Genomic DNA, 265,986 nt, shown 5'->3' on the forward strand with positions numbered 1-265,986 from the left:
TTGGACTGTATAAGATGATATGATAGAAAGAGATATGTCACACATGTTCTTTTACATTCTTCCTGGATCTGTCAGTGGAGCTGGTGCCCTTTTTAGCCAATTGTATTATAAAGCCACATGTAATGGGTGAGCAAGTGTTGGTTAAGATGACATGTTGTGGCTGACGCTGGGACAGATACTGGAGATTCATCAGCTCAGTCACATCTGCAACACTGCCACTGCTGGCTTATTAACTGTGAAATGTCTTCCAGTTCAAAAGATAAGAAATGAAAGCTTTTTATTCTCTGTCTCACAGGCCTTTAGGTTTCATGCTGTCAGTGTACTGGCAACAGATTGAAAAGAAAGAAAAGCATAGCTCTCACTGGAGTTCTATAGACAGGGTTGAGACTGCACAAAATGTGTTAAGCTGCTTCTGCACCAAGAATGGTTTAAGCAATTCAGTGCCATTACTCTTTACAATAATGACATACCTTACTCTTTATGGAAATACATATAATATGACTATATGCCACTGGAATTCAATATTCTGTGATTGTAAATTGTTTTTATCTTAGCAGAGTCTTAATTTGTAAATGTATGCTTTGTTTATAAGATGCATTTTTACTGTTTACAGTTTAATTTCAGTCATGCAACAAACTTGTTTAATGGATTGATTGACTTTCTGCGGCACTTAACTGTAACACTGACATATCTGCTGTAAATGGGGTGGCAATCTGTTTGGAGTCACTGAAGATTTGCATTACTGTCTCACACTGCTGTGGAGGAATTTGTCTTTTGAGAAGGCAAAGACAGATTATTGAGTAAATTTGTCAATCCAGATCTGGGATCAGTTCACCTTAAATTCACATCAACAACAGATGAACCTCAAACTTAAAATTTCTGTCTTTTAGGGTGCTTTCACACCTGTTGAGTTGAGTTAGTTTGGTCCACACCAGAGGGAAAAATTATTTATTGTTGCATTTTAGTTTTAGTTCGGTTCCTGTTCACACTGACTTTTTGCAAATGAACAAAGAGGATGTCATGAAGTTCTACCAACTGACAGGTAACTCACTGATTGGACAGGTTTGGCGTTTGTCATCCTGCATCATCAGTGCATCATCAGGACCCACGTGGGGAAATCAAATTCTGGTGACTGACAGAATTTTATGTAGCAGCACTTTAATGCTTTGAAAGTTTTATATTTATGTTCTTTGGTTTCACAAAGAGCTCTTAGAGATGTAAGTGATTGTAAGCATTATTAGGAGGCTATTATTAGACTGCAAATCAATGTCATGTTATGAATAATAACTAACGTAGAGACAGGATGAAAAGAAGGCGTCTTGTGCAGTATTGACTCAGGGCTTAATACTGTGGGATCACTGTCACACTCTTTTTAATGGACCTAATGAACAGACAAAGTACACAGAATCGGATACAATGATGGAAGACTTAACAGGTTTTTTAGTCAGGGAAAATACCCTCACTGGTGTGCATATGTGTTACCATGGTTACATGTATGCATTAGCATAAATAGGTTATGGGATATACATGGCCTTTATCAGGATCAGTTATGAGATCGCGGAGAGATTTCATCATCAGCAGATGGATTTATTATTGGTTTAGCTGTTGCTAAAATCACCTGAAATCCTGTAGTTGGTTTGTTATCTTTCACACCACAAACGTACAGCACTGTTGGAAGCAGACCGAGACCCGCTTTTTACAGCGGCCGTGGTTTGGTTGTTTGTTTGTTTGGTCCACACCAGGGTTCGATTGACAGCTTTCACACCAGCCCAAACAAACTGTATTAACTGAGCAGACCGACCTGAGTAGTTGTAACCAAACAAGTTAGGTGTGAAAGCACCCTTAGAAAGAATAAGAATTTACACTTGTCTCTGCTTTGTTAGTAGCATTCTGGAAGATTTGAATAGGAATAATTAATACAGAACTGGACTGCACGTCAAGTAAACCGATCCCAGACACTGAATCATAAATTGTTAACGGGCCATACCACTGTTTTTGCATGTTTATGCCATTTACTACAAATAACATACTAAAAACTTTACAATGCTGGTGACCATTTTCCAAAGTCAGCCCAGTGCACTCACCAAAGAAAAATTTTAATTTAAGACCTTATTTTGTAATTACTGACCACATAATTACAACATCTGTATTTCATTAATTTCACTCAGTATTTCATATTAACAACATGTATATCTTATCATAGGACATAGTAATTCATAATTACAACAGCTGTTACTATCAGATGACAAACTCATAATTACAAGATGATTCCCTCATACTTATGAAATAGGATCTTATTATTTTCACATATTTTCTCACAATTATGAGATACAGATGTGGTAATTGTGAGATATTTAGTAATGGTTCAGGGGTAATGTTGTAATTTGCCTTTGGTGAATGCAGTTCATGTTTGTTCCAAAGCATGGCTTAGTGTCTCCGATTTTTGCATTGTGCTGAATTTTCCTGAAAGAAGCCAATTGTTTTCCATTTCTTTTAATACAGGATCATCACAGCTAGCATGTCTACAACAATGATATAATAACATTTAAACACAGAGCTGATGTTCACTGTGATGGATTATTAAAGTGTCAGCTTTTTGTAAGTAGATATTGCTACTGTACACATTCAATGAAGTACCACTCCATAAGCTTGGAAAGATTATCAGCATGAGGTCAAGAATGCAGTTAGGTGTAGGTTAAAAAGAAGATGCAAAAACACTGGTATCATTCTTTAAATCGTGGCAGTATTTCTAAAGAACTGACTAATAGTCCAGCAGGTTATCCACACTGAATTGGACCATTGTCAGTGAAAATGCCAAAATGTCTGAACCCAGTTGTTGTGACGACGGCTGTTTCTGTTTTTTGTAGTCTTGTCTCAGTAGTTTCATAGTGACACTGTTCACAGTGATGATGCCACACTGCCTTTTTCATTTTCTGAGCACCGTTACTGGGGCATCATCTCAGCCTGATGACTGATGATAGTATATGGAAAGTAAATAGATGGGTCCCAGTCTCATACTGTATACTAATACTATGATAAAACCATGTTGTAATAATGTTGACAGTGCAATTTTCTAACAATGGAAAAAAAGGAAATTTATACTGACAGGAAATCAGATGTAATTCTTAACCATGCTAGCAACTTGAGTGATGGCAGTGTTGGTCAGTTGGTCCACCACTTTGATCCAGACTGAAATATCTCAACAAATAATTGATGGATCCATGAAATTTGGTTCAGACATTCATGACTCACTGAGTTCGAATTGTAACAACTGTTTTTTTTTTCTCTCTAGTTCCATTATCATGTCAACATTTCTGTTTGTCCTGTTGGTTTTATGACCAGATCCCTGCAGAGCTAAAAACATTCCCATCTGTCTCAGCTGCACTGTTAATACTGATGGGCAAATGTTAGCATGCTAACAGGCTAGACTAAGATGGTGAACATGATAAACATTATGCTGAACATCAGCATGTTAGCACTTTCACTGAACATGTTAACATGCTGACAGTAGCATTTAGCTCGAAAAGCCACTGTGCTGAAGTCCAGTCTCACTGAGTTGCTAGCATGGCTGTCAGCTCTTCTCTGTTGTCTGAACTGTCAAATCACTGTCCATAATAAAGTCTTCCAGGGGTGATGTTTTTCTGTAGGCCAGTGCGGAAGTTAGCATCACCCTGGTTCCCTTGTCAAAAAAGTCTGAGAATTATAAGATAATAAGCTCTATGACAAACAAACGTTTATGATCCTTGCACATTTTGTTCAGCAAGTGAAAAGTGGTGTTCACAAATATTAAAATACTTTTATGATTTTTGAAGCGTACATTCAGTCAAGCAAAATGCTAATGTTAGGCTATAAACAAACTACACCACAGTCGCATGACTTAATGTCGCCACCACAACAAGGCTGTGAAGTCATGTTTGGCGTGATGACATTCTGTAGTCTCATTTAGTCATTTATTAGTAACCGCCTTTCTTAAGAGATGTAAAAGTCTCTTCAGCTTGTGTTAACCACAGACCTTATTTCAGGCATCTAACCAAAAACCCACTGACTTTCAGACGAGGGAACCAGGAGTGCTAACATGCTAATTCATTTCTGAGTTTCAGGATTAATTTCTGGAGTTCTCTATTGTTTCACTATTTGTGTAACAACGGTGTCCATCGATGCATAAAAATGTGTCAATTTTAGTCTGACTGTTGACGGTTTCAACTGTACCTCACTTTGTGATTGTTTTCCAACATGTGAACATTCCACAAAGTCGTTAGAATTAGTGTACAGTATGCAAATGGGACACAGCTTTTATCTACAGGGAGGAGGGCTCAGGTTTCTAATTTACAATGTGCCAACCCTGTTTATCTCCATAGACTGACTTAGATGTTCTTAGCAACACTGTGTCTTGAGAATCAAATCGGTATTAGCTGTGCTTTTTAAGATGTAAGCATCATTACAGAGGTTTCAGGCCATCGCTTAAAAAATAAATTTGAGTTATGAGGAAAAAGTAACTTCTAAAATTAAATGCAGAATCATGTTAATGTTAGAAATGGGATTAGAATAATCAGAATTTGGGCAAAAAAATTGATTTAGAAATAATAAAATAATTATTTGTGAACTCATCTTAAAGGTTCAGTATGTCATTTTGGAGAAAGGTAGTTATTTGTTGAGTATCATTCCCAAATTGTCAAATATTGATGCTTTGGGTTGGCGGTTTGGTCCAACTACCAACCCAAGGTCATCTGCATTTGAGATTTGGGAGTGAGACTCAGCGAGCTTACTTTCTCCCACTGCAATACATTCTCATCCCAGCTCGTCGCTTTGTCAGTGAACCTACATGTCTAAATATGATGTGCAAGGTACCCCTCTGCATCAGGTTTGGACTATCAGGGACAGCATGTGAATTTATGTCTGTTAAATGCGTTGTGACTTTTCAACTACATTTCCATTTTCACAGGAAATTTACAATTTCTGCTCATAAGAGGCATAGCCTTTTCAAAATAAACTTACAACAAATGTCAAACACTACGTTTTTAGGTTTATTTTCGGAGGTTTAGCCAACAAACCTCCATGGTTATGTTTAGGCAACAAAACTCTATGGTTAGGATTTGGATAGAAAAAAAATCATGGTTTGGCTTAAAATTCATACAGGAAACGAACAGCAGGCTTCCACAGGCTCCCAGGTGAAGGTCTGGTGTTTGTTGGACCAATCTTCCTCCCTTCCTGCCCTATATGAACCAAGTTGCGACCTTCAAAGCTGAAAAAAGAGGCCAATGCAAAAGTGCCAAAAACTGCAGTTCACTGAATGGTGAAATGAAGAAATAAACATGTATACTTTTTTGTTTTTTAAACTAATACAGCTTAGGTCTCTATAGCTATTTCAACACTCATGACAAGTTCAATGTTTTTTTATTTCTCACTTGTTTACATTCTATCAAGGCCCAAAGTTATGCATATTTAAGGGCAGGGCTGCTTGAATGGCAGGCTGTCTGCGAGGTGTCAGTGCAGTCTATGATGCACCCTTGCTCCTCCACAGCTTCACCCTATCATCCAAATATGATCACGTCTGGCTCCAAACAGCTAAGATGGTGGCAGCCAAAATGCTGAACTGGAGGCTTCAAACAACAGCCGCTCTGTATATCATGGTAGTTGCAGGTGATGTTGCAACCGCCAGGTCCATATCATACAGCTGCAAAAGGTGCCTCTGATGCCAACATCACTGACAAATCAGCGATATTTGACGAGATGGGAGTGAGAACAGGCTGTTTCTTCAGAATGCTTCCTGAACCTTTAATCTCTGAATTTAGTATTCAGGGATTAATCTCGAACAGAATTTTTTTTCCACCAGCCCTAATCCTAATGCATCTTAAATGGATATTTACTGAAGGCAGTGATGACTTACTGATGCACTGTTGTGTCCCTGAGAAGAAATGACATCCAGATAGTTTCAGCTGTTAGAAGTGAGAGGGGATCAGATAACTAGCTAGCCGTTTAATTATGTTCAGTTTGGATGTTTAGTTCTTAATACAGCATACAATAAACAACTGACTGCAGTGTCACTGGAATCATTATACAGGATTGATGTCGCGTGTGGGGGGTTGTCACTCACTGTTTGTATTGTTTATGTATATTATGGCTTCCACTATGTTCAGTGTCTTTACCACTATTAGTTTCTAAAAGACTGCAGCGATCTGCATCTATACCTCTGCATCTATAAAGCATCTCACAGTGTTTAAGTGCCTCAAGGTTTGATAGTAACAGAGATGCAATAAGACATAGATGAGATACTTTATTTAAGAATGAAGAGAGTGTGAAGCAGTGGAAAACCACTGCAGCATGCTGTATATGTATATTTTTTTCCCTCCATAATCTTGATCGGTTGTGCAGCATTGGAAACAAAATATTTTATTCTTTTTTTTTCTTTTCTAAAATATATTTCCAGGAATTCTGGTGTCAAATATATACAAACTATTAAAAATGTGTTTAAAGATGATCTCATGTGCCATTGTGTTTGTTTATTAATTATTCAGTGAGTGACTGAGACCCGTCACAATAAAAGAAACATAATCAAATCTGAACTTAAAATTGTGATATTTCATTAAAATCACTTTAATATACACTTATCATCTAAAATGGCCAAAAATGAACTGTTTGCACAAACTAACCAGCATGCATGATGAGTGAAAAACCAAGGGTTTTTTCAACTCCAGGATTTCATCAAAGGGTGAGTTTTAAAAATCTAACAACCTAATTATGGAGGGAGAGTCAAATATTTTCTGGAAGTCACTCAGGGAAGCTCAAGGAAATATTTCTGTAGCTGCAGCAAGGTCCAAAAAAGCTAGCTAGAAAACCACAAAAACATCCACAGGCTGAAATCAATGCAAAAATAGTGTATTTATTTTATTTATTGATTGATTTATTTGTGCACAGAAAAAAGTGCTCAAAGTGTAGAAATGGTATAGAGTGAAAAACAGCAGAAAACGTTTCAGTCCCTAAGTATCATCAGTGCTGTTAAACAGATTCAACCATATTATTTAAAATAATGAATTTGATTTATTTTATTTGAAATTAACATAATTTCTTATAATGTTTTTACTTGTCATGCTTACTTTCATCATAGAATTTGACATCTCAAGTTACCTTCTCTAAATATGTATTTTAATTTAATAGATGCGGGGCGGCATGGTGATATGGTGGTTAGCACCATTGCCTCACAGCAAGAGGGTTGCTGGTTCGATCCCGGGTGTGGGAGCCCTTCTGTGCAGAGTTTGCATGTTCTCCCCGTGTCAGCGTGGGTTCTCTCCGGGCACTCCGGCTTCCTCCCACAGTCCAAAGACATGCAGATTGGGGACTAGGTTAATTGATAACTCTAAATTGTCCGTATGTGTGAATGTGAGTGTGAGTGGTTGTCTGTCTCTATGTGTCAGCCCTGCGATAGTCTGGCGACCTGTCCAGGGTGTACCCTGCCTCTTGCCCAATGTCAGCTGGGATAGGCTCCAGCCCCCCCGCGACCCTCAAGAGGATGAAGCGGTTAGAAGATGAATGAATTTAATGGATGCTAAAATGTGATTACAAAATTGATAAGTTGCCTGTAAAGTTAGCAAATTTTCATAAACAAGCTCTGCTGCCCCAGAAACTGATATACAAACAGAATTACCTGATGACCACATGTGGAACAACAAGAAATTGAATATAAAAATAAATCTCTTCATTCAAACTTGTTAATACTGGGGAAGATACTGATGCATAATGAATTTCTCTCCAAATTCTGCTTACCAGTTTCACCCAAAGAATTTGCAGTAGTTTTTGGTGCTTTGCCAAAGGTGGTGCTGCAGCTTCTGAGAGGTTCAGTAATCAAGGATTCAATCATCGACACATCTAACAGGTACAGTACAGGCCAAAAGTTTGGACACACCTTCTCATTCAATGCGTTTTCTTTATTTTCATGACTATTTACATTGTAGATTCTCACTGAAGGCATCAAAACTATGAATGAACACATGTGGAGTTATGTACTTAACAAAAAAAGGTGAAATAACTGAAAACATCTTTTATATTCTAGTTTCTTCAAAATAGCCACCCTTTGCTCTGATTACTGCTTTGCACATTCTTGGCATTCTCTCCATGAGCTTCAAGAGGTAGTCACCTGAAATGGTTTCCACTTCACAGGTGTGCCTTATCAGGGTTAATTAGTGGAATTTCTTGCTTTATCAATGGGGTTGGGACCATCAGTTGTGTTGTGCAGAAGTCAGGTTAATACACAGCCGACAGCCCTATTGGACAACTGTTAAAATTCATATTATGGCAAGAACCAATCAGCTAACTAAAGAAAAACGAGTGGCCATCATTACTTTAAGAAATGAAGGTCAGTCAGTCCGGAAAATTGCAAAAACTTTAAATGTGTCCCCAAGTGGAGTCGCAAAAACCATCAAGCGCTACAACGAAACCGGCACACGAGGACTGACCCAGGAAAGGAAGACCAAGAGTCACCTCTGCTTCTGAGGATAAGTTCATCCAAGTCACCAGCCTCAGAAATCGCAAGTTAACAGCAGCTCAGATCAGAGACCAGATGAATGCCACACAGAGTTCTAGCAGCAGACCCATCTCTAGAACAACTGTTAAGAGGAGACTGCGCGAATCAGGCCTTCATGGTCAAATAGCTGCTAGGAAACCACTGCTAAGGAGAGGCAACAAGCAGAAGAGATTTGTTTGGGCCAAGAAACACAAGGAATGGACATTAGACCAGTGGAAATCTGTGCTTTGGTCTGATGAGTCCAAATTTGAGATCTTTGGTTCCAACCGCTGTGTCTTTGTGAGATGCAGAAAAGGTGAACGGATGGATTCCACATGCCTGGTTCCCACTGTGAAGCATGGAGGAGGAGGTGTGATGGTGTGGGGGTGTTTTGCTGGTGACACTGTTGGGGATTTATTCAAAATTGAAGGCACACTGAACCAGCATGGCTACCACAGCATCCTGCAGCGACATGCCATCCCATCCGGTTTGCGTTTAGTTGGACGATCATTTATTTTTCAACAGGACAATGACCCCAAACACACCTCCAGGCTGTGTAAGGGCTATATGACCAAGAAGGAGAGTGATGGAGTGCTGTGGCAGATGACCTGGCCTCCACAGTCACCAGACCTGAACCCAGTCGAGATGGTTTGGGGTGAGCTGGACCGCAGAGTGAAGGCAAAGGGGCCAACAAGTGCTAAACACCTCTGGGAACTCCTTCAAGACTGTTGGAAAACCATTTCAGGTGACTACCTCTTGAAGCTCATGGAGAGAATGCCAAGAGTGTGCAAAGCAGTAATCAGAGCAAAGGGTGGCTATTTTGAAGAAACTAGAATATAAAAGATGTTTTCAGTTATTTCACCTTTTTTTGTTAAGTACATAACTCCACATGTGTTCATTCATAGTTTTGATGCCTTCAGTGAGAATCTACAATGTAAATAGTCATGAAAATAAAGAAAACGCATTGAATGAGAAGGTGTGTCCAAACTTTTGGCCTGTACTGTATATTCAACAGGCAAGTTGATGATACCAAGAATAAATGTTTGAATAAACACATGAGGGCTCACGTAAATCTGCGTCCAGTAAGATCCCTCTGGGCTTTGTTTTATGATGAAATTGTCTGGCAAAAGGTTTGGCTAGATGGGGACGAATTCTGTCTTAATAATAAAGAGGTTTCCTTTAAAATCTTGCATTGAATGTATCCGGCCAAACTGACATTGGAGAGATGTGGACTTGAATTTGAATATTGTTGTACTTCCTCTGAATTAGAAGAAGAAACAATCTGCCATCTGTTGTATCATTGTGTGTATACCAGAATACTTTTGGTGGATCTTCAACTTAATATTAGAGGTAAAACAGGGCAAGCATTACAGTTGTAGAATTAAGTAATTTTTATGTTCATTTTCCGTAACCGCTTATCCTGTTGGGGGTCGCAGGGGGGGCTGGAGTCTATCCAAGCTGACATTAGGCGGAGCAGGAACTCTGTTGCTGTGAGGCAACAATGCCAGCCACCGCACCACCAAAAGTACCAAAGTGGAAAAAGATTATTTATTTATTTATTTATTTTTGTATAATTGATTTTATTGGTGGGGAAATTTCACAGTCACAAGAGAAGGTGGGCAGACTCAAAACCAGATTTTTTACTTTTCTGTCAAGAACTGCAGCAATATGGCACCACAATGGACCTTTTTCACAGCAGATGTAAAGGCTGTGGTCGAAAAGTCTCTCCTATCATCTTTTCCTAACCAGTTTTCCTTGACCTCGATGGAAAATGTCATGAGTTCAAGGGAAGATGTGAAGAAGAATTCATAAAGACTTTGGAAAAGACAACTGCGGTGCTGAGAGAACCCGACTGCACTTACACTGGGCTACGTAATTATGCCACAGTGGATGTCATTGATGTGGGTCTGCTGTGGTGAAACTATAATGCTCTGAAGATGGTCTACAAAAAGCACATAGATAATGCACCCCGTACGTTCTCATTGTGTTGTTTCATGCAGGATATATGAACGTTGACAACATGGTGAAACAAGTTACAGTCTTTTGTATAGTGCCCAATTCTCTCTTTTTGTTATGATCCTTCCACTGTAGCTCTACAGGGAAACACTGTACAGGGGAATAAAAGGTGGGAAGCAGTAGCCTAACTTCATTGATTATTTAAATCTCCAGATACGCCAACTGATTATCTAAGCTATTTCTATTTCTTTTCAATTCAATTCAATTTATAGAAGAATGAGCTGAAGAGGAAAATTAGAGTGAACAAAAGGGCTACATTAGGAAGCTAGAATATAAGCTACAACAGAACAACACGAAGGAGGTTTGGTCCGGCATGAAGACCCTTACAGGCTATAATGTGGCCAGCCAGACAGTTGAGGGGGATCAAGCAAGAGCTGATGAGTTCAACATATTTTTTAACAGGTTTGACTCAGATACCCTGGCCCAGATAGCTCCAATCACATCTCCCCTCCTACCTCCTATGGACCTTCCTGCCTACCCCCCTATGGCCACTTTATCGCCCAGCCCCTCCCATCCCCCCCGGCCCTCTCCACTGGACTAACAACAACCACCACTGCAACTCACACTACCATCACCTTGGATGAGGTCCGGATGGAGCTGAAGAGGCTCCGACCAGGCAAGGTGGCCGGCCCTGATGGCATTACACCAGATATCATCAAGTTGTGTGCTGATGAGCTATGTGGAGTCCTCTTGTACATTTACAACTTAAGTATGTCCCTTGAAAGACCACCAGTGTTATGGAAGACGTCATGTTTGATCCCTGTGCCTAAGAAAGGCTGTCCCAGGCAGTTAAATGACTATACACCTGTGGCGTTAACTTCCTACCCCATGAAGGTCCTGGAGAGGCTTGTACTGGCTCACCTGTGACCCCTGTTGAAGGACCACCAAGACCCCCTGCAGTTTGGCTTCCAGGCAAATATGGGAGTGGAAGATGCCATCATCTACCTGCTCCATCGGGCCCACTCCCATCTAGAGACGGCAGGCAGCGCTCTGAGACTCATGTTCTGTGATTTTTTTGAGCACTTTTAACACCATCCAGCCCCTGCAACTGCAAGAGAAGATGCTGGCCATGCAGGTAGATGGCCCCCCTGGTGGCCTGGACTACTGACTACTTGACCGGCAGTCTGCAGTATGTGCGGCAGCAAGACTGTGTGTCTCGTACACTGGTCAGTACCACAGGGGCCCCCCAAGGGACTGTCCTAGCTCCCTTCCTGTTTAACCTCTACACATCTGACTTCAGTTACAGCTCAGAGTTATGCCACCTCCAGAAGTATGCAGATGACTCTGTGACTGTTGAATGTGTTGGAGAGGGACAGGAGGGGGAGTACAGAGGTCTAGTCAATGACTTCACAGAGTGGTGCAGGCAGAACCATCTGCACCTCAACATAAAGAAAACCCAAGAGACGGTAATTGACTCTAAGAAGAAAAAAACACCAATCTCCCCAGGTATTTATAAGACGGAGATTGTACCGTCTTATAAATACCTGGGAGTCCACATTAATAACAAGCTGGACTGGAGTGAGAACACGCTGGCAGTATACAAAAAGGGCCAAAGCCGCCTCCACTTCCTGAGAAGGCTCAGGTCATTTGATGTCTCTGCTCCAATGCTGAATGCCTTCTACCATTCAGTGGTGGGGAGCGCGCTGTTCTTTGCACTATCATGCTGGGGCAGTGGCATGAAGGCTGCAGAGGAAAACAAGATCAATAAGCTGCTGAAGAAGGCCGGGTCTGTCCTTGGGACCTGATTAGATCCAGTGAGTGTGGTGACTGAAAGGAGGATATTACAGATGCTTTTGACCATCATGGACAACCCCTCCCACCCACTACATGACACCCTGACCAGGCAGAGAAGCTCTTTGACCAACCGGTTTATCCTGCCTCGGTGTTCCACAGAGAGACATAGACGCTCCTTTTTGCCCACTGCCTTAAGACTGTACAACTCATCCATGTGCTGACCCCCCCCTCCCTTTTATATTTCCTATGAACAGTCTACACTTTGGTTATTACTCCTCGCACCTTGTGTCACTGTGTCCCTGTGTTTTTATTGTCTATTGTTTTGTATTGTTTCTATTGGCTGCTGTGGCGCTGAAATTTCTCCTCAAGGGGATTCATAAAGTACCTACCTACCTGCCTACCTATATAGGCTAGCGTCAAATCACAACAAAAGTCATCTCAGAGCACTTTTCACATAGAGCAGATCTAGATAATACTCTTGAATTTACAGAGACCCAACAATTCCCCCATGAGCAGCACTTGGCGATGGTGGTAAGGAAAAACTCCCCTTTAATGGGAAGAAACCTCGAGCAGAACCCAGCTCTAGGTGGGCGGCCACCTGCTTTGACCAGATGGGTTGAGAGAGAGAGATCTATATAAGCATTGCCAATGCCAATGTTTTGAGATGCAGTAGGGGCAGATAATATAGGCCTAGATAGAAGACGAAAACGGGAAAGTACGTGGATTTCCGTTTTTGATCATTAACACGAAAATCAGAAAATTAAAATAATGCATTGTAGGCTATATTTGTTTATCCTGTTATAAAACAAGTTAATAAAGCTGTGGACAGAGGGTAGCCTACACCAATGGTAGTGAAACGTTCATAGTTTGCGTCTAAGTTTAACATAGCCTAATGTTGAAAGTTCACAACATATAGCATATGAACAAGTTATGGCATGAGATGTATAATGCTTCATAAACAACGGTAACTTAGATGGTGATCTCCTTCCTTTCTCGGTCATGTTGATCTTTTTTTTTCCTAATCATTTGAGTTTGTGAGTGGTGCGTTGCTTGGTCCCTTTATATTGCCGCTGCAATGACTTGTGGGATGGAATTATCTCCTTTCCTTTCGTAAAGGATGGTCCAGTGTACCCTATGCTAAAGGAGATTAGAAAGGAAGCATTGAAACACCTTTCCTTAAAATTTAGAGAATTTGACCAGCTCTTATCATGGCTGCCACTTAGATACTTCCGGGTCATTTCACTCAGTTAGGAACCTTCCTAAGCAAAAAAGACTACTCGACTGCAGCCACTTGTCATTGTAGGCACAGGTGAAACTGATAACATGAATGATGGCTCAGTTCCATTAAGTGTCTCCATAATGTGTTCCAGCATGCACAACTCCAGGACCTCCCCTAAGTGGAATGCAGCCATTAATAATGTTATAGAACACACCTGTGCTTTTCCTGCTATGGCATGCTCTGGAAAGGTCTATAGGAGGCCTTAGAAATTAATAGGCAATAAAAATGAACCATGTCTTTGATAAATCCCATATGAACTAATGAGACAGTATGTTGGATTCATATGGGAGACTGGGGACAGTTGCAGCATGGGACGGTTGCAACAGCTCTTATTCTTCCAATCAGAAACATGATACAATGATGTTACTCATACTGCACATGCTCAGTTAGACCCTCCCCTGCAACAGGAAGACAGAAGACACATTTAACATTTGCTGCTGCATTTATTGTAAAAAAAAAAAAAAAAAAAAAAGTTTTTTGGAGATATGAAAGTACTTCTTTTTCCCCAGGAGCTGTATTTTTGTCATATTGTTCTAACCTTTTGTATGAATTAATCCAAACTTACTTAGTTTGAATCATTATCTTGTTGACTTCCAAGTGACATGGTTTGCATGTGTCCAAGTCAGTGTGTCTAGCCATCTAGGTCAGCTAACAGCCATATCAAAACAGGCCACACAAAAGTATTTTCCAACATACTCAAGACATTGTGATTACATAAAAGGATAGCTCACCCAAATATAGAAAATTTTCAACTGTTGTCTGCTACACTGGCACATTGATGCCATTACAAAAAATAAAAACAAGATTACATTAAAATGTATAGCCTACATTTATGCATGTCATTTTGAGTTACATAATCACTGGAGTTAACATGTTCATTTGATTAGTTTGTATTAAAGAAACATTAGTATTATAATGGTGTAATTAATAAATAGTAAGCCATTATTATGTATTATACACTGAATAAACTGTTTTATTCTATTTGTTTTCGGTATGCCAAAAGTGAGAAAGAGGGTTTCTAACAGAGGGGTTCCCTAAAAAAAACTCAGTAACTTTTATTTGATATCATCATATCATATATCATTAAATAAATAAATAACACTATAATATTATTGTATAAATAAATTGTATTATAATATTATTGGACAACAATGCATGTTTTCTGTAAACTCTGCTTCTTGGGACAAAAAACCCCCAGAACGTTAATGTTAATTAATGAAATGTAATATATTTTAACATGTTGCAACTATCCCCGTGTCTGCTGTCCCCAGGTTTGGGGTCAGTTGTAACATCTGACTTCTCCCATTCAAATAAATTTAGTGAAGGATATGTCATATGTGATCATGTTTAAATGGTACGGATGCATAGCAGACAGAAGTAAGTTTAATATAAATCAATTTGGCTGGTGTAGTCCAAATATTCTCTCAGTAACAAAGAAATGCAAAGTGTTGCAAGTTTCCCCAGTCTTCCCCTCCTTCATTATGTCTTGATTTTTCCCTTTTCTTTAATCTTTTCTTTGTATATATGTATCCCTAGTATGGTTAGTTCTGTGTGTGTGTATATACTGTTTATGTTAATGTATTTATGTTTGTTTAATTAATTTTTCAAATAGTAAATCTCATATATCCGAGGGTCCGGAAAGAAGCCCTATTCCTAACATTGTGATAAATGGGCTTCAATGTATTCCAACGGGGCGCCCCTCCTGGCCAATCAGGGTGTCTGCAGCAGCTTCGACACCACCCCCCAGCGGCCGCACAGGCGCACTGAGCTCCCAACTGCCATTTTGTGGCAGAGGCTACTCTGCTAAAGCGGGAGAGGGATTAAAACAAACTGCGAAGAAGCCTGCATTTCTTCTCAGCCTATTAAACTTTGTAGCACAGACTCCCTGCTTTCGGACGAGTTAAAGGGGAAGAGAAACACTCAAAAAGAGGTAAAGTATCACTACTTTTCTGATAAGGGGGGAGTTTGCAGGATCTTTAATCGGCCTCTAGGTGTCACGATGGGGCTCTGGGTCCGGGCAGCTCGTCGGAGAGTGTTTGTCTCCCTCTATCGTTATTGAAAAACCCGTCAAAATACGTTTAAATATCCGAAGTTGCGATAAATGTACACACAGCCCACTGTATTTTACATGTATCTGTGAAAATACCGTCGAGGATAAGTTACGAATACTTGGATGATTTGGTTGGAGAGTTTAGGCCGAGGCGTCCATTTTCTCGCTTCTTTGTTTCCAGTCTTTACTGCCTTGACGACATGGAAACTGGCGGGTTTAAGTTATCGCCCTTAGCTAATGCTAGTTTCTTTGCATTCATATATTCCGAGTGTAAAATCAACACGCATTCTTACGTGAACGATGCCGTTAAGTTGTGAGTGCACACAAACACCGAGTCGCTTTTTTACCCAGCTGACAGTACTTTTAAGTATGTTATGTAACATTAAACCAGAGGTTTATTTGAAGAAATCTATGTAGCAACTCGCGTTAGCCAAACAGCTAACGTTTGGTCAGTTCAGTCTAGGCCTATCCCCACCCAGTGCCTTTAGTAACATTATGTCTGATACTATCGAAAGCGCCGGAGTCCCCCCAAATTTCCACAGCTAACCTTAGCTATAGTAGTTCGTTTAACTGAATAGGTTGTCGCATCTACTTAAGGATTTCCTGGTAGCGAAATATACACACAGAGACTGTAACGTTAAGGCCAGCGCAGAAAACAGAATGACGAGGCATTCACAGCAAAACGGCGATCACAGCGGCCACTGATTCACTAAGACCAAATACTCGATTTGTGTTTTCCGTAAATCAGCCATCTTCCATGATCGAGCACTGCATTTCTCTTCTTTTATTCCCTGTCATCGCGCTGTGGTCGGATTTGGCAGTTGTTGTTGCACCCGTCGCCCGCTTGTCTCTATTCTAAACCCACCTAGAGCATCATAGCCACAGATATATATTATAGCAGAGAGCTCCCTCTACGACTCGGCTTGGAGAGCTACAAAAATACCGCTATATAAGCGCTGTGCAAGGAGGCGACAGCTGCCCGGCTGGGCGCTCAGTATCATTGCTGTGTTGTGGTATATTTGATGTAACGTTACTGTGAGTCAAAGCCTCTATGAAGGCCTATACCAGAGCCTCCACCATTTAGCAACATAAAGATAAGATGTCATGACATGCCATACCTAACAAACAGATGTTAGGTATTGTCACAAACATGACTATACAGCTACTACACTCCTCATCACTAATACATACAGGTTACATTTCCCAAGTTGTCAGTATTTATCCCGTTGAGATCGGAATACAGCTGCAGTGTTTTTAAATGAGTGAATACAGTTGGTCAATTGACATCATCTCAAGTACACACACTCAGAGTCCATCTTATTGGCTACTTTGATTGTTAATGTTAAAAGCTGCTTCATTTAAAATATGCGTCATGTCTACAACCAGCATATGACGCAGGCAAGGTTAAAGAGTTAAATCATTTTTTGACCAAATATGCAAATCATTTAACTCAATGACCTACAGGGTCTTTAGATTTAGACAGTCTGGTTCTTGCACTAGGGCGAATAAGTGGTAATTCAGCATGGACCAAACCCACCAATGAAAATTTCGTTGAATTCAGAAAAGGGCCAGCAAGATTTTAAGCTTGTGAAATGCTTGGAAATCATTTTAAGGTCTGTTGTTAACTATTACCAAAAAACAACTCAGCTTGTCTTATACAAAAAAAATCTTTTGAGAATGTATAGCGATAGAGTCAAAATAACCAGATGTGCTTAGGCCTAGTACTGATATTGGTATTTGGACAGTTAGAATTTTATTCAACACTGTGAAGAAAATGAAAGTGTTTTTATTTATTTATTTATTTTTATTTAGATTATTATACGTGCTATAAAATAAAAAAAAAATCTGATGGGCCACAGTGAAGACCTGAACACCAACTAAACATATTGCCAGCTAAGTCCACAAGGACTTTATTAATCCCCTCCCCTCAGGGATTAATAAAGTATATCTTCTTCTATATGCACAGAGCCTTCACTCTCTGCTAAACAGCCTCAACTTGCATTAGAAAAGTGTGCACTTGAAACAACCAAAGAGCTAACAGAACAATGGCCAAGAACAATGGCGAAGTAAAGAGAAAAAAAAAGAAAACATAGAATTACTCAAAAAAAAAAAAAGAAGCATTTAAGTTAGTGTGATTGTTAAAAAAATATATAGAGAATTGTATAAAAAGCTCCTACAAATATCAGGGAACTCATCTCCTATGTAATATTAATATAATCTGCTGAAACATCATGATAGCTCATTTTCCACAAACTTCCCGCAGTTATGCATTTGGGTTAATTGTTCAGTTTGTCGGTTATTCTGCACTGTTATTGTTATGCACTGAATATAATGTGGAACATCGATAAAATAGGTCACTTAGTCAGGGCTCATCAGTTTACTCAATGACAGAAAAGAGGTCCCTTGAGAGAAAATGTAGGGTACCACCTAACTATGTAGCCTAATGGAGAAACAATTTCTAAATGACCCCAAATCTAGTTACTGATCATCCAAAATATATTGGCCCAATTTCAGTGGGAATCATCCCAACATATAATAGTGTTTATTTAGTGTCCCACATTGTGTATAAAACTAAAGTTGCACATTTGAGTTAATAAGGTATGCATTTTGGTGTTATGTCCAGCTGTTAAAGCAGAAAGCATTTCGTTAAGTTATAGTGCAGGGTGTCTGTTTACAAATGTTTTCTACCCGTTCACATTAAGTCAACTTGCTGTTTTTTAACCACATGTTTAAGAAGGGTGATAAACACTCACAGACTTACACATTATTTTTGAACATGGTTTTACAAGCTCAAAATTATACAGACCCTTATTTTATGTTTTTCCGTCAGCTTGTGGAATCTATAGCCCTTTTTAAACAGGAATTGTGCAAATTTGCAGGAATGCCCAACAGTCTTCTTTCAGCATTGGCAGTATAAAAACAAAATCGGGGAGTGCGACAAAATGTTGCCTACCTACTTTTGTTTATACAGAATGTGCCTTTTTTGGAGCAATGGGGGGCGTGAGCAAGTAACAAAACATGTAGCTCAGCATGTGATGTAAACAGTGATGCGGTAGGGAAGCCGCGGCTGGTCAGTCCTTCTGCAATTCTCTCGTAAGTTGGCCCGTTCCTCACTGTTCCTGTCATTTGACGTGTAATGGCCTCTTCGTTTGCGAGGGCAAGGAGGGCGTGCATTTTCTTGTCTCCCCAGTTGCTCATCATTACAGTGTCTGTCAGGGTTGCGTTTCCCTCTTGCTACTAGCTGCTCGTTATTTCCTGCTATCAGCTGTTTCCTGGTTATCCACCGCCAGTGGGTCGCACGTGCGGCGGCGTCAACAGCTCCTCCCACAAGTCTTCAACAGCCCCTCCCGTTGTGGATGGGCGCCTCGTTTTTTTTTGTTTTTTTTTTTAAACTAAAGGGGTTCTGCCAATATGTCTTCCCTACAAGGCGGAAAATTAGGTGCCTCGAATCAACTCACCAATCCAGCTCTGTGTGTCTAACGCTACAGCTTGCCGGCAAAACAGCCCAACATTCGCGGAAAATCTCGCAGTGTAAAAGGGGCTTATGTCTTGAACATTCCTGCTGCTTCTAGATGCAAATGAGGTCTTGCTTGGTATAAAGCTTCTTTACCTAATAAGGAAGGCACTGTGTGAATGAAAGTTGTTTTGGAAGACTGCAAAGAATCTCTTCAACTGTTTATTCAAAGTTGGATTGACACCCACAGCAAATTGAAAATTAAGCAGTCCCTTTTATGTGTGACAGTTTGAATAACCTCGTTCACCACTTCACTTAATCACTTGGTCTTGATAGTATACTCCAGAAAACAGGGGCATTATCAGCTGCTGAGCTGGAAAAAAGAGAGAAGATGAGCTGTTATGGAAGCACTGAGTAGTAGAGTGAATGTATCTGCCCAGCTCATTGTGATGATGTATTCTCCCTCCCCTCTTGCAGGTTTACAGTCAGGTAGCAGCCTAAAGCCTCACGTGAATGCAAGTGTCTTGAACAGAACATTTAACATCAGAGATGTGTAGGCTGATAAAGTCATGGTGTTTGTATGTGAAGGAAACATCTCTGTGTCTAGGTGCAGCTGTGTAACATTTTCCTCTTCCCTCTCTCAGGTTGGCAGGGACAGTCAGATAGCAGACATTGGATTCAGCAAAGCTCAGGGCTTTCAGCGGCAAAGCAAAAAGGGAGATCACCTGTCTCAAAACCCTGCAGGCTGTGGCCAAGTCTACAGAAATCATGACAGTTACAGTTTATCGTTGCTATTTCAGGTAACATTAGTAATGTAAAGTGCCAACAATTTTACAAGAATTGAAAATTTGAAATATGTCAAATTGGCCACTGATATTTTCTAAGACACACCTTTTTCACCAAACTGTGGGTCAAAAGTCAGCAGTGAACAGTTGGTTACACTGTGCAGCGGGCCATGTAAGTAACCAAAGATGTCGATCAAGAACACTGAGATTCAAAATAGTTAAACTTTGCCAGCTCGCTGTGGGTGGATTTAACTTGACACAAGTGTAAACTATGCTCAGCATTAGGATTTAATGGTTTGTTGTAACTTAAAACAGCAAGGCTACTTGCTGGTAACACCACCAGGGCTTGAAATACCACATGCATATGCATAGTAGTGCGCTTAAAATTTTAGCTGTCCATGTGATCATCCGCTCTGCATCCATCAGTGTTCATAACTTGGTACAGCTGCCAACTCATGCATTGACTGTAAGCCTCATGCAGTTGAAACTTTTCACATGCTCTCATGAAACAGTTTATGCTCAACACACATCTGTTTTTTTTAAGCAACAAAAAAAATTTAAGTGATAATGTTTCGGACCGAAGAGAGGACACTTTCTGTGCATGTACATGGACATGAGGAGCAGCACAGCATTGTGAAGTAGCACTGTAAACACTGCACCACAGTGAAGTTAGTTTGAAGTTGGATATTCAACAGTGCAGACCCAGCTCTAGTGTCTTTACTCAGTTTCACCTTATGTTGGCAACAGGAGGACAGCCCTCTGTTTAGCTGACTGAGAAATCATCACTGTATTAGGCCTACTATTTAAATAACTCAGACTGATGTTTTTCAATACCATCATGTTGACTTGCCAATATTAGTGAATATTTCCATTAAAAAAAGTAACAAAAATATCCTAAATTGGTCTCATGTAGCACACATATTTTCATAATTTTTAGTTATTTTATTCAACATAAATAATAATAATTTATAGATCATATTGGCATTTTTTTTTCAGTAACTGTATGTGGCTCAGCGACTTAAGCCCTTATTAGATAGGAATTGTGCGAATTTGCAGGAAATCCCAATCAGTCTTTTTTCAGCATTGGCAGTATAAAAACAAAATCGGGGAGTGCGGGGAATGCAGCACATTATGTTTATACATAATGTGCCTTTTTCGGCGCAATGGGGAGCGTGAGCAAGTAACAAAACGTGTAGCTTAGCGCGTGACGTAACCAGTGACACGGGAGGGAAGCCGCGGCTAGTCAGTCCTTTGGCGATTCTCGTAAGTTGGCCCGCTCCTCACTTTCCCCGTCATCTGGCGGTTAATGGCCTCTTCATTTGCGAGGGCAAGAATGGTGCACAATTCCTTGTCTCCTCAGTTGCTCATCATTACAGTGTCTGTCAGGTTTGTGTTTCCCTCTTGCTACTAACTGCTCGCTAATTCCTGCTATCAGCTGTTTCCTCTTTATCCAACACCAGTGGGTCGCACGTGCGGCATCATCAACAGCTCCTCCCACAAGTCTTTAACAGCCCCTCCTGTTGTGGAAGGCCGCCTTGGTCTGTTTAAACTAAAAGAGTTCCACCAATATGACTACCCTACAAGGCGGAAAATTGGGCACCTCCGATTAACTCACACTGTTTGTCTAACGCTCACAGCTTGCCGGCAAAACGGCCTAACATTCGCAGAAAATCTGGCAGTGTAAAAGGGGCTTAAGATTTAATATCAAGTAAGTATCACTTCACTGGGCACACAGAACACACATCATATCGTATAAAGTGCCTTTTCTATTTCTATAAATATTTTATGAAAAAATCATGAACACTGTTGTAATCATGAGGAGTTGATAATTAAGTGTAGAAGTCATTAGTCCATAATATCAATTGATTGATATGAGTAAATATTTATTAAATCGAAGAAAAGTCCTAATATGATTTTTTTTAAAAAAAACTTTTCCATATTAGGTTCAAGAGAAGCTGCCCAAAATGTCCCCCTGGTCGTATAAAATTTGAAGTAGTTCGACTGTACATTATTGTAATTTTGGTTGGATTCGGCCATGGCAAAATTCTGCATAAAATAGGGAAAAGAAACACCAAATGGTGCAGTAAACCCCTTTTTTTTTTAAAGTTACAAGCACCACTGCATACACACAAATAGTATTATAAGCCTTGTCTTTTTTGGGGGGGAAAGCTGGAATTTCTGTCATAAACAAAATTTGATTTTAAATGGAACTACAGATGTTAAGTCACAGAATGGTGTTTGTCCATATTCTAATGTAATTTTAAAGTACACTAAACAATGATTCTGAATTTTCGGTAATCGGTTTTTCATAATATACTATTACTAGTTTTGCCTCAGTGTTTATATGAAAGAGTATCAGAGCTAAAACAAGTAGTTGATTAACCACATCTTAATAGTTAATTGTCTAAACATAACACTAAAAACAAAGGTTCCAGCAACTCAAATGTGAATATATGTAGTTTTTGAAAATCTTATATGTAAATTCAATGTTTTGTGGGTTTGGACTTTTCGTCAGATGAAACAGTTTAATACAACAATCTTCAATATATGAACATAAAGATGCACATTGTGAGGATTTTATTTGGGGAAAAGGAAGATTTTGGTCTGAATTTGTGGTGAATGCAAAAGTGTCAATTTCCAGTGTTTAACCCTGCTTAGCATCAGTGTGGACCAGCAATGGGGAGAACTTGGAATCAGAGATGAGGTAATATACGGCTGATAGTGTTTGTTTCCACAATGCCATATTTCAGTTTCTACCCAGCATGGACGGAGGGCCAACAGAGGGTGTAGGGGTGGTGGAGGTCCCCACCAAAGACTTCCCCTCCATCCAGGCCGTTCACAGCCAGGATGCCATGGTGGCTGACCTCCTCCAGCAAGCTGCGGAGGCCGGGGGCGTGGTAGAGGGACAAGCTGGAGTCGTCCTGGAACAAGGTTCTTACTAACTGGACATGAAGTAGTCCTGCATTCATTATGTAACCAGAGCACAAAGTAGTAGATTTATATTTCAAGTAGAAGCAATAATGTACGTTTTCGAAGAGAATGTAGGTCAGTATTTTATTCCCAGCAATGTTGTGTTTCAGGTCACGGTGAAGGAATGGTAGCAGCCACCCAGGCCCAGCAGCAGCTGTTGGAAGCTGGGGTGGGGGTTGGTGTGGAAGGTGGAGCAGGGGTTGAAATGATGGTTATGGACTCACTGGATCCCACTTTGTTGCAGATGAAGACTGAGGTAAGCTCTCTGTTAGACAGGCTTGGTCTCACAGGAAAGTTCAATTATTGCTGATGTCACTCTAGTTTTAGAAATGAAATCCGCTAAAAGTGAGGACACCTAACATGCTTGCTGGAGCTGTTGGTTTACTCAAAGTTTCATGTAACAGCCCTTTAAAATAACACTGATTTTCAGGTGATAGATGCTGCTGTGGGGGGAACATCAGCAACTGTGGGTGTTGTTGGAGGGGTAGCGGGTGCTGCTCACCAAGCAACTGTAACAACAGTGGACCAGACTCAAATCATCACATTGCAGGTAGGTGCTCTACATGATAGCATCTTCCAGTTATTTCACAGTTTATTCCTGTGGGAGAAAAGCTGGATTCAAAAGATGTATGTAAGCCTTTAAAGGGCCACTGTGTAAAATGGGTTGAAAACCGTTGATAACAGTGACATCAGTGGTCAAATTCTAGATTGCAGGGCTCACTCGCTCACCCCTCCCGTCGGGTAAATGACAGTGGCCTTGTAGGGACAAAAAGCCTTGTGCAGACATGAGTTTTTCAGGAGTAGGTCTATCTAGCAACGAGGTGAATATTTATTTAGAAATCTAAACCATGTTACGATATTGTAATGAATCCTTCACGAGCAGGAGACCAGAGTAGCGTTCGAGAAAAAGGCCAGCTTATTTGAGCACTCCAAAAACTCCGGTAACACTCCAGGGGGTAAAAGACTCCATCCCAAACTCTGACTCTTCTGGCGTAACACACACACTTAATACACACATACTCGTTTACAATACCAAGCGGGTACCCCCTCCCCTCTCTGCTCCGCCAACCTCCAGCCCGCACACTGACTGACAGCATAGCCAGTAAACAGAGCTCAGCTGTTTATTTAGCCTAGCAATATCTCTGGACTATAGCAGCTGCAATGGACGACTTTGAACGCAATTTTGAAGAGTTTCTTGTAGCGGACACAGACCCAGAGCCATACCTGTTTGAGCCGGAGCATACAGATGAGGAACTTGGATACTGAGCGGGTGAGAAGAGAGGCTGAATCCTCCGCTCCCATTTTGCTGCACAGAATGGGATTCGGTGCTACCATCGTTGGGGAGATATATCGTCAGGAGGAAAAGCGTCGCAGAGAGTGCATCACAAGGAGTGAAGTTGCGTCTTCTTTTCCTCGCAGACGACGGTTCGGGTTCATTCTCTCCTGTTGCGTGGTAAGTGTGGTCCATTCGCAAACTTTATAACTAAAAAAACTTCCACTACTCTCTATCGACGAACTACTAACACTCTCTGCTGTTTCCTCCTCCTTCTTCCTTCCTTCCGCTGTCTTCGTTGGTTTATTTATACACGCGAAACACGTTCTCTGACTGGCTGGATTGTCCGCTCGGTCTGCCGTACATACATGGCGGCGCAAGATGGTGACCTCTCTAAAGCAAGGCCCTTGCTATATATATTTATAAAAGCATAATTATAAGGCTATGAAAACCAAACGAATTTTATTTTATAGCCATTATTACACTTATATAAACATATTAATGGGTAGAATATTCAGATTCAGATTTGACAATAAACCATGCCAAATATTACACACTGGCCCTTTAAGAAGATATAGCCCCAATAGTTGTATCCACCCTTAGATATTGAATTTGTTTTCGTAGATAACTTGTTGTTTCCCCGGACATGTGTGCTGACCTCAGGTCTCTCTGTTGTCAGGTGGTAAACATGGAGGAGCAGGCAGCTCTGGGTCTTGGGGAGCTCCAGCTGGTCCAGGTGCCTGTTTCTGCCACTACTGTGGAGGCCCTGCAGCAAGGAACCTTTGTAGACACCACTGCTATGCCAAAGGACGGAGACCCAGTCATCTGCCACACCCTGCCGCTGCCTGAGGGCTTTCAGGTACACAAACAGACTTATGGGTCAGGCTTTAACTCAAATGTTTAACACTAATGTGTGACTGAATTTCAAAATTAGCAACCTCATCAAGTTTTAGGCCTCTGGCAAAAATGCTACATAAAAACATTTGAGTCCATTTTACATAAACCTCACCATTTTAATTTTTCTAAAAACTTCTGTGTAAAACTTCCAACATGGCTTAAAGAATAACTTCTGCATTTTTCAGCCTGGACCCTATTTCCCTGTGTCAGTTAATTAAAGAGATCGATTTTTGAAACTTTTCTAGTATTGAGGGAGCTAGCAGCTTCCTCATGATATTTCAGAGAGAGACTTCTACTTAACGAGGCAGTAACAAAGCAACCGGATCAAGTGAAAGGTAAAGACACTTCAGACACTTATAATAACAATCTGAGCTGCTCTGTGGCAAAAATTAATGGACACACGGTGATGACGTTTAGTGGCCCCATGTGCTTCCATTACAGCTCGTTCCATGGCTGCTAGCTGCTCCCAGCTGCTCCCAGCTCCCTCAATACTAAACCAATTTCAGAAATTGTTGTTGCAGTCTCTTGTCTCTCTTATCAATTTGCAAGGGGAAACAGGGTCCAGGTCAAAAAATGCTGACGTTATCCTTTAAGTCTGACTTGAATGTTATTACATCGGTGTAAAGGCCACACAAGGTAAAATAGATAAACTGCTTTTTGTGCCTTCAAAAGGCTAATTTAAAGTTGTGTTGTGGTGTGTCTGGGGCACTCTGAAGTTACACCTCCAAAATGTTAATTAGTAGTGGGTTTTCTATGGGGTTTCACTGTGTTTGCAGTTCAGTTTGACTAAACTAACACACCTAAAACACACATAAACCATGGCCTAACAGTAACCTTATTAAACAAAAGTACAAAATAGGGCTCCATTATAGCTCACAAAGTTCACAGACAAAACTTTGTCTTTGGCTAGATATGTTTTTCCCACAAATACAGCATAGCATCAGCCTGTAACATTCCCCATTGCATTTCCCATTAGAAAATCTGTGTGTTCTGCAATAGTGCATCCAGTTTCTTTTTTACATTCATACAATGTAATTTTTCCTCACAGTGAAATGCACTGTATGTCAGAATAGAGAGCAGGGCTGCAGCACTAGCAGGCTGAGGTGGACAAACACAGAGTACAGTAAAGATTGGCATTATTTTAGAAATAAGTGAATGAACCTATAATTCCATCAGGAACATAATTCTCTCATACACTTCAGCAACTACAGAATAAAACCAGTCACGAGTTTCCCTAAGTGATTACTTGACCAAACAATGAATGCATTTGATGTGTAGGTTGTCAAGGTTGGTGCTAATGGGGAGGTAGAGACAGTGGAGCAGGAGGAGGGAGGAGAAGCCCACCCTGAAGAGGAGGAAGATGAGGAGGTTGGAAATCAGCTACTTGAAGAAGGGGAGGATGAACCCATTCCACCCCCGACTGATGACCCAAACTGGGCTAAAGACCCAGACTATCAGCCCCCATCTGGAGCTATCAAGAAGACCAAGAAGGTCAGCTAGTTGTGTGTTTATCAATATCTGTTGTAGTGGAAGTAAAAGTCTTCTCTGTAATTGAACTGGACTTAGACAACATGTTGACAGGTGTGTCTTGAACTGTCGTCAGCTGATGATGAGGCCTAATGAGTTGCTGTTTTGTCTAGGGTAAAAAGAGTCGTCTGCGTTATGCTGAAGGAGACAAGGACATGGATGTCAGTGTCTATGACTTTGAAGAGGAACAGCAGGAAGGCCTTCTGTCTGAGGTCAATGCTGAGAAAGTGGTGGGCAACATGAAACCACCCAAACCCACTAAGATCAAAAAGAAAGGTGAGAACCTGAGAACAAACTCACAAAAGTCAGGAAAGGTATATTTTTACACCTATTTACCTTTTGAAACGGAGAAACGTTGAACGCACCCAGAATTCAAGTTTCTCTTTTACTGAACAAAGACAAGCTTAGTTGCCTTGTGAATGCTTCGAAAAACACACTTCATTTCAAATCAACATAAACAAAATAAAACTCACCAAAACTGGTCAGTCTACAATAAACCCTTAATTTACTGAGTTAGATGGGAAAAATATGTTTTTCCCTGCAGTCTTTCTGCTGTTGCTAGCCACCTGTCCTGTACTGTTAATCCCACCACTCACTGTCATTTCTCAGCTCAGCTGCCTGCTCCACCAGTAGAGACTGGCCTCTGGTGGTTCGTGCTATGCACTACACACAGTACAGTCTTAATGCAACCTCTTACTGTGAGGTTAAGAGAAAGATAAGCGTCTGTATTTTTGATGATATTGAAAATCATGCCGTCAGGATTTCTCAATATACTGTAATAGAGTGATAAGGCCCAAGCTTCTCATATGACATCCAAGACAGGTTTCACACTACAGTTTGTCAAAAATAGAACGTTTATTGAGGACCCACTCACATGACAACCTGTGAGTCCTGGAGACTCACAACATATAACGATGCATTGTAATACTACTTTGTTCTTATCACAGTCTCATTATTTCTGTTGTCTGTGCTAATATAATAACAAAGACAACAACATTTGTTTAACCTAATCTGAAAATGAAATGCTTTTTTTTTTTTTTAAACAAGATAGAACATTTTCTTGATTATTTTGATTATGTTTATTTTGCGTTCTTACATTGCTCAATATATGATGGTTATGTGCACCAGCTTAGAGTCTAAGGGTGATTTCACACCTAATCCTTTAGGTTAAAACAAACTCAGGTCCATTTTCACAGTTAGTACGGTTCATTTTGGCTAGTGTGAAGGATGTCAGTTGTTCCCAAGTGTGGACCAAACAACTGGGTCTTGGTCCCTGTCGAAATGTGAAAGAAAACAAACCAATCACAGGACTTTATGATAGCAGATATGGAATTTTAGCAACAGCTAAACCAATAATTAATCCATCTGCTGATCATGAAATCTGTCTGCGACTTAGAATTGATCCTGGTGGAGGCCACGTATATCCCATAACCCATTTATTCAGTGAGGGAATATTCCCTCATTAAAAAGTTGTTAAAACTGCCATTATTGTATTTGACTCCGTGTACTTTGTCTATTCATTAAGTTCATGAAAAAGTGTGTGACAGTGATCCCACAGTATTAAGCCCTGAATCAATACTGTAAAAGGCTTTTGCAAGCCTTCTTTTTATCTGTCTCTGTGTTAGTCGTTTTTCATAACATGCCATTGATTTGCAGTCTAAAGCTGTTTCCACCAAACATTTTTCGGTATGGTACCTTTGGAACCGAAAGTACCCTTCAGACATGGTACCTCAACCCTAGCGTTTCCACCTTAAACCGTGCCCTTAAATGTGAGCAGGGTTGTTGTCACTCACTTCTCCATCCTGCACTTGTTGTATTTCCTCATTATCGGTGACACAAAGGAAGGTCTGCGCCTTGTTTATCGTCCACAGAACTAGGCTGCACAACGACATTTTCAGAACAAAATAAAACAGGCTGCAGTGAGAGTATCTCGCCATGGGATTTTCAAATATAGCGGGTTTGTGCATGTAGTCCTTCTCAGGCAAGCTTGGGGTGATGCTGTAGCCTGACGATACGCGACCCTTTTTTCCCTTCAAGTGAGGATTAGAATATATGCAGTTCCTATAACGCGGGTGAAAATTGATACGTATAAACGCTTGAAGATCCACTCATTACTAAAAGTGTATGTCATATAAAAACTCAAGTAATGGTCAAAGTTGTCATGTGGATATTTAAGGTGTGCTAATGGATTCACATCGTCAGCTCGTGCACTGAGTAACATTACAAGTTAATGTTCCACCTTAAAAAATCCCGGCAGTTGGCCCAGTGAATGAATTTACTTTTTCCTCCGACTCCGGCTGCTTCAAGAGGCAGCAAAACATCTTTATATTATATAGTTGCAGTCTACTAATTAAACTCTCCACGATATGAACAGTGGTTCTGCCTCAAACCAGCCACAACTCTGCAGAGTGACTGTCAGCTCCTGACACATCAACAGACTGCAGTGTTCATAGCTCCACCTTTTAGTACCAGATCTGTATGCTAGGTACCCCAACAGAAGGGGTACCAAAAATGGTAATGGTACGGCACGGTTCCATTGGTTCCATCCACAACTTTTTACAGTGGAAACGGAAAAACGTGTACCGAACTGAACCGTACCGTACTGCTCGGTGGAAAGGGGGCTTAATAATAGCCTACTTGTGATGCTTACAATCAGTTACATCTAGGGGTGTAACGGTACACAAAAATAATGGTTCGGTACGTACCTCGGTACACAAGTCACGGTTCTTTTTTTTTTTTTTTTTCTTTTTTTTTTCTCTCGGTACAGTAATGAAAAAAACAGACAACTATTAAATATCTTTTACTTATTGGTAACCTTACCAGTTAACTCTTTTTACACAATTTTTGAATGAAACAAATATATATAAAATCCTGCTTTTTCACATTGTTTGAATGAAAATAGAAATATAAAAGTGAAAAATAAAATCCTGCTGTTTTTTAAACGCATTTTTTTGAAGAAAAATAGAAATGTAAATTTCTGCTTAAACAGTTTTACTCAATTAAAATAAAAAGTATAGTGCAGCTGGTCAGCTTTAAAGCCTGCTCAGATTCAGTTTTACTAGAAACTTACTTAGCTTTCCCTCTTTGTTAAAGTGCAGTAAACAAAACATGCTTATATCTAAAGTGCAGCTTAAACAATTTTACTCAACTCCAATGGCGTTGGTTATTTCTTTAGCACGATGGTCAGGGAAACGCTCTTTCTTTTTAAACATCGTAGTTTGCACCAGATTGCTTTTTCTAGTCATGCCGGTTAACGTTCGAACTCGGGTGGTGTCGCTTTAGATGCGTTAGCATGTTAGACATGTTTCCAAGTACATACCCGACCGCTGTTCTGCAGTGCCGGCACACTGCTTCTGACTTGTCCACTAGTTTATTTCCATCTTCGTATTTTACCCTGAAACCAAAGTGTTCCCAAACGGAGGACTTAAGGTTTGCAGGTGGATCTTCAGGTTCGTCAGGCTCACTTGCCATGTTGTCAAAATGCGAGAATGCGCTGCACAAATAAAAAAAAAAGTGAAAGCTGAGATTTACGGTCGGACTCGGTCCGTCACTCAATTATGTCCGTTGGGGAACTAGATATTTTAAATGGTTCGGCTCGCAAAAACGGAATTAAAATAAAACAAAATAAGATAAAATAATATCCTGCGCCCAATAATTCGGTACAGGGTCGTGCCGAACCGAAAGTCGCATACTGAACGGTTCGACACAAATACATGTACCGTTACGGCCCTAGTTACAGCTCTGTGAGCTCTTTATGAAACCAAAGAACAGAAATATAAAGACATTCTAAGCACTGAAGTGCTGCTACATAAACTTCTGTCAGTCACCAGAATATGATTTCTCCATGTTGATCCTGATGATGCACTCATGATGCAGGATGACAAATGAGAAAACTGTCCCATCAGTAAGTTACTTGTCATTTAGAAGAACTTCATGTTTACTCCTCTTTGTTCATTTGCAAAAACTCTAAAACTAAAATGCAACAATGTATCATTTTTTTCCCTCTGGTGTGAACCAAATGAATCCAACCACAGGCGTGAAAGCACCCTATGCAGAAGAGAAAAGATTGCCAGGATTAGCTTCTGTTCAGAGTCCACTGCATTTATTGGCTGCAGGCTCCTGTACACAAAAATGCAACATGTCTTGCTGTGTCAGTTTTTTTTTTTTTTTTGTTGTTGTTGTTGTTGTTGTTGTTGTTTTTTTTGCCTCAGAATGAGATGAGTGGTCACGTATGCTAAAAGTGAAAAAATGGTATCTGACTATTCACTGTTATTGCTCATCGACTTTAAGTGAAATTGTATTGTGATGAAAATATCATCTTTTTATTGTTTCCACAAAATTCTATTTTTCAAAAATCACATAAATTGTAACTGAAGCTTAATATAATAAGTTAAAGTTTTTGTTCAGTTCTCAGGTATGCTTCAGATGCGATTTTAAGTATCTCTTATGTCTTTGTTTTGGGCGGAGACAGTAGCTACGGGAAAATGATAAAAACACTGTAATTGAATGTGAGGTGTGTGTGTCGTTGTCATGTGTTAGGAGTGAAGAAGACGTTTCAGTGTGAGCTGTGTAGCTACACGTGCCCTCGACGCTCCAACCTGGACAGACACATGAAGAGCCACACAGACGAGAGACCTCACAAATGTCACCTGTGTGGAAGAGCCTTCAGGACAGTCACCCTGCTAAGAAACCATCTTAATACACACACTGGTATACACAACTACACCTCTTCTTATTAACATTAGACTCTAATAGGACCACAACAGTAGGACAAGTTTCAAAGGAGACAGATGACTGATTCGGTTTTCCATTATAATGCGAGAATAGCTAAAATGTGTCCTTTTGTTTGTTTTTTTAATGCAGGAACTCGTCCACACAAGTGCACAGACTGTGATATGGCTTTTGTGACCAGTGGAGAGTTGGTTCGTCATCGTCGCTACAAACACACACACGAGAAACCCTTCAAATGCTCCATGTGTGACTACGCCAGTGTGGAGGTAACACAAGCTCCTGTCTGCTTTGTTTTTGATACAAAGTTTAATCTTTTACATTTGCTACACTCACTTTCACCCACATCCACTCAGTCAGGAATAAAGAACAGTGAAGGATACACAGATCCACAGTTGTCTAGTCAGCAGCTCTTAGGGAGGAAGTTAAAGAGTTCATCTACACTGTTTCAGACAGTAGATATACAACAGTTCTAAGTCTAAAATAGTTAACAGCAGCCATGTCTTTATGATGGCAGATGCATTTTTTGCTGTAGTGTTGTGATATGTGACCATGTGTTTGTGTGTGGATGTTTTGTAGGTGAGCAAACTAAAGCGTCACATTCGTTCCCACACTGGTGAGCGTCCATTCCAGTGCAGTCTTTGCAGCTACGCCAGCAGAGACACATACAAACTGAAGAGACACATGAGGACACACTCAGGTAAACTTAACCACTTAACTGCTTTTCTACCTTCAAAAGCACTGGAGAAGAACGACTGGCATATGTTAGTTTTCAGAAATATAGCACCAGTGTTTTATTAATGCCTCTGCGCTGGTGATAGCCATGGTCAGAGGCATTATATTTTCGGGTTGTCCATACGTACGTAACATTCATTCATCCTGTCTTTATGAGCACGATATCTCAAGAACGCCTTAAGGGAATTTCGTCAAATTGGGCACAAATGTTCACTTGGGTTGAACAATGAACTAAGATTTTGGTGGTGGAGGGTTAAGGGTCAAGGTCGCTGTGACCTTGCATCCATCTCATTCTTATGAGCGCCACATCTCAAGAACAGCTTTAGGGAATTTCTTCAAATTTGGCACAAACATTAAGTTGGACTCAACGATGAACTGGTAAGAATTTGGTTGTCACAGGTCAAGATCCTTGTGACCTTGTCTTTCTCATTTTTGTGAATACAATATTTCAAAAATACCTTGAGGGAATTTCTTTGAATTTTTTTTTTGACACTCACATTTTTATTGGAGTTTATTACATTTAAACAAAGAAATATATATTTGAGTCATGTATTCCATCGCAGAATTGAATAGAAAATTAGGACAGATATGTTAAGTAAGAAACAAGAAACAGAAGAATAACAGTCATGGTTACCGACATCCATTATCCCAAACAGAGTACATAAATCCAAATCAGTCAATCCTTAGTCATCATTCACTGTGTCGTATTGTGTCCATTTCTCCCACTTAGTTAAGAAGACATTTTCTCTCATTTTAAGCCGATGGGTCATTCTCTCCATGGTGTAGACCTCTCTTATGATCTCTAGCCATTGAGTTATAGTGGGTGGTTCAGTCTTACACCAATTTCTTTTTATTGCTTTTTTACATGTGACCAATAACATTTTGGTTAAGTATCTATCTTTTTCTAGAACATAATTATTCAAACTTCCAAGATACATAACTTTACATTCCCTTGGTATTACATATCCCAGAATCTCTTTCATTATGTTATGTACACTTTCCCAGAACGAGTTAAGTTTATGACATTTCCAGAAGATGTGTGTATGGTTTGCTTCTCTCTCTCCACATAACCGCCAACATGTATGTTGGGAACCAGTTTGTTTACTCTTCAATTTAGGTGTAATGAAGTAGCGAGTCAGGTTTTTCCATCCGAATTCCCTCCATGTTCTTGAATTTGTAGTTGTGTGTTGTGTTTCACACATTTCATGCCATTCTTCCAAAGTAATGTCGATGTTCAGTTCCCTCTCCCACTTCTCTTTAATGTACAGAGTAGAAGCAGCTTCTGAGTCTCTCAGATTTCGGTACAGTACTGAGACTGCTTTGAATTTAGTTCCACTGTATGTCCTGGTCATTACATCAAGTACACCATTTAAAGTTTTCACAGTTTGTATTTCCTTTATAAAATAGTCCCTTAACTGTAGGTATCTAAAATGGTCCCGGTTTTCTAATCCATAACTTGTTTTTAACTCCTGGAAGTTCATTACATTCCCATTCTTTGTTAATGTACACATGGCTGTAAGCCCTTTCCTGCCCCAGTCCCTGAAGTTGTGGTCACTTAAGCTTGGCTTAAATCTGTCATCATATGCAAACCAACTTAACATTTTTAAATCTCTCTCTAATTTGTGTTGTTTGGTAAAGTCAAACCAGATATTCAATGTGTGCAAAGTTATTGGATCGATCGTGTCTTGTAGTGACTTCATTAATTCAGCATTGCCAATCAGGGACTGGGTTGGGATACCTGCCACCGCCCTCTCAATGTCTTTCCACTTTGCAGTATAGTCTTTGTCACACCACTTGACCACTGGTCTGAGTTGTGCTGCACGATAATAGTCTTTCAAATTGGGAAGTGCTAACCTCCTTTATCTTTTTCCAATTGTAGTGTACAATATTTTATCCGTGGTTTTTTACCGTTCCATACAAATCTGGAGATCATTTTATCCCCAATTTTAAACTTTTCTTGTGGAATCCTAATAGGCAGACATTGAAAAAAATATAGTAGTCTAGGAAAAATGTTCATTTTAATTACTTCAATTCTAGAGTTAAAATCTAATGGCAGGGGCGACCATCTTTCTATGTCTCTACTAATTTGGAAATGGATCTGGTCATAATTTGCTTTATAAAGGTGAGCGAGCTGTTTTGTTAAAGTCACACTTAGATATTTAATAGTTTTTGATTGCCATTTTAATTGGTAAGTTCTCCTGATTTGTGGGGATGGGGTATAATCAAAGGTCAAGATCTGTGTTTTATTTACATTTATTTTGTATCCTGAGTGCTCACCGAATTCTTTTATGAGATGCATTAGCTGAGTAAAAGTCGTATCGGGGCTGTCTAGGTATATCATAATATCATCCGCAAATAGACTTATTGTGTGTTCCTGTCCATTAATATTACTTATTAATCCACATTAAGAACTGATATTGGTCTGAAGTTATTGCAATATTCTGTGTCTTTTCCTTCTTTGGGAATTATTGAAATTATTGCCTCTTTCCAGGATGGTGGTAAGTGGCCTTCTTTGAGAGTCCAATTAAAGGAAGCTGCAAGGAGAGGTATCAGTTCCTCCTTAAAAGTTCTGTACCACTCCGATGGGAAACCATCACCTCCAGGGGTTTTATTGGCTTCAAGCTTAGATATAGCATTGGATATTTCCTCAGGTGTTATAGGTGCTGTGAGGTCGTTGTAGTGTAATTCTCCAATAGCTGGCAAACTGAGTGAGTTGAGAAAGTCTTTTTGCCTCCTCACTAGATGAGGGTAGTTGTGTATATAGGTTTTTGTAGTAATCCTTAAATATATTTTCTATTTCTGCAGCATTATATTTTAATTGGCCTGATTGAGGGTCTCTGATTTTGTGTATTGTATTTAGCGCCTGTTGTTTCCTAATTCGCCTTGCCAGTAGTCTAGTAGCTTTAGGGCCAGATTCATAATATTCCTGTTTCACAGATCTAAGTTTTTTCTCTATCTCTCCTCTCAGAATTTTGTCTATTTCCCCTTTTATGGTCTTCATTTCCCGTAGGAGTTGATTATTGATATTTTATTTCCAGGTTTTTTAATTTTCCTGTCAGATCAAGATAAGCTGCTTGTTTTAGCTTCTTTTGATTTGATGTTATAGCTATTAATTTTCCTCTAATTACGGCCTTTAAAGTGTCCCATAGGATAGTCGGGTTAATTTCATCTGTAGAATTTTCTTCGATACATCTTTTTATTTCCTTTCTAATTTGCTCAATTATTACTTTATTGTTCATTATGCCACTGTTTAGTTTCCAAGTTGTATTTTTATGTCTATTATTCATTTTTTACAGTTAAATGAACTGTGTTGTGGTCTGAAATATCAGCCACTCCAATTTCACATTTTTTCACCTTGTGCATGTCCCAGCTATTCATAAATACATAGTCTATTCTAGAATGAGTGTTGTGTGTGTTGGAATAGTGTGTATAGTCTTTCTCTGTTGGGTGGAGTTCTCTCCATACATCTACCATACCCTGTTCCTTCAGTGACATATTCATAAATTTAGTTAAGTGAGTCTTACTTCTTTTTGTGCTTGTTGTGTCTATCTTATGATTCAGAATTACATTAAAATCCCCAGCACACATCACAGTGCCTTCTTTCTGATGCTATAATTGTAAATAGAACTGTAAAGAAATGTTTATCACTTTCTGGCGGGGCATATACATTAATTAATGTGACTATCTTGTTCTCTAATTTTCCTTTAACAAGAACATATCGTCCCCCTTCATCATTAACTTCTTTCAAGCATTCAAAATTGACTGCGTTTTGTACCATTATCGCAACCCCTATTTTACGGCTCCGCTCGCATGTGCTATAGAAAGTGTTTCTATAACCAAATTTCTTTAGCTTTTCATGCTCTTCCTGAGATAAATGTGTTTCCTGGATGAAGATGACTTGTGCTTTAAGTTTTCTCATTTTCAAAATTACCTTACTTCTCTTAATTGGGTTGTTCAGCCCATTTAGATTTAATGATACTAGTGAGATATTACTCATATTGTTTTTGTAAAATCTTGTACTTTACTTGGATCCGTATCATAACCATGGCAACCAACAACAACTTCGTAAGAACATAGAACTAGTTTGATATAGAACAGGGAACACTTTGACTTCCAAAAGTAGGCATGTATCCATATGTGTGCCTCCCACGTTACCTTCGTGGGGTGAGGGGAATATCCCACAGCATATGGGGGCCCCTCTCTAGGTAGGTTTGGTCTTATTGTCCAATAATATCTCTGCATTAACCTCCTAGCAAAAAGTATGCTCTTAGCTACTGATCAGATATAGCAAGGGAAGACAAGATCAATATTTTGACCAATTCAAGGAGTGCAATCAATATTAATCTGTCCTTAATTAGTCTTTTCAATGCGCTCACATACGTCTTTCTCCATTATTTCCTTTGAAATTCCTGAAGTCTCTGCTTGGCTCGCAAAGCAGTATCTTCTGAGTTACCGACTCGTTGCCACGGTAGTGCCCGCTGGAGTCGCTCCTCCATCCCGGTCCTGGCTGCACCTCTCCCCGGCACCTCTGCCGTGATTCCTCTCCGGCTCAGCTCTTTCGCAGCCTCCTGTGCGCTCTCGTATGTCCGCGGGCCAGTTTCCCAGTGAATCCTGATTTTCGTCAAAGGCGCCTGGAAGCGTATTCCTTTCTCCTTAAGAGCTTTTTTAATACCGTTGTATTCTTTTTCTTTTCCGGACAACCTCGGTGGCGTAGTCATGGTCGAAAAAGAGTGCTCGGTTTTGATAGTGAATTTTTTTCTTCCAGGCTTCCCTCAGCACCGTCTCTTTCACCATGTATTGAAGGAAGTTGACCACGATAGATCTCGGGGGGTTATCAACGTCTGGTTTCGGCAGTAAAGCTCGGTGTGCCCGCTGTATTTGTAGATCCATGTTTGTCGGCAGAGGGAGCTCGTTTTTCAGAAGTTGTTCAATGAATTGTGTTACAGAGCTGCCCTCTGCTCCCTCTTTCAGACCGAAGATGCGGATATTATTCCGTCTATTTCTTCCCTCTTGGTCTGTCAGCATATCTTGTAGTATTCTCTGTTGTTTTACGGACTGAAGTAGGGCTTCTTTTGCCTCAATGTTCCAGTTTTCTAGGTCTTCAATTCTCTGTTCGGTCTCAGTGATTATCGTAGTTTGTATGGTTAGCTCTGCTGTTGTTTCTGTGAGCCGCTGGTTAATGTCCTTCTTAAAAACCTCGAGTTCTTCCTTCATTTCCTTTTTGATTTCTTCTCTGAATGTGGTGAATTCCATTTTCAGCTCGGTTTTAAAGTCCTGGATCTCCTTAACGATATCTTTAAGTCCCGTTCGAATCACTGCAGCCGCCTCGGCCTCCATGTGTTCTTCCACCTCACCCTCCGTGTCATCTGCTATATCACCTCCGTCTTCGTTGGTCAATTCGGGTTGTTTTTTTCGGGTTCTTTTGGTTTGTTTGTCTTCTTGATTTCCCCCCCCTTTTCCATCTCTGCTTCAGATGTATATATTTCTATCAAGGTAATTGAATTCGGGGTTTTTTTCTCGAGTACTGATCGGGAGCTAGTTACCTATGCTGCCATCTTGGGCTGAGTCAACCCGGAAGTCCGAATTTCTTTGAATTTGACACAAATGTCCACTAGGACTGAGAATAAACTGGTTAGAAATTTGTGGTCAAAAGTTGAGGACATCGTGACCTCACAATAAAGGTTTTTTGGCCATAATTCAAGTATTCATGTGCTTATTATGACAAAACTTCACAAAAATGTCTAATAGGATAAAATAATGAAGAGATGACATTATATCCAAAAAGTCAAAGGTCAACTTCACCCATCTTGGGCGTCTACCTTGAAACTGCTGATCATCTGTTCTGTGGCTGTGAAGCATCCATGTTTTTACAGGCATACAATCGTGGGGTGACAGTTCCAGTTTTGGTTTGTTTTGTTTTTATTCTGGGGATAAAGGCATATAAAGTGATGTTTTTATGTTAATATGGTTATTTTTTAGCTCCCTTGAAAAACAAAAAAAATGATTCCAATCAACAGGTTAGGAGGTCATTTGGCCTTTTGCTCACCTCCTCCCCCATTTATTGTCTACAACAACTACAACCAACTAGAGAAGTATCATATTTATCTATAAATACTGATGGATGCAGGATTGTTAAAATCTATACTTTTGGGCTAAATCTTACATTGTGTTTCATACCTCCTACCCGTTTGTTACTTTATAAGATTATAAGAGCAATGATCAACCTGTGTACATTCTCCATCCTCTTCTCAGGAGAGAAACCTTATGAGTGCTACATCTGCCATGCCCGATTCACCCAGAGTGGAACCATGAAGATGCACATTCTGCAGAAACACACAGAGAATGTGGCCAAATTCCACTGTCCACACTGTGACACTGTCATCGCACGCAAGAGTGACTTGGGTAACACTGACACACACACACACACACACACACACACACACACAGTGAAACTTAAAGGCATAGTGCACCCAAAAAAAAAACTTAGCCATTATCTACTCATCCATATGCCGAGGGAGGCTCAGGTGAAGTTTTAGAATCCTCACAACACTTGCAGAGATCCCAGGGGAGAGGGGGTAGCAACACAACTCCACCTAATGGAGGCTCCGCAAGTGTTGTGAGGACTCTAAAACTTCACCTGAGCCTCCCTCGGCATGAGGGTGAGTAGATAATGGCTGAATTTTCATTTTTGGGTGCACTATCCCTTTTAACTTAATTCACACTGCATGACTTTCAAAGTCATTAGATGGCTGCACTGTCTACATTACACAACTGTCTGTCCTGTTATTGGGAGTCTTGAAGTCATGGTGGTTTTTGTACTGGCTGGTGAGGGTTTCACACACACACAGCCCACAGGGTATTAACTAGAAAAAATACAAGTCAAAAAGTGACCAAGCAGTGTTCCAAGTAAGTTATTGTGTGCAATAGTCTACCCTCCACCTTTTCTTTCCCTTTCCCTTTCTCTGTCACTATCACTCTCTCTCTTAAACACACACACACACACACACACACACACCTTGTAGAGCACTGCAACACTGCTCGTCTCTGCCGTCAGCCCGTGTCTTTCGCTCGTATTGGCTGTAGCTCACCAACAAGCTTTCCCAACAGGTCCAGATACAACCTTGATTTCAAAAAAGTTGGGACACTGAAAAACATAAATGAAAACCGAATGCAATTATTTGTAAATCTATTTCGACATACATCAATCAGCCAAAACATTAAAACCACTGCCGGGTGAAGTGAATAACATTAATCATCTTGTTACAGTGCAGTGTTCCATTGGGAAATCTTGAGTCCTGGCATTCACTTAAATGCTACCTGATGCGCTCCACCCACCTAAACACCGTTGCAGACCAAGTAAACCCGCTTTGACAATGGCACTTGTCGATGGCAGTGCCCAGCTGATAGGTGTATATTCACTTGAATACAGTACAAAGACAAGCTATTTAATGTTTAAACTGATAAACGTTATCTTTTTTTTTTGTTGTTTTTTTTGTAAACATACACGCTTGCCTGTATTTGCCCCTAACCTGGGACTTTTGTCAACCAAAATGTGTCATTGAGCAAAAAATCAGGGCTTAAGTCCTGTGCAGTGTGAACTAGGCATCACCAGACAGACAAGATAGTTTACACTGCCAGAGTTTTTCATTCCCCTGATGTGTTTTCCTCTGTTTTGTGTGTGCATCTCCAGGTGTCCATCTCCGTAAGCAGCACTCATTCATTGAGACTGGAAAGAAGTGTCGTTACTGCGACGCCGTTTTCCATGAACGCTACGCCCTGATCCAGCATCAGAAGTCCCATAAGAACGAGAAGAGGTTCAAATGCGACATGTGTGACTACTGCTGCCGCCAGGTGTGTGCACACTAACGTCTTTGAGTACTGATGCGTAAGGTTAGCATTCTCGTAGCAAGTAATGTCACTTGAATATTAAATATGTGTCACCCAAATGAAATAATAAAAAAATATTCATTTTTGAATTACAGCAATGATGGTGGCTCTGTGAGTTGCTCACCATCTTAGTTTAGTTTGTCTGCTGGTAGATGTTTAGTAATTTCACTGTACAAGAAAGAAGTCTGGAGATCATCAGAATCTTTAAGATTCATCCTCAAGGCACCATGAAGGCCATCCATCCAGTAGTTGTCGACATAGTGATGGACAGACCCACAGATAGATCAATACAGGGCAATGCTGGTACCATAGCTAAAACGTGATTTGAACTGATCTATAGTACTGTCGGTTTAACTGTGGTATATAACTGTGCGTCCTGCTGGGTCCAGGAGCGCCACATGGTGATGCATCGTCGAACCCACACTGGAGAAAAACCCTACGCCTGCAGCCAGTGTGAGAAGACCTTCAGGCAGAAGCAGCTGCTGGACATGCACTTCAAACGCTACCATGACCCCAACTTCGTCCCCACAGCCTTCGTCTGCCCCAAGTGTAGCAAGACCTTCACTCGCAGGGTAACAACACTCTTTCTACCTGTCACATACCTCTTAGGTGGTTCAACATGGGCTAAAAAATAGTACGTTTTAAAAGTCAACAGGCTACCTAACAGTGCGTTCTTGCAGAACACCATGGCCCGACACGCAGAGAACTGCAGCGGTGAGGTGGAGGAAGCAGAGAATGGAGCTCCAACCCCAAAAAAAGGGAGAAGAGGGAGAAAGAGGAAGATGAGGAGCAGGAGAGATGAGGATGACAGCGGTGAGAATTTTACATTGCATACAAATGTGGGCATGACGCTGTATTTGATCTGTTCTGATTACACGGTGGCCGCGGGTCCTTAAAAATCTTAAAATGTCTTACACAGGGCGTCGGTAGCTTAGTGGACAGTGCTGGCGCGCCATGTACAAACACAATGCCTCGCTGCAGCGGTCGCGGGCTCAACTACGGCTTGCGGCCCTTTGCTGCATATCATCCTCTCTCTCTCTCTCTCTCTCTCTCTCTCTCTCTCCCACTGTACACTGTCCTGATCATTAAAGGCAAAAGCCCAAAAAATAATCTTTAAAATGTCTTACACACACATTTATTAACAAATGGCCTTAAAAAGTAATAAATTGTCTTTAAATTCAGATTGATTGGGTCTCAAATGTTTTTTAGTCACATCACTGATGTAATTTTTGGTGTTGGTGCCATAGGAAACATTATTTTAACAGGAGGGAAACACTGTTCGATGGGGTACCATACTTAAACACAACAACTGTATGTGTGCAATTCTTCTTTTTTTGCCCCCCCCCACACACACACACACTTAAGAGCACGCAATGAGTCCTAGTCATTAAACTAAGACCTTGCAAGCTATGGAATAACAGGAAAATGCAAATGTAATTACAAATAGCTTAAAAAATAACAACAATTACTCAAGGTGATTAAAGCCAGAGCCTGGAAATGTTTATTAAGCAAACTGTGCTGTAGTTGTTTCAGTTGTGGTTTGGGAAATGGGAATCAGGGAGGTGGAATCGCACATACCGTGCTGTAAGCTCAGAAAGTATGGTCTGTGTTATTTGGTCTTAAATTTAATTTTAAGCAGTATTAAAAACATCTTTAAAATTCTTAAATTAAACTTCTTTATAACTGTCGAGACCCTGGACTAGTTAATCTGATTTCTGTCTTTGCTGTATCTCTGTGTCATGCAGAGGAGGATCACGCTGAACCAGATGAGGATGAAGAGGGTGAGGGTGACGAAGAAGCAGCACTGCTGCAGGAAGAGGAGGAGCCGGAAAACATGGAGCTGGACCAGGCCCCTGCTGCCATCCCAGTACCAGCCCCTGATGAGCCACCGGTCAAGAGGAAACGAGGCCGACCCCCAAAGAATGCCCCCAAGCCTCCAACACCCAGCAAAGCAGTCAGAGTGGCGACCAAGGCGACTGCTTCTGGTGAGAACACTGACAGGATTTATTAGACCTGTTGATGTGGAGCACTTTAATGGAAAACAGGATGCATTTTGTCTTGGGGTGGTCATATGCAATAAGTGTTGTGAAACATGCACTACAGCTAAAAAAAAAATAAACATAATGCTAAAGCAGTGCAGTTCCTATCAGTCATAATTAAACTGCTGACTAGGACTATCAAAGCATTGCAGCTGAGAATGACTGTTATGCATTTAGATTTCATACTGGATGTTATTTTACTGAAATGTGCATGTCATGCTGAACATGCACAAACAAAAGTTGTATATAGTGACCTATCAGGCTGCAGCTTTCAGAGAGGTTGATGTATATAGTTGTTACTGAGTGTGCCGAAGAACTGTGAAACTCAACATCTCAGCTGGCTTCTTGGATCTTTCCATCTACCTTATAATTTGCAGCATTTTCATGAAATGTCATGTCAGTTTGTCTTTGCAACTCTGTAAACAAATCCCAGTTAAACTTTACCATTGTACAGTGCTGTGCTCAGTGCGAACATGCCTTTATTTTATGCACAGGCCACACTGCCTGTGTAAGCAATTTGTGACAGCTACCTCACTGAACTGCTGTGACTCGCATGTGTGCAGTGCTCACACAGAGGGGCCTGCTGCTGTAACTACTGTATTTCCAAAATTAAAAGCCACAATTTGAATTTACAGCTCACAGATACTTACCTGGTGTTTCTGATGTTTGTGTGGCATCTAGTGTCAGGAAAAAATGTTGCACATTTCTGATCTGTCATTAGTGCCATTAGTGTTTACTGTACTATGTGAATGCTGCTGTCACACTACCTGTCCCACTGAGCCCCCATTCAAATGAATTGTTGAATATTCGTATTCAAGACATTTCTTATTTTGAGATGTTCCCCCACTGAGCAGCGCTGTTCACACTGGCGGTGTGGCTGCTCTAACCTGTTAACACTGGTACTGAAATAAAAAACAAGAGTTTCTGTGATGCACATGTTGCTCACACAGGCAGTGTGGCTTGAGCGTTAGTCACCATGTCTAAAAACAAAAATAACAGTATACATCACCGCTGAATTGTAAACAAACAAGTCTTTAATAAACTGCAAAATATGATGAGGACGGTTTCATTAACAGTGCATGTGCGCTCAATATACAAAAATATAGCATTATCATGAATAATCAGTTAACACATAAAGACCAGAGATGATCAGTCATTGTCTTGGCTCCTTCAGGAAAATTCTATTCTTTCCATCATTCAAAAGAATGGCCACTTTTTTGTTCTCACAACCCCTGAATGCAGCATCTGAATGTGTCTTTGTTGTTGTGTTTTGTAGCTGCTGCCATCATTCAGGTGGAGGATGAGAGCACCGGAGCAGTGGAGAACATCATAGTGAAGAAGGAGGATGGTGACACCTCTGCAGCGACACCTCTGGAGCAGGGAGTGGCCCTGACAGTGGAGGGGGTGGGGCTAGATGGGGAAGGGGTGGAGACTGTTGAGCTGGCTGTGAATGAAGAAACAGCGGCCGCCGCCGCCAACGGAGATCTGACGCCAGAGATGATCCTCAGCATGATGGACCGGTGAACACAACACAGCCGTACACATGCAGCTGGACTATGGGTCAGATTGGCAAATACACATTAACATTTCCACATCCATGGCCTTCACCCTCATGTTCCATCAGTGTGAGCTTGTCATGGCGGCCATTTTGCCTCCATTGAAGTGGCTGCAAAACAACCATGCACAAAGAAGGGAAGTTGCATGTAAATACGTACACACAGTAACTCCACATCCATGTACATCAACTGCATACTGATGTTTGTGGGTCACACACACACACACACAACATACCATACCCCACTGCACATACCTGTGTCATCTCCCACATCATATACAGATATCGTCCAAGCTAACGACAGACTGCTCTCTGCTCTTAAATGCTTTTTTCAGTTTGAATGTCCTCTGAATGAATCATTGTGTATTTTGCTACTTGTTTCTACCCAAAGCCACATCCTGTGGCAGTCTCTACCCACACACTCTGCAGTTATTGTTCAGCTCCTCTGTGTTGCTCTGCCAAAAGGAGACATCATTTGATCTACTTTCACTCTGATTTTCTGCTGTCCCGCTTGCTGTTCTTGCAACTATGCTGATTTTGCAAATTCCAAGCCTTTATATGTGTATATATAGATATAAATGTAGTTTTTCCTAATGAAGCGTAGTATATGGTACTTGAGTTTGTCACTGAGATACCACTTGCTTTCAGTCATATGATCTGTATTTTATTTCCCCCCAAACTATGATTTTCCTCCTCGGCCTGTGTAAACACATGGCCCATGTTGTGGTGTTTGTACATTGAGGCTTTTACAGAAGAAAGTTGTCAGAGGGATTCTTCTTTATTCATGAGCAAATGGGCACAGGTAGATCACATTCAGAGGAACTGAAGTCTGTAATTTAGCTTTCTAGTTCATCTGTTTGACATCCATGCTGCCTGCAGTCAACCTTGTCCTAATGGAATCTTGCCCTCAGCTCATGCTAATGAGATACTAGAGATAGCTGCTAATTTAGTTTCCAGTCACCAACATAGTTATTTTTCAATTGTTTTCTATTTTCTTCTACCTCTCACTGATGGAAGATATTCGTCATTCATAGTTAACGTTCCTCCTTCTCCTGTTCTACATTTTGAAGGAGATCGTTTGCCACCACATGAACTGAATGATCCCTGTCAGTTGGAGAAAATCCTGGTAGAGTTGGTAAAACATTGTACTAAAGTTGTGATTTTGAACATTCCAAATCCTTCAATTAACATGGAATTATGTCTATGCATTTGAATCATCTCACTTGAAGTAAAAGGCAGTAACAAACTCAAACATTGTTTTGCAAGCTAATATCAGACACTCTTATTTTTCCTTGAATTGGATTCACATCCCAGCTAATGTATTGCTTGGAACAGTTATCTAAGACCAGATTGTGAATCAGTGTGTAACTCAAACAGCCCTCTCCCCCCACAATAATCAGCCAACTTTGGCAGGTGGTTTGCATGTAAATACACATATTAAAACCTTTGCTTTTCAATTTCTTGTGAACCTTTATAATGTTTTTAAATAGATGATTTAAAGATGTGTTGGTTAAAAGGGATATTGAGGTTTTCATTGACATGGTAAACATTTTGGTGCCATAGCTGGTACTCCATGTCCCCAGCCTGTAAAGGTGGTTTGCAAAATGACCTCTTCATCATGCTTTCGTTCCATAGATGAGCCCCTCTTAACCAACCAAACACAACTAATCTGAACCACTATCAGTTTTCTGTGTATATTTTGTTGCTCATAGTGAAAAAAGTGTTTTCAGTTTTACACATAACTGTTTGACAGTTTTCTTTTCTGGCCAATTTGTAGTTGCCACTGCATTTCTCTGTAGCTGGTTCAGTCATATGACAGAAGCCTTGTCTCATTCTGTTCTCCTTTAACGTTTGGCCCGCAGGTGAGTTTAGCATCACCTGTAAAGGAACAAGAGGTTTTTAAGTATCTGCTGAAAGACGAAACTGTTGGGCACTCATCTAAAAACATACTGAATGAAGTTTAGCTAGTAAAACAGCCTTCTTGTTCTTTTTTTGACAGATAATATACTGTTTTTGGAAGCCGTGTGTTTTATTTGCTGTACTATGTGACTTAATTAGGTAATGAAGAGGGCTCTTCCACACTCTTCCTCAGCCCTGGATTAAAGCTATTCACTCAAGTCCTGCAGTTGCATTAACCCTGGGCTACATCTTGCAGCTGACACTGAGGTTTGTCCTCTCCAGCTCAGTCACTCCAGATAAGAGTTAGCCCTCATTTGTATTTAAAAAACAGGGTTAAGATCGCTTTGTGAATCAAGGTGAAAACCAAAAGTAATCTTCATGGTCCAAATTTCAACAAATCATATGATTGGATTCTTTTGAAGATGTGATAGGGCTTTAAAGCTCTGAAGTGATCTGATTTCCTAGTGGGCTTGACCACAGGTTGTGATGGTTGTTATGTGGCCTTCCTTTTATGACAATACCTGTTATTGTCAGGTTGAACCATTTCCTCTGTAAAAACATTGGTTAGATGCCCAACATTGTAAAACAAGGCTGTAAAGAACCATGAACACAGAAATGGTCACAGATAAAATAGCAGTGCCAAGATACTGATGGAAGGTTTCTGAGGAAATCAGTGTTTGGATATCAAATTGACACTTTTATAAGAATCTTTCAGAAACATTTATTGTACTGCTTTTGTCTGAGATCTCATTCTGTAAAACAAAAAAAGACAAAATATTCTGTTGCCAACCTATCATGGTGTTCTGCAGGCGGACGGATGGAAGACAGATGTTTGACTGTTCTCATAGCAACAGCATTGTTTTTGTTTGTTTGCACATTGCTTGTTTGTTTTGGCAGAAGAATTGAGAGAACGGTTTTAAGATGGTTTTAAACATGTCCGTTTTAAGACCGAAAAAACAGAAGAAAACTTTGACATCATTTTTGGAAATGAGACATTGTACAGCTGATGAAAAATAAAATCATCCTAATGGGCCCATGACTGCTGCATGCTTCTTTTCTTTCAGTTATACAGCAGTGGGGCAGTGTTACAGTGTGCATGTGATGACAGAAGTCTACAGGAGCACAAACCTGTCCAGGCCTTGTGTGTGTATTTAAAGGGATAGTTCAGTTTTTTGAATTGCGGTGGTACGGTTAGTTATCCATAGACAGTATGTTAAATACAGTAAATGTCAGTGTGCATGCTCTAAGTTTGGAGAGGCAAGCTGGAGTCCAACAAGCTAAGCAATGTACTGCTGTGGAAGGGTCAGCAACAAAATGTTTTTTAGCCACCTAAAATAAGTCCCACCTAAAAAACAATACCACTTTAAGTGTGTGCTACACTGGGAGGACTTCCACTGCTCTACCTTTCTGTCAGACAGCCCGTTCTGAGCGGTGAACAGCTTCAGTTCCCCATTTATACTCTCCTCAAAACCACCAGACTCCACTGAGGAAAAACAGTAATTTTAGCTCACTGGTCTACTGGTTAGTTTGTGTTCTTGTGTGAATCCAAACTAACCCTTTTAGATGTCAAAGTCGAACATTAACACAAATAAGGTAAGTGTTGGAGGCAGCAGTACACCAGCAGCTCCTGTGTTCAGACAGCTAAAATTACTGTTTCGTCAATGGAGTCCGGTGGCTTTTAGGAGATCATAGACGGGTAACTGAAGCCATTCACGGCTTCCCAGTCGGAGCTGTTTGTCTGACTGAAAGGTTAAGTGGTGAAAATATTCTCAATGTAGCATACGCTTAAACTTAAAACTAACAATATAACTATTTGAGGCAGTAGTAGACCAGCAGCTCTTGTGTTCAGCAATGTTACTGTTTTTCTCAATGGAGTCTGGTTTTCAAGAGTGAGAGGATGGCTGCATTTTCCCATTGGAAATCATTGCCTGACTACTGATTGCCTCTACTCATCCAGATAATCGGCACTTCTCCATCTTCTCCTCTTCACCACCAGCATCTAGACCCTATTCAACTATGGATTCATCCTCCTTATTCATCATACCATCTCTATGGGGGTCTAATCGTCCACATTTTTCATTCTTATGTGCACATGTTGACAAATAGCCTTTTTCCTACTAAAAAAACAAGTCTCTCCTGATTGAATTGGTTTAAATCAGCAGGTTCATTTGATTTGGAGCAGAGGAGACCTCGGAGAATAATTCGACTCATGGTAAAACCTCCTGAACGTCTGAATTTTAAGTTACCATAAAACCTCAACTAATATCCCAGGCTATTATTTGCTTTAATCACTTAAATCAACAGACCTGTATTGAGGACAGGTGTCTATATGGGACAGGCCTTTAATTTGGATTAACTTGGATTAATTTTTCGAAAAACTCTTTTGATTCTTTCTGATCTGAGGACCCTTACGGACTAAAGGAATATGAAGAACTAACAGGGTAATTGAGGAATGGACACATAATTTGAGGTAGCCATCAACCTGGTTTTATACATCTGCAGAACTCCTATAAAACAGATGAACTGCTTGACAACCAGACCAGGGGTCTTACTGAGACAGACCTTTATTTGTCAAAATGTAGCCACAGCAGGCCAGTAAAAGGGACTAAGCTTTTATTTGAAGTTTTACAGTATTACAGAAAAAGGTGAGCACACATTAGCAGGTGCTGGACTAACGGCCTGTCAGCAACAAGCTGAACAGCGTTAGAGAAACACTGATTTTAAAAGTAAAACTTCACTATTAAGTGTTTTCACGGCTTTTAATCACCTTGTCATCTGTAGATAATTCAGCTCCCTGCAAAAATCTCATGAATAAACACTGAAGGAATCCTAAACGGGAGTTCACGCTTGGCACAAGTAAGGTGAGGTCCATATTCTTTTTCTGAATTATTTATATTTGTTTGAATCACTGTGAATTAAATATGTTGGACTGCTGGTTAGAATCAACAAGACATTTGAGGATGTCAGTTTGGGCTCTTGTGATGGCTTTTGATGGTTTCTGTCATTGTAATTTTAATCAGATCATTGAAAACAATTAGTCAATGGAATAATCATCATAATTATGATTATAAGTTACTTTGCAATCTGTAAATGTTCAGAACAGTAATTAACTACAAATTTACATAAACAGATCAGTAGTCAGAACAGAAGCAGGTTTAAAGTGACTTAAAACTTTATTTTAAAATGGGGTGCTGGGATGAAAAACATCCATCTTTCTTACTGCTGACTGGATTTGGTTCAGCATTCTGCAGAGGTGGAGGCCTCTGAATCAGCCCGCTGAGGAGCTGGAGCAAACAGATCTACAGAGCTGGGTGTCCTCTGGCAGCAGAGTTTCTAGAGGGACAGACAGCAACAGCATTCATAAAAAGAACAGATTATACATAAAAACAACTACTTTTGTAAAACAGGGAAAACAATTATGGCATATTTTTATTTATTCATGGTTAATTGGTTAATTGTGTTCTTGTCCACCTGGCAGCAGCAGAAAGATGCTGTATTGTCACAGTAAGCTGATAAAGCACACCTATACTTATATTAGTATATAAGTACAGGTGTGCTTTATCAGCTATACTTATATTACTATATTGTGATCTTTTGCACATTCCTGCACAGCCCTTTCATTTTAATACAGATTGTGCATATTTTTAATAGTATATTTTTTCATATTTTTTATCTTAAATGTTTATATTACACATCTGTGTTTCTCTTCCTACACGAAGAAACACCAAGACAAACTGTTTCAGTGAACAGTTGCCTGTCTACCAGTGTTGGGGAAGTTACTTTTAAAAAGTAGTGTTTGCTCGTTACTCGTTACTTCTTTAAAAAAGTAATCCCTTACTTTACTTAGTTACCCTCTGTGAAAAGTAACTTTTTACGTTACTCGTTACTTTTACGTTACTTTTATGGTGCTTGACTTTGGGTAGAACCCCATCTCATTTCCTAAATGTTTCCCACTGGTATTTACCACTTTGGTGATAAAATAAAGATTAAAGAGTGAGAGTTAATTTGTGTTAACTAGGCTACATGAATTTGTTACATGACAGATTACTACTACTAATAGCCTATTTGCCAGACCTGCTGCATCACTGAATGAGGAAAATATTAATATTCACAGACACTATCTTTGAACAAATAGCGTCATATTCATGAATAAATCATTTTCTGTTCTGTTATTACGTGTGTAACTGTGAGACTGTGTTTGTGTAATAGACTCATACTTTGCAGTAAGCTACAGACCTGCACGAATAAATTAATTCATTTTCTCTTCTGGTATGGTATGGTAGGTACTTTATTAACCCCTCGGGGGGAAATTTCAATGTCACAGCAGCAATTTAAAATACACAAAATAGGAGCTGCTGCAACAGGCTGCCGTTCACACAGAGCCAGGAAGGTAGGCAGGTTATGATTGTTCTGTTTCTGTTAACACAATGCTGCATTTTATTGATGTTTTGGGGGTCGTTTTGATTTCCTTTGAGGTTCCGGGGTCGTATGTTGCCCATGTTTGAGGTCTGACTAGCGAGGTTAACGTTACATTAAACAACACTTACCCAGCCATACAAGTGCAGTTCGCTGTCAGTATATAGTTGGTCGTCTTGTTCAGAATCAGATAAATCCCGGTATTCAATATCTTGGACATGACCGCAAAGTACAAAATTATACACATCAAGAGTTTTTCATGCGTATAGACGCAGGGTTTCTCCACAAGATATAAAAAAATGTCCGGCCACTGTAGCTTAGGCCATTTCGTTGGGTCGGTGACCCACTGACCCGACATTAAGTACGGGTCAGGAAACCTCACTCCGTTGCTAATTGTTAGCTTATTACAATAAGCTAACCTGTCTTCGGTTGACAAACTGTTAAAATAATCCGAGGAGGCGTGTTTATCTTCCATATTCCTCATACGAGTCTTGATTTTGGCGCTCCTGTCTGTACTGTTGACATGGCAACTGTCACAGTTCCTGCCTAGTGCGCAGCTGAGGCAGACAGGCAGTGTCACCGTCAAATCTGTCCCCGTGAAAAGTAACGTTGTGCCCAACTGACAAAGTAACTACATTCTGTTACCATATTTTCAGTAGTAACGCGTTACACTACTTTTTACCCAATAAAAGTAGTTGCGTTATTTTGTAACGCGTTACACACAACACTGCCGTCTACACATCCAGTATTACAGAGCATTTATTTAACATTTATTTGGAGTCCTGTTTTTGGCCACCTGACTGATATCATTTCAATATTTACCCTTCATTTTGCTCCTTTTTATGGCTCATAAGCTGTTAAATGCTCCACTTTCTTTACCAGTTAGTCACTTTGTCTGCCATTTGCTGCTGGGCTGGTTGTGTATAGTTGGGTTTTTAAGAGCTTTTTGGCTGGAAACAGCTGCCTGCTGCAGCCAGACATTACATTTTGCTGTTTGAATATTTTGACAAGACCAGTTCACAGCTAATCTGGTGATGGTGGCACTCGAGCCTCAGCAGGACTCTGATCCAGCTCAATGTGCTGCTGTCAGGAAACTGCTGCAGTTTGTTCTGGGTGTGTCTTGACAAGATATCAGCTTCCAGGAGTGTTCACACTAGGGTTGCAGTGGTATGCTCATTTTAAGATATACTGTGCCATAAAAATTGACGGTTACCATACTGTGTACATTTGCTAATCTATGATATTGAAAAAAAATGTGACTAGATGGAGGATCTGAACTGTATTTTAGCTATTTTCGAAAGGGAGACTTTTTTCACAAACTTCCATTTTAAAAAATGGTTTCAAAAAGGGTTACTGCAGTCAATCTCAAAATTATTTTTTACACAAAAGTTCATTAAAAAAGTAATTTCAAGTTTAATTATAGTAATAAAATGTTTATTCATCCAAAAATAACCCCTCTGGTTATCACTCTGTAATACCGTGATACCATGAAGTCAGTGGTCAGCGATTTCCATCCTTCACTGCTCTTCTCAGGAAAGTCTTTGACACTGGATCATGTTCCCTGAATGACGGTGCTCTCCAGGATCTCCAGCAGCCTCATTAACTTCTGCTCAGTCTCAGACGACTTCTCTGAGTCCTGCAGAGGACAGATGACATCAGAGCTTTGACTATTAGGGACTGTCTAAACCTAGAAGCACAAATAGGGCTAAAAGTGAATATTGTTTATTTCAATGCATTATTTGCTTGCACATTTAAGGGTTTAAATCTTATGGTTTCTGTGTTTAGTAAGATTACAAATGATGGAAGGTCAGTCAATTTACATATACATCAACTCACAAACAATTTAATAAAAAAATAAATGGCACAGATGGAGGCCTCCCCACAAAAATATAGTTACAATACAGTGTTTTATATTTTTGACCTGTTATCATCTGTGTTTTATATGTTACAGATTGTTGTGCTGCTTTTATGTTTGATGTGTTTCATTATGAAGGACAATAAAGTCATATTCAAGTTCTACCTGTTCAGCCAGTAAAAATGCTTGAGGTTATTCCTGGATCAATAAACCACGTGACAACTGTTTGAACAGATTTCTCAATCAGAATAAATACTGTATGTAACTGTGACATCTCAGCAGTGAAGCTGTTCTTTTCAGTCATCCATGACTGCAGATGTCTCTGGCTTATAGGCAGAAAAATCTGTCTGTTTGTTTGTTAAAAACCATGATATGGCAGCTGCCTGGGTTCGACTCCAGCCTGTGGCCCTTTGCTGCATGTCACTCCCTCTCTCCCCTTTCACACTTGACTGTCCTATTGATTAAAGGCAAAATGCCCCCCAAAAATATCTTTTTTTTAAAAACAAAAAACAAAAACATTATACTTTACATCCTTCTGACTTAAGCTTTGTGTCAGAATATGTTGTAGGTAAGTAACTATGGATGCATATTTTTGCATGTTAAGAGTATGCTGACCTACCGTCCTAGTTAGGATATATGCTGAAAAATGAGGCAGCTGTTCAGTTATTGCTATAGCACAGATGTATCCTTTGGTGGAGAGGAACTGAGCACATTAACTCAAGTATTGCACTTAAAGGTCCAGAGTCTAAACTTTAAAGGGATATAGTGGCAGAAATTAAATACAGTAGGTATATTTTCTTTGGCGTAGTAGTAGGACTGTGTGCTTTTACCATCAGGATGTGTCTGAGAATGATGTCTGCTTCCTGCATGACATCTTCCAGCCGCCTAATCCTCCTGCTCTCCCTCTGGAGCTCAGCCCTCAGCTGACCTGCCTCAGCTGTTTTTTGAGAGCTCTGCTTGGTCACTGAGGCCAGACTCCATCTGAAAACACGAGACACAGAATCACACTGTTATTGCGGGACAGTGGGGGTATAGCTCAGTAGTAGAGCATTTGACTGCAGATCAAGAGGGCTCTGTTTCAAATCCAGATGCCCTCTGACTCAGCTTTAGTATTCTGTTATCTGCTTCCTTCTAGGAATGGAGATTAGGGGTGGGTAATATCATCATATTTTGACAGTACTTTTTGCGATAATGATATTCTTGATGATATGACAAATTAGTAATATATATATATATATATATATATATGTGTGTGTGTATATACATATATAGAGAGAGTGAGATTCAGATTCTGTATACAATGTTAATAGTTCAACTAAATAAAATCTACCACAAATTACACAATCAAAAAGCTCCCAAATACATTAAAAAGTGGGGCATTGGTAGCGTAGTGGATAGTGCTGGCGCCCCATGTACAGAGGCGATGCCTCGCTGCAGCGGTCGCAGGTTCGACTCCAGCTTGCAACCATCTCTGCATGTCACCCCTTGCTCTCTCTCTCTCACCCCCCTTCACTCTGTCCTATACAATAAAGACAAAAAAAGCCCAAAAAATAATCTTAAAAAAAAAAAAAAGTACCCTGGGATCTATATATACATATATAAATCAGTAGGCCTTTTCCTTCTTTATGCTCTGCCATTTCTCCTCTAATTAACACCCTGTAACCCGAGACAGGTTGTTATGCTACAATTACTATTGCATTTTCACATTATATATGTAGTTTTTTGTTGAGCTGCGAGGGTCTTGTAAGTTTACATTACCAAAGGTTTAATTTAATAAATCACTTGACGTATGGTGAGAAAGGAGAGGGAGAGACGCTGTGCTCCTGCCGGCGGAGCCACTGAACAAGTTCCCTCTGCAGGGAGGGCATCTCCCTGAAAGAGTCTTAGAGGTCCGGGGCTGTTCATAAAACATTCAGGATGCCCAGGCCTAACGATGCCACAGTTTGTGCCACACTATTGGACCTTCTCCTCTTTTTGCAACCACGGCAAAGTCCGTAATAATTTCGCTTTTAGCCATGCTTGTTGTTGCCATGGGTAACAGTATGATGTCAATATGTCAACAAGCCAAAATATTGTGAGTATCAGGATATTAATTTTTCATATGATATTAAAAATCATACCGATATTATCGTGAATGAGATGATATGGCACACCCCTTATGGAGATCATGAAGTTGATTAACAATTAGCATGGAAAAGGGTGTTTGAAATTGAATCATGAGGAATATAATTGTTCTTAAAAATGCATCTTATGACAGTAAATGTGAATCTGAACCATCAGTACGCCCAGTAGAGAGAAAGTAAACTTATACTTGATAGCGTCTTCTTCAGCCCGTATCCTCTCATAGGCAGTGGTGAGGTTCTTTAGCTCCCCCCTGAGCTGCTGGAATATCTTCTCTTGCTGTTTCATCTCCTGAAGAAGAGAAGATGTTGAATGATTCTGGCAAAGTAGGACAAGGTTAAGGAAGTTCTATTGCTAACTTTAGGTATAAGCATGCCTTTCATGTGTCTCCAGCTGACCACTTGTGATCAGATTTCATTACTGCCCCGTGCACAGTTATCATGCCCACACATTTGCTGGCTGCTCTGTAGCATTCTTGCTAGATAGTTGTGTCATAACAGCTGGAGATCTCGTGGCAGCAGAATCCAACACCTCTCCTTTCATAGGGCAAAACGAGCGATGGTCATGCAACACTTCATCCAACCCGACATAAAATGGGTGAGTTATAGAGCTTTTACGGCACTGTCACCCAAACAACCACCACGTCCAACACCGATGACACAGTCCTTGTCTGGGACGCATCAGGACACATCAGAGTTTACACTACAAAAGATATGTGGTCAAATGCGTCCTGGACCACCTCCATAAGTGGTTTGAGTGATCAGATACCAATGCGTATTAGTGGTCATTAAGACTTGTATCTAGTGCTGTTCACTTGTGACATGATAATATCAAGTCTAAAATGTCGGGGTGGAGGTAAAAAATCAATATCATGATCTTTCTCATGGCGATGTTGTATTAATACACGGACACCAAGTATCAATCTTTTATTATATCCATTATTAATTTTTACAAATGGGTCAGTGACAAATAAGGATTGGCAAGATGAGCAATTCAAAAATATCTTCAAAAATAGTTTTAAAAGCATGCATCAGATTTGTTAAAATGTGCATTCTGTATTTTTGTTGGTTTTATGTCATTTGAAATGACATTTGCACCATTTTTTGTCAAAAGTAAGACTGAAAGACTGAATGCTCCTGAAAATGTCAAATGGTGTAACCACGAAAGAATGATAAATATTAAATATTTTGTCCACATACAGAAGAGATTTAAGTGTACTTATAAAAAATTATTTAAAGCATTAAATTGAAATAAGATATTTTTGGAATACTATATTTAAATATTAATGCATTTTGGCAATATTGAGCAGGACATATCCTAAAAGCAACCCTTTTTTCTAAATAACGTGACAAATTATGTAAAATTTGTTAGAAAACACAGTGTTGTACTGCAAAAGTGGATTACATTCATTCCACATTTTACTCCACATTTATTTTTAACGGGATGCATTTGCCCCCGTTACCGTTTTAGCTCGTTTTGCGCCTCAATACTGAACCAATTTTAGAACGAGTGGTACCCATTAATCATACGCACACATACACATGGGGAAATAGAGCCCAGGTTGAAAAATAGTTCCTTTAACGAAGTTATCCTTTAACAAAATGACCTCTTAAATGGTGGTTACACAACTTGACACTTCATGCAGTTTACTTGACTTTCATGATTCCCCAAATTAAATTTCATATTTAGAACAATTGTATTCCATTGCCTTTATTTAAAATAAAAAGTAATAATATAAGATCATGCCAAACTAGTTGATATGATGTTTTATTGATTTTTATCGTTTTTAAAGCAGCTGTGCGGAACATTTCGTTTTCGTTGATTATAGCACCCCTTCGGCACTCGGCCTGTGGCCTCGTGCCTACGACTGAATCACAGCCGTGACGATATCACAGTACAACATCACTCCCTCTCATGTGATATTGCTTAATTAACACCTCCTGAATCCAGACACACACACTCACACACATCACATTAGTCACAACTGGACTGGATTGGATTTCTATGCTTTTGCACCTTGTTGTTTTATATTGTCCTTGTCTTCTGTTTATCTCTTTGCACTTACATGTTTGTACTTCTTTTCTTTGGTTTTAAATGTAAAGCATCTTTGAGAGCTGTAAAAGCGCTGTATAAATAAAATGTATTATTATTATTAGTAGTAGTAGTAGTAGTAGTAGTATTGTGGAATGAGCAATTTTATTTTAATCTAATTTCTATTTGTGTACTTCTTTTAACTTATTTTATCTCATGTCTATTTTAATACCACTGTATTATTGTTGACGAGGGGAAGTGTGGTTGTTGTTTTTTTATGAGCTGCTGAACAGTTGAATTTCCCTTCAGGGATGAATAAAGTTCTTTCTATTCTATTCTAAAACTGATGTTGACAAAGTTTTCCTTATATATCCCAACAGTATCGTATCATGATGACCTAAGTATTGTGATAATATAGTATCATGGGTCCTCTGACAATTCCCACCCCTACTTAACAGGCTCTCCATGTCAGTGTCCCCACCGGTCTGAAATATCCTTGTTGTGGACAGACAGAGCTGGCAATTTATTACCTACCGGCACCACAATGGTCTACTACTTTGAAGCTGACTTTTGCCAAATAGCGGCCACAACCGAAAGGCTGCACATGCTATTGTCGCACCCCAACCCTATTAGAATATACCCCACTACGCAGGGGTAGAGCATTCGACTTAAGATCAAAAGGTGTCTGGATCAAGTCCGGGTGCCACCTGAGTCAGAACTGTATCACTTCACTGCAGATACAGTCAGTGGTTGTCCTCCTACCTTCTTGCAGGTGAGGCTCTCTTGGGTAATCTTGTCGGACTCGTCATTTAGAATGTCCCTCTCAGACATAAGATCCCTCTGTTTGTCTTGCAGAACATCTTTCTCCTTCGTCAGGGTCAAGATTTCATCCAGCAAGAACGGGAGCTGTTGCAGTCGCTCAATGTGAACAGCTCTCTCCTTGTGAAGAACCTCTGAGGCCTTCCTCTCAATGCACGCGTCCACTCTGATTTGTTCCTTTTCAATCACACTGTTGTTGGAGGACAGTGTAAACATTTACTGATGAACATTTTGAAGCAAGAATCAAACAAAAGATCAGCATGAAAAATTTCCCTGCAGATGTAATGCTTAACTGTCAGTTTAACTCTGTCCTAGACTTTACTTTGTCATGTCCGACTCTGCTTCTTTCATCACTCTGTAGATGGCAGCTTCATGCTCTTCCCTCTGACTGACCAGCTTTTTCTTCAGAGGCTCTATGTTGGACACCATCTTCGTCAGCAGCTTCTTCTTCTTCTGAAGCTCTGCAAATTTTGCAGCTGAGGGGAAGAAAGGAGTGTAAACTAGGTGGAGTCCCTAAAAACTGTTGTATGCCTGATGCGTGTTCTCATTGGCTCGTGTTGGGTTGGCTGATCACTTAAGCACAATAAGCTAGCAAAACTGCAACCTAAAAAGTTGTTTATTAATGGAATCATTGCCTTAATCCCAAGATCAACCATACAGGAGACCAAACTGTGTTTGGTGTCAAAATACCTATTTGAAAAATAATAAAGTGATTATTCAATAATGAAAATTAAGGATAGACCGATACATCGGCCGGCCGATATATCGGGCCGATATTTGAGTTTTTTACTTGTATCGGCATCGGCCGATACGCGCGTGGGTTCGCGGATTTATTTTTCCCTGGCATTTTTTTCATTTGAAAGTATGTGGTTAAGTTGAACAAAGCTGTTGAATCCTACTGTGTACAGTAGTTGTTGTTTTATTTATGCTTCAGCTTAAATATTTGTTTATTTTATAAAGACATTACTGGAAGATTTAAGAGCACTGAACTCTTTTTTATTTGAATGTATAATAATAATAATAATAATACTAATATTCTACCTGTTCAACCTCAACTTTCCATCTTGATTTAGTATTTTTTACTGTTCAATAAATGTTTTTTATTTTAAACTTGAGACCTGTAATATTTGTTATCATTGTGTCATTTTTTTGATGTAAATTGAGGGAGCAAAAGCAGTATCGGCCCCAAATATCGGCTCAAGAAAATCAGCAGTCCATAATCGGTCATCGGCTAAGGGTGATGGAAAAAAATCGGTATCCGCATCGGCCCTAAAAAATTCATATCGGTCTATCCCTAATGAAAATAATAGGAAGCTGCAGCAACCCCAAGAGGGTGGAAGATGAAACAACTGAAGCTGCTGTGTGACAAACATTTTTACTGTCTCACCCTGCATCCTAATCCCTGAGTTCTGCTCATCAATCTGGTCCTGCAGCTCCTTCATCTGCCGGCTGTGCTGCAGCTTCAGGGAGTCTCTGTCCTGTTCAGCAGCCTGCTGCTGACTCTTTATCTGCTCTGTCAACTCATCCACCGTCCCCTCTTTTGCAGCCACTGAGCGTTTCAGGTACTCAGTGGTGTCTGCCTTGTCCTTCTGCAGCACACAGTACTGAGAGGCAAGGTCCTTGTTCTTTTTCTCAAACTCGTCAGATTCAAGCTGACATCTGCAGGATTAAGATGCGTTATTATATTTAAGACTACACTGAGATTGTTGTTGTTTGGATTAAAATGATAACTTACATAACTGAGAGCATCAGAGTTCTTATCATGTTGAAATTGTTACTCAGGCTTGTCCTAACATTACATCAATAGTGAGTTGAAATATAGTGATAACTCTAGGAACCAGCAGCCAGAGAGGGCCCGTAAAAAAATCCACAAAATGCTTTATTTTGTAACACAAGATCAGCAAAATTTAAATGAGGAACCAATAAATATAGATAATATAGACTTTAGGACTGATAAACCAAGCACCATACATTTTTTTTGTAACCCGAGGTCAGTTAAATGAATATCAACATTGTAGCACTGCTCTTAAATACATGAAAAAACAACAGACGTAAAAGTACGAGACCATGCTTTGCTAAGGTAAATGCTGAAATAGTGAATGTTCAAGAATTTCAGTCATTTTTTAAGCAAATATTTGGAAGTTCTTGCTTCTAAATTGAGAGTATTTGCTGCTTTTCTTTGTCATGACTGATGGTAAATTGAATATCTTTGGATATCTTGCACTGATGGTTTATTAAAACACACAATATCAATAAGAATATAAATATTTTCCCTCAGATTCTACGGAGTTATGATCGGCATTTTTCAACATTTGACAGACATAACAATTTATCAAAGACATCTGCAAATGACCAACTCTTAACATGCAGTTCTGGAGGTAACACATTACAAAAGTAATGTGTTACCTCCAGATGTGTTACAGTAATATATTAAGTTTTAGCTGAAACAAAGTACAACAACAGGATTACAGATTATATCATTACATTTACAGTGTCACATAATGTGTTATCATCTGAAGTAAACAGTTTATTGTTTTCATTTTCCATTCATCCACACTGATCCAAACCACTCCACTTCTGCCAGTGTGCCAACGGAAAAAATATCCCCTGAAAGTTGTTTTCTGTTGTCATGTCATTATACACTACATTACAGAAGTGTGCCAGTGATCAGCACATCTGGGTCATGCCATACTATTATTATGTTCAGTATGTTTCCATTAACACACCTACAACTATTATAGCGCATTACGCTCTGCTTCTGCGTCCTAAGGCTGCCCGAGAGCAGGGTAATAAGGAGTTGGCCTCCGATTCGTTTTTAACTCGTCCTGGTGATCAGCACATCTGGGTGATGTTAGTATATGTTCGATGTGTTTTCATTCATATCCCCTACAGCTGCAGAGCAACACTGGCACACTGTCCCATTGTTATGTAGGCTATATCTCTCTCTCCAGTGCTGCTGTAGCTGACCAGCACACCAGGAACTGGCAGGTGGGTCTTTCACCACTGGTGTTTCAATTTACACTTGTCATAGTTATTTAATTGCATCCCATTCTGTTTGTTGTGCTAAGCTCAACATTTGTTTATTGTGTTTCATATCATAAGCCCACAAATATTTATCTATATATACTATACTATATACTTTGGTCCTCTGCCTGACCCACCTGTTGTCAAAGGCTATTCATTTATTTTAAAAGGGGTAGCATATTTAATGGTTCTATAAGCAGGGGATTTTAATACAAAGTGGTAACCACTGTGTGTGAATGCATGCATGAATGGGTCAGACCTGCGCAGCACTGGATTTGAAATCAACTGAAATAAACTGAAGCTACTGTGCTTTGATTACCTGCTGTGAAAGAACATGACCCTCATCCATTTAAAATCAACATTAGTTCTTCTGAGCTCATTTTGATCAAACTAATGCGAGAGTAGTGTAATAAGTGACTTACTAGTCTACACAGAATAATACTGTTAAGTAACTTATTACTTTCAACTAGTGATACAGTGCCTTCCAAAAGTATTGGAACAGTGAGTCCAATTCGTTTACTTTTGTTGTAGACTGAAAACATTTGGGTTTGATATCAAAAGATGAATATGAGACAAGAGATCAACATTTCAGCTTTTATTTCCAGGTATTTACATCTGGATCTGATACACAACTTAGAAGATAGCATTATTTGTAATGGAACACAAAATTTTTAGGTGAGCAAAAGTATTGGAACATATAAACTTAAAATAGATTTAAGTGAATGAGACTTAATATTTAGTTACAAATCCTTTGCTTTCAATAACTGCATCAAGCCTGTGACCCACTGACATCACCAAAGATCACATTCTTCTTTTGTGATGCTTTTCCAGGCTTTCACCGCAGCCTCTTTCAGTCGCTGTTTGTTTTGGGGAGTTACTCCCTTCAGTCTCCTCTTCAGCAGGTAAAATGCATGATCTATTGGGTTTAAGTCTGGAGACTGACTTGGCCAGTCTAAAACCTTCCACTTCTTGCCCCTGATGAACTCCTTTGTTGTTTTGGCAGTGTGTTTTGGGTCGTTATCTTGCTGCATGATGAAGGATCTCCCACAGTTTGGTTGCATCTTTCTTTAAGTTAGCACACAAAATGTTTCTGTAGACTTCTGAGTTCATTTTGCTGCTGCCATCATGTGTTACATCATCAATGAAGATGAAAGAGCCCGTCCCAGAAGAAGCCATGCAAGCCCAAGCCATGACATTACCTCCACCGTGTTTCACAGATGAGCTTGTATGTTTGGGATCATGAGCAGATCTTTTCTTTCTCCAAACTTTCGCCTTTCCGTCACTTTGGAAAAAGTTAATCTTTGTCTCATCAGTCCATAAAACTATGTCCCAGAATTTTTGAGGCTCATCTCTGTACCTTTTGGCAAATTCCAGCCTGGCCTTCATATTCTTCTTGCTAATGAGTGGTTTGCATCTTCTGGTGTAGCCTCTGTACTTTTGTTCATGAAGTCTTCTGCGAACAGTAGATTGTGATACCTTCACTCCTGCCCTCTGGAGGTTGTTGCTGATGTCACTAACAGTTGTTTTAGGTCTTTCTTTACAGCTCTCACAATGTTTCTGTCATCAACTGCTGATGTTTTCCTTGGTCTACCTGTTCGACGTCTGTTGCTTAGTACACCAGTGGTTTCTTTCTTCTTCAGGACATTCCAAATGGTTGTACTGGCTATGGCCAATGTTTGTGCAATGGCTCTGATTGATTGTCCATCTTCTCTCAGATTCACAATTGCTTCTTTTTCACCCACAGACAGCTCTCTGGTTTTCATGTTGGTTCCACCTCTAAATGCAGTCTGCACAGGCAAAATTTATCGTACCCAATCTGAAACTGAGCTCAGACATTCAGTGCTATTTATTGTTTGAATAATTAGTGTAATTGGGAGACACCTGGGCAACAAAACACACCTGTCAGTGACATGTTCCAATACTTTTGCTCTCATGAAAAATGGGTGGGTTCAAACAAAAGGTGCTATCTTCTAAGTTGTGTATCAGATCCAGATGTAAATACCTGGAAATAAAAGCTGAAATGTTGATCTCTTGTCCCATATTCATCTTTTGATGTCAAACCCAAATATTTTAAGTCTACAACAAAAATAAAGGAATTGGCCTCACTGTTCCAATACTTTTGGAGGACACTGTATGTAATTTATTGCATTTTCAGAGTAATTTGCCCATCACTGTTTACCCTTCACTTTTTATTAATTCTGGATACTAATATAGCTTGCTATATTATATTTATTATATAGTATTTTTAATGTATCAATTATAAGAACGTATTTTATTATATTTACTTTCGCACTTTAATTCAGATGTAACTTATTAACAGTTAGTTATGATCTAAGACTTCAATAATAATAACTCTCAATAATAACTTACCCGAGGTCATAGCTTTGTTCCAGTCAGCTAAGCACGTTTAACTAAATATGTTCTCATGAAATATTGTAACAACATGGCGGTAGTGAAATTGATGTCTAAATTCGTCAATCTCAGTAAGTTAACATATTATGTGTCACAAACTGGTGCTAATGCTAACGTAGCTAGCAACGTTGATGGACTAACGTTACTGCTTTGTTTAATTAATTATAGGTTATATATTCTAAGTTTAAAATATAAAACTATTACATATATCTACATTAACACATCACTTCGTGTTTAAATAAACTACTGGGGACTTAATTCCCCCCAGAAGAGAAGCAGGTCTGCAGTTAACATTAACGTTAGCTAACCTCAGCTAAAGGTTACCGTTAAATCAGTCTTACCTCTCCAGCTGCTCCTCCAGATATTTGATTTGTGTCAAATACATCGACTTTTCTTTGTCCCCAGATATGATTATGTCTGCCATAGTGGTGCCGTTGTCTTTTTCCTGCAAATTCCTCTTGCTTTATATTGTTTCTCGCCGCTTTTTAATCCTCCTTTCAGAGTAATTTCCAAAGAAACTACAAAGAAAGCAATAGAATATGGAAAACTACGTTTCCAGTTACTGCTGCCTTCAGGGACTACTGGGAAAGTTCAAGTCTTTTCAAAGAATAATCTTAGTCTATTGTCATGTTTTTAAACATTTAAATTATAATATAATATAATATATCAGAAACAGTTTAGTTGTTGCTCGGGCATGCTGAGACTGCTTGTTATTTTCTATGCTTGTACATAAATAAATAAATAAATAAATAAATAAATAAATAAATCAACCACGATTCTCCTTTTATGTGTGTATTTTTTTAAATGTATTTTTCTTTCTTTCCTTATGGCACTTTGTAATTTCTGGTTTTACATAACACAGGCTCTATAAATGAAGTTTATCACAATTATTTATTCCATATTGTATTATTTATTAATTTATCTTTTTTAATTGTATTCATTTATTTATTGAACACATGTAGGCTTTATACCTCTGTGCCATTGTCTTGCTCACAAGGCACCACTCTTACACCAGTCCAGTGGCATGATGTTCTGATGGTTTATACCTAATACCTATTGTCATATGATATTTAAGTTGTTCTGATTAGCTCTAGGTACTGTATCATACTGTAAACTGGGGCCTGTATATAGCCCTTGTGCAAATTTTCTTTTTCCTTTTTTGCCTCCTGTCATTGCTAAACATAAGGCTCGTTTGAGATGAACTGTGCCTTTCTGTGAAAGTGGACGAGATGTATGAAATTATATTTGTACGTAAAGTTGCTGCAGGGTTGCAGAATAATCTTGTCGTCCCCGGGGATTCTCAACAGTGTCTCATCTAACTAGGTGTAGAAGGTCTCTTTTCCTTCCTCTTCATTTGGCAGTACATCCAACCGGCCTCACAACTGCAGACTACATGTACTCACGCCAGCTCAGGACCTCCACATCTAGCGTCTTCACCTGTAAGTTTGTCTGTGACCAGCCACCTGGACAGCTGATGGATTGGATTGCAAACCCAATCCCTCTCTGGTGGACATTCCTGCGTTCAGCATGCCAGTGGCACACTCCCTCAAAACTAGAGACATCTGTGGCACTGTGTTGTGTGATCAAACTGCACATCTTAGAGTGGCCTTTTATGTATCTATTGAGCGCACAAATGTTTTCATACTTCCATACATCTCAAAGGATGGAGGACTCTAGTACTTAAACCTGTAATGGGCGATTTATGTTGATACTTTTACTTGATCAAAACACCTAACCTGTACGACAAGATGTTTTTACTATAATGCGTGTTTTGGTGCCCCCTGGTGGCTGTAAGTGATTTAAACAGCCTTGCACTGGCTGTGCACGGACCACAGCACTTATCGCTCCGCAAATTAAACACCACCTGTTGGTCTTATTTGATTTGTGATTGCTCTTTTGTATTTGCGCTTTCCTGCGTGTTTTCCTTCGTAAATGAAATCTCATAAACAGTCTGAGGCTTGACTTTGTGAAACTTTTCTTGACTGTGCTGTGTCTCTCTGTGTGGGAGGTTAGAGGTTTCTGACAGCTCAGTTGTGTCTACGTTCACTTCAATAGTGACTCAAGATATGGAACAGGATGTGTGTGTGTGTGTGTGTGTGTGTGTGTGTGTGTGTGTGTGTGTGTGTGTGTGTGTGTGTGTGTTCATGAGCCAAAAATGTGTGCACAATAAGCAAGAAAAGGTGATGTGTGCATGCACGCATGCATAGGTGGAAGAGAAAGTGGGTTATATGCAACTGTGCATCTATGAGAAAGAAAACTCTGTGTGTGTGTGTGTGTGTGTGTGTGTGTGTGTGTGTGTGTGTGTGTGTGTGAGTGTGTGTGTGTGTTCACTCTGCATTTTCTGATTTCTGCTGCCACGAACCAACACCTTCCTCTTTTAGTCTCTACTCTTCAGCCAGCAGCAGATGATTACAGATTTATACCAATTGTTTTATTGAGAGAGGATTGATCTTTTTTAAGTCTTGACAAATGGATTGTTAACTACATCATGTCTCTCCATTATTTGTTGCTTTCCTAGAGATGATATGGTGTAAAACACTTAGCCTGACCGCTTTTCAGTCAGGATAGTTCACTTGTTGGAAGTGGGACACTGGAGGAGCAGTAGATGATTAGAGCTCGACTTTTTGTAAATTTTTTTACTGACACCGTTGTTTTATTGAAGTCTCTGGTATGGACTACATCTCTCAGAACATACGAGGTAAGATGAGCCAACTTCACAGCAACATCAGTGCTCTCATCTTAACTAAACAGATCAGTACAGCACCTGACCTTCAGTGCTGATAACCAGTGGATTTTAATGGACCACACCAGTGTTTTTGCTTGTTTTACTTCATATACAACACATCACACACACTCAGTTCTCTGTCTATTTGGGTTTGCCATGATGCAGATTTATCCCTGTAATAAATTATTCCTAAGCAACAGTTATAATGTTCAGTTTTTGTTCTGACTGACTGTTTCCGGTAGGTGTTAATCCAACTTTATGCTCATTTATGTATTCTGTTATATTTAATATTCCAGTATCAGTGAGGACAGGGGGCTTCAACATCTTTTCAGGCAAAAGGGCTTAGCTAAAGAGAGATAGAGCAGGGACTCCCTACTATGTATATTGTATAAAATTGAGTGACATAATAACAGGGCCTACAATAATGTGTACGGTAACCTGAAGTGCCATGTATAAACATACCCTTTTTGAGGGGAAATTACATTACTATGCTATTAAAATAATAATTTGTGGTTTCATATATTAATACATCATGTTGTTTCTTTGGTGGATGGTGTGTTGCAGCAGCTTGCTCAAAAAGTTACAAAAACATCCAATGTGCTTCACAGGAATGTCGGTACACTTGGAATAGTAATACAGCTGCCTGGCCAGTACGTTTCAATAGTACATAACTGTTGGCTAACTTAAGCAGTTTGCCTCACTGTTAAGGATAAGCACCACACAGTGATTTAGCATTAGCTAGCTAACAAGATTGCACAAGGATTCATGGGTAACAGTTAGCCTATCATTATGTTGTGAACAAACTCAAATCAAATGTCATCTAACAATAATTTGGGGCCCCCCTTAAGTAATTTTAGGGCTATGCTTAATATAAGCGTAATGTTTGATTTGTAGTTTATGGTTATAGTTTATAAATACAGTAGGTGTTGTTTTTTGACACACAACAGTTAGACTGTGAGGGGGTAACTGTTCACCAGTTGCAGAATACATATGTAAATAATTCATACTATATCATATGTGTAGTGTCAGAGAAAGACCACACACTAAAGTTTGCAGCTACAAAGGTCAAATGTGAGTGAGTCAGTTGCACTGAAGTCATTTTACACCTGAAGGCTCGCCTCTCTGCCCACACCTAACAGCTGTGTTTCCATTGTAACTGTCAGTGAGACCAACTGACAAAAAGAAGGAAACATGAATCAATCTGTCGTTTGTTAACAATGTTATGAACAGAGCAAAGGGAGGGGAACCAGCTCAGAGATGGCACCATTCTTTTTTTGTCTCAATGAGTTTATAGACAGCAGGAGCAAAGTGTTTGACCTTCGGTGTCAGCTGCACACAGCATGAACCAGTCATTGGTATGAATTGTAATTTATTCCTATTTGTGCTAGGAAAACACAGAAGCTGGGTTGGAATTTCCTCACCAAAAGCAACATTTTACAAGATTAGAACACATCATGAACATGTTAGAATTTACCTTCGCCCAATATATTTTTTTACTGAGTAGAGCTTGAACGCTTCACAATGTAAATTGATGCAACCTCCGAGAGCTGTTGGTTGCAGCCACACGGCTGCTCAGAGGAAACAATAAGCAGCTCTTCTCCTTCTGATTTCATGTTCTTTCTCTCCACATCCACTACTCTCAGTAGTGTAGTGGTAGTTGAGTGGGCACCAGAGAGTTTTTGTCGTTTTGACATGTTAACGATACAGCGTGTTTCAGGGTTCACGTGACGTCGCTCATTTCCGACAGAGCAGGTAAAGTGTAAGGAGCTGGGAGGGAGGCCGGTGGGCGGCAGGAACCCAGAAACAAAGGCCTCTCTATTATTTAGTAGGCTTTACTATGTAGTTGTGTTGTTGTGACCTTGTATAATATTTCAAAATCATAGTGGTAATAGTAAAAAAAATAGTAAAAGGTAAACTTTTTTGATTATTTCCTCCAGTATTTGGGGCGCCCCCTATGGATGCCCTTAGCATTTGCCTACACTGCCTTTGCTACGGGCCAGCACTGTGTTGAAAGGACAGGAGAGGCTACAGCTGTGGTATCTCCATGAATCCAGCTCTCTCTGGCCACCGCAGTCACTTCATTTTTTTTTTGCTATAGAGCGCAATTTTGGATTTTATTTCTATATTTGCGCTAAATAGCCTACAGAATTAAATCCTGAGTGTTTTATCTTTTCAAGTTATAGATTAATATGACAAAAAGTTATTATTTTTAATAACTATCACTATATCCTGACAGTAGTCCATGAGGCAGATAATCTGTGGGGGAGAAAAAAACATGGTCGCCTCCTCATAGTGTCCCTAATGGCATTTGCAAGAATCATGAAAACAACCAATTAGTGCCAAGAAGTCTCTAACATGGCTTTCAGTCATGTCAGTCACTGCTCTTAAACTGTGTTTAAACTGTCAATCTAGACAGCGCTCTTCAAATATGAATCAAGACTTTGTTACTGCATTGCCTATTTCTTAAATGTCCTCAGGAACATATTTTTACGGCATGTTTGGGGGTTCATGTGATGTCGGATAACTCACTTATCTCCCACAGAGAGCAGGTAAAGTGTAAGAAGCTGGGGAGGGGGGCAGCAGGAACACGGAAAAAGGCCTCTCTATTACTTTGTAGGCTATGTTATATAGTTAGGTTGTTGAGGCCTATGTAATATTTCAAAATAATAATAGTAAAAGTATAAATAAAAAATAGTACAAGATTAAAAAAAGAAGTTCTCTCCCCATTTGTGGCGCCCCCAGCCGATACCTTTAGCATTTGCCTATACTGCCTATTCCACGAGCTGGCACTGCTCTGTATTATGTCATATTCCTTAAAGCACCTGTGTGGAACTTTTTACCATTTATAAAACTGTCCCTAGTCCGTATCACCCCCCCTTGAAGATCCGCATATTTATTTGAACCCAACAGCGACAAAAAAAGTCTTTCTCTATATGGCTATTTAGCGTAGCCTCACTCGGGTCGGACACACAGCGAAGTCAGCAAACCAGAATACGGCACCCGTGGCGGAAGTTATTCTGCTCGCCCGCAGCAGCCTGCAGCGATTAAACCACAGAAGAAGGAGCCGTGTTTACAGTGTTCTTCGAGTAAGCAGTACGCAACGGGCATTGCTGAACACATAACACCTAACAGTTTTACCAGAGATGTATCTATGAGGACTTGGTTGTACTTTTGATGTCATAGCGGATAAAGAAAGAGCACCATCTAAAATTATCTGTGACTGTGACCATGAACACAAATATACAGCAGGCAGTTGTCCTCAGTTTATAAGAAATTCAGAGCTACACCAGAACATTTATGAACAGGTCTTACTTTACTACTAATTTGTGTGTAACGTTAGCATGTTTCCACTAATTACTTGGACTGACGTTAGTAGAGTTAGCTTTGCAAGCGAAGGCTGCAGGTAACAGCTTTGCTGTGTTAGGATTATGTTATGTCTTCACTGTGTATCTTCACATAAAAGAATACTCCGACGATTTGGGAGGTATGCCCTTTCTCTATCATTTTCATATTGAGACAACATGATCGATATCTTTTTTGTGTCTGTACATCCAGTGGCTGGGTCTCAGCGGTTAGCATGGCGCTTACAGGGGGTCAGTACGTCCTGCGCTGTGATCCACGGGGAGATACACCGGTGAGCAGGCACAGATGTAGCTTGTAAACAAAACTCAGCTATTTATTTAGCCTAGTGATATCTCCAGACTATAGTAGCTGCAATGGATGACTTTGAACGTGATTTTGAAGAGTTTCTTGTAGAGGACACAGACCCAGAGCCATACCTGTTTGAGCCGGAGTACACAGATGAGGAACTCCCATGTGTGTTGGCTGCTGAGCAGGCGAGAAGAGAGGCTGAATCCTCCGCTCCCATTTTGCTGCACAGAATGGGACTCGGTGCTACCATCGTTGGGGAGATATATCATCAGGAGGAAAAGCGCCGTAGAGAGTGCATCACAAGGAGTGAAAACTTTGCAGCAATCACTAAATCTGGCGTGATTGAAACTTTTTTTCATGTTCCTAAGATGAACTGGAAAAAACATTCCAGGCCTGCGGGAGCTGATGGACAGCTTTCAGTCGGGTGAGTAATATCATCCGTATCATCCCTTTGTTTGCTTTTACCGAGTGACCTAGCGTACCTGTCCCAGAGCCAGCTGCAGCTGTTGCTCACCGGTGTCTCCGCGCAAGATGTACTGACCCCCTACAAGCGCCAAGATATCCATCATGTTGTCTCAATATGAAAATGATAGAGAAAGGGCATAACTCCCAAATCGTCGGAGTATTCTTTTCACATAATAATGCGGACTCAGCAGATGACTTGTTAACTGTTTATTCCTCCTTACACCGAACGTACACGGCTGCTTCTCATTGTTTCCAGTAGCACAACAACGGTTACTACATTACCCAGAATAATTTGAGGCTCACACTACTACAGTAGCCTTAGTAGCTCAAAATACACAACAGATTAGATTAGATCAGAACAGAAACACGACAGGAGAATTTACCGAGTAATTTTGCTGTTTCCACTAATTACTTGGACTGACCTGACGTTAGTTAATCCTCTCGCTCTCCAAAACAAATGCATGCGGTAATTGCCGGCTGCAGTCAGAATTTTACGACACCAGGCTGTGGGTGTCATACCGCTTCGACCAAAGGGGCACTATAATCAACGAAAACGAAAAGTTCCGCACAGCTGCTTTAACACGGCTGACAAATATGTGGAGGCAGTTTGGTTTCCATCCTGCAATAGTCCTTAAAAACTGATGTCACTCACCCTAACAGTGAATGTCAGTCATCATGTCTGACCTATGAAAGAAGACTCACAACTCTTCATTCATCAATAACACTAATCCTCCAATAGTGCCCCAGTTATCCAGCAGCTCTCCAGTGTACCGAGTGTCATGTCCCCTCTCTGACCCAGCTGCCAGTAACTTCAGTGTCATGGAAATATAACCATGCTAACCTTAAAATTAATTCTTTCATTTCATTGCTGAATCATGTGTTGTGTCTAAGTTGATCCAGCAAGTCACGCTTCATTGTCAAGTCCTGTTGAGTATGTGCAGAGGACAGAAAAGGATGAAGGTTCAGCAGCAGTCACAATGAAAGATAGTTGAGTTGAGTAAGCCTCTCCAGGTAACAGTGGTCCTGTTTGTGTCTGTGAGCAGATCAGATCTCAGAGCTGCTGAAGCCTCACAGAGTCTGTCTGGTGACGCCTGTCGTTCTGAACCACTCCAGTCAGCCATGTGGGAGGTCGGCCAACAGGTTTGTGGTGAGTGATGGACAATTCTCCTTCTATAACAATAAACTCTTTCTATCTAAGGCTCAGTTTATACGACAATGATTTCAACTGAAAACGGTAAACTTTACACGACAGCGGTGTTTTGGGTGCCTGAAAACGCAACATTTTGAAAACGGATTCCAGAGTGCAACTTTTTGGAAACGGCAGCATCTCCGTTGTCATGTAAACTTGCAATATGCAGTTCCTCTGAAAATGGAGACTTTTCGCACATGCGCATTAGCTGTAGCAACTCCACCTCGTCATCCATGCAGACAAAGTTATCTGTGCATGCTTTCGCCATTGTGTCTTCTTTGTTTTGGTTTATAATCACCGCGTTGTAGAGGAAGGCGCTTTAGGGCAGGCGCATGGCATCATGCCGTGGTGTTGCTTTGCAGATTTACACTGCCACCCATTGGCCTGGCATGCATACTACAGCATTTCCAGTTGATTTTGCGGCTCCGTGTGAAAGGGTATCATTTCAGTAATGTTGTCATATAAACGCAGAAGTTTCTTAAAACGCAAAGGACAGACTTTTCCGTTTTTAGAGAAATCGTTGTCGTCTAAACAGGGGTTTTAGGTTTCTTATGCTTCCAGTATATAGAAACCAGAGTTTAATTGCAAAATAGATATGATATCTCAGCATCAAATGACGATTTGGGGGATATATGGGATATGGGGATTTATGGGATATTAGCATAAATGAAATATAATAACTATTTCTTTTCTAGTGTAGAATCATCTGAAAATAAGAATCATTGTGTTTTTCTTACCTTAGAATGAGCTGTTTATATCTACTGTAAAACTTCAATTAATAGCCTCATGGAACTCAGTGGGCCTTTATTTTGGACAGGCATCTATGTGGGACAGGCCTTTAATTCCTTTCACACAGTTCACACTGTTGCTCAGCAAAGATTGGGAAATACAGTCGAGTTATTTATTTAAACCAGTATGAATATTACTTGTATAAAAGATTAGTCATTACAAAGGGCTTACATCTTAATATATTTTTGGTAAAAAGCTTTTATGTAGAATGTAACATTATTTTGAGGTTTTATGGTGGTGGAAGAAGCATGCTAAAATGTGTCCTGACCTGGCAGTGATTGTAGGGAATGTTTCTGCCATCACGGCATCGAATGCAGCCAGTGAAAGACTTTTCCTCTGCTGCATTTGTAATTCAAGAACGGAGAAGCCAGCGTAATGTGAGTGACTGTGGCCTGTGTGTGTTTAATCACGGGTGCGGGTCGGGTTGTGGGACTTTTATTGATGGGTGCAGGCGGGTGAGGCTTTGACTTAGACAGAATGATGGGTAACGGGTCAGGTCTGGTATTGAGCTTCATGGGTACAGGTTGGTGCGGGTTTTTAAAACTGGACCTGTGCAGGAGTCAACCCACACTCTGCCACCCACTGGCCAGCTGTTGCAAGTGCAACATAAATTGGTAACATCAGGTAACAAGTAAAGAGTAGATTAATACAACAGTTTAAATTTCCAAGCATTGATTTTATGTTGGTATATAGGTGGGAGGAGTAGAGGAGTCAGAAAGGTTCAACATTTTTACAGTGCATTGATCAGTATTAGAATGTGTTACCAAAAATGTTTGCACCAAAAGAATTTAATTTGTACATTTGGACTGTTGTTCAGATGTGCGAATGCTGCTCCTGTGGGGGGAGCTCGGAGTCTGGCAGTCCTATATCTAACTTCTTGTCTGTTTCATACCTCTGTCTTAGGTGCTGAGTCTATGGAGAGGTTACCTGGTTATAAACAAGCAACCTGTCAGGGTAAATCACAACTGTTCTAAAACACATCTAACCAAAACAACTACACCAATTTGCACATTTTATGAAAAGTTTGAAATGTCTGGGTTTGATTTTTCTCACTGGTTTTGATCTGTTAAACTGTTAAATTTCCCATGTGACTTCCCATGTGTCACAAAATGAGAGATTGCAAGACTGGGGTTACCGAGGTGTTGCAAAAAGGTGGCAAAGTTACGCTACATGTATTTTTTTTTTCACTTTCAGGACTTCTCTCTAATTTGTACATTTATGTGAAATTGTTTGACATCTCTGAGCCTTAAAAACTTTTCGAAATCCGACTAGCCAGTAGGTGTAAATCAAAATCCAGTGAAATATTAAACGCATTATTACATCCATAGATATCCATGAACTGCTGTTGCATCGCTTCAAACGTTCATATCATTCTACATATTATCCATAATTTCCCCTGTTCTGCATATAAACAAACAGACTGGCGTATCTCAAAATGGAAGCAAACTACTGGCCTTTACATTGACACCTCATTTCAGCCAATACAGCTTTCAGTGCTGTTTGTAAGCCTCCATAGCCAACCAGGGCTTGAGCTGAAGGAATGTACGTCACTGAGAATACCTGTAGTTTCAAGCCAGTTAAAGTGCCAGCTCGTACTCGTCGTCCTCCGCTTATCCGGGTCCGGGTCGCGGGGGCGGCAGCCTCAGCAAAGAAGCCCAGACAGTCCTCTCCCCAGCCACTTCCGTCAGCTCTTCCGCGGGAATCCTGAGGCGTTCCCAGGCCAGCCGGGTGATGTAATCCCTCCAGCGTGTTCTGGGGCGGCCCCGAGGTCTCCTCCCGGTTGGACATGCCCGAAACACCTCTTCAGGGAGGCATCCGGAAGGCATCCTTACCAGATGCCCGAACCACCTCAACTGGCTCCTCTCGATGTGGAGGAGCAGCGGCTCTACTCCGAGTCCCTCCCGGATGATCGAGGTCCTCACCCTATCCCTAAGGCTGAGCCCATCCACCCTGCGGAGGAAACTCATTTCGGCCGCTTGTACTTGTGATCTCATTCTTTCGGTCACTACCCAGAGCTCATGACCATAGGTGAGGGTTGGAACGTAGATTGACCGGTAAATTGAGAGCTTCGCTTTCTGGCTAAGTTCCCTCTTTACCACAACGGACCGGTTAAGCGCCTGCATCACTGCTGACGCCGCTCCAATCCGCCTGTCAATCTCCCGCTCCATCCTACCCTCACTCGTGAACAAGATCCCGAGATACTTAAACTCCTCCACCTGAGGAAGGACCTCCCCCCTGACCTGGAGTGGGCAATCCACCCTTTTCCGGCTGAGGACCATGGCCTCAGACTTGGAGGTGCTGATTCTCATCCCAGCTGCTTCACACTCGGCTGCGAACCGCCCCAGTGAGAGCTGGGGGTCCATGTCCATAAAAGTTATGAACAGAACCGGTGACAAAGGGCAGCCCTGGCGGAGTCCAACCCTCACCGGGAACAGGTCCGACTTACTGCCAGCCACGTGAACCAGACTCATGCTCCTTCGGTACAGGGACTGGATGGCCCTTAGCAAGGGGCCACCAACCCCATACTCCCGGAGCACCCCCCACAGGATGCCCCTGGGGACACAGTCGTAAGCCTTCTCCAAATCCACAAAACACATGTGGACTGGTTGGGCAAACTCCCATGCCCCCTCCAGCACCCTGGCGAGGGTAAAGAGCTGGTCCACGGTTCCGCGTCCGGGACGAAAACCACATTGCTCCTCCTCAATCCCAGGTTCAACTATCGACCGGACCCTCTTCTCCAGCACCCTGGAGTAGACCTTACCGGGTAGGCTGAGGAGTATGATCCCCCTGTAGTTGGAACACTCCCTCTGGTCCCCTTTCTTGAAAATGGGGACCACCACCCCGGTCTGCCACTTCAGAGGCACTGCCCCCAATGTCCACGCAATGTTGCAGAGGCGTGTCAGCCAGGACAGCCAGAGCCTTGAGATATCCAGGACGAATCTCATCCACCCCCGGGGCTCCGCTGCCTCGGAGTTGTTTCACTACCTCAGCAACTTCTGCCCCAGAAATTGGACGACCCGCCCCCGAGACCCCCGTCTCTGTTTCCTTACTGGAATACATGTTGGTGGGATTGAGGAGCTCCTCAAAGTATTCCTTCCACCGCCCGACAATGTCCCCAGTTGACATCAGCAGCTCCCCGCCCCCACTGTAAACAGTGTGAGCAAGTTGCCGCCTTCCCCCCCGAGGCGCCGGACAGTTTGCCAGAACCTCTTTGGAGCCGATCAATAGTCTTCCTCCATGGCCTCACCGAACTCCTCCCACGCCCAAGTTTTTGCCTCAACGACCACCGCCGCTGCGCTCCGCTTGGCCCGCTGCTTCCGGAGACCCACAGACCAACCATGCCCTGTAGGCCTCCTTCTTCAGCCTGACGGCTCCCCTCACCTCTAGTGTCCATCAGCAGGTTCGGGGGTTACCGCCGCGACTGGCCACAGCTCACAACCGCCACCTCGACAATGGCAGAGCGGAACAAGGCCCATTCGGACTCAATGTCCCCCTCTGCCCTCGGGACGCGGTTGAAGCTCTCCCGGAGGTGGGAGTTGAAGATCATCTGGACAGGTTCTTCTGCCAGGCGTTCCCAGCAGACCCTCACTGTTCGTTTGGGCCTGCCAGGTCTGCGCGGCGTCTTCCCCCACCATCTGATCCAACTCACCACCAGGTGGTGATCAGTTGACAGCTCTGCGCCTCTCTTCACCCGAGTGTCCAGAACATATGGCTGCAGGTCAAATGATACGAGTCGATCATTGACCTGGACCTAGGATGTCCTGGTGCCACGCGCACCGATGGACATCCTTATGTTTGAACATGGTGTTAGTTATGGCCAAACTGCGACCCGCACAGAAGTCCAATAACTGAACACCACTCGGGTTCAGATCGGGCAGGCCGTTCCTCCCAATCACGCCCGTCTAGGTCCTGCTGTCATTGCCCACGTGAGCGTTGAAGTCCCCCAGCGGAACAATGGAGTCCCCGGTCGGGGCGCTGTCCAGCACCCGTCCCAGGGACTCCAAAAAGGGTGGGTACTCTGAACTGTTGTTCGGTGCATAAGCACAGACAACAGTCAGGACCTGTTCCCCGACCCGAAGGCGCAGGGAAGCAATCCTTTCGTCTACCGGGGTAAACTCCAATGTACAGGCAGAGAGTCTGGGGGCTATCAGAAAGCCCACCCCGGCCCTCCGCCTCTCACCCGGAGCAACTCCAGCGAAGGAGAGAGTCCATCCCCTCTCAAGGACTAGGGTTCCAGACCCGGAACTATGTGTCGAGGTGAGGCCGACTATAACTAGCCGGTAGCGCTCAACCTCTTCCACAAGCTCCGGCTCCTTCCCCGCCAGAGAGGTGACATTCCATGTCCCAAGAGCCAACTTCTGTAACCGAGGATCGGACCGCCAAGGCCCCCGCCTTGGTCTGCTGCCCAATCCACATTGCACCGAACCCTTCTGGATCCCTCTGCGGGTGGTGGGCCTGCAGGGGGACGAGCCCATGTAGCCGGTTCGAGCTGGGCCCGGCCGGACCCCATGGGCGAAGGCCCGACCACCAGGCGCTCGCCCACGGGCCCCAACCCCAGGCCTGGCTCCAGGGCGGGGCCCCGGTAACCCTCTGGGCCGGGTACACGTGTCCTTGTTTGTATCCATCATGAAGGGTCTTTTGAATCATTCTTTGTCTGACCCTTCGCCCAGAACCAATCTGCCATGGGAAACCCTACTAGGGGCAAAATGTCCCCGACAGCATAGCTCCTAGGGTCATTAGGGCACTCAAACTCCTCCGCCACGATAAGGTGACGGTTCTCGGAGTGCCAGCAATTTGCCAAATGTTCCCGAAGGCTTATGGGTGTTGTAGTCAATGACACTCCAAAGCTCCACAGCACATTTGAACTACTTACAGTCACCACAGACTCTTAAATGTACATTAGTGATAAACAAAAGTCTTTCATATCAGTATACAGTAGGTTTTCTAGAAGTGTTTACTATACAGTAAGCTCCTAAATAGACACTTCTGTATGTGTTGATTAGTTTTTCACTAATAATCACACATTTAGTACATAGTACATTGGAACTGACCAATGTACCATACTACTACTGCTGCAGCAAAAGAAATAGGCCCTGCCCATGGGGTACCTGCTTCGCCAGGTGAGCTAAGTGAGTGTCCCAGAATAAATAAAATCCTTGAAGGTTTTGGAAAAATCATGGAATTTATTGTGTCGGATGAAACTGTTACAGTAATATTATGCGTGGATAACCTTCCACGTAATGCAAGATAATGCTGGATTTATTTTCTGTAGCTGTTGATGTAACGTAGCTCTAATATGCATCAGTGCATTACATTTTGTTTACCATCATGTGCAGTTTGCAAATTTGCAGATCCTAGGATAGCAAGAGAATGACCCTTCCTATGTTCTCTATGATTGCCCAGTACTCATTGCATTTGTTGTTTGGATTTGTTGGTTTAGGCAAGAGAATGGGATTGGTTAGGGTTCGGGTATGAATGTCAGGGTAAGACAATCAGAGGCAGAGTGAAGCAGGCCATTTCTTCACTACCCTAAGATTCCCAAATTCATGCACGCTTCTTCTTTTCTTCCCATGTTCTGTCTCTCCCTCACTGTATGCCAGCTAGCTTGACTTGAATCTGATATTTCTGAATAATGCTGAGCAAGTGGGGCAAGAAAAATAATGTTGTGACTGTGTGATTTAACATGCAGGGTCATGACTTCCAAAAGATTCCATGCCTTTTACCTACTACTGTTTTTAAATTGTACTGCATTTTTAAAGTGCCAGTGCGTAGAGCAGAGTAGTTTGAGAGTATGCAGCATTCTCTTTTTCGAACAAGTTAACCCGTGGGCCGGTCGGCTGTCACTCCCCTACTGTTAGCGGACTGCCTATAATATTATAATTACCATTTGGAGTCAAGTATACTATAAAGTTAAACGTTGTGAATGGTCATTGGAATTTTATTATAGGCCCCTAAAAAGTCAAGGAAAAGTTTTGAAATTTTGTTCAAAGAAATGTGTGGGACCCCTGTGTACACATGCTCACTGTTTCTGAACAGAGAAGCTGCTGCTGACTATTCAAATGATTTTTTCCATGCTTAGAGCAGTCCAAATTTAATACCATCCTCTTTCATTGTATGGGGATGGAGGCAGAAATCTTGAAATCCGAGCACATCGAACCAAAATGGAGTGATAGATCTTGGCAAGCTTTTAACCACCATAGTCACTAAAACGGCCTTTTTTTAAAAAAAAATAAAGGGCCTTTAAGAAATTTGATTTACCCCCCTTCCTCTCATTTATTCTTTGTGTGTGTGTGTGTGTGTGTGTGTGTGTGTTTGTGTGTACAGGTGGAGAGCACTTTCAGCTACTTGGAGATCTGCTCCATCAACATTCACAGTCTCACACAGGTACTTTTTTTTTTAATCAAATCCATATTTCTTTATAATGTTTAATACAGTTTTTCTTTTACTTGATTGTATGTATTAATCAAATTATATTCCATTTGTTCACCCTGTCTCTTTATTCAGTAAAGCACAGGAAGCCATTCAAAACAGAAAAGACTTATTTGGAAAACTATATGCAGTAATTATTGTGACATATTGTTAGAGTAGATATTTCAGTGTCTATATATGTAAAGCTAAAAAATAAGCTTTGGTTTGTGTTTTAACTGAGAGTAAGCATCATACATGTTTGATATCGTGTGTTTCGCAGATTGTGTTGGAGACAGACAGACATACTCTGTCTTTCAGTGTATTGCATGTTGAGGATCTTGAGGCCATGATCAGTCACATGACCGCCTCACTGAAGAGGGTCTTTCCTGATTCATCTCCAGGGTGAGGCTCACTCCGCCACCTGCTACATGTCTCAATGCACACAATGAGCAGATAGGCTACTTGCTCATATTCTATGTGCACAATTTAAAATTCAGTCTTTATATACTGTATTCCTCTTTTGGGTCATTGTTCTACCACAAGCCTCCAGAACTGCTCCAGTGCTCTTTGTCATGGATTCTCCAACTGTGAGGGACTGGGATGAACAGCATTCCTCCAGAACATATTCCCTCATTTGATGATGGTGGAGGGGAGAGCTGTCTAACACGTCACTCCAACATGTAACATAGGTGTTCAGCTGGGTTGAGATCTGGTAGCTGTGAAGGCCATAGTCTGATTCACATCATTTTCTTCAAACCATTTAGGGAGACCTGTATGGAAGCTTCTGCATTCAGTCTACACTCACTCATTTCTTCTGTGAGCTGTCACCTCTCTGAGTATCAAAATATGAAGATTGCTATGGAATTCATCAAGCATATTCGTGCTCTCATCAACATAAAACCATTTGATATTGATGACCTCATGAACTTTCCTTTAGCACCACCCCCAAGGCAAATGTCACATTATGTCATGGCTTTATGGTCAGTGTCTAAATGTTTCCTAGAAGATAAATCCAAATGGCATGTGATCCTCTGACTTTTTTTATGCCTTTGTGCCGGTGACAGCCGTGGCCAGGAATATTATGTTTCTGGGTTGTCCATCCATCCCATTCTCATGAGTGCAATATCTCATGAAAGCCTTGAAGGGAATAAACTCGAATTTGTCACAAATGTTGACTTGGACTCATTGATATAGGATAAAATGTTGAAGTGATGGCATTTCATAACCAAAAAGTCAAAGGTCAACTTCACTGTGACATTATAATGTTCTGCAAAAAACACTTTTTTGGCTTTTCTTTGTATCTGATGGAAAGCAAGTCCTTTAAAAAAAAGAAGAAGAAGAATTTGTAGCTTCTTTGCAGCAACGTCTGTATTTGAAGCATTATCTCCTGTCAAGGTTACATATCAGCCTGGACAGACATGGATGTCAGCTGCAACTTGACTGATTAGAGGAGGCATACAAATGCAAGATAGTAATTCTAATTTTTATGTTTGTGGTTTTAATAAAATACATCAGCTATTGGATGAATTATAATGAAATTTGGTCAGAAATTCAGGATGAATTGTAATTACTTTGACCCCCTGATTTTTCATCTAGGGGAAACATCACATCAGAGGTTCAGTTTGTCAAATATTTTGTTTCAGGATGATGATAATTTATTTATTAATTTATAACATATATACATATATGAAGGAACGAAATTAGGTACTCAGGTCCTGGTGCAGCTAAATAGCAAATAATAAAACCAAGAAAACAAAGCACACAATGAAATACACATAAAGTATATATATACATATATGGCATCACGTGCCATTGGGCACTGTTCCGTAGTGGCCAAACAGTGCCCAATGGCACTGTTTGGCCACTACGGAAAATGGCTTCAATCAGCATGTCAGCACTGTCACTGTATGAATGTGTAACATGCTGATGTTAGCATTTAACTAAAAGCACCACTGTACAGCTTCACAGAGCTGTTAGAATGGCTCTTTGTCTTGTTATATACTGTATGTCAGTCTTTAACAGTGCATTTCTTTTCCTCCAATCTTCAGAAAGCTGTTGAAGATGATTCCTCCAGATCTCCAGCAGAGACTCCTCACACTTACTGGTGTGATAGAAGAGCAGCTGGATAGTCAACCTGGCTCCTGTGGTATGAACCCTTCATTTTACACTATATGATCCCTTGTCATACTCTAATAAAGCTGATAGTGACGCTGTCAGCTTCTTAACGGATTATCTGATCAGCCACCGTCACCTGTTATTAACACATGGTGATTTGAAGATTAGATAGTAGAAGTATTAGATTGTGTTTGAATGTTTGTTCTGCAGGAGGATTCTCTGACACCTATGCTGCTCTGTGTGATTTCAATGAAATGCCATTCAGAGAGGAGATTCAGTGGGTAAGCCACTACTGTACTGCAACATCAAATACTTTTACAGGCGACATGTACCAAACTTTCCAAAGGCTTATTTCACCATGAACTACTTAAGTGATACTTTACACTTATCAGTAAGTGAATGTTAGCAATGGTATATCTCAATCAGGCATGGCTGACTGTTTCCACAGGATGTTGACAATATCTACTACATTAACAACTGGAGAGAGTTCAATCTGCTGGACTTCAGCCACCTAGACAGCAGGTAAGATACAGTACAGTGTGCAAACGTAACTTACCTCTGTTTCATACTGTTTAAATTCTTCTCCTTTGCTCTTAGGGACTTGGCATTAGCAGTAGCAGCTCTGTCTTTCAACCAGTGGTTCACCAAGATCTACTGCAAAGAACTCAAACTGGTAAACTCTGTTGTTTGTGTTCTTTTGTTGTTAATGGTTTGAATCCAAGCCCATAAAGAAGATGGTGTTGAATATTAACAAAGTCCACAATCCCATTTCATAGAAAAATTGCCTGCACACTGACTAAAAAAGATGTTTCGTATGCAAATAGAATCAATTTATACTGTGTGCAAAAGGTGATGCAATGTAAATGTGGAGAGTATGTGGTACATACACATGATTAACTCTTGGTAGATGTGTGGTTATACAACTGCCTACTACACATCTAACAAACCTTTTCAAGGGCTTAATCGAGGCTATTTCCTCCGCTCCGTTCAGGCCATTCAGTAATTCATTCTGAAACCTGATACACTAATAAATGGGGGATGAATCTATAATCCTGGTTTAGCTGAAGCTGAAGTTATACTTTAGCATTCTGAGTCAGACAAATCAGTTGGGTATCTTCTATAGTTGTAGTGTTAAGTTTTTCCCAGATAGCATTTCTTGCAGAGCTAAGGAATAGTAACACAAGAAGGTAGAGTATTGAGATATACTGTATAAAAAGATGTATTTAAGATAGACTTGGAAATATCTGACCATCCTTCAAAGTGAGACCAGTTTATGTGTCAGATTGCAGGGCAGCAACATCAGGGCAAATACGTACCATTATCTTTGCTCTGCTGAACTTTGAAGTACCAACCATTTACAGAAAGATGAAGAATTCATTGCTTCCAAAGCATCATCCCACCAGAAGGCTGATAAAGTCTCCACTACTTTAGTCCCTGAATTCATGCATATTGTGACTCTATGGAAGATGTATCGCCACATTTCTCTGTGCTGAAGAGTTTTCACACACATTGTGTGGAACCAGACTGAAAGTTTGTTTCGGAATGCCTGTCTCTGTGTCTTTGTTCTTTAGTCCGTAGACATCCAGCAGCAGCTGATTTTCTTGCTGTCCAGATCTCCCAGTCTGAAGGAGCTCTCACTAGAGGCCAGTGGACTCAAACTGTGAGTTTGTGTGTGAGTGTGTGCAGTGACATACTGCAAGGTAGGCAAGCAAGTAAACACTTCCCCAACAGGTATGAGATGCTCAGCTTTCCATTTCTGTAGAGATGCTGCTCAATTAGCCTCAGTAGGACTAGGTAGCTGTTGGAATTAGGGATGCATGATAATCAGTATTGGCTGGTATTGGCTTAAAATGAAATATTGGAATCAGCCAAGTTGCCGATTTCTGCCGATATGTCAAACCGATTTAAAGATTTTTTAGGAAAAGAGAGAGAGACAACTGGTTGCTCATGGAGGACCAGAAACAACAGGATACACTCAAAAGCAATCTAGGCACTCCAAAAATATATAAAACAAGGAAGGATGTATTAAAAACCCTTTATTGTAGTGGCTAAATCATTAAAAGAGCCAACATATTTTGACCACTGAAGATCATCATGAGGGCTTTAAAAACAGGTTTTTACATCTGTTTTACAAATTTCTTAAAACACCACAAGCTAAAACAACACCTTTAGAAAAAGGCTTTGGATTATTATTTTCCTAAGGGCTTTTCCAATTTTAAAGGAAATGTTCTTTATAAATGCATATAAATCAAACAATGAAATTATAGTACTTCACAATGCAAACACAAATAGGCCGTATGGTATGGCATGCATCCCTAGTTTGAATGTGTGCATCAATTTAAAGTGGATTTGTGTCAGATAAAAGTTAAAGTTGTAAAGATGATTCTTAAATTCTTATAATTAGAAGGAGGCTTTACGCAGTCTGACCTAGGCTGCAGGCCCAGGGCCCTGATATGGCCAAATATTTTTTAAAGGGACCTAAGGATGCAGTGGTGGAGAGCCCTCTGTACCCTTATGCAGAGCCATGCCATCAGCCTGCCATCAGCGTCCTCGGTGTAAGACTTGTCTGCTTGTGAAAAAGGTTGAAATCTGACAATACTAAGGGCCCAACTTTCTTGGCAGTGCAACAACCAGTTCAAGCTGATATTTTCCAGACCTTTTGATGCTCTTTGCCAGTCATTGTAGTGTTTTGGAGGCTTGGACCCCAAGTACTATGTTCATCTCAAACATGAGTTTTTTCCTTGAGGAAGGTTTGCCATAAATTCTCTGATGTTGTGATGTTTCTGGGCTATTGTTTCTGTCAGATGGACTAGGAGACACTGGACCACATGGTTTGTTGTAACTAAGGGAAATACTTTAAACAACATTTTCCACATATAAATCTAAGCAGGCTGTGTCCAATTTTAATTTAAAGTCTAGTTTACAGGGAGCGATTGAGAACCTTGTTACTGTGCTGCAGGGACTTTGCACTCAAAATGGCAGCTGCCCTGCGGGAGCATGAATCCTCCACCCTGCAATCCATCAACCTCTCAGGCAATCCAATCGAAGACAAAGGTGGGCTCTTTATCTATCATATGTGAGTGGTATAAGCAGAGTATGCACTTAGTTGCTCTTGTTCCACCTTGAGCCAGGTGGTTATTTTTGGTTTGGTTCATCACAACACTGTTTTTCTTCAATGATACTAAAACAATTGACATATTATTAGTTGTAAAACAGACATTTTTTCACAGTAGACATTTTGACTTGTCAAATCAGGAGACACACAGGTGGAAATAACAACATTAATGATGGCTCCATTCCATGCAGTGTCTTAGTGACCCATGTCAATCAGTACATTTACATGACATTGGAGGAAATTGATTTATTGTGTTAGTCTGACTAAAACTGGACTTTTAGGTGTTAACATGTTTGTCCGACTGACGTTGAACGAGATTGAATTCTCAAAGTCAGACTAACGCACCCAGATAATGCAATTGGGAGTCAAATTACTCATGCATATATACAGTCAGTTGGACCTAAACTGTCTTAGGCACTCTGCACATGCTCCACAGTTTCAACCCTGGGCTTTACCCGGAAGTTGAAAGCATTAAATGTGTAACAGAAGAAGCTGGTAACAACATGGTGAAATCTACATCCAGACCCATGCATTTTTGGACAAACGAGGAGACATGCTGTGTCTGCTGAAAGAGTTATATATTTTAAAATACGCGGATACGAGGAAAAAACAGCATGGCGACCTGTTTAAAAAAAGTGGCCGAACAGCTGGACAACGCTCAATTGTTTAGTCTGTGATGTAATAGGTCAACCGGAAAAAGGTCCAATACTAACAGGATGAAAGGGGAAGTATCACCATCTATTGTAGTAAAGTTGGATATATTTCGGTCAATAAATCGTTCCCTCTCCCATGCTTGTATACTGGTACAAGGACATTAGTCCAATTAAATGGTCTGGTTGAGCTGCAACCATAGCACGACTCAACTGTGCATGTAAATGTAATGCACAGTGCCAGAGACCTGGAACTGGCCCTACTAAATGGAATGTGGCCATCATTAGTGGTGGCCAAAGAACACAACTCTATTTCTTGAGTCAAAGTACAGATACTCCTTGTCAAATATTACTTCGATACAAGTGAAAGAGCTGAGTCAAATTATTACTTGTGTTAAAGTACTGTACTTGCTTTTAAATATACTTCAGTATATATAGTACCTGTTTTTAATCTTAATGCATTGCGCACACACACACACACACACACACACACACACACACACACACACACCAGGTCCTACGTGAATCCACAGCGAACACAGTCAGTAAAAATATTTCTAACAGTGAACGACATCTTTGCGGGCAAATTCATTAACAGTTGTTTGATCGAACATAGCACAATAACTGCAACTACTACAAGCACAGACAGCTTAATATTCATCTGGAATAAAGCAAAAGTTTACATACTCCAAAATTTCTCAGGTTAGATGGCGAAGTCTTGTAGACCTTGATGAAATTTATGCGTGGCAAACAGAAAACATTTAAAATGATAGAAATCATATGTCATCTGAAAAACTTCAAACATAGACTTGTTGTATGGCCATTGGTGATCTGGTGAGGAATCTTAATCTCCATCTGCTGCTGTAGCCATAGTAACACCGCATAACCAAATACCGAATACTTTAACTGTACTTAAGGACAATACTTAAGTAAATGTACAATGTTATTGTTCACCACTGGCCATCATTAATGTCATGAATTCCACCTGTGAAAACGGTCTATATGCACATGTGATACAAGAAGAACTGGTGACTGTATTCATATCAGTTCTGTATTTTTAAACATTAACAATGTAATATTTCTTTGTGCATAAAGGGTGTACTTTAGAACGACAAACAGGTTTGTTACCATCAGTATACACACTGGGCTGGACTATATTGTATACTATATTGTGTGTGTGTGTGTGTGTGCGTGTGTGCGTGTGTGCGTGTTGTGTTTTCATTCCTAGGTGTCATAGCTCTCAGTCAAGAGTTGGGGAATTTAGCTGAAGGACTCAAGCACCTTTCTCTGTCCCGGGTATCCATGACTGCAAAAGGTATGCATGCACGCATGCATGCACACTATATGTATATATATATCTATACATATAAATATATATATATATATATATATATATAGATAGATAGATAGATAGATAGATATATACACACACATACATACATATATATATGTATACATATACATAAACAGGGGAAGCTCACTTTAAGTTTACATGATAAAATTTGTCATATTGTAGCGAGGCAGTAACTAAAAAAAGGAACATTTAATTGGAGCTGTTCTTCAACCACAGTCATGCTATAAAACCAAAACAAAACACACCTCAAAGATTTTCAGATGGGTTTAAACACCTGAACTGTACTGTACAAACGGTGAAAATGAGCTATATGGCGTATGGAAATGAGGAACTCTGGACGGCACTCTGTCAGAAGACTCGCAAATATCCGGATGGGACTGAGCTCGAAATGCGAAGCGCTGTCAGTCACAAAGGGGTTCCGCCTTTTAGACGATTTCTGCAATCATTATGCATACACCGTGCGTCCTTTCCCGCCTTCCGCTCCATTAGGTCCCAGGGAAGCTGAGCCTCCCTGGAAGTGTCGCATTTATCCAATGACTGTCTCGCTTTGCTGCATGAAAAAAACCTGCTCAGGGGCGTCGGTGGCTTAGTGGCAGAGCAGGCGCCCCATGTACAAGGCTGTTGCCGCAGCGGCCCGGATTCGAATCCAGCCTGTGGCCTTTTGCTGCATGTCATCCCCCCTCTCTCTCTCCCCCTTTCATGCTTGACTATCCTATCTATAAAGGTAAAATGTCCAAAAAAATATCTTTAAAAAAAAACCTGCTCAGCTCTGTCTCATAGGAATGCTTGGAGGCTCCGCGTCCACTGTGCTGACACAAGAATGTACGAGAGGGAGGTCACGTTTGAAAACTGGTGATAAACGGCTGATGTTTCAACATCATAGTCATGATGTGAAACTCATCCTAGCACACGTTTAATGCAATGTAAATTCTTATTTTAATGTAAATTCAATAGTGCATATTTGACCATTTCTTCTATGAAATATTAGGGGAGGTTCAGCCTCCCTTGCTAGCAATTGCCCCTGCTTGAAACCAGTATACCACTACAACCCTAGTCCATCTGTCACTGTAGTTTTATTAACTAGGAGGATGCACAGTGTGGAGAGAGAGGTGGAGGTGGAGGTTACATTAAACGAAGTTGGATGTCACCTGGACGGTGTAAATCTGTATCCTGCAACTATCAGTGTCATTTCAAACTAAATGAAATTCTCTCACAACGTTGCCTTTGCATCCTGTGATCCTCCTCCACCATCATGATGGCTGTTTCTTCATGGTGTGATCTGCCTGTCTCCAGGTTTGGGCTGTCTGAGTCAGGTGTTATCCTCCACTCATCTGTTCTCAGCATCTCTGACCCGCCTCGACCTGTCAGATAACCCCGGCAGTCTGGTAACTGAGGAGGCCACGGTACGCTCTGCTCTCTGTGTGTTCATGTCATGTGGATACATACACAATACACAAACTGTGCATACACATCCGGAGGTGGAGCTGTAACTGGGAATTTTTGGAGATATCTAGTAATTTTTGTATGTTATACTACAATTGCAATCCAAATGATTCAACCCCCATTTCAAATAAAATTTGTTTTCAAAATGTACAAACTTTTAGCTTTTTGCAGTACACAAATCAAACAAGAACAATATAAATAGCTCAACACAACTGATATTTACAAGTGATTTCTCCCAATTCATCACATATCGCTTTTACTACTGCAGTCTCAAAATTATTCAACCCCTATATGATAAGTGTCTTTAGTACTTAGTAGAGCACCGTTTTACTGTTTTAAGCTGCTGCAAACATGATGCACACTTCTGAGGAAGGGGGAAGTTTCCGGCGAAACATGTCAAGGTATGTAATATCCTAACATGTCTGAGATAGAAGAACACTAAAGTCATTATCATAAACTAAAGACATAATGAACACCATTCAACTATTAGGCATAGCGAGATTCCAGCCGCTGGCAGCATTCCTTAGGATTGTTAGCCCATTCTTCATAGTCAATGAGCTCTAGTTCACTAATATTCTTGGGTTTGCATGCTGCAGCCACCTTCTTCAAATCTTGCCAGAGATTCTCTATTGGGTTCAAGTCAGGTGACTGTGATGGCCACTCCAGAATTTTCCAGGACTTCTTCTGAAACCAAGCCTTGATGGACTTGTAGGTATGCTTGGGATCATTGTCCTGTTGGAAGGTCCAGTGACACTCAAGTTTCAGTTTCCTCACAGACGGCATGATGGTTTCTCCTAGGATTTCCTGATACTTGATTGAATCCATCGTGCCCTCTACACGCTGCAGGTTTCCAGTGCCAGAGGAAGCAAAACAGCCCCAGAGCACCCCCGAACCACCACCATGCTTTACTGTATGCAGGGTGTTCCTTTTAGAGTATGCTTCATTCTTTCTCCTCCAAACATACCGGTGTTCCATAGGCCTGAAAAGTTCCAGTTTTGTGTCATTGCTCCACAGAACAGAATCCCATTTGAGCATATTGGAGCTGACTTTTCTTTTGCTTGTGGGTGGTGTACGTTTTGGAATTTGGGTATAGAGAACTTCAGCATTTAGTATGCACCTTACTGTGAAAAGTGAAACCTCAGCGCCTGCTGCCACTAAGTCTTCCTGCAGGTCTTTTGCAGTCACTCAAGGTTTTTTTTTTTTTTTACCACGTGCCTCCTCAGGGATCAGGTGGCAGCCATTGATAGCTTCATCTTTCTGCCACGTCCAGGTAGTGTAGCCACTGTTCCTTTAACTTTGAACTTGTGGACTATGCTTCCAACTGTATCTTTAGGAACATTCAGTGCCTTTGCTGTCTTTTTGTACCCTTCTTTTTTATGCAAGGCAATGATCTCTTTTCTCTTTTTGAACAGTTCTCTTGACTTAGCCATATTTCTCAACATGCAATCAAACGTCACAATCAACAAACCCCTAGCCAGTCCAGGTATTTGATGTGTTCTGTCTCAAGCACACCTGATGCAACTAATGAAGCCCTTGATCAGTTGCATCAGGTGTGCTTGAGACAACATCTGATTTGCAAATGTGTGCACTTATGAGGGCTTCTATTAAGGGGGTTGAATAATTTTGAGACAGCAGTAGTCATTAAAAGTTGCATTTTGTGTTGAATTTGGAGAGACCTTTTGTAGTATTAATTGTGTTGAGCTATAAAAATTGTTCTTGTTTGATTTGTTCATTGCAAACTGCTGAAAGTTTATACATTTTGCAAATAAACCTAATTTGCAATGGTGGTTGAATAAGTTTGATCACAACTGTATAATCATATACTAAAGCTTTATACAGTTTTACTTTCAAGTTTCAGAGTTTTTATTTGTCACATTCTCAACATAGCTCCACATTGTGCAGTTAAATGTTCATAGTTCAAAAAAGTGAACAAATAGTGTAAAGAAAGCAAGATGTAAGCACAGTTTACCCAGAGAGACAGGACTGCAGCTGGCAACAGCAGCACCATCTTAATAAGCATAATAAATAATGATAAATATAAATGAAAATTATAAGAAATATGTGCAAAATTAAAAGGGGCACACTTTATTGATGACCTCATGAGCTGAAAGTCCTGGTGGATGTGTAGGGATGGATGTTCTACATGTCCCAGGTAACACTGACTTGTGAGAATAACAATAAATTGACTTTTCAGCAACACTTTGACTGTGCACTCTGCAGCAAAGCATGCCTAAACATCTGAAACACATACCACACAGTATAGATATTCATTATGTGTGTGTGTGTCTTGCAGTTTCTCTTCAAGTTCTTGTCCAGCACTAACTCTCTGTCTCATCTGGACCTCAGTGATACCAACTGCCCTCTGGACACGGTCAGTGACTGACACTTTGTACAAATGTTATAACTGCTTTTCTCCTCACCTCTCACTTGAAGGAATAATATTCAAATATTTTGGAAAGTCAGCTTGCTTTCAGAGGAGAAGATCAATATGAGTTTATCTTTGTGTGTCCAGAAAAGAGATATATCTAAGATGTGGTTAACCTAGCTTAGCATAAATACTGGTTGTAGGGGGAAGTGTTAGCCTACAGTAGCTCCTTCATCATGTAACTCCAAAGTTTATTTACATTTGCAAATGAAACTTTCGGTAAGCACTAGGAGCTAGGTTTGATGCTTTAACAAATAATCATTATTTCATCTCGTCTCATTCTATTTGTTTCTAATCAGAGGTATAGTAATGAGGGGGAAAGTGGAACCACCTACTCAGAAAGCCTGGAAATTATCAGAAATCCTGACATTTGTTCAGCAACTCTTAAAATTGCAATTGTTAATTAATAATTTATTGCTGTTCACAAAATAAATTATTTAACAGACAATTTCTTGTATCTAAAACAGACAGAAGTGGGGAAAAATAACAGCTGTTGACAAATTTCTTGTGAACCCAACTTGTTAGCAGTATTTCAGAATGGTTTAATATTGGCATGATCAGCTGCAGGTGTTACAACATGTTCTGTGACCACTGTAAAATTATGTGACTGAGTGATGAGAGTAACCTGAACTGATTCAGTTATTTGTAAATAGGAGACAATGGATGGTTTAAGGGGAGAGGGGCCCACTGAGGCTTCATATGGGGGGGTCCAGATTTTTGTGCTGGCCACTGTTGTTAATTGAACTAATGTGAATTATTATGGGTCACATGACTTGGATTTGAGTCAACGACTCAGCAACTCGATGACTCGACGACTCGACGACTCAACAACTCAACGAGAAAAAACACTTGCAACTTGACTTGGACTTCAACACCAGTGAGTTGTGACTTGAGCCTGCTGACTATAAAATATATGATTTCCCCAAACCCAAAGATTAAAAGGTATATTTAAAAAGTGTGTCACCAATCAATACATTTACCCTAATTTCCTGAATCAGCTAACATTAACACTATTTACTCCCAGAAAGTCAATGCTCTAATTCCTCAGATCCACTTTGTTTGAACCAATCTGACACCATCCAGTCAAGTTGCAGGAGAGAACCATGAAGAACTGACGTTACGTTATTGATCGCCAGATGGAGAAAGTGATACGAAAGATAGTTTTGTTACTGTAAAAAACAATGCAGTGGTCAACAAAAACCAAATTGCAGGATGCAAATCTTGTGGGTCAAAAATTACAGTTGAGGCTTAAATTAACATAGTTAGTGAGCTAATGCTTAGTGAACATTAGTTTAACAGCTAAGTAACTATTTAAGAAACTTTTATAAAGCATTCATGATTTTTGTACATTTAATATATTGTTACTCCATTGTTAAAACAGCAGTACATTTAGTGAGGAACACATTATGACTTGTTTAGGACTCGAAACTCAAAGTTTAGGATTAGGGACTTGACTTGGGACTTGAGTGCAAAAACTTGACACCTACTTGTGACTTGCAAAACAATGACTTGGTCCCACCTGTTGTTATGTGTTCTTCTTGTTTGTTATTCTGCACTGAACACTTTGTCATTGTAACTTTCTCTCGCAGTTATTTGTGTCCCTGTCTGCTGGATGTTGTTACAAACTGCTGCACCTGAACCTGGCCAGGAATCCTTTCAGCCACAGGTCAGTTCCACTGTTCCACTTCACTAATGTCAGAGGCTGTTTCTGAGATGTCAGACATCTTTGCAGTATTCAGACACAAGGAAGTCAGTATTATTGCACTAAAACGCTCATTATTTCTGCACATATATTTGCATACCTATCACAGATTTGGTATCATCACAGTACCTCTAAGTAAACACCTCTAAGTATACACCTCTAAGTGCACTGTATACATGTTTTCAGGTTTTCAGTATAATACAGTATTTCTTATAATTTATCTGTTTTTTTGTGCTGTCTAGTCTGATTTGGTCAAATATACATGTACAGTTTAAACTTTTGTCAATTAAAATTTTAACACGACAATCAAAAACAAACAAACAGGCGGGAAGTCTGGCAAATATTGACAGACAGGAAAGGCAGCTATATAGTCGCAGTGGTGAGCTTATCACCAATGTCTTTACATGATCAAATTGTTCCCTCCAAACATATATCCACTTAAACTGTCCCATTGTTCATTAATCATATAATTTTTCCAATTTAATCTTCCCAACATCTTTTCACATGCTGTAGTTTTCATCATTTGAACTGTCCACATATTCGATGTCAGAGTTTGAGGCTCCTTCCAACACCTTAAAATCATCCGAGCACAGGTTATAAGGCCAGTTTTCAATATTCTAAATCTAAATTTATTTAAATTCAGCACTAGAGTTTTGTCACCAAGGAAACATAGTCTTGGCAAACTGGGCAGTTCATATTCTAACCATTTACAGATATTATCCAGAACTTTCCTCCACAGGGGAGAAACCATAGGACATTCCCATCTATATGTACCGCATTCTTTTTTGCATTTCCAACATAGATCGTCTTTAAGTAGCCATTGGAGTGTTATAATATCTGTGAATTATTATTATATATTGAACAAATTTGCCTCTGACTTCTCTGATATATTACCCGGTGTTGTAAAGAATTCCCTCCTATGTTTTTTTTCATCCAATTTACAACACATATCATCCCTCTCCCATATCAGCCACAGTGGAAGCTGGAGTAATTTGATCATTTTGTTTTTTCTGTTTACTTTTAGAAAATCAGATATCGACTTCTGTCTCTTCATTTTCCCAGATGCAGCCAGCGCAGGTGCCCGCCGTTAGCTCGCGACGCTCATGCATGACGTATTGATAAACAATGCACTTGATAGGCACACTAATATCAAATCAATGTGCAGCACTCAGTGGGAGTTTTTTTTTATATCGGCAGCCGTTGGTGAGAGTGAGTGAAGGTGTGTGGTGACTTGGCTCGTAAAAACACAGATAGGCTACAACTTAGGCTTTTATTCATATAAAATAGTTTGTCAGAGTAGAGCCCTGCGCGGGACTGTTTTCTTCATAACGCTAGGGCCACACCGCCCGCGGAAGCGCCGCGAATAGCCTCGAAGCGACTCGAACGACTGTGTCGTCCACACTGGCCGCGCCGCGCCGGGAAGCTCCGCGGCAGGCTCACGATTTGCAGCGATTAGTTCGGCGTCTGGTCTATTTTCTGCGCGAGCCGCGAGGGAATCTGACAAGCCAGGCAGTGAAAAACAAGAGCTGGGAGCAGAATCGCTTGTCGACGGCATGGAGAAATGCGCGTCTGATGTGAACGGAGGTGCTCCGGCGCGCGCGAGAATTTCGGTGCGCTGCGCTTCCGCGGGCAGTGGCACGCTCCTGCCCGCTCCGCTGAATTTCTGACCATTACCGCCCGCAACCGCAACGTGTGTGTTACACTCCCGCCCGCTCCCGCAATGTGTATATCCACTCCCGCCCGCTCCCGCAAAACTCTGAGAATTTATGCCCGCGCAATAATAGAGATGCATTGATTTTGTGTCTTCTCCCATCCCGCAGGAGAAAGCACGTCATATTATAGGCTATTAATAAAGAGATTCATGGGGTTGTTTGTTTTGTTCCCCTGGTCTGCATAACTTTTGACACACCGGTCAGGAATAGCGCTCCTATTTCGTTGTTTTCATTTAGTTTTTAATGAAATAGGCCTAAAGGCTGTTTCATAATCTATTCTCCTCCTCTGTATTTATTGAGGCTATTTTTCTACCTTTATATAGCCTAATCACGCAGTGATTGAGGTTAAGGCAAGCCCGGCGCCAGGATGAAGTTACTGAGGGGGCGGTTAAAAATTAGGAGGGGGCAAATCTTTATTATGCAACATAGGTTCACACAGTGAGTTATAAAGAGCGCGCAGACGTGCGTAATAGTCGCTCGTAATGACAGCTCGTCGCTGGTGAAACACAATAAACTGCACGTCTTCTTTCATGTTTGTCTCATGACAGATGGAGCTGACAGACAGACAGACAGACAGGTGGAGCAAGCGACAAATTGGTATGAAAGCTGGTTCAGGGCATATTCGTTCATTTATGAATAAATATGGGGTGGAAACGCTCATGCATGTGCACCAAGTTCTTGTGTTGACATCCTGTCGCTAGGCTACATCTTCTTCTTCTTTTTCTTCTTCTTCTACTGTTTAATGGCGGTTGGCAAACAGCGAATTGGCCCATTACTGCCACCAACTGGTGGAGTGTGGATCAAAATGACTATTACTATTTGCGTTGGGTCCCGCCGGGTCCCAATGCAGCCCTCTATGTCAGAGTACAAAAGTTACCCGGGCCATGGCCCCCCTGGCCCCCCTGGTTCCGCGGTCTATGTACCACTTTGATTCTTTGTGGAACATTGTTGGCAGCCGTATGTAGCACTGTATTAGATTTTTATCTTGATGGAAGGGACCATTCCCTTTAATACATTCTCTTATCTGCGGATATTTCCAGAAGTGGCCTTGTCTTTCTATTTCAAATTATTCCCTCATTCTATTACATGTACAGTACCAGTCAAATGTTTGGACACACTCTCCCATTTACTTGAATGAAAAAGTGTGTCCAAACTTTTGACTGGCACTGCACATGTGTTAAATGCGTAGACCGCGGAACCAGGGGGGCCATGGCCCGGGTAACCTTTGTACTCTGACGCAGAGGGCTGCATTGGGATTGGGTCTCGCCGGGTCCCGCTGGTCCCCATTAAACAGTAGAAGAAGAAGAAAAAGAAGAAGAAGAAGATGTAGCCTAGCGACAGGATGTCAACACAAGAACTTGGTGCACATGCATGAGCGTTTCCACCCCATATTTATTCATAAATGGACGAATATGCCCTGAACCAGCTTTCATACCAATTTGCCGCTTGCTCCACCTGTCTGTCTGTCTGTCTGTCTGTCTGTCAGCTCCATCTGTCATGAGACAAACATGAAAGAAGACGTGCAGTTTATTGTGTTTCACCGGCGACATGCTATCATTACGAGCGACTATTACGCACGTCTGCGCGCTCTTTTATGTGTGAACCTATGTTGCATAATAAAGATTTGCCCCCACGTAATTTTTAACCGCTCCCTCAGTAACTTCATCCTGGCGCCGGGCTTGCCTTAACCTCAATCACTGCGTGATTATATAAAGGTACAAAAATAGCCTCAATAAATACAGAGGAGGAGAATAGAATATGAAACAGCCTTTATTTCATTAAAAACTAAATGAAAACAACGAAATAGGAGCGCTATTCCTGACCAGTGTGTCAAAAGACATGCAGACCAGGGAAACAAAACAAACAACCCCATGAATTTCTTTATTAATAGCCGATAAAATGACGTGTTTTCTCCTGCGGGACGGGAGAAGACACAAAATCAATGCATCTCTATTATTGTGCGGGCATAAATTCTCAGACTTTTGCGGGAGCGGGCGGGAGTGGACATACACATTGTGGTTGCGGGCGGTAATGGTCAGAAATTCAGCGTTCTGGTTACTTTTCAGTAACTGTGCAGCTGTGCTTGTTTTGTTGTTGGGTGTGTGTGTGTGTGTGTGTGTGTGTGCGGCTCTGCACATCAATCTGATATGAGTGCTGACTTGTGATGATAATGAATATGATGTTGATTTAGATTCAAGGCAGCAAGATGAGTTTTGGTTGTGGTTGTGGACTGGATGTACTTTGTTGTTTGCTATAGTTTCATCTGTGCGTTTATGTGTAAATAGGCTTGGCCTGTGTGTGAATGTTAGAGTGGGATCAGAGGGATTAATCTGAGCAAGCATGTGTTCGTGTTCATGCGTGTACTGTAGATGTGAGTGTGTGGCGTGAAATTATGGCCCCCCCCCCTTGTTCAGATGTGTTCCGCGGTCCATGGTTAAATGCTTTTATTGTAATCACACTTCTAACCCTAACCTGAGCACAGTATAAGACAACAGCATGAACATCATATATCCACATTTGTGACTCAAGCTCACAGACCTCTGACGGAAATTGAGTGAATAGATGTTCAGGACCAGACAGACTAAGCCAGGGCATGAACCAAAAAACAGAATCAGTAAATTTGATCAGTAGTAATACTGGAGTTCTGACACTAGTCTAGTCTACCCTATTTCTATTGTCCTTTCTGCAAAATAACCAGCTACACTAGATTCTACAATGCATTGATGGGTGATTCACTATAGGGCATAATAATTCTGATTTCACACACCAACAACTTTAAGACGAAACATAATTTTGAACGCTGTCAAGACCCCTTCCCCAGCAGACGTTTTGACTTGTCATAGCAGGAAAGGGTTGAACTCATAGCTTCAGAGATTTCTCAGTTCCATTTTAACTGCCTCAGTGACCTATGCCAATGAGACTTCGTACACAATACCAGACCTTAGGGGCACACACACCTAAATTACATTAAGCCATTAAAAAAAACCTTTTTGGTTACACTGGTGCTTCACTTGTTGTGATATGTCAAAAGGTCTGTAGTGAAAGAGGCAGGCAGATTGGCAAATTTTGTCTAACGCAGCTGAAGCCTCAACTAGGGGTGCACGATAATATCAGCACGTCATTGGTATCGGCCGATTTTGGCTTTAAAATGAAATATCAGAATTGGCCAGCATACTTTTTCTTTTTTTGCTCAATGAATGAATATTACATACATTGAAAGCATTCTGTTTGATGTCTCCATCTGCTGGTGGGCCATCATGATAAGTACGCATGCATAATAAGATGTTAATTCCACTAGAGATTTGATGATCACTAAAATTAGATGTGGGGGAAAAAAGTGGATATATTGATTTCCGTGTCGGTTTTCGGTCAGATGAGTTGTTACATATATCGGCACATTGGATATCGCCAAAAAATCCAATATTGTGCATCCCTAGGGCTCTAGTTTCTTCTGCACAGCGCAGGGTGGCGAACCCCGCGCAGAGCTAGTTTCGAGCAGCGCAACCCGAGGCGTGCTCAGTTTGGTAGTTTGGCAGACCGAGGTGCGCTGAGATGGGTGTGGCGGCGCAGCAGGGGGAGGTGTCGACAGATCCAGCTTGGCGCAGTGACAGTTTCATGCCAAAAGGCTTCGCCGAAGGTGCGCTAAAAGCTCACCAACTGAAACCAGGTCTACTGTCAGGGCAGGGGGAGCGCAGCCGGTGTAAGCCGAAGTTTGGCTGACCGGCGGACAGTGTGCACACGTCACCAAAACCTCACAGGCAGGTTTCCAGAATATCAGGCACATTAACGATGCAATAAATACCCAAAAACCACTATTCAATGCAACTATCTGCAATCAGCACATAAATGTATCTCTATATTGACTGTCCCGTCACATCTGATGTCAGATCAAAGGGGATTGGCACCGTTTGGCATGTTTGGCACGCGTAATGGAAACCCAACCTGATTTGATTAACACAGCTGCAAACTAATGAGTTCACATCCCTCTCAGCCAACCACAAACAGCCACAGCATCAGATAGGGAGTATATATTCAGCATCTGTCATCTTAGAAAAGTCAAAAGAAAAGAAACAGAGTGAGACTGCGAGAGAGAAAGAGAGAGTGCGCGCACACGAGAGAAACGCAACATTGATTTACAATTGTGGTGACCTCCTCCCAGGCTACCTTTGCATCATCAGCCCGTGGAGGTCTACTCGCAGTTCCATATATTCGGACACTGCGAGCTTGGACCTCCCGGACCAAAACATCAGTTTCCTCCTTGGAGAAGTTTGGCCGTCTGACGCTGCTGCTCTCTTCTGCCATGGCGAATTGAGTAAACTCTCATTACACCTTCGCACGGCGCATTTAAGGGCAAGGAGAGGGGCTCATTTGATTGGTGTGATGTGTGTAAAACCCACTCCACACCTTCTCTCCTCCCTCTTTACGACTTGCGCAGGTAGGAGGGACGGAGGTGGGATCGACGAGTAGCTGCGCCAGCGCGCACAGTGTGCCAAACTTACAAAATCCGCCTGGCCACACTCAGTTGGCGAAGCGCAGGTGCGCTGCACCCCCGCCGGTCTGCAAAACTAGAGCCCCTAGTCTCAACCAATAGCAACTAAGTATGTGTAGAGGAGATCATGATTGTTTCCGTGTCTAACCAGCTGATATTGTATAATATTGAAAAAGCAAACACGTGAGCACACTCAAATAGGAAAAAATGAATGAGGTGCACAATGCTGATGAAGGTTTACGGCTGAAACGCAGACATTTGTGAGCGCTGGCCTCCTTTGATATTTATTGTATAATATTGGCCATGAAAAGTACAAACTGCCCCTGAGAGATGCTGCCTGGCTGGCTGGTGTGTCAGGAGACAGACACCGAATGTCAGCAAATGGAAAATGTATGACTAACATCATATTTCCCTGTATTTATGAGCATGCTAGCTAACATTAGCTAGCAAGCTAGCCTTCCGCATCCCCATCAAGCACTGCCCACATTCAGCACCAATATCACCTCGGCAAGCGATGATCATTTGCCTGTGTGACCATGCCCTGACGTGAACCGAAATGTTAATGAATCAGTTGGCGGAATCCACTCTATGATTTGGTTGATAAAATTGAGTGAAACACAGCCTATGACAGTGTGTGTGTGTGTGTGTGTGTGTGTAGAAAGGTGCGGGAGGTGACCAGGAGCATTCGAGAGTTCTTCAGTCAGAGCTGTGAGCTAAAATATGTGGGCCTGTCTGCAACCAAACTACCTCCACAAGCTCTCAGGTGAGTTGATTCCCAAAGAATGCAATAATATAATATTCATATTTTTTATTATGGATGTCAAACTTCTTTACCATGGGAATTGCAGTTTGACAAAATAATCTTCACTCAAGGTCCACTTACAAGCCGGGATGTTTAAGAAGTAGGACTGTCGTCACATGCTCGTGCAGTGACCAGCAGCAGATGTGAATGGCGCTCACTTGTTTCGAGCTTTTGTGGTGTTATGTTAGACTGCTTTTTGTTGATTTCTCGTCAGCTTTTAACACGATCAAGCCTCATGTTTTAGCTGATAAACTTGTGCACTCCTTTGGTCTGGATGCGTGTCTTGTGGGTTGGATTTTTGATTTCCTCACAAACAGATCACAGCAAGTAAGAGTGAATGGAACATTGTCCAGCCTTCTAACATCCTCCACCGGTTCACCTCAAGGCTGTGTTTTGTCTGCCCTTTTATACAGTTTGTACACAAACGATTGTTTTAGCCACAATATCAACAGTTTCATCATAAAGTACGCAGATGATTCTGTTATCGTCAGCCTGCTTTGGGATGATGAAGTTGGTCATGGCTAGGTTCTTGTTGATTTTATATCTTGGTGTGAAGAATCCTTCCTCCAAATCAGTGTCTCTAAAACAAAGGAGGTTTGTATTGATTTTAGACGACCATCTCCAGTTCCTCAATGTAGTGTCGTTCACAATCAGCCAGTTGAGCTGGTGAACAATTACAAATATCTTGGCACTATAATTGATAACACGCTCAAATTTGATGTGAACTGTGATATGCTTTGCAAAAAGGGTCAGCAACGCCTCTTTTGTCTGAGGAAGCTCGCCAAATTCCAGGTAGATAGGAGCCTGATGAAAATGTTTTGCAGTGCTTTTATCGAATCTGTCGGGGTTTTTTTCTTTTTCTATATTTCCAGGAATATAAGCTTCTTCCTTCTGGCCTCTGCCTAAATGTTCCCCCAGCTACTAAAAACAGATACAAATTTTCTTTTGTGCCTCTCTCCATCCGGGCTCTAAACGCTGTGAATAACCAACAACTACGCCCCCATCCCAAAACATGGCCAAAAGGGCTCTCAGTTACAAGTTTATAATCTAAATTCAGACTTCCCGTGTTCCAGCGTGTCCGAACTGCATGCTGGGTAACATGCAAACTAGCTGGCTGGCGTCACGCCCAGAGTAAATTAAAGCAAAAAACAAAGAAATTAGGAACTGGCTCGTTCACGCTAAAGAGCCGGTTCACTCGTTCACTTCAAAGACCTGGTTCAAAGACTCGGCTCGTTCGCGAATGTCACATCACTAGTTGGTAAACAATGGAGGAGAAACTCGTGGTAGAGGTTGCTAGATACCCAGAGCTGTACGGTCCAACGATAGACAGCAGGTTGTCAATCTGCCCTCGGATCATCCAAAAATGTGCCTGGAAACGGCCATCTTCGAGTTGAAGCTCCTGGACCAACTGGTGGTTGTCCCCATGATCCACCCTCTATTTTATTGTCTCATGTACCCACACAGATCTCTGTTTCCATGTGCCCAACTATTTGCTGACAGCCTCTCATTCTCAACCAGAGCTACAGCAAGTACCCTCTGCCTGTGCATTTTAGGAACTAGCTACTAATTACTGTGAAAAAAAATACTGGTGGCATTCAATTACAAAAATAAAAATAGAAGGCAGTGCGGTGCGTTTTTCAACCTGCAAAACGCTTTCTGTGGGACCAGCGCCTAACGCATCACCCCCAACACTGATTTAGGGATTACAGTAAAATGACATACATACATACATATATATATATATGTATATATAAATGATTTCAGTTGGACTTGGAGATTGTTTGATCAGAGTGGGGTATTTTGTTTGTTTAATGGTGTAATGGTATTATAAGCTATGTGCAGCTAAACTACACCCTCAATCTCTCTCCTATACCTAAAAACCAGTTCTATAACATACTGCCATTGGTACAGTAAATTGGACACTTTAACACTGCCAGTGAGAGTGGCCAGCATTGTGTTTGATCTATAAAGAGCTTTAGACCTTTATTTTCTTACAATAATGGAAAGTATAGCATTGTGGCCAGGTTAAAGGTTAATGTTAATGTATGTACAGTTACAAAAGGGTCCCCAGTAACGCTACTCTATTATTTCAATTACTACCATGGACAGGAACTTGTTGGGCATCTCTGATGTAATTCATATCCCTTTTAACCCCTTGAGTCCTAGGCTATTTTGGCCATCTGTGAATCATTTTTGATTTTGCCTTTATATAACACATAAAAAATGTTTACCATACCAATGTTTGGTACCTTTTCTTTTCAGCACAACATCATCTGCATTACCTTACAGTTATCTTTTCACTCATCAGGGAAAGAAGAAGTGTGTGGCAAAGAAAGGGCAGAGTAGCCGCATTGATCAGTACTTCCTAAGAAGTCAGTCGAGTCAGTCGGATGAAGTCCAGCGGCAGGTAGAAAACCACAGTTCGCAGGATATCAGTAACGCTGCCACTGAGGAGGAGGGGGTAGTAAGAGAAGATGCAGGTGACACTGAGGCCAGTATGCTAGCCAGAGAGAGAACCATGGAGCAAAAGGTTAGAGTTAGATGGCCTAGAGCAAATGACAGTAAAGAATGGGAGATAGTTAATAGAGATTTGTCAGTAATCTTGAGTAGGCTTAGAGGAAATGCAATGGAAAGGTTAGAAAAGATGGGAGATATAATGTATTCATATGGTGTAGAGAGGTTTGGGGTGCATGAGAGAAAGAGGAGTGAGAGGGTACAGTCAGGTAAGTCTAGGCGGCAGAGAGAAATAGAGAAGTTAGTCAAGGAAAGGAGACAGTTAAGAAAGCAGTGGAAAAAGGCTACAGAAGAAGAAAGGGAGGGAATTAAGGTGTTGCAAGAGGAGTTGAGAAGCAGGCTAGCAGTTCTTAGAAGGGCAGAGCATCTCAGGAAAAAGAGGAGGAAGAAGGAATATGCTAGGACAGGTTTTTTCAGGGACCCTTTTAAGTTTGTTAAAGGATTGTTCAGCCAGGAAAAGGGAGGGCAGCTTAAAGCAGAAAGGCTAGAGGTTGAAGAATATTTGAGAAACACATATTCAGATTTGGAGAAGAATAGGATAGTAGGTTTCCAACCTGATATCCCTCCATTAGGAGGTATAGAGCATGAGATGGATGTCAGGCCACCTAGGTGGAAGGAAGTTCAGGAGGTGGTCAGGCGTGCAAAGGCTTCTTCGGCCCCAGGGCCTAATGGAGTCCCCTACCGGGTTTATAAAAGTGCGCCTGATACCCTTAAATTTTTGTGGAAACAGCTAAGAATAGTTTGGGAAAAACAAATTATACCAAGAGCATGGCGTAGGGCAGGGGGTGTCCTCATTCCTAAGGAGAAGGAGTCTGTGGACCTTAGCCAGTTCTGGATGATTTCTCTCTTGAATGTGGAGGGGAAGATTTTCTTTAGTGTAGTAGCGCAGAGACTAGCTAGTTACTTAGAAAGGAATAGCTTAATAGATACCATGGTGCAGAAGGCAGGAATACCAGGTTTTTCAGGGTGTTTAGAGCATACTAGCATGATCTGGCACCAGATTCAGGCAGCGAAGATTAACAAAAGGGACCTACACGTAGTATTTTTAGATCTTGCAAATGCATTTGGTTCAGTTCCGCACAGCCTCATTTGGAGTGCGTTTGACTACTTCAGAGTGCCACAGGTAGTTGTTAACTTAGTGAAAGCATACTTTCAGGATATTAGGTTGTGTCTAAGTACAGCAGGTTTCACAACAGGTTGGCAGAGGCTAGAAATAGGCATCATGGCAGGGTGTACAATTTCTCCGTTAGCATTTACTATGGCAATGGAAGTAATCATCAGGGCTTCTAAGTGGGTGGTAGGTGGGGAGAGATGGCAGAATGGGTTGCATCTTCCACCAGTTAGGGCTTACATGGATGACATGACACTGGTGACCACAACAATGCCATGTACAAAGAGGCTACTAGAGAAGGTAAATAAGAACCTCAAGTGGGCCAGCATGAAAATCAAGCCTAGTAAATCTAGAAGCATCTCGATATGTAGAGGAAATTAAGTGATAGGAAGTTTGTCATAGATGACGAGGACATCCCAACAATTAGGGAAAAGTCAGTAAAGAGCTTAGGTAGGTTGTACAATGTAGAGTTGAATGATAAGGAACAGGTGGTGAAATTTAGAAAAGATGTGGCTGAAGGATTGGATAGAATAGATAAATCAGAACTTCCAGGAAAGTTGAAGTTGTGGTGTTTGCAATTTGGGCTATATCCTAGGTTAATATGGCCACTGTCAATTTATGAAATTCCAATAACTGTTGTGGAGAGAATTGAAAGGTTGGTTAGCTCCTACATTAGGAAGTGGTTGGGCGCTCCTAGATGCCTAAATAGTGTTGCATTGTATGGAAAAGGGATACTTCAGCTGCCAGTAACTAGTTTAACAGAGGAATTTAAATGTACCAAGGTCAGGACAGAGCTCTTGTTAGCTGGGAGTAAGGATGTGGTAGTTAGGAGTGTGGTTCCAAATCCAACCAAGGGGAGGAAGTGGAACCCAAGATCGGCAGTTCAGGAGGCAGAGGCAGCTCTTAGACATGCAGAGATTGTAGGTAATGTTCAGTTTGGCCGGGGAGGCCTGGGGCTTGGCTCAGGTAAACCGGTATGGAATACAGCAGGCCTCAAAGATAAAAGAAAGCTGGTTGTAGAACAGATACGCAGACAGGAAGAGATAGTAAGGGGTGCAAAGGTAGTGGCCCAGGCTAAACAGGGACAGTGGTTGAATTGGGAAAGTGTAGAGAAGAGGAAGCTTAGTTGGAGGGACCTGTGGAGTATGGAGGAGAATCGTATTAGATTCCTGATAGGGGCTACATACGATGTCTTACCAACCCCCCAGAACCTAAAACTGTGGGTAAATGAGGACCCGTCATGCCCATTGTGTTCACGCATCGCAACTTTAAAGCATATTTTGTCAGGTTGCAAAGTTAGCTTGTCACAAGGCCGATATACATGGCGACATAATCAGGTGTTGAAATGTTTAGCTGCAGGCATTGAAGGGAAACGAAGACAGGTGAATTCAGAAGGTGTTAAGGATAGGAGTTTAGTAATTCAGTTTGTCCGTGAGGGAGAGAAATACAGAAGGGATAAGTTAGTGAGGAGGCAAAGGTGTGGCCGCCTAGAAGGTGCTTGTGATTGGGAAATGCAAGTAGATTTAGGGGGAAAGCTTGTTGTTCCTCAGGAAATAGTCTGTACCAGGCAGAGGCCTGACTTAGTGTTGTGGTCAGTGAGTCAACAGATAGTTTATTTCATCGAGCTGACAGTTCCTTGGGAAGACTCAGTGGAAGAAGCATATGAAAGAAAAAAGCTTAGATATGCAGACTTAGGAGCAGAAGCTGAGCAGCGAGGATGGAAGACTAGGATTTGTCCAGTGGAAGTGGGGTGTAGGGGATTCATAGCAAGATCAACTGTCTCACTCCTGGGAACTCGGAGTGCGGGACAGAGTTTGAGGAAGACAGTGAGGGAAATGTCAGATGAAGCAATTAAATGCAGCCAGTTTATCTATTACAGAAGAAATAATGTCAGCTGGGGGCCAGCAGGGAGAACTACTAAGCAGGGCACATAACTCCTTGAGATCAGGTGGAGAGATCCACTTCCTGTCAGGAGAAATCCAGGAAGAGGAAGTATTTAAGTGTGGGAGTGGCCTATTGGAATCCATTTTGTTTGAGGCCATGCGGCAAGGTGAGTGTGCTTGCTGATCCTGTAAGTCCAGTTAGCTCCTTTAACTTTAGCTTATATTGTAGTTATGCTATGTAGTGTGTGAAATAGAGTATGGTGAATGTGACAGGAAAGCTAGTATCAGCATTGCTTCTGCCTGGAGCTCGCATGTATGGAGCCTGGGTTTGGTTGAAGATGGCAGTGCTGTTTGGGCTGAGAAAGCCATGTGTATGTAAGGAGGAAATCCAGGAAGAGGAAGGTTATTTAAGTGTGGGAGTGGCCTATCGGAATCCATTTTGTTTGAGACCATGCTGCAAAGTGAGTGTGTTTGCTGATCCTGTGAGTTCATTTATCTCCTTTAACTTTAGCTTACATTGTAGTTATGCTATGTAGCGTGTGAAATAGAGTATGGTGAATGTGCTAGTAAAGGTAGTATCAGCATTGCTTCTGCCTGGAGCTCGCATAAACGGAGCCTGGGTTTGGTTGAAGGTGGCAGTGCTGTTCTGTTTGGGCTGAGATCACTGTCTAGCCTCCTGGAGGTGTCATTGTTGTGAGGGCTCGTCTTGGGAGGTAGACTGTACAGCCTAACCCGGCGGGGAGTGTGATAGCCTAACAAGGCTTCCCTCCTGGGTCTACCTCCTCTGTGGTAATATAGGTAAGGTAAAGGAGGTTGTTCGGTTAGTGTGGGAGCAGTGAGACCTGGCATTAAGGGAGTGTCTCTGGGACGCCAGAGATCACTGTCTAGCCTCCTGGAGGTGTCGTGGGACCAACTAGACGAAACACCGGTGAAAGGAGGTTCCCACCCGATGACCCCAAAGACATGTTAGTTATCACTGCTCATTGGTCTGTATAGTTAAGCCTTGCCATAATAGTTTGTCGTAGGGCTTAGGAGGTTATTCACTGAGTGCTGATCCCTTTTTATTTATTTATTTATTTACTTATTTATTTATTTTTTTTTTTTAGAGCACAAACTTCTTGTGTTTATTTGAATTCAGAACTAGCCCAGCTAGTGACTGCTGTGAACAGGGCAGCTGACAACAAGGGAAAGACCATGTGACCGCTTGGAAAGACAGCTGACAGGAGGAAAAGACCCCAATGGTGCTGGCATGGGTTAGCAACCCATGGTAGCAGTGGTGAGGCCTAGCAGCCTTACTACAACCAAAAATTAGCTACAGCCAACTTAGGAAAAATACCCCAAGAGTCAGCGAGCAGGGTGGAAGATGACTCACAGGTGGATTACACGGTAACAGACATTGGAACGGACACGACTATGACTTGGATCTGTGACTCAGTGAAGGATAGGGGCACGGACCTATCCACCAGTGCTAGAATTAGCAGCAGTCAGGGCAAGGTGAGCGCATCTGTAGAGGATAAAAGTAGCACAGTTGAGAACAAGATGCTTCAGGTTTGTCCTGCGGCTGGCAGAAAGTAACATCAGTGAGAGGCCTCAGAACTCATCAGGGAAAGAAGAAGTGTGTGGCAAAGAAAGGGCAGAGTAGCCGCATTGATCAGTACTTCCTAAGAAGTCAGTCGAGTCAGTCGGATGAAGTCCAGCGGCAGGTAGAAAACCACAGTTCGCAGGATATCAGTAACGCTGCCACTGAGGAGGAGGGGTAGTAAGAGAAGATGCAGGTGACACTGAGGCCAGTATGCTAGCCAGAGAGAGAACCATGGAGCAAAAGGTTAGAGTTAGATGGCCTAGAGCAAATGACAGTAAAGAATGGGAGATAGTTAATAGAGATTTGTCAGTAATCTTGAGTAGGCTTAGAGGAAATGCAATGGAAAGGTTAGAAAAGATGGGAGATATAATGTATTCATATGGTGTAGAGAGGTTTGGGGTGCATGAGAGAAAGAGGAGTGAGAGGGTACAGTCAGGTAAGTCTAGGCGGCAGAGAGAAATAGAGAAGTTAGTCAAGGAAAGGAGACAGTTAAGAAAGCAGTGGAAAAGGCTACAGAAGAAGAAAGGAGGGAATTATGGTGTTGCAAGAGGAGTTGAGAAGCAGGCTAGCAGTTCTTAGAAGGGCAGAGCATCTCAGGAAAAAGAGGAGGAAGAAGGAATATGCTAGGACAGGTTTTTCAGGGACCCTTTTAAGTTTGTTAAAGGATTGTTCAGCCAGGAAAAGGGAGGGCAGCTTAAAGCAGAAAGGCTAGAGGTTGAAGAATATTTGAGAAACACATATTCAGATTTGGAGAAGAATAGGATAGTAGGTTTCCCACCTGATATCCCTCCATTAGGAGGGATAGAGCATGAGATGGATGTCAGGCCACCTAGGTGGAAGGAAGTTCAGGAGGTGGTCAGGCGTGCAAAGGCTTCTTCGGCCCCAGGGCCTAATGGAGTCCCCTACCGGGTTTATAAAAGTGCGCCTGATACCCTTAAATTTTTGTGGAAACAGCTAAGAATAGTTTGGGAAAAACAAATTATACCAAGAGCATGGCGTAGGGCAGGGGTGTCCTCATTCCTAAGGAGAAGGAGTCTGTGGACCTTAGCCAGTTCCGGATGATTTCTCTCTTGAATGTGGAGGGAAGATTTTCTTTAGTGTAGTAGCGCAGAGACTAGCTAGTTACTTAGAAAGGAATAGCTTAATAGATACCATGGTGCAGAAGGCAGGAATACCAGGTTTTTCAGGGTGTTTAGAGCATACTAGCATGATCTGGCACCAGATTCAGGCAGCGAAGATTAACAAAAGGGACCTACACGTAGTATTTTTAGATCTTGCAAATGCATTTGGTTCAGTTCCGCACAGCCTCATTTGGAGTGCGTTTGACTACTTCAGAGTGCCACAGGTAGTTGTTAACTTAGTGAAAGCATACTTTCAGGATATTAGGTTGTGTCTAAGTACAGCAGGTTTCACAACAGGTTGGCAGAGGCTAGAAATAGGCATCATGGCAGGGTGTACAATTTCTCCGTTAGCATTTACTATGGCAATGGAAGTAATCATCAGGGCTTCTAAGTGGGTGGTAGGTGAGAGAGATGGCAGAATGGGTTGCATCTTCCACCAGTTAGGGCTTACATGGATGACATGACACTGGTGACCACAACAATGCCATGTACAAAGAGGCTACTAGAGAAGGTAAATAAGAACCTCAAGTGGGCCAGCATGAAAATCAAGCCTAGTAAATCTAGAAGCATCTCGATATGTAGAGGGAAATTAAGTGATAGGAAGTTTGTCATAGATGACGAGGACATCCCAACAATTAGGGAAAAGTCAGTAAAGAGCTTAGGTAGGTTGTACAATGTAGAGTTGAATGATAAGGAACAGGTGGTGAAATTTAGAAAAGATGTGGCTGAAGGATTGGATAGAATAGATAAATCAGAACTTCCAGGAAAGTTGAAGTTGTGGTGTTTGCAATTTGGGCTATATCCTAGGTTAATATGGCCACTGTCAATTTATGAAATTCCAATAACTGTTGTGGAGATTGAAAGGTTGGTTAGCTCCTACATTAGGAAGTGGTTGGGCGCTCCTAGATGCCTAAATAGTGTTGCATTGTATGGAAAAGGGATACTTCAGCTGCCAGTAACTAGTTTAACAGAGGAATTTAAATGTACCAAGGTCAGGACAGAGCTCTTGTTAGCTGGGAGTAAGGATGTGGTAGTTAGGAGTGTGGTTCCAAATCCAACCAAGGGAGAGAAGTGGAACCCAAGATCGGCAGTTCAGGAGGCAGAGGCAGCTCTTAGACATGCAGAGATTGTAGGTAATGTTCAGTTTGGCCGGGGAGGCCTGGGGCTTGGCTCAGGTAAACCGGTATGGAATACAGCAGGCCTCAAAGATAAAAGAAAGCTGGTTGTAGAACAGATACGCAGACAGGAAGAGATAGTAAGGGGTGCAAAGGTAGTGGCCCAGGCTAAACAGGGACAGTGGTTGAATTGGGAAAGTGTAGAGAAGAGGAAGCTTAGTTGGAGGGACCTGTGGAGTATGGAGGAGAATCGTATTAGATTCCTGATAGGGGCTACATACGATGTCTTACCAACCCCCCAGAACCTAAAACTGTGGGTAAATGAGGACCCGTCATGCCCATTGTGTTCACGCATCGCAACTTTAAAGCATATTTTGTCAGGTTGCAAAGTTAGCTTGTCACAAGGCCGATATACATGGCGACATAATCAGGTGTTGAAATGTTTAGCTGCAGGCATTGAAGGGAAACGAAGACAGGTGAATTCAGAAGGTGTTAAGGATAGGAGTTTAGTAATTCAGTTTGTCCGTGAGGGAGAGAAATACAGAAGGGATAAGTTAGTGAGGAGGCAAAGGTGTGGCCGCCTAGAAGGTGCTTGTGATTGGGAAATGCAAGTAGATTTAGGGGGAAAGCTTGTTGTTCCTCAGGAAATAGTCTGTACCAGGCAGAGGCCTGACTTAGTGTTGTGGTCAGTGAGTCAACAGATAGTTTATTTCATCGAGCTGACAGTTCCTTGGGAAGACTCAGTGGAAGAAGCATATGAAAGAAAAAAGCTTAGATATGCAGACTTAGGAGCAGAAGCTGAGCAGCGAGGATGGAAGACTAGGATTTGTCCAGTGGAAGTGGGGTGTAGGGGATTCATAGCAAGATCAACTGTCTCACTCCTGGGGGAACTCGGAGTGCGGGGACAGAGTTTGAGGAAGACAGTGAGGGAAATGTCAGATGAAGCAATTAAATGCAGCCAGTTTATCTATTACAGAAGAAATAATGTCAGCTGGGGGCCAGCAGGGGAACTACTAAGCAGGGCACATAACTCCTTGAGATCAGGTGGAGAGATCCACTTCCTGTCAGGAGAAATCCAGGAAGAGGAAGTATTTAAGTGTGGGAGTGGCCTATTGGAATCCATTTTGTTTGAGGCCATGCGGCAAGGTGAGTGTGCTTGCTGATCCTGTAAGTCCAGTTAGCTCCTTTAACTTTAGCTTATATTGTAGTTATGCTATGTAGTGTGTGAAATAGAGTATGGTGAATGTGACAGGAAAGCTAGTATCAGCATTGCTTCTGCCTGGAGCTCGCATGTATGGAGCCTGGGTTTGGTTGAAGATGGCAGTGCTGTTTGGGCTGAGAAAGCCATGTGTATGTAAGGAGGAAATCCAGGAAGAGGAAGGTTATTTAAGTGTGGGAGTGGCCTATCGGAATCCATTTTGTTTGAGACCATGCTGCAAAGTGAGTGTGTTTGCTGATCCTGTGAGTTCATTTATCTCCTTTAACTTTAGCTTACATTGTAGTTATGCTATGTAGCGTGTGAAATAGAGTATGGTGAATGTGCTAGTAAAGGTAGTATCAGCATTGCTTCTGCCTGGAGCTCGCATAAACGGAGCCTGGGTTTGGTTGAAGGTGGCAGTGCTGTTCTGTTTGGGCTGAGATCACTGTCTAGCCTCCTGGAGGTGTCATTGTTGTGAGGGCTCGTCTTGGGGAGGTAGACTGTACAGCCTAACCCGGCGGGGGAGTGTGATAGCCTAACAAGGCTTCCCTCCCTGGGTCTACCTCCTCTGTGGTAATATAGGTAAGGTAAAGGAGGTTGTTCGGTTAGTGTGGGGAGCAGTGAGACCTGGCATTAGGGGAGTGTCTCTGGGACGCCAGAGATCACTGTCTAGCCTCCTGGAGGTGTCGTGGGACCAACTAGACGAAACACCGGTGAAAGGAGGTTCCCACCCGATGACCCCAAAGACATGTTAGTTATCACTGCTCATTGGTCTGTATAGTTAAGCCTTGCCATAATAGTTTGTCGTAGGGCTTAGGAGGTTATTCACTGAGTGCTGATCCCTTCTTATTTATTTATTTATTTACTTATTTATTTATTTATTTTTTTTTTTTTAGAGCACAAACTTCTTGTGTTTATTTGAATTCACTATGACATACTGTGTAAATATATTGGAGCCAAAACACACAACAAACATAAAATCTGATTTGGAAAATAATGTTGTTTTTTGAACCTGTTTAAGTTACAGTAATGGCTGGCTTTGCTGCCACCTTACAAGTTGCTGGAGCCAGAAAAAGTTGTGTACAGTGATGGAAGGCAGTGTGGAGCTGAACTGAGGAAAGAAAAACAGACAGCAACTGTCAGTGACTGTGATTGTCTGATAGTTATCAATCGTGCAAACATATGGTCGACAGTTTGACAAAGTACTATTAATTCCAAAGGTTCATGGTTTTGTTCAAGGAGTAATATCTGCTATTGTTAATTTCACAGTTTTTTGTTTTTTTTGTAACAAGGTTATTACTACAGGGTCTGGCAACCAACACTCGTCTCTTTGGGCTGGAGTTGGACATCAGTAGCTGTGAGGTACACTGCACAATTACACACAAATGCAAAAGAAAACCCACCTTCATTGTTTGTAATGATGAGTTGCAGCAAACAAATAACTGTATGGCTTTGTGTGTTTGTGTGTGTGTTTGTGTGTGTAGTTACGTTCAGCAGGAGCTCAGGTGATACAGGAGCACATCTCTGAAGCTACATCTATCAGAAGTCTGGATATCTCTGACAATGGTATGCAAAGCCACACACAAACGCACACGCACGCACTCAAAGAGGAAAATCAAGACATACGCACAATTATCTCATGTCAGGACACTGCGCAGAAATGCTAACAGGAACCAAACCAAGGCTATAAGTCTTACTGCTGCAGCACCATGTTTTCACTTAGGTGATGTCACAGTCGTCTGTTAAACTGTGCTGGTTGTGGCAACCCTGATGGAGATGTTACAAGGGTGAATGTTTTGCTGATATTTTGCTCATTATTTTTACCTGTGCATGTCAGACAGATGAATTACCACTCTATTACAGTTAATTTTTTTTAAACAGTTAAGCTACATATAGCATAGAAACACAGAACTATTACAGATTACAGTAGGACCATACCATTTACATCAGAAATAAGATAAAAGAACATAGAATATGCTTATGTGGCTGCATAGTCACTAAACTATGTCAGATAATATATATAGGCCTATATAAGAATATGTTTTTTCACTGTCTTGCTGAGAGTTAAATGAGAAGATTGATACCTCTCTCATATTTGTTTGCTAAAGATATAGCTACAGTACAGCCAGATGGTTAGCTTAGCTTTGCATGAAGACTGGGAACAAGGGGAAACAGCTAGCCTGGCTCCATGCAAAGGTAACAGAATCCAATGATTGTGATGAGACAAAACCATTTTAGAATGTTGTTGAGAAAAGTTGCAGCAGTGTGAACTGGTCCGTCTAACATTGACTCAAACCGACTGATGGTGTCACCTGCAATTCAGCTGGTCAAATCACAGCAACTGGTCTTAGAACGTAAAGCACATCATCTGTTTCAACAACCAGTCGGTTTGTAGTGAAGTTTAATGTTTCTCCCTCTCTCCCCTGTCTGTCTGCCTGTAGGTTTTGAGAATGACATGGTGACTTTGGTTCTGTCTGTTGGTCGATGCCACTCTCTACGACACCTCGCATTGGGAAGAAACTTTGCCATGAAGTCCAGGTACTTTGACTCTACCATCATTTCTTCTCCTTAGATGGATTATGTATAAACTAGTCCATAATCGGGAATTGGGTTATGTATAGAGGAATAAGAAATCAAGAATAGTATATTAGAGGAGATGCAAAATCAGAGCACTGTAAATGCACTGTGTAATAAATATTAATGTAAGACAAACAATGCACACTGTCTTTAGAAACATGCTTTTTGGCAAAATACATGGAGCATAGTTTTGGTTGACGGCACGGAGGCGGTCACACAGGTACACACATAGAGGTTTCGATCCGCAAGTGTTGGAGATGAAGGCTTCCGAGCCAAACTGTGGTCCCAGCGCACATGTGCAGCTCACGCTGCTAATGGTGCTCACAGTATGAATGGGTAGTGGTCAAAAACGCGAATATAAACAGTAGAAATGTGGGAAAAATGCAAAAACGGCATTGTGGCTGTCTGCACATGACCAAGATGAAAGCCTATGTGCAAGTTCAGAGAAGTAGGTCAAAGCAGTGAGGAGGAAAACGGATGATGACAGACAGAGGGAGGGACAGAGGTTTCTCCATTTAATAGTAGGATGCAAACCTTTGTACACAGACAGCTGGAGATAACTGAAGTCATTGTGCCCATTAAGAAAACAATACTAAGTTTAAAATTTAAAAAATCACTTGTTCAGCTGCATGTGTGACAGCTGCTGGGTGTATACACTAGGCCCAAATGATACAAAGCTTCTGTGAATACCTATTTAAAAATGTAAATAATATCTATTTTTTTACAGTGCCAGTTTATCAATCAAAATATTATCTTACTAAAATCTCTCTAAGCAGTCAGAAAAGGGACTTGCATAAAATGTGTAAAAGCATAAAAATGTTGATGAATTCATCTAAGTCCCAGTTTGTTTCAAAGTGGTGCTTGTTAGACTGTCTGAGAGTTTGCACCATTATCCCCATTTGTATGATTTATTGAATCATGACAACAAAGACGTACAAAAAATGCAGAACAGGTTTAATAATTACATATAATTACACATTTCATGTGGTTGGATAACACATTGTAAAAAGTTAAAAACTAAAAGTTCTGTTTAAAGCATGAGCAGTGACGACCCTGGGTTATACCTCTCAGGGTACAAATACATTGCTCTAACCGTCGTTGATGGAGGTTGTTTGGGCAACATACAGCCTGAGTGGAAGACACTGCTCAGAGCTAGAATAATTACTGAGAGCTTATCTGCATATTTTTGGGGAATCAAATAATTTAATCAGATTTTAATTTACTGGTGGCAACAAGGTCTGATTTTACTATTGTAAGGTCACTACATTTGGATATCAATCAAAGCTGAGGCAAGCAAAGGACACTGTTCCTACAAACGTTATGGTGATTACAGCTCAATCAAACCAAATGTTCTTTTGAGTGGCTCAAATGCAGATATAAAATTCATCACCCATAAATCTTAGAAATGCACTTTTGGTTGACATTTTAAAGAATGTTTTGCAAACTGCAAAAATAATGATCAGGTAAATTGGCCAAACAACCTAAACAGTGTTTTACTGTAAGGCTACATCTCACACCTTATATTTAATCCCCTCCTTATCATATCACTCACAGCTCTCTCTAGGTAACTGTGTGTATACTGGTCTGAAGTCTGTGTGAGTTTGTAACTGATGCACATAACCAAACTAACTGACATGTGCAGTTTAAACTTGTACATGTTGTTTCTTTCTTTCCCCTGTCATTCTCTTCATCATTCCATGCTTTCCTCCTTACCTTGTCTGTCATATTTCTTGTTTTCCTGTTTTGATATGTTCCCTTTCTCTCTACCAGAGCTCTCACTGATGTTCTTCATCGTATAGCTCAGCTCATTCAGGATGAAGAGTGTGTGAGTGACACTTCCTTTCAATTAATTCACTCCCAGTCATTAATATTACCTCCCCCCAATGCTTAATTATTAGGGTTGAGCCAGGTAATCAGATGAAACAAGTATCCCCCATAGATTTTTATGAGTAAAAGTATCATCCGAGTGTCAATATCCGCACTCTTGGTGAAGGAAAATCCTTATTTGGGGAGCAGTGTTTAATCTATTACGCTTGTGATCAAAAAGTATCCAAAGCACAGTGATAATAAAAGTAGCAACTTCTGATCAAATCATTTCAGTATCACATTTAAAATAACAACCTGGTTCAGTCCCACCCATTTCCAGTTTGAGCACACCGACTTCAGATTCAACCCCTGCCCATTCTGAGTACAGATACAAATGCAGACAGTCTAGTTGGTTGGACTGACACAGAGAGATACAGATATAGATAATGGTCTACTCGCTCACACCCATTAATTATGTGCAACTTGATGATAATCACAAACCATACTTCAGTTCACTTTCTCAATGTAAATGTTTCTTCCTAATGTTCCGCCAAAAAAAAAAGTTGCAGTTTCTTATATAGCTCTGTGTGTGTGTGTGTGTGTGTGTGTGTGTGTGTGTGTGTGTGCGTGAGTGCGTGCGCGCGCACAGCCCTTGCAGTCTCTATCAGTGTGCGACTCCAAGCTGAAGACAGGGATGCACATCCTGCTGAGCGCGCTGGGTGGCCACGCTGCTCTGGCTGAAGTGGACATCAGTGGAAACAACATCGGAGACACTGGAGCCAAAATGCTGGCTAAAGCCCTGATGAGTAATACCACACTGAGGTACACACACACACACCCACACACTAGCCAGTAACCAATTTTTCATCTTAATTTATTATTATTTGTGAATTCAGTAAGTTGTATGGCGGCCGTTGGCAGTGTGAAGACAACAGCATTACATACTACCGTAAAACTTCAATTAATAGCCCAGGCTATTGTTTGCTTAAATCACATCGGGCCATCAGCTGGCCTATATTTAGGACAGGCCTTAAACTCCTTTCACACAAAACTGTTGCTCAATAAAGATGAGAAATACAATCAAACTGTTTATTTAATCAGTATGAATATTAATTTATAAAAATTAGGCTTCAAATAATATATAAATTGTAAATCATTCATTTGATCTAGCTCTAAGGAATAGGGCATCAGAGAAAGAGAGTTACAGCCCTCAATTTACAGCACCCCAGGATTGCGGTACCCAGCATACAGACACAACACTTAAACATGTTAAAACAATACTCACAACTTGGATACATTTTTATGAAAAACCCTTTTGATTCTTTAGATCTGAGAACCTTTACAGACTAAAGGAATGTGAATAATTTACACAGTAATCGAGGAATGGACACCATTTTGTTTCTTTGATTTTTGTCTATCTTGCATACCATAAATCTTTATGAATTATTCTTTGGTGCTCATGGTTTCAGTTAAATGAACTGAACACGATTGTTAATGTTAGCTCAAATGGATAGCAACCAGGTTTTATACAGCCAAAGAATTTGTATAAAAAGGAACTGCTTGGCAACCAGACCAGGCGTCTAATTGAGACAGGCTTTTATTTGTCAAAATGTGTAGCCACACTGGGTTAGTAAAAGAGACTGGGTATTTAATTGGGCTTAATTTGGCTTTTAATTGAAGTTCTATGGTATTTATTCACATAGTGCTTCTTCCTATTTGGTCCTAGAAAATCATCATGTCAATACCCAGACCGGAACACTGGCTTTTTAACACTACACGCCACACAAGTGGAATAATCTGCAGAGGCTTGTAAAATAAGACAAGCTAATCCCTTTCAATCAATGGAAATCCCTCATGACTGACTAAGTGCAGTTTGAATGCATGTGTTTTTTGTGAAATGATGTTGTCCATTATGTTGATGTTCTTTTCCTGTTTCTTGTATAATTTGTTGATAGATGCTTTGTGTGCTCCTATTGTTTTATATATTGCAATCAGGGAATCTTTGTAAAAGAGATTTACCTTAATGGCCTTCCCTGTGTAAATAATAATGATAATCATCATAATAATAATAATAATAATAATAATAATAATAATAATGATAATAATGATACAACTACTACTACTACTAATAATAATGATAAGAATCATAATATCTTCATTCTTTAATAATAAGTTAATCATTAATAATTGTTTCTGAAACACATTGTTGTGCAAATTGCTCCACTTTGTGTCGTAACAGTATTACATAGGAACATTTTTGTGCCACAACCGAACCATTATTTCTCATCCAAATGTTTCCTTTCATCTGTGAGCCTCCTATCAGCCACTAGATGTCAACATTTCATTCTTTTAAAATTAACACTCAGGTCTTGACTGGCTCAGAGTGTTTAAGTATTAGATGTGTTCACTTTGATATTAGATGTTACCTGGTTCACATGCTGGTAGGGTACTACACCTCCACCCAGACTGTGGTGTTGACTGTTTGCCATCCTCAACCAGACTTAGAGAGACTTGTCCCAGCTATAGCTTTACTTCTTGAACTGACTTCTCTCTCTCTCTCTCTCTCTCTCTCTCTCTCTCTCTCTCTCTCTGTCCCTCTCTTTCAAGGAATTTAGCATGGGACAGAAACAATATAACTGCCAGAGGTTTCCAGGATGTGGCTGATGCCTTGGAGAGGTCATACATTTACACACACACACACACACACACACACACACACACACACACACACACACACACACATTTATTAGCCAAGGTACACTGTGAGCCAGAGTTGATTCATTCTAAAAAATAGTTTAGCACTAGTTGCAGCGTCACAAACTGGCTAAATTTATAAATTTGGTAAATCTGGTAAATTTATATTCACCTGAAAATAAGAATCAATGTGTTGTGGACCTTTAAGTACATAATTTTACATTAAGTGCTTAATGTTGCATGAGGATACACTGAGTACTTGACAAATCCAAATGTTGACCTGTAATGAAAACAGTGTAGATGTAATGTAAATGAAAAGTCAGAGGATCATCAGTTATTTCAGTTTATCACAACACATAAATATGGGGGGACATAAATATGTGTGTGGTTTTGAGACATTTGACTCAGAACCCCAAACCTCAAACTCATGATGGCGCTTTAGGTAAAGTCAGTGTATCACCACAGGATTTATCCACTGGGCACCATGAATACAAACTTTCAAGGCAACCTATCCACTTGTCAGAGGCATAGCACCAACTTTTGGGCCCTATGGATAAGCAGTCCCAGTGGGCCCCCTGCCCTTCCTCTCTTGAGCCATGTATCTCTCATGTACCTTTTAATTTTTTTTTCACAAAGTCAGTTTGCTTTCTTTCCCCTTTCTTTCTCTTCTGTTTTAGAACCCTGATATAGCTTTCTTTGGGAAAGACATGAGAGTGTTCACTGGTTTGCTTCAGAGAGCCTCCACTATTTTTATACAAAGTTCAGTCTTTCAACCAATTTATTTTGTCAATTTTATTTCAGTTATGGCACTTATTACTTAGAAAAAAAAAAGTAAAAACCAAACCAGACTTTTCATTTCAGGCTTTTTGAGGGTCCCCCTCCTATTGGGGCCCTGGGTAATCAGTCCCACTTCCCCCCCTACTACAATACTCCTGCAGTCTTTGTTGAACTATTTCAATCTAGACCAAAGTGGTGGACCAACTGGCTAAGAGACCAACACAGCAAACCCTAGAGTGATATCGCTATCATGACTAACAGTAAAAAGTGAAATGTACTGCACTGCACAGTATGCATGGTGGATTAACCCTATTTGAATACGGTGGATGTAAATTTTGATGGAAGGATTCTATGTTGTGCAGGAATTTCACTCTGCAGCAGGTGTCTCTCCCTCTTGCTGATATCACACAGAGTTACCGCAGCAACCCTGACAGAACAAAAGAGGCTATGCACAAGGTCAGTGAGTGTGTGTGTGTGTGTGTGTGTGTGTGTGTGTGTGTGTGTAAATATGAGTCTATGTTTAGTAGTTACAGTTATCAGTGTGTGGGAAAATATGACTAAAACCCACACCAATTAAATTGTTGAAGGTGTTGATAACACTTTGTCATGATCTAATCTGGAGGATAATTAAAAAGGTGAATGATGTACTGTAAACACCATTTAGCATGCCTCCTCTCTGTGTCAAGTGGTGGTGAGGGGTGTGGGTAAAAATGTTATGTTAGTAACATACATGTGTAACAAAACAATTATTCAGTGTACACCTTGTGTGTGTGTGTGTGTGTGTGTGTGTGTGTGTGTGGGTGTGTGTGGGTGTGTGCAGATTCAGCAATGTTTAGACAGAAACAACCAGAGACAGTCTGAAAGAGTGGAACTTCAGCAAGTTTTTAAAGTACAACAATCTGAGAAGGTAAGAAGCATGATAGAAATAGAACATTTGGTATTGGAGGTCAGTGGACAACAGCAGTAAAATATCCTGCTGATTAAAGAAGTACTTCACTGCTGGAAAGATGGTCTTTTCATAAAACTGTCTAAATAATAATAATAGTAGTACATTTTATTTGATAGGTGCCTTTCAAAACACTCAAGGTCACCTTACAGAGCAAATGCCGACAAGTAATAAACAGAACAAGAGACATGAATTGGACAGACACATGTAAGAGCTGGGATAAAAACAGTTATACTGTAGAGATAAAAGGGAAACACAGAGTGTTAGAGTGTACAAGCCAGTTTGAACAGGTGGGTTTTGAAGTGGGATTTGAATGATGTTAGCCTGTCAGGCTGTTGAACGTGTGAGGGTAGGGAGTTCCAGAGCCTGGGGCAGTGCAGCTGAAAGCCCTGGCACTCATGGTGCTGAGGCGTGAGGTAGGAATGGATAGGAGACCAACAGAGGAAGAGCGCAGGGACCGGAACAGGGTGTACTCCTGGAAAAGGTCAGAGAGATGAGTTGGGGCTAGGTTGCGGAGGGCCTTGAAGGTGAGCAGAAGGTTTTTGTGGTCAATCTGGTACTGAACTGGGAGCCGGTGTAGTTGGATGAGAATGGGGGTGATGTGGTCAGATGTTTTCATTCAGGTAATGATCCGGGCAGTTGAATTCTGAATGATCTGAAGCCTGTTGAGGAGTTTGGTGGGAAGGCCAGAGAGAACTGCATGACAGTAGTTAATAGGGGATGTAACAAATGCGTGGACCAAGCCCTCAGTGCTGGATTGGGACAGTGATGGATGGAGTCTGGAAATGTTGTGAAGGTAGAAGAAAGTAGTCCAGGTAATGTTTTGTATGTGAGGTTCAAATAATAAAGTGCTGCCCAGAATGGTACTGAGGATACAGGGAAGTTATCAATGATGATATGAGGGACATGGGTGCTTTAGATTTTGGCCAGGGTATTTTTGGAACGAAGGGCCTCAGTTTAGCTTGCTGTTGAGCTTAAAAAAGTTCTTGCTCATCCAACTCCTGTTGTCCTCAAGGCAAGTGGTAAAGGGGTTGGTAGGAAAGGCAGAGGAAGGTTTAATGGAGATGTAGACCTGTGTGTCATCTGCATAACAGTGGAAACGGACATCATGGTGACAAAGGATGGTGCCCAGGGGAGGTAGATGATGAATAGAAGTGGACTCTACAACTACAAACTGTTGTAGATAAGATGTGAAAGAGAAAATTGCGTCACCAGTGATCCCAATGCCAGCCATGCCCTCCAGGAGTAGTGGGTGGGAGATGGTTTTGAACACAACACCACGGTCAAGGAGGATAAGGATTGTGAGCAGTCCAGAGTCAGATGCATGGAGGAGGTCGTTGTTTTTTTTTTTTAACCAGGGTTGTTTCAGTACTTTTGGAAAGCAGATTGGAAGGGCTTATGGAGGTTGTTTGGGTAGCAAGATGCAAATACTTTTTAAAATTAGTACTACATGACCAGAGAGAAGAAAGAAAAAGGGTTGTGGCATTCACTTTTGCTCAGGAAGTAGAAAACCTACAATTACCAGAATGCACTGGACCAATAAACACTCCCACTGGTAGATGATGTAATGTGAGCTGCCCATCCTTAAACAATATAGTGGCCGGCTGGTAACAGTTGCCCTTTTTTTTTTTACAGTTAAACACTAAGCTAAAATACGTCTCTGAAAAGATTTAGGCAAAAAAAAGGACAACGCAGTAACAGAAACTTGGTTTATGTCTGATCAGCATTGCCTAGTTTTACCGTTTGATCATAGTTTGGTCTGAGTTTAAGAGAGGGTTGGGGGGGTCGCTCTCTATTTTGATCTGCTTCTATTCTTTTTCTGTCCTAATAAGGAAAGTACAATCTGTCGTTTGTGCAACAGTCGTAGATAATAGCTGGCAGATCTGGGCACCGGCAAGATGGAGTGAAGTGTACCACAATTCATTTACACATACTACCGACTGTGTTATGACACAAAGCTGGTTCAAAATCGGTCAAGTATCCCTTTAATATAGTATAATAAAAGTAGCACAATAGAAAGATAAGTCCGAATCAGGCTTCACCGGGATACAGTGTAGTATTAATTCATTTTACAATAAATAAGTAAAATAAATAATCAATCAAACTAAGTTCTATCATATCAGAGGTGGAGCTCTGTGACTGAAGCACATCTGATGGTTAAAAAATAACTATATTGTCCACATATACCAGTTTCTGTCTAGGTCAGCCCTATCTTGGTTGTCCTCCATTATAGCAGGTCAAGGGTATGTGTCGGCAGTTGGAGGACCGCCTTCAACGTTTAAACCACTGCAACATTCAGGAGGTCCAGGCCGACATCCTGGCAGCACACGAGGCACTGCACAACGCCAGGGAGTCCTTCAAGGTACAAGCTACTCAGATGGGTTTGCATAATCGTCATGAATTATACAAGTTTGGGCCAAAATAATCACAACCAGGCCTTGCCAGATTTCAGTGGGCCCAAAGTACATGTCAACAATATGTTAAATAATAATGCAATTGTAAATGAGATATATACACTTAGTGGCCACTTTATTAGGCACACCTGTAAAATTTAAGTTTGATGCAGCAGGTCAGCTTTTACAAAAATATTAATGTTCAGGTTTGACTGACAATGTCAGAGAGGCATTTGTGTAACTATATATTTATTGTTGAGGTTGTAGTTTGCAGTGGTGTTGAACTGGATGGCATTGTATAAAGAGGTGTCTCTAATGTTTTGCCCATTTACAACCATGAGGGGGGAGAATATTAAAAACACATTTCAAAATAATGCAGTCGAGTACAACACTACTAACTATAATCTCAGTAATTAGCATAAAGTTGAATTAACACATTCAAAGTTTTAATAAAAACTGTAAAAATAAAATGGCCATGGGGCGTAGATGATGTTTTATGTCACTTACGTTTTTGTTGGCTCTCCCTGTGCAGCTGCTTCCCTCTCTGTATGAGGCAGGCAAGAAGTGTGCCTCAGATGGAGACTTGGTGAATGGCATCCTCACTGACACTGCAACTGTGCTGACGAATGAGTTCAACAGAAGCATACAGGTACACAGTTAAATAACTGTACACCTAATCACAAGGGCCAAATCACAGGGCAGCATACTGATAATCACCACAAACAGTATTTATTTAAACATTTCCCAGCTAGTCAGTTTAAATTGCAAAAAAATGAAGAGAGCGTGTGCAGCAGGCTTACCTGGAATATTATTCATCAAAGTGTGCACAGAACGCACACTTGATTTATGTGGAAGATAGATTTAGTGTGCACACAATAAAGCTTATATTGATTAAACAAGTGTACACACCCACATACAGGTATCTAAGTGTTTATTAATTGATGAAATTTGCCTAGTTTAGGCAATACTCTGTGGTTTCCAAAATAAGGACTCATGAAGCAGAATGCTAATAAATCATCAAAAATGCACTTCAATTACGTGCATGTATGTTATTCATGCAAGATGTTCCATTAATCTTTGACAGACAAGCCTTTCAAGTACATTTGGTACAGCAGGCAGAATGGAGATGGGTCTATAATGGGTTAAAATGACTTGGTCATCAACAGTGCTTGGTCTTAAGCATGCTCAAGCCCCAGTCTGTGTGTTCCAGGAGTTGGCTGAAGGCCTGATGAGAACAGCAGAGGCAGCGTGTCCACGGGTGGTCCAGCGGTCAAGTGTGTGCGAGTGTCTGTCAGAGTGTGTGTCCAAAAGAAGCAGACAGACACACACATTCTTGAGAAACAGTCTGGTGGAAAACACAGGGCAGATCATCAGCAACAGACTGCGGTAATAACACAAATATAGAACAGTATCATTTCAGACTGTTTGATGAACTCCACAGATACTATATGATCTGACTGACTGTTGTGATTGATGAAAAGATGATGAAGAGGAAAGTATGTAGATGTCTTTGGTAGAAACTTTGCGTGGGGGCAAAAGTTTCCATGGTTCAACCAGGAAATATGAAATAATGGTCAGCACATTATATCAGTAGATTCCCTTAATAGTATAATAATTATTTACTGCAAATCTCTGCAAGAAGACCTTAATGGATCAATGAAGTGCCTGATTATTTACTGTCATGAAGATTCTTCATGCACTGTAAACCAAAAACATTTAGAACTGAAAAGCTACAGATGGAATTTGTTTGCCTTCCCCTGTTCTGACCCAAAAGAAACCGTGCTGGAAATGTTTTGCCAACATTTGGACATTTATACAAAACCCAGGTATAAAAAAGTTAGCCCTGTGCTATTTGTTGACAAACAATCTGCACTGCGTCTTTGAAGGCATGTCCACATAGGTTCAGTTAATTCTTGGATGTGTCATTGACTAATTTGCTATCCAACAAGAAACAACTAACCTAAGCTAAGCTAAGCTAAACACACTGTGGATGAGGCAGACAGACCGATGTGTGTCTAATATATTTTACTGCTCTAAATTATGCAGTAGATGCAGTAAAGGTGTTCAAGTCCAGATAATATATGCTATATTAAAATCTAATATTATATTTGTATTACTGTAAATAGCCCATTGATTCATTACAGATATAGCCTTCAGTCTGGTGTAATCAAATGTGTGTATTTGTTCTTTGTTTCCACCCATCCAGTGAACTGAGACAAACACTGAGTGTCTCTCTGGCTGAAAGCATCTTAGAGCAGGTACAACAGGATCTGACCATGGCGCAGGACAAAATGGTAAATGTGACTCTATTGTACTTTGTATAAGTGTGTGGGGGTGTGTGAAGTGTTATGATGGTTACTCCATACATGTAATATTCATTACAATAAGGACCAATTTTTGAGAAATGTCCTTGTTTACAGTCTTATGCACATTCAGATGGAAAGGTAGTTACACCTCTGTGTATCCAGTGCACAGATGAGCCCACGTTGTCTTTAATCTAACTAAACACAAACACAGGAACTGCTGGCTGCATAAAAAGTGAAATACAGTACAAGCTTATTATAAATCCAAAGCTTTCTCTTAACGTTACACTGTAATGACCTTATTCCTGAGGGCGCTATTGTAGAAATGATTATGGGTACAAGTAGCAGTAAGCTAGTTAGTCCCATTGACTGCTTACGGTTAGTCTCAGTGGCTAATCTTGGTGGCTAACTGCCAACAGTGGTTCTTTTTGAAAGTAATTTGCCTTGAATTTGGCAAATACTGTTTTGTTTTTAACAGATATTGAACTGATGTTAAATTAGCATGTTCTAAAATGTCCATCAGGAGCAATGGTACCTGTTGTGCTGTCCACGTTGTGTTACGTTGCTGTTGTGATGTTTTCCTTTACTTACTGTGTAGGATTGCCTTATAAAAGAAAACGTATGCACTGCTCTGAAAGTCAATGTCCCAGAGATTCGACTGAGTGAGACTGACTTCCCAACTGATGACGTAAGAGACACACACACACCCACCTACCTGTCCATTCATCTGTTATTTACTCATTCATTGATGTGTTGGATTCCCATATTTTGTTCTTCCTCTTGCTTTATCTCTCTCCATCACCAGTACAGTCCAGCATTTTGGAGAAACAGTTTCCACTCCAAGAGCCTGAGGCCTGCCCCTTCTATTAAGAGTAAGTATGAAAAAATGTGTTGTGATATGGTGATGGTCTTAGAAAACAGTTGCCTATTAACACATCCAACAGACTGTGTGTTTGTGTCCAGCAGAATCCAATAGTCTATCTCTTTTAGCTCTATTTTTGATCTCAACCAAGTCCTGAGACAAATATGACTCTTTAGCTGCTAAATGCTTCACTATGCTCACCAGCTAGTTCCTGACTGTGTCTGTCTGCTGTTTGATGCTTAGCAGGTAGTGTGCAGTGAGTTAAACAGAGCTCTTGCATGCTGCTGCTAGAGACCAGGTTGGTGACAGTGGTGAGACTAAACCAAACAGTAAAGTTGTGGGCTGTAACCACCTGTTACTTCACTTTCTGTTGTTACTCTAACTGTAATGTTATTATTAATAATAATTAATTTTAATATTAATTTTAATTAATTGCAAGCTAGAAGCTGAGTTTAGTTTGGAGGTGTCTATGAATACTGAATTCATCCTTTTGTTATAATTCAGAAGCAGAAATGAGGAAATTTGACAGCACAAACTATTAATTTGACAGTAATAATTAATAACTGGTAACAACAGTTTGTTCTGCCCCCATCACCATTCTTCTTCTTCTGATAATAATAATAATAATAATTATTATTGTTATTATTATCATTATTAATATTTTATTAAAGAGCAGAAGGTTAACATCACAAATTATGACTTTAATTGTACAAATTAAGTAATTGAGAGGACTGATTAATAATTTGATAACATGAATGAGGACTGTGCACAACTTTTTTTCCCATGACACCTCCATGCCAAAATGTTGGAACTAATGTGCAACACAATGACACTAAACTAATTAACAGATTGACTAATTAACTAATGACTAATTAACTCATTTGTGAGTCACTCTGTGTTACCTTGACTCTGTGAGGAAAACTTCCATGGAAAAACAGCGGGCATTGATCTATTGATTGACTGGGGACAATCTTTAACAGCAAAACTATATCAAAACATTGATTTACAAACTGTCGCACAACTTGTGCATTATCATTGCGCATTATACATTAGAATAAAACACTGGCAAAAACAATACAATGGATTGTGGGTGTTTTGATATAGTTTTGCTGTTGTTAAAGGTGGTCCCCAGTGGTGTAATGGAAGGTATACGCAGACAAAATTACTGCATGGTATTAAATCACAAGATCAAATCATGAGTGAACAAATAGGCCTAACATTTTTCATTTATTCATGCAATTTTGATGGCTATTTTAATCATATCTTGGTTAAATTGTGTGTTGAACTGAAATAGTTCAAAAGTAAATGGTTGTCAACTCTCAGTTTTCCAGTCATACCCAATATATGTAATTCCAAGTCTGTTTAGGGACAACTGTATGTAGAAATATTTAAAAAAAAATATATATTGGAGCATTATTTCCAACAAGATAGCATAACATTGTAAGTGCCAATGGATGCATTCGGTTCTCTAGTATAATATGATACCTGTGTCTTCACTGCAGCTTTAAAACTGAGCCCAATACAGCAGGTTTTATTTGCTAAAATTGAGTCTGCCTCACTTCTCACTCTAAGCACTGCCTGTCATACCTGCTGCTTCTTTACTTTTTTTGTCAGACATTTGACCATCACCTCTTTGCTCCTTTCATTTTCCTGTTTTCTCTGTACGTTGACTTTTCCTTTGGTGGTCCCTGGTTGTTGCTGAGAAATTCTGACTTCACTAGTCAGGCTGCAGTCCACCCCACATGTTTACATTAAATGCACTTGTGATGTCAGATGGACTGAACCATTTCATAATATCTGCAGGGCACAATGAAATGTGTTTTTGTCATATCAATACATATAAATATTATTGTCAGTGATTTAAGTCAGTAAGTAAATTGTTGTACTCGAGCAAATTTATAGGTCAACCATAGACCTGTTCATGCCCCTCCCCCGTTGGCTGGATCGAGGTCACTTGTACCCTTTAACCCCCCTGTCGGCGGGCCTATGGTGAAGTGTTCCTATTACAGTAGAGGGGTTAAAATGTTAAAGGTGTCCAGAGGATGGCGCTAAAAGAAAAGTCCTAAAGTCCTAAAAAGTCCTTATATCGAAACCACAGAGGACCATGAGCTTATCAACTTAGAATAAAATAGCACCCTCAGTTTTAAATAAAACTAGCACACATATTCAATAATAATTACATAACTCTATTGGAGGTATGTAATAGCTTGAAAGATTTTATTAGTTTTTGTTTTTGTTTTTTTTCATAGACACATACTTGAGAAATAATAATCAGGATTCAATTCATCACTGATGATATTACATTGTCAACAACATATTGAAATCTGTTCAGTTTACCACAGAGATCCAGTATGACATCTGAACTCAGGTAGAAAACTAAACCTCCTATCATGCATTTTATCTCTTGTCCTGTTATATTCTTCATGTGTGCTGTGCCATGTGGAACCATTCTGTGTCAGACAGACACACACACACCACTGTTTGGCTAATTGGAGCGTGGCCTGTTTACTTTCACACCAGTGACTTTCACCATGGGAGAGATGAGATGGGGAGAAGATGGAGGAGGGGATGATGAGGGAAGAGGAAGAAATGTGGGGGGATCCGGGGCACTCCGGCTCACAACCCCCCACTCCCCACTCCTTTTGTTTGATTGGAGAATAGCTTTTAGAGAATAACAAAACGAAAGAAAACATACTATGTGTTTCTATATAGTATTGTTTCATAAGAAGAATTAGGTCAATATTTCTTAAGTACATGTATAAAGAATCTAAATTTAAACATTCTGTTCTAAAAATATATTCATCAATTTGCATTTCAAAGGCCTCTTAGTGTTAAGACCAGCTAGGGACCCTGTAACTGAAAGATTAATAACAATGTAGGTTTAACCCTACCATATTTTACCTTGTTTTGTGTGACAGGCTGATAACTGTGTTCCTGTGTGCAGTATGTGTGACTGCAGCATCCATCTGCTGCTCTGCTTCCTCTCTGTTTCCTCTCTGCATGTCTATGCTTACCTGATTATTTCTTTCTTTCTCTCTGCCCCCTTTCATACCCCCCTCCTTCCTTGCTTAGTCTCTCCTCATCTCTCTTACCCCTCTATCCAATTCTCTAAACGTCCCCCCCCCCCCCCTTTTCCCAATTACTTGTCTCTCCATTCCCCTGTGTCTTTCCTGTACAGCTCTGACTGCCCTAGATATCCATACATACAGTACATTTCAGCAGAAAGCATGCTTACTGCGTGGGCTGGATTCCCCATATTTCCCTGCCTCCCTCTCTTCCTCCCTCCATCCTTCTCTCTGTCATTATCTCTCCTTGTGCTTCTCCTCATATCAGTCACACTGCTTCACTCTCAGGTCTCCTGGATGCAGACTGGGAGCAGCAGGCCAGGGATGGAGGAGCAGAGAGAGAGGGGGGAGGAGGCACTGGAGAGAAAGGAGGAAGAGGAAGGTGTGGCCTCCCTCTGTTGCCGACAGCAACCCCCTTGTCAGTCAGGTTTTCAAACCCCTCCCCTTCCCCGTCCCCCTCCCCCCCAGGACTGAGGGGGAGGAGGCGGAGGGAGGGAGAGGTGGCAGCAGTGGATGCTGCAGCAGCAATACCAGGAGCGAGAGGAGCATCGTTCATTCCTCCTCCCAGTCTCCCCCTCCTTTCCTCCATCTCCGCTCGAGCTCCAGAGGAGGAGGCTGCCGGCCGCGGAGGCTCACCCAGACGACAGGCTCCCTTCCCCGGCTGCGGCTCCAGCCTAGGCCCCCTCCCCGGCTCTGGATCCCCCGCTTCTCCCATGGAGCCTCTACCCACCCAGGGACAGACTCTAAGGCATTACACCGCCTCCCGACCACGGCCGCGACGCACACATACACAGCCCCCCTCCTCCAGGCCTCAGGTAAGAACGCACATACATACCCATAAACACAAACCAATGACTTTACACACACACAAACACACAACATGAGTGAGCATGTAGAAATTACACAGCATTTGCATTTATACAGACACACAGTAATACATAGAAAATATGCTTTACACAGGCATATATGCTCAGATAGAGAGCAGGATGAAAGGAGAGATGGATGAAGGATAGAGGGAAGGGTAGGAAGCTAATTGTACGACTACAGAGGGATCCCAGAGGAGAAACGATGGAAGTGGAGGAAATTGAAACAACTCGATAGAAAAAAGGGAGTATAGAATATAAAGTATAGAGAGGAGGAGAGGGGAGGAATGGAAGGATGCAGGGTGTACTGCTCATATGATTGGAATCCTTGGGTTAATGCAGCAAAACACACATTACATCTATCTATCTATCTATCTATCTATCTATCTATCTATCTATCTATCCCTCTTCCCTTTGCTGTCTTGCTTTCGTTTTTATGATGCTGTAGTAATAATGGTAGCCATCTTTATCTTTGCATTCTCTTGCTCCATGTAGTCGTGCTCAGCTGTGTGTGTGTGTGTGTGTGTGTGTGTGTGCGTGCGTGCGTGCGTGTGTGAGAATAGGCACATGCATTTTGGGAGTGGTGTTCCCTGGGTTGTTCCCAGTGCCGATTTCTCTCTCTCTCTCTCTCTCTCTCTCTCTCTCTCCTGGGAATGCTTTCACTAACTCAATTATTCATGTTTTCACATTAATGGGGGTCTCTTACTCTGTGCTGTCACTGTGTAAATGGAAAAGGAGTATTTTTCTTCGTCTGTGGTGACCTTGTGTGTATGTAAATTGTATATGTGATCTCTCTTTTAGTAACTTAGGTGTCAATGTAAGGTGCTGTTGTTTTTCACAAACACAATCACATGCTGCTTTTGCTTCTATAAGAGCCATTATACAGCAGATGATGTAGCCTGCAGTCTGGTTTAGATCGGTCATCCCTGTCAGTGAGTGATGAGCAAGTGTGGGCCTTCAGTGATTCAATTTTATTCACGTATCACGACAGAAATACAAGCCATTACTGACGTTGGCTGCCAGCATGATACACCTGGTTATTGTAAAAATGACTTGAAGTGGCTGCAACATGATGGAAGCTTTTTCCGACAGTAGATTAAAAGACAAGAGAAGAGTAGCCTAAATGATTTATTCAGCTAGCATGTCTGGCTACAGGAGCAACTGAGCTGACGTTACAGAGTGAGGACACATAGTATCTGGTGGTCCAAATACAGGCAGCATCAACAAAGATACTGTTGGAACCTGGTTTGTACACAAGAAAACACAAGATTAGCACTGTAACCATGGTGCAATCTTGTGTGGTAATACAGTGTACAAATAGATGAGAGAGTGGCAGCAGAATATTGTGGCACAGATGTCCTCCTGAACATCACCATAAAAAAACACAGGTGGATAACAGCTATGAAAAGGAAGAACTGGACACCGGGGTTCCGACTATCATATCTGCAGTACACATTCAATTTCAGGTAAGTAACATCAGCTAACACATGAACCAGTCTTCTTTAAAGTGAAAATTTGAGATGTCTTTATAACATCAGTCAGTGTTGTTACATTTTTTTTTCCCCATTGTCACACCAAAGACTTATCAGTTGCATGCCTCATGTCTCTGCATTCTTTGCATTTTGCATTTTATCTTTATTTTTTTTCTGTTATTTAAATTTGTAGTTCTCTCCGGACTTCGTGCGGAGTATGTACAGGGCTTTAGCTGAAGATTATCACTTTTATGAAGGTTATGAGTCATTACCACGATCGTCCGATCCTGATGTGCAGTTCTTCCTTTTCACAGCTGTCATTTACCTCTGTTTCTTTGTGTAACGTTACCAACCATGTTCAGATAGTAACATCGCTGGCACCCTGCCTATGTAATGCCCACAAGCAACTACGTGAAGTTTCCTTAGAGTGTGGATTGATCACTGTTTTACTAAATAGTTTATTTTTATTGATCTGTGCAGCATGGCAGATCACCATGACCAGCCACTGCTTTGCGATTTTGTTTGATGACAGTGATGCTTTTGCCCATCAGTGCTATACGTGTGCGTGTTTGCTAACAAACACCAGTTGCCCCAATAGAGGAATGAGTCCCAAAACCTCCAAATGACTTTTCATTTCAAAGCGTAGGGTTCCCTCATTTCAAGTCAATGGGTTTTTTGAATGGGTTTTTGGTTATGAGCCTGGAATAAGGTCTGTGGTTAACACAAGCTTGAGGGATTTTCACATTTTGTTCTGCAAAATAAAACAAATGCAAATTATGTGTCAAAAACAGCAGTTGCTAACAAGTGGCTAAATGAGACTACACAGCTTTACAGCCTTTACATCATGTGACCGTAGTGTAGTTCGTTTATAGCCTAACATTAGCTTTTTAATTCTGTTGATTGCATTCAGACTTCAGTAATCCTTTTTGAAGAATATCTTGCTGAGTAAACATGTGGGTATCATTAACGTTTGTTTGCCACAGATAATTTTCTGCAATAATCCAAAATCCAATGGAAAAGTCCCATAGGCTTTTTGACAAGGGAACCAGGGCAAAGCTAACTTCTGTGTCCGCCTACAAAAAGCATCATACCTGGGTACTGGGTACTTTTGGCATTGACTTTAATGGAAAGTAACATCTGCTAATTACCTGCCAACTTCATTTTTTGCTTCATGAGAGGAGAGCCTCGCATTAGCCTGTTAGCATGCTGGCGTGATTCAAGAGGATGACGTTGTAAAATTAAAAGTATTGCCATAATGATTTTACCTCCATCAAATATTATATCATAATGAGGCTATGCCTTTTACAGAACATCTACTCATCTATTTGAAGCCTAGTCTACACATACAAGGGTATTTTTAAAAGCAGCGCTTTAAAACTAAATTTACGTTCAGAAGAGCGTTTTGGCACCATTTCAGGAAAAATTCCCGTCCTAATATGCCTGAAGCATATCACATTAAAAAATGACTTTACATGCGCATCCCGTTATAAACGAGGACACTCATGATGAAGCAGAGAAATGTGATTGCTGCTCACAGATAATGCATTTGTCACTGAAACATTTATAACAGCATACATGTTTGTCTCACTTTTTCCATCATTGCAGTTCAATGTCAGTTTGTGTCTTACATATAAGTTTTCCAGCATCAGTTCTGTCAATGTTGTCACATAGTAGGCACCTGTAGCAGCAGCATATCCACGTTTTATTGCTGTGTGTGTGTGTGTGTGTGTGTGTGTGTGTGTGCGCGCGCGCACGCACGCGTGTGTGTGCCGTAATTAATTGCAGGTGCATGCGATTACCATTTTAATGTATTGCGCACTGGGATTGGTTTATGTAGCCTATATGAGCTCACGGGTAGCTGCACATATGTGCAACATTGTGACAGAATGGCTGAGAAAGAAAGGCGCAAGAGAAGAGCGACCTTCACGTTCAGGAAGAACTAGAGGTGATGCTGGACGAGGTGGGGCGCAACAGGAGTATCTTGTTCGGATGCTTTAGCAATGCCAATTTGAACAAGGCAAAGGCTGCTGCATGGGCCAACATTGCCCAAAAAATGGCTCCCTCCAGCTATGGTCCACCCAGACAATGGACAGTGGTCCGGAAGAAGTGGCAAGACTCTGCCAGTTTGGCCAAAAGAGAAGGGGCGGCAGTTCGCCGAGAGGATGCCAAAACCAGTAGTGGACCCAGGACTGCTCCCACCCTCACCCCGGAGGAGGAAAAGGTCCTGTCAATCATTGGCCACACAGCCTCCCAAGGCATCACGGGGGGCATTGATGTCCGTGGTGGAGAGGGACCATTCACCCCCCAGTCCCCAGCTGTGGGGTGATTCACTCCGCAGTTCTCTGGCAAGGGACCAACTCCACCGGTGCGCCCTGACCCCACCTTGCCACCCCGAAGTTCCTTGTGCTCTGGCTCTCCCCCTGTTCCACATGACCTCTACTTGAGAGGTGTCCGCAGAGCCACACGTACAAGAGGTGGGATGTCGAGGACTGCGTCACTGCGTTTGGTTCAGTTGATTGAGCGCAACGATATGCTGTAATGCAGCAATAATCTCGTCTACAATGAAGCAAGCAGAGGTGACGCGCTTGATTGCCTCTATAGCTGGTGCCGCCCACTTGATTACTTTCCAGCCAGCCTTATTAGACTTTGATCAATTGTCAAGTATCTGTCAGATATTCAGTATATAGTGGTAGGGTACAGCCAGTAGCCTCATCAGAAAAAACACATCCTCAGTTAGTTAGCTCCATTAGATAAATGAATGAATAAATGAATAAATAAATAAATAAATAAATAAACCTACATATTCATAATATTCAATATTCATTATTATTTTTCATTAAGTTAATTTTAAACTAATGATGTAATTTGCACAAGGAGTCTAGATGTGAATTATACTGCAACTGTCCATTTAAAAAGCATAATTTTGGCCTAATAAAGCTAAAACTGTGACAGGATGAACAGAGTGCATCACTAAGGGACAGCTTACGAGGGGTTCAGACCGCCTTTCTTAAGATATACCTTTCAGAAGATAAATTTAACTATGGAGACTCTTGGAAACAGCCCTTAAGGTCAAGGGAGACCCTGAGATACAACTTTGGATGCACATAGTGCTACAAAAGGCCCAGATCATTTTACTGTTAAAAATACTGAAATACAGTTAAAAATAGTAAAAATAATGTCACTGGACTATTGATCATGAGCTGCAGAAAATCAGATGAAATCAGATGTATTTAAAACAAGGCAGTAGTGGTTTGCAGACCAGGTAGGCTTACAACAAGCTATCAAATCATACCTGCATTCGATCTTTTTTTGCACAACGGATCTGAACCCTGGTCATCCCACTCCTTGCCAGATTAGCAAACTTTCTGTTGCTGCTGATTCTGGAGCCAGTGTTCCCCCAGCAAGCTGTCAATTCAATGTCTTCCTGGTTAGCACAAGCTAACACAGCAGCAGAAACTCACACCGACCCAAAATGGCTCATCGCTGTCATTACTCGTTATAACCTTTAGGTAACATTAGCTGTGTGATGCTAGCAGTTAGCCCTGTCACTGTGTATGTGCACCCTTGCCGACTCTCACAGCTATCTCTGCTGTGGAGCTCACACTCCCGCCGCAGACAACCCATACAGTCTGTTGTGTGGTTAAATCGAGTGCAGTGTAGCCTGTTTGACGGAGTTGGCAGTCTAGCGTGCTGAGATGCCGCTCAAAGCTTAACAGTATGGCTATACTACACATAACTCCATTCACGTATTTGTTGGCACTGGTATCATTTTAAGGGTATCAAACCGAGTTTTCCGCCTCTGTGAATCACCTGACTTAATCAGGGATCTTCCTCATGACTCCTGCTCATGTGCTTATAGTTAGTTAGGTGTGGCACTGGTATTGGTATAGGTATCGTAATGCACTTTTATTGTAACGATACCTAGTCCTAGTAACTACCATTTCTCAAAAACTGCAACAAAACACAAAGTCAGTTGGATGTTTCAGTGATAAATGACACGCGGGCACTTATACTATATCAAATAAGAAAAAAAATGGGAGCCTGTTTCATTCACACCAACATACACCCAAAGAAGAGTGATGTTTCGTTAGTGGTGTTGAAACACTGCATGCATAGAAAACTAATTATATTGGGAAAAATATAAAAAGGCGACTCAGCATAATGAACTGACTCTGTTAGCAAGAGGGTATTTTTGTAGCAGAAGTCTTTTCCTCAGGCTTGTACCATAGCAGAACCTTTTGTGCTGCTAAAAGCAACCCTTTTACAGGGGTTCTCTACAGCATCATGCTCAAATGGTTTTACATAAATGATTTATGTTGCCATGAAGAACCCTGTTGCACACTGACACAATTTCAAGACCACAGTGAGGGTCTTGAAAGTGTCTTTGTATTTCTACAAAACAGGGACTTTATCAAGTTATTACTGTTTTGTTGAATGTAAAAGCCAATCCTGAAAAATAACACAAGTTTATCTCATATTGATAGCATAAATATGCTTACAATCTAGATCTCATGCAGTACTGACTGGGCCAGCAGTCTGTGGCATTGTAGAAAAGGATGTAAAGAGACAGCATTGGCGGCAGGATCCCGTTCATTCCTGTAAAAGTTGCTCAGTGGCTCATGAAGCCAAAAAATCTCTATTTCCACGGTATGAAATTACTTGGATAATCAGCACTGCTTCCACATCAATGAGTCCATAGAGCAAGCGCACTTGAGAGCACCTCAGAGTTGTCAACTTCCACCAGCCAAGCAGCTGATTTCTGGTTTATTGCTCTGCTAACTTGAAAGTATTTAATTTTGTGGCTCTCTAGACTTTTGAAATGTTATCACGGTGAGTGAAATAAATCTTGAGATTTTGAGAATGAAAAAAAGGTATCCACTGATTTATAGGCATCTCTTTCCCAGTGTAAGTCTATGGGAAAAAGTCTTTTTAGGCCAGTGGCATTATGTGACGGACGCTGGAAATTGCAGTACCACTGTTTGGCCATTACAAAAATTGGCTTCAAAGCCCAGCGTACCTCCTGGGGGCCAGCTTGTAGCCAAAAGGACAGGGGTTGATTCCTGGTCCTTCCTGTTTGGAAATTTCCCCCATACCTATGTTCCACTGGGACTCCTTTCATTGTCAGGTGAACTGAAGACAAACTGTATGAATCAGAAGACTGTCTCTGTTATCACTGTGACAGACTGGAGGTCAGTCATTAGTTTCTCCCTGCATTGTATCCATTAACACTTGGAGGGACTCTGTCAACCTGAAGAAAACAAATTGTTTAGGGATTTTTTTTTTTTTTTTTTTTTTTAAAGTGACATTAGTTCAGGCAAGACTTGGAAGTCATTTGCTCATCCATATGCACACCAGTAATAACAGAGTCAGGTCGTTTTTAGATTAAAGTGATTATTTTATTAGTATTTTAAAAGAATGAGCAGGCAGGCTAGCAATATTCAGAATGAGGACGTAGGCAGGCAGCAGGTAACAGATGGCTAGAACATAGGCAACATGGAGGGTTCTGGCAAATGCATGAGGAAACCCTCCCACTGTACTGTATATTAAGGAACTATAAGCACATGAGGAAGGTCCCTGATTACAAAGTAAGTCAGGTGATTAGCAGAGGTGGCAATCTCAGTGAGGCTATCTAGTGGACAGGTGTGGTACAACCAGGTGAGAAAAATATATACCACACAAAGGAGGACAGAGGACCTCTGAGGAAGACGCGAGGGTGGCAGAAATGGCACTGATGTTGTCTTCATGTCTTCATATGTTTATCAACTCATTAGTCCTGCATCTGGACCTCCAGTAAGATCCAAGTAAATTATGAAAAATAAGGTCAATAGTGACAACTGATTTTCATAACAAGGTGGTCAGTTGTATCAACCTCCTCTTCCACTGTTTCATGCATCACTTATTTCTCCAGCCCATCTGCTGCCTGGTGAAGCTTTATTTCCACCTGCTCTAGTGTGCCCATTCAGGCCTGTGGTGTGTACAGTGTGCTGCTGCCCTGGTTTGTCTGTCTGTGCACCCATGGGAGGAATTGTGTTTGCTCCCCTGCTGTTCAGTCAGCATGCCTGCTGGGTAAGCAGAGAGCAGCTTAATGCAGAGCCATACACATAACTGCATCAACATTTGTTGATACAGTAAAAACTGTAAAAACCCGAGACAGGATGTCAAATGTCGATGGACACAGTTTAAATTGAACAGACCGGGTTATGACCAGCTATGTGCAGTAGCTGTAGATGACATGTTATTATCAGCCTGTTGTAAGAAGGGCTATCCATATCCACAACATGGGTGTGTGGGTGTGCAGAATGGTCTGTGGAGAAAGCTCTGTTGCCCCTTGGTAACAAGTGTATGTATTTATGTGTGTGCGTGTGCGTGTGCGTGTGTGTGTGTGTGTGTGAGTGAAAGAGAGAGAGAGAGAAAGAATGAGAGAGAGAGAGAGAGAGTCTGTATGCCAACAATTGTGTGGCAGAGAGTCATGTTGGCATGTAGCACATAGAGACAGGTGGCCGTAAAGGAGGTGGCAGAGAGTGAAAGAGAGGCGCATTATTTTCCCTGGATGATAGAGAGAGATGGAAAGAGCTTAAAGAAGACAAATACTGCATTCAAGAACAGGAAAATGTCCTATTGTTATGACTTTGGAGATCTCATGTATTATCCCATTTTGATTAAGCTTTAGTATTTTAATGAAAAATAAAAGAAGTCTTTGTCAAATACAAGCCATTTGCTTATTGTTAGTTTTAGTCAACAAAACTAGTTTTCATCTTCGAAATTTTAGCCTTGCTGCACATTTTTTTAGTTTGAAGAATTTTAATGCTATAGCTGTTGCCGTCTTTGATTTGTACAGTTTTAATTTATATTTGGGGCTTTTTATGCTTTTATTAGAGACTCTGATAGTAGAGGAACAAGTAAAAGGGTAAAGAAATGTGAATGACATGCAGTAATGCTCTGCAGGTGGACTTGAACCAGAGACATTGTGGGTTTTTACTAGCTACTAAAAACAGTTACCACAGTTACAGCTGTAAGCGGAAATGTCTTACCTACGTGTTCTCAAATGCAAAGCAGCGTGATCATTGAAAAGCTGGATTCACTTACCTGCTCACTAAAATTCCATTTTGGGGGAGAACACTTTGGTTGTCACATTCATTAGAACTCACTCCCTATAGGGCACTGTTAAAATAATGATGCAGAAATTTTCAGCATTGCGGTCAGAGGTCACCTACAGAGTCATTTCAGGACACTTTAAAGACACTTGACAATGAGAGGACTTCATGGCAAAATGTAAATATCCAGCTTTTCAGTGTTTCTCTTCAGGACTTTAACACAATGGCCTCTAGTTTCCCGGTGCGGCGCAGAGTGGCGAACCCCGCGCAGAGCTAGTTTCGAGCAGCGCAACCCGAGGTTTGGTAGTTTGGCAGACCGAGGTGCGCTGAGATGGGTGTGGCGGCGCAGCAGGGGGAGGTGTCGACAGATCCAGCTTGGGGCAGTGACAGTTTCGTGCTTCGCCGAAGGTGCGCTAAAAGCGCGCCAGCTGAAACCAGGTCTACTGTCAACACAGGCGGAGCACAGCCGGTGTAAGTGGAAGTTTGGCTGACCGGTGGACAGTGCGCACACGTCACCAAAATCTCACAGGCAGGTTTCCAGAATATCAGGCACATTAACGATGCAATAAATACCCAAAAAACCACTATTCAATGCAACTATCTGCAATCAGCACATAAATGTATCTTTATATCGACTGTCCCGTCACATCTGATCAAAGGGGATTGGCACCGTTTGGCACGTTTGGCACGCGTAATGGAAACCCAACCTGATTTGATTAACACAGCTGCAAACTAATGAGTTCACATCCCTCTCAGCCAACCACAAACAGCCACAGCATCAGATAGGGAGTATATATTCAGCATCTGTCATCTTAGAAAAGTCAAAAGAAAAGAAACAGAGTGAGACTGCGAGAGAGAAAGAGAGAGCGCGCGCGCAAGAGAGAAACGCAACATTGATTTACAGTTGTGGTGACCTCCTCCCAGGCTACCTTTGCATCATCAGCCTGTGGAGGTCTGCTCACAGTTCCGTATATTCGGACACTGCAAGCTTGGACCTCCCGGACCAAAACATCCGTTTCCTCCGGGGAGAAGTTTGGCCGTCTGACGCTGCTGCTCTCGTCTGCCATGGAGAATTGAGTAAACTCTCATTACGCCTTCGCGCGGTGCATTTAAGGGCGAGGAGAGGGGCTCATTTGATTGGTGGGATGTGAATCGGCTGTATAAGACCCACTCCATGCCTTCTCTCCTCCCTCTTTCCGACTTGCTCAGGTAGGAGGGACGGAGGTGGGAAAGAGGAGTAGCTGCGCCAGTGTGCACGGTGTGCCAAACTTGCAAAATCCGCCTGGCCACACCCAGTTAGCGAAGCGCAGGTGCGCTGTGCCTCCACCTCGCCCGGTCTGCGAAACTAGAGGCCAATGGGTTTATAATAAAACAATTTTTACCCTTAAAAAGAATGAAGGGAGAGCTCTAGTTTAGATTTTTTTTTTATTAGCTAGTCTAAAACATGTCATTGTTAGCTTAGTTGTTAGCAAAAAGTCCCAGTTGGGGATGTCAAATTCTTTTTAGGGTTGGTTTTCACATGGCTGGATTAATAACTGACAGGCTGTAAGGGAGAATGGGGTTGGTTGTCACACTTTTTACCTTCATTTGAATCTCTCTCTCATATTTCCGTTTATTTTATTGTGCAACAAATGCACATGGTTAGGTTTAGGCAACAAAAGCACATGGTTAAGTTTAGGAAACAACATCATGGTTTGGCTTTACATTTATATGGGAAGCAAACACGGGCCTCCTGGATGGAAGCCTGGTGTTGTTGGACCCATCCACCACCCCTCCCACCCGCCCAATAGGAAAACTCTCCAGCTCCTTAAATTACATTGTTGTCTGGTGGCGCTTTAAACTGATGCCATTTGGTGGTATAACATACTGCTGCAAAAGGATGCCTGTTTTTCATCGGCGTCTTATGCGGAAATGTGTGACCAAGCAGTGGTACAACTTTGGAATGAGAACAGGCTGTGTGAACAGAATTAGCTTAAGCATGGAAGGGTCAATCCATTCTTACCTGACACTTAAGGCCCCATTCAGATGTAGCGTCTAAAAGCGCGTGGAAAACGCCAGCTGTGCCGTTTCCATCCTTTTATCCAAGGCGCTTCGGAGGTTGCGCTACTGTTGCTCCTGCCGTTACTAAGCAACCAAAACCGCCTGTCACTCACAGGGCACAACCATTAGCCATAAAAATAGCATATCATCATGCTCACCAGTTATCCCAAGCTCTGAGCTGATAATTCTCCAGGCATTGTTCCTTCTGTTGGAGTCAAAGTAGTACGACGAAGACAGGTCATATAACTCTGGGTATCCCTGGACAAGAATGATCAGTCGCTCCTCCATTACTTGCTGCCTTTCACACCACCGGATGTTGTAAAGTCCGTTGGACGGAAAGGAAGAAGCACATCCGTGGAGCTGATTGGTTGATTCTTATCACATGACATAGCATCCATCTAAGTTATGAGCTATTTTTCCCTGGAAAAGCTCTTAATTGCAGCTGACTTTTTTTCTGCAAAGGAGAATAAAAGTAAGTGAGGATAAGTAATGTGACTGACACCAGAGCCACACAGAGGCATGTAGATAAAGGAAGCACTTCCATACAACATCACATACTAATCCTTCATTTTATTCTGCTTGCTGCTTCGCTATTGGCTTTTCTTAGCCTGCCTACTCTGCCTCTGATTGGCTACACTGCACTTCTTCATGTGTCTGTCACATGACTTGTCCAGCGATTGTACATATTTGGTGGATTTGCAGTGAACACTAGAGAAATAGACACAGCAAGGGCCAAGAAAAGAGCGAGAGGGACAGACAACAGTATGAAGAAGGCAGAGAGGAGAGAGAGAGAGAGAGAGTGACATACTGATGTCACGTGTTATTTGCAGGACATGTTCATATGTTAATGTCCCAAAAAAGGAAAAGTTTTCATTCAGGTCTGTTATTTTTATTGTTTAATTAATGTCTTTTATGTATTTATTTATTTATGTATTGACTGAAAAATATATTTTGGAAATCTCTTTTTGAATGACTGACAGAGCCAGAAAGCCTACTGAGAGAGGCCAAGACAAAGAAATGCATTATGTAGAAAGAGGTGAGAGAGAGAGAGTGCAATAGGCCAACTGATGATGGCATGTTATTGGAGGACAGGTTCAAATGTCACAAAGTCTTTGGATGATTTGACATAGTCAAGTCAAGTCAAAAAATAAAAGTAGCTTTGCTTGTAGCATGCTACTTTTGCCATTTTCTCATAGCTTAGCATGCTACTTTTCTGTGGGGATAGCTTTAATGAAACTTTATTTTGATGTCTAGTAGCTGTGAGCTATTTTGCTATTTTCTAAATATCTGTATTTATTGTGGTAGTGATAATATTGGTTCTGATTTACATTAAACCGCCAATGATGGTAACTTTGCAGACATCTGTGCAAAGAAATTTGTGGACAGAAAATTCCCATATGCCATCTCCTATGCATAATTACAACTCAGAGGCTGACTTGAACTGTTTTGTCCACTCAGGTGCTCATATTTACAATTGATGCAATATTAAGTGAAGATGGTTGGCATGTTGCTATTTGTGACTGTCTTGTTTCCCTGGAAATATATGTGGCAGTCCTTCTATTTGACTCGTCTTCCTACTGTAGCGACACTAAATGTATCTGTCCTGCCTCTGTGCTTCCCCTACACTTGAAGTTTTAGTCTCATATATGTGCCTCATGTTTTGGTGCCAGTGTACTTATTTCACCTCAGTTAGAACATTTAAATAAAAAAGTATTTTTCAGTGCTGTGAACTGGAACAATGCCTTCATGATTAAAGTTCAAGTGATCCGTTCCTGTGTGTTGCTACATGTAGAAACAGACAAAACAGTGGAAAACAACATTTTCTACATGTGAAGGGTTAGCAGGAGGCTTTATATCCACACAACTGCAACTCCAGTAGGCTAATATAAGTGAGTTTCTGCAGACTGGGTTTGACCCAGTTAGAATATTGCTTACACATGACAACTGTCCTGAACTGGAGCTACTTATTGCTTAGTCCACAGCAACCTGAGCAGGTCCATATCAGAGCTCAACAGAAGGCTTTTAAGTTACAGCTGCATTGATTATGACAAATAGAAATTAGCTCAAATGTATGTGATGGATTATGTAGTGTGTTTCGTTTTTGTCAAATTACTACATTGTATTACAGTAAATACCCTGCAGTTAAGGAGTGGTAAGTGGATCCAGCGTCAGTCTGTGTGCAGATGCAGAAGGCATTGCTGGAAATACAATCTTGGGACTCATCTGCTGTTGTCTGCTGACAAGTTAGCTTTACATTAGCTTTAAATTTATCTGCATACAAATGCAGATATCTGTTTATAGAGATTGGCCAAAATGACCCATCCATGGAAGAGGAAGCCATGGCTTGGATATCCACTGACTACACTGGATCAGCTTGGAATATTGCCCTTTGCCCCCAGAGGCTTTATCATCATCAGACAATAGCTGATGGCCTCTGAGATTGGGTAGTGTCTTTCCCTCTGTTTCTTTCAGACTCTGTCATGCACACATAAACCAATGCAAACAGGGTTTCCTAAATGTCACTCTATTAGATAGGAATGAGCAGACAGAGAAAATGGACAATAACTTACTAAAGCACACATAATCTCTTTGTAATTACTACCTTTTTTATTTATTTTAACTTTATTTAGATTTTTACTCTTTTATTGTCCTTTTTTTCTCACCCTGTATAGGTATCTGAGCCTGTGTATGAGTTAAATGTGCTGTTTCCTTTTTCTGTTTGTTGAGAAAATCAATAAATGTTCAAGTAAAATAAAAAGACAAGTACATGTTAACTAAATTAACTTTTTTAAATACATCTCTCACAAGCACTTGCAAAAACTTTTGTCACTCATATTTTGGTTTCTTATGCAAGAATTAGATTTTTTGTGTATTTTTTTTTCCTCTCCAGAAAGCAGGCAAACACACACACACACACACACACACACACACACACACACACACACACACACACAATGTAAGGTGTACATACTGTGTCTTATATTGTGTTTTTTGCCACAGGAGCCAGTTTCAAAGGTAGAAAATGAGGCCAGTGAGGGGATGGGCAGAGTGGATGAAGGAGTAGAGGAATTCTTCACCAAGAAAATTATCCCTGACTATGCACTGTGAGTTGAACACACACACACACACACACACACACACACACACACACACACACACACACACTTTTTCTTGGACTTACTGTTACTGTTATGAATGAATGAAAGCCATGATTGACTGGCAGTACCAATCAATCTCACAGACTCCCTTCTTCTACTCACCTGCTTCAAATAGTGATTGACAGTGGCAGCCAATCAGTGAGCAGAACTGATCCTATTGCTGATTTTCAAATTGAAAAGTCATGGCAGCTTGGACATAAATGTTCATGTATATGTACATAAATGTACATAAAGAGTGCCATAGATTTGTCACATCAGTCCAAAGTTCAGTTGTTTATTTATTTATTTTTAAATAGCATTTCACCACATTAAAAAAATCTGCAACATTTATGTACACTACATTTTACATTAAAATTGAAACAAAAAAGAAAAGCATAAACAATAAAATCACCATATTAAAAACTTTGCTCATGCAATTATGCCACAGCTAATGACAACAAACAAACAGCTCACGCTTGGTGGATGTTATAGTAACAAAACACACTTTCCAGCTCAAAATTTTTTTCTGGAGCTCAGCATTTAGAAAAATCATGACTTTTCACAGTAACTGGTGAGTAAGCAGAGAGCCTCTACTGCTGTAACTGTATATTTTGCATCAAGAAGGCGAAGACTAAAGCTCTCCTGAAAAGGTCTAATAACTACTGAAATAAGAGTGTATTGTTTTTGTTTTTGTAATAATTGTGCTTGTGATTTCACTCCTGTAGCTGTATGTGTAGAATGCATGGTAAATGTTTCTGTAGTGTCCATCCCGTGTAGCACCACATATACACACATCCTTGTCTATAGTATGTCCTGCCCCTGCCTGAGTTTGCTGTTTCAGTTCACTGAGCACAGAATAATTAAGATAGTTTTTGCTGTTTATTTATCTATTTATTTATTTATCAGGTCAGATATCAAGAATGAATTGCCATTTTGTCATCAGTCAATTAGCCAGCCTGCCACTGTTTGGGAGTGTGTAAATTTTCCCTAATCACTGTGCCTCCATCCCCTGGATGTCATTTTTAGTTGACAGCAGTGGCTACAATTAGATAGCTTCCTGTGTGACAAAGGGCCCCTTAAAAGAATTTTCTGGGGCTTCCAACAGTATCTCACAGTCTTCATCAGTGAATGTAACTGGTTCAAGCATCACCACAAAACCTATCACATCAGTGTGACTGTGATACTGACACATCAAATACAGTGCCATATAACAACTTCAACTCAAGTTAGACTCCATGGCCCAATCCCAGTGTCCCCTTTGAACATGATGTCGAAATGGTATAAATAGGAAGGTTCAGTTGTGGGTTTGGCACTTGTTATTATGTCTCTGCACTGGCAATAGCCGTGGCCAAAGGCATTATGTTTTCGGGTTGTCTGTACATACGTGCGGGAATTTCTTCAAACTTGGCAAAAATGTCACTTGCACTCGAGGATGAACTGATTAAATTTGGTGGTCAAAGGTCAAGGTCACTGTGACCTTGTCTGTCTCACTCTTGTTAATGCGATATCTAAAAAGCGCCTATATAGAATTTCTTTAAAATTGACACAAACATCCACTTGAATTGAAGAATAAACTGATAAGAATTTTGTGGTCAAAGGTCAAAGTTGGTATGACCTCACAAAGTATTTTTTGGCCATAACTCAAGAATTCATATGCTAATTATGACAAAACATCACATAAATGCCTAATAGGATAAAATAATGAAGTGATGATATTTTGCATTCAAAAGGTCAAAAATCAGCTTCACTGTGACATCATTATGTTCTGCAAAAACATTTTTACGGCCATTACTCAATTCATAATTTAGGAAGAGAGGGGGAGAGACTTGGTCAGATACTGAATTGGTGACACTAATCTTGGGTGTCCATCTTGAAACTGTGCTGATTTTATAGATTTTCTGTGCTGCTGGAGGGAAGATGTATGTGAGGCATCCACGTTTTCACAGACATGGATGTAAACTGTAAGGGAAACTTGTCTGGTGTGTGGAAGCATACATCTGTGGGGCCGTAATTCTAGTTTTGTTTTTTACCTTCGTCACAACTAAGGCACTACAGGGGTCAGTCCCTTATTTGAATGTCTTCCAGGCTCTTGTCTTACAGAGTGGACAAGAGGTAAAAGTCAGATAATCAAAGTTTGTCAAAACAGCCTCATTCAGCACAAATTAAAAGACATGGCTGATGAATGTGTCAAATAGCCTGTGCTTGCATGCCTCAGATTTGGGGGTTTTTAATGACCATCTTAACCACATGTTTTAAAGATCCACTGTGTAGGATTTAGGGGATACATTGGCAGAAATGGTATAGAATATAATAAGTATGTTTTCTTTAGTGTATAATCACCTGAAAATAAGAGGCATTGTGTTTTTGTTACTTTTGTTATTTTAGAATGAGCTGTATCTATGTAGGGAGCTGGTCATTATCTACGGAGATTGTCATGTTACACCACCACTGTTTCTACAGTAGCTCAGAACGGACAAATTAAACACTGGCTCCAGATATGGACTTTTGCATTTATTTATTTATTTATTTTACATTTTTTACGCCTGTTGCGATTTTTGCATTGTTGCATTAGCCACTATAGTTCGTAGATCCTCAAAGAGAGCATAGGTTAAAACACAGGTTTGAAGAGTGAAACAGCCTTATTCGGAGTTTTAGCTGTCTTAAATCACCAGGTCTGTGTGTGGAAAAGACTTCTGTGGATAATTTGGCTCACGGTAAAAACCTCCTGAACGTCTGGATCAGAAATAAGGCGAACACAGATTAAGATAGCAGAGAAAATAGTTGAGCACACATTAACAGGGGCTGGGCTAGCAGAGTTAGGGTTAGAGTTAGGGACCTCTGTGGATATAATGCAGGTAAAAACCTCCTGAACAATAAACACTGATGGAATTCTACCTTCATTTGGTCACAATCTGCAATCCTTACCACTATCTGCCACTAAATTTTACACTGTGTTGTTTTAACGTCACAATTAATTGTGGATAATTCCCACAGGTAACGTCTGCAGAAATGCAGACTTACAGAAAGTGTGCATAAAGGTCTCAAATTATGAGCAGGAGAGCCCTCATGCACCTGATGATTTAACAGTGGGACAGCACTAAGCCCTCTTTGTGGGATTGCACCTCAAAGTCCATGGGTCTGTGAGTGAGGAGATTGGGATTGGGCTCATGTCTGTGTAGCTGGCAGTGTCAGACATCAGAGCAGTATGAACAGAACCATGTTCGCTGACTGCCCTGCTGTTGGTATCCATTTAAACATTCTCATTTTCACCCATTATTGACAACAGCCACAGAGCAAAAGCAGCACATCAGCAGCTGCTGTCCACTACAGCTGTTCATCCAAAGAACCGCCATCCAAGTTTTAACAGAATTCACAGCCCCATACACAATCCTGTAGTTCCACCTGTACTATGTGAAGAAAAAAAGATTTGGAGCCTAAAAACCTATCCACCCCCAACCAGTGTAGGCAGCAGCAGTGGTTAAAATGGAAGCATAATCTCTTCTTCATGGATGGATTTATAGAACTGTACATGGTGCCAAAACTGACATTGACAAAATTGAAACTGACAGTGATGCTAGACCAAGTTTCAGGAAGTAACCAAAATAATTAATGGGCAATGAATATCAAGACAAATGTCGTGATAATTTGGCCAGCAGTCATGTAGATACCTTGCTCTGGACAAAGGATGTCAGGTTCAATTTATTTTATTTTCAAAATGCTGACACCCATTAGCCAGTAACTAATTTCAAAGCACTATCAATTTAGAGGTGGAGAAATTTTAATGTTTTCTGTGTAAATGTTTTGCCTTTTATTATATTTTTTGTTGGCAGACAGCCAGCCAGAGACACATGTCCACTGCACAATCTCCTGTCTCGAGTGGTAGGCTATTTTGGCTGCTCTGCACTGCACGCCATGTGGGTTGGGTGGGAGCTAATGTTAGCTAGCTAGTGACGTTACTCATTTGACAAAAAGCACGTTGCTGTAGAAACATCGTGCCCACCCTCTGGTCTCCCCCCAAGTCACCCCAGTGAGTAAGCACCTTCATTTTGAGCCTTAAAACCCTTTTAGCATTGTAAACTATGTTAGCACCACTAGTCGTGTTGAAACTGCTAATGGTGCTAACAGAGCTAACACTGATAACACAGTCAATGATGGTTTTATGGCTCAAAATTGAGCCACTTACTGCGGTGAGCAGGGGGAGACTAGAGGGTGCGCACAATGTTTCCACAGCAACACCGTAGGGTCGGGACGGCGTTACTGGCAGTGATTGCTGAATGAGTGGCATCACTAACAAGCTCCTACCAGTCCTGGGTGGTGCGCAGCAAAATTAATCAATAGATCGACATGCGTAACTGATTAACAGTAAAGTTTTGACATCTGCACTGCACAGATTGACAGACTGACCATCATCACCATGCCAGGCCTCTTCTGTTGTGGAGCAAAACGTAGCACTCACCGTGAGATGTTTTTGCTCTGTGTGCTGTTTGCATGACCCTTCTTGTTTTGTACCTTAACTGAGCATGTGTCTTGAGTCCTGTAGCAGTAGTAGTTGTAGTACTGAGTGTCTCTTCTTGTCTGTTGCTCTTTCTGCTGTCTCCCTGCTGCAGAAAAGGCCGGTGGGAGGAGTCAATCCCTGCCCAAGCCACTCCCTCAGAGTCAAGCTCCACCCCCTCAGCCTCAACCCCCTTTTCCTCTTCGTCTGAAAATATCACCTCCTCTACCACCACCACTGTCACCTCCCCCTCTGTCCCATCTACTGACACATCCTTTACATCCACTGATGTTCCACCCGTCTCTACATCCTCCACTTCCCCCACCCCCTCTTCTGTCACCACCACCACACTTCCCACCAAAAACATCAAGAAAAAGTTTGGCGACTTCTTTGCCTTCAAGAGAGCTCGAGCCAGCCGAGCTGCCAAGGCAGGAGGGGGTGAGGGAGGAGGAGGAGGAGGAGAGGGGGTGAAGGTCAAAAGGACCTCCATTGCAGACCTCATTCGACCCCTACGCGAGGCCAAAGAAAGGGAGAGAGAGAGGGAGAGGGACAAGGAGAGAGAGAAGGGGAGAGGGGCAAGGTCAGTGGAGGATGCTAACGTTTCTAATGATGCCACCACCACAGAAGGAATCGTTGCCACCAGCCACCATCTTGCAGGCGATGCGAGGGGAATGATGGCGCCTGCCAAGACATTAACGATGATGACGCCTTCCAGTGAGACCACTCCCTCTTACCCCACCATCGCCACCAGCCCTGACCTCACCACTGCCACACTTTCCAACCTGGAGGAGGAGGCAGTTCCTGTCTTGCCAGGTCGCACCCCAAGTCCTGTGGTCACCTCCCCTCTAACTGAGCAGGAGAGGAGTGCTGCGCAGATGCAGGAGATGAAGTTGGGAGGGACTCCATATGGAGAGAGGAGACTGAAGGTGACCAAGAGGTCACTGCGAGAGGGCAAGAGCCAGAGTCTCATACTGCTGACGGGATTAGAGCCTGAAGACAAGGAGGACACCCACAGCAAGGTCAGTCCGCCAATACACTGAACACACATACTGAAGAAGAGAGGGGCGACTCCAGCAAACACCAAACTGCTAGTACTGTCAAATCTTAAATACTGCTGAGAACCAGGGACCAGTCGCACAAAACACCTTAGGTTTTCTCGTTAAGTATGACACTTAAGACTTAGCTTCTTCTTAGTTTAGATTTACACATTTGCAGAGAATCCCTTCAAAGGTTTTCTTAGTTAAGGAAAAATATTAACTAATTTACTGCATTGATAGAGATTATACAGCTGTAAAAGTTTTCATGGAGATTGTTTATTTGCTTGAACTCACACTTGTTATGCCTGTTATCATCTTACAAAGTTGGCTTATAGTTAGTGAAAAAATGGCAAAAGAAAAGAAAACAACAAAACCACATTGGTCAGAGGAGGAAAAGATTATAAATCTGGAGGAATACAATCCCAATCCCATTGTCCCCATCACTCTGCCTCCTAGGAGATACCACACATTTATTATTATAATCATTCTTATTATCTTATTACTATTTAGCTTCTCTCTCTCTCTCTCTCTCTCTCTCTCTCTCTCTCTCTCTCTCTCTCTCTCTCTCTCCTCTCTTACATTTACCCCACAACACCACACACACACACACACACACACACACACACACACACAATCCACCAAATTGCACAACCCAACTTCCAACTCCCCACCCAATCCTGTGCCCTCTGGTGTGTGGGGGTGGCTCAGCGGGGATGGCCTTGGGCCCGGCCATTCACAGTGGTTTCCTGGTGGTGAGGCTGGCGCTGTGTGGCCAATGGATGCTGGTCTCCCCCATGCCAATTGGCAATGACAACAATAAAAACAAGGAATGCTGAATTGGATGAGCAAACCACCTCCTGAGGGTCTGGGGGTTGCCCACCAAGGTCTTAGCCTCAATCATTCAGAAGAGTGGAGAGAAAAAAAAGCATAATAATGGAAAAATACATTAATAAATAAATAAAAGGCCCACACGTTGCGTTGGGAAATCTCTGGCTCCCCTTTGTCACGCTGCTGCCATAACGTGCTTCAGGCCTCTGCTTTGATGGCTGGGTCTGGTGCCTGCCCTGCTGCCCCACCACCACCACCACATGCACACGCACACACACACACACACACACACACACACACACACACACACAGACACACACAGACACACAAATGATATCTCTTATCTTATCTCCTCTCATCGTCTTCTCCTCTCCCTTATTTGTTTATTTTGTACTTTTTCTTTCTTTACTGTCTTTCTATAAGTTGTAAGCTGCCAAGTTGTATAATCTTGTCTATCTGTTTATTGTGTACTTGTCTCTTTTTTTTGTGAATGTCTTATTGCACAATAAAGAAAAAAGGAATACAATCATAGAAAACACATACTACAAAGTAAATCCCTAAATATCGGAAAACAGAAAACAATTGTAGGAAGAAATTGAAAGGAAAATCAGCTCAGTCAAATCTGTAGTGTAAAACCAAAAGCATATCCATTGGGTCCTCCTGGTCACAGAACACTCTTCTCAGGGTGTGTCAGGTTTTTCATTTATCACCATAAACTCGGTCATGTTGCAGTTAAGATAGAGTCAGAGGTACCTTAAGTGTTTTTTAACTTGCTTTAGTTGCTAAGTTCTTTTGTGCAACGGAGAAAACCATAAATAGTGAACATTTTAAGGAAATCTTGAGAAGACTTATTGACAAGTTTGTGGACAGCTGTTGTTAGTATGCTAGCCCTGCTAGCTCCTGCAGTTAGTGTTTACAACCCAACCATTGCCTCCTGTGCCCTCTGCCTTGGGCCACACAGCAAGAGTACTTTTCAGCAGGTGCATTTGCAGTCTGACTGTAGGCTTCAGGTCTGTTTGGGTGTTCACAGGCTGTTTGATTGATGTCCTGCAGACACTCATGCTGATTTTGTTGCACCAGCTGCGGTGGGACAAATGACATCTTTATCATTCTAATGAGTTTAAATAATCCTGGACCTCACTTACATTTCAGCAAAGTTTTTCATGGTTTGTCAAAAAGAGCACAGGTCTAATCAGCTAAAATAACTAAAACACCTGCGGAGGTGTACAGGGCCAAGTAGAGGAGACGGACATCTGTGAGTGATTAAATATAATCTTTCTGTAAAAAGAGAAGATATGCAACGGTTTTTATCTAAACCCAGGTCATTTTTGTAAAGATCTATGCCAACACCTAAACAAAAAGAGGTCTAAATTCCCACCTCATCATCCTCTATCATACAACATACTAAGTGTGTTCCATAGCCAACATCTGGCAAGAAGTGGGGCAGATAGTCTGGTTACTCTGAATCATCTATCTCACTTATACAGTTATAATGCAGACCAGCCAACAGTTTTACTGTATATTCTTTTCCTGTTTCTGTTGACAGACAATTGAACAAGCATAAAATAGTGACTGCACCTCATATCATATTTTTCTTTACTAGGGAGATATTCCTAGTTGTGCTCTATTGCTGATTAAATTGTTACATTACAATCATCACATCTTTACAAAATCAACATAAATACAATAAATGCTCTTGTCAGTGTCAGTTGATGGGTGGAGTGTGCTGTCTCTGCCACAACTACTTTTTACTGAGAACATATATCCAGGTTAATGACAGCTGCTCTGTTATATGTTCAGCTGTATTGCCACTTAAAATGCGTGAACACAGAGAGAGTTTGAGGCAACAAAATTATGTAATTTAAGCTCTGCTGCCTCTCAGATCCTGTTCCTCACTGGGCAGGTTTATATCAATGTTTTACAAAGGCTTATATTTCCCTGCACACACTAAAACACCAAGCTGGCATGTTAAGAGTTATCCATGTTAGAATACATTTCAGAAAACTATTATTTGCATGAGAAAAACACAGGCCCACTCTTGACAGAGGTTCAAAGCAGAGTAAAAAAAATCACCCTTTGACCCTCTCAGGGTGGTATCTGTGTCATCCTCAAGCTTGGGTCCTCTACCAGAGGCCTGGGAGTTTGAGAGTTCTGCACAGTATCTTAGCTGTTCTTAGGACTGCACACTTCTGGACTGAGACTTCAGATGTTGTTCCTGGAACCTGCCAGAGCCACTCTCCCAGTTTGGGGGTCACTGCCCCAAGTGCTCCTACTACCATGGGTACCACGTCAACTTTGACCTTCCACATCTGTTCCAGCTGTTTCAACCCTTGATACTACTCCACCTTTTTCATGTTCCTTCTCTCTGATGTTGCTGTCGGCTGGTGTTGCCACATCTATCACTACTGTCCTCCTCTGGTGTTTGTCAACCACCACTATGTCCATTTGTTTAGCCAGCAGCTGTTTGTCAGTCTGGAAGCTGAAGTCCCACAGGATCTTAGCCCTGTTGTTCTCAACCACCTTTGAAGGTGTGTCCCATCTGGATTTGGGTACTTTGAGTCCAAACTGGGTACAGATGTTCTTGTACACTATCACAGCCACTTGTTTGTACCTCTCCATGTACGCTAATCCTGCCTGCATCTTACACCCTACCACTGTGTTTTGGACTGTCTCAGGGGCATCTTTTCACAGTCTGCGCCTTGGGTCTGATCTGCTGTGGTTGACCCTGGCCTCTATGACCTTTGTGATTAGGGTCTGTTCTTAAGTTGCAATGATTGGTGCCTGAAGGTGGTATGCACTGTGTAGGTGCTTGTCCCTCCATGTTGTTTGCTCCTCCACTCCTTTGCCCCCCTCTGGTTTCTGTTGTTTGAGGCATTCACTTAGTAGCTTATCCTTTGGAGCCATCTTCTTGATGTACTCCTGGATTTTGCATGTTTCATCCTGGATAGTCGCTCTGGTCCTCGGCCTCCCTCTTTCCGCTTAGTGTATAGCCTCATGATGCTGGACTTGGGGTGGAACCCTCCATGCATGATGAGGAGCTTTCTTGTGTTGATATCTGTGGCTTCTGTCTCCTCCTTTGGCCAGTTTATGATCCCAGCTGGGTATCTGATGACTGGCAGTGCGTCCATATTGATGGCTCAGACCTTGTTCTGACCATTCACCTGACTTCTCAGGACTTGCCTTACTCTCTGGAGGTATTTGGTTGTGGTCGACTTCCTTGCAGCCTCTTCATGATTTCCATTAGCCTGTGGGATCCCAAGGTACTTGTAGCTGTCCTGGATATCTCCTATGTTGCCCTCTGGTAGGTCACCTACCTCAGTTCTGATCATCTTGCCTCTCTTTGATACCATCCAGCCACACTTATCCCACTAATCCCAATGACATACCTATGTCCTTGCTGTAGATCCTGGTGGTGTGGATCAGCGAGTAGATTTCTCGCTCATTTGTGGCGTACAACTTGATGTCATCCATGTAGAGCAGGTGGCTGATTGTTACTCCACTTCAGAATCTCTCAAGAAAGTCTTCTTGATGATCTGACTGAGGGGATTCAGGCCTGTGCAGAACAGCAGTGGTGACAGTGCATCCCCTTGGTATATGCCACATTTGATGTTGACTTGGGCATTCGGCTTTAAGTGGCCTCTAGGGTTGTCTTCCACATTCCCATAGTTCCAGACATACTAGTATCCATGTATGTGGCATTGAGTCGTAGGCTTTTTTGTAGTCAATCCAGGCGGTGCACAGGTTGGTCTTCCTGCTCTTGCAGTCTCGGGCGATTGCTCTGTCAACCAGTAGCTGGTGCTTGGCTCCTCTGGTGTTACTGCCAATTCGTTTCTGTGCCTCGCTCATGTATTGGCCCATATGCCTAGTTGTCTTAGCTGCTATGATGCCTGACAGGAGCTTCCATGTTATGGAGAGACAGGTTATCGGTCTGTAGTTGGATGGGATGGTTCCCCTCTGGGGGTCTTTCATGATCAGGACTGTCCTGCCCTGTGTCAACCATTCTGGGTGGGTCCCATCCCTTAGCAGCTGGGTCATCTGTGCTGCTAGGCATTCATGGAGTGCAGTTAGCTTCTTCAGCCAGTAGGTATGGATTATATCAGGGTCCGGTGCTGTCCAGCTCTTCATCTTTGACACTCTTTCCTGGATTTCTGCCATTGAGATGGTTACTGGTTCTTTTTCAGGGAGGTTACTGTGGTCAGCTCTTAGGTTCACTAGCCATCGAGCATCGATGTTGTGTGATGCTTCTCTTTCCCATATGCCCTTCCAGTATGTGTCCATCTCAGCTCTTGGTGGGTCTGACCTGCTGTTATTTCCCTGCCACTGAGAGAACGCCTGGCAAGTTCAGTGGAGAGCATCCTGTTTATTCTCCTGGCTTCTACTTCTTTGGTGTATCTCTTCAGATGGGGAGCTTGTTGTATTTCCTTGGTACCCCTTTAGTCACCATGTTACCTCTGTGTAGCTCCTCTAGTTGGCTAACATCTCTCTGTGTTGCCATGTTCTTGGTCTGTAGCCGTCTGTTCCATGGAGGCTTCTGGTTCGTATGTACCATGTCCTTCTTGTATCCAAGCATCTCCAGGATTACTGTTGCTGTACTGTGATGGTCCTTGTAGGGATTGTATTTAGGGCAGCATTCACATCTTCTAGCAGATCATCTGAAGGTACTTGGCAACAAGGGTGTGTGTGTGTGTGTGTGTGTGTGTGTGTGTGTGTGTGTGTGTGTGTGTGTGTGTGTGTGTGTTTGTGCATTCATACATGCATGCGTATGTGAAAACTCACACTTATTGATTGTTATGTCTGTGTATGGTCTTCCAGAAACATGCGTCTGAGAGCTCCTCTAGTTTTGAACAGAGGCTTCAGGTGGTGCTGCACAGAATGGGCGTGGCCAAAACTCCACCTGCCGACACCAAGGCGAGCCAGGTAGGATGGGTGTGAGTGTCAGTGTGTGTGTATGTGTAGGTTTAACAGATTTAGACCATGTTGGCCTGTTAGATGACGTGAAGTCTGTGAAGGTTCCTTGATGTGGGTCTAAATGTAGCACTTTAATCTGATGTGATGAACAATAAGAAAATGTGAAATTATTGTGTGTGATGTCTAAACATCAACTGCAACTGTGAGTTTTACACACAGGAACAATTTAAAGGAACAGTATGTAGGACTTATAGCATTAAATAGCATCTAGTGGTGAGGATTGCCAATTGCAACCATCTTAAACATCTCTTGATTGGAATTCCTTCATTGTTCATTGTTCAGAAGGTTTTTGGGAGACAAAGTGTCTGCAGAGGTCGCTTCCTCTCCAAAACAACACACCTGGTGAATGAGACTGGCAGAAATACTGAATAAAGTAGTTTCACATTACAAATCAGTGTTTTACCAATACTGCTCAGCACACCACAGACTGGCTGCTAGTCCAGCGCCTGTTAATGTGTGCTCACTTTTTTTTCTCAGATAACTTAAGATCCAGACGTTCAAGAGGTTTTTACCAGGAGCCAAGTTATCCTTAGAGGTTTTTTCCTCTCCGAAACAAACAGATTTAAACAACAGTTTAGCAAGACACAGACAGGCCGGTAGGCCATCACTATGTGTGCTTACCTTTTGTTCTGATAAATTAAGATCCAGACGTTCAAGATGTCTTTACTGGGAGCTGCATTATTTTCATAGATCTCTTTCTCTCTAAAACAGACTCAGTGATTTGAATTGGTAAAAACATTGTATAAAGCAGCTTGTCACAGAGGGGCTGCTAACTATGGTGACTGATGCAAAAATGCGAAAACACCTAGGGTCAGTGTTTGTTTTGTCTTCTCTGGGCTACTATAGAAACATGGCAGTGCAACATGGCAATCTCTGTGGACAAGGACCCACTTCCTATGTAGATATAAACAGCTCATTCTATGGTAATGAAAACATAAGGATTCTTATTTTCAGGTGATTATACACTAAAGGAAACATACTTATCATATTATATTCCAATTCTGGCAATATATTCCCCTAAATCCTACACACTGTACCTTTAAAAATAATGTAATGATGGACTGTTCATTAGTCCTATCAGTAATCAATCAATCAATCAATCAATCAATCAATCAATCAATCAATCAGTCAAACAGTCAGTCAATCAATTATATTTATAAAGCCCAGTATCACAAATCACAATTTGCCTCAGAGGGCTTTACAGCATACGACGTCCCTTTGTCCTTAGGACCCTTGCAGCGGATAAGGAAAAAATGGTAGAAACCTCAGGAAGAGCAACTGAGGAGGGATCCCTCTTCCAGGACGGACAGACGTGCAATAGATGTCATACAGAACAGATCATCGTAATAAATAAACAGTAATCCGTATACAAAATGATACATGAAGACAGACAGACAGTAGTGACAGTAGCTTACAACAACATTAATTTAAGTAATAATATTATTATAATAACTACAGCTATTGTGGTACAATATGTTGTTGGTATATACTGACATATAATAGTATATGTATTTGACAATAATCATATGTGTATAATAATAGTAGAAGTATGACTAATGATAACAGCAGCAGTAGGAGGCATCAGGCAGGACCACGGCAGCAGCACAACCACACACGTCACACCATACAGGCACCGCTGTGATATGAATTAACCTGCGAGACAGTGGAGCACAAAGGCTCCAGAGAAGAAGCCGAGTTAGTGACATGCAGTAGAGCCGAGTTAGCGAGATGCAGAAACAGGAAATGAGTGTTAGTAAAGGAGAGAGAGAGAGAGAGAGAGAGAGAGAGAGAAGGTGCTCGGTGTATTAGTAATAACACCATACTCATCAAAACTAATAGCAACATTGTGACATCACTAAAAAGCACTCAGGAACACAAGCAGTCAGACAGATCTGAAACAAACCTCCAGGTAAGATTAATTTAGTTGTAAGAGAAAACGAAGGTGACGGTGTTTACCATTTGCTGTAAAGGTCCATCACAGTTTACTGACTCACTGTAGTTGTGTGCAGTTTTCCTGTGTAATGAGGGATTATAAGCAACATTAGAGATGTGCTCAGTTTCAGTTTTACCTTCAAATAAAGTGGTTTAGATCATCAGAGTAAACAATGGTTAGGTGGTTTGTTTCCAACCTGTGGAATCATCTGACTGCCGTGTTTCTCCACCTGTCAGGCTTTGTTGTAGTGATGTCACTGTCTTCCCAGATCTCAGCAGTTAGCTTTGTTGGGTGGAATGGCATCATAACTGATAGGAAGGATGGACAACACAGCCAACATACAATTCAAGTTGTAGGGATGGGAAATGATACATTTTATTGATACCAATGTCATTATCAATCTCCTTATCAGCATGAATCTTTATCGATCCTCTTATTGATCCCTGATCCCCCTGATGATGAGATGCTAGCTGTAGCGTCTAAAATGCTACAGCTAGCATCTCATCATTTAAAACGGATAAAATGAAATTCGTACATTTATTTTCATTTAGAATCTCTTAGTCAAAAAATATGTGCAAAGCCTACTTGTGAGGCGCTAATTTATTATAGCAGAGAATGTATGGCGACACAGTGGTACAGTGGTTAGCATTGGCGCCTCACAGCAATAGGGTTCCTTGCTCGAACCTGGGTGGGGAGTTTTTCTGTGTGGAGTTGCATGTTCTCCCCATGTCAGTGTGGGTTTCCTCCGGGTACTCTGGGCTTCTTCCACAGTTCAAAGACTTGCAGGTTAACTGGTGACTCTAGAGTGGCTGTAGGTGTGAATGTGACCTGTCTAGGGTGTAGCCCAGTGTTAGCTGGAATAGACTCCACATATATTTGTGGTGTGTTCTTGTAACAAGAAGGATAAGATCAGCCATTACAAAATGCAACAGCAAGTTATTCATCAAAAGTTTTGGTAGTTTAATATTGTCTGTGTGTCTGTTGTAGAATAAAGATGAGGAGCTGAGAAAGGCCAACTCTGAAGGTAAGTTGTGTGTTTTTAGACATCAATAATTTATGTTTTAAGCAGATCATTTTATACAGTATCTCTCTTCAAATCTGAACTTTCAATACTTTCAGACTACACTTTGATTTTTTCCCCCCAAAATAACTTATTTTAGAGTCTTCATCAATGAACATCACAAAATCAAATGAAAAAGTATGGGAAAAAATGTAAGTGATTTCAAATTTGCCAGTAAGTGTCAGGTTTTAATGTTGAATGACAGCACTTTGTTACAGCCGCATCTTCAGTAAAGCTTCAGCGGATCTGATAACAGCACTAGACCACTTACAGCCATGAGACTTCATTAGACTGGCTTCAGCTGAGCCCAGTGTTCATGTTGTATTCATTACATGCAGACCCTGGATTAAAATTGACCCTTGACTGTGGTCCTGTCTCTGTCCCTCAGGTGCTATCCTGGACAAACCTGTACCACCTCCCACATACATGAAGCCCAGAACCATGTCCACTTCATCAGGTATCAATATTATCTACCACATATCTGGATAAAAATGATCACAATACTACCATGTGCAGGCCCAAACCAATAATGAGTTACGCATACTAACTTGTAAGTCTTTGTATCACAGATGTATTTTGGGGGTCAAACAAAACTATATTATCACCCAGGAGACTGCAGTTCCTGTCCCGTTTGACACCAAGAGTCAGAGCTGTTTAAACATTACGTTACAGGTTTAATACAGTTGTTGCGCACTGTTGTTAGTTACTCAACAAACACATTTTAACCCAAACTATGATGTTTTTTTTCTAAACCCAATCAAGTATTGTTGCCTAATCCTAACTCTTGTCAGGACTTAAATACCAGAACGAATGAGACGGGACCCACAATACAGATCAGTGAAAAAGTGCTTTATTTACAAAAAGTGCGTGCTCTAAAATATCCAGTGAAGTGGCAAAAAACCCAAAGATAACGACTGGTATTCTGGGCAGATGAAGAAGTCCAGGTGAGGGAAGACATAATGACGGGGCTGGGCGAGGCAAGGCTGGGGGCAAGCAGGTGGCAGGGCTAGGAGGTAAGAAATACATACAAAGTTAGTTTGAGGCGACAGTATCCAACACACAATCCAAAAACGAGCATAAATTCGAAACCAGTCAAAAATCCAAAAAAAACACAAGAGCAAAGATTAACAAGGCCGAGAGCATTACCACTAAGGTTGAAACAACAAACTGGCAAAGAGTGGAACGTGAAGCTGGGTTTTATACTGTATGAAGTGGAGATGTGAAGTAATCAGGCTGGTGCTTTGCAGGTGTGCAGGGGAGTGAGAGCAGGAGACCGGTGGCCCCACCCAGCCCTGGGGATGACAGACAGGGAGAACAAGACAACACAAACACATAGCTCAAGGGGAGGGAAAACACAGGGAAAAAACAAAGGTTCGGCTGAATCCTGACAACTGTGACTGTTTCACAGCTTTACTCACATGTTACAGTTTGTTTCAGCTGTGTGTCACATTGGCATTTTTTACACAGAGATCGTATATTAGAGATCGTTATGCCGCCTTTGCAAAAACAAACAACAGCAGCATCATGTTGCTCCAGTGTGTGATTTTAGACAGCATCCTCGCATCACGGAAGCAAAAGAGGCGTTGCACACAAAGCCCAGTTCAGACCAATGATTCACGACGAGACCAAACCATTTTAGAACACTGCACACTGTTTATTTTTCCAAGCTATTTAAGGAAATTACAGAACCCCTTTTTATACCAAAACTGTATACGTGCGGGGTGTTCTTAAAGCCTTCAGTCGGGACCAGTGGGCTTAACGGAGCTGAGAACTGCAGACAGGAGGTCAAAAGGTTTTTGGAGACAAACTAACACGTTGTTGATTTGGTCTTTTCATGGGATTTGTTGACAATATAAAAAATATGGAATAACATCAGAGTTTTCCTTTAAGGCTTAAGAGGTTTATGGGGAAAAACCACCACAAGGTTTTATTGGCAATAATTCATCTTTATCGGCATGTTTCCATGAAAGCTGTATGACACTCGAAGATTAAATTAATTAAAAAAGACAACAAAATTTTGACATGTTGCACATAAAGTATTGGAATGTACAGTGTTTCATGTTGGTTTTAGTCACTGTAATTTACAACACATTTTTGTCTTAGAGTGACACAGTAAAAGAGCCAGTAACATCATCAGCAGGCCCCTGACCTGGGCTGTGTGGCGACGTAAATGGACTGCGCTTGTATAACGCCTTTCTTGTCCTCCAACCACTCAAAGCACTTTTACACTACATGTCACCACATGTCACCACTACATGTCTACCACTGATCAGGGATCGGCTGTGACTCAGAGGTAGAGCGGGTGGTCCACTAATTGGAAGATCAGCGGTTTGATTCCCAGCTCTTCCAGTCTGTATCCTTGATCGAGATACTGAACCCCAAATTGCTCCCACTGGCTGTTCCATCAGCATGTGAGTGTGTTTAAAACCGAATAGCAGGTGGCACCTTGTATGGTAGCCTTGGCCACCAGTGTGTGAATGTGTGTGTGAATGGATGAATGTGACTTGTAGTGTAAAAAGCGCTTTGAGTGGTCAGATGACTAGAAAGGCACTATACAGGTGCTGTGCAGGTCAATTTATCAAGTGTAGGTCCATCATCTGACTAGAGAATGACCTGCTCTACCCACCACAGATGCCCACAGTCATCTCTGGGCCTCTGATGAGAGAACTCAGGAGGGTCTCTGCTGCCGTGCTACATCTGTCTGAATATCTATCCAACCTGGAGTCACAGACTGGACCAACCTGCATCATTCACAGAGTGTCCACTAGTGATTTACAGTCTCTCGCACCCTCTCTCCCCAGCAGATCCCAGGCATCCTATGAGAGCGCTGGATCCCATCCGACCAGAGCCTCCCCTTCACCCAAAACCTGCCCTCCCCGAGCGCCCCATTGGCCCCCTGCCACCCAAACCTGCTATTGCAGCCAAGCCTCCCATCCCCACCCCGGCTTCTCCTGCAGGAGGAGGAGTTCGTCCCTCCTCTGCTCCTCCCTCCAGCAGCTCTGCAGAAAGAGTCCAGCTCCGAGCACACACTCATGATGGCAGGCCAGGGGAGACCACAGGACAGGTGATACAGCACTCAGTCCCAACATTTAGACGTAAAACTTCATGCCCAGTGGCAAAGCTATGTATTTCTTTTTTAATATTCATCTCAAATGTTTGTTATAAACAAATAACACTGCAGAGAAAAATGCTCCAGAGCTCATGAATATGTGACATTGTCAGTGAAAACAGTTGAAACATTATACAGCTAGTCACATAGTTAAACCTCTTCTACTCTGCTGGGACGCCTGCGTCCTCAGCCAACATTACTCTCTTTCAGCGGCTGTAACAGGCTGAGTTTTAAAGCTGGCGAGAAAATAGCTTGTTGGGAATGCAGTTAAATAATTCATTTTTGGTAAGGGAAAAACCTGCATGGCCATTTTCACAGGGGTCTGTTGACATCTCACTTCAACATATCTGAATAAAAATGGGGCCTATGGGTACTAAGTTTCCCCTTTACAGACATGCCCACTTTATGCTAATCCCATGCAGTGTTTTGCATGCGGTATAAAGGTGTTATTTTTACCTAGTTCCTAAAAAGTGTTGGAATTGTATTAATCGGGTATGACTGGAAAGCTAAACAATTTGTGAATTAAATGAGCCCAATTGTATTATGTGTGATGATGTTAGTCCCCATAGAAGCCATTTTACTGTAGTGACACCATTTTTTTAAAACAGACATCACTGTATAAATGACCTATGGTGACCTCTAGGATAATTACACCCTCATGAACCTTTACAGCCACAAACTAGAGACCTTGAGCTTTCAGGGGATGGATGGCTTTCATAGGTATATGGATAATAAGGGGGTCTCTCAGCAGTTTCCACAATAGAAGTGTTAGCCATCCATTAATACAAAACAGCAATTCAGGCCAGACAGACACCAACACAAACACTTAAAGGAATCATGGTATTCATAGGTTTCTTTTAATGACAGCAGTCAATATAACCACTCAACAATTACTTGAACTGCACATTGAACTGTACACTGGCAGGGGAAACACTGCATTGACTGTTGACCTGCTATCAACCCCTAAAGATTCCCTGCCTGTATAAGACAAAATGGGTCTATGGTAGAGAGGGATAGAGTGGAAGAGGTGAAAACATATAATTAAGAAGGTAAATATGAATATAGAAACATAATTTGTTTGTATTGTGGATAAAAATTGGGAACTGCACTAGTACAGGTCACAGGTAGGAAGTCATGTTTAAGCCAGAGTTACTGGTGGCACAGAGAAGTGTTGTGCAATCCACAGGGTAATTAACATATTAATGTAACTAAAAAGGGATCTTTTTATGACATCATCAGCAACAGTCTATAGACATTTTAGGCACCGCGTGTGTTTGTGCACAAAGCAACATGAAGAGACTGGAAATGTAAGATTAAAATACTGGACCACTGCTCCCTCAGTAAAAACACAGATTAATGACTGACATTAGTTCTGAAAAAAAACCTCACCAGCACCTCATGATTTTTGATATGATACTTAGAGAAAGATTATGCAGCTCACAGTAGTGTGATACACAGAGTGGAGCCCTCTGTTGCACCACATGAGAAAATCAGTTTGAACAGTAAATAACAGTCAATAAAATGTTGTAAGTATCAGTTATCTTTTCATGCCTCTGCACCTGCAATATCTGTGACCAAAGGCATTATGTTTTAGGGTTGTCTTGCTCTGAAACAACAAGGGAGGCTGAACCTCCCCTAATATTTCATAGAAGAAATGGTCAAATATACACTATTGAATTTACATTAAAATAAGAATTTACATTGCATTAAACGTGTGCTAGGATGAGTTTCACATCATGACTATGATGTTGAAACGTCAGCCGTTTATCACCAGTTTTCAAACGTGACCTCCCTCTCGTACATTCTCGTGTCAGCACAGTGGACGCGGAGCCTCCAAGCATTCCTATGAGACAGCGCTGAGCAGGTTTTTTTCATGCAGCAAAGTGAGACAGTCATTGGATAAATGCGACACTTCCAGGGAGGCTCAGCTTCACTGGGACCTAATGGAGCGATAGGCGGGAGAGGACACTCAGTGTATGCATGATGATTGGAGGAATCGTCTAAAAGGCGGAACCCCTTTGTGATTGACAGCGCTTTGGACATAGACCCCGTCATCGTCGCATTTCAGTCAGAGTTCAGAGTTCAGTCCTATGCGAATATTTGCGAGTGCAGTCTTCTGACAGAGTGCCATCCGGAGTTCCTCATTTCCATACACCATATAGCTCATTTTCACCGTTTGTACAGTACAGTTCAGGTGTTTCATCCCATCTGAAAATCTTTGAGGTGTGTTTTGCTGTGGTTCTATAGCATGACTGTGGTTGAAAAATGGCTTCAATTAAATGTTCCTTTTATAAGTTACTGCCTCGCTACAATATGACAAATTTTATGATGTAAACTTAAAGTGTGCTTCCCCTGTTTGAAAGACCAGTGGCCGCCACTGGTACATAGATATGTCCCATTCTCATGAACACGATATCTCAAGAATGCCTTGACGGAATTTTTTCAAATTCAACAGAAATGTCCACTTGGTGGTTGCAGATTAAAAGTCAAGGTCACTGAGACCTCACAAAACATGTTTTTGGCCAAACTGCAAGAACTCATACACTGATTATGACAAAATTTCTCATATGTCTAATAGAATAAAATGATAAAACGATGACATTTTATATCCAGCTTCACTGTGACATCATAATGTTCTGCAAAAACACTTTTCTGGCCATTACTCAATGTCATATCTCAGGAACAGAAGGGGAGACATTTGGTCAGGAACTGAGTTGGTGACGCTAATCTTGAAACTGTGCTGATTGTACAGATCTTCAATGCTGTCGGGGGGAAGATATGTGTGAAGCATCCCTGTTTTCACAGATATGAATGTAAAATGTAACTGCAACTTGACGGGTTCACAGACGCATACAACCGCAAGGCAGTATTTCTAGTTTTCTAATGTAATTGAAGAGCTGCTAACCCACTTTTTTAACTATTTAATGAGTCACTGGAGAGTTTCACTGTTTCTTGATGCTGTAACTGCTGTTTCACAGTCATTTCCAGTTGTGGGAGAAACAATGAAAACTTTCTGTCAAAAGTGAAATAAAAGTAGAAATAAATACACTCTGTTTTCAGTTTATTAGGTACAGCTAGATGTTGAATTTAATGTTTCGTCCACCCCATTTATATCAGTGAGGGTAGACTAAATGTTAGAAACACCTCACACACACAATACAAGTCAACAGCAGCACAAACGAATGAATAATTGAATAATTCATGAAGTGAGGATAGGGGCGGCACGGTGGTGTGGTGGTTAGCACTCTCGCCTCACAGCAAGAGGGTTGCCGGTGCGATCCCGGGCATGGGAGCCCTTCTGTGCGGAGTTTGCATGTTCTCCCCGTGTCAGCGTGGGTTCTCTCCGGGCACTCCGGCTTCCTCCCACAGTCCAAAGACATGCACATTGGGGACTAGGTTAATTGGTAACTCTAAATTGTCCGTAGGTGTGAATGTGAGCGTGAATGGTTGTTTGTCTCTATGTGTCAGCCCTGCGATAGTCTGGCGACCTGTCCAGGGTGTACCCTGTCTCTCGCCCGATGTCAGCTGGGATAGGCTCCAGCCCCCCCCGCGACCCTCAAGAGGATGAAGCGGTTAGTAGATGAATGAATGAATGAAGCGAGGATTTTTTGCGCGCGTCGTTGGATTTGACTCTGCTCATTTCCATATTGGCACAATTGCTCTCTGCATCCATATGCTCAGTCCTGACATAACAGTCATGTTGTTCATGTCACAGCCCACTGAGCTCTCTCTGATCTTCATCCCTAGATTGAAAGCCAGGAGCGGCCTTGGAGTGCAGCCTCAGCCCCGTCCTCCAGGAAAGAACTGCTTCCTCCGGGCCCATCTCCATGGAGGGGTCCCAGCACACAGGATCGCTCTGAGAAAGCACAATCATTGACCGACGGTACGTCTAGATAATCTCATTCAAACCAGTTCATTCATCCATCTTAGACTTGGGCTGATTTATTACTTTAGGGCTATGAGCTTCCATGAGAAATCAGATGAGGTTCAGGTAGAGGAGGCTCATGGCAATCTGTACCTTCACCATGCTAACAGCCACGCAGTTAACATCTCTGGGTCATTATCACCCTGATGTAACATGACAGACATCAAAGTCACATGTGAAACATGTGAGAGTCACATTAGTAAAGGTGTGAAATGCTGTAAAAGCACCTAGGAAGTGATGAAAATGTACAGGCAGATAAATCTATATTTTACTCAGTAACATTGCATTCATTCAGGTTTGGTTGCACATGTAACAACATGTAACATTTAAATGTACATTTACATAAGATTAATCACAATAATAAAAATTGGACTGCAGCATAATCATAACCTCACAAAGTCACCATAGACATACACATACCAATGTCATGATAGTTACCGATACACATACAAAAATCATCCTTAGACATATGTAGACATAGCAGACGTACTCGATCACATGCACATACATATACTAGAAGGAGGAGGGCAGACCAGACTGCCTGTGACTGGGACAGAGAGGCCACAGTGCGTGGGATAAGGTGCTCGTTCATTAGCCATTCACAAACATAATGGCTTGTGGAACAAATTAAAACTTAGCTCTATTTTTAGTGAACAGAGGGGGGCAATATTGTCGCCCTGATAGCAATAAATTCAGTGAGGAGGCGATGGGTGGCCTCTGGTCACCCACAATGTTGTTTGCCTTTCTCATCATTCTGTCTCTATAGATGCATTCCATACTTGGTCAAATAATCCCTAGTTTACTAGTGGTTGTAGCAGTTCTTCTGACTTCTGTGCCTCTGTAGCATCACCAAACCAGCAGATGATGCAGAAGGATAAAACACTTCAAATAAAAGCACAATAAAACATTAAAATATAACAATTTCTTTAGAAAGTACATCCTTTGTTGTGCCTTAGTGCTTATGACATCAGTCTACAGATCCCATATAAGCTTTTGGTCAAGCATGATGCCTAGGTACTTGTAATCTATAACAGCTAGAAATGTTACAATATGATATAAAAATGTATGAGCCATCGTTTCAGGGTTCAGGGTGTCTCTCTCTCTCATTCTCTCTTTTTAGTTTGTACGGTGAAATTGACAGATTAGATTTATCATGTTACACCTTCTGTATTGTAAAATTCAGTTCGGCAAGTTTCACATTGAGTATCAACTTAAGTAAGTCTGTGTGTGTGTGTGTGTGTGTGTGTGTGTGTGCATTCATTTGCATACTTTCAGAGAGTCTTCCTAAGCCACGGCAGCACCTGAAGCCCCTCCCACAACGCAGAGCTGTGTCCGTCCATGAGGATGCTCCAGGCCTGACACAAGGTAAGACTTCTTTAACAAAGTGTTAAATGAAGACATTAAAAAATACTGGTAACACTGAATACGAAAAGCACTAAGAGTAAGGTAAGGAATATAAAAACTGTGTAAGACCACAGTCTGTGAAAGGTTGATGATAGATAAATAAATATAATAAATCTGTAGCAGTGATAAATGACTACTACACATTTGACAGCTGAAGCTCAGTAAGCCTGACAGAAACAGACTACATTTATGAGCTTAGTTTTCTGCTACAAGATTCAAGTTCGAAGAATGCCCACTAAGAACTGCTCCACATTGACTACAGCAGAAACCTAGACGGTTAATTTACTGTTTTTGGTAATGAATGCAAAGAGGATCATGAAGAAGCAATGCAGCTGGGCAACTGGGGAAAGGCTCAAGGTACACTGGAATGTCTGGAGATGAGATCCTGTTCATGTGATCAGGTCCTTAGGGTTTAATTGGACCAGGTTCTCTGGAGACTTCTATGTCAACTTTAATATACTTATCATAAATTACTCATAAGTTCCTACAACATGACATTGTCTAGGCTGATAATGGGCCAATGGTCAACAGTAGCTTTCACATGGTGACATCAGGAGCAGTAATAAGCAACTTTGTTGTGTCACAGGTTTTCTAGAGAAATGAATAGTAATCTGAAAAAGAACTAAACAAGCCATTGTGCCGCATTCTTCCTTCCTTTGGCCACCTGCATGTTACCATTTACAAATCTCCTTCGCTACGGAAAACAACAACAGCAACCTCCAAGCTAACAACTTAAAGCTGAAAATGTCACGTTTTGAGGAAGACTTGGATCGTGCAAAAGCATGCTGTTGTTTTGGTGAATTGTTATTAAGATCTACATTGAATAAAACAACTTGTGAACACACCTCAGAAAAGCTCAGACTCTGTTTCAGAGGACTGTCATGTCCAATGCTGATCCATTTTCTGACATGGCCAGTCAGAGTTGATTTGCAAACATCTTTTTACCCTGGCAGCGACATACGCCAGCAACGGCGACTTTACAAATATACTGATCTGTTCCAGGGCGGCACGGTAGTGTAGTGGTGGCCCAGTTGTAGATCAAAACAGAGACAATACTGAGTAGTCTGTGAAGGTATCTCTCCAAATTCATATTGCTCTGGTAGGTCCAATGTGGTCAACACAAAGACATCATTTCAATGCATTTAATTTTTCATTAACATGTCATAAATATGGAACTATATAGAGTGTGTGCTTCCAACACAAAGCTTTCAGGACATTTTTAATTTCAGACCTGTACATTCTACATCATTCATGTAAAATAAGAACTTTTGCTTACTGCTGTAAGGTGCATGCGCAAGTACTTGGTCGGCAGAGCTTCAACTGTGATGATATGGATATCATGCAGACCACTAGGGCTCACGGAGCAAGGAGAAGGAGCTGACAAAATAAACACAAGTCTTCAAAAGTGAAAGTATTTTCCATGACTGTTGGAAGGCGTTGATTGAATGGATACATTTGGTACATATTTCACCGGGATTTGCAATATTAACTTTCAACTGAGAAATTTGGATGTGATTTCTTAGTTAGGCTCCAAAATGACTATAGAGTATTACTTGCACACTGTTTTGCATAACAACAACATGTGAACGTTCAATCAACGTCTTCAAATACTCGGTGAAAAAAACTTTCCCTTTTGAACCTTTTCTGAATGTCTTTTCACCAGTGACCATAAACATTTTTTAAAGCAGCTGTGTGGAACTTTACATTTTCGTTGATTATAGTGCCCCCCTTGGTCGAAGCGGTATTACACCCTGAGCCTGGTGTCGTAAAATCTCGACTGCAACCGGCAATTGATGAACATGCATTTGTTTTGGAGAGCGAGAGAAAAATTATAAATGTGTGTATGGTGTAGCTCTGAATTTCTTATAAACTGAGGACAACTGCCTGCTGTATATTTGTGTTAATGGTCACAGTCACAGATAATTTTGTGGTGTTTGTTGTAACGTTACTAGACAAAAGCGGCTCACATCAGCTAACGTTACATTTAGCTTGCTTATAGTCTGAGTGGGAGGAAGTTTGCTGCATAGATCAGCCTCTCATTGGGCGGAACGAGCCACCCGCTGAAGTCCCGCCCTACCACCTCCAGTTGTGTAGCAGTTTTCAACCGTTTTCAACATGTCCTTTACTAACTTTTGCAGTGTTTGATCTTGCGGGGATGTAGCCATTTTTATGCCATGGTTCACATCCTGTAGGTGATATTTTTGTGGGCGTGTTACACCAAAACTTGTTTCCCCCCGGCAATATTTTTGCAAGCGCACTGTTGCTGTGGCACCGCCCAGAACGATTGTGATTGGTTGAAAGAAGTACAAGCAGCCGGGGCATTTTTTCTCCAATCTTAAAGTGAGAGTCGGCCCAGCCAGACCTTTCTTTTCTTGAGAAAGGTCTGGTGAGTGAGACTAGCTTGCTTATAACTTCCATGTCGTCATATATTGAAGTGAAACAATGTCTAACAAGTTGCGGTATATTCTCTAAATAAAAACAAAAATTACATACCTGTCGATTAGGAAAAGGGCTAACTCGGGATCAGTTTTAAAACCTTTCAGATCACTCAGCTCTCTCCACTTGGTGAATGCCCGACCGAGGTTTACACGTGTTTGGGCTCGAGCCCTATCACTGTCTCGTTTAGCCTTCTTCTGTTCTTCTGTTCTTTTTCTTTTAGATGGTGCTCCTTCTTTATCCGCCATGACATCGAAAGTACAACCAAGTACAACCAAGTCCTTATAGACTCTGTAAACGCGGCTCTTCTTCTTCTCTCAATTTATTGGTGGATCGCACACAACTTCCAGGTGCATACCACCACCTACTGTACAAGAATCAATCAATCAATTCAATCAATTTTATTTATAAAGCCCAATATCACAAATCACAATTTGCCTCATGGGGCTTTACAGCATACGATATCCCTCTGTCCTCAGGACCCTCGCTGCGGATAAGGAAAAACTCCCCCCCAAAAAAACCTTTAACAGGGAAAAATGAATGTGCAACATCATGTCATTTAGCCTGTTTCTTAAATCCTACTCGTGAACATGGCTCCTTCTTCTTCTATGGCTGCGGGCCGCTGCGGGTGTGCAGACTTACTTCTGCCTCCGGGTGCCGTATTCTGGTTTGCTGACTTCTGCTGTGTCCAGCCCGACCGAAACTACGCTAAATAGCTTCATTTATGGAGGGGGGCACTGACGGCCATGTTGGGAACCAGCGACTAAAAAACACATATTTCACATGGACTGTTTTGGCTGAATCCACTAACTGTGTCTTCTAATGTATGGTTGGCATTTAGAGGTTGTTTTCACACATGCTCTTAAGCCACTCTGTCTCCTTCTCTCTCAGAGCTGAAGGCAGTGTTACAGAGGTCACCCATCCGTTTCCGGGGCAACAGAGGGGACCTGCCCACCTGCACTGAAGATCCATCTAGTGGGGAGGAAGTACAAAGAGCTCAGAAGGGTGAGAGAGGTGTTTATCACTGTCTTAACTTCAATCTCTGATTATCATATCCTTTGATTCTGTTGTTCTTGTTGTTGATCTTTCTTTCTGCAATCTAAACACATCTGTCTGTATGTTCCTCATCCATCCAGCCACTGACACAGGGAAACAGACAACTGAACAAAAGAAGGAGGCCACTCAGAAGGAGGAGCTGAAGGCCGAGGGGGGAAGGACCGGCTGTGAAGGCACGTTAGCTGAAACCAAGCATCCCCCTCCAGCAGAAGAGGAAACCCCAGGCTCAGGATGTCCCTCCTCTGAAGCTCAGGCTCAACTAGAAACATCAGTACCCCGACTTGTCAGTCCAACTGCAGCCCTTGACAAAGCCCCTTCCATCCTGGAGAGGCCTCCGGCACTAACCCAAACCCTGGAGAGGCCCCCTGTAACACCCACATCTGAGAAGAAGAGCCCCAACACAGCCTCAGCTTTGCCCCAAACTCTAGAAAAACTGCTGGTGTCCCCACCACCCCAAGAAGAGACCCCCAGCACAATCCCAGCGGCATCTGAATCACCAGAAAACCCCCAATTGAGCTCTCTGTCCCACAAGAAGAAGAGCCCCGGCACAGTGCCACCCACAGTGGATGTGAGAAACAGCACACAGGAAAGAGGAGAGGCGGTCTCTAAACAGCACACAACGAAGGCAGAGCCAGCAGACCAAAGAACTGAGCCCCCTCTGTCTGAATAACACACACACTGACTTACCTGAGGAGAAAACGATGCACCTGGGATGGAGGGGAGTTAGGGGTCTGTGACATCATTGAGATCAGGAGCTGGGAGGGTAATGAGGTCCGAAAAGAGCATGAATGTTGTACCCTCCTGTAGAAAACAGCTGCTGTGTCCCAAGTCAGAGGTGTGGAAAGTCTGAGAACTAAGTGCAGAGTATGCAGCTGGTGCATATTTTTATTGCTAGCTGGCCGCTAACATCTGTGCATTTGTTATACTGGCTGTCAGAGGTGAATAAATACAGACTGCACAAACGGTTTTGTTGTGGTCTGAAAATAAATGTTCTTTTAAATGTTGTTGTTTTTTTTTTTTATCTCTATGAGTTGAGTACTGAATTGCAGCATCTGTTTCAGTTTGTGTGAGGCACGCATTATTGGTATCAATCTGACCACTGGGTTGCTATTGCAGTTGGTGCTTATTAAACAGCAAATGTACAGATGTCAGCTGTGGCTAGCTAGCAATATACCGTGTGTCTGCAGAGTGTGTCTTAGTGTGCTGACTGTCATCTAACTGATGTCAAAAATAGGAATTTTATTATAACTATATTCTCATCTCTGTGCAGCGATGAACTAGCACTGTAAAACTGCAGGTGAAGCAGTAACTTTTCACTCAAGTTGAAACATGTTGAACTCATTTAAAGGTCCAGTGTGTAGGATAAAGGGGATATATTGGCAGAAATGGAATATAAAATAATAGTTATGTTTACTTTACTGTGTATTCACCTGAAAATAAGAATAATTGTGTTTTCATTGATTTAGAATGAGCCATTTATAGAGATCACCATGTTGCACCGCAATGTTTCTACAGTTATCGTATCCTCATAGAATGGTTAGCATGATATCCTGCGACTCAGCGCCCCACGAATGACGTTACATTCTTAATGTACAGTTATGTAATTACATAAAGTTAAGAGGCAATCATTGTTACTGTGGTTAGGTTTAAGAGAAGAAACATGGTGAGGACATAACATAAAATGAGTTTACACAGTTCCGATCACCAGTCTCCTGGGGAAAGTCCAGTGTTTTGTGACATGTCTGCTGCCCCAACCTGCCTCCTCACAGACTGCCTGGGACCGCTTCCTTGTTTACTAGCATCAGCACATTGGTCACGTGATAGCAGCCTTCCAAAATATGTGGGTTATGCACAAATTACTGGCTCATGTAATAGCCCATAACAGAAAAACTTAACACCAGCTCTTGATAGGGCCATTCGTGCTTTACGTTTTTGCATTTTGGTGTTGGCCACCGTGGTTAGAAGCCCATCTGCGACCAGCAGCATCAGAGAAACACTGATTTGTATAGTCAGCACGTTTATGTGACATTAGAGAAAATCGATTTATTCTGTTATTCTGACTAAAACCCGACTTTTGAAATACTTTATTCAGTGTTTTTACCAGTAAAAAAAAAAAAAGGAATCCTAACCAGGATAACTTTCAGCTGGTTGAAATCTACAATCCTCACTGCCAAATGTTCCTAAATCCCCCTAAATCTTACACACTGCTCCTTTAACTTACTGTCTCAGTTCACGCCACTCAGGGTGAATCTGCATCCACTTGCACCTTTGCAGTGACTAATATGCAACTGTTTCATTCCCAACATTGGGGGTGAAACAGTTGCGCTGAGTCTGAACACACCTTTAAAACTCAGTATAGTTTATGCCTTTAAGAAGGCCTGAAATGGGACACAGCTAGCCACAGCTAAATGAATGAATTGACAGGAGCATCAGCTAGGTGGTTGTGAAATCTTTATTGTTCGCTCTCCACAAAAGGATGGCTCATTTAAAAAATGTGAGTGTAGTTCATTAACACATTAGGTTTCAACACATCATGTCAAAGACAACACATTTATATCACCTGCTTATACATGTTATCATTATGATTTGATAAGGGGTTACAAGGCCCACAATGTACTTTATGATTCTGTGATTCACTTTGCCTTCTTGATTTTTTCCAGAATATGACCGAGTTTCAGGAAAAAGACCTCTTCAGTTATATTGACACGTTTCATTGTGACTTAGACTTCGCTGATTTAGCTCATTTGCTCCCATTGATTTTTTAATTGGGGATTTTTTTTTTATGTTTAAATCATAATGACTCAAAATTTTGTTTGCATGATGTTTTAAATTCCACTTTTAAATCCCTCTTAATCATCTGCTTATTCCCCCCCCAATTGGCCTGATATTTGTATTGAATTGCCATTTTTGACTCTGACTTTTGTTAGCTTTGTGGGAGGGAGGTTTTTTGCCCCAAACCAGTCACTGTGACATCCATCCATTCAATGCTGTGTTAACATTAGCAAATATCAGTTAGGCTGTATTGATCTGTTTTGCAACATAACAGTCATGTTCATATAACTTCTTACTACTACTGAGGTCCTGCAGTTTATGTCACAGTCCCTAACAGCTGCCATACAAGAGGCAGAAATAAGCTTTTTGTCCTGTTAGCATAAACCGACTGCTGAGGAAGCTAGTTTTACATTAGATTAGTTTTTCACTATGCCAGACACTCATTGTGTAAACTGTAGAAGAAGAAGCACAGTACCAAATTCATATTTCAGTTACCTTGTTTCCTTTTTAATTAACATCAGTGAGATTTATAGATATCAAGAAATAAAAGTGCCATGCTCAGGGAGATAAAGTTACTTCATAAGAAGGGACCATAATGGGTTTTGTGAGCTCCAAAGAGTTCACAAGGCTTGATACCTTTATGCAGTGAGTTTGAAGTTAGGGTTTATTGTGCTCATACTATTTTTGGATGCATTTGCTCAATTTAGCTGTTTTCATTTCACATGATAACAAGAGAAATAGTATAGTTATCATAAAAAAATCTCTTTTTTAAAGTAAAGTTTCTTGTTATACCTTGACAATATCTTATATAAAAAAAAAAAAAAAAATTGTGAAAAACACCTTGTTATAACAGGAACCTTTTTATGTTATTACCTGATAATGATCAGTGTTTTTTTCTGGTATGGCTGCAATACGCTTCCATACTTACTGATCAATATACAGGTATTACAACATAATATTTTCATAGGTAACGTGCACTATGCTATCTATAGCCAAATGAAGCATGTAGCAGGATGTATGTATGTTTGTCATTTACTGACTAAGAAGCACATTGTGTGGGATGAAGTCATCAGGAGAAGGCACATCAGCAGCTGCACATATTTTTTCATAATGTAGTTTTTTTTCTCTTTTTCATTACTTCATCAGTGTACAGGAGGTTCATCTCCAAGTCGCTAGATTCAGCTGTGGGTATGTTTTGCTATTTTTAGGCATATAAACAGGTGTCCTTTGCATTGCTATATAAATGACACCCCAGATCCATTGCTTCCGTCACTGCAGGACCTCAGTAGTGCATAGTCCTTGTCCAGCAATACACTTTGAATACCATCTCCTCATGTACCAGAGAGGCCAACTGTAAAATTCAAGGTTTGTGAAAACCAACAGGTAGAACAGTATGAATACCTTTCCTTTGAGGAAATGCCTCCTGTTTAATGTTCTTATTTAAGAGTTGTTTTTTCAGGGTCCATTTACTAAAGTCTTGAAAGCTGCATCACTTTCATCCAGTCTGGTCACCGTGTTTGTTTAGATTCTGCCGATCATGGCACAGTTAAGGCGCATTTATACTTAACGTACAAAATAGATTTGTCCCTTTCAAATGTAAATGTCACTGCTCTCTTACTTCCATGTGTCCTGTATGATGGCATAGATACAGCCAAGAGATGGCACTAAAGGGCAGAGTCAAAACTTTTACGCAACAACAAACATGGTGATGTTGGAGGAGGTCGTTGGAGGAGGTTGTAATAATGTACCCATAAACAGAGGCAGTGTTGTAGAGAGTGGAGAACTGTGAGGCCATTAAAGGGATAGTGCACCCAAAAATGAAAATTCACCCATTATCTATTCACCCATATGCCGTGAACTACGTGAACTACTCCTTTAGGTGGAGTTGTGTTGCTACCCCCTCTCCCGTCGGATCTCTGCAAGCGATGTGAGGACTCTAAAACTTCACCTGAGCCTCCCTCAGCATGTGGGTGAGTGGATGATGGCTGAATTTTCATTTTTGGGTGCACTATCCTTTTAAATACACCTTTTAAAAAATGTCCTCATTGGGGCACCCAGTAGCTCAGTGGTCAGAGCGGTCATCCCATGTACAAAGGCATTGTTCTTGCTGTAGCATCCGCGGATTCGATTCCAGCCTGCAGCCCTTTTCAGCATGTCATCCCCGCTCTCTTCCTCTATCATGCTTAAGTCTGTCCTGTCAAATGAAGGCAAAGCCAAAAAATTGTCTTCACCAACTCCTACAGTTGTATTTCACTTGCTACACTGCCTCCACAATCACAGCTGGTACCGCTTTGTTTCACTCGTATCCATAGGGCTAATTTATGCTCAACGGTAAATATGGACACATATGGAGCCTATAGTCCACACTCTGCATTCATTTTGCCTGTATTTGTGCAAATTTTCTGAGAGCTTACTGATACAGACGAAAAGGAGCAGTAGCACTGGAGATTGTGAGGCAGTGTAGCAAAGTTCAAGCCAGATATGATTGTAGGAGTCAGTCAACAAATTGATTTAAATAATGGTGGAATGGAACCAATCAGTAATATAGTGAAAAGAATTTTCTGTTCACATGTCGGGATGTAGATCATGGCTGCACAGACCACCACCTACAAGGCATAATATTATGACCTCCTCCACCGTCACCTTGTTTGTCGTTGTCTGAAACTTTGACTCTGCTCCCTCTAGTGGCATCTGTTGGCTGTATTTATGCCATCATAAAGGACACATAGCAGTGGCATTTACAACGTTTGAAAACAGACGCATCTATTTTCGTACATAAATGGAGAATAAATGAGCCTTCCGCTTTCAGAAAATTTGCATGAATATGGATGAAATGAACGCAGAATACGGACAGAAGGTTCTAGCCATGTTCATATATGTGTCCAACGTTGAGCAAAATTAGCCTTTAGGCGATTATTCCAACTGAAGTTATACTCACAAAGGCTTTGACTGGCTCATTTTTTATCCAGTAGGGGAAACATCCAATCAGGAAAAGCCTTTGAATTGGTCACTTAAATTTTAAATTTGGGTGGCAATTTGGAGGTTTGGAACCAGACTAAGATTAAGCTACATAAAGCTTAAGGTTTTGCTGTAATTAGATATTTATAGATTTTTCGAACAATACCTCCCATATTTTCTTACAAATTCTGCAATAACTTTAGAGAGGTGAGGTGGCTCCCAGTATCTTGGGAAAAAAAATACAATTAAAGATATTAGCCCAATTTCTCACAATTTGTTTACAAAGAAAATGATGTCAAATCCATTTCCTTTACACAATGTCTTGGTCCCATCATGTTATCCAGGTGAAAAAAATATCTCTTGCCTTGTTAAGATGTTTTCATATTAAACCTTTTAGAATCTCCAGATTAACACATGGGACACTAAAGCTCTGCATGTTTCTGCATATTTCTGTGGAATCGCTTCAGTGTGTGACATTGAGATCAGTTCAGGTTCAGTCATTTCATTACACAACCCACGCGTGTAATAACCATATCCATCATGTCACAGGAGAACCAGATAAGATCCTCATAAAAGACCAATATATGATCAGATATTGTAAGATAGCAACAGAGTGTAATCAGTCTATCAAACTCTCAGGGTGGCTGTGGAGAATGGTGTGTGTTTTGTAAGACCTCAGTTCAGCTCCCTGTGGTGTCAGCGACCTGAGCCTCCATCTCAGCCCAAGGGAGAATTTATTTTCTACCGTCATGTTTATCTTTGCCTTGCACGCACAGAATATGTACAAAATTACATAAAGCAAACAAAAAAGTTATGAACAGAGTGTAAATCCATAACTATACTTGTTAATTATTAAAATTATGAGTTGTGTCATAATTTTGTACTCTCTTTTTTTATTTTGGGTGTGTTATTTAATATCTTGTGTCTCTTTGGGGAAGCTTTGTCAAGTCTGAGAAAATAATTGTGATGATGTCATAATGATGTCAGCAGGGTTACATTCACTTTAAAAACAAAAAACCTGCATTACAAAACTGGGGAAATGTTATTGTCAAGAGTCTTGGAGGTTTCTCCATGTGGATATATATGTTCAACATTGGAAGAAAAAAAAAATCTAAAGCAGTGGCTCCCAACTGAGTTCAGATTTTTCATTAGTCATTGTCAGTTCAAGGTCCACACAGTTTTATATATTCAGCGTCATTCTTGGGTTTGGTCATGTTGTCCAGTTAGTTTGCTGTCTCTGTCAAATAGTTGTCCATTAGTCACTTACGCTACAGCAGGAAACTGATACTTCAAAATAAAAGCTCTGTGACCGAAATTGACTGTACTTCAGAAGTGGTTTTTTTTTTGTTGTTGTTGTTGTTTTGGTTTTTTTTACAAACTTAACACATCCGTGAACCACTGTAGCCTGTTAAGAAAGGACCAGTTGGGAACCACTGATCTTAAGGCCATCCATCCATCCATCCATCCATCCATCCATCCATCCATCTATTATCATCCACGTATGTAGGTGTGGATCGAGGGGGCAGCAGGCTAAGCAAGGCATTCCAAACACCCCTTTCCCCAGCAACATTTTCCAGCTCCTCCTGGGGGATCCTCAGGCCTTCCCAAGCCAGATGAGATCCAGTGTCTTCTGGGTCTACCCCAAGATCTTCCACCAGTTGAACATGCTCAGATACCTCTAAAGGGAGGTGCCCAGGAGACATCCTGTTCAGGTACCCAGACCACCTCAGCTGTCCCCTTTCAACACAAAGAAGCAGTGGCTCTACTCCGAACTCCATCCAGATTTCTGAGCACGTCACCATATCTCTAAGGCTGAGCCCAGCCACCCTGCAGAGGAAACTCATTTTGGCTGCTAGTATCATTCTTCCTATCACTACCCAAAGTTTGTCACCACAGGTGAGGGTTGGAGCATAGATTGACTGGTAAATCAAGAGCTTTGCCTTCCAACAAAGGACCGACACAATGCCTGCAGCACTGTTGATGCTGCACCGATCTGCCGGTCTATCTCACGCTCCATTTTACCCTCATCGTTATACTTAAACTCTTTTACTTGGGGCAGTATCTCACTCCCAAACCAGAGGGTGCAATCCACTGTTTTTCAGCAGAGAACCATGTGCTCAAACTTGGAGGTTCTGACTCTCATCCCGACCACTTCACACCTTGCTGCAGTGCACGCTGGAGGTGATGGAATAATGAAGCCATGAAATCCCTCAAGAGACTGGTATTGACCCATCTGAAGGACATCACAAGCACCTCACGTGACCGTGCAGTTTGCCCGCTAGGAAAACAGGTCAGTGGATGATGCAGTCAACGGCACTACATCCTGCAATACCTTGACTCTCTGGGGACATATACAAGGATCCAGTTTGTGGCCGTCATCTTGGCGTTCAACACTAGCATCCCAGACATCCTTTACACTGAATCCAGCTCACTATCCCAGCTTCCACCGGTTGGTGGATCATAAACCTGTAAGCAGCAAGTTAAGCTGAGGAAAATCACTTCCAGCATCTGGACCATCTGCACTGGTGCGCCCCAGTGTTGTGTGCTCTCCCCACTGCTCTTCTCCCTCCACACCAATGATTGCACCTCAGGAGACCAGTCTGTCACAAACTCCTGAAGTTTGCAGACAACACAGCAGTCATCTGCTTCATCCCCCACTGAACAACACTGTTTCTGCTGTGGCATCCTTCACATTTCTGAGGTCAACCATCCCTCAGGACATAAATTGGAGAACCAACACTGACACTATCAGGAAAAAAAGTCAAAGTCAAGATCATGTCGACAAGAAAACGTCCAGAATTTTTTTTTTACTGCAAAGTGGCAATTATTATCTTGGAGGAGATCATTGCACTTGGTTGACTATTTTTCTATGATCTTAGATGTAAATATTGCATGTTTCTTTCCGATAAAACACATTTTTGACTTGTGAATGAGGCAATGGAATTTCTTGGAATAATGAAAAAATACTGGCTATCATGTCCGCCTGGCACAAACCACATGTTTTGGACAGCTGTGAAGTGACAGAATGTCCCAGCATCATGGTTCTTATATTGCCAGATTCCAGAGAGTCTCCCCTCTTCATATATGGCAGAATATGTCAACTTCCAACTTGCTATGATGAGATACATGTAAAAATGTAAGAATTTAGTAACATGGATTTGTTTTTTTCATTGATATAAAAATTAATATAATTGACAACTGACAGATGAAGAGAAGCACTTCCTGCTAAAGAATAAGTGGTTCAAACATAATTATAAATACCCACAAACAAAGTTTGGTGAAAGGCAATTTCGCTATAGTATGAAGTGGGAAGAGAAACGTGATAAGATGGGATTAATCTAATATGATGTGTGTAGTTCTTTATAGATGTAGCCTCTTAATTTGGCTGTCAAAGTACACCAGATTGAAGGCTTTTGATATATAATTGACAAAAATTTCTGATCCCCCCACGTGCACCACGACTAAATGACCTCAGTATTTCAAAAATCCTGCGTACGGCCCTGACCTCACTCTCAATGTCATCTACAAAACATACCCTCCCAATCTGGCAGTTTAAGCTGCAAACATTTCCCAGCTCTCCTTCTACCTTGTCAGTGCAGCTGCTGCCCTGCATCAGTATTGCTGCCTGCTCTATCAGCTCAACCTCCACCCTAGCACCTGCAGGATTCGGCTAAAGGGGGAACATATTTGATCATTGCTCCTCATGTAAACATGTTTGCAGGGAGAGGTGAGGCCAAAATCTGGATACTAAATTCAAACTATGTTCTGCCATTGAAATAAACATTTCAAAGGTTAGCTGTCTGACTGAAGTACACTTGTAAACCATTCCATGCTCAAACATGGTGTTTGTTATGACCAATTCATGACTAGGACAGTAGTCCAATAACAAAACATTGCCCAGGTTATGATGCCAGTTGTCAGCTTGCCAGGCCCCAACCTTTGCTTTCCGCCAAGTTTACACTGCACTTGACCCCAATACCCATCCCTGCAAGGTGTGGGTCCAATTGGTGGCAGCTTCATGAAGACTTTTCAGGCAATGCCTGGCCAAACCCCATGGGTCAAGGCCTGACACCACAAGCGAGCTTCCCTACCAGGTCTGGCTCCAGGAGTGGGCCTTTATTCTCTTTTCCAGGCAAGGTGCAACATCTCCTCTCTGGTTGACTCATGTAGACTGTTCAGACTTGACAATATAAACATTCTGCATGGGTCTCTTTGTATTTCCTGCTGGTATGTTTGTCAATGCAGTAGTTCACAGGAAGTAAACGGTTACAAAAGCTGTTGCTCTAGAAACAGAATAGCAATGAAATGGTCTATTGGGTTTTTGAATCACTCTCAGTATGGGCCCTTCCCTCAGACCACTTTGCTCAGACCCTACCAGAATCTACTGCCCCTGACAACACAACTCTCAGGACCACAGGGACATACAAACCTCTCCATCACATTAAGGTGGTGATTCTTGGAGGATAATCTAAAGCACAGATTTACCTAATTTTGCATTGACTTTAGCTGAGCACAGCCAGGCCCCAAGAGGATAAGCCACTTTGACTCTAATGACCCTGTTACCTTTCTCCTACACACTACATATTTAGCCCCACTACTGGTGTAATCCTCACTTGATGTTTCTTAGAGTAACAGATGAGTCAGAGGCTTCTGGCACAGTGGGTACTGTAGGTAACATGGCCCATGTAGAAAATAGCTGTAAATTCTCACATTTGTCTTCATATTCTTTCTGCTCGTTTTCACTCACAATATTAGTTTTAGTCACAGCATGTTCCACACAACACAATTCCCCTTGTTTTAATCTTAACTATGCTCCATTTCTGTCATACCTCCCACTGGGATTATTATAGTTCCAGTTTTTGAGCTTGTCGTGTCAAAGAGCAGCCAGGCAGCTCCCAGTTGGTGGCCTAGAGCTGGGCTCATGTTAAATACTGTACAGTAGGATGATACTGAAAGACAAGACCGCTGCAGGCCTAGGACACAGCGTACAGATGGAAATACACTCTGTGTTGATATATGAGATTGTCCTTGGACTTCATCTTCAACTAGACTTAAAGCCTGTCAGCAGAATCCAACACATCTACTTCAACTGGGCATAACAAGGGAGAGTAAAGCAACACTTTGTCCAACTCAACATAACATGGGTATGTTGTAGAGTTTTTGGCCCACTGTCAACCAAAACAACCATTACATCCTGCACTAATGACGTAGTCCTTGTCGGGGACGCATCAGAACACATTCCACATAAGATATGTGGTCAAATGTGTCCCAGACCACCTTGGCAAGTGGTTTGAGTGATCGTATCACAATGTGTTTTGGTGGCCATTTAGATTTATATTTAGCGCTGTCCACTTATTATCAGATCACCAAAAATGCATGTTAGTACCAGGTCTAAACAGGGCCCTAGTCACACATTATTATCTGGCCTGGATATGAGCTGCAGTTAAAGGAGAAGAGGACTGATTGAAGTTGTGACTTCACAGTAGAGAAGGAACGTCTCACCATTAAAACTTCTAACCAAGCTTAAGTATTGTCCATTGTGCAGGGCATTCACATTTTCAACAGACTATGCACTGAATTAAATGTCACAAGCCAAGTAAACAAGCCACACAGGGGGTTATCAGCATCTCAGTGAAGCAGGTTCAGTCATCTTGCTGACAGCACATGCAGATTCAAGCTGGAACTTAGCTTTCAAGAGGCTGGTAAGAGGATAACTGGGATACCATAGGATGGGATCAAGGCTGACTACTGTACAGTAATTAACCCTCTGTTTCTGCTCAGCTCTATTTTTAGGGAACAGCAGGGAACAAAACAGTCATGTGGGAGGAGATGGGGAGGGAGGGAAAGGAAGCAGCAGACAGGTGCTAAAACTTAATTAAAAACTCTCTCTCCTCTGCTGTTCTCATCACCTGATTTGAAAATGTGTCCAAGCGAAGCATCTTTCAGTGTTCTTGCAGACTCATGCTCCTGTTTTAGATGTATTTGGTCATAGAGATTATGGACACCAAGGGTTGGATCTGACCTGAGGGCACAATCTCGACATGCAGGCATTAATTCAATTTTATTGAATACACTTTATTTGAATGTGCTATGGTACAGCCTGTGTGTTGTATACAAATGTACTTTGTTCAGTCACAAAAACACCTATACATAGGATTTATATCTTGTTGTCTGCAGGGACAGAGTAGCGGACAATATACATCAACTTGCATGAGCAATAATACAGCAGCAATCACTGTGTATGTGACTGTAGTTGTTGCTCAAAAGTTTCAATGGCAACCAGTAAAACAGACTTGAGGCCTGTCTATCAGTGGCTTGCAGTCTCTGCTCTTGCAGACATTCCATGATGCCAGTGAACACGTCACAGTATGTACGACTGAGGCCCTCGAGGGCTAAGTCAAGTCCAGAGGGTGGACATTTGGATTCAGCTAAACTGTCAGTGGTTCTCACTACAACCAAAACACTGATGATGTTTTATCCAGATTAGCACAATAACTGCACCAAAAATAACACATCAGACAACTCTGCCATTTAAACACATTTAATGTATCTTATAGTTCACAATAGAGTTGGCAGCTATACAATAATATAAAGGAGTATACATTTAATATATATATCGTGTTTTAGAATCTGGACTCTTTGTTTCCACAAGAGTATCTCATCTTTGAATTATAACTCATCTGTCTGCAGTTTCACATTTCACTTCTAAAAATAAAACTTCTGAAGGGATTTATGAAAAACAACAGGCATCTAAAATTCATTAGGTTTTTTTTTTTTTCTTCTCAAAAATACAATTGTTTCCATAGTCACAGAAAGTGAAGAACAGCTCTTTGGCTAGCTTTCATACAATTTCCTCTGCTCTCATTCAAAGCAGAAATGACACATATCTTAATCCCATCATGAAGAGCTCCAACACACTGTAGAAATGTTCATCCTCAAACAGAAACAGAGAGTAGAGTTTTAGCTGTGAACATAGAACTCGTTTCTGCCGTAAACTGTTTTAAATGCAACCTGCTGATAGTGAGGTCTGTGGATTATCCTGAGTTACAGTAAATTGGATGGTGTTTTTGGAAAGTTCAGATTTTCAGATGTCATGTTCAAAGCTTTGCAGATTACAAACCAAATTCCATTTACCTCTGTGCTTTAAGTCTCAAAGGTGGAGACCTCGAAGCCTCAGCTAATCAAATCCAAATTGTCTGGGTTGATATATTAGGATTGGTTTGGGTATCAGGTAGAAGGTGCTGTGTGATCTCAGTTAGCTGTGTATGTAGTTTGTGTTATGCCAACTGTATGATATACTTTACATACTTTCATGCGCACCATTAGTGAGTCCTTTTAAACATGCATGTAACCAAACAAACACACCACCTCTGTTACCCCTTCTTTACCACAGCTTTGTTGATGACACATCCTTGATTACAATGGCTCTGAAAAAACTGGTAGAAACGCAGGCTGGTTTGCAAGAGAGCACCGAGGCTTCAAGAGTCCTATAGGAACCAGTTCAAGAACCAGAGCTAATTTGGTGGAAAATGGGTATGTGAAGTGTATGAGGTTAAGGTTTTGTGTCAAAGAGGTGCTGATTTGTTCTGGAGCCAGGGATTGTCAACACAATGGCTACAGCATTCTGTGTGTGTATGTGTGTGTGTGTAGTGCAACTCATTACTGATCCCATTAAAGTCTGGCACCGGACTTTAATATGATGTCAGACGGACGTTAAATTTTGGTTGGAATGAAAATCAGGTTGATGATACTTTAAATGTCTGATGACATTAGAATTTCACGTTGTGTGGATGTTAACAACACGGTTTCCCGAATATTCATTTATTTGTGGCGGCCCGCCATGATAAAAACATCTGCCACCACAAATAGATTTTCTATTTTTGGATCTGGACCGTTCATTAAGAGTGCTGTAGGAATATATAAACCGTCTGGTTATTTACAGCACCACATTGTCACAGTACAGAGCATACTTGGGGCAGAGACTGAGCAGCACAACAGCAGGCACATTGAAAATGAAACTTAACCATTCATTCTGCTGGGTCCAAATGCATTCACTTGCAGCAGCTGCTCCTCTCATACATAAATCTGACCTGATCAGCTCTGAACGAACTGATAGATCAATTATTTATCCCGCGAATCACAAAGTGCAGCTGAGGACAAAAGGAACTCATGCAGAGTTCTGCATGCCCTGTGTTCACTGACTCCCAAAAACCTGCGAATTTAGAGAGGGGACACAGAATGATAGAAAGCAACACACAGAATAAATGTTGTCCTGACACTGAATTTTGGTCACCCAAAGTCAACCTAAATATAACCAAATACTGTAATCTAAGCATGCTGGTGGCCAGCTGGGAGCTTTACAAAAACAAAACCAACAGTGCTGTGTTGTACCTCTGTTTGATTACCTGACCATTTTCAGTTTTTAGACTAATTCTCCACCTTTCAGACAGACATTAGTTTTCATGTTGTCTCATTATAATATGAAAATCAACTTGCATAGACAAACTGGCTGCAGATACCACAGTTTATCCAAAGGAGCACTCACTACATTTACATGTACAAAATGTTTGGGTTCTGGCCTCATTCCAAAAACAACAATATTCCCACTAAGCTGTTTAAATGGCTAATGAAAATGAATATTCCACCAATATCCCTTTTTATCTGTTGTACTGTTTTATCTATTGTACTCTGAGTAACATGCCCTAACATGTTGTTTATCATGTCAAAAAGTAGGAAAGTGTAACGACTGGAGCAGCTTGTGCCATTTTGCTTCTCTGCATCAAAATGGGATTTCTTTTCTAAGTTTCCTACTGGTGGTGGACTTGTTGGACCATGCGAACACAGCCTCCCTTTTACTCCTTAAGCCACCTTTATGAAAAGGCTGCCATTGCATTATTTGTACATTTTCAAAAACCTGTTGATATCCAAGTCTTCCATAACGTTTAAAAGTTGTTCCGACCAGAAATGTGGGCTTTTCTTCTCTTTCTTCTCTACACCAACCTTGCAAACTGTTGGCGAGTTGGTTTGTGTCAAATGTAGCCATGACAACACACATATCCAACTGTAAATCACAGACTGTATGTAATAATGGCCGTAGGGACCTTGACATCACTCTGGATTTGACTTACAGAGGGCTGCAATGCCTTGCAGACAGCAAGCTCAAGTGGCCCTGCTCTAAAATATGCATAAGTTGGGCCTAAACAAAATGTAAATGGATGAGTTATAAAAAAGATTCACCCCTGTACAGCTGTCATGATATGAGCTAAGGAGCATGTTGATATGAGCTAAGGAGACCGAACTGTTTGTTGTACCAGGCTGTAAACATATTTATTTCTGCTGTTAAGTTGGGCATTTTAGCATGGGAGTCTATGGGGACTGACTGGCTTCTGGAGCCAGCCTCAAGTGGACATTAGACATGTTGGACATGTCTTAATCAGAAAATGCAAAATTCAGAAAAAGGCTTAGTGTGGAATATGCAATTTACAAAATCCAACAAATACAGAATATTGTCAAATCGGAATATTAGTGGAATATTAGTGTAGCATGTAAACATAGCCAGTGTCACATGTCATCCCTCCAGCTCTACATGAACCATCCATGAATGAACAATTAAACAGCCAAGCTCACTGGAAATGTTCCTATTTGTGCAGATTTGATGTCCTAGTGTAAAGAGGTGTAAACATCTGTTTTAATATTTACCTTTACTCTGTTTGGTGTTGGCAGTGCTCTACAGCACCCCAAAGCAAGTTGGTGTTCATAGTGTACTGAAATAAACTGAAACAAATGTCTGAGTGGAAGGAAACTCATCTACAAAGTAACAGTTCTCTTTGGAAAGTGGTGAGCAGTAAAACACTGGTGATTTGTAAGTCAACAGAATAACAATAAGGGGTCCTTTAAGTTGCCTTCCATGTACTCTGTGCTTTGTTTTCACTTTGACTAAACAAATCCCAACTTTCCATAATTCACCTCCCATCAGAATACGTAAACAGGAACAGGTTGGACTGTGTGACGTGAATATTTGTAATAATGACGGCTGTCTCAGGAATTGAATCTGTTTCCACCTCTATGTCTCCATGGTCACTAAGCCTCATCTTCACTGTCTGAATGAGCTGGCTCTTCTGGCTGGAATAAGGGATTGTGGGCCAGTTTGTGCAGATCTTCTGGAGCAATCTCTCTCATCTTTCCATCCATACCGAGCTGCATGGGCTGGATCAAATTGGTCCTGCAGGGAGAAATGGTTCAAATGTAATAATGTGTGCATGTGTGAGTAAAGACTGAGTTGAGTATTGCCACCACATGCCTCCGGTTATCATTTCTTTCTATGTATTCTTTATCATTTCAAGTTATAACAAACTGAGAGATACACATATGCATAAAATCAAATCAAAACTCAAATCAAACTACTCTGTTTTTCTATTGTGAAAGACAACAATTTTGAAATTAATTCATCATTACAGCTAAATGTGCTGTGGATCTCTGCAAACTGACCTCGTGTGTTGCATGTGTGATTGTGTGTGTGCGCGCACGTGTGTGTGTGTATGGGGGTTGGAAAAAATCTAAATACATGCACACCAGTACCTCAAACATGGATCTGCCTGCCTAACTTGCACTCCATCTAAGCCCCTTTAAGGTAGGAATTTTTAAGATGTTAATCTGCCTCACCATTCTGCATAAAAGCTACAGTTCTGGAATGGGGGGAGTTATCTTGCCTTTCAGCTGGTGGAGGAGGTAGTCACAGAGCCGAAATGACGATTGTTTACAGGGGACAGCGGGCAGGATGGGGCCATGGGCAGTGTTATGCCTGCAACATTTTACATCTTATACTTGCATAGCTTACATTTTAACTCATACAATAATTTATTAAACCACACAATAGCCTCAGAAAGACTAAATAACAACAGCACAAGCCTACTGTTTCAAAATCAAAGAATGCATTTGTTAATCACAGTGCCAGCCTGTGGCATAGGCAGTATAGCTGAATCCTAAAGGTGCCGTCTTCTATGGGGGGCACCACAAATGGGGAAGAGAAAAAAATCAAACTGTTTATCTTTTACTATTTTTTTTACAACTATTATTCTGAAATATTACATAAGGCCACAACAACACAACTACATAGCAGAGCCTACTAAATAAGAGAGAGGCCTTTTTTTCTGGGTTCCTGCCGCCCCTCAACCCCCCTCCCAGCTACGCTGTATAGTCAACATGTCAAAACCACAAAAACTCAACTACCACTACACTACTGAGAGCAGTGAATGTAGAGAGAAAGAACATGAAATCAGAAGGAGAAGAGCTGGTTATTGTTTCCTCTGAGCAGCCAGTGGCTGCAACCAACAGCTCATGGAGGTTGCATCAATTAACATTGTGAAGCGTTCAAGCTCTACTCAGTAAAAATTTGTTCAAGATAAATTAGAACATTCTCATGATGTGTTCAATGTAATCTTGTAAAATGTAGCTTTTGGTGGGACACTTCAATAAATCCAGCTGTTTGACTGAGAAATGTGTTGATGTTTTTACAGCACTATAAAAAAGATATTAGAGAGCGAATTATGATGTATGATACATAGTAAAAATGCTTTTTACTAATCTTTTTAAAGATGTTTTTCATGTGAAAGAAGGTTAAGCAAAAGGTTGTTTCATAAATGTGTATTATTAAATTTGTGCTCATTCTAAGGAAGTGTAATGAAGGACTGAATGACTTTAAAAGTGTTCATTTACTTTTTTTATAGTGTAGATTTTTGTGTTAACCTGGAACAAAAGAAAAACAAATGTCAAAACACCAATATAAAACCATCAGCATCAGCTATTGGTGCGATTCTTTTTTTAAACACTGGTATCACTATCAGCCCAGTATTTCAAAATCAATGCATCCCTGATTCAATTAGAAAGTAAATTTGTACGTTTTATTATTATTATACAATGTCAGATATTATTTATTGTTTAGTCTTCTAAACAAGTTCATTTGTATTTTTTTTAATAGATTCTTGATTTCAAAGAAGCATGTGGTATTTTTATCTTATTTTTATCACCTAAGGAACCAACTGTGCTAGAACTGTCACTGGTTAATCACAGCACTCTCTCTCTCAGTGCTGTCCATGGTCCCGAAACAACAGCAGCCCTAACCGCTATACTGAAACATAAAGTCCCCTCATGGAGCCAGCTGGCTGACAAATGCGTGATATTTACAATGTAGGTCTAACATTAAGTAAGGAGAAACAGCCACATGTGTATTGTTTCATATTGATTTAGTATTGTTGTTTTTTCAACTATGATTCACAATCTAACACATGGGTCATGTATCAAATAAATGCTTTTATTCTTTTTATCCCCCAACCATTAATAACTATTTATCACATCATTACTCCTACATATTACATAATAAAATCAACATATACCTGTAATATTTACACACAGGGTGCAAAATGAACTGTCAATCTATTTTTCTCTCTCTCTCTTTGGATAAATACAGCCTTCCCAGAAGAGTCTATCAAGGGATTAGGTGGGAGTGTTACATGGTCTGGCCTCATAGTGCTTCTCACCTGCCGGCATCAGCTTTACTCAACCCTGCACTGAAATGCCACGCCTGCCTCTACATGAAACTAGAAACACTCTACTTTCAGACTGTTAGGTTTAGTGTCAGACAGTCCATAGTGCAGCGCACCTTACCATTGGAGCTTTACTCAACACCACACCTGCTCCTACATGTGACATGTGAATTTTCTTTGTCAGGTGTAGTGTTGGTGTGGCGTATGTGCATACACCGTAACTTGTAGCATGGGTGTGGCACAGGTGTTAATGTATTAACACTTTACCTAAATTAAACACACATCACCTACGCCACATGTGTATGATGCCTGTGTAACTATTCTATGTCTATGGAAGAGGTGTCAGAGGTTGGTAAGATTGCAGAGGTCTTGTTAGGCACTAGTCTGAGGTACTAGTGAGCATGAACATTGATATGTTCCACCATTCCACCTCGTGTGTGTGTGTGTGTGTGTGTGTGTGTGTGTGTGTGTGTGTGTGTGTGTGTGTGTGGGTCCTGCTTTTATAGACCTTGACAGTTTGTCAAACATGTTGACCAGCTTCATGGCTTCAATTTCCTTCTGCTCCTCTGTCATTCCCTCCATGGGATTGGGCTGATCCTCTTCTACAACTCCTGTTATTGGGTTTATACTGAAGAAGAAAGAGAGATGGAGAGAAATGTCAGAGAAACAGAAAGTCCGGTCTGTTTTGTGTCCAAAGAGGGGAGAAGTCTCGTTCTGAAATTGGTGGTGACTTGTTGCAGGAAAACAATGGTGGAAAGTTAGTGAAAGCTGGAAAGAGGAGTGCTGGGAAGAGTTTATTGTGCTGGAGTACATAAAGTGTAGCTTAGTGTTACCTAAAAAAGGGCTGAATTTCAAGCTGATTTAAAAAAAAAACTTCTCCTTAGGTGAGACTCAGTTAAACATACTAACAAACAGAACAGAACAGCTATTGGTAAAGAAAACCATTTCTCTGTAGGGTCATCTCTCTAATGTTGTCAGACACTAATAACAATTTGAGCATGTCAGTGACAAAAACAAGCACTGTTAGTGGAAATACATTGACAGTGCACAAGTGCCTGTAGGGATTACACAGCAGCCTGTTTCAACACTGCAGCTGCGGCCAAGACACTCAATACTGGACCAATTTCAAAAATTGTTGTCCCCATGAATCACTTTGACACTAAAATATGGGAAAATAGGGTCCAGGTTGAAAAATACTGCAGCTGTTCCAGAGCTTTTGATCATATCCCAAGATCTTCATCAGGTCATGACTGAAATATGAAACTAAACTTTTAAGCCAGCATGGAAGAGAAGTCCTTAGAATGAAGGAAAACAGGGACATTTAGACGTAAGACAATTGGACAGATTCCATCTGCCAGTGAAGATCATGTGATATGGGGAGGCAGCATTCATCTGGGCAACAATAGAGAAACCTCCAGCTGGCTGACTGGGAGAAATGGCTGGATTGTTCTGAACCAGCATGGTGTTTCTATTGGAATCCATTAGAAGATATGGATTATCTATAATAAACACAACTCTTTAGCATAAGGTTATTCATTCTGAGTACCAAAACACTTAAGATGATGATCTAGTTGCTGCTGTATCATCAGATCTGAAACCCTATGTCTTGGACAGGAGAAGACCAGTCAGCCAATCATAATCTGAAGCTGATAAAAGGACCTGATAAAGCAAAATGTGAGGTATTGTCTGCAAAATTTTCAACTCCCACCTGCTGAAGATTTTTTTCTGCTTTCTCAGAGAGATTGATCACATTGGATGTGATTGAGCCAAGTATAAAGCCTCCATTGCAGAGGCAGCCTCTTGTAGTTGTGCCCAGAGCGTCAGAAGTTATTGCCGTGGAAGAATCCTAAAGAAGTAGTGGCCTTTTCAGGCTTGGTTAGCCCAGGGTCATAGAATATTGGAACAGAAAGGATACTGGATAGATCATAGGAGTTTGCTTTGTGGACTTAGGTCACATTGTCACAAATATGTTTCTTTTTTAAAACTGCGTTTTAGCACCATTTTCTGTCCATACAAACACACCTGAAAACATGACCATTTACACACACTAAGGCATGCACCGGCGTAAACAAAAAGCAGACTGTCTAACTGTAGTTGGCCCCAAAATTGAAGCGAAACACCTTGATTGCCCCCTGGCGTTTGGCTCCATGTTAGTGAATGGGACATGGGCCAAAATCAAAGATCCAGTAACACGTCAAATAATTTTTTTTTTCCAAAGATGATTTCTGTCATTTTAGGTAATTCTTACCACAGTGCTGAATGTTCAAGTGTTCATTTTTCTGATAAGTTTGGTTCAAATTACTTATTTGATGCTATAAAAAGGGGATGTGACATTGTGATTGACAGCTGTGTGAGAAAATTGGTGTGCTCGTGATTAGTGGCGCTGCTCGGGATTGGTCAGATGAATGCATGGGTGTGAATTTGATACCACAGAGATTGCTGCCCTTCAGACTCTAAATGACGTCACCAGCACAAGGTGATGGCACAGGGATATTTTGGCTTCATTTGTGTACAGCAGAGAGTGTTGTTATGTTGTCTGCCTTTTCATACAGTGAATGGCTAGCACAGGCGACAAGATGGAACTGTTACTGAAAGTAATGTGAGCATGTTGGTCGAGGCGGTGGAAAAACAGATTGGGAGCTGTTACGAAGCAAATTTCATGACATATCAGAGCAGTACAAGGAGTATTATCCATTGCCAGAGGAAGCCATGACTATGGGAAAAGAGTACCACACAAGAAGGATAAAATCACTTGACAAGCTGTGACTGATAAGACCTAAACGAGAAGCCAGCGTGAGCATCTAGGTCATCGTTTTCTAAAGTCTCAGTTTCCGCCCAGACTAAAACACAACCCTGGAGTTCTCAAATTAAAATGGGGTCTGCAATGCTTGGCGTACACATAGCAATAGTTAAGAGTTTTAATACCACAACAAATTAGTATGGCTGTAGCCTAGAGAAGGCTGATGACCATGTTCCTCCAAGAGCTGTGTCCATATTCTCAGCATGATTTGGTCATGCAGAGGGAGCAAAGCCTGAGCTCTAGATTTACCATTGACTTTACTTTCTACTGCATACCTTACACATACCTATGATGCTTGGGTTAGTGATGGAAAGAGCAACATTTCACATAGGAATGGCCTTATTAAGCTTCAGGGTGGCTGTTCTCAGAGATTAGAGATAAGGTAGGTAACCACGAGTAGCTGAAGAACTGCTGCTCCTTTGGATCCAGTTGAGCTGGTTTAGAACTCTAACCAGGATGCCTCCTGGATGCCTCCCTGTGGAGGTATTCTGGTTATAACCCACAACACTTTGGAGGGCTTTCTATCCTATCTAGTCTGAGAATACCTTGAGATACTGCAGAAAGACCTGTAGGCTGTCTGAGCTACATTACTTGGACTGCTGCCTGCTAGGTGTGGGGGAAAGAATCAATACAGCATAGTATTGTGACCTTTTATGACATACATTATTCATTTTTGCAAATACAGATTTTAATACAGCTTTTGGCGCTAGAATAAGCAGAGGTCTTAGTCAGCAGCATTTGGCAGGAAGTTCATCAGAACAAAGATGGAGGCACCAGATAAAGAAATCAGAAATGTGCCATTTAAATCAAACATCTGGACTTATTTTGGATTTTTTTTAAATAAAGGGAAACAAGGACTTGGATATGACATGTAATTTGCAAGCAGTCTCATAAGAGAATAAAATACTCTAGGAATACTACCAACACTGGACACACTTAGCTTGACAAAAACTGCTATCCAACTCTGAGAGGGTGAAGAAAATAACACAATCCATCACCTACTTCATGTGCAAAGATCTGCATCCATACAGCACTGTTGAAAATGAAGGCTTTTGTTATATGCTAAAAACACTAGAACCCAGGTACCTGACTCCGTCCTGACGTTTTTTCACTGACAACAGCTGTACCCAAGCTCTTCAGAGAAATGAAGCATAAAGTTAAAGGAGCTGTATGTAAGAATGTGGCCAAAACGGTTACTGCACTCAAATTCAAAATACTGCCGCGAGTCGTGTCTGCCCCCCCTCCCCTACAGATTCGAGGTTGCTGGACAGCGGCACGCTGGAGACTGATTTGTTTGCCCACAGGCGGCTGCCGTGGCAGGGCCGCGTCGCCGCGTCCTTGATCTTCGGTTTTCCAGAGGACCATTCAAGCAAATCCAGCTTCTCTGTTGCTAACGCTGCTGCCGGGATACAGCTGAGGAGCCGGCTGCTAATGCTATGTACCGGGACACTGCTAATGATGCTTGCCGTGCTGCTGTAGCTCAGTCGTAACTGTAACTGATGCTGAGACTCTACTGACTGCGTGACTGGTAGACGGCGGTGGGTGGCACAACAGGCCAAAACACAAATTCAAAACATAAACATGATTTGCGGACCGTAAAATATTTTTTTAAAATGCGAATATTCTGGCTGTACTATTGTTGTCGGTGAGATCAGTACGTTATATGAACATTATTCCTTGGTCTCTGTGACATATTAGGAGGATTTTACGACTATTTATTTACAGCAGGAAGGGTGGCATTAACTTGTGACACCTGGACTTCAAGTTCAAGGTCAAGGTTCAAGGTCAGTGGATTCATATGTGACTATAACGGCACATTATTTCACAGAGAACTGGTGACTGCTGTCGCACATTCTCCAAACTAGAGCAGTGCATGAAAGTCACACCGAAGCAAACACTGCAGACCTCCTGCAAAATACAGCACAAGATTGGGGGATTTTGGTTGTAACAGAGCGCTTCTAACATGGGTGTTGCTATTCAGTCTGCGGGATACCTGCATGTGAAGTGTTTCGCTCACGTGCTTAATCTGGCCTTGCAGAGGGCATTAAATCTGCCAACAGTTCAGTTTGTCAGGTGTATGCAGCATTTCTGACAGGTTCTATGATGGTGGTGGTCAGTCTGTCTCCTTTACATCACATTATACTGCAATAAAAATTATTAAAGTCAAATAAATAGACTGAAAATTTTATCTTATGAGGTCAAACTGATGTTGACAAAGTTTTCCTTTGGGGAAATAATTTGCAGTTGGGAAAAAAAGGTAATATATCTCAATATATTTTATTGCAATACTCAGCAATTGCAATATTGCAATGATATCATATTGTGACCTAAGTATTGAGATAATATTGATTTCCACCCTTACTGCCTGGTGATATTGGTGGAAAGCGGAAGAACTACTCTAACGTCAGTCTGTCAAATTCACTGGTTAAAGCTGCACAATATAATTTCTGTAAGGGGTGCAATGAAACACACTACATGAGATACTGAGTTCAGGTGACACAGCGTTGTGGTGGTACTGACTGGGCCTTGGCCTCTCTGTACTCTTCTGTCTCAGAGTCTTCATCTTCAGAGTAGATCCCGGAGTCTCTGCCCCCCCTGAGCAGTCCTCTGGCAGCCAGCAGACCTGCAGCATTACCGTATCCAGTGTACTTAATGAACCTGGAAACTGGATAGAGCATAGAACATATTACTGTTAATATGGCAGTATCTGAACACATTAAAAGACACCAGTACATTGACACAATGTCAACAAAACCAGTTCCCCAAGTCTGTGGTTGGAGCCATAAACTTATTCAATTTAGATCTTTACCTCAGCCATCATGACAGTTCAAGCAGCACTAGCCAAGATTTTCAGTAAAGACAGATATTTTTAACTACTGAGCAGATTAAGAAATGCTCTTTTGTTATAAGGAATCTCTTGCTGTCTGATCACTGGTCAGTGATCCAATCGGACCGACGTTAAAGTCACATACATATTTGTTTCACCATTGGTAGTTTTAAAATGATGTGTGTATAATTGATCAGTCCAGATGGTTAATGTCTTAGTGAGCCGTGGGCTTACAATCAGTAACACAGAACTTGCCATAAATGATTGAAACATATCAACAAACAGGAATTTCCCTCACCACTTTCTTTGCAGAGAACAAAAAGGAATTCGGCAGCACAGTCCTTGACGTCAGTGTCAATGTGTGTCATAATACGGACTAGTTTGTTCCTCAGAGTATTGCCCACCTCTGGTCTGTTCTTCACATCACGCAGTGGGGGCAGCACCTAAACACACATACACACACAAACACACACACACACACACACACACACACGGATACCCGAGTCATCAAAACATCAACATCTTTTAATAAAGGATTCTCCTCCTCAGCCCAGTACTGACCTTTGACCTGAGGAACTTCCTGGTCTCTCGGTGGATTCGGGCACTCTCAGTCAGCAAGGTCAATGATGGGAGAAGGGTCTCCTTCAGCTTATGTCCCTGGAGACAAGATAAATACATTCTATCAGCTGGACCGCAAGCATCCATCCAAATATGGGGACATACATTGTGCGTAATTTGAAGGTAATATAATTAATCACAACTTTATTTTGAAATATGCATGATATGAACACATTATTAATTGAAGCAGGAAGCTGGTCTGTGACGGTTTATGTTTTTTTTATAAACTGTCTGACGGTCTGACCTCCAGCCAGATTCTGTTGCGAACACCACGTTGTTGTAACTGATTGAACTGATGACCCAAACTACATCAAATAAGACCTACAAAGCTGGGATTATCCTTTATGTACAATATAAATGCAATTAGCTTTTTTCCCCACACCTGACTGTTGGGAACATGGTCCATCTGGTCTTTCTACTGATGCACTTACTATAAGTGTAATAATAAAACAACCAGTTGTATTTGTAAAAACTCATTTAAAAGTACACAAACCTTTTACACATGGAAACCTATTATTCATCATTTAAGGAAAATGTCACTGCTGGAAAGATAGTCTTTTTTTAAAACTGGGCTGTCTATACAGCAGAAAGACACAAATACTTTTGAGACTGGTGCTACATGAGCAGAGAAAACAGAAAAAGGGCTGTGGTATTCGCTTGCGTGCAAGAGACAGAAAACCTACAACTGCAAATACAAATGTCCTACGCAGCTCCAGACCAATAAATGCTCCTGCTGGTGGGTGACGTAATGCAAGTTGGTTTGATTTTTGCTGGCAGATGAGCAGGGAGATAGAGGTGCTAGCAAGATTGAACATAGTGCACTTGCACATACTACCCACATTGTTATGATACAAAGCTGGTTGAAAATTAGCAAAATATCCCTTTTAACTCCTTGTAACAAAGATTACCTCCCAGAAAATAAGTCATAAATATAATTTAACTAAATAAATGTCATATCAATATTAATCTAGCGTAATTTAAAACTATTGTTTCGTGTAATTCAGGTTATAATTCATGCCTTTTCACTTATTATTATATGACTGAGGTAATCAACTTACACACAGAGTCTCGTCTTACCCGGTCAAGTCTTTTTTCCATGTATTCCAGCAGCATGTTGACAGCGTCCATGTTGACCCCCATGTACTCAATGGAGCCTTGTTGCACTTTGGGCATCAACAGTACATCCAAACAGGGCAAAGGGAGGTTGCCTAGCAAGTTAACAGTATGGCTGAGAAAAAGAGGGGGAGGGAGAGTAAAAGCAATGACTGCATGAATCAATGAACAGAAAAACAAGCATACATTGAGATGTGTGTTGTCCTACCTGTGGAACTCCTCGGTCCGCTCCTCCCCGTCTGCATGGCTCATTAGACAGTGTCTCAGTATGGCTCCCAAATGTCTGTACTCTGCTGCGTCTTCCTTCACACACAGACAAAACAATCACATAGTTCACGTCTCCTATAAGAGCTTTCATTGTCGTAAATGTGTGTTTATTCTGTATGCTTTGCTTGTGTGTAACAAGCTGAGGAAACTGACCGACTAAGGTTCTGTTTGTTTTCTGATATTAAAAACAAGGAAATGTGTCTTGCATTGCAGAACATATCTTCCAAAGGACAGTGTAAACGTGTTCAGCACAATTTGGACCAGACTGAATTGTCTCAAGAAACAGGAGCTGCAAGGACTTCATCATTCCCCTGACTTTTCATGTAGTGCCACCACAAAATCGATATTTCTGGTTTGAAGTGATATTTCTCTATAACTATTTGATGGATCACCATGAAATTAGGTTAAAACTATTTCAGATCTCCAAAAGGTAAATTCTACCAACTTCAGGAATCCCCTACAGTTTCCTCTTGCAGCACCAACAGGTCAAGATTTTCATTTATCCAGTTTAATATCTAAAACTCTGCTTGATGAATTGGCACATAACTCGATTCAGACATTCATGTCCCCCCCAAGATGAATTTTAATAACTTTGTGACCCTCTGACTTTTCATCTAGTGCCATCATCAGGTTTGTTTCAATTTGTCCAATTCTTTACTTTATGACCAAATACCTGCAAAACTAAAGACATTCAAATCAGCCTCAGCTGTAGTTTTTGTTAAGAGCTAAGTGGCATGGAATTATTGTTACTATAGATGAATCTGGGAACTATGGGAGGTAAACAAGTCACCATTACCTCAGTGGTGTCTCTCTAAAATACGCACATGTTTGAATGCAAGCTGTCCTAAGAAGTGTACAATTTTCTACTTCTACTTTCTATTCGATGTTACTTTTGACAACATCTGGAAGAACTTGTGCAGTTCTCAGGTGCTCCAACAGAAGTGGCAAACTTCACCTTTGAAAAAAATGATACTAAAACAAGTGCCATCAGCTAAATTAAGACTGCTGTGGTCCCACAGAATAAATTAACTTAATCTATCAATGTGGGGTTATTGTGAAATATAACATCGGCCACTCTACCTTGGGCCGTGACCACAAAGTAAACATCATTCAGTCAGCATCACAAACAGAACATGCACAATGGTGTCTAGTGTTTTGGTTTAACAGGTGAGTGTAAACTCTTGACTCTCAGCTGAATGTGTCAGGGTTGATCATAGTGACAACAGCTGTTAAAACCACGAACAGAACATGTAGGTGTCTTCGTAAAAGCTTTCAATTTTACTTTGATCGATTTCAAATATCATACTCATCTGTTCATTATCTACACTAACCACTTACATGAGTTAATGGAAGCCAACACATAAGCATTCGGCTGAAAGTTTTAACACAGTTGTTAAACTGAAAATGAGACATCTAAGTTTAGTAGGAGTGATTTTTTTTAACAATAAAAAAATAGCTGTTATAGAGCAGAAAGTTACTGTTACTGTCAGCGGGCAGCAGCATCTGGATTGACATATATTAGCACATTTACCTCAGGTGGTGAACAAAGCACTACTAGCGTAAGCACAGCTGAGGGAAGGCTGTAAACCGTAGACTATAGACTCTGGCCACATCGTTTAAATCATGATGTTTGTAAATCACATCCAGTGTGTTCTACAGAAAGAGGATACAGTCACCTGATGTACTAACCCCTGGAGCAAATGTGATATAATTGCTTTAAGCAGCTTTTTTAAACAGCTGACGCCTGCCAAACTGAAATAAGACTGTGGCGTATCCTGAAGAGTTGATACACAAAGTAAACAGACAAAATGAGTAATTCTGTTTTAACCTACAGTATGTGGATTTTAGATGAACTATTATAATCACTGACTTTTGACAACAAGATTCACAGTTATTAGTATAATATTGATTACAACATGGCTAAACTACCACAGAAAACTCCCCTAACGTGTCATTTTCTTCAGTACCTCATCGACCTTGCGTTTGGCTGTGTCAAATGTGATGTTGAAGAGTATTTTCAGTATTTCCATGGCTAGTTCTGTCTGCTGCCGGCTCAGTGGGGGCAGCTGTTCAGGGGGGGCGTCCTCAAACCCTGACCTTGCTGTCTCCAATGTATCCGGCCAACATAGACCCAGAGTGGCATCCAACTGGTTACCTTGAATATACACGGAGACAAGAAGTTAACAACTTATACTCTATAATGTAGTACAATACCACCATCTGTTTATAAAATCATTTGCTTCTTGTAAATGCCTAGTTTTATTTAATTATTTTTCATACATCGTTATAGATTTATCCTGAGTTGCTGCACCTTGGAACGTCCTGGCGTTACAGACACTGGTGACCTGGAAAGTGAGTTGCCTCTTAGCATTGGATACCCTGGGGACTAGGAATCTAGAAAGTTTCCCCAGTCAGTAGTTTGACTGGTTCGACAGGAAATCAGTTACCTAGCAGCCTGATGCCATGAAGCTCCTGAGCTAGCTGTGCCCGGACATCCACTCTCAGGGCTGTCAGCAGGAAGGTGAGGCGCAAGTCAAAGAATCGCACCTGGACAGAAAGCAGACGTATGGAGATGTATTCACTCTCTATCTGCTTTTTCTGTCTCAGAGTGCAGCCAATGTCTACTCATACTTATTTGCTATGAATGTGTTGCACGGAGTATCAAAAACTGTAAAGTACCAAAAGCAGGCACTGAGCGCTTGGTCAGTCAGAGGTGATAGTTATTCTTTGATTAGGTATTTCCTGTCTAACAGTAAGTTATATGCCGACTGTATCTTTTAGTCCTGCTCAACTGCTTTGGGACAGCATTAAACATAATTGTACAAACAGGTTTGTAAAAAAAACACATAACAAATATACAAAAAATTAAAAAAAAAAAAAAAAACATGATTATGTCCTTCCTCAGTGAAGTATTAAAAAATTCATTTTTTGGTATTTGTACCAAAAAGGCCTATTGAATCTTTAAAAAAAAATCATATATTCTAGATTTATATTTTATATTTAACTAATTTCCAGTAGCAAAGATACATGTGTTGTTTCTATGATTATGTTAAGTCAAGTCAGACATGGTGGTTAAAAATTTAGAAGTTAAGACTCAATTCAAGCACAAGACAGGACGTTTTGACTTACTCATTAAATGCCCACTCTGCTGGTTCAACTGGTACGGTACAAGAATGATGAAAAACAGATCTCATGTGACGGACACAGACAGAGACTTTGTATCTTCCCCTAACCTTTGGCGGGTTAACTCTTATCATTTGACAGCCACATTAAAACATTTATCTGTACTGAAGTCCATACCTCGTGGTTCCAGGTGGGATCATGACACTGCTTCAGCCTCTCTGAGACACCCTTTATCAGCTGTAGTTCTGCTGCTACCACCTGCCATCCATCCATCCATCCATCCATCCATCCATCCATTTTATAAATTAGCACCAACCAAATAACATTTGATAATCTGAGGGATTCATGTAAACGTAGGTATGATGAGACACACAGCTGACCTGTCCTGGCTCGTTGTGTAGCAGGATGTTACAGATGGACTTGAGAGCCTCAATAATCACTTCCTGGTCAGAGTTTTCTGAGGGAGGGGAGGCTTTCTCCACCTCCTCGCTGGATACTTCTGCTGCCTCTTCCCCCTCTCCTTCTTCACCCTCCACTAGGAAGAGAAAGAATGGGACAAAAGATAAATCAAGCTGCTTCTATCTGTAATTCATCTCTTTATAGATTTTTGTTTGTTTGTCTTTATAGATTTTTTGTTTGTTTTTGTTGTAACTCCAAAATAAAAGTGAGCTGCACTGTCATGCACGTAAATGGCTCCCTAAATCTCTTGTTGTGAAACATTTTCTACATGAACCCCAAAGAATTGTGAACAGCACACTCAGCAAAACTTGTCATGGGTGAACTTGAATTATTGCCCTGTGGCTGTATCCCTCCACGCACCTGTCAAGTTTCTCTTACAGTTTACATCCATGTCTGTGAAAACATGGAAGCTTCACACATTTTACCCGCGACAGCACAGAGGATCTATACAATCCCCACAGTTTAAGGTGGGCACTCAAGATGAGTGTGACCAAATAGTTCGCCCTCTGTTTCTTACATATGACATTGTATAATGGCCAAAAAAACATTTTATGCAGAACATTATGATGTCACAGTGAGGCTGACTTTGAGCTTTTAGATGTAAAATGTCATCACTTCATTATTTTAACCTATTAGACATTTGTGTGAAGTTTTGTCATTATTAGCATATGAATTCTTGAGTCTTGGCTAAAAACATATTTGGTATTGGTATATTTTTCACACTGACCTTAACCTTTGACCTTCCACCATAAAATTCTAATCAGTTTATTTTTTAGTCCAAGTGGATGTTTGTGTCAAATTTGAATAAATTCCCTGAAGAAATCGTGTTAACGAGAATGAGACAGATGCAAGGTCACAGTGACCTTGACCATCAAAATCTCATCAGTTCATTGTTGAGTTGAAGTGAATATTTGTGCCAAATATGAAGAAATTCCCTATCAGTATTCTTGAGATATAATGCTCACAAGGATAGGACAGACGGACAAACGGACAGAAGGATGGACAGATGGTCGGTCAGACAGATGGACGGATGGTCGGACAGATGGCCGGATAGACGGACAACCCAGAAACATAATGCACCAGCACAGAGGCATAAAAGAAATACCAGATTAATGGATAATTCTGGTTTAATGCAATTTAGGTCTCTTTTGTTGTTGTTTTTTTTCCCCATGATTTATCAGTAATATGAGAGAGTCTTTAACAATATAATAGTAATGGCTGACCAGTTCTTTTCATAGTATCAGTTGCTCCAAGCTGATAGATGGTACACATATCAAACCTTTCGAGGTTTTTTTTTGCAAAACATGGTGTCAGTTCCTCTGTAACACTCCACTGACGTACATGCACATTTGACAGCTAGTGCTGCCCGCCCCACAAAACTTCTCTTCAGGGCATTACAAGTCATTATGTAAAAGTTTAATGAAGATAAAATATTAATTTTGATGCACTGATTCAGCATCCCACTTGTACTGAGGTAGTTCTATGTAAGCTCAATAGGATGTTTCAGAAATGTCTCTAACCAACAATTGATCGTTCTTTCAGGGGCTAGAAGCAGATGTCCCAACTACCTCCACAGCCTTGTGCTGCATTCATGTGGTGTCAGAATAATCTGATCGGTTTCCTTTGCTCTTTGTTATCAACGTGTTGTTTAAATGGTCTGAGCAAAAAAACAAAACACAACTTCTTTTTAGCTTCCATGTTGTTTCCACATTACAACTTAAAGCTCATGAAAGCTCATTCAAGTCAGATTCAATCGGTTCTCGTTGCAGGCATGCTGAACAGTACCCTGCAATAACTAATCAGAGATTCAGGGGCACGCAGATGTTCCACAGGCTGATTTGATACATATCAGACAGAGTTGTTTAAAAGATCTGTTCGTTCATTTTCGCCTGTCATCGCAAATGAATCGCTCTGATCTGGGAATAATGTGTCAGATCAACAAACACAAGCAGTCAGACAGACACAAAGGTTGGAAACAAGCCAACAATTAATCCATATTATAAACCTGTTTTTTTTTAGGCCAAACTAAAAGTGAGAGCACCTGAAATGTTGCTAATAATCCCTCACTGAACAGGAAAACTGTATGAGCACAACTACAGTAAGTTCAGCGGTCAAAGTTAAAGCAGCAAGTAGGCCTTTAAACTACAGAAGATGTTTATTGCATTCTGGTTTGAGTAATAATTTTACTGTTCACCTTCAAGTAAATGTGTCTAATCTGGAGGTTTGTTTCCAAACTGTCTGATCATCTGACTGGTTGTGTTTCTGACTTATTTTTTAATGACATCCTTGTGTTCCCAGATCTCAGCAATTACTATGGCAAGTACAGTAGTTTTATTAATAATAGAAATGCTGGCTGTTTCAAGTTATCCTTTTGTGTGAAAAAACCCTCTTTTTGTGCTCTGAATAACTCTTAGTGCTAGTATAGGCCTTTAAAATGGTATCAGAAAAAACACAGATGTAATTAATATCAGTAATTTTGACTGCATCCCATTCAAGTTCTTGCTTGTTTATTTATTTAAATTTATTAACATGTTTTTTATTCCTTTAGGTGTCAGGGGATTTAGGGGAGTTTCATAGGAGAAGCAACAAAACAGGAGCACCAGGACAGAAGCCTTTGAATCTAAAACCTTGGAGACACCTGGGAAAGCTGTCAAAAATTACCTTGGCCCTCCACCAGCTGGCTGTGGGTGGGTGTGGCAGCACTGCACACGGCAATGCCGGCATAGCGGGCGAGTGTGGCCATGGCAGAGCGGCTGATGAAGGGATCCAGGCAGTGTTTGTCTCTGGACAAGATCCTAACTGTTTCTAGACAGGCCAGCTGACAGGAAGGCTGCAACTCCCTGTTTAGGTAACTGAGCACCAACTCCCCCAGAAGCTGCGTCACACAACAAACACATCAGGTTATAACAATATTTATATTAAAGGTTTGAATCTTATAAGTAAATATAAGTAACCTAATTTGGAAATTTACTTTAACCATATATCTGAATTTATGTGGTCTTCATTGCCCACTTAAAAAATTTCAATTGTCAATTTTAAAGGTCTCATATTTTGCTCATGTTCAGGTTCATACTTCTCTTTTGGCTTTCCACTAGGTTTCTACTAGGACCTATAGGTTGTGACATTTCAAAAACATTATAGTATATACAGTGCATATATTCTCAACATGCTGAGGTACCAACTGTTTAGATATAATTTTTACATCTGGAGTGTGTTTAACCAGAACAACAGGGAGTGGACTTAACTTGAATTTTCAGATCGAGCTCATTGAGCTCATTGAATATAGATTCTGAATATTGGTAACTTGGATTTTCTGGACTTGTAAAACCTAAAATATATTTTGTAAGTTTTTCAAATTCCAAAATTTGAAACTGACTGAAATTTGAAATAGTGGAATTTAGACCACATACATAGTTTTAAAAGTAAAATATTTCATGCGTTTAAGTATTCTGTTGGGATTATTTTTCACATTTAGGTATTCATTTGCTTATAAGATTCAAATCAATATATATTTCACTCACTACATGTAGCATTCAATGACAAGATAATAAATGACAAATTAAAGCTGTGGTAAGCAGATATTTGGAAAAGGCAAAAAAAAAAAATTAAAAAAAAGGTAAAATATGAAAACACAGAACACCCTCCTCTGCAGCTCTCCCCTCTCTGTCACAAGCCCCTCGCACTTCCCACGCCAGGGTTCGAACCCCCCTCCCCTGATTCAAACCAGCTGTTGTCACCTCTTGCTGTGAGGCAACAATGCTAACCACGGCACCACCATGCCATCCATGTTTCCCACAGCCTACATAAATTTCTTTAATCTTATTTCATTGTAGAGTTGCCTGCAGCTCATTCACTTAGCCCCTGCTTGCCATGCTCTCTCTCTGTTAATCAGACCACAAATGAGACAAGAATTTGTGGCAAGCTACCCCACAGTCCCTCCACTTTGCTCCCTGCCGCTGTGGACTGGCCTGGAGGAGAGCAGGCGGCAGCTCCAGAGTCTAGATCTCTGCTTAGTGGTTCTAATGGCTTAAATTGGGTCACCCTAAAGCCCCCAGAGCTGGTGTCACAGCAGGCTGGTAGCCACTGAGAGCAACAGGTATATCACCAGCAACAGGTTGTTTGCTGATCTGGCGGGGAGTCAGGCTGTCTGGTCCCCTCCAGCTGGTGTTTGTACTGGCTGGATTCTGGTTGCTGTGGCCGCTGACTGGGGGTCTCTCTCTGGAGCTGTTGCCCACTCTCCTAGCAGCGAGGTGGTCTGTGGCGGTAGGGAGTTAAGCGAACAAACTGCTGTAATTCAAGGCTCTAGCTGATATTAGTTACATAAACATGAACTTGAAGCCACAGTCATGAGCCTTTGGCTTTGGCTAGCAGAAAGCTAAACTATTAGCAAAATTCTCTGTCCAACCTCTGAAATACTTCACCAGTTTTGACACGTTTTTTTTGTTTCAATTGTTGTCAGACCCTGTTTTAGATGAGTCCATCCTCCTATTTTAGGTTGCTTTGCAGTGTAGGCAGTTTTTCCCAATTCTGGAATAGCCTCTTACTCTGTAGGATTCTCCATCATTGAATCAGGCTTTCACAATCTGAAGGGACGTGCACATGTCTAGATGTGTACAACAGCCAATGGGAATGTCATGGGCTAGATTTTCTGAAGCCTAAAAACAGAGGAGGTGCAGAAATCTAGTGTCCTCTGAGTCCACTTATGCTATGCACTCTGTTTAAAACTTATAATGGGATTTTTGCCCAGTGACACCAAAACAAAACCACCTACCCCAGCTTTAACCAGGTTACAGCTTCAACTGCTCAACAGATTTTAAAGGCTACGTTCAACACTGAATTCAACAGCACAATATTACTACTGTGCTGCAGAATCTACGGAAAAGGTAACAGCAGTTTCATACATTTGTATCATGACATAAACTGACAACTCCTATTAACCACTCTAAAATGGTACATTATGGTTAGTGATTACCCAGAAAAGAAAGTAATGAAAGTCAATTATTATTTATAGCAGTTATTCTTTGATGACTAATGCATCGGCATTAACATACCTTGTGAGACCATGTGACATCAAACATAATGTGTAATTTATCTCTGCATAAGCATCCTCCTCTACAGCAGGAGCAGTGCACTCAGTGTTGGTGCATTTGCCTGGCAGTTTCTTCACAACAATATAAAGAAAGCTGGATTTAAGCAGCTGCCTGTCTCAGTATTACATACAATAAGAGTTTTACATAGCAGAGATGTTTCACCAATAACAGTGTGAATGTTCCTGTTCTTGTAAATGCAGCAGTGACCCTGACAGCGAAGGGACAATTCAAACCTTTTCAAACTCACTTATGTCTTCTGGCTAATGTAGTGACCATATGCAGGCAGCTAAAACAGGCCCTGATAAATACGTCTGCTAAGCTGTCTTGCATAATATCTTCCTACAATCTGTGCACAGGTGTACGCCCAATGTGTGCACATGTCTGTTGGATCATGAAGACACGCAACTGCACATAAGCTGCACCTGCACTTGACCCTGAATTAACATACCTTTCTTTTTTGCCTCTGTGCAGTCTACAAAACTTTCTCTAGTACTGTAGGGGTGAGATGGAGATATAGCGACATGACTACGATCACACCTTCAATTCATTTTTCTCTCTCTGTCTTTAGCTTTCTTTCCCTGTTTGTCTCTCCTCTCACAACAACTCTCTGGGGAGCTGAATGAGTTTGTTCCCAGCCCGATTCTCTTTTCCTGTGTTTTTCTGTCTCTGTGGCCTGACTCCTCCATCCCCTCCATCTATACAGCTTCACTGAGCTGTGGTCATACATAGAATTAGAAGACCATTGTAAAACACATTTGTTGAGAAAAGATTAGACTGAAGTTACTTACTTACTCACTTGTATTGTATTAAAAATATGCTGTATTCATATCTTTTCTATACCACCTAATCCTTAAAACGAACTGACTGAACCTTTATCAGTACAATTAACTGCATCAGTAAGAACTTTTGGAACTTCTCACTGGTGGCTTAAGTTGCCATTGTCATTGAGTTGTGATACACAGTTTTGTAGGCTGTTTGGAGACATTCAAGAGGCTGCTTCTTTTATTACTATATGGATTTTGAGTTAAAAATTTACCCCTTTTCTCCAGAAAGGAGGTGGTTCCACTTGTCAATGTGCCTGATGCTCAGGTCTGTGTTCCTGAGATGTGGGAGGTGTGTGTTGGCTCCTCTGTGAGCCTGGACAACCTCGAGTTCCTAGGGCTGTCATTTCTTTTGCTATATTCAAACTACTGTTTCATTGTGGGTATCAAAAGAATCATTTAATCTATAATGATCTATCTGGATTCAAACATCAGGCCATGTCTTCCTTAATGTTTTACTTCTCATAAGCATACAGAGAACCATAAATTTAGCCTCAGTGACTATGGATCTTTGAAAAGGACTGAATGAAACTACTAAAAGTGATTCACAGTTTTTATGTCTATCAGTCCCTCCATGATTTTTCAGCTCTAAGTGCCTAATTTCACCACAGCTGATTGAAAAAAATCCGTTGTTGCAGTCTTTATAGACGTGTTTTGTTTTGGTTATTTTGAAACTGAGTTGTGATGCTGTCAGCGATTCTGAGCCTATTATTATGATCATTAAGAGTTTCCCATTGCCACTGCCTCTCTGCCCCGTTAGCACAAGCTAACACAGCATGGCTTGATCTCATCCCTACTTGTCATATTTTGCCACTTGGCCCGAAGCTCCGCAGCAATAACTAACATCCAACACCGAGCCGCTAATCCCACAATGACCCCTCAACGGCCTTGACTCTGTCATTAAACCTGTTAATAACTGTTGGGTAACGTTAGCCATGTGATGCTAACAGTTAGCCTTTTCACTGTGTGTCTGACTCAGTTGCAGAGCTCCAGTCCCACATCAGCCGTTTAATGATAAACAGAGAGAGAGGCAAAAAGAAACTGACAGTGTGTCTCAGATTGTGTAATTCTGTACTAAACACTTAATATTTTGAGTGCATAAATGCACTATGTGCATTCACACTGTATAATACAGAAAAATGCAGTGTACTAATGGTGCACTCAAACGTAGCTTTCGCTATGTCACAGACTTACATATTTATGAAATTTGAGACACACTCCGAGTGAATGAATACACTGCACGCAGCTATACAATTAAATGAGATTTTACTCATCTTAAATAGTCAAATTTGTGATTGGACAGAATTGCAAGGTCACACAGAATTCACGCAGATTGACTGAATTTACATAAATTGTTGCAATCACAACATTGCAACATCCTGGAGGGATTGGTTTACAACAGACAAATGGTTGTCAGGTCTCACCCTAATAGATGAAATTAGATTTGAACATTCAACCCGTCCTTGATTTACATTCATGTCCGCTGGTCAGTTAATGATATTTCACTACCAGTGATACTCAACATGTGGCCTGCAGGCCAATTCTAGCCCACACAGTGTCACACTGAAAATAAATTGATTCACACTGGGAATTGCTTCTTGTTCTTTTAATGTAAATCAGGTGCCAGAGTGCATTAAAAAAAGGATCAAAATAGAGCTTGTTTATTTTTTAAAAAGTGCCAGGGAAGGATCCCTCGGACCGAGGTGCGGGCTGATAATTTATATATCAATTATTAATTTTTAATTGAGTTGAGTGTAGTTGAGTATCCTGTCTGTAGACCATCAGCAAGGAGTTGGAAAACATTTACAAATGTCACATGAGAAGTTCATCTTTGCTGCAGTTTGTACAGAAGATTAGACTTTGCTTTAGTTGTGTCCTCACTGATGTCTTCATCAGATTCATTATAGGCTGTGGGGAATCAGACAAAATTTTGAACTCTGTCGTAAGTTGATGATAAACTGTGGGCTCTGTTCTAAGGAACAACTATAACACAGCGGTCACTGCTTATCCATACCTTTCGTAAGTTCCCTTCCTAAAGCATGGGCAGGCGCACATAGAGAGAGACAGATCATACAGAGGAGGTGAGAGATTGTTAGAAAAGACAAGAGTGAATTTACATGTATTCTTTTACTGGTGATAGATGTACTGCAGTGGAAACCTGCCCATTAGACATTTTTCTCAAACATCTATGAGCTTCAAAATTTGGCATGTGTCCTTGAAAATATTCATTACAAAGGTGTATTTCAAGCCTCATTTGAAATCTTTCATTTCTGTGGCAAAAACATCCTAACCAACCAAAATGAGGAAAATAACCTTCAAGCAGGGCTGGGCAATATGGCTTATAAATAATATCTTGATGTTTTCTACACTGCGATATACAATGCATATCTCAGTATTTTCAAATTTTCTTTAAATTAACTGTTCAATTTACCACTTTGATGCATTGATCATACCACTTTGATCATTGCAAGAACATACAGTATCTGAATTTAAGGGGAAGCACAGGTCATATATGTAAGGGATATTGCCCAACGAGGTGCCCATTATCACTTTTAAACAGCTGACGTGGAGACATGAACCATTCGACGCCCAGCAGACGGTTGCCTCCATGAAGGCTGTTAAAGTCATAATGGACACCTTACAGGGCATTATCCCGCTTATACTATGGTCACTTACCAAAGAAATAAAACATACGTATATTAATTTATATTTTTATGCTTTTTGCAGTCAAAATCTTAAGTTTTTCACAAGCCATAACTCGGTTTCCTTGGTAACACCTAAAGGTTTACCTAATACCTGGAACAATCATTACTGCCCAGTGAGGTTCTCCTGCAATTGAAATGTTATTTGCTGCTCCAGTGAATAGGATGAACCTTAGATACAACCTCAAAAAAGGAAGATAATCTAGTCCACCCAGCTAATAGCACCCTTTGGTCCAGCTATTAGCCAGAAAGCTAACGTTGTGCTAGCAAGATTCAAAGTCAGTAACACTGCATACAGTTTATAAACAGTAAATAAAAATTGACAGTATGTTTAACAATAAGACGAGCTAGCTCTCTAGCCTGAAGTAGGGAGTTAAATAGCGGACGAGATGTGAAATGATTCTTAAGTTCAGAGGGGCAATGTAGTACCTGCAGGGTGTGTTGCAGTCTCCCTACTGTGGTGATCTGAGGATGAAGCACTGAAGGACTAACGGTACTCCTAGTGTTGTAAATTAATTGTAAACAGATTACTGATATTATTATGGAGTCGGTAATGGTGTAACGGTGAACAGACAGTTTCACTGAAACTACTTAGCAGGTGTCCATGATCATGATCATGATCCATGGTTTTTATTGGACACTCTGCAGCCACTCAGAGTCAAGCATTCAGCCTGACCATGGTATCTACCTTATTCCTAGCCCCCATGATCCCTTGTGCGAATTATGTGCATGACTTCTGGCGTTGAACCGAAACCGGCGATTTCCAATGGTAACAGTTTATTTTATTTATTCTTCTTTCCAAGAGCAACTGGGGGATAAAACGTGGAACACACCACCTGTTATAGCTCAAACGGCATTATGTGATCATACCTCTGCCATCTCTGACAGCCATCTCAAAGCATTGGTTTTTTTTTCCATTTTCAACCAAGCACGCTAGCAATTAGCTTGCCTTGCTGCGTTAAAACATTGTTAACTTTAACATGGCCCGAGCTAGCCTAAGGTCAACATCTGCTCTTTCTAATGATGACTTATTAAGAGATACTAACACATTTAGCAAACATTTAACATAATTCAGTATTAACTGTATCCCAGCTAATCGTCAGTTCGTCTGCGTTAATGATGCGAGGTTTACGTGTTTTTTTTTTAACTTCTGATTTATTAAAAACTGCTCTGAGTGAAACATGATGCTGAATTTAGCAGCAGACTTCAGTAATAGTAATATAACGTGGTAATAGAAGAAATCATTTTTGGCATTCAATTTTTTCATACGGTAAATCAGTAACACATTCTCTGCCCTAATGACTAAATACATATTTCAAGGTATGTTGCTATGTTTATTTTATAATGAGCAATTTTCTAATGTAGTACTAGGTTGAGAATAAAGTCAGATGGGCAAAGACAGGGATATCATGTAAGCCACTGACGTTGAATGACGGATCTGTCAGTCTAGGTGTCATTCTCTTCTGCAAATTCTGACTTAATACTTTTTTACTATGCCTCGTGAAACTCTTGTTGTCTTATTTCTCATAATAATGGTACCTTTGGCCACAGGAACAATCCCTTTTTTTGTTCTGGTTAGATGTTAAACACACAGTTGCTGAAGACAAAAATTTAGCTGGTTGTTAGGCGTAAAAGACACAGAAGACACTCGGCTTCTTCTCCGGAGCCTTTGTGCTCCACTGTCTCTCAGATTAACTCATATCACAGCGGTGCCTGGACAGCGTGACGTGTGTGGTTGTGCTGCTGCCGTGGTCCTGCCAGATGCCTCCTGCTGCTGCTGCCATCATTAGTCATTAGTCATACTTCTTCTGTTATTATACACATATGATTATTGTCACACATGTATACTGCCAGGTATTAATACATACTTTCAACATATTGTACCGCAGTAACCAGAACTATAACTATAATATTATTACTTCCATTAATGTTGTTGTAAGATACTGTCATTACCTGCATCTCTCTCTCTCGCTCTCTCTCTCTCTCTCTCCCTGTGTCATATGGATTACTGTTAATTTATCATGTTGATCTGTTCTGTACGACATCTATTGCACGTCTGTCCGTCCTGGAAGAGGGATCCCTCCTCAGTTGCTCTTCCTGAGGTTTCTACCGTTTTTTTTCCCCCGTTAAAGGGGTTTTTTTGGGGAGTTTTTCCTTATCCACTGTGAGGGTCATAAGGACAGAGGGATGTTGTATGCTGTAAAGCCCTGTGAGGCAAATTGTGATTTGTGATATTGGGCTTTATAAATAAAATTGATTGATTGATTGATTGATTGAGAGTGTAACAGGTACCAGAGCTCCGCAAAGACATTTTAGAAATTTCTAAGTTAACATTAGCTAAAGATTTATTCGAAAATAAATAAGTATCTGCTATACTGAAGGCAAATAGCTTTTGAAAAGAACCAGCGTTGGCAGTTAGCCAACAGACTAACCACAGACAAGTCTATGGGACTTTTTTTTTCTACAGTAGTGCCCTCAGGAATAAGGTGGATATGATATTTTAAAGAACTTCAGCTTTGAAATTCCACATCATAATGTCCTGATTTTGTCTGAGTAACACTCTGAGCTGGTGTATGGTCATTCGGAAGTCAAATTGGTCTTCAGAAATGTATTCTGTATTATTCAGTTTGACTAAGTATTCACACACTTGAAATTAAATATTTTTCTGCAGGCGGTGGTTATTATTTCCTAAATTTTCATTCATTTGAATTATTTTTTTAATATTAATTCATTTCATTATGTATTATATATTCAATTACGTATGTATTTTTATCAATTATGAACAGACTGACTTCGCATGAATGTGAAATTGCTTATGTCAATGGAAGGTTGCTGTATTTTGTAGTCAGTTCTTAATGCTCTTACCATAATGCCTAGTATACTGCAAGACAACATGTGGGCTACTTTGACCACCTTTTCTGAAGTGCAGCTTGACAGCAGTGTTCTACACTGAGTGGTGTTTCAAGTTTTAAGTGTATTGGATATATGTGATATATTGCCCAGCCCTACCTTTAAGAGAATCTCATCTCAACTACACATGCAGGAGGTTTTCACTAACAGCAAATGAGAAGGATTCAGTGTTTGGATGGTATGTTTGGAATACCTCTCTGTCCTGCTCATCTTCCTTGCTGAATGTAAAGCAGTGGTTCATCTGAAGGAAGGAAAAGCAGAAGGACCAAATAAAGATGTGAGGCAAAGAAGGAGAGTCAGAGCAGAAAAACAATAATGACAAGAGGCAGAAGACATTTAGGACAGGCATTCATTATAGTAGCGCCTTTAACAGGGGAGGTCAGGTTGATGGGTGGCTAAAAGAAATGTCTGATTTTGACACCGGAGACTGAATTTCATCACATCTTCAAACAAAAGTTCAACATCAGTTTCTTTTAACCATGTCCACCATGTTTCACAGGCATGACCTGACCTACTCTGCCTCTGATTGGCTTACCCTTACATACTTACCTTTACATGACCAATCTCACCTCTCTTGCCTAAAGCTACCCAACAAAACTGCGACAAAACTCTGACACAGCCAGTAAAGACACGTTGACACAGAAACTATTTCCTTCAATAGATTTCCACTGGAATATTATATGAAAATACTGAAAACTTAAAACTGAAGCTGAAATTTTTCATTGCATTCCTTTCTTGTTTGTTTGTGTGATTGTTTTGATCCCTTGGGGGCGCAGAACAAGATGAAAACATGACATTCACATATTATCACCTCATGAGGTTTTATGGTGAACATGTAAGCAAACAGTCACATATCCAGCATTAACACAGAGCAGTAATAGCATTCACTTGGAGTTGTGTTTGAGTCCACCTGATAATTGTAAGTTCACTTCAACATTCACTCTCTATTAGCTCTGTTTTAGTCTCCATCAACCCACTAACACTCGCTAATGTCTGGCTTATATACGTAATGCGAAAGGTTACAATCTACATGCATACCTGGGTCAAATGATTCTGCAGTAGACACAGGTATTTATTGGCTCTGGCTCCAACTGGAAATAATGGAAAAGCAACACCAGGGTGGACATTCTAATTTTAGCGCCTTCACCAGTGAGACGTAATTACATGCCACACACTGTCTGTGTCCGGCAAAGCAGTGCTCAAACACCGTTCCAAATTATTTTACACCAAGTTTGAAAGAGAGAGATAAATAAATCAAGTAAGGAATATATAAAAAGAAGTAGCCACTGTAAAGTTTTCACAGCACTGGCCTCCATGCTGCTTTCTACTGTCTACTAACCTTCCAGCCCGTCCGAGAATGTGACACACCAGTACAAAAAATTGAAAGTCATGCTCATCTGTTGCAGAGCCCTGTATACAGCTCTGGTCTACTGGCAATGGGTAAGGAGTCTATAGCCTATTTTAAGTGGGGTTACTCATGTTTATTAAAAAAAAAGCATACATGCACTAATTTTGGTGGAAAAGAGGTTCACCAGCTAGCCTCTAAAACCCCTTTTCCACCAAAATAAAACATGTACACGGGTTTTTTTTGCTATGTAAACGGCTCTGCAGCTGTATGCCGAAAAAGTTAGTTAACAGTAGAAAGTAGCATGGAGGCCAGCAAAAAATCTTACAATGCTTACCTCTTTTTACGTATTTCTGACTTATTCAGTTTATTATTAAAAAATTATTTTCTACTTATTCAGAATTTGCACATTCATGCGGGTGTTATATTTCCATCACTGCCGATAGAGATAAATACCTGTGACTACTGCAGTCATTTGATCCAGGAATGAATGTTGATTGTAACCTTTCCAATTACATACAAAAGCCAGATGTTAGCAGGTATCCGTCTGCTGTTTGCTGCTATGCAGGTAGTGTAAAGTGACTTTATCTGAGCGCTTTCCAGTTAAACAGCTGCAGTTGAGGCTGTTGACAGCAGAGTTTAAGGGCTGAAAAACAATGAGCTAAAAGAGGTCGCTCTCCAACAAAATGCCATATGTAAACAAAAATATTAGTTAAAACAGGAAGGTTAAGCCAGTACTGGTTTGTTGACTCCTGTTTTGAAGACTCAAGTTTGGTATTTTGACAATGGCTAGCTTGGTTTGTTGGAGCCAGAAGTGACCGCATTTGGATGAGAGGGTGAAGCTCGCCCTGAAGCTTCTTTCCCACTGTACAAAAAAACCCACTAACACCTGTTAACTTCTGGCTTTTTTATTTCATGGGAAAGGTTAGAAATGGCATTCACTCCTGGGTCAAATGACTCTGCAGTAGTCATGGGTATTGATCAGCTCCAGCTCCAGTGGACTTTGATTAGCAGTGATGGAATTATGACACCTTGGTGGATGCACTAATTTTAGCCCCTTTTGCTGGTTAGATGCTGGCCTCCATGCTACTTTCTGCTGTTTACTAAGCTATTTTCCACCCTGTCTGTGATGTAGAATGTGACACATTAGTAAAAAGAAAAAGAAAAAAAAGGCTCTGGTCTACTGCCAATAGGAAAGTTGCCTATCACCCTGTTAGCAGTTTTCCTGTGTTTAAATAGCCTGTGTACATACACTAATTTTGGTGGAAAAAGGGGTATGACTGTGAGCTAGACTTGCACTGATTACAATTTTTTTGGGCCGATATTCAGTCACTGTTTATTTTATGTGTGCCTTCTGATGTTAGGACATACTTAATAGTTAAGAAATGACTCAGATGCTTTCATGCCATTACTTTCTTGTAAGGAACATGTAATATAGCAGGCTGAATAAACCAGAACAGGCTACCAACAAAGGACAACTGAGCAAACTGAGGAAGGTATATAAGGGAGACCTTACACCACAGAGTCTCCTACAACACTAAGCTCCTCATCTCTTAAGCGGTTTAGTAGAGTGGGATAAGACTGGACCAGAGTTGACTGTATTTGTGTATCAGAAAATCTAATCCAATTGCCTTCAAGATCAACTCTCACACAGCTAAAGAGGCAGAGGAGCATGCAGCAGTGGTCACCTGGGCTTGGCAAACAGCATGTTGTGAAGCTCAGGTGGCATTTAGACAAATGAAGATTGAAGGCTCTATTTTTGTGAGAGCTGCGGCACAGATCATAGTCAAGTAAGCCTGGCCCAGTGCGTCTGGGCGAGCCAAACACACTTTTGGTAATTCAATCAATTGCTCAATCAATCATTTATTTGTCACATGAAATCACACAAGGTACAATTCCAGTGAAATGTGATCCCATCATCTCCTCATACTTGTGCATTGCAATTTTGTCCTTTGTTGCCTCTTCTTACTACATTGCTGCTTTGTAATTGTCCATGTTTCCAGACTGGCTGCAGTGTTCTAATTAAGCTATCAGCTTTTAAATTTAGCTTGAGGTTGTTTTATGCATGGGCTAACTAACAACAAAGATAATAAAGATGAATACTTCATTCAAAAATATGTCTTCTAATGAACTTTCCTCCTGATACATCAGAATGTTCAGCTGAAATCAGGACATGCACCGTGGACCACACAGGTCGCTATAGCAACAATCAATCAATCACTCAATCCATCAATCAATTACTCAGTCAGACGATTGGTTGCGTGAAATCATATGAGATACAAGTTCCTGTCCTCTCACATCACTGAGGGCATGCTTTGTAGTTCGTTTACATATCTTGACCTCAACAAAACAGCTGTATGGTCACACCACCTGAACACGGGCAGTGACTCCGCTCCGCAGTTGCCTCTTAATGGCATATAGCAATGATCCAGAGTGTTTATGCCCCTTGTGGCACAGAGCAAGCAGGAATGGGACAGCATTTCAATATTCCTACTGTCACACCAGTCCTTATAAAGAGCACGCTTCCTGCTGTTTTCTCATCAGAGTCCTCTGCTGCATCAGGTCGGAATAACACTGCAGTATTCCAGGATTCAACCATGCTTCAATGAAACAAAAGACCCTGATGGGGGTCGCAGCCAGTGTTTCATTCCTACAAAGGTAGCTAGCTTTTAAGATTAAGCTGGCTAGCTAATCAGCTAACTATCTCACGAGATGAGTCTTCATCGCCCACAGAGCCAATGTGCCTCCTCTTCAGATGCTAAGATGTGCTCCCATAACAGGACTTTTTTTTTTGCAGAGTTAACAACAAAATGCGCCCACTTTGGGGATTTTTGGTTGTGATGGTGTTGCTATCGTAATAAGCTATGTCACTATGGTCGTCAGCAGTGACTCACATCATAGCCAGTTCCATCACCTACGAATCGATTATCAAATTCACTGGCAACTAACTTGGTCATTGATTTTTGTTGACGTCAGTTATTCATTGCACCCCTCATCCAGATCTTTCTCACTCCCAACTCGTCAAATATCCCTGCTTTGTCAATGATTTTAGCCTCTGATACAGACGTTCAGAGGCACCTTTTGTGGCAGTAACATATGTACCGGGCAGCGGCTATTTCTGATGCCACCAGCCGCAACCAAACTCATCAAAAAACAGCTACATTGTCAGTGGATGTCTGCGTCAGACACCAACACACCCAGACACTCATTGCGACATTATGATATTCACAGAGCTGCAGCTATATCTGACACAGCTGCCAACTGCCATAGTGTAAAGAGCAAGAAAGTTAGTAAGAGCCAGAGTTTAATCCCCATCATGATGTTTTTATCTAAACCTAACCATGTGTTTTTGTTGCCTAAACCTAAAAAAATTAATTTAAAAACAAAGTGTTTTACCTCGTAAGTTCATTTTGAAAACAATGTAAAAAAAAATGGATAAAAATGGATGTAAAGAGCAGAAATTGTACGGAAATGTATTTTGAAAAGACACAATACATGTAACAAGTGTCAATGTGAGAACCATGACCCAGCTAGCTAGCAGAAGTTAGCAAGAGTGGCAACTAAATTGATTTCCATCCATCCATCCATCCATCCATCCATCCATCCATCCAAAGCCAACCACAAAAAGCATGACCAACACTTGCAAAATAGACATAGGAGCCTAACTTTGTAAAGTGAAGTTGAACTGACTCAGTACTGTACTAGGCAATATGCACAGGCTGTTTTCACAGATTTTTCATATGTTTTCCTACGAAAAGCAATGCACCCAAAAACATACATATCCCATGTATTTTGAAAGGTTGTGATCACCTGACCAGTGTGCTGACGGCAGTAAACAAGGAAGCAGTCCTGTGCGCTTGTAAGGAGGCAAGTTAGAGTGGGTCACAAAAAAAAAACGACTTCTACTCGGCACTTTCCCCTGGAGTTGCATGTTCAGATCTGTGTGAACTCATTTTAAGGTTTGTCCTCACCATGTTTCTTTTCCTTAACCTAACCACAGTAACTTTCATTGGCTTAACCTAGCCTCCATAACTTAATTACGTAACTGTACATTAAGGGCATTGTCAAAAAACCCCAAAACTAACTTGCGCCCGGGACTTTTCCTGGAGTCGCGTGTTTGGATCCATGTGAACTTTGAGTGCCTGAGTCATTTTAAGGTACTTACTCACCATGTCTCTTTTCCTAAAGCTAACCTCTCCAGCTATTTATTGCCTAAACCTAATCTCTGTAATTTAACATTAATGACGCAACTGTACATTAGGGACATAACGTCATTCATGGGGCACAAATTTCTAGGATATCATACGAACTGCTGTACATGCATTTTTCATAGAATAACATGCGAACCGTTCTATAAGAACGCATTAAAATGTTAGCTTACATTAGCTACCATAATAACACCAGAACAAGTAAGGCTGTCGCAAATAATCCTAATTCTAACTGAATTGAGCTAAATTTGAATTAGACTTTTTGTTTGCAAAAGGAATAACACATTATTTCTCATGTCAAAAGTTCCATATTATCCTTTTTCAGGTTAATTTCAGTATATGACTGTGTGACAGTTGGTCTGTTTACAACTTGTCTGATTATCTAAGCCCTTGTTTGTCTCGCCTCATTGTTGCTGTATCAGGGTCTTTCTTAATCTCAGCAATTGCCTTGGTAATTACAGCGTTATCATTGGTAGAAATGATGACTAAAACTACAAAAATAGGACTTAAACAGTGATGAACCATAACGTTCCTTTAATGTCCTTAGTATGTGAAGTGAAATTAAACAATGCACCCTCTAAACAATACATGCTGAGCTGGAATGCATTTACACTATGTTGGCCTGTGTTACTCCTAAATATATAGCTCTTGATTAAAATTTACAAAATATATAACCTAATATACGCTGAGTAATATTTTTATTAGACACACCTGTACTTTAAGATACTTAATTAGAAATCCTACAGCCCAGGGTCTTTGTAAGGTTTTATTTGATGAGGATGATATGTAAACAGCTGCTGTATTTGCTGTGTTGAAGTGGTTTACTCATATGACCTAATGTGAGAAAGCTGCACTCCTTGTAGTGCGATTGATGTGGACCATTTTCAGATACAGACACAACCACCACAGCAGGTTCAGTAAACACTTCTGCCAGACACACCACAAACAGTTATTACTCACAGGTATGAAGCATAATCATAATCCACAGATCGATATTATCCAGACAGAAATGCTACTGACACAGTTCTCACACATTCCAAATAGTCCAGATGATCTAAATCCAGCAAAATATTTTATCCAAACACATTATCACATCTACAGATATCCACAAACGTTCGTGTTTCTTGACATACTATCGATAATTTATTTTGTTTGCATGTAAATACGGTGACTCTTCGCTGTCAAAATGGAGGCAAACCCCTAACCTTTTGATTTACAACTCACTTGGGTTAATAGGAGCTTCCAGTGCTGTTGCTCTAATATCTCCCAGTTCGAGTCATCTGCAGGTTTTTTTATCAAGAAGATATTTAGGCGAACATAAAAAACTAGTATTTCAGTGTGTTGAAACTTACATAACACAATGACAGAAGCACTTTAAGTGATTCTGACTGTTGGGGAAAAAACTAATGCTCCCTTTCAAATGAGACCATGCATGTACATAAAGATGGAAGAAGAAAAGCTTTCAATTTACTTTGGGTCTGCCTCACATAGAGATTTTTTGGTGAAATCAGGTGATTTTTATAGGATCTGTATGTTTTGTCCTCTTCATGTGTATGAGAATGAACAAAACACTACCGCTAATAGAGAGGAATTTCTTGGAAACTATTTTGACCAGATTATTTCCATTCTAGTTTGAGTATCAGTGTGAGATTATGTGGGGGGTGTAAGGCTTCAAGTAGGGCAGACTCAGTGGTACTGACATCCATACTAATGGGGCATAAAAAATGCTTTCTTCCTATCAAGTGTGTCCTCCTGTTTTGAGTATCACCAAAAAGTCACTTTTACTGAGCTGAAATTTCTTTGAGATGGTTTCCTGTTGAGATCAGTTCTAACACGTATTACTGTTGATCATACTGTAGAATATAAACAGGGGACTAGGTTTAGTTGTCTCAGTTGCCTCAATGTAAAATCAGTCGCATTATTACATCATTTCAAATGAAAAGATGTTGGCAGCTGACCTAAGGCTATTTATGCCAAACAGGTAAAATTGTGATGAACATAATGTTTCCAAACAGAGGCTCCGTCCCGTTATTATGCAGCTGATGCAAAACGTTACCTCCTTGTTGTAGCTCTGTAGAGCCGTCAGAGCGGTATCTTGTTCTCCCGTCTCCATTTGTTCTATGATGACATTTAAATCCATCTTCATCGCCATCGAGCTAGCAGCAGCAGCAGCTTCCTCCCCAATTCACGGTCAGAACAGGGCTGTGCTTGTGTGTTTGTCACTCTCAGTGTATAGGCTACACACACTATAGCTTGTCACCACCCACCGATGACTGCATGATGTCTGAATCCCTTCCAGCCGGGAGAAGCGATTAACGGACAGGATTTGTGTAAACCGAGTGATGCGTTCAGGTGTCCCAGGGAAAGGCAGGAGAAACGCCTTTTCTGATTAAATAGCGAGAGCTATTTACATATTGGTTGAGGCTCTCCAATTTACGACTTTTAACAACAACAATAATATTAATAATAACTATGATAATAATAATAATAATAATAATAATAATAATAATAATAATAATAATAAATTATTATTATTATTATTATTATTATTACTATATAAAGGAGGATGGGAGTTTTTAAGTAAACCTCTTCAGATAACCCATGTATAAGTTATGAAGGCAAGATGCCAAGTTATGTAGGCCCTACTTATACTTTTTTTCATGTCTATTAAAGAGTGTAAAATGTAATTGTAATAGGCTACGTTTTCACAATAGTGGTTGTTTAAAAAAACAGGGGAAAAAAAACCCATGTGTATCGCCACAATTGTTTAAATAGTTTGATAAATCAAAGACTTTCTATGGGACAGGAGGAGACCAAGGATCAACATAAGAATCAGAATCAGAATTAGAAATACTTTATTGAGAAATATAGGGAAATTATTTATGTTACAGGTGCTCCTTGCAAGAGAGGAAAGATACGTGAAAATATAAGAAATTTAAACAATAGTATTAACAAATATATAGTTAAATAAACAGGAATTATTAACAAACATAAACGGAAATAAATATATATATATATATATACATATATATTGTAAACTGAACAAGATTATTTACACAAACAGAATATATACAGTCAGAGTGAATGGGGTTATTGCACAAGTTAAATTAAATTATTGCAGTGTGTGAAAAAGTCTCAGGGCCACTCAGAGGGAGGAGTTGTACAGTTTGATGGCCACAGGCAGGAATGATTTCCTGTGGCGCTCAGTGGTACATCTTGGTGGTAAACAAGCAGGAGCGACTGCAACAGGCTGCACGCGCGGGCGCATGCGCACTAAAGGCTAAGGACAACGTGGTCACCAAGGGATGTAGGAGGTTTAGGCCTCCCCAGTGCAAGACTGTACAACCTAGCAATAGAAATGTCTGAATTGAATATGCACTGGAAGGCAACGGATTCAGAACTGAGCTGAATCAAAACTGGACAGGAGCTAGCAGTCCCTTCAAACCTTTGGATTACCTTTCACATGGTTTAAAGACTGTGAGACCTGAAGACTCTGCAAACCCAGTGCTGGCTAATTCTAAAGCAATCTGGATAGAAGTATACAGGATTTTCAGTGTGTCTTATGCATCTTTGTGACATAACCCAGCCAAATGTGTTTACTGGAATCAGTGGCTTAAAAAAGGGATTCATAAGATAAGTGACCTGTACCTGTATTTATGTCTTTTTCAAAACTGCAAAAATATGATATGGACTATAAAGGTCATTTTTGAAAGTACTTACATATCAGAAGCTGTATCACTAAGGGCCAGTTCATTCAGGATAAAAACCCTGTGTTAAATGTTTTTGGAATTACCTGGTATAGCATACAGGGCAGCTATGTTCTACAAAGTCTTCATTGGGTTACAGATCTAAGGATAAAAATCTGAGGATCATTTGGCAGAGGGACCTAGGGTGTGGATTAAGCAATGAGGAATGGTTGAAAATACTGTCAGATACTGGGAAACATATAAAGGAGGCAAAGGGGAAATTTACTCAATATAAATTAATTAATACTCCTACTAAGCTCCACCGAATGGGTCTATGTGCTAATAATTCATACTGGAAATGTCAGAAAGACACAGAAACATTTCTACATGCAATCTGGGGATGTAAACTGGTTAACCCATTGTGGGGAAAAAAGTTGTGAATCACATAGGGAAATTACTATTTGAGTTCTGTGTAGTAATGTGTAGCTACCAGGTGCCTGTGGTGATATGTTGAGATCCAGTAACAATACTGTCAGTTTGTTCAGATCTGACTCAGTAGATAAATAAACATTTGAATTATAAAAAACAAACTTATGGGTTAACTGGACACACTTCATCTGGGGGCCTCTCAAATTTACTATGTTGTAATGTGTTTGTAAAGGACCTGTGACACCACTTATTCTCCCCATTATATTTATTGATTATATATTATTTATTTATATTTCTTAGTTACCGTATTCATGTTCCTCTCTTCTGTCTGCATGTCATCGCTTCTTAATGCGACCTCATCGGCTCTTCTGCCACCAAAGAAAAAAATCCCACTGTCTCTGTCTTTCCCTGAAGTTAGTAAAAACAATTATGTCTTGCATCTTATTTACTTCATGTCATTATATTCCATTAGGCCATTAAATTTAAAGTTTGTGCATTTTGTGAAAAAAAAAATCTATCTTGGTCCTCACAGGATTTTCCTTCTCATTTCCCAAATCCAATAATTACTTTCTTTCCAATAATTACTTTATTGATTTTTTTTTTTTTTTTTTTTTTTTACTTTTCAGAACAGACAAAGTAACAGACAGAACAGCATTGGCGTAATTAATAATGTTAACAGTGACTGAATTTCATTAAGCTGCCTCAGTTTCAGAGTCCTGGTATTGTGCATGCTGACTCACTGCCAAACTGCCATGGTATAACCTGGTCACACATTGCTTACATTAACCACTCATTTGTATAATCACACAAATATATCAATGAGAGCTAGTACCTCTTCATACAATTCTCCTGTGACAGAGGTGGGTGCCATTTTATTGTCCATTTACTATTTGTTATGTATGAGTGAGACACTATTCTGTTTTATGACAGTACGCTGTTTCACGTCAGTGTTGTTGAGCTTTACGTGTGTGTGATTGCTTTGGCAGTACAAATGGCACAGCGAAGCAAACGGCAGCTGTGTTTTCATGCAAGACTGAAACCGAGTGAGACTCGTTATTCTTACACCACACAAGAATATAACATTTGGCGAGGATGATGAGGATAGCCTCCACCGGCACCGCTTTTGTCTGGATGGCTGGAGGATTTCAGTGTCTACCTCGAGGCCATGGCTTTGGACGACATCCCGGACAAGGGGAAGGTGGCGATGCTCCGTCATTGTCTCGGTACGGAGGGTCAGGATATTCAGAGCCCTCGGCTACGCGGAGACCTACGAGGAAGCTGTCGCCCTCCTCACGAACCACTTTTGCACTCTTCCGGACAGAGACCTCAGATGTTGTGCCTGGAATCTGTTGGAGCCACTCTCCCAGTTCGGGGGTCACAGCCCCGAGTGCTCTGATTACCACAGGCACCACTGTTGCCTCTGCTCCCCACATCTTTTCTAGCTCCTCTCTCAGCCCTTTTTTTCAAGCTTTTTGTGTTCCTTCTTCCTGATGTTGCTGTTGCTCAGGATTGCTGTCACCATTGCCTTCTTCTGTTGTTTGTCCATCAACACAATGTCCGGTTGATTATCCATCACTAGTTTGTCAGTCTGGATCTGGAAGTCCCACAGGATCTTAGCTCGGTTATTCTCAACCACCTTAGGAGGTGTCTTCCATTCTGACCTTGGGACTTCCAGCCCACACTCAGTGCAGATGTTCCTGTGCACTATGCCAGCCACTTGGTTATGGCGTTTCATGTAAGCTCTTCCTGCCTGCATCTTACACCTTGCTATAATCTGCTGAACTGTCTCAGGAGCATCTTTGTACAGCCTGCACCTGGGGATCTGTCTGGTGTGGTAGACCCCCCCATTCCTATTGATCTTGTACTAAGAGCCTGTTCCTATGCTGCCATGATTAGTGCTTCTGTGCTGTCTTTCAATCCATCCTTTTCTAGCCACTGGTAGAATTTCTTGATGTCTGCCACTTCTTCAGTCTGTCGGTGGTACATGCCGTGCAGGGGCCTGTCCTTCCATGATGGTTCATCCTCCTCTTCTGCATTCTTAGGTTTCTGCTGCCTGGGGTATACACTTAGCAACTCGTTTTTAGGGCCATGTATTCCTGGACATTGGTCGTTTCGTCCTGGACAGTGGCTCTGACGCTCACCAGTCCTCAGCTCCCCTTGTTCCACTTAGTGTACAGTCTCAGAGTACTGGACTTGGGATGGAACCTTCCATGCACTGAGCGAAGCTTCCTTGTCTTGTTATCAGTGGCCTCTATCTCCTCCTTTGGCCAGCTTATTATACCAGCGGGGTATCTGATGACTGACTGGTAGGGCGTACATGTTGATGGCTCGGACCTTGTTCTTTCCATTCAACTGAATTTTCAGGACCTGCCTTACTCTGTGTGGGTATTTGGCTGTGGTTGACTTCCTTGTGGCTTTCTCATGGTTCCCATGTGCCTGTGGGACCCCAAGGTATTTGTAACTGCCCTGAACATCTGCAATGCTACCTTCTGGTAGTTCAACACCCTTGGTTCTGATAGTTTTCCTTCTCTTGGACACCATCCAACCACACACTTATCTAGTCTGAATGACATTCCGATGTCGTTTCTGTAGATCCTGGTGAGGTGGATCAGTGAGTCGATGTCTCGCTCACTCCTGGCTTGATGCCATCCATGTAGAGGAGGTGACTGATAGTTGCTCCACTTCAGAGCTGGTATCCATAGCCACTCTTTGTGATGAGTTGGCCAAAGGGGTTTGGGCCTATGCAGAACAGTAGTGGAGACAGTGTATCATCTTGGTATATGCCAGGCTTGATGGTAACTTGTGCAATTGGCTTTGAGTCATTTTCCACAGCCCAGTTGAGTTCTTAATGAAGGCTGTTAGTGTCCTGTTGATGTTGTACATTTCCAAGCATTCCAATATCCATGTGTGAGGCATCGAGTCGTAGGCTTTCTAGTAGTCAGTCCAGGGGGTGCACAGGTTGGTCTGCCTGGTCTTGCAGTCTTGGGTGACTGCTCTGTCGACCAGTCGCTGGTGTATGGCTCCCCTGGTATTACAAGCAATTCCTTTTTGAGCCTTGCTCGTGGATTGGACCATGTGCCTGTTCATCTTAGCCACTATGATGCCTGACAGGAGCTTAGAACAGGTGGATAGCTCAGTGGTTAAGGCTTGTGACTTTGATGCGGAAAAGTGGGGTTTGAATGCCTGTCAGGTAACACATATCTCTGCACCCTTATGCAAGGCTCTCTCTCTCTCTCTCTCTCTCTATGTATATATATATATATATATATATATATATACAGTACAGGCCAAAAGTTTGGACACACCTTCTCATTCAATGCGTTTTCTTTATTTTCATGACTATTTACATTGTAGATTCTCACTGAAGGCATCAAAACTATGAATGAACACATGTGGAGTTATGTACTTAACAAAAAAAGGTGAAATAACTGAAAACATGTTTTATATTCTAGTTTCTTCAAAATAGCCACCCTTTGCTCTGATTACTGCTTTGCACACTCTTGGCATTCTCTCCATGAGCTTCAAGAGGTAGGTAGGTAAGTACCAGTGTAATGTACAGTATATTGTCAAGAGATCCACAGCATTGTCACTAACTCATCACCACAACGCAGAAGCCCACTGGTTACAATAACTTATTGGGACTCTTGAACTGAACTGTCACTAACTCATCACCACAACGCAGAAGCCCACTGGTTACAATAACTTATTGGGACTCTTGAACTGAACTGTCATTAATGTTATGTAATATTATGTTAATGTGCTTTTCCCACAATGACAAGTCAAAATGTCTGCTATAACTGTCATCAGCTGCAGATGAATGTCATCAACTGCGTTTTTGTGTCTCTGTAGACCTGACCTGTCCATTGAGATGCATGTTGTTTATTTATATTATACCCAGTTCAGAAGTAAAGTCAGGTCTGCATGTACATCATTTTGTATTTAATAAATGAAAATGTTTCTTACTGAATGTTCTTATGTCTGCCATTCCTTACTCTGCACTATACAATTTATACAGAGTGTAAAAGCTACTAAGCCAAAGTTAAATTCTAAAATAGTTTCATTGAATGGGAGCAATAACATGTTCATTATAATAAATGTGAAGAGGAACAATGTATTCTTTGTAAATTAAGCAACCTTCCTGGCATAAACTTGAGGGTTTTTTCTTTTGTTTACATTAGAAAGTTCACCTGCCTGTAAATGACGAGGTCAAATATGCCATACCAAATATGAGCATGCCTTTAACGGACGCATTAAAAGAATGTGATGATATATGCACATGTCCGTGTCATAACTGAGTTTGACTTCCTTCCTCTTGCACTCCAGAACTGATGGCAAAGATGTTCTTTCTTAGTTTAAAGATGATGTGCAACCAATTGCAGTCATTTGAAATGCACAGTAATATATTTTTTAAGACTTTAAGTGGACTAATATCTTGAAAATGTTAGAATTTACAAGCAAAACACAATTTGTTTGATGTTCACAAAAAATGCTTTTAAGAATTTTTTTAAATCTCAGTGTTTCATTTACATGTAATCATTTGGCAGACACTTTTGTCCAAAGCGACAGAAAATCATACATAATGCCTGGTCAGACTATCCTTAATTTTATTAAAAAATCATGTGAGCTCTTCTCTAAATGTTTTTCACACTGCTCCTTAACTGTTCTGCAAATAAGAGATGGAGTGTCATATGATAGACCATCTGATTTGATCGAACTCTGACCTGTATTTAACTGTTTAACTTTGGCTTTGAACACTGTACATACATACTTGCCTATTGTACTGTGCATTCTATACCGGTTTATTGTTGAGCATGGAATTTAATTCTTTACCTTGCAATCAATTTATTAAGCTGGAATTAATTTACAGGTTTCACTGGCTGTGGAAAAGGCTTCCTAGGCTGTATGTTTTAGAGCTAAGTTTTGATGAAGCACAACCATGGGTTTGGAAGTCAAGACAATATCTCCCATTGATGGGAGAACATTTCCAAAGAAGAACCAGACATGTGTTGTTCATTACATAGGTATGCTGCAGAATGGGAAGAAGTTTGACTTTAGTCATTCATTTTTTTTTTTTTTTTAGATATTTTTGGGCATTTTTAGCCTTTATTTGACAGGACAGACAAGCATGAAAGGGGGGGAGAGAGAGGGAGTGACATGCAGCAAAGGGCCACAGGCTGGAGTCGAACTCGGGCCGCTGCGGCAACAGCCTTGTATATGGGGCGCCTGCTCTACCACTAAGCCACCGAAACCCCAGTCATTCATATTTTTTATACCCTGGTTAGATGCCAAACTGCATTTGATAGTACTTTCAGCTATTTAACCCTGTGTAATGATTATAAATAATGCATCTAATCCAAATTAATCTAAACATGGAGTCTGGGTTATTGCGATAACTAAGGTTCTATTGCTGGTTTGCTGTAAGCTTACATTATGAAATAAATGTAATAAGAATAGCATTATCACCATCATCATCATCATCATCATCATAAATAAAATCAAAATGTTACATTGTTGCATTATAGATATGGAACTATATAAAACTGTATTTATCCTGAGGGAAATCACTGTGCAGCAGTTGCAATACAAAGTTAGAGGAGTGCAGATACAAAGCGTGCAATATTAAAGGACTAAATCACAAAGTAGAAAAAGCGGTGTATAGCAAATATAAAACTAAATATAAACTAGTTAATAGTAAGGTAGATGATATAAAACTGGCTAACAGTAAGGTCGATAATAAACCTAAAGTACAAAATATGAAACTAGTTAACAGGTAGATAATATAAAAATAACTAACATAAAGGTGCAAAAATATAAAACTAGCTTACAGTAAGGTGCAAAATAAAACAAAATCAGGGAGACAGATAATATAAACCTAAGGTATACATATATTTGCAGTTCAGACGGGGCAAAAGGTGAAAATCTTCTCAGGATACTGTATGTCTACTATCACTAGCCTTCAGTAAATTGGGCGTTACTCAGCGAGCCAAGGGCGTGCTCGTACTGTGCCAGTACGTTCGATTTGTCATGCCAGGCAAACGTGCGAGCGGGGTTAATGTTTGACAGTGACCGATTTTCATCAAATTTGATCATATAACTCATGACATGAACCGAAATTTATCCTTACTTCTTCTGTGACTACACGCGTTATCTAAACATCTACAGTTGATAAAGCTGTACAAACTCCGCTCTTCCGGGCCACATAATATGTATTCCTCGATTAAATGACGCAATGAAATGGCACGCTCTGTAGCCAATAAAACCGCAAGGCCTGGTTTGAGCGACGGGTCTACAACCAATAGTTTTGCGGTGACAGAGTGAGTGACAAATGCCGTAGCTGTAGTGGGGGAAGGGGTCGCTGAAGTTGACGGAACCGCCATCTTGAAAAGTGCCCTCCGATGATCTACCTTTTCGCGCCTGTCAGAATCAGTTTTAAACGCTTTATTTTCCTTACCGGAATTTCGTGTTTTCTCAGTGTTTGTTTTGTTAAGGCCTGGGGCTAATGGCAAGATAAGCTACATGCTGGAGACTCGCCGTTTGCCGTTGTCTATTGGTAGGTACACTTGCCAGCCCATGCACTTGGTTAGTGCTGAAGAGACGATTAGCCAGCAGTCTTTAGATAGCCGGCTAACGTTAGCTGGCTAGCAAGAAGCATACTTGGCCATCTTAACACTGTGCTGTCAGACACTCTTGGTGAACCTCTAACGTTAGCTAGGACTGTGGTAACGTTAACGTTGCATGTGAGTGTTACTAGGTACCGGTAAGCCATATCGTCATGTAGCTCACCAACTTAGAAGCTAAATAACGTACGTCTCAGAGCTCACCGATACCGATTGAAACGACGTAGTCCTAAACGGTAGTTTGATGCTGGTTTTAGGTGTTCAGATTAGCTAACAATGGCTAACGATGGCTAGTGACGTTAGCCAGTTTGCCTGAGCCGGTGCGTTTCTGTTAGCGGTAGTCTGTTTTGGGCCCTGGTATGTAAATGATCTGACGTTACTACAAACGTAGTATTTCAACTGCAAAACGCAAATAATGTTAGTCAGTGGTAACTTATTTTGGCAAGGTAATAGTTTGAATGATCTGATTTTGTTTCCCTGACGTTTTAAACCACTTTCAGTCGAAATTAAAGCTATTACTGACGTTCGGTGTAATCAACTGTAAAAGGGCCATCATGTTTATTGTTTCAGGAACGCTGACTTTCCGTGCGATAGGTGGACTAACTAACTTAGTAACTTATCGTCAGAATGGGCGGTTATTAACGTCATTGCATTTTGAGACAACGCTGCGTCTTCAACTGGTTCAGTCCGTTGGTTCGGCATTAGAAACTAAATTACTGGACCGTATAATTCTCAGAGTAGGCATTAGCAGCTCTGTTCATTTAAGTAAGAAAACGCTGTAGTCTTTTAATTTGGCTGTGCGCATACAACATAGGTTGGAAATCTAACAGTGAAATGTATTTAGACTGACAGTAATGCTAGCTGGTTATGTTTAGATCGATTTTGTTGGGGTCTCGTGACAGTGACCGGTGGACTGTGGCATCCAATCAGGCACTGTGTTATTATAGCTGTAGCTGTGTTATAAAGTATTTTATGGCTTTTGGCCTTTGGTATACGCTTCACTGTTATTTTGTTGCATTGTAGAGGCACGCATTTTGTTCACTGATTGAGTCTTTTAATGGATGTATTTTATAGTTGCAACACTTATGCTAGTGGTGGACAGCAGTTGCTAAGGTAATTCACATAGAGAGAGAAAACCACAACCAAAATCAAAAGAACATGAATGCACTTTGTATGATCGTGACTTGCCACATTGTGGTATTATAAGTAGTTTTGAGCTCATAGTGGTCATGTGTATTTGTTATGTGTATCAAACGTAATCATTGCAGTCTCTCAGTACCATTTCATTCTTCTTCAATATAAGTAGGCACAAGGATTATGCACCAGCGCACGCTTTACCCTCTCTACCTGTATGCTTTCCAAAGTAAATCACTGTGTTCACATGTACACAGGAAAACAAGTTGTCTGGGAAGTCTGAGGCAGAAAACATGAGAATAGGTGTACATACATGGTAGTAACCTGGTTAGCGTAAAACTAGTTTCCCTGCAGCTGGCCGGTAATCAGACTTCTCAGAGTACTCACCACCTAATTTTAAAATTAAAACTGGAATATTTGATATAAAAAGCTGCACACTGAGTACATTTATATTTTTAATTTAGTGGTGCATTTGGACTGGTGGCACACTGAAAGATCAGGCAGTGAGTAGACCACACAGTTTTTCTTACAGAGTGAATGTGTCTGACATTTACAAATACTGTTCAGCTGTATAAATGGTTTAGACTTTGTGTATCTCAGTTGTAGTCTGAGTTAGGGTTACAATCATTTAGAAAAAGCTATGAATAATGATCTCTCTTTATATCTTACAGCATAACATTCCCTGTACTGTCTCATATACATGTATTCTTGTAAAAGATCCTATAAGAAACCCAACTAAGCACTAAGCATATGCATGGCCAAGAAATGAGGTTTCTCCAGTAGAAATCAAACTGTGTTAATTGTGATTTATGTAATCCCTTAGTCTAATTAAGGAATCAGTACTTAGTGTAAAGCATTGTCTGGCTATTTAGTCTGTTTGTATTGTGTACACTGTGGCACTGAAGGAATTAAATTTATTTTCCTTGTATACTTGTATATGGAGAAAATGACAGCACATTAGAAAATCTTAAATAGCTCTGTATTATGTAAGCAAGCCTGCATCACAACTTTTTTATTGGTGTCCTGTATGTATTGTGTGGTACAGTGTATTAAATTTAACTAATTAGGGTCCTACAGTATTTTATATTACACCTAATTAGAAGAGAGAGTACATTTGGATCTGTTTTAAATCATACAGCTTGTAATCTTACCTAGCAGTGGCAAGCTGCTGTGCAAACAAGCAAAGGGTGAACAGTCAGTTTTGCCTCATACAGCTAAAATACTTGTACTTATCCGTGGGAAACTCATGATTCGGTTCGACTGCGATTCTTTGGTGTCTGATTTGATTCAAAATCAGTTCTTAATGGGATAAATAGAAAAGGGGGCACAATTTTCAGTCTGTTGCTCTAGGAGGCTTTACCACGCACCAAACCATTTACTCGTGTCATCATTCCACTGAAATATAAAATGAAACATAACTGGCAAGTAAGATAAATGGTCAGCAGCCTTTTTTATTTTAAAAAAGTTATCTGCATTAATTAATGAATGAATTAATTTGAAAGCTTCTCACATTCTCCTGCCTGTACGATAATAACAAAATGAGGGGCAGGCTATTAACGCTTTGTCTCCAGTAGTGGAGAACAGCCTCTCTGCTGCATTGTTAGCTCCTGGGAAAGCCAAGACTAGACTTATTTTCTTCACCACAGTGTTGTTTGAAGTTGTTAAATGCTACAGTGTGTGTTGATCAGCCAGTTTTGTTTGTTGATGTTGTTGAGTTCTGCCTTTTTTTATTCTGTTAACATTATGTTATTGACTAATATTTAGATTTTTTTAAAAATGTTTTTATTTCTGAATCGATGCTGAATCTTCCACAACAACACTGTGGTGCCTCTAAGACTTGTTTTTTTTTTTTTTTTTAACCACCCATTCCTCATGCACCTAGGTTATTTGTTTGTAGACATCCCTTGAGTATAAAGTAACAGTCAGGCTAAGGAAAACAAGTGGTCAGCATTAGTGGTTTGTGTATATATAAGTTTAAGCAAAAGGCTTTATTGTTATTTGCCACAGGTATAGGGGCTGTACTGTAGACTGAGAATAGGGCTGCTCGATTATGGCAAAAAACATAAACATGATTAATTTGGTTAATGGGTGGCACAGTGGTGTGGTGGTTAGCACTGTCGCCTCACAGCAAGAGGGTTGCCGGTTCGATCCCGGGTGTGGGAGCCCTTCTGTGCGGAGTTTGCATGTTCTCTCTGTGTCAGCGTGGGTTCTCTCCGGGCACTCCGGCTTCCTCCCACAGTCCAAAGACATGCAGATTGGGGACTAGGTTAATTGGTGACTCTAAATTGTCCGTAGGTGTGAATGTGAGTGTGAATGGTTGTTTGTCTCTATGTGTCAGCCCTGCGATAGTCTGGCGACCTGTCCAGGGTGTACCCTGCCTCTCGCCCGATGTCAGCTGGGATAGGCTCCAGCCCCCCCGCGACCCTCAAGAGGATGAAGCGGTTAGAAGATGAATGAATGAATTTGGTTAATACTGAGATACTGATTATTTAACCCAGTACTCACTGACATAAGGAAATCTTTGAACTTTAAAAAAAAGCTTGTCTTTTTAACAGTAGATTGACTTGAACTTCAGATAAAACTAACTCTGGTGGCTTGGTGGCCATAATTCTTACTGTAGCAGTTAAGGGACTCTTATACTATCATATTTTCAGTAAGAAAAAAAAAAGGATGTTGGTAATGTAAAGTAATTCGCCATCACGAGACTCTGACCTGTTGATTATTCCTGAACTGCAGCTTGCACTTGCTTATACAGAGCAGGTACAATACACTGACTAAAATGCAGATCTAAATTGTAGCAGGGCTCAAGTACTTTAACCAAATGCTTCTATTTGGTATTCTCCAGGACGTGCAGTAGCCTATATAAGAGTTTGGTGGGATATCCACAGTGATTAATACTCTGTAGCAGTAGTTATTACTTGGCGCAATCCAAATCTGCAGTGGGAGGCTGCCTGAACACAGTTGTGGAGAGAAGGACTGGCCTTCCAGTCTGTGTCTGTCTTGTTCAGCTAATCGACCTTCTAGGGTTTTGCCTTCTTAAATCTAATGTTAACAGCCATTCTGAGAGCTCCACTTTGTAACATAATGATGGTCCATTGGGCTGCACCTGCAGTGGTTGCGGCAACAGCAAGTAATTTTGAAAAATAAAGTCACTAGAGGGTCTGAGAAGTCACTAATTCCAGCAAGAAAGTCAAAAGAGACAAGACAAAGCAAAAGCATCATAGTGAAACTGAATGTGGAACAATAATCATTTTATCACAGTTATCTTGTTGTCGTTGTTTTTGTTGGAAGCCAAAATTGCAATTGAAAATGAAATTTGATTAATTGCCAATCCTCACTGAGAATAGTTTTATCAAGGTTGTTTTGGTACTTACTTACCATCAGCAGAGGTTTAAAGATGTTGCTTGTAATGCTCACAGAAAGCTTTTTACAGTTCTGAAAAGTTCTCACAGCAGCAACTACTATCTCTTCTGTTGCAGCAACAGTCACCAGATAAAACATAAATACAGTTTTGCAGCACCTTGCTGAATGATGCTGCTTTGCTATACAGCAAAAGTTCAACTTTTTGTAAGGCAACGCTGTGTTCTTTTGCCAGGCACCCATTCTGTGTCAAGGGCCAGGTTCTATTCAAATTAATGAGAGAGCTGTGTTTTTACATGCAGTGCTCAAGTTGGCTTGAATGCAGCTTTAAGAAGGAATTTTCATGCTTTCCCCTGATGCTTTCCCCTGATGCTTTCCAGTGCCATTATTTAATTGGCCATAAAGGGTTATTGTTAGGGTTTGGTATCATTCACATTCAAACTGACACTGGTTCCGGTACCTGGAATTTGGCATTGGTACCCAACTGTACCTTTTTTTGGTATTGTACTTTGTTGCTACCAGGCTGCAGCCCGCTTTGTGGCAGTCCCGCCAGTTGTTCAAACCCAGCATTCTTACACAAATGCGCTCTCAGATACCAACATTCAGCACCAAGTAGCACAGTAGTACCAATGTTATTTGCTCGGTACCCTTAATTCAAATAAACACAAGAAGTTTGTGCTCTAGAGAAAGGATCAGCACTCAGTGAATAACCTCCTAAGCCCTATGATAAGCTATTATGGCAAGGCTTAACTATACAGACCAATGAGCATTGATAACTAACACGTCTTTGGGGTCATCGGGTGGGAACCTCCTTTCACCAGTGTTTCGTCTAGTTGGTCCCACGACACCTCCAGGAGGCTAGACAGTGATCTCTGGCATCCCAGAGACACTCCCCTAATGCCAGGTCTCACTGCTCCCCGCACCAACCCAATAACCTCCTTTACCTTACATTACACATGGCTTTTTCAGCCCAAACAGCATTGTTTACTTACACTAAAAAGTACAGCATTCCGTACCTAACCCTCATTGTTGTATGTTGTAACAGTAACGGAAATCTAGTGTACTTGCATGCAAATGTGCTACATCTCTGAATGTGATGTTTATGAGGAATACTGGGCATTGTAGAACAGTAGAACCAAAAATGCATGTACATGGGAATGTGAATAATCTGTGCTATTTTTATTATTAAGTAGTAATCAAAATTGCTACAATATCTACATGAAAAGCTGTAGAGTCTTGCTTTAACAACGTGTCTCCATCTGTTTTTTGCCTCAGGTGTGTGCTGTTGAACTGCTGTATGTGTGCTGTTGGTCAGTCTGTCCATCACCACTGTCTGCCTGCTTGTCTGTCCATCCGGCTAGCCTGGAATGGGCCACAACTCCCAAAGACTAAAACACACCTCTTTTTAGCCTGAGCTCCACCATCTGGACTCTAACATACTCACAGGTAGGCAGAAGAAAGAGCTGTCAAATAATCCCTCAGCTAATAGTTACAGCCGTCTATTCTGATGTGGTTACCTCTGATGGAAGACCTTATTTTGGATTGATTTTAATGACATGCTGTTGCTGACGTTTGCCCAATTCTCTTAGAGCCAACATGTTTTGGAAATTTGACCTCCACACCACATCCCACATTGACACGCTGTTAGAGAAGGAGGATGTGACGCTGACAGAGGTGATGGATGAGGACGACGTCCTGCAGGAGTGCAAGGCCCAGAACCACAAACTGGTCGACTTCCTGCTGAAACCACAGTGCATGGAAGACCTGGTCACCTTCATCACACAGGAACCCAGTACTGATGTTGAGGAGAAGGTTAAATACAAGTAAGAGAAAATGGTGCAAAGGATAAGGGAGCTCGAAATGGGGGACTTTCTTTGCTTCTATTCAGGAGAGATTTGCAGTTTGACAAACACTTATGTAGACACCTCTCTGAGTCCTGAGTCTTAACCTATAACCTGTTTCAATGGGCTATTTGAATGGTGCTGTGAAAATCCAGTTTTTTTTTTTATTATGCACTGCAATGAATGATCATTAATCCTGTTGGTACGTGTGAAATTTTACTTGACACTTTTTTAAATTGTTCTTTAGATACCTTAATCTTATTTTTTTGATGGTTTATTTCTAGCATCTCCTTTATGCTCAGCCCAAATGTGGGACTGAGAAACATAGAAAAGAGCAAAGCAATCATAAGCAAATGAAACTGAAAATAGCAGAACCATATCTTGCCACGTTTTTATCCGCAGTTCTTTTATCCATCCTAAAACAAGCTTAAACTCCAACTTTGTGTCGCCTTCATTTGTTTCAAAATAAAGTTTGAAGAAGAAGTTAGTTTACAATAGGGCTGTAACGGTATGTGTTCTTGCCAAAATGTAGCGGTTTTGGGGTTAAGGTTTGGTGCACGCGTCAGCAGGTAGAATACAAGGTATGTAGATTGATGCATGCAATGCAGAGCCAAAGATCACAACCACAATTTGTGCCCAAAACTTACAGCACTGTGCCATTAGGAACGTGTAGTGCTCATGGGTTACCTTTAAGTAAAGTGTTAGTTCAGTGTTTGTACAGTGCAATGCAGAAAATGTTTGAAATGTTCCTTTTCTTTTAAAAATGAAAATAGTTTACCAAAGTTGCCACTGGGCAAAAAATGCTACTTCAGCAACAACATTGAGTCTGTCTTTAACACTTGCAATACTGTCTGTTCAAAATAAATGAAAAGATTTGTATACTTATCTATAGTTATCAACTTTTCTTCTCTTAAAGGTATCCCAACATATCATGTGAGCTGCTAACATCAGATGTGGGCCAGATCAATGACAGACTGGGAGAAGATGAAAAACTGCTGATGAAACTGTATGGCTTCCTCCAGAATGAGCCACCTCTCAACCCACTCCTGGCCAGCTTCTTCTCTAAGGTCCTGTCCATTCTTATAGGACGCAAGCCTGAACAGGTAAGTTAGCGAGAAGAGGGGTTGTGTCGGAGAACGAGATACAATTTGTTATTTGATGTGATTTTTCTAGAAATGATACCAAAATGCAATAATCCACATTAATCAGGTCACATGCTCTTGTGTTGCACCGTGTACTGAAACTTAGGTCCTTTTCAATAGTCTTTGGTTAAAAATGGTTTAGTTTTAGAACATCTCAACATTCTGTATTTGTTGCAGGTCAAATATATCTCTGGTGTTAGTGATGACAGGATGAAATGTTTAATTTGTCTTAATTTCCATTAGATTACAGTATTGGCAAAGTAGCCAAGTCAGATGCTTGTACAGTCTATGGTCAGGAAACATGCAACTGTGCATTCATCCTCATTCATACAGTGTGAGCCTCACCTTTTATTGAGAGAGAGAGCAATACCTCTGCTCATTATGTCTGCTACTGACAACAACAGCGAGTTATGTTCAGAAATAAAACTGCCACGCTCTGTCCTGCCTTCCAAAACAAGCTGCCAAAGTTGTCTGTTGAACTACTTTGCCTAATGTTACAGAGCCGATACTGACATAATGAAGCCTGTATACAGAAGGTGCTATAAAACAGTGTTGAGCAAGGGAGGAAATACTTCAGACCTTAGCAAGCACCTCAGTGACAGACACTAATACCTCTCCAAGGAGTACAACACACAACATGTTAGAGAATTCTCTAGCAGGCTAGCCAGCTGGTAGGCTGGTGATGAGCTGCTAGTGCTGAAAAGGGTTGTTCCGATGGACCAGGGCGATGGCAGTCAGTCATCATCTACTAAGCCTGTCATCATGATTTAAAAGCCCCCGCCCCTGTATGTTCATCCATCCACAGCATCTGGGGTGCAATTTTGCAGTGGCACTAATGGCATTCATTTCAAGCTTAAACAGTAACAATTCTGATTTATCCATCATACAAACTGAAGGCTGCCAGATGGGTGAAGTGGAACCTTTTTGAATGACCAAGTTTGTCGCCACCATCGTGATTATTTGCCACCTACACTGATCAATATCTGTTCACAGCCATGTGGCTGACTGCCTTTTCCTTTTGAATTCAGTGGAAAATGGATATATCACAAGCTCAGGCAGACAGGTCAAAAAGTGTCAAAACAGTGTCTGCAAACATTGCGTGCAGTAGTCCACCTTGTCCCCTCTGCTTTCTCTCAAACACACACACACACAGAATATGGTAGACCTGTAGGAAACAGCGCACTTAATCCTCTGTACTGATTTGAGGGTGTGTATGGTTTGTTTGTCTGTGTTCATAGATAGTGGATTTTCTGCGAAAGCGAGAAGACTTTGTAGACTTGATGATCAAACACATTGGGACATCTGCTATCATGGACCTGCTGCTCAGAATGCTCACCTGCATTGAACCTCAACAGCTTCGTCAGGACGTTCTAAACGTGGGTAGTGGGACAACACTTTGTCAGCTGTGCTATAAATGATATCTTCCATCAGTTCACCTATCACGAAGTGTTTTTACATGTACAAGCCTAGCAGGTGTGTCATTGGGCTGTGCTTCTGATTTTCAAACTAGAAAAACAAAAGTAGCTTTAAAGTGTGTCTAAATCCATTTAAAGGGAGAAGGAGACTCTGCAGATTCCAAAACCATGCTTTAATTTGTATCTACCTACCTAGTTCTGGCTGGGTTAGTCAGGTCTCAGTCGGATAAAATCTCAGCAAAAGCTGAGGTTGCATTTTTTAGGCTGGTTTTGCAAGGCTAGCATCATGGTACGATGCCACATGGGTATTTACTCAGTTTGACCATTTGACTGCACATTTACAATATACAGTACAGGCCAAAAGTTTGGACACACCTTCTCATTCAATGCGTTTTCTTTATTTTCATGACTATTTACATTGTAGATTCTCACTGAAGGCATCAAAACTATGAATGAACACATGTGGAGTTATGTACTTAACAAAGAAAGGTGAAATAACTGAAAACATGTTTTATATTCTAGTTTCTTCAAAATAGCCACCCTTTGCTCTGATTACTGCTTTGCACACTCTTGGCATTCTCTCCATGAGCTTCAAGAGGTAGTCACCTGAAATGGTTTTCCAACAGTCTTGAAGGAGTTCCCAGAGGTGTTTAGCACTTGTTGGCCCCTTTGCCTTCACTCTGCGGTCCAGCTCACCCCAAACCATCTCGATTGGGTTCAGGTCCGGTGACTGTGGAGGCCAGGTCATCTGCCGCAGCACTCCATCACTCTCCTTCTTGGTCAAATAGCCCTTACACAGCCTGGAGGTGTGTTTGGGGTCATTGTCCTGTTGAAAAATAAATGATCGTCCAACTAAACGCAAACCGGATGGGATGGCATGTCGCTGCAGGATGCTGTGGTAGCCATGCTGGTTCAGTGTGCCTTCAATTTTGAATAAATCCCCAACAGTGTCACCAGCAAAACACCCCACACCATCACACCTCCTCCTCCATGCTTCACAGTGGGAACCAGGCATGTGGAATCCATCCGTTCACCTTTTCATGCCTCACAAAGACACGGCGGTTGGAACCAAAGATCTCAAATTTGGACTCATCAGACCAAAGCACAGATTTCCACTGGTCTAATGTCCATTCCTTGTGTTTCTTGGCCCAAACAAATCTCTTCTGCTTGTTGCCTCTCCTTAGCAGTGGTTTCCTAGCAGCTATTTGACCATGAAGGCCTGATTCGCGCAGTCTCCTCTTAACAGTTGTTCTAGAGATGGGTCTGCTGCTAGAACTCTGTGTGGCATTCATCTGGTCTCTGATCTGAGCTGCTGTTAACTTGCGATTTCTGAGGCTGGTGACTCGGATGAACTTCCTCAGAAGCAGAGGTGACTCTTGGTCTTCCTTTCCTGGGTCGGTCCTCATGTGTGCCAGTTTCGTTGGAGCGCTTGATGGTTTGTGCGACTCCACTTGGGGACACATTTAAAGTTTTTGCAATTTTCGGACTGACTGACCTTCATTTCTTAAAGTAATGATGGCCACTCGTTTTTCTTTAGTTAGCTGATTGGTTCTTGCCATAATATGAATTTTAACAGTTGTCCAATAGGGCTGTCGGCTGTGTATTAACCTGACTTCTGCACAACACAACTGATGGTCCCAACCCCATTGATAAAGCAAGAAATTCCACTAATTAACCCTGATAAGGCACACCTGTGAAGTGGAAACCATTTCAGGTGACTACCTCTTGAAGGTCATGGAGAGAATGCCAAGAGTGTGCAAAGCAGTAATCAGAGCAAAGGGTGGCTATTTTGAAGAAACTAGAATATAAAACATGTTTTCAGTTATTTCACCTTTTTTTGTTAAGTACATAACTCCACATGTGTTCATTCATAGTTTTGATGCCTTCAGTGAGAATCTACAATGTAAATAGTCATGAAAATAAAGAAAACGCATTGAATGAGAAGGTGTGTCCAAACTTTTGGCCTGTACTGTACATGTGTGGGGTAATTCACTATTAAGTTCTTGTGAGGTGCTTTCTGAAAATGAATTAGTGGGCTGAATTGGCAACATGGATTTGGACTTTTTTGATATTGGTCTGTTTGTGAAGCTAATGGAAACTAAAAAATGTGGATCTGTAACTATGAATTTCTTCTTAATTGGTGCACATGCCCGAAAAGCCAGAATAAACTCTGTTATGTTCTAAATGTTGTTTAGTACAAAGAATCTTCCCACTTGCTCTATGGAAGCGATGATGAGTTGGTAAATGTATCTTTTACTTCAAATTAGAGGTCTTGTTCACATGGTTTTTCTCCTAATGTTTTGTGCTGTCTTGACCCTCTCTGCTCTCTGTCCTCTTTCAGTGGCTGAATGAGGAGAAGGTGATTCAGAGACTGGTGGACATGGTACAACCTGCTCAAGATGAGGATGTGAGTTTCACACATGTTCCTGTTTCTCCCATCAGTCACCAGGATATTGTAGTCAGCTGCAGGTTCTTGATGATCCCGGGAATGTTGTGTGTTGTTTTGTTGTCATTAACCTTTTGATAACATTAACATGTATCAAAATAGTGAGAGAATAATGAGAATTTTCATGTCCACTTCTTCATTTATACCAAACTACAACAAAGCCCATAGCAGCTGAGCCCTGCAGACAGAGTATATTTTATTTAATTAGACGTTTTTTAAATCTGCGTGAAGATGAGTACCAATGTTTATTTTTTAACTGTTCAGGTATTATAGAACTTTGATTGAATGATTGAATATGCTAAGTTTCTTGTGAGTCAGACTCACGACTACAGATTTATGGTTTGTTGTCTTTTTTTTTTTTTTTTTTGGTCCAACTTTGTTGACTCAGAGACACTCCAATGCCTCCCAGTCATTGTGTGAGATCATCAGACTGAGCAGAGACCAGATGTTCCAAGTGCAGGGATCCTCAGAGCCTGACCCACTTCTGGCCACACTTGAAAAGTATGTTTGTGTTTATCTACAAGAACTTTTACAGTACTGACTATAAGAGTTCTCTTAATTATAGGGATGTAAGCATATATCAAATTTCACATTGTCACGATTTAAATAAAAAGTCTCAATACTGTTTTGGGACTGTGATAAAGTGTACCAGAGTATTACATGTCTTTGTCGACAATATAGCTGCGTTCTACTATCTTACCTCCTCGAAAATTTTCAGGGCTTGACATTAACACTTGGTGTCTGTGTTCAAGCAAGAATGCCTCATGCAGACGGCCAATCAAGCAAGTGTAAAATAAATGTGATGTGTCATGTATGTAACGTTACCTGAAAATTGACTGCATACTGTATTGCTGAAATTAAGCTTTTTCAGCTGAGCTGAGTGCGCAAGTCTGTCTCATCACCCGGTGTTAAACCAGACTGATGATTTTTTTTTTTTTTTTACATACTGGACAGTGTAGAAGTTAACTCCTGAGTTGACAGTGTCACATACGACATAACTTTCCTAACATCAAATGTCTCTGGAACACTGCATGTGAGAGATAAACTTCTTTACCCAGAAGCTAACCGTTGTGCTGCCCCGGTACAATTGTATCCTTTCCTGAAGCTTTGTTATCCAGCTTTGAACTATGATGTCTTAATGAAGACTTTGTAAAATAAATCCGGAATGATGAATCCCACTCAGAATGCCCTCTTATTATTTATTATTATTTTGCTAAAGATGTTACTCCAGTCACCCATAATCGGCAAGGTGCAGGCAAAACGGGCAACAAAATTAATTTAGAACAGTCCCCTCATGTAATTGTTACCTGTTGTAATTGTATGTTTTGTACATTAATGACTTAAAATAATATCCAAATCCCTATTGATTTTATTTATATTTTTTTAAAGTAAAAGCTTAATGTCAAGCCCCGACTGTATTGTTTTTGCTAGAACACAGCAGAGGGCGCACTTGTACTGGTCAAAAAGACAGACTCTCAGAGACAAGCTCAGACCCAATGAGGAAATTTGTTTCAAATTATTTTTCTCAATTTTTTAATGTCATGATAAATATTGTAGTGGACTTCTTAATTGATATGGATACATCCCTGTTTTATGTACTTTACTGAATATTCTAGGGCTGTAGTCAACCAAAGAAAATCTTGGTCGACTAAAGTCGCACATACTCTTTGACTAATCAATTAGTTGTGGGGGGAAAAAAAATTTGCACGTTATTTTTACTTCTGCGGTGGTGTGTCTGTGTCACTCTGCAGTTACACCTCCAAAACACTAGTCAGTGGTGGAGGACTGTGTTAAGTGCTGTAAAGTTTAGTTCAAATCAAACTTTGTTTATATAGTTGATTCAAAACACATATTAAATATGGCTTAATAGAGACCATTTTAAACACAAGTACGCAAATTGGCTTCACTATAAATCGCAGAACTGACAGACAAACACTTGTCTTTATCTGGACACATTTCCCCCACAATACAACATGCTAACGTTATTAGTACAAGTCTATGGCATTTTACATTGTATAAATTAGCCTAGCATCTAGCGATCTTTTCCTCTTCTCAAATAAAACCAGGGACAACAGCAACATGTAACAAAGGTAATGGCACATAATTTGGCTCCATTACAACTCACAGCATTCACCGACAAAACAACTGTCTTATACTAAACACGTTTTCCAAGCAAATGCAACATGCTAACTTTATTAGCACAAGCCTATGGCATTTTACATGGTATACATTAGCCTAGCGACGAGTGGACATGTCCTCTGCTCATATGCAGCTAGGATAAATCCCGAAGTATAAATCCCTGAAGGGTAAATGACACACAAGACTTAAAATGCTATTTTAGTGGAGGCTTGTCTTCACAATTTATTGTTTCTTATCTGTGAAATACAAGTAAATACAGCTTACAGAAACAGACAGGAGGTCTGCATCACCGCAACGCTGAGTGTGAGGGTGGGCATGTTCAACTTTCTGTCAACAATGGGGGTGTTCTGAAAACACCCCCATTTTCACAGGTAAATTAGCCTATCCCCCACCGCAGGAAATAATGGATTAATCCTGGAAAGCTGTTGATGTAGCACTTTTCTCCCTATGAAAGTAACACGGCGATTATTCGACCAATGAGAATTTGGTCGGACAAGAGCATAGCGACCAAATAATCGACTAGTCGACCAGGACACTACAGCCCTAGAATATTCGTTAGGTTCTAATTGCTGTACTGTTGATTTCCTTGTAGATCAGTTATTTAGCCTTTGTTTGTTCACTACTTAAATTCTTTGTTTAGTTTATTTTGTACACTGGGTCACAATACATTTATTCTAACAATGACTGTTGTCATTTTTGCCAAGTAGGGTATTGAAAACAAACTGCCCTACAGATTTGTCAAGTGACTTTGAAGCCTGCTTTCCCTTCATCTTCATGTGTGTTCCCTCCCTAGGCAGGAGACAGTGGAGCAGCTGCTGTCTAACATCTTTGACAAGGAGAAGAATGAATCTGCAATTGTCAGTGTTATCCAAATCCTCCTCACATTGTTCGAGACAAGGAGACCAGCGTATGTCCTTTGGCTGCTGCCACTCTTGATATTTTGATTTGACGTTGGATTTATGATAGATCATGGGATTGTTTGAGAATGTAAAATGAGAAAAAACATAATATAAGAATAGCTGAAGTTGAGAAATAAGTTAAAGTTTTGATTTTTGTATGTATATTAGTTAATGAATTCACAGATTTTATAGTAATTTGTAGAAGATCAGTTTGGTTTAATACATTATTACTCTGTATACAATATTGCATCGGCAAGTAATTTCTGTAAATGATCAGTATATGCTTTAATATCAGATTCTTGACCCATCCTGATTCTGCTAGTCTGTAACTTAAGCACAGTCTAAAAGACCTGATACTACTACACTGTGCTTGGTGAGCTACTTCATGGGGTTAGGACTTTCTGTGTGTAGGTTTGAGGGTCATATGGAGTGCCCGCCTGGGATGTCCCACCCTTCATTTTCAGTCAACCACAGCATCCTGGAGGCAGTGAGACCCCGACTCAAAGATTTTCACCAGCTGCTACTGGAACCCCCAAAGGTAAAAACCACACAGACAGCTGTAAACACTTTTAAAATAACTGAATGCCTTGTTAATGTAGGTTACAAGGTTACACTCTCCATGGACTGTTCGGTCCCTTTAAGCTGCATTTCCACCAAACACTTTTGGTATAGTATCCATAGAACCGGTACGTAACCTGCACAGACACTTACCTAAACCCTTGGTCTGTCTGGCGTTTCCACAGTACTCTTAAATTTAGGCAGGGTTGTTACCCAACAGTTAATAACTGTATCACTGCTCCATCCAGCTCTTGCTGTATTTTTTTCTTCATGGACGATGGACAGGAACATCTGCACCTCGTTGGTGGTCCATGGAAGGGGTCACTTGAAAATTTAAAGGTGTATAATTTGCCTAACAACCTAAATGTACAGAGAGTTATAGTGAAAATGTATGCTATGTAGGTCTGTCAACCTTGGCCAAAAAATGTCATTCAAATATTCTTTCCAAAATAGATACACAAGTTCAGATATAAGTGAATTTCTGTTAGTTGTTTTATGAACATGTGTTAAAAATTTTGACATCGAGAATTATGTCCATGTTACATTATGTCCATGTTACAGTACACACAAACCAAAAGTGAATATCAAGGCCTCCATTCATTTTTAGCAGGAAGCAAGCAATTGCCATGCATGGGAATGAGACTGGGAGAGTTTTATTATTCTGTGATTGAGCATGTTGCGAGCAAATAACCAATCAGATAGAGCAAACAACAGCCCACTTTGTAGCTAGACCTCTTGATCTGCTCTGCTGCTCAACAGAGAAACTCACCATGACAGTTTGAAGTGAACCATTTGATCCCTCTCTGCCAGTACAATAATTTGTTTCTCATTGATGTCCCTAATGTTAGACAATTGCTAAAGTAGCAAATACTGTTAGCTGTTGCCACGTTTATGTTGGCTAATAAAATCATAACATAAAACATAGCCCAGTAAAAACCCACACCATCAAGGTATAGGCTTAATGTTACACTGATTGATATCCCAAGAATGTGGTTTGTCACTGTTTCTTCCCTGGGACCATCACCTAATATATGCCATGTTCCTCGTTGTCTCTACATCTCCGCTGAACTTTGCTTTAATAGATAGATAATGGGACCAGCAGCGGAGCCTTTGTTGCTGCCAATTGTGCTTTTCAATGACCAATAACCAATAAGAGACTACTAAACTGTGGCCATGTCTCTGGATGTTAGTTTTATAATCCTCTGGCTTTTGCTGCATAACGTAGAAATAGTAAGTTTATTGTATTTGGGGAGATTTTATGTCGCAGCAGAACGAATCATTTAGTAGCAATGCTGCCTCACTTCTGAATACATGTAGGGGAAACACTGGTATAAATGTATCCCAGTCAGTTGTGTATATATTGAGCAGTGTTTGTTCTCCACCAACAGAAGAATGTGATGAAGACAACGTGGGGGGTGCTGGACCCTCCTGTGGGTAACACCAGGCTCAATGTTGTCAGACTGGTGGCCAGTCTGTTGCAGAGCAACACACACAGCATCAACACAGAACTTATTAACCTCAACACACTGGGAGTCATTCTCGTGAGTACTATCTGTTTTTGGTATTGTTTGGGGCCATTTTGACAAATTGTGTTTTTTTCCCACTTTATTGCTGCCCTATTACAAGCCAACAGTAAATCCTAATAGCTGAGGCTGACATATTATAACTTAAAACAAAGCTGACAAGTTATAAGAGTTTGATCCTAGATTGTGTGTTAATGGTTAAATGCTCAGTAGTATTTTTCTCTAGTTCATGTTTTGTCTTTTTCATGTAAAAGTTTTAGCCCAGTAAAAAAGGCAGTTGCACATGAGAGAAAACTTCCCATTATTAAACACTAAAATGAACAATTTAATTAAAACACATAAATGAGCACGAGCAAATACATTAGATGATGATCAATTATTAATGAAATGTCTAGAAAAGTGGATGGACAAGATAGGGACACTACATAAAAGGTCCAATTTCAAAATCTTGGTTTAGTCACAAAGGAGATTCAGTGCTCAGTTTGAACAGTAGTCTCTATATATGGCATAGGTTTTGCCTTTGGAGAAGCTTTTTTTCATAATCTCTGTCTCTTCAGGTAATATCTTATAGGACTGTGTAAACCTGCCCTTATAGAGTGATTTATCTGGCCTCAGTTCTGAGAAAAATACCCAGATTTGTTGAGCTCCAGTGCTAACAAATCTTTAATCATCTGTCCCCACTCTTTTTGAAACATTTCATATATTAGGTTGTAAATTTCTTTTCGGGCTGTAGCTGCAGGTGATCAACATCAATTAGGCGGTCATTAAAAACAGTTGTGTTTCTGCCTTCTCAGCTGACAAATGATGACGAGACGTTTTTGAGTGAGAGTTAACCTAATAAGATTCTTTAAGGTATTCAAGGAGATTGGAATTTGACTAATGGATTCTGTAGTGGATTTGAAATTGATAATACATTTTCAGTAGTAGTCAGTGTGATGGAACTCTGGACTTTACAATCTGAATATAAGAACAAAAATGAACTTTAAGTTAATATTTTACTTTCACCTGCTGTATTATATGTAGTTCTGCATGCACTCAGTTTTATAGAGCAGTTATAATTGACATTTTCAGAAATGTCAAAAATCCAAAAATCAGCATTAGACTATCCAAACTAGGTACACACAAGAATATTGGCATCTTCTGACATCGATATATGGATATTGGTATCGGTAATCATCCAAATAAGTTATATATTGGCATATCAGCAAAAAAAATCCAATATCTTGCAACCCTTATCCAAACCATTACTAATGTCTCTCCTTGGATTTTATTTATTTATTTATTTTTTTTTGCTCCACAGGATATGTATTTCAAATACATCTGGAACAACTTCCTCCACATTCAAGTGGAGATCTGCACAGCCATGATTCTGGCTATGCCCCCTGCCCCCACTGATATCCAGCCAGACACAGAGCAGGAAATTGCGAGAGAGAGCATCCTCATAAAACATGTAAGAAAAGAATACTAGAGATAGAAATATTTATATTAGCTGTCAAGTATCTGCTTATAATGTAATTGTCTAGGTCTGCACAAGCTACAGTGCTACAGTCACTGAATTTGATCAAACTTAAGCTGTTTTTATGTAGGTAAAAACTGCTGACATGAAGCAAAATGTGTTTCATTTAAACAGTCAGTGTAAACACAATAACATTGGTAATGCTATGATTTCCTGTCCAAAAAACAAATAGACTACATTGTATTTATTGTAAAGCTGAACAAATACAGTGGTAATGATAGTAATCCTTATGTGACAGGTAAATACTGCATCACATTGCCACAAGTAATCTGAGTAAGCTCTGGCAAAATCTTTTCATTTCCTTGGCTGGGTCTGTATAATGTACTATATGCTATTTTTTTCTGCCTCATGAAAGACAGAAGTCACCCTGTACCAAATACAGCAATTATTGAAGGCCTATGGATAATATAGTGTATTAGTTTTTGTGTGCATGTGTGTGCTGTGCAGACACAGCAGCTGTATACACTACATCATGGGCATACTGAATTGATTGTATTTAATTTTCTTGTAATTTCCTCTGCCAGCTGTTTCAAAAGTGCCAGTTTATACAGAGAATCGTAGAGGCCTGGAGCTCCAATGAGAAAGAACAGTAAGTATTCTGCTCTGCAGCAAATGAGACCATTTGTAACTTTGTAAGGGTGTAACAATACTTATGTGTCATTCGCTTTAGAAGAATAGAAAAGAACATAACAAAACCAAAAGTCCTTTGCTCCTTTACTGTGACTATGACTACAGTTTCAGAGTATTTAAGGGACTGATGCATGGCTTCAGAGATTAAAGTAATAATTCATAATTGAATGTCCTTATAATTGTATTGATGTGTTTGTTTGTTTTTAGGGCAGAAGGTGGTCGGCGACGAGGCTACATGGGTCACCTCACCAGAATAGCCAACTCTATAGTTCATAACTGTGACAAAGGCCCTAATGGACCACAGATACAGCAGCTCATCTCTGGTAAGGACTAGCTTCTGTTTCGAGGGCTGATATGTCTCTGTCCTTATCTGTTTTGCAATGAGCTTTATCTTCATCTTTCAGTTTGAGAAGATTGACTTGATGTTGTGTTATGTGTGAAGTTGTCATTGTGGTAGTGGTAATTGGGTGGAAATCCTTCTGTGGCATAATATACCTCTGTGATAAGCCTGTTTTGATTCATCAAGGTCTCTAGTGGCAACTGAAATGGACCTGAGCATAGGCCTGGGTTAAAATTATTGATTCATCTGATTCAAATTGATCTTCATTTGAATGACCTGATATTGATTCAAATAATCTGATATGGTTTTTTTAAGATATGCTTTTTCCCACAGATTTGTGAAGCTTGAACCCTGTTAATCTCGCCAGTAGTCAGGCTAAACGTCTCTCAGTATTGCAGTGTCAGGAATTATCATTTTAGATTTGCTTCCTGTAAGATATTGAGTTTTTATTGTCACTTTACTGTTTTATTATTACTGTTGCTGCTCTAGAAGCACATTTTAGTCATGAAATATTCATTAGTATGTGTAAATGAACTGACGTAAACTTTAAATATAACTCAATATAAGTTCTGTTACTGTGTTGCCTATTTCTCACCTAAAATGTTTTCAGAAACATATCTTAGCCAACTGTTTAACTGTAATACAAATTTGTTTTAGCTGGCTGTCATATTGTTTTCTGTGACAAAATGGCAATACGTCAGCCACCAATGGGAATGTACCAAAGTACCATATTTCCAGTAGTGAAATAATTTTTTAAATGTACAATATGTGAAGATGAAGTATGCTGTATACAAACTGTTTGTGTGTATAATGCAGAGCTCCCAGCAGAGGACAGAGATAAATGGGAGGCCTTTATTTCTGGGCAGCTGTCTGACACAAACAAGAGAAACACTGTTGACCTGGTGAGTAACTACATCAACACTGATGTCAAGCTTGAATATCTATTTCACTTTACATGTTAGATGTACAGCACAGTTATATAGACAGTTTTTATTGTGTTGTCTCTGTAGTCCAGCCGTCGACTGTTATAAAGATGCACAATGCATCTCTACATCCTCCAAATGTACAAAAATGAAACCAAAATATCCCGGGTACGGCCACTGCCATTTGGAGGCAGAGTCTGCACCGTAGTGACCAAACTCTGTCCAACCGATCAAGAGCAGCACCACTGATAGCAAGCAGACCAACTGTAACACATAGCTGTTTATTATGATGTCAAACCACCATTTTATGGCATCAAATAACTAATTATAACCAAACTAACACTTAAACATACATTATGATAAGAACTACCTAAAAAGACAGAAACCATCTTTGGGGAAAAAAGTTTTTGACATGCACTTTGCTCTTTTAGCTTGGCTTATGTCCCATCTGCTAACATGGAAGGGGTGGGGTTTATGGCCTATACTGCAGCTAGCCACCGTCTGGGATCAAGATGTTTTGGCTTCACTTTTGGGGAGCTGTCATGTCGTCAGTCTTTATTATTCAGTTAATGAGTTCAGCTCATTGGATTTAAAATGAATCAGTGTCGGAATCTAAAGTACTGTTTTCTTCTCAGATTCAGTGCTCTGAATACAGATTCATCTCAACACGTGTCTGAGCTTAGATACTTATGGATTGCACTGCACCTTTTCAGAAGGATTTAGAATAGGATGCACTGCAGCACAGTACAAGCAAATATTGAAACTGATTTATTTTATTACACATTGCTGGGACAGGTATGCCTGTTCTGTAGTGTGGTGGGAAAAGCACATTGATGCAGTCAGTAAACTGCTTTTTGCTAAAATTAAATTTTCTTCAGGTGAATACACATCACATCCATTCTTCCAGTGATGATGAGGTGGACTTTAAAGACAGTGGCTTTCACCAGGACTCCTCTCTACAACAAGTAAGACCTACACACACACACACACACACACACACACACACAAATGCACACAATGCAGGCCCATAGCCACACAGTCCTGGATAATCTACAGATATTCATCAGTCTTTCTGTAATCATAAGAAACAGAGGCTCTGTTACGCCATGTGAGATTTTCTTTGGATAAAATGTACATCTGTTGGAGGCAAATTATGGAGACAGTGTAAGTGGACAATATTATCTCTATCTCTTCTCTTCATGTTCAGTGTGAGCGAGTGCATAATGAACAACTGTAAGGATCAGTCCAACTTGGATAAGACCCCAAAAAAACTTAAATCATGTTGCCTGATTATACATAATAGCCTGTTTGCAGTCATGTAACTATTATAATGCGCAAAATTCAGATGGAGGGCAGGAAGTGATAAATTCATATACTGCGTGAATTAGAAATAGAGGAAAGTAACTACATAGAAGGGTTGGATGAACGTGCAGCATCAGGTTTCATCAAAAAACATAAACTCAAGTTGGATGTGTTCTGCACAAAATGAAGTAAGGTAATTTTTCCCCCCAGGACTTGACAGATTTTCCTGGTGTTGACATCATCGTTGTTACAAATGACCTTGTCCACCAGACCTCCTAACTGTACAAGGCTTGCTAATGAAAGTGTACTCATGCACTTAAACTATTTTGTGTAGGTTTGGGTCCATGACTAAAATAATTGCTGCCTGTTTTCAAATTTTAAGTCTGTACATGGATGCACCGCTGTCAGGCTTACTAGCTAACATTAGGTAACATTAGCTACTATTTACCACCTACTAGGTCAGCTGTTCCCAGAGGTCTAGTGGAAGGCCGTTAAAAATTTGGGTCATGGCTAAAAACATGGAAAAGTTGTCATAGCACATTGTAATTGCATTCAACTGGAGGCATATTTAACTTAACACTTAAAGGCCCAGACACACCTCACCGGCAGCAAAGAACTAGCAGCGACAAAAACTGACTATTGGGTTGCCTTACGTCGCCCGTGTCTCTGCCAAAAAGTTGAACATGGACACACCACAAAGACTACAGCCAGTGACCAATTAGCATCTTCGTTCTGTGCCTGCGTGAGAGGAGGTAACTCCACATCAGCAGATAGTGGTACTCTGTAATTGTCATTCAGAAAAGAAAACTGTCTTGACGCTAGTTAGCTGTGTAGCACAGTAACAACACAATCCAGTGATGAAAGAACAGAGCATATTAACTGTGCACCAGTGAACAATAACACAAACCATCACAATTTTTTTCTGCTAAAGAGCTCATTGTCTAAAGAAAAATAATTTTACCTTATGTAACAAGTTTGTTTTGGTCTCTTTCTTGACTTTAGCTCTTTGTTTACATTCCTCACTTCTGTTTCTCTTCTTGTGTACTGAGCTGAACCACCCATCAGTGATTTCATTCACTGACAAGCTCTACACACATATGCCGCGGTTTCTCACTGCCTTTTTTAAAATTGTTCTCTTTACGTCCTACTATTTTCAGGACTTAAAGTGGCCTTTGTTTTTTTTCCCCCAGTTTAATCGATTAGGAAGGCCATAAACAGCGCAAATCATAGGTATTTATGCAGTGTTGGTCTTCTTTGCCTCTAGTTGTCTGCCCTCCATCTGGACAGCGCAACCATGTAACACGTCATATGCAAACAAGCTATTGCTACTTTAAGAAGTTCTATTCTAAGGAAATACAGATGTGTTTTCCTGAAGCCCTCCTTATTGGTTGGTTATTGAAGTGTAATGGGACATGTGCAGTGCATATCCTCAAAAATGATCAATTTTTACCCTTCGTGTTCTTGAACAGAGAACACTCCCCCATTCCTCATCAGAACATGTCAAATTCTTTTTATCTGTTGAAATATGTAGAGTTCAAAAGCTACAGGGCCCTGTGAACCGTGAACCTTGAATCTGGAAGTATTTTGTGACTATGGGTCATGCACACTAACAATCTACAGAAACATCTCTCTATCATGTTTTGAATTAATGTACTTAACAACTAATGTTGTTTAGGAAACTTTACAGTTAGTTTAAATACAACTGACTGATATTTTTGTAACTAATGTGAAAGCATTTTGGCATCGGACTGTAAATGCATGTTTTTGCTTTTTAGCTATTAACCTGTCTAGCCTACATGTAATACATTCTCTCTGTTTTTACAACTTAGTGTACGCATTTGCTGTTTTCTGTACTGCAAGTAATGCCCAGCTTTGTGTAGAGCCAAGACTATATCATTATCGTTGGTCCTGGGTTTTGCCAGGCCTTTTCTGATTATCAGATGCAACAAATGACGTCCAATTTTATTGAGCAGTTCGGCTTCAATGACGAAGAGTTTGCTGATCAGGACGATGTTGTGGAGTGAGTACTCATCCTGCATGACTGGACTTGCTGTCTAAATATTACTGTGTAACACTGAAGGGACAGGGCACTTTACACATTACAAAGTTGGTGGGGGGGGGATAATAGCATATTTATTTGCACACCAATTTAAACAAAAAAAAAAAAAGCTTTTTTAAGTTCTTTATTCTCTGCCTCATTGGCATAACATTACACAAGACTATTTTGTTTGATTTCTATTCCAAGTGTTGTCGACATTAAAATGCTGAGTGTTTACAATAAGCCCAAATGATGTGCAGCATAATTTTGATAAAGCAAGAGTTATGATTGGATCACATACCTCATATTTCCAGTTTGCTGCAGAAAAAGATGAATTAGAGTGATGGCTACTGCTCAAGCTCAAGCAAATGCAGAAGCATTTAAATGAATGCCATTACCTCCAAGGTGTGCCTCATTTTCTTTTTTTATACAGCTGCCTTAATAAATACATCATATGGCCTAAAGAGAGGAAACTATATTTAGCTTGTGTGTTGTGTGCTGTCCCTTCCTGTATTCTTTTGTGTAAGCTTGTTTTTTGGGGGTATAATCTTGTACAAAGGTTGTGGGCTGTGGGAGATGGTTGTTAGATGGTCAGTGATTTGAAATGTCTGCTTCACCTGTGGTTTGAAGTTGATTCTTTGTATTTTATTAGCATTATCAGACTCTGCAAAATGAGACATCTTTTGTGCATCAAAAAAAAAAAAAAAAAAAAATTGGACTGGATGAAATAAGCAGTACACCAATGCAACAGTTCAACATCTATTGCTCAGGTCCTGCCATTAAATCTTGTAACTTTTTAATATTTTTACAAAAGAGCAGTTCAGTTTTTCACTGATACACAGTAGATCTCTAATAGATTAAGATGCATGTTTTCTATTATAAAGCTGGGAAGTCTGGACATCCTATTGTACTCAGGGCTGGGCACTATGGCTTAAAATTAATATTGGGATATTTTAGGCTATATTGCAATACATGATACATATCATGATATTTTGAAATTTCCTCTTAACTACTGTAGAGTACTAAAGTACACAATTATTAAATGACCTACAGTTACAATTAAGTTAAATAAAGTACCCGCTGTCATAATAGAGTTAAATTAAGTCTTGTCATAATTAAATAATGCAAAGCATTGCTTTTATTTTTGAAACACCTGGCTCATCCCTGGCGGAAAGTGCTGATGTTTTTGCTGTGAACTTGAAGCTTCTGGTCAACAGTTAGGTGTTAGTAGTTAGCAGAAAGTTGTCTTTAGCAGAAAGCTATGTCTTTAAATGTGAGGATTTATTCACTCTGAGCTGGAAACAAACTAACAGCTCTCCGCTTCGTGTATCAGTAGTATTTGCAAGTCGCAGTGGTCTGTGGTTGCAAAATGCAACTAAACAGTCTCGGTCTGGCGCCCTGCAGATTCAAACACACGCTCCGTCTGCATACACTATTGTTAATGGGTTAATGTTGATGGATGGAGGAGTATAGTCATTTTATACATCTCACATGTGGAACAAGCCACAATACATTGAGTATATTTGATATATCGCCCAACCCTAATCATACTAAAAGACTCCCAAGATCCAAAAACAAGCAGCAGCTAAAGTACTACAGCGCACACAGCTTTTCTTTTATCCGAGTGAAGACATCAAAGATCTACCTTGATTACGTCAGCAGTGCAAACATAACAAGCATCGACAGTGCTCAGCCTCAGTGAGACAATAATGCTGCCCTGCAAGGATTAAATGACAGATTGAACAGAGAGCAACATTTTACGGTGTCTTGAATTGTCTGTCCATTCTTCATGTTACTATTCAATGTCAGTGTTGAAAAAAGTAATATGAAAGTGTGACAAAATCAATGACAATATTGGCCTCTGACTGAAAATTTAACTATTGTGAGGTGTGCAATTTACAGAACTGTTGTATTGGTGTGCATGATAATGCTCCCATTGTAGTTAAGGCTACTGTCTGTCTGGTGGTCTTCCCATCTGTGTAGTCATGATGGCTGGAACGTATCTGAGTTACTGGGAGGAAATGATTTTTCCAGAACCTGAACATATGTACACTTGACATCATCACTACCTCCGCTGTGCTTTAAAAACACATTATATACAGGTTGGATACTTGCCAGTTATCATGAATACACAAGGTTAAGTGTGAATAAGTCGAGAGTAATCACTGTCCTTACTGTAGTAAATCTGCTCTTTTCTGTTTTCTAAACTTTGAGTAGAGGGGAATAGTAATAAAGTGGTTAAGGCTGGTGTTAGCTGATGGGAATGGAAATTGTTGGGATCATGTGTGGATAGGATTTAAAGTTTACTCCTGATCTGACTTGGACTTGATCACCTGTTGTAGTGTTATATGTAAGTCATTTTTGCAGTCTCATTCGCTTGTGTTCCACTGGAAAGACTGAAGCTACTACAGCTGTCTGGAATGACTCCCTGAGCTTCTGACAGTGCTTAATAACAGCAACAGTTTGACAGTTTGGATTAAAAACAAAACAAACATTTTTACCATCATCAGTTCTTGGAAGCCTTTAATGAAACTAATACTGAACTTCTCATCTGAGGTGTTTTTTAGCCTAGCTCAGCACAAAAACTGAAAACCTGGGAAAACTGCTAGCAAAGCTCAATTCAGTGTGGAAAGAAATGCACTCCTCCACCTTCATCAAGAAATAGTTCCAACAAGTAGCTGTTTTTTAACGTACAGTGTCAAGTCTCAGGTTTCACCTGTAAGACTTGCGTTTAATTGTCGTCATTGATGATGTGTGGTGTAAATACAGTGCACCTCCACACAGTCAAAAGTTAATGTGTGTTCTGGTTATAATTCAGTTACAAAACTCTATCGCACCATGGAGCATCTCTCCTGCGTGGCTGCTGACAGCTCTGTTAATTTAAGAGTTAAACGGATAGTTCTGTTTGTTTGAAGTTGGGTCATATGAGGAACTTATCCATAGACAGTGTATTGCATACAGTAGAAGTCAGTCGGCACACACCCAGTTTGGAGTCCCACATGTAAGCTAAACAATCTACTGCTGGGGAGGGGTCAGCAACAAAACATACTTAAGCCACCCAAAAAATCTGTTAGTTTAAGTGCACACTACATTGAGAGTATTTTCACTGCTTTACCTTTACTTTGATTTCCAACTGAAAAATGAAGCTGTTATATTGATTTCATCAAAGCCAGACGCCATTGAGAAAAACAGTGATTTAATATTGCTGAACACAGGAGCTGCTGGTCTACTGCTGCCAAGACTAGTATTTTTGTTTGTGTTATTGTGGGATTTTGGTATTTAATAGGGTTAGTTTGGATTCACAAAAGTCACACAATAACATAAACTAAATTATCGAAGCAGCAGTCAACAAGCAGCTCTTGTTCATCATGTTAAAATGGCTGTTTTTGTCAATGGAATCTGGTGGCTTTTGATGAGAGCATAGATGGGAACTGAAGCCATTAACGACTTTGTAGTTGGAATGGGCTGTCTGACAGAAAAGCTGGAAATACACTAAATATAGCATATACCTAGAGTGTTACTGCTTTTTTTTTTTTTTTTTCCAGGTGGGACTTTTTTGCATGCCAAAAATCTGTTTTGTTGCTGGCCCCCAGCCAGCAACAAAACACACAGCAATACATTGCTTAGCTTTGTTTCGGACCTGCTTTTCTAAACTGGGGGTGTGCAGACTGACATCTACTGTATCTAATATACTGTCTATGGATAAGTATCCCATTTAACCCCACTTTAAAAAAAATGCAAACTATCCCTTTAATCACACTGTAGAGCAGTGGGGGAGGTTGTATCAGTATCTGGTAAAATGATTCAACTAACTAAATGAGGCTAAACGTATGGCAGGACACAAAGTTTTAAAAACGTAGTCTTGTCTCAAAATATTGACCAGGATAAACATTTTTTATTTTTCTGACTGTGTAAAAAAAAGGTAACTCCTCCCCCTCTCGCAAAGCAGTGCCAAATTCCATAGCTCGCTAATCATAATAACACATTATGTATTCTGTACCAGTGTATTTATGTTGTATGTTGAGAGAGCCCAGAGTTTCCCTCTTCTTTCAGTCTTTGTGCTAAGGTAGGCAAAACCATGAGCTGATATTTTTCTGATATGATTTTTGGTAAGATTCCAAACAATTCCATGTTGGACTTTCCCTTAAATGACTTATTTACTATTTTAAGTGTTAGGTACAGATTAAGTTTTTGAAAGTGGCTTTTTGCCAGAGAGAGGCAGTTTTTTCTACTAGGGCCTTTGTATAATTCTTTGCTTTTCTTATACCAATTTACAACACAAAACATGCATGTATAAAACAAAAGTGGCTATCAGAAACCATGTTTCTTCAGCACTGTCCCTGAGTTTTAGTTATCCCTGCATTATCAAACATGAAGTATTACAGCTGTGTGCTAGAGCCTGTCTGCCTGTGTGTTGCCATATATATGTGGATGCCTAACGACCCTAACTAAACTAAACTCTGTTCTCTTTAACATTGCAGTATTCCCTTTGATAGAATATCAGACATCAATTTTTCACTGAATACAAATGAAAGTGTAAGTACTTTGATTATTAATCTTGAATACATACATAGTCAATCAAAGAGAGAAGAAAGTACAATTAGCATGGAACAGTTGAAAATGTTATTTTATCAATATGGTGTGTCTTTATTTCCTGATTTCGTTGTTAAAATTCATTTAGAGGCAGAAGAAGAGATGATATGAAATTGAAAATTTTCCTAGATAACTAATGTGTGGCACATGTATGCTGTAAACTTTGCTATAACCTGCATTTGAACCAAAGGCTTTTGACAAGCACAAATATCAAACCACAACCTGATTTTATCAAATACTGTAGCATTGATTTTAAAAATGTAACTGGAGAGGGGCACTAATGTACAACACCAAGCATACATGGATATGCTGTAAGTTACTGCCATTGAGGTGGCTGTGTTTGAGGCCTGTTGTGAAGCTGTTGTGCTAGTATACTGGAGGTATTCATGTTAATGTCCGCTTCTCAGCTGAGTGGCTTTTGTTCTGCAGGATCCAACCCTATTTTGTATGTGAATGTACTTTAGATATAAACAGTGTTTTTTTTAAGTATATGGCCCATGTGTGTGTTTTTCCCTAGGCAAATATAGCATTGTTTGAGGCACGCTGTAAGGAGAAAATCCAGCAGTTTGAAGATGCTGGTTCAGACGAGGAAGATATCTGGGATGAAAAAGATGTCACCTTCGCACCAGAGGCACAGAGGCGCCCCAGGTCAGCTAAACCAACACATAGACGTTTGTCTTTATGAACTTGTGAGGACCCTCATGGATGAAATGCTTTCTTTAAGTGGGATTTATACTTGTGCGTCGAATCCACACCATACCTACTGCGTAGGCTCTGCATAGATGCAGAGCCTATGCAGTTGCCTGAAGTGCACCTCCCGCTGATGCAGACATTCTGTTTATTTTAGTAAACTGAAAACCATTTCTCTTTGTGGAAATGAAGCTTTTATTTACTTTGATTTCACATATAAGTAATAATATATTGTGAAGACAAAAACCCCACAAAATGGCATTTTAAGTCCTGTGTGTGATTTATGCTGGCTTCATAAGAGTACAGAAAAACTCTAATAGCCACTAGGGTAATTTAAAATTCAAAATTTAAAATATCATAGACATTGAGTAATCTCTTATTTTGATTAATCAGCTACTTATTTTGTCTATAAAAAAGGTTAAACACTTATCATCACATTTGTACCAGAAAAATTACTTAAACATTTCCTCTTTGGACATTGTTGTTTAAAACTAAACTAATTTCTATGTTAACTGAGGAATCAATATTACTGTCAATAGTAATAGTCATTGGCTGACTTTCTGCTGATTGATATTCAATCAGCACTGTCTGACACTAAAAGGTTTTTGCTTGCCAGCAGACACTGTCCACTTTTTTAGCTCCTGTCTAAACAGTCAGGCGATATGAGTGTGGAGGGCTCTGTCTCTAGCTTCACATTTATTGCACTGTTAAATCAGGATCAACTCAGATGCAGATTGCAAATAACTTGATCTGTGTATCCATCTCAGGAGTTCAGGCAGCACAGACAGTGAGGAAAGCACAGACTCAGAGGAGGAGGATGTAAAGAGAGATCCATTTGAAGCTTCCAACCCCAGCACCGATGACAGAATGGAGGTCGACACAGGTTGGTCCACCGCAGGGTTACTATCTAACAACTCTAAGTACAAGACAATAACAAATGAACCCCAAGTAAGAAAACTTGCCTGGCCATGGTGTAGGACTCAAATAAGAATAAGATTTTAGCCCAGCTGGAATTATTCACAGTTAATTGGGGACGTGGGTTTAGGGCTCATGTCAGAACTGTGATGAGGCATATTTCCAGTTTAGGTTTTTGCATACAGTCCTGGTGAAGTGGGTTAAGTCCATACAAGTCAGAGTGGTGGTGGGTTACTTTTTACTTTTTCTGACTAATTTCATGTATTTATCATTTTTAGGGCCTGTGTGGACTGCCAACTTTGATGACATCCCCATGGACACAGGTACATCCACAGCTCCAGCCTCCAACCCCAACAACCCTGCTGCCTCTTCTTTGTCGTCCTCCTCCTCTTCCACAGAAGACCTCCCTGAGGCAGCGTGGAGCTCCACTCCCTCTGCCACTTCCAACTCTGAAACAGGGTGGGCTGATTTCTCCAACTTCACCCCTGTCAGGTAGGACATCCTAAGAGACTCTGGGTCAGTTTCTGTTAGTGCTACAGCTACCGAAGAACATTGCTTGTTTTGGCTGTCGTTGTCTTTAAATCTGAAATCTGTTTCAGCCCCAAAGACCCTCTGAGATGCAACTCTCCTGTTGCTATGGAAACCAGCATTGAGACAATGGACCCTCTGGGGGTCAATGCACCCATGCAGCCTGAAGGTGAGTGTTCATATGCATGTTGATATTCACAGAGTACATCTATCTAGCTGTCAATAAAGATGCTGGGTGGAGCCCTTTTTCTCTTGGCAGCCACATGCAGCTGCATGTGTTGATACTGCTTAAATGATCTTGACCATAATCATATCTTACACCTGTTGTTGATTTTCTTAACCCCCCCAGATTGTGATGGCTGGTTGGGCACCAGTGTGGCTTCTACCTCCTCGACCTCACCTAAGGACTGTGGGAGATCTAAAGCGGAGGAGGAAACGCCTTCTTGTGAACAGCGCAGCATCACAGAGACGGTCATCAATGGCTCCATGAAAGAAACAGTCAGCCTCACTGTTGACGCCAAGACTGAGACCGCCGTCTTCAAGAGGTTCGCCAAACACATCCACACAAAAAACACTACGTAGCTCTCTGTGCTAAATGACTCAGTGTCATTAATAGCAGCTTCACTGCTAAGGTTGTAGTCCTGGGTGTCAAAAACCCAAGAGGGAAACACTGGAATGTTCTCTCTTACACTATGGTGTTTTAACCAGAATGGCTAATCAGAATGTGTCTCATTAGTTTTGTCACATGTTTTCTTACGAGCACCCTCACACTATCACTCAGTCACACTTCCTGTAGAGGCAGGTTAAATTTAACACCAAGATCAGAAATAGGCCCCAGGCCATTTGAATGCATTTACTGATTGGAGAGTTTTTATAGTTTTTATAAAATAGTTTGATTGCATTTTAAGCATCATTTCACTGTTGTGCATTTACTGAAAGTGTTAATTTTGCTCTTGAGGACAAAATCGCCTGCTAGAAACAGACATGGTTCTGAGACCTCTACTCATAGCATAACATCAAAAGGCCAATTTCCACCAAAATACCAAGAGCTCACTTTTTGTTATTCTTTATTTGAGTGAACCAGCCAGTTTGTCCCCTCCTCCCATCTGTGCACCGTGTGCTCAAAGCACCAAAATGCCACACAAAGTTTCTAGGTCAGTATAATACCAAATTGTCAGAGCTGTGCTTCAACTGGTCCAAATTAGGGCCTTTAGAGTAGTTCAGTTGTTATACATTCTCTGCTCATTCTTTCACCAACTGTGGTTACTCCAATCTGATCAAAATCACTCTGATTAGAGATTTCAATTTAACTGTTAACATAATTAAAGATATGTGTAGGGCTGGGCGGTATGACAGAATGTTCATATCACGGGTTGTTGTTGTTGTTGTTTTTTGTTTTTTTTTTTTATAATCAGATCGGTTTTGCGGTATTTCACAGTATTTTGCATGGGTTCGGCCCACTTGACATGCTGCTGTGTTGTGCTATTGCCTATTCAAGTGCTGGAATTTGTTGTTATCGCCTGAACGCAACACAGGCTCAATTAGAACCGTGCTTGGTTCTAATTGTCTCGGACTTGGGACAGGTCGGCTTCGGTCAAGAAAATGAGTTGCATATAGGGGAAAGACTGCTCTTTTTGGTATGAGTACTTGTGGGTCATCGTGTTCTTCAGCAACGTGTACAGTTGCTTTGCTTTCAGGACTCTCTCCAGGTCCCCGCTGAAACACTTTCCTGCCGCGCACCATCCGGATATTGTTTGGGCTATTCACCGGTATTGCGGTATATGAAAAATTCATATCATAACCAAAATAAATACTGGTTTTCGGTACGAACCGGTATACCGCACAGCCCTAGATGTGCGTTTACATGCCTCTAAACAATTGATCAGAAGACACGTTTTTTGACTTGCATAAAGTGGTTCCATATGCTGTGAAGGATCTAATCTGCAGGAAATATAACAGAAGAACGATTCTCCATCAAAGTCAGCAGAGGGAGGCTTGTAGAAACAGCACTCACTATTTACGTCACCTAATGTTCCCGCCATATGGGGCAAAGATGCGCAGAAAGAATGTATTTATTTAATCCAGAGAGAAACAGGATGAAATGTTTTGCATGGTTATTAGCCACCAATATTTTCCTCTGGACAGATTATCAAAGGTTTACACTGCCCCTCTCAACCTTAAAATTAGTCCAGTCTCTTTGGATTGAGGCAGTTACATGAGGCATTTTTGTTCTGATTGGGCTGTTTTTCTGATTATTAATAAAATGTTTGTAAATGCACCTTCTTTCTAATTGTATTTGGTGGTTATAGCTCACATAACAGAATGGTAAAATGAATACAAGCCAAGTAGATGTGGTGATGAGGTGCTCTATGCTAATTGTATATTTAGACTTTCAAATTATATTCCACCAAATTATGAGTATGAAACACCCTCTGCAGAATAGAAGAATAGAGTCTAAAAATATGTGTATGGCTAAATACGCAGCTTCTTTATCAATTTGCTCACACAGCCCTGTCACAAACCACTGCACACACCTTAACATAGTGAGATGGACAGTAGAAAGAGGGTTTCTATAAACATTCTAATACCTTTTTCCCATGAAAACTTTTGACTGTTGAAGTCCACAGTAACTGACATAAATTAAGGGTGACTATAGCCCCCAATTCTTTATAAATAACTGAACTACAAACTCTGTACAGCCACTTTTGGTCCTGTTTCAACCATGCTTCCACAGTGAGATACTTGCCTGTCCTAAATCCACAGGTTTTAAAGTTGGTTGTCTTCTGTCCTTCTGTCCCTCTGTTGATGCTACATTATATTGTCTGTCTGTCTGAGTAAATAACAACTGTCTGATGAACTGAGCGACACTTACAACCTGAGCTTCCCCTCCTCTCTCTCTTGCTGTGCGTTGTGGGTGTGGTCTTCTTCAGAGTTTTGAAATCTTATCGGTATGTACAGCCAATCAGAGATCAGCCTGCAGCCGTGATGTAGTCTTGTTGTCACGTCAACCACCAACTTTTCTTTCCCAGTTTTGATCTTCTTCTTTGGTTTCAGCTCCTTGTTTGTTTATTTCATTATCTCCATTCTGCATGTGTTTCTACCAAAGGTGTTGTCCAACTGCAGTTTTTTAGTTTATTTAAATTGCAAATGGATTTGACCTTACCAGGCCAACTCGATTTAAGACCAAATTATTATGTGAAATGACACGTGAAACAAACAGTTAAAGTGCAGACTAGTTTCTGAAGAGGCCTCAACGTCTTCAAAACTGAATTTTTATTGGCTACAAACAGCTACATAAGTATTTTTGTTCATATATTTCAGTATTATGGTCTGCCTCCTAATTGGCTTTGGCCCTCAGCCACTGTCTCTCCATCTTATTGTGATTGTGAGTTGTTAAAATTCAGATGCACAATATGAATGTGTAATTGCTAAAATACTTCCTAAGTGCAAACAGTTACTATACTAGACATTAGGGCTGCACGATTCTTGTTAAAATGTGAATCATAATTTTTTTTTTTCTTTAAGAATTGAGATCAGGATTCTCTCAGGATTTTTTTTTGCAAACAAAAACATTTATTGCACTCTTTGACGGTGAAGTAAAAAAAAACGCAGCTGAGATACTTGCTGTCTACAACAACAGATAACAGACAGGCAACATTAATATCAGACATATCAAACTTATCAAAGTGCTTGACTTAACATACAACATATATCAAAGAGCTGTACTTAAACTTAAAAGTCTCTTCTAACAAAAAACAACCCTCCAGTCTCTTTTTGTCTCTTAGTTTAGAACATTAAAGTGATTAACTTAAATGCTGCTGAACAAAAAGTAGAATGTAAAGTTACAGCTTTCGAATTAATGACAGACACTGACCATTATATGACACGGTTGTCTTGAGTCAAGCAGCTGTAAAACAGCAGAAGTTTCCTTTCCTGTAAATTCAGTAATGTAGTAATGTAATGAGAGGTTGTTGACTCACATAACGTCACCTGTGTCGGTGGCGTTTCTCTGTCTTCCTTTCTCTCTGCCCCATGTCTATGTGCACTGGAGAAGCACACAGCAGAGAAAGGGGGAGGGAGAGAAACGCAACAGGGCGACAAGAAAACACAGACACACATGGATACATTTTTACTTTTCACATGCTACTGATTTGAATTGAATCACAAAAATGGAATTTTATACATATATGTAAAGATGCTAAGTCATTAAATACTACCTCTGTATTTGTAAAAAAAAAAAATCAAAAATTGATTTTATTGATGACCAACTAAACATTCAATTCATTTTTGCACAAATGAATTCTCTCTGGTGCACAAACTTTGATAGAGACCAGTGGCATCGTTAGGCCTGGGTGTCTGAGGCTTCAGCCCCAGATATTTTATGAATGGCCTTTAATAGTTATATGTGTTTTCAAAAAAATAAGAATAGGCCTAGTAATAAGAAAAGCTCTGACTCTGATAATGTGTCATTTCGTTTATGCATTAAAGCTCTTAAAAATAATATATCACTGATCAAAAACAAAAGGATTCTCTGTGTCATTCAAGCAGCATATTTTATGTGATTGTGTGCGAGAGAGAGCGCACCAATTATCACTTAAATGTTGCAGCTGATAAAGGTGGAGCTCATTTTAAATGCTTTATATATTGCTGGGTAGTTCAATCCATGATAATCCATCATCATTTATTAGTTGATTATATTTTGTATTAATGATCAAAGTCTTCAAAGTAACTAAAGCAGATGAATGTAGTGGAGTAAAAGGTAAATGTTGGAAAGATGTTGGAGTGCATTTAAAAAAGGCTTCGAAATAGAGTTTGTTCTTTAAAAAAAATAAAATTCCCCCCAGACCCACCACAGAGATCCGGGGTTAAGCCCCCAATGTCCTCAAATCCTAGGAACGCTCCTGATAGAGACACTTTCATAGTGACCTCAAACATGTTTTGGCCTTTTAGGTGCTGCAAATTCTTATTGGCATATGTACCAATACTGATATGTTAATTAAAAAGCTGAATCGACAGATACAGGAACCCAGGTGTTTCCTTGGTGTTGAGAAAACACAGAAGCTATGTGACCAAAACATGAAACAGTTTTATGGTCAAAGGAATAACAGCCAAGTTTTGCAGGAAAAACTGTTTGTCTTTCTAGCAATGAAATTTTGCAGCAGTATTCCTCTAGTCAGTATCCAAAATTAGATATTTGACTGCCTGGCCAAGGGGACTGGTAGATGACAAAATCCACCGGCCAAGCACATTTTTCTACCAGCCAAAATAACTGTCGTGAGCAGGAACAGCAGACTGGTGACAAGTGATAGTTTAGTTTATTTCAAACAGGAATATTTTAACTGGCACATGTACATGGGTCTGACTTTAGTGCTGAATTATTTAAATATTCTGCTGTAGAAAGAGTTCAAAATAGTCACAGGGGTACCAGGGGACCTGTTGAACAAGGGTATTATGGGGTTTGCAACTTTTAAATAGAATTGTTAAAATCTGCCTATGTAGAAATGAATGGGATATTGTTATGATTTTAGCATCTAATTATTGAAAATGCTGTAGTTAAACAAAAAGAAAGTAATGACAAATGTTCAACAAAAGAAAGCAAAAAAAAGGGAAACTTTCCTGTTTTAAACACCCTTCTTAGCCATTTGAGTATAGATTACTGAGTTTACAACGTGCACTTGAATGCACCATGAAGTCTTTGTCACTGTGTGAGTGTGAAACTCGTCTCTGACACAAGCAGCGCAAGTTTAGATGACACAGAAACGCTGTACAAACTCTCGACATACTTTTTATATTACAGGAATATTTTGATGTAGACATTTACCCGCCAGTGTGACGATAGCCTTGTTCATTTTGAACCCTACTTCTAGTTATCATAAAGTATCAAATTTCAGTGAGAGCAGTTGTGTCCTTTTTTAAAAATGAACTAGCATTGAAGATGTGTATGTATTTTGTTGGTACTCAATAAGACTCAATGAAAATATTGGTATAAATGGTATTGCGTTTTAAGGAAAATGCTCCACAAATGTTACAATAACTGGATTTTTAATTAGGCTCACATTCTTCTTGTAGCATGACAGTTTGTTTTCTGAAATTATCGAGTGCTGAATAATTATGTAGCACCTCAAATATGACATTATATGTGGATGTTTGTGAGTGTTTTGCTTTGATTGAGGCCTCATCAAGATTATTGGTGGTTCTCTGAGACAAAGCAAGACTGACGGCTGGCAATTTTGGTCTAATCAGTGTGCAAAATCAGTTCGTAGACCCGCCTGCTATTCGCTGGCTCTGTAACTTCTAAATCAACAGAGTAGCATAGCCAAACAATCAAAACAGTTGCCTTTCTCCATTTGCTGTACATTTTGATGCTTTTCCTACATACTGTCCACACTCCTAATTTCAACACCTTCATCCTTTGTTTTACTGTGTGCTCTGTCAATCAGTTCAGCATGCATCACTGTTCACATCTCACTGTATTGTGTGTGTTTCTGTGGGAAAGGTGGTTGGTATGAATCACCTCACATGGTATTGATGTACATTTGTGTGTTTGTGTGTATACCTGTGTGTTTCAGTGATGAAGAGAAGTGTGCTTCTTCAGAGAAATACTCAGTAGTGGAGTGTGTGGATTTGGAGAGAACAGGCGTCAACAGCTCAGCCGCAGCCTGCTGTCCCAAAGCAGGGTCAGACACAACACACAACACACACACACAATTAAAAAAAAAAAAAAGCATTTGTGCACAGGCACTGCAGTCTTTGGCACTGCTTATACAAAAATATTCAGTTGCTATTACTACATTTAAAGCAAAAAGCTATCAAATGCATTCCTTAAAAAAAAAGTGCTATACGGAATGACTTCTGGCTAATCGGAGCTCCATCTTTTGCTCTGTAGGCTGGACTTGATATCCATTTTAGATTTTAAGTCAGGAAGCAAATGAATTGTAAGGTGCTGTAACAAGTTTATTCATCTTTTTATTACGTTTGGGTTTTTTTCTGCATCCGCACCATTTACTAAACTACCTGTGTAATTGGTCAGGGTGTTAGGTCTAAAGATCAAGGTACTGAAACATGTCAGGTGTTTTTGTTTCATAGATCCTGGAACTCCCACATTTTGTTCTTTCTTAATTAACATTTTTTTAAGTTTAATAAAGTTGAAAAAATGTAATAATCGTACGTTGTACCATCACTGGTACAAAAACCTGATTCAACAAAATCTTATAAATCTGATTCTAGGCTAACTCTTTGGTGAAGTTTTTTCTCTCTTCTCCTGTGTCTCCTGTAAACAGTGAGAAGTGTCGGCCCACTGTGGAGCTTCCCAATGGTCCTCTGGAGGAGATGTCAGCCATAGAGGAGGCCAAGTAAGTCTGCCCTTCTGCACTATGAGTCCTGTTTAAACCATCTGTAGTCTGTCAGTGTTAAATATGGAGAATATTTTATGCATACATATTTGGGAGGGGGGGTGGGGGTGACAGCGTCTGGAAGAAGGTCAGCTCTGCACTCAGGATTTCATGTAAGTAGGCTGGTACACCTAGCAATTTCAGATGCAACCTGCCTCTGTTCTTTTGAAAGTTGGCATAGAATAGGCACAAAAGAGTTCCGCACAGTGCCTGACCTCGTGTTTTCCAGGCGAATAAGAACGCAGCACGTGTATGGCCCTTAATACAGTAAGAGCAGTGTTGTCATTGCAACAAATATTGTGGAAAATTCAAACAGCAAAAACTGGAGTTTTAATCCTGATAGAGGAAACAGTGCTCAACTTTGAGCTCCTGCAATAAGTTACGCTGCTCCTTGTGTGTAAATGCACAGCATCTCTCTTAATGGGGAGTTGGACAGCAGCTCTGCTCTGTTCTCTGCCATGTTCACATTTTACAGAATGTCATTAATTCTTGTGGTTAAGAATTTAAGTGGTTACCACTGTTGCCTCATAGCAAGAGGGTTCCAGGTTTGGGGTAGCTCACCTGGTAGAACAGGCGCCCCACGTACAAAGGCTGTGTCCTTGCTGCAGCAGCCACAGGCTCTATTCCAACCTGTGGCTCTTTGCTGCATATCATCCCCTCTCTCTCCCCCCAAAAAAGCCAAGAAAAAAAAAAAATCTAAAAAAGAGGGTTCTGGGTTCAAACCTCTAAATTGCCCATAGGTGTGAATGTGGGCATGAATAGTTGTCTGTCTCTATGTGTCAGCTCTGTGATAGTCCCCGTCTCTCACCAAAGTTAGCTGGGCGACCCTGCACCAGAATATGCTGTTATGGAAAATGAATGAATAAATAATTAATATTCTCCTCATTAATTATGTATTATTTCACCCACCTGCAACCCATCAGAGTGTACACACCTTATGAACTGACCTATGAAGGCACAGCTTACTATCTGAATAATGTGCCCTTTAAATGGCAGGAAAATACTGCGCCACTCTGACTTTAGGCCAGGTTGTTGTTGGTCAAAGGCGCAATCATTTTCTGCTGCCTCAAAATACCAAGACGCCAACAATGTGACTGACCACACCTCATTTAAAGACCTACATGCTCATGAGAGCACAGATTGGTGCAAGTACATTTGCTTCTTACACAATGTGGGGGCTGGCTGTGGAACTGCATCAGTTTGAAACTAGCAACAACCGTTGGGTTGCGCCAGGCCCTGTGTGTAAGAGGTGGATGTTGAGGTTTTCTAGGCTGCACCACTAAACCAAGAATCCCCTAAAATGTCTGTTCAGCTTACCAGTGTTAAATTTACTCAGAGAAAAAGTCCTGTAGTTTACAGCTACTCCTAAAAATTTTATGATTAAAAAAAATAGACATGTTTTTTTCTTCCATCTTGAAATGAATCCATATGTCTGTCTTTTCCTCTCAGACTGGACCAGAGTGCCGTGTCCTCAGAGCCAGCTGTCAATGGGCCAGCATGAGGGTCGCCTAATGCCAGCCAATGTCCAGCCTGTTCTGCCATGCAGGGCCCTCCTCCTGGCCAGCCAACAGAGGCCACTGCTCAGAGCTGTTCCAAACACACGCCCCCACCAGGACCAGCAATACTCCCATTGGCTCATCACTGACAGACAGACAGACAGACAGGTGTACAGACACAGGATGAACTGAAAAGCAAAATGAGAGACATACTCAAATGGATACAGAATAATTTTTTCTGCATTTGTTTATATACTATTGTTCTTATGAGGTGATGTGCGACTGATATCTTGCCACTCAAAATTAAATAGTAATGTTGCTATCGTTAAAGAAATGATTGTATGAATAAAATATTTTATAAAAAGAAAAATGTATACAGAAACATAAGATGAATTACCACAGAACAGAAACAGAAATAGCTGATTGGTGACTCAGCCAACCACTATGCTGTTATAATCGGCTGGATCTGTTATCCTGCGTACTTAATACAACAGTTGCTATATTTAAAATTCTCACCCACCATTGGTCTGTGTCTCTGAGCAAAGCTGCTCCTAAGAATTGAAACACATTTTAAAAAACACACCTAAAGTTTTATTTTGCTGCAGGTATTTGTAAATGTTTTTTCTCTTGTATTCTTCTGCATTGAGTAAGATTTGACAAGCTTTTTTGGTATATTTTTTTTATTTATTATGGAAGTAAGATGATGGTTATGTTTTGTTACTAAAGAGCCATACCAACACCCCCTCTCCCCTTCTAGCAGGCTGCATTCATGCTAACTGGGTTCCTACCTCGCAGCTAGAAGGTTAAACAGGAGAGGTGCAGTATGTCGTCACCACAGCCTAAACTGGGAGCTGTAAATGCATTCTGAGCTTGTGTTTTTAGTCCCAACTAAACTTCTTTAGAACCACAGTCCTCTTCTTTGACCCCAAACTCTTCTTTTTCTATCTAAAGTGCTTTTTAGACCAGTGGTTCTTAACTTGAGTTTCTGCCTTTAGATCACGCTCACATTTAGCATATTCCATTGCAGGTTGTAGATGCATCCATACAGTGCGCAGAACTGTGGTTTTAGGTAGCATCAGCATTTTAGTAGGGGACTGAAAGGGCTGAGGAATTACATGTAGGACCATGAAATGAAATAAGAATTTTGCAAACAAGTTACCTTCTGAAAGATTTGCCAGTGCCCAGCACTTGTGGAGCTAGGTGGGATTCTGTCACTTTATGATAACAATTTATACCTTAAAGATATACTTCACCCCCAAAATGACCATTTTTATATCATATACTCACTGCGTGTTCCCTTGAATTCTTGAGGAAAATGTTTTTCTTGCATACCTCTACAGTGAACAAAGACTCCAAAAAAGTCAAACATTCTTCACGAATTGGAAGTATACAGGGACTTCGTTTAACAGCAGCAGGCTGTATCAAAATTTCTGTAAAAAATAAACCATTTTTCTTGCATGTCTCCACAGTGAATGAAGAATCCAGAAAATGAGAATTGGTGTGAACTGTGTTTAACAACATAACTATATCAAAACATCTGTTAACAAACTCTCACACAGCTTGTGCAGCATAACCCAAGTCTCATTGATCCAGTTGAAGGTTCAGTACTCCCCAAACACATGAATTTTGCAGGTGAAGTATTCTCTACAGAAAACTAGTTAAAGTTGTAAATTTGGACAGCTGTGATATCAGCTACTGACCAAGTCCTAACTACAGGTGCTCATTCTTAGACTGTGTTCAGACTGACAGCAGTGTTGTCAAAAACAGACCCCCTTTTTTCCAAGGTAGTGTTGGCCGATGGAGGGCTCAGGCCCCAGAAAGTGTTAAGTGTTAACTGTAGCACATCGACATCTGACAGTGTACTATGTTGGCCAATCAAATAAGCACGCACATTCCTGGTAGACTTCTTTGTAAGGTGAATGGCAAAATTCATGTGTTTACGTGGTAATTGTTGAAGGATAGAATGAGCTGTAAAAGTGTTACCTGGGTCCGTACCTTTGAATCTGCCCACCTAGCTGAGTTGACTGCAATTGAGAGCCCCACCAACACCAGACCTTTGTTTTGCTGTAATGTTTAATTCAGGAAATCCAGTTTGAGAAAAGCATCTGTGAGTTTAAAGTGTTTTTTTCTGCTGCTGTCAGTCTGATGCATCCTTGTTCCATGTTTTTTATACTTTGAATCTCCACCTTTGCTTTTAAGTCAGCCTTCATGAGGCGATGCATTGACTTGGAAGTTTGACCTCAAATATTCCAGCTTTTCAAACAAACTTGAAACCTGCCATGGTTGTGTTCAGGCATATTGTAGTTGCCCCTGTATATATGGCCTTTTAGCTTTGGTTTGGTCATCATCTTTTTTGGTAAGAAATGATTCACTGTCTGGGATTTGGTTCCAAAAGGAAATGTAACTCAGAGTTTTCTGTACCAGCACTGGGAAAGGGAAGAAGCTATTTACAGATACAACCCTCTTCTTTGTCAGATTATTAATTAAATTTCATTTTAATTTCTGAAGCTAAGTGGTCTCTGCAGATGGTTTCTTGGGCTTGACTGTTATGATTTAAGTTTTTTTATTAGGCCCATTAAAGAATCCCACCAGAGGGTTCTGAAGATTGTTTTTCAGTACTCTCATAAAACAGAGAGCTGATGTCCAGGCAGTGGACATCAGGAAAATTAAAAGTTTTATGAAGTTTCACTGCAATGTGAATTTACATGTAATGTGAAATGCGGCATTAGATGGGCATAATGAGTCAGAATGTCACAGTTTCCCTGTTCTCTGAGGCTTTCCTGCATGCAGCGTTTGCATTGATGGGAACTTCAATTGTAAGCTTGAGAAAAGGTGGGCTTTGGTGGAGGTTTTGGATTTTCATGGGGGCCACAGTTCAAGAGCACTGATGTCCACACTGCTGCATGTTTTTGCAGCCATGGAAAACCTGAAGGTCAGTAATAACTTTTTTTGAAGAAGAAGAAGAAAAAGAAGAAGAAGCAGCGGCAGTATGGAAGGTGTAAGTTAAGCCTAAACAAAACTCAGAGCATACATTAAAGTTATGTCAATATTGATATTTATAAAATATTAATTTATACATAATTTGTCAAAGAATGGCTTCCACTAATAAGTTACAAACTACTAATACTAAATTGCTATTTATTCCTATGAAATGAGAATTATGCTTATATCCTCACCACTTTGTACGGTAAGAGGCACAGATATAAATATGAGAACTTGGATTAATGCCCAGGCTTAAAAGTACAGCTTTAACTAGAAGAATCAAATATAACCAAATACCACATGGTAGGCAGCTGTTATGCTTCAGGATAAACCACAACATTCTGTACTCCAGGTCTAATTTAGCCTTTGGCCTAAATAGATTTACAACATACCCATACCCAAAACGTGTTGTGACAAGCTGCAAAGCTTTAAGTTTTTTATGCCTCTGTGCCAGCGATGTCATGGCTGAGGGCACCCCATCCATCCATCTCATTCTTGTGAGCATGATTTCTCTAGAGCAGCTTGATAGAGTCTAAATTTGGCACAAAATTGACTTAATGATAAGCTGATTAGATTACGGTGGTCAAAGTCATTACTGCATCTGTATTGTTATTTAGAATGCGATACCTCAAGAAGGCTTGAGGGAATTTCCTTAAATTTGGTACAAATATCCTCTTGGACTCCAGAATTAACTGATTAGAATTTGAGGGGCAAATGTTAGTGTGACTTCACAAAATATGTTTTGGCTATAACTCAAAAATTCATTCTGTATGGCAAAGTTTTACACAAATGTCTGATAGAATAAAGTAATGATGTGATGACATTTTATATCAAAGGTCATAGGTCAACTCCACTGTGGCATCATAATGTTCTGCAAAAACACTTCTGGGCCTTACTTTTAATCTTATCTCATGAACAGGAAGGTAGACATTGTGTGTGTGTGTGTGTGTGTGTGTGTGTACGCGTGCGTGTGTGTGTGTATATATATGTATATATATATATATATATATATATATATATATATATATTACCAGCATTATGACAGTATATGGTTTGTAAT

General features: G+C 40.8%; 5 protein-coding genes and 1 non-coding gene across 13 annotated transcripts; 4 read left to right on the top strand and 2 right to left on the bottom strand.

Annotated features, from left to right (window-relative positions):
* Nucleotides 1-15,288: 15,288 nt before the first annotated feature.
* ctcf (CCCTC-binding factor (zinc finger protein)) lies at nucleotides 15,289-46,357 on the top strand. 2 transcript variants are annotated; one of them, XM_049574424.1, is made up of 16 exons: nucleotides 15,289-15,456; nucleotides 22,566-22,746; nucleotides 22,896-23,041; nucleotides 23,216-23,335; nucleotides 24,738-24,917; nucleotides 26,234-26,446; nucleotides 26,596-26,758; nucleotides 31,022-31,192; nucleotides 31,346-31,479; nucleotides 31,790-31,910; nucleotides 38,198-38,347; nucleotides 39,636-39,796; nucleotides 40,222-40,404; nucleotides 40,513-40,645; nucleotides 41,578-41,817; nucleotides 43,148-46,357. In XM_049574424.1, the coding sequence occupies exons 2-16, from the start codon at nucleotides 22,578-22,580 to the stop codon at nucleotides 43,393-43,395; spliced, it is 2,532 nt and encodes an 843-aa protein (XP_049430381.1). In that variant the 5' UTR covers nucleotides 15,289-15,456; nucleotides 22,566-22,577; the 3' UTR covers nucleotides 43,396-46,357. The 2 variants fall into 2 exon arrangements, with proteins under 2 accessions (XP_049430381.1, XP_049430380.1); XM_049574423.1 differs by lacking the exon at nucleotides 15,289-15,456 and adding an exon at nucleotides 19,570-19,830.
* Nucleotides 46,358-48,617: 2,260 nt separating this feature from the next.
* LOC125887557 (basal body-orientation factor 1-like) lies at nucleotides 48,618-62,560 on the bottom strand. 2 transcript variants are annotated; one of them, XM_049574499.1, is made up of 8 exons: nucleotides 62,345-62,560; nucleotides 57,955-58,226; nucleotides 56,890-57,043; nucleotides 56,511-56,757; nucleotides 53,908-54,008; nucleotides 52,427-52,577; nucleotides 51,228-51,377; nucleotides 48,618-48,658 (listed from the first exon to the last, which is right to left on the bottom strand). In XM_049574499.1, the coding sequence occupies exons 1-7, from the start codon at nucleotides 62,425-62,427 to the stop codon at nucleotides 51,294-51,296; spliced, it is 1,092 nt and encodes a 363-aa protein (XP_049430456.1). In that variant the 5' UTR covers nucleotides 62,428-62,560; the 3' UTR covers nucleotides 48,618-48,658; nucleotides 51,228-51,293. The 2 variants fall into 2 exon arrangements, with proteins under 2 accessions (XP_049430456.1, XP_049430455.1); XM_049574498.1 differs by having other exon boundaries at nucleotides 48,637-48,658; nucleotides 51,220-51,377.
* Nucleotides 52,622-52,693, top strand: trnac-gca (transfer RNA cysteine (anticodon GCA)). The gene has a single exon. It is a non-coding gene; the product is annotated as a tRNA-Cys (tRNA).
* A 1,807-nt stretch (nucleotides 62,561-64,367) lies between the features above and the next one.
* On the top strand, nucleotides 64,368-172,863 carry carmil2 (capping protein regulator and myosin 1 linker 2). Of its 2 annotated transcripts, none has more exons than XM_049574393.1 (41): nucleotides 64,368-64,701; nucleotides 69,888-69,991; nucleotides 71,726-71,776; nucleotides 77,147-77,206; nucleotides 77,511-77,632; nucleotides 79,279-79,376; nucleotides 79,556-79,626; nucleotides 79,794-79,867; nucleotides 79,943-80,018; nucleotides 80,917-81,005; nucleotides 82,305-82,399; nucleotides 84,339-84,425; nucleotides 85,758-85,867; nucleotides 88,201-88,278; nucleotides 89,922-89,998; nucleotides 96,894-96,998; nucleotides 108,854-108,923; nucleotides 109,046-109,127; nucleotides 110,003-110,099; nucleotides 111,909-111,963; nucleotides 112,594-112,766; nucleotides 114,552-114,620; nucleotides 115,778-115,871; nucleotides 116,236-116,322; nucleotides 118,595-118,723; nucleotides 119,287-119,403; nucleotides 119,965-120,140; nucleotides 120,961-121,048; nucleotides 121,656-121,745; nucleotides 121,863-121,929; nucleotides 125,273-125,799; nucleotides 139,454-139,557; nucleotides 144,198-145,101; nucleotides 150,760-150,864; nucleotides 153,836-153,872; nucleotides 154,297-154,365; nucleotides 156,710-156,972; nucleotides 160,765-160,900; nucleotides 162,218-162,307; nucleotides 165,674-165,796; nucleotides 165,919-172,863. In XM_049574393.1, exons 1-41 carry the CDS (start codon nucleotides 64,674-64,676, stop codon nucleotides 166,506-166,508), a joined length of 5,667 nt encoding a protein of 1,888 aa, XP_049430350.1. In that variant the 5' UTR covers nucleotides 64,368-64,673; the 3' UTR covers nucleotides 166,509-172,863. The 2 variants fall into 2 exon arrangements, with proteins under 2 accessions (XP_049430350.1, XP_049430351.1); XM_049574394.1 differs by having other exon boundaries at nucleotides 165,674-165,787.
* Nucleotides 172,864-178,100: 5,237 nt separating this feature from the next.
* On the bottom strand, nucleotides 178,101-214,727 carry ric8a (RIC8 guanine nucleotide exchange factor A). 2 transcript variants are annotated; one of them, XM_049574454.1, is made up of 15 exons: nucleotides 214,450-214,727; nucleotides 207,034-207,081; nucleotides 203,243-203,260; nucleotides 197,979-198,192; nucleotides 195,239-195,393; nucleotides 195,036-195,116; nucleotides 194,183-194,282; nucleotides 193,703-193,890; nucleotides 191,677-191,771; nucleotides 191,433-191,583; nucleotides 190,299-190,394; nucleotides 190,036-190,180; nucleotides 189,431-189,575; nucleotides 184,619-184,738; nucleotides 178,101-181,790 (listed from the first exon to the last, which is right to left on the bottom strand). In XM_049574454.1, exons 1-15 carry the CDS (start codon nucleotides 214,543-214,545, stop codon nucleotides 181,649-181,651), a joined length of 1,794 nt encoding a protein of 597 aa, XP_049430411.1. In that variant the 5' UTR covers nucleotides 214,546-214,727; the 3' UTR covers nucleotides 178,101-181,648. The 2 variants fall into 2 exon arrangements, with proteins under 2 accessions (XP_049430411.1, XP_049430412.1); XM_049574455.1 differs by lacking the exon at nucleotides 203,243-203,260.
* An 8,123-nt stretch (nucleotides 214,728-222,850) lies between these two features.
* Nucleotides 222,851-263,402, top strand: ppp6r3 (protein phosphatase 6, regulatory subunit 3). Of its 4 annotated transcripts, none has more exons than XM_049574426.1 (25): nucleotides 222,851-223,058; nucleotides 228,895-229,065; nucleotides 229,209-229,442; nucleotides 230,377-230,563; nucleotides 231,841-231,978; nucleotides 234,359-234,424; nucleotides 234,852-234,964; nucleotides 237,396-237,509; nucleotides 237,913-238,039; nucleotides 239,448-239,600; nucleotides 240,883-241,032; nucleotides 241,623-241,687; nucleotides 241,936-242,051; nucleotides 242,885-242,970; nucleotides 243,870-243,956; nucleotides 246,216-246,313; nucleotides 250,813-250,867; nucleotides 251,442-251,572; nucleotides 252,382-252,497; nucleotides 252,808-253,021; nucleotides 253,129-253,226; nucleotides 253,407-253,602; nucleotides 259,627-259,734; nucleotides 260,338-260,409; nucleotides 261,898-263,402. In XM_049574426.1, exons 3-25 carry the CDS (start codon nucleotides 229,216-229,218, stop codon nucleotides 261,947-261,949), a joined length of 2,769 nt encoding a protein of 922 aa, XP_049430383.1. In that variant the 5' UTR covers nucleotides 222,851-223,058; nucleotides 228,895-229,065; nucleotides 229,209-229,215; the 3' UTR covers nucleotides 261,950-263,402. The 4 variants fall into 4 exon arrangements, with proteins under 4 accessions (XP_049430383.1, XP_049430384.1, XP_049430385.1 ...); XM_049574427.1 differs by having other exon boundaries at nucleotides 246,234-246,313; XM_049574428.1 differs by having other exon boundaries at nucleotides 246,267-246,313.
* Nucleotides 263,403-265,986: the final 2,584 nt, after the last annotated feature.

Source organism: Epinephelus fuscoguttatus, linkage group LG4 (assembly GCF_011397635.1).
Source record: "Epinephelus fuscoguttatus linkage group LG4, E.fuscoguttatus.final_Chr_v1".
NCBI classification, from domain to species: domain Eukaryota; kingdom Metazoa; phylum Chordata; class Actinopteri; order Perciformes; family Serranidae; genus Epinephelus; species Epinephelus fuscoguttatus.

Bases quoted from the DNA above. Each gene is read 5' to 3' on its own strand.
- LOC125887557 (XM_049574499.1), bottom strand. From the start codon at position 62,427: ATGGCAGACATAATCATATCTGGGGACAAAGAAAAGTCGATGTATTTG. The intron at 58,227-62,344 runs GTAAGACTGATT...TTAATCCTGCAG, and splicing joins CTGGAGGAGCAGCTGGAGAG to ATGTCAGCTTGAATCTGACG. The intron at 57,044-57,954 runs GTGAGACAGTAA...TCTTCCCCTCAG, and splicing joins CTCAGGGATTAGGATGCAGG to CTGCAAAATTTGCAGAGCTT.
- ctcf (XM_049574423.1), top strand. From the start codon at position 19,600: ATGGTGTTTGTATGTGAAGGAAACATCTCTGTGTCTAGGTGCAGCTGT. The intron at 31,193-31,345 runs GTATACACAACT...TTTTTAATGCAG, and splicing joins CCATCTTAATACACACACTG to GAACTCGTCCACACAAGTGC. The intron at 31,480-31,789 runs GTAACACAAGCT...GATGTTTTGTAG, and splicing joins GTGACTACGCCAGTGTGGAG to GTGAGCAAACTAAAGCGTCA.
- ric8a (XM_049574454.1), bottom strand. From the start codon at position 214,545: ATGGCGATGAAGATGGATTTAAATGTCATCATAGAACAAATGGAGACG. The intron at 190,395-191,432 runs GTAAGACGAGAC...TCTTGTCTCCAG, and splicing joins TGGAAAAAAGACTTGACCGG to GGACATAAGCTGAAGGAGAC. The intron at 189,576-190,035 runs GTGAGGGAAATT...TGCTCTATCCAG, and splicing joins TGTTCTCTGCAAAGAAAGTG to TTTCCAGGTTCATTAAGTAC.
- carmil2 (XM_049574393.1), top strand. From the start codon at position 64,674: ATGGACTACATCTCTCAGAACATACGAG. The intron at 69,992-71,725 runs GTGAGTGATGGA...CCTCTGTCTTAG, and splicing joins GGTCGGCCAACAGGTTTGTG to GTGCTGAGTCTATGGAGAGG. The intron at 109,128-110,002 runs GTATGCAAAGCC...GTCTGCCTGTAG, and splicing joins TCTGGATATCTCTGACAATG to GTTTTGAGAATGACATGGTG.
- ppp6r3 (XM_049574426.1), top strand. From the start codon at position 229,216: ATGTTTTGGAAATTTGACCTCCACACCACATCCCACATTGACACGCTG. The intron at 238,040-239,447 runs GTAAAAACCACA...CTCCACCAACAG, and splicing joins TGCTACTGGAACCCCCAAAG to AAGAATGTGATGAAGACAAC. The intron at 239,601-240,882 runs GTGAGTACTATC...TTTGCTCCACAG, and splicing joins ACACACTGGGAGTCATTCTC to GATATGTATTTCAAATACAT.